The sequence below is a fragment of the Eschrichtius robustus genome, chromosome 3 (assembly GCF_028021215.1).
Source record: "Eschrichtius robustus isolate mEscRob2 chromosome 3, mEscRob2.pri, whole genome shotgun sequence".
NCBI classification, from domain to species: Eukaryota; Metazoa; Chordata; class Mammalia; order Artiodactyla; family Eschrichtiidae; genus Eschrichtius; species Eschrichtius robustus.
The window spans coordinates 25708604-25987088 of NC_090826.1; the positions used below are offsets into that span (position 1 = coordinate 25708604).

General features: G+C 47.1%; 16 protein-coding genes, 1 long non-coding RNA gene and 1 other non-coding gene across 31 annotated transcripts; 12 read left to right on the top strand and 6 right to left on the bottom strand.

Moving 5' to 3' along the window:
• Positions 1-756: 756 nt before the first annotated feature.
• On the top strand, positions 757-54341 carry KPNA6 (karyopherin subunit alpha 6). Of its 3 annotated transcripts, none has more exons than XM_068539389.1 (15): positions 782-847; positions 14572-14826; positions 36752-36885; positions 37688-37780; positions 38186-38285; positions 39530-39624; positions 40413-40544; positions 41819-41907; positions 42814-42913; positions 43406-43569; positions 43750-43828; positions 45402-45527; positions 45849-45976; positions 47009-47187; positions 49122-54341. In XM_068539389.1, exons 3-15 carry the CDS (start codon positions 36757-36759, stop codon positions 49307-49309), a joined length of 1602 nt encoding a protein of 533 aa, XP_068395490.1. In that variant the 5' UTR covers positions 782-847; positions 14572-14826; positions 36752-36756; the 3' UTR covers positions 49310-54341. The 3 variants fall into 3 exon arrangements, with proteins under 3 accessions (XP_068395489.1, XP_068395490.1, XP_068395491.1); XM_068539390.1 differs by lacking the exon at positions 14572-14826 and adding an exon at positions 8709-8855 and having other exon boundaries at positions 801-847; XM_068539388.1 differs by lacking the exon at positions 14572-14826 and having other exon boundaries at positions 757-847.
• TRNAA-UGC (transfer RNA alanine (anticodon UGC)) lies at positions 29088-29160 on the top strand. Its single transcript has one exon. It is a non-coding gene; the product is annotated as a tRNA-Ala (tRNA).
• A 2587-nt stretch (positions 54342-56928) lies between the features above and the next one.
• On the top strand, positions 56929-70742 carry TXLNA (taxilin alpha). Its single transcript, XM_068539391.1, has 11 exons — positions 56929-57033; positions 57572-57781; positions 58629-58967; positions 60285-60376; positions 61319-61489; positions 63248-63442; positions 65202-65321; positions 65557-65631; positions 66143-66235; positions 66550-66645; positions 67375-70742. Exons 2-11 carry the CDS (start codon positions 57604-57606, stop codon positions 67699-67701), a joined length of 1686 nt encoding a protein of 561 aa, XP_068395492.1. The 5' UTR covers positions 56929-57033; positions 57572-57603; the 3' UTR covers positions 67702-70742.
• Positions 70743-73302: 2560 nt separating this feature from the next.
• Positions 73303-77471, top strand: CCDC28B (coiled-coil domain containing 28B). 3 transcript variants are annotated; one of them, XM_068539392.1, is made up of 6 exons: positions 73303-73386; positions 74641-74828; positions 75966-76132; positions 76251-76441; positions 76665-76687; positions 77276-77471. In XM_068539392.1, exons 2-6 carry the CDS (start codon positions 74665-74667, stop codon positions 77328-77330), a joined length of 600 nt encoding a protein of 199 aa, XP_068395493.1. In that variant the 5' UTR covers positions 73303-73386; positions 74641-74664; the 3' UTR covers positions 77331-77471. The 3 variants fall into 3 exon arrangements, with proteins under 3 accessions (XP_068395493.1, XP_068395495.1, XP_068395496.1); XM_068539394.1 differs by lacking the exons at positions 76665-76687; positions 77276-77471 and adding an exon at positions 76701-77269 and having other exon boundaries at positions 76231-76441; XM_068539395.1 differs by lacking the exons at positions 76665-76687; positions 77276-77471 and adding an exon at positions 76701-77269.
• A 167-nt stretch (positions 77472-77638) lies between these two features.
• IQCC (IQ motif containing C) lies at positions 77639-80435 on the top strand. 4 transcript variants are annotated; one of them, XM_068537843.1, is made up of 5 exons: positions 77639-77812; positions 78229-78372; positions 78611-78857; positions 79091-79209; positions 79290-80435. In XM_068537843.1, exons 1-5 carry the CDS (start codon positions 77771-77773, stop codon positions 80139-80141), a joined length of 1404 nt encoding a protein of 467 aa, XP_068393944.1. In that variant the 5' UTR covers positions 77639-77770; the 3' UTR covers positions 80142-80435. The 4 variants fall into 4 exon arrangements, with proteins under 4 accessions (XP_068393944.1, XP_068393941.1, XP_068393942.1 ...); XM_068537840.1 differs by having other exon boundaries at positions 77641-77812; positions 78593-78857; XM_068537841.1 differs by having other exon boundaries at positions 77641-77797; positions 78593-78857.
• A 470-nt stretch (positions 80436-80905) lies between these two features.
• DCDC2B (doublecortin domain containing 2B) lies at positions 80906-86497 on the top strand. Its single transcript, XM_068539398.1, is given in 11 exon segments — positions 80906-81171; positions 82118-82169; positions 82622-82698; positions 82940-83071; positions 83383-83462; positions 83465-83519; positions 83624-83667; positions 84310-84421; positions 84821-84941; positions 86397-86442; positions 86445-86497. Coding segments are annotated over 11 exon segments (1038 nt in total).
• Positions 85017-92624, bottom strand: TMEM234 (transmembrane protein 234). 5 transcript variants are annotated; one of them, XM_068539404.1, is made up of 6 exons: positions 92485-92521; positions 92037-92188; positions 91168-91234; positions 87847-87939; positions 87509-87567; positions 85017-87133 (listed from the first exon to the last, which is right to left on the bottom strand). In XM_068539404.1, the coding sequence occupies exons 1-6, from the start codon at positions 92498-92500 to the stop codon at positions 86972-86974; spliced, it is 549 nt and encodes a 182-aa protein (XP_068395505.1). In that variant the 5' UTR covers positions 92501-92521; the 3' UTR covers positions 85017-86971. The 5 variants fall into 5 exon arrangements, with proteins under 5 accessions (XP_068395505.1, XP_068395501.1, XP_068395504.1 ...); XM_068539400.1 differs by lacking the exons at positions 85017-87133; positions 92485-92521 and adding an exon at positions 92546-92624 and having other exon boundaries at positions 87201-87567; XM_068539403.1 differs by lacking the exon at positions 85017-87133 and having other exon boundaries at positions 87201-87567.
• EIF3I (eukaryotic translation initiation factor 3 subunit I) lies at positions 92566-100543 on the top strand. Its single transcript, XM_068539397.1, has 11 exons — positions 92566-92616; positions 92705-92797; positions 94079-94166; positions 94465-94530; positions 95731-95880; positions 95968-96095; positions 98765-98875; positions 98987-99076; positions 99396-99469; positions 99996-100088; positions 100218-100543. The coding sequence occupies exons 1-11, from the start codon at positions 92614-92616 to the stop codon at positions 100297-100299; spliced, it is 978 nt and encodes a 325-aa protein (XP_068395498.1). The 5' UTR covers positions 92566-92613; the 3' UTR covers positions 100300-100543.
• Positions 100544-100593: 50 nt separating this feature from the next.
• Positions 100594-106955, bottom strand: LOC137762057 (myotubularin-related protein 9-like). Its single transcript, XM_068539396.1, has 10 exons — positions 106670-106955; positions 106380-106488; positions 106061-106186; positions 105772-105945; positions 105063-105289; positions 103465-103626; positions 103139-103280; positions 102832-103052; positions 100988-101139; positions 100594-100906 (listed from the first exon to the last, which is right to left on the bottom strand). The coding sequence occupies exons 1-10, from the start codon at positions 106852-106854 to the stop codon at positions 100773-100775; spliced, it is 1632 nt and encodes a 543-aa protein (XP_068395497.1). The 5' UTR covers positions 106855-106955; the 3' UTR covers positions 100594-100772.
• A 3102-nt stretch (positions 106956-110057) lies between these two features.
• On the top strand, positions 110058-111643 carry FAM167B (family with sequence similarity 167 member B). Its single transcript, XM_068537844.1, has 2 exons — positions 110058-110532; positions 111156-111643. Exons 1-2 carry the CDS (start codon positions 110272-110274, stop codon positions 111384-111386), a joined length of 492 nt encoding a protein of 163 aa, XP_068393945.1. The 5' UTR covers positions 110058-110271; the 3' UTR covers positions 111387-111643.
• Positions 111644-113500: 1857 nt separating this feature from the next.
• Positions 113501-133029, top strand: LCK (LCK proto-oncogene, Src family tyrosine kinase). The gene is made up of 13 exons (XM_068537846.1): positions 113501-113589; positions 124648-124757; positions 125059-125140; positions 125333-125423; positions 125671-125769; positions 125920-126023; positions 126223-126372; positions 126650-126802; positions 126947-127126; positions 129382-129458; positions 129550-129703; positions 129785-129916; positions 132380-133029. The coding sequence occupies exons 2-13, from the start codon at positions 124653-124655 to the stop codon at positions 132580-132582; spliced, it is 1530 nt and encodes a 509-aa protein (XP_068393947.1). The 5' UTR covers positions 113501-113589; positions 124648-124652; the 3' UTR covers positions 132583-133029.
• Positions 133030-136594: 3565 nt separating this feature from the next.
• HDAC1 (histone deacetylase 1) lies at positions 136595-178978 on the top strand. Of its 2 annotated transcripts, XM_068539405.1 has the most exons (14): positions 136595-136680; positions 142593-142705; positions 161047-161164; positions 170989-171063; positions 172701-172839; positions 173300-173441; positions 174544-174636; positions 175838-175946; positions 176028-176168; positions 176759-176867; positions 176961-177091; positions 177348-177500; positions 178040-178088; positions 178365-178978. In XM_068539405.1, the coding sequence occupies exons 1-14, from the start codon at positions 136632-136634 to the stop codon at positions 178390-178392; spliced, it is 1449 nt and encodes a 482-aa protein (XP_068395506.1). In that variant the 5' UTR covers positions 136595-136631; the 3' UTR covers positions 178393-178978. The 2 variants fall into 2 exon arrangements, with proteins under 2 accessions (XP_068395506.1, XP_068395507.1); XM_068539406.1 differs by lacking the exon at positions 178040-178088.
• Positions 178979-179175: 197 nt separating this feature from the next.
• On the bottom strand, positions 179176-181541 carry MARCKSL1 (MARCKS like 1). Its single transcript, XM_068537847.1, has 2 exons — positions 181269-181541; positions 179176-180447 (listed from the first exon to the last, which is right to left on the bottom strand). The coding sequence occupies exons 1-2, from the start codon at positions 181353-181355 to the stop codon at positions 179938-179940; spliced, it is 597 nt and encodes a 198-aa protein (XP_068393948.1). The 5' UTR covers positions 181356-181541; the 3' UTR covers positions 179176-179937.
• A 9780-nt stretch (positions 181542-191321) lies between these two features.
• Positions 191322-194425, bottom strand: LOC137760947 (uncharacterized). The gene is made up of 3 exons (XR_011073384.1): positions 194251-194425; positions 193080-193164; positions 191322-191501 (listed from the first exon to the last, which is right to left on the bottom strand). It is a non-coding gene; the product is annotated as an uncharacterized lncRNA (long non-coding RNA).
• An 8856-nt stretch (positions 194426-203281) lies between these two features.
• On the bottom strand, positions 203282-204981 carry FAM229A (family with sequence similarity 229 member A). The gene is made up of 3 exons (XM_068539409.1): positions 203914-204981; positions 203686-203832; positions 203282-203492 (listed from the first exon to the last, which is right to left on the bottom strand). The coding sequence occupies exons 1-3, from the start codon at positions 204048-204050 to the stop codon at positions 203390-203392; spliced, it is 387 nt and encodes a 128-aa protein (XP_068395510.1). The 5' UTR covers positions 204051-204981; the 3' UTR covers positions 203282-203389.
• On the top strand, positions 204609-206177 carry TSSK3 (testis specific serine kinase 3). The gene is made up of 2 exons (XM_068539410.1): positions 204609-204753; positions 205516-206177. The coding sequence occupies exons 1-2, from the start codon at positions 204609-204611 to the stop codon at positions 206175-206177; spliced, it is 807 nt and encodes a 268-aa protein (XP_068395511.1).
• A 1924-nt stretch (positions 206178-208101) lies between these two features.
• On the bottom strand, positions 208102-228704 carry BSDC1 (BSD domain containing 1). 2 transcript variants are annotated; one of them, XM_068539408.1, is made up of 11 exons: positions 228680-228704; positions 228354-228414; positions 223650-223766; positions 221141-221308; positions 219723-219777; positions 217667-217782; positions 217177-217245; positions 216929-217007; positions 215498-215977; positions 209811-209914; positions 208102-208323 (listed from the first exon to the last, which is right to left on the bottom strand). In XM_068539408.1, the coding sequence occupies exons 1-11, from the start codon at positions 228688-228690 to the stop codon at positions 208291-208293; spliced, it is 1293 nt and encodes a 430-aa protein (XP_068395509.1). In that variant the 5' UTR covers positions 228691-228704; the 3' UTR covers positions 208102-208290. The 2 variants fall into 2 exon arrangements, with proteins under 2 accessions (XP_068395509.1, XP_068395508.1); XM_068539407.1 differs by lacking the exon at positions 208102-208323 and having other exon boundaries at positions 209625-209914.
• A 34246-nt stretch (positions 228705-262950) lies between these two features.
• Positions 262951-275182, top strand: ZBTB8B (zinc finger and BTB domain containing 8B). Its single transcript, XM_068537848.1, has 3 exons — positions 262951-263941; positions 272490-272668; positions 274599-275182. The coding sequence occupies exons 1-3, from the start codon at positions 262951-262953 to the stop codon at positions 274914-274916; spliced, it is 1488 nt and encodes a 495-aa protein (XP_068393949.1). The 3' UTR covers positions 274917-275182.
• Positions 275183-278485: the final 3303 nt, after the last annotated feature.

The window sequence follows — 278485 nt, forward strand, 5'->3', positions numbered from 1 at the left end:
AGGACCTGGCACAGCCAAAATAAATAAATATTAAAAAAAAAAAAAAAAAAAGACGCATGAACCTCGGAGCCTCAATTTCCTCATCTCTAAAAAGGGAGATCATATCCCTTTTTTTGTGTAACTCACAGATCTGTTCATTCGTTTGTTTATTCATTCAACAATTATTCATGGAGCACATACCACGTGTCAGATGCTGTGCTAGGTGCTGGAGATCAGTGATGAACACTATAGAACCGACTTGTGCCCTCAGAGATCTTGCAGTAAGGATAAATGAAATAGCTCTGTCAACTATAAAGCACTGCACCGGTCTCATTATTTTTCTACTTTTTATCTCCCAATAAGATTGTAATCGGGTTTACTCTAGACTTCTTCATTTCCTTATCGCTATATCCTTGAGCAAGTCACTTCACCTTTCCAGATGACTCCTTATTCGTATCCAGCTCAGGGTCTATGGGTGGTTTTAACTACAAAAGGAAGGAATACCTTTCTGGAAGAAAAAGTTTCTAGGGGAGGAGACCTCACTACAAAAAGGAAATAGCAGAAAAAGCTGAGAAATCCTAAGCACACTTAACTTTCTTTAGTAGGTATCCCTCCCAGTTTTTCTCCACCCACTCCTTTCATATTCCATCCTTATTCCCCGCCTTTAGTAGCTGCGGTCTCTTTAAATGCGGTCGTCGCTGTGAACTAGGCGGTGGGGCCGAAAGCGCGTTTCTTCCCGGGATTGAATGTTAAGTTGTTTGTCCGTTTCGGGCTGCCGTCCTGCAGATCCGCCATATTGTCTGCTGAAGCTGCCGCCGAAGCTGCCGCCGCTGCCGCCGCCAAGTAAGAGCGAGCGGAGCCGCGATGGGTGAGTAAGGAAACCAGGCAATTGGGGACTCGGGCTGGGCAGTCTCGGGGCTTGGAGTCTGGCGAGAGCCTGTCTGCAGTCTGCAGAGGATGTCTGAATCTCCTCCAGATAGGTTTGAGGGGAGAAGCCAGGCCGGGAGCGCCGCTCAGGCCAGTTTGGGGCCAGGTTAGGGCCCAAGCGGGGAGCAGTCTTTGGGGGCTGGTTCCGGGAACACCTTGCCACTTCTGGAGCCCCCACGTGGTGGCCCTGGGCCGGATCGCACGCGTTCCAGGAGGTTAGAAAGGGGCTGACCCTCCGGTCTGGGCCGGGCTCCCGGGGGCAGGCCCGGGGGCCGGGCTCCCAGTGGCAGGCCCGGGAGGCGTTTAAGGCAACCCTCTCCAGGCGTGTGTCTGACCGACGCGCCTCTTAACTGGATTCACTGGTTCCCCTGAACTCAGGGAAATCCTCCCTACGTCGCAGAGAGAGTTCTCTGGCGAAGGGACGCCTGGCGAGCCAGCTCCAGGCCTGTAACCAGGGGCAGCCATGCCGAAGGCAGCCTGGGCCGCTGAAGGCCGGGAGAACTTCCCGAGCCGCGGCGGAAATGGGGTGGTTCGGTTGGGTTCAGAGTGACAGCCTTCGCAGTGGTAGAAAACCAGTGTCAAGATCTCGTAGTCATATATAGGTCGGGGGCTTTAGGTTTCTGGGCCTGGCCCTGGTTAGGAGAAAAGGAGCGACCTGTTGCTCTTTCTAAAGGGACTCCAGGTAGCAAGGCCTGTGCTCAGAGAGAATACGATGGCGAAGTCTTTGGACTTAGGGACAGAACCATCAGTGATACTTCTTCTCCAGCAATGAGAACTATTAAATTTGCTGAGCTCTTCCTGTGTGCAGGCATTGCTCTGATTGCTTTACATGTCACGTTTTATTTAATATGCACAACCTATTTATTGAGATAGATACTGCTGTTATCCCTATTTTACAGATAAGGAAACTGAGGCTTAGGGAGGTAAAGTAACTTACCCAAGGTCGCACAGTCAGTGACTTAAACCAGGTTGATCGCTCCAGAGCCCTAGTTTATAGCTGTTGTTCTTTATGGCCTGGCCCCAGGTGACTGGGCTGGAAAAGGGGGAAAGAAAGCTTTTAATCCTAGGCAGAGTTGTAAAGGTGTTTTGTATTTTTGCTCGTGGGCCCACTTTGAAATCTTTAATCTGAAAGAAACTGGAAAACTCCAAAGTGAATTGCTAACCCCAACTATTGTGGGTGTGTTGGGGGTGGGGATTGAGATTCTGGGATTGAGTTTTGTAAGAAACCTGATCCTGAGGAAACATAAATTACTCCTTTGAGCTGCACGGCAATGACTTTAGAATCAGATCTGGTATTATAATCCTGCCTGCTACTTCCTAGCTCTCATCCAGAGAAGTCACTTAAATGTCAGATGCAGTGATGCATATGGAAAACATCCAGCACAGTCCACGATAAATGTTATTTTCCTTCCTTTCTGAGCCTTCCTTTCCTCATCTCTAGGAAGAGGGGAGGGGGCAGAGTTATCGAGGTGTTTGAGAATTAAATAAGATACCACAGTGTTTGGAGACGAGTAAGAGCTCTATAAATATCAGAACAGATTCTTTTCCACCTTCAATAATGTTTTCAGTAATGTTTGTTCCTTTCCTTTAAGCACTCTGGTTTCCAGAATCCTCCATTAAGACTGGTAGGCTTGTCTTTGTAGCTTCAACTTTATGTATCAATTAAAAACTTTAGGGGCTTTTATGTTATAGATTTTGTATTGGCCTTCAATTTCAGGAACACTGCTGCCTCAAAGGGAAGGGGCTAATATTTAGTTTATTAATCCCAGTGAAATAAATTTGGCAGCGATTTACTCAGTTTTTACAGATGTGGAAACTACCTCAGAGAATATAACACGGTTAGTTACAGCAAAGCCAGAAGTGAGATTCTTACCCATTTTGCTGCACATAAACCTCTAAGAAGACTTCAGGTGTGATTAAATTTAGTCCTTTTCTGGTAAACTTTGAAATGAAAGTACTTCAATAGAGCAACAGAACCTGACCAGGGTCCTGAAGGGGAGTTTTAGTCTAGAGTCAGGCAGACTCCCCTCTTCTCTGCAACTCCATTTCAGGTACCTCCCCGCCACCCCCATCCCACCTTGCACCTTGTCTTTCTGAACACCCGGCCATTGGGGTTTTTGTTTTGTGGGGGTTTTGTGTGTGGGTTGGTTATTTTTTGTTTTTTTTTCTCTGATCCTTATACTACAGGGGTGAAAGGTATCCTTACATTTAATCCTAACATCAAATCCGAGATAATTTGGGTTATCCCCATTTATAAATGAGTAAACAGGCTTTGAGAAGATTAGGTGATTAAGTCCAAGGCTGGTGATCTAGGCCCTAGGGCTGGGGACACTAACGTGGCCTGCATCACACCTCTGTGAATCTAGAACCTGCTGTGTTTCACTGCCTCTCAAGAGTACGCTCGTCGAGCTCTGGCCTATATCCTATACTATTTCTCCTGTGCCAGACTTCACTAGCCTTAACAGACCTTTGCAGTGATTTCATTGCTCTTAGGAACCCTGTGGGGGTGAGACTTGCAGCTCTGGAACTTACTTTTTCTAACCCTCCCTAGCAGAGACCACAGCCTCTCAAGACTAAGTCTTGGCAGACATTGGTTGTTTTTATCAGTGTTCCTGCCATCCTGCTAACCAGGAATCTGGCAGCACCTTCCCAGCCCCAGGGGGTATCTTGATTGATATAAACTAAACCAATCATTGTAATTCTATCTCCCTAGGCAGTGATTGATTTAGGTATGGGCATGTGATGCAGATTTTGGCTAATGAATGTGAAGGGAAGCCTGGAGGACTTCTGAAAAAGCCTTCCTTATTTGCCAAGTTTTATTCTGTTGCTTTTTGCCGGTTTATATTTTAACCCAGGTATCACCAAAGTGTGAGAGCTTCAAAAAAAGAGAGATGGGAAAGCTATAATAATAGCGAACACTTATATAGAACTTGCTATGTGCTAGGCAGTAAGTACTGTAATACTAATTCGTTTATTTCTCAGATTCTCACATTCTAGTTGAGAAAACCGAAGCACAGAGAGGTTCAGTAACTTAAGCAAGGTCAGAGCTAGTAAATAGAGGAAGTACTTAGGTAGTATGGTTCTAACCAAAATATGGGCTATTAAGGGCAGTGTTCTGCCTCTGGAAAGGAAAGATCCCTTTTCTGACTCTGAAATTGCCATTAGCAATGCTGGGATCATGAGGCAGAATTTATAAATAAGAGCAGGCAGTTCTAAGGGTGAGGGTCAAGAATATGGAAAGAATCTGATCTCTTCATGATGTTTTTGGAACTGTCCTGTCACTGGGCTCTAGGATACTAAAAGCTGCTTCTGGTTTGCTGCAAGCAACAAAACCTTTCTGATAATGCCTCCAGGTCAGGAAGTAATTTAGCCCATTTCTTAGTTTCCCTCCAGCCTTGCCCACCCACCCCACAGTTCATAACAGCAACTTAGAGAGCTACTAAACTAAGTGTCCCACAAGCATCAAACTCACTCCCCCTTCCTGGTGTACCTTTCCTACATTTTTGTTAATGGTGGGACCATTGGCCCAGACACTAGGGCATAAGATAGAAATCTTACCTATCTTTGGTTCCTTACTCTTTTCTTCCCTTCCTATATTGGCAGTTGTTGGATACTGTGATCCTGTTACTGATGTCTTCCCTAAATTGTTTTGTGTATGTTTTTCTCACAGCATGGTCCCACAAAGACTGTTAATTGTGTGGTCTTTAAACTTGCTGAGTCTCAGGCTCCTTGAAGTGAAAATATGATAATACTATTTATTAATGTTGTTAGTGAAGTGTCAGTGAAGTACTAGATGTCAGAAAATATTGTAAATTGTAAAGGTGGTGTTATTTCAGGAGCCTTCTAAATCTGTTCTATAGCCTCCTTACCACGACCAATTCTGCTGCAGCAATGTTGCTAAAACACCCTCTGGTCTTGTCACTCTTCTCCGTAGTTTAGGAACCTTCATGGACTCCTTATTGTCTACAGGATAAAATCATAACACATAGGGTATGGTATTCAAGGCCTTCCTATTGACTTTACTAGTCTTATTCGATTTAATATTTATCCATATATCCTGCATTCCACTCAGACTACCTCCTTGGTATGTACTTCACCTTTCCTGGTAGAGAAAGTGACAAAAGCAATCCCTTCCCCACCTGTCTTTTCCTATGAAAATCTTGCCTCTTTTACAAGATTTAGTTTAAATGCTACCTCCCTCAGGGACCTTTCCCAAATATGTATGTTATGCCTTCCAAACTGGAAGTGAACTGTCCTTCTGAATTCTGTAGCACTTTGTTCTTGCCTTTCATATAGCTCTTTTCATATTTTATCTTGTGTTAACAGTTATTTCATTCTGTAATACAATTAGAGCTTTGACCAATTGCTTAATCTCCAGAGATTCATTTTCCTTATCTCTTTTTTTTTTAATACTTTTTTTAAACTTTTTTTTTTTTTTTAATTTACTTTTGGCTGTGTTGGGTCTTTGTTTCTGTGCGAGGCCTTTCTCTAGTTGCGGCAAGCGGGGGCCACTCTTCATCGCGGTGCGCGGGCCTCTCACTATCGCGGCCTCTCTTGTTGCGGAGCACAAGCTCCAGACGCGCAGGCTCAGTAGTTGTGGCTCACGGGCCTAGTTGCTCCGCGGCATGTGGGATCTTCCCAGACCAGGGCTCGAACCCGTGTCCCCTGCATTGGCAGGCAGACTCTCAACCACTGCGCCACCAGGGAAACCTCTCCTTATCTCTTAAAACAGGGGTGATAGCATCTGCCTCATAGGAGTGTTAGGGTGATTAAATGAGCTAATGCTTGTAAAGCGTTTTAGCATGGTGTTTAGCACACAGTGAGTACTCAGTAAGTGATAACTAATTGCTATTAGTCATACAGTGAGCAAATAAAGTACTTAGTATGTGTCAGGCCCTGTGCTAAATATAAAAGATAAATCAATTTGTCTTTTAGGGGAAGGCAGAAACATATTATGAATACTTGTCAGAAACATTTTTAGGGATTAGGCAGGCAACTGTTATTTGTTAATTTCAGCAACTGTTTATTGAATGCCTACTGTGTGCCAGCTGCTGTTCTAGGCCCTGAAAATACAGCAGTGAACAAAACAGACAAAAATATTTTTTTTTTAGTGAAATCCTAGAGCTTAAATTCTAATGGGTAATTGAGTAAAATCAACCAGATGGAGACTGGCGGGCCAACTAGAGCCCCATGCAATCTGATGAGGTCCAGCCAGTTGTTGCCAGGACAGAATGTAGGTCTAGTGTTGCCTTACTGCATAATTTCGCATCCCTTTCCACAATCCCTCTCCCCCTTGAGGTTGGAAATCTGAATTTTCATATGATTTCATAACAGATTAAAAATTTTTAGATGTTACAAGTTAACTTTTAAAATCTAAACACATTTTGGGAATTCCTTGGCAGTCCAGTGGTTAGGACTCTGTGCTTCCATTGCAGGGGGCACGGGTTTGATCCCTGGTCGGGGAACTAAGATCCCACAAGCCGTGAGGCAAGGCCAAAAAATATATACACCGTATATATTGTAAAAGGATGAAGACAGGTGTTTTTAAATGTCTTGCTGATCATGATAGCCTTGTGTATTCAGTAAGTATTATTTTTAAGCATACTATACATTCAGAGTAAGGTGCATGAGAGAGTGTAAGTCCATAATTTAAATAATCTTCTAGATAATTTTAAATCTTTGGCTGACTTAGATCTGATTAGCTGGTCATTATGTTATTTTGTTTTGTTTTATTGTGATGTGGCAGGTGAAATTCTGGTACTTAGGAGCTTTTACTTCCAGAGACATCAGCTCTGCTGTTTCTTTGTTCCTCTTCCTGCATTATTAACATTATCTTCCATTCAGTTTCTTGATAGGACTCTAAGCTGTTTATTTATTTTGTGAATGTTAATTTAGTTAAAACTAGCTGTCTTGTAAATCCACTTAACTAGGCACACAAACTACAGTGTTGTGCAGTATGATAAATGTGAATGAACTAGTGTCTTCACCTGCTTGGTATAACTCCCAGTCTTCCTTCAGGAAAACTTGGCCACCTGACCAACAGATAAAAGTTGCCAGTATTGGGGCTTCCCTGGTGGCGCAGCGGTTGAGAGTCTGCCTGCCAATGCGGGGGACACGGGTTCGAACCCTGGTCTGGGAAGATCCCACATGCCACGGAGCTACTGGGCCCGTGAGCCACAATTGCTGAGCCTGCGCGTCTGGAGCCTGTGCTCCACAACAAGAGAGGCCGCGATAGTGAGAGGCCCGCGCACCGCGATGAAGAGTGGCCCCTGCTTGCCGCAACTGGAGAAAGCCCTCGCACAGAAACGAAGACCCAACACAGCAAAAATAAATAAATAAATAAAATTAAGAAGTGTTGTAAGAAAGGTTTAAAAAAAAAAAAAAAAAGTTGCCAGTATTAATAGGCCTATGCATAATAAAGGTAAACCTTACTTATATATATATATATATATATATGTAACATTCGTATATATTATTTATATATATATGTAACATTTGTATATGTTATTTATATACATATATATATGTGTTAGTTACAACATATGTATATGTTTTTCTTCCTATGTCCCAGTTGATTTTGTACCGCATGCTTCGGAGACCATTATAAAATGATAAATATTTTGAGTGGGGCAGTCCGCAGTACTATGGATTTATATAATAAGGGGGTCCACCCCAGCGTAGGGGGATCAGGGAAGGCCTTTAAGCTAATGAGAGCTGATCTATGGATAGTTGTCAGTGGCAGGGTGAAATGATTATTTCACAAGCAAAAGATTGGTAGGCTAGGTGGGTTGGTAGCATGGGGGGAATGATATTTGGACCTTATCCTGATAACAGTGAAATGCCATTGAAAGGTTTTAATCTCAGAAGTGACGTGATCAAATTTATTTATTTATATTACTTGACTGCTCTGGGGAGAATGAATTAGACTGCGATAACATTCCAACCAGGAAGTTTGTTTTTTTTTTTAATAAATTCATTTTATTGTTTATTTATTTATTTTTGGCTGCGTTGGGTCTTTGTTGCTGTGCGCGGGTTTCTCTAGTTGCAGCGAGTGGGGGCTACTCTTCGTTGTGGTGCGCGGGCTTCTCGTTGCAGTGGTTTCACTTGTTGCAGAACACGGGCTCTAGGCCCACGGGCTTCAGTAGTTGTGGCACGTGGGCTCATTAGTTGTGGCTCGCGGGCTCTAGAGCACAGGCTCAGTAGTTGTGGCGCACGGGCTTAGTTGCTCAGCCGCATGTGAAATCTTCCCAGACCAGGGCTCAAACCCGTGTCCCCTGCATTGGCAGGCGGATTCTTAACCACTGCGCCACCAGGGAAGTCCCAACCAGGAGGTTCTTGAAGTAGTTGGTTCTTAAGTAGTGTGGTAGTCCTAGCAAGAGATGTTGATGGAGATTGAGGTAGTAACAGTGGGGATTAAGAGTTAGGAATTTGAATTAGCAGGGCTTGGTTATTGGTTTCATCTGGAGGCTGAAAGTGGTTGGGGCAGGGTGGAATTAAGCATGACTCCTAGGCCTCTTGCCTTGAGCAGCAGAGTGGATAGGTGATGCTTTTAACTGAGTTGAGTTTAAATTTGGACATTTTGAGGTATCTCTGTGACCTCCAAGGGAAGGTGTCCAAAAAACAACTGGATAGAGAAGTCTGGGGCTCAAGCGTGGGGTCTGGGGATGGAAATAGAGGATTGATCATCTGTTTATATATGGTAACTAAGACCTTGGGAATCACTGATAGTGCCTATGAAAAATGTATATCATGGGAGATGGGCTGAAAAGAGAACCTCAAGTTTCATTAGCTTTAATGTGCAGGAAGAAGGGGATCAGCAGCCACAATTTGAAGAAAACAAGGAGTGATTGATGTCTCATAAAGCAACGGAAAAGAGTATTTCAAGAAGAAGGACATGGCTGTCAGGATTGAGTGCTGCCAAGAGGACCAGCAAAATAAGGACTGAAAAGGTCTATTGAATTTAGCATCTTGCACTTGATCAGTGTCTTACAAAAACAGTTTTGATAGCATGGAAGCAGATTGGAGTGGGCTAAGAAATAAGAGAGGCGAGACAAACTGTTTCAAGAAGTTTGGAATAAAGAGAAAAGGAACAGGTTAATGAGGCTCTTATAAAGTCTAGGCAAGAGATCATGAAGATCTGAGTTAGGGTAATGGCAGTAGGAATGGAGAAGAAGAGACAGAGACAGTCCAGAAATAGGAAATAAAGCTGACCATTACTAGTGATTGGATATGGGGATAAGGGGAAAGGAATTGTCAAGGGTGACGCCCAAGTTTCTGACTTGTACAGATCCCTAATCCCTTATATCATTGTTTCCTCAACCTTTCCATTCATTATCACCTTCCTAAGAAACCTTTTTAGACATCTTTTTTCCCTAATGCATCCCTCCCATGAAATTTTAACATGCAGATATACTCTATATCTTTTTATGTACAGTAAGTATGTCTGTGCTTTATACATAAAATGAGTAAGCATAAAGCTTGCTTTTTATTCAGTGCAAGGTTAAGAGTGACTAAACAAGATTTTTAGGTTAAAAGTTAAATTAAAAAGCTATTTACATTTAACTAAGTTTTATAGCTGTATTTGCTGAGTAACTTTTATTTACTTATATAAGTTGTAATGTATCAAATTGCATATGCAAATTAGTATTTATAAATACAGAAACAGTGTAATCAGATTTTTAAAAATCATTTAAAGTTGTTCATTTTCCAGCAAAAACAAAACAATAGAAAAAAATTAGTTTCTTAAAATTATTTTTAGTAAACTTTTTAACTTTTGCCTGATACGAGAAAATAACTTTAGCTGCTAGATAGTTGTTCAGATATTGTTAACATTTTTCTTTTAGCACTTGGCATAATTAATTGGGACCCATTTTAATTTGTAGAATTAAATAATAAAATGTAAATTTTAAATTTAATTATCAAAACCCATGTCACACACAAAAGCACTGAGGATCAAACATAAATAACATCCACAGGGCAAAACAGGCATGCTCAGGCCACCTCTTGTCATATGACTTCAAAATTCAGCCATCAGTCAAGAGAAAGTCCCCCAGTCATAGCTGTCTATTTGCCATAGCTTTGTAGTACAGTTCTTGCATACTTTTTGTCTGCCTTTTATGAAGTCAGTGTCAATGCTGCTCATGTAATACTCAAGAAAATCCAGCAAGAAAAATTAGATACTAGGGAATAAGTCTTTACTGATAAGGTTGAGCTTTGGAGGGCCACATACCATTGTAATATCTAAGTTCTCCCCCTCCCCCATGAACCAGTTTCACCCTTTTGAGTGCATAACACCTCCAGCAGGGTCTGGGATAGAGCCCTGTATAGTCAAATAATACTAATATTTTCAGGCAAATCATTTGAATATTAATTGAGTGGGATTAATAAGGGCTATAAAGAGTCTCATGTTAATTTTGTTCAGGTTTTGTTGCTAAATGTATTTTGTGTTGTATATACTAAAAACCTTCTTATTTTCAGAGCTCTTTTGATTTCAGAATTCCAGATATGGGTTTGTGGATAATGAAATGTGTAAGGAATGTATGAGGAGCAGGTTTATGGAGATGATGACTTAAAAAAAAAATTTTTTTTTAACCATTTGAGGTGCTTATGGAACATAGATAGAAGGAACCCCTTGAGTATTAGATATGCACTGCAGATGTAGATGTGAAAGTCATTAGCTTTTAAATCTTCCAAAGAAGCAATAATTGTAATGAGACGTGGTTAGAATTGCTTATCTTGGGGTGAGGTAAATGGTAGAGAACAGGCCCTTTCTTAAAACTCTGGCTTGGGACTTCCCTGGCGGTCCAGTGGTTAAGACTGCATGTTTCCACTGCAGGGGGCACAGGTTTGATCCCTGTTTGGGGAACTAAGATCCTGCATGCCACACGGTGTGGCCTAAAAAACAAAACAAAACAAAAAACTCTGGCTTATTGGTTCTTACAGCCTAGCTTTGGAGGGAATGAAGATGGAATAGAAGGATAAAGGTTAAGAGAAAGGAGCTACAGTGTTAGGAGAAAGGAAGAGGAAGAACCACCTGCTAATGGAGAGCAAGGAAATATAGTCATCCTCTTTGACTCTGACTTCTGGGAAATTGCCCTCATGGGGAATTGAAGCCTTTCAAAGTAGGTGCTGAGAAGAACAAGGAAATACCATTGATTCAGCATTTAGACCCTAGACACTTTCACGTTGCCTCATCAATCATACTGGGCTATAAAGTTTATTATTCTCATTTTATAGGTAATGGAAGCAGAGACTCAAAATAGTGGGTAATTTGCCCATGGTTATTCAGTTGGGATTGGAACCAACTCACCTGACTCCCAAATCAGTGCTCTTTCTCACTACATCATATTGGAAGGAGCTGACAAGGTTTGAGGGGCAACATTGAGTGTCTGTCCATAGCATGTCTAATGAGGACAGAGAGGGTTCCCTTTGTGTGGCCTCTCAGTCTGGCTCTTCTTCCCCATATTGTCCTGGGCTCCTCAGAAGATTGCATCCCAAATCTAGCTCCTTCTGTTTGAATTAATATGTACAGGTTAGAGAAATCCTGCTTTTAATTTGTCACAAGGGCTGTTAGAAAAACCCTTTAACCTATTACCAAAGGTTGAAATGAAGAGCCAGTCAGAGAGATTTGTGTAATTTGCCTACAGGCCATGCAGAACCCTCCTTGCCCGAAGACTGGGGATTGAGGGGCATAGTGCTGCACAGTAGGGGCCAAGCAGTTCACTGTTACATCTCAGAGACATTTTGCTTGTGGGCCTTTGTATTTATACCTCTCTAACCAAACTGATCTTGTTCCTCAAACCAACCTTGGGCTTTCTGATCTCTAATCTTTGCTCCTGGTAAACTGCTGTCCCTCCCTACACCATTACCTTTAGAAATATTAACCATCTAGCCTTCAAAGACCACTCCAGAGCTCACCACACAGTAAAAATAGTTCTCACTTCCACTCTCTGACATCATTGCACACTTAGATTCATTATCTTTTTTGTTCTTGATGCTGTGAGACTAAACTAGGTTGTAAAGCTTCCTGAAGGCAGAAGCTTCTGCACAGTGCCTGGCAGATACATTTTATTAAATGAATAATAAATCACTTGTCTATTTGAGTCAGTTTGGAGATAACAATTTGGATTTTTCTTTTCCCCTTGATTCCTTGAGCAGTGTGAGTGCTTGGGAGATATTCAGTGAATGTTTTTGCATTGACTGAAGTGGAAGGTAAGCGCTTTGGTTTTCCTACTTTAAGTGATTCATTTTAGTTCCTTGTAGCACCTAGTGGTAGTGGCAGTGGGGTGTCCCTAGGAAGGTAAGAGCCTCCAGATTCTGCACAGTCTACAAGGGATATTTGGAATTTTTCTTTTGGAGAAATTGGACTGTAGCTATCCTGGGCCTCTCCTATGTCTCTCACCACCCCTTACTTCCCCATTCCTAGGTCTGAGCATTGCATTTATATATAGATTCAAGGGCCAAAAGGACTAGTAAATCCTAGGAGAGAATTAGGATTAGAGAACTTGGACTATCAGCTATCTGGTTGCTGCAGTACCTCAGTGTGCCATGCTTCACTTAGGCCTTGAGCTTTGAATATATAGTTGTGTGTACAGAAGATTGTTTTTCCCACATGATCTTTTAGCCAGACCTCCTGATTTATAGATTCAGCTTTATTTCCTGGAGTGATCATTCTTCAGCCCAGTTCTGTGAGGATCTGCCAGAATATGAGCAGCCTTATTATGGCCCCATTATGGACTAATCCAGTTGTCCATAGAGAAGTCTCTCCCATTGTCTTGGTTATTGACAGTTCTGACAGGCTTACAAATAACACCCTGAGAACCTCATGCCGTCAGAACTGTTTCATATTGTTTCCTTGTTTGCAGTATTTCTTGGTCATAAAAAGCTCTGAGAGAAATTCCAGAAGTTTGAAAAACTATTACCAAACCGAATCCTACCTTACTAGCACAGCATTTTACTATTTACAAAGTGCTTTCATGTGTATTCTCATTTGATCTTCACTGTAACTCTGAGGTAGACAGGGCAAGGGTAGGAAAATTGAGATACAGATAAGTGACACCCAAGGCTGTACACTTGTTAAGTAGCAGACCAGAAATCAGATTGTCTGGCTTTGTAGCTCCTTTCACTGATACCACACTATTCCAGTGTGCCTGTTGATATTCTATCCAGCACAGTGCCTTCGCTCAGCCTAAGTATTTCCTTTTTTTAAAAAATTAATTAATTTATTTATTTCTGGCTGTGTTGGGTCTTCGTTGTTGCGCGCGGGCTTCCTCTAGTTGCGGCGAGCAGGGGCTACTCTTCATAGCACTGGCTTCTCTTGTTGCGGAGCACGGACTCTAGGCGCCCGGGCTTCAGTAGTTGTGGCACACGGGCTCAGTAGTCGTGGCTCGCGGGCTCTAGAGCGCAGGCTCAGGAGTCTTGGCGCACGGGCTTAGTTGCTCCGCGACATGTGGGATTGAACCCGTGTCCCCTGCATTGGCAGGCGAATTCTTAACCACTGCACCACCAGGGAAGTCCCAATGTTAAACTTTTAAAAAAGGTTTTCAAACCCTACACCAGAACGGGGAGGATTAACTCAAATGGTTGTTTTTGTTTTTCCTTTGAAGTGGCAAATAGCCTTCAAATGACTACCTAACTACTGCCAGTCCCTACAAAATTCTACTTCCATTCATATTTGTGTTGATACCTTCTTTTATTCATTCATTCATTCATTCATTTAGGCTCTGCCGGGTCATAGTTGCGGCACGCGGGATCTTAGTTGCAGCATGCGGACTCTTAGTTGCAGCATGCGGGATCTAGTTCCCCGACCAGGGATTGAACCCAGGCCCCCTGCATTGGGAGTGCAGAGTCTTACCCACTGTACCACCAGGGAAGTCCCTGTGTTGGTATCTTCTGATATTTGTATTCCCTATTCTTGGCAAGAACTGGACCACATGTCATTGACAGATTGAGTCAGGCAATGGTTAGGGTGGTAGAATCCAAGAAGAAACATTGACACACTTCTTCCAAGAAATAACAAAGGAGTCCCCTGTGGCTAGTATGCTGTTGAGTAGAGTATATGTAATAGAGAGAGCTTTGGCTTTAGTCAGAAGGATCTGGATTAGAGTCTTCAAAGATCTGGATTAGAGTCTTCCACTTATTAGCTGGGTCCTTCTGCAAGTTATGCCTCAATTTTCTCACCTCTAAAATGGGGGTTCTAGGGACTTCCCTGGTGGTGCGGTGGTTAAGAATCCGCCTGCCAGTGCATGGGACACGGGTTCGAGTCCTGGTCCGGGAAGATCCCCCATGCTGCAGAGTGATTAAGCCCGTGCTCCACAACTACTGAGCCCATGTGCCTAGAGCCTGTGCTCCGCAACAAAGAGAAACCACCGCAGTGAGAAGTCCGTGCACTGCAATGAAGAGTAGCCCCCACTCGCCGCAACTAGAGAAAGCCTGCGCACAGCAACAAAGACCCAATGCAGCCATAAACAAACAAACAAACAAATATTTACAAAAAAGAATTTATAAAAAATAAATAAAATGGGGGTTCTGTATGAGCTTAGACTTAAAAGCTAAGCAAATTGTTTCTAAATCATTACCAATCAAATTTGAATTTTCACTGGGAACATACCCTCTGCAGAGATTAGAGATTGACTTTAGCATTTTTTGTTTGTTTTGTTTTTTTAGGCCGCACCCTGTGGCATGCGGGATCTTAGTTCCCCAACCAGGGATTAAACCCATGCCCCTGCTTTGGGAGTTTGGAGTCTTAACCACTGGACCACCAGGGAAGTCCCTGACTGGCATTTTTGAAAGAGCTTTCAAAAGGCTTTTAGTCTGGATTTAGTAGATAAAAACTTTCCACCACGGCCAGAGACTTTGGAAAGCATTCTGGACTGGACTTGAGAAGACTGCTTCTTTTCACATCTAGCGGCAAGGACACAGGTGTGTGATTTTTTTGGCAGGAGCATCATGATCCTTGCCTGCCTTGGTGCCTGACGGAGGTCTCCTAGCAGGACATGGAAATAAGTAACTTGACACAGGAAAGGAACTTATATACCACAAGAGTTTGTTAGTTTAGTAGATTGGTTCTATCATAAAAACTTTGAAGGCATCTCAATTAATGCTGAATTCATTAAGAAAGGACTTGTGTGAATCACTGGTTTATTTTGATTATCCTAATGTGCTATTGATATATATATTGCCTAAAAAGAATAAGTATGCATATGCAGAAGAATGAAGTTGCACTCCTGTCTTACATCATATATAAAAATTAACTTAGGGACTTCCCTGGTGGTCCAATGGTTAAGACTCCTTGCTTCCACTGCGGGGGGTGCGGGTTCGATCCCTGGTTGGGGAAGTTCTGCATGCCGCGCGGTACAACCAAAAAATAAATAAAATAAAACAGTAAAAATAAAATTAAAAAAATTAACTTAGATCAAAAACTTAAATGTAAGGAGCTAAAACTATAAAACTTTTTTTAAAAAATAAATTTATTTATTTATTTATTTTTGGCTGTGTTGGGTCTTCGTTGCGGTGCGCGGGCTTCTCACTGCGGTGTCCTCTCCCTCTGCGGAGCACGGGCTCTAGGCGCGTAGGCTTCAGTTGCTGTGGCACGTGGGCTCAGTAGTTGTGGCTCGCAGGCTCTAGAGCACAGGCTCAGTAGCTGTGGCGCACGGGCTTAGTTGCTCCGCGGCATGTGGGATCTTCCCAGACCAGGGCTCGAACCCGTGTCCCCTGCATTGGCAGGCGGATTCTTAACCACTGTGCCACTAGGGAAGCCCCTATAAAATTCTTTTAAGAAAACATAGGAGTAAATCTTCATGACCTTGGATTAGACAACAGTTTCTTAGATATGACACCAAAAGCACAAGCAGCCTCCCACCCCCCAAAAAGAGATAAATTGGACTTAGTGAAAATTTAAAACTTTTGTGCTTCAAAGGACACCATCATGGATATTGAGAATTATGTAAGAGCTCACTCATATTGCTTTATTTTGGCTGACAGGTAGCTGACATGTCAAAATGCAAGTCAGTTTCAATAATTAAATGACTCTTGGGTTCTGCTGATCTGCATTCATCTTTCCCCATTTTCTATACAAATGTGTATATTCCTTTTCCAGATTTTTGGGTTTGATATTTTTTATTTTGTTGAATTTATTGTAAACCACTTCAGATCTTTCGGAAAACTGAAGTTTAAAAATGTTGAATAGAACATTTGAGAGTATGTATGTGCTGTGCACTGTGCTACACATTCTTGCTCTCAAAGAGTTAATGATCTAGAAGTGAGGTGATGAGTTGTGAACTAAAACAGGGCCATTGGAGGTTGTCAGTGGGAACCAGTTTGTAGTAACAGGTAAACAAAGATAAACACAGATAAAGCTGGACACCAAAGTGGTAAGGACAGATTTTAATCAGTAATATACTATTGCAATAGGGAAAAGTGTGAACTGATTTCAACTTTGTGCAGAGGTAACTGGGTGTTTTAAAGGAAGGATGAGGGAATGGAGGTGGGGGTGAGAGAGAGCTCAGTAAAGTCAGGGAAATGAAAAATTACAAAATGCAAGGAAGGAGGAGGTGGTCCACATGAAACCCAACTGGGTTTGCTACTGGGGCTTATTGAAGGTAGTCTCCTACCCTCCCACAGATCCTGGGAAACAGGAACCCTATATTCAGGTGTTGGCTGAAACAGTAAATTCACTTGGCAGCCTTGAGATTTTCTCAGTCAGGCACTTTAAGGGGGGCTAGGGTCATCTAGTGATGTGACCTTGAGCTGTTAGAAACTATGTTAGTGTTTTTTGTTCAAATCTTGATAGGCCAAGGTTGACCCTAGTTGAGAAAGGGCTCAGAGGAGCCTGGATAGAGTTTGGTTAAGGAGAGAATCTTTGGTATAGGTGAAGATCAGTTTGCCAACCTGTTGTCTTTGGGGAATAGAAAGTTCATGGCTTACTCTAAGACCAGGTGAATGGTAATGGCATTAACTCCTAACTAGGGAACCTAGGAGAAGAAACTGGTTTAAGGAGAGAGAAAGTGAGGTGGAGATAGCCAGTATGCATTTGGAAAAACACACAGGCAGAGGTTGTGACAACAGAGATTTGGTACTTAGTGTAAAAGTGGAGGTTGAAGCTAAGGGAGGTCACTTGGGAAAGGGGGCTGCTTCTGCTGAGGACCAGAAAGGTAGAATTTTGATACACACTGACATTGAGAGATTGGCGTTGGGAGAGGAACACAGTATGAAACCTGAGAAGGAGTGGTTAGAAAGGTGAGAGAACTGGGAGAGGGTGGTGCCTTCAGAATCATGGAGTTTCAAGAAGAGTTTCAAGAAGGCAAAAGTGATCATCAGTGGCAAATTAGAAAGTCAAATAGAATGAATACTGACAAGGTCACTGGATTTAGCTGTCTAAAATGTCTTTTTCTGAGCCATTTGTGTCCTGCAGTCTTTTTTTTTTTTTTAAGTTTTTTATTTGTGTGTGTGTGTCCTTACAGCAGAGCGTCTATTCAGTTTTCATACCAATTCTGGAGGAAACCTGTGCTTTCTGGGTTTCTAGGAAGAAATCTTTCTAAAATCTGCTTTTGGAAGTTCTGCCCCACTCCAGTCACAAGGAAGATTCCTTTGCTGTACATTTCTTCCCTTACCCTACACTTACTGGCAAACACTTGTTAAGCAACTTTTACAGCTACACCTTGTGTCTGGGACAGTGTAGGTGCTCAGTAAGTATTGACTAGATATTTGAACAGTGATTCAGTCAACAAATATTTGTATATATCATAGATGCTGGGGATACAACAGAAGTTTTTTTGTTTGTTTTTCTTAACATCTTTATTGTAGTATAATTGCTTTACAATGGTGTGTTAGTTTCTGCTTTATAACAAAGTGAATCAGTTATACATATACATATGTTCCCATATCTCTTCCCACAACAAAAGTTTTTGTAGAACTTACACAGGAGGAGAACAGATACAGATTGTAAATAGTGTAACGAAGGAAATAAAACGGGTGTTCTGACAAAAATGGAGTAGCTTACTTTGGGTTAGTGTGACAGAGGAAGGACCTAGCAATTCTAAGAGCTAGGGAAGAGCATTGTGGACAGAAAGAAAACAGGAAATGTGAAGACTGTATCCGGAAACAGCTTGATAGTTTCCAAATACTGAGAGAGCCATTGTGACAGGAGCATATGATGACTGAGGGTAAAAAGTTGAATGAGATGAGATGAAGATATAGGCAGCGCCTTAAATTGTGAAGAAGATTTTACTTCTACATGGGAGCAGTGCTATGCTCTGATTTTGTTGTGTGGTGATGGATTGGGGGTGAGTTGTAGTAACCAGGCAAGAGGTGATAGTGACTTGGATGGGGTGAGAGAGAGGTAAATACATTCAAGATACATTCAGGATTTGTCAGTAGGTTAGATCAAAAAGGTGTGAGTAGGGAAGGAGTCAAGGATGATTTTTTTTTTTCATATAATGTCTGAAACATTTATATTAATATATTTCCATACATATTTCCATACAAATACAAATATAAGATTTTTAGAAATTTCGTGTAATGTCTGAAACATTTATATTAACATATTTCCATACAAATAACCCAATGAAAGTTTAGTATTAGTTGTTTTGTTTGTTTGTTTTTTTATACTGCTGGTTCTTATTAGGCATCAATTTTATACACATCAGTGTACACATGTCAATCCCAATCGCCCAATTCAGCACACCACCATCCCCACCCCACCGCAGTTTTCCCCCCTTGGTGTCCATATGTCCATTCTCTACATCTGTGTCTCAACTTCTGCCCTGCAAACCGGCTCATCTGTACCATTTTTCTAGGTTCCACATACATACATTAATATACGATATTTGTTTTTCTCTTTCTGACTTACTTCACTCTGTATGACAGTCTCTAGATCCATCCACTTCTCAACAAATGACTCAATTTTGTTCCTTTTTATGGCTGAGTAATATTCCATTGTATATATGTACCACATCTTCTTTATCCATTCGTCTGTTGATGGGCATTTAGGTTGCTTCCATGACCTGGCTATTGTAAATAGTGCTGCAATGAACATTCGGGTGCATGTGTCTTTTTGAATTACGGTTTTCTCTGTGTATATGCCCAGGAGTGGGATTGCTGGGTCATATGGTAATTCTATTTTTAGTTTTTTAAGGAACCTCCATATTGTTCTCCATAGTGGCTGTATCAATTTACATTCCCACCAACAGTGCAAGAGGGTTCCCTTTTCTCCACACCCTCTCCAGCATTTGTTGTTTGTAGATTTTCTGATGATGCCCATTCTAACAGGAGTGAGGAGATACCTCATTGTAGTTTTGATTTGCATTTCTCTAATAATTAGTGATGTTGAGCATCTTTTCATGTGCTTCGTGGCCGTCTGTATGTCTTCTTTGGAGAAATGTCTATTTAGGTCTTCTGCCCATTTTTGGATTGGGGTGTTTGTTTCTTTGATATTGAGCTGAATGAGCTGTTTATATATTTTGGAGATTAATCCTTTGTCCGTTGATTCGTTTGCAAATATTTTCTCCCATTCTGAGGGTTGTCTTTTCGTCTTGTTTATGGTTTCCTTTGCTGTGCAAAAGCTTTGAAGTTTCATTAGGTCCCATTTGTTTATTTTTGTTTTTATTTCCATTACTCTAGGAGGTGGATCAAAAAAGATCTTGCTGTGATTTATGTCAAAGAGTGTTCTTCCTATGTTTTCCTCTAAGAGTTTTATAGTGTCCAGTCTTATATTTAGGTCTCTAATCCATTTTGAGTTTATTTTTGTGTATGGTGTTAGGGAGTATTCTAATTTCATTCTTTTACATGTAGCTGTCCAATTTTCCCAGCACCACTTATTGAAGAGACTGTCTTTTCTCCATTGTATATCTTTGCCTCCTTTGTCATAGATTAGTTGACCATAGGTGCGTGGGTTAATCTCTGGCTTTCTATCTTGTTCCATTGATCTATGTTTCTGTTTTTGTGCCAGTACCATATTGTCTTGATTACTGTAGCTTTGTAGTAGAGTCTGAAGTCAGGGAGTCTGATTCCTCCAGCTCCATTTTTTTGCCTCAAGACTGCTTTGGCTATTTGGGGTCTTTTGTGTCTCCATACAAATTTTAAGATGATTTGTTCTAGCTCCGTAAAAAATGCCATTGGTAATTTGATAGGGATTGCATTGAATCTGTAGATTGCTTTGGGTAGTATACTCATTTTCACAATGTTGATTCTTCCAATCCAAGAACATGGTATATCTCTCCATCCTTTGGTATCATCTTTAATTTCTTTCATCAGTGTCTTATAGTTTTCTGCATACAGGTCTTTTGTCTCCCTAGGTAGGTTTATTCCTAGGTATTTTATTCTTTTTGTTGCAATGGTAAATGGGAGTGTTTCCATAATTTCTCTTTCAGATTTTTCATCATTAGTGTATAGGAATGCAAGAGATTTCTGTGCATTAATTTTGTATCCTGCAACTTTACCATATTCATTAATTAGCTCTAGCAGTTTTCTGGTGGCAGTTTTAGGATTCTCTATGTATAGTATCATGTCAAAGGATGATGTTTTTTTTTAACCTAGGATTTGGATTAAGTAACTTGTAAATGCTGTTGCTCTTGGTATTGCTGGGGCGGGGGGAGGGTGTAAGAAATTAAGTTAGTTTTGGATAAGAAAGTGAAGATTTCCATAGGTAGTTGAATATATGAGTTTGGAACTCAAGAGAAAGGACTGGGCTGGGGACATAAATTTGGGAGTTATGGGAATGGATGAAATCACCTCGAGAGAGTGAAGATAGAAACCAGTATGTAGATATAGGGAGGAGGAGCCATCAAGAGAGACTGAGAAGATTGGATGAGGTTGGCAGTGGTGCCAAGAAAACTGAGTGTTTCGAGAGAAGGGATTAGTAACTACTATTGAGGGGTTAAGAAAGAGGACAGAAATTTCTATCCATTAGATAAGGCAATGTGGAGGTTATCGGTGACCTTGATAAAAGCAGTTTCTTTGGAGTAGAAGGAATGGAAGTCAGATTTGAAGAGTTAGAGTGAAACAGAGCACACAGAGATTCAACAATATTAGCAATGCCTATTTTTTAAAGTTGGTTATTTCATTATGTTATTATATCTTACACATAAAATGTGTAATAGTCAAGAAACATGTCACATTAACTTTATGTGAATGGAGACTTAGGGTACATAGATGACTTTCAAGAAGAGAGATCTGATTACCATCAGATTTAGTATCATCTGGGCAGCCTGCCATTAGATGCCTCCTGATGTGATGTAGTATGAAGCACAGAACATCACCTATATGTATTCTTGCCAAAAGTGTATTTTTAACCTGAATCTGTTCTAGTCTCTAGACCCAACTTCCGTTTTGCAGGAAACACACAGGATAGGGGTATAAATTAACGGCACAAAACTAGAACGTGGGGCATTCTTTAAGACATTAAGGCATTCTTCAGAGAGTCAATATCACAAGTAAATAAAAGGGTTGGGGGAAAGGAGGACAAGGACATTGTAGATTAAAAGTGACCAAATGTTGGAATAATGATGTAATTTTAAAAAACGTTTTTATTGTTTGGAGTTACATACTGAAAAATATATGTTGTTGGAATGATATGCCAGGAATTTGCTTAAATAATACAGGGTCTGTGGAAGCATAGATGAATGGCAGCTAGTTGATCATTGAATCTGAATGATTGTTGCATTGAGTTTCATTTTATTTACTATTCTGTCTACTTTTGTATATATTTGACATTTTTCATAATAAAATGTTAAATAGAAGGTTAAATACAGTGGGTGAAACTTGACTAGATTCTGATTTGGGGGAAAAAACTAGCTATAAAAGCCATTTTGAAATAAGGAAATTTGCATATGGACTAGATAATAGATGTTTTGTTAATTTTCTTAGGTTTGAAATGGTATTGTAGTTATGTAAGAAGGTCCTTATTATGAGACAATTACTAAAGTAATTAGGGTGCAGTGCCAAGTCATGACATTTGCAACTTTAAGTGTTTAAATAATTCATAATAAAGAGGGTAGGTAGTCCTCTTTAATAAAAAAAACTATTTTTCTGCTGAAAAAATAGTTTTCCTATTCATTAGAACAGAAAAATCGGGCAGTAGCTTGGGAGGGCAGGTAGTCAATGAAAAGATTCAGTGTCTGGCTGATTCTCAGTACGAAGAATTGGTAGGTGGTGAGATTCCTGGAACTAGTCCTACAGTGCTGATTTTAGCTAACAAAGTTATAAATCAATAGTGTCAAATCTGTTGTATACCTGAAACTTTTATAATATTGTATGTCAACTATACCTCAATTTAAAAAATTTTTAAATGTACCAAAATTTTGCCATCAACTTTGTATGCATTCACAGTAGTTATCTACCAGGTAGACCAGCAAGAAGACAGGCAAAATTTAAGCCAGTCTTTGTTGTCATCTTTGATAAGAAACTCGGCCATGTAAGTTTTAGAAGAACATCATTGAAAATGATTGCATTTATTAGTCTCTGTATCTGTCACTTGTATATTGTGTGTTATCTTCCTACCCTTCCAATCCGAGCGTCATAGCTGGTTTCATCCACTTTGGAGGAATTTTGATTTAATTAATTCTGATGGTATAGGTGTTCACAGAGGGTCAGATATACTTCAGTTTTGTGGTTGGTTGGATTTGTGGTCTAGGGAGAGAACTCACTGCAAAAGAAAAACCTGTATTATGAGGTTGAATTCCTAAAAAGTCAGATATGGTGGGTGGAGGGGGAAATCTCTTAGGCAAACGTCTTTGGTACTAGTTTTTGTTTTTTTTTAAGATTTATTTATTATTTATTGATTTATTGATTTTATTGATTTTTGGCTGCGTCAGGTCTTAGTTGTGGCATGCGGGATCTTCGTTGAGGCATGCGGGATCTTTCATTGCGGCTCATGGGCTCTTCGTTGTGGTGCACGGGCTTCTCTCTAGTTGTGGCATGTGGGTTTTCTCTCTCTAGTTGTGGTACGCAGGCTCCGGAGGGCCTGGGCTCTGTAGTTTGCAGCACGAGGGCTCTAGTTGAGGCGCACGAGCTCAGTGGTGTGACGCGCGGGCTTAGTTGCCCCGCGGTATGTGGGATCGTAGTTCCCTGACCAGGGATCGAACCCAAGTCCCTTGCATTGCAAGGCGGATTCTTTACCGCTGGACCACCAGGGAAGTCCCAGTACTAGTTTTCAGTTGCTCCCAGTTCTTATGCACTAATTAGAAAATTGATTGCCAGTAACTGTTTGGTTTTTTTATGTTATTTCATTTTTTTTAACAAGATAAAAATTTAATGAAAATTAGTCAGTGGTCAGTAATTCTTAAGTTAAAATGACCGTGAGTAAATAGATCAAGATGGATAGAACCTAGTCTAAGGGCAGGAGCCAAATTGAATAGAATTATGTGTCTTATCAGAGGATGAAAAGAAGTAGTTCTCCGAGGTTGGATGAAAAGAGAAGGCCTATGGAATTACAGGGTCTAGATCTCAGTCCCAGCTTCACAACTTGATAGCTAAATGATCTTGTGCAAGTCACAGCACCTCTGAACCTGGTTCCCTAGCTGTTAAGTGGATATGCTCCTAATTGACTAATCTTTCTCATTGGTTGTTGTAGAGGTCAGCTAGATCTTGTGTATGAATACATTTTTTAAAAAGAGAGGCATGGTGCTGGGGTTTATGTAATTATTTAATTGTCCTCAAACCAAGGGCTGTTTAACAGCTGATTTCACCCTAGCCCTTGTTAAAATTAAATTTTGTTTGGCTGGCGCAATGTTATGAAAATTGAGTGTGAGCGCAATCCCTGTTGTCCTATTATAACTGTCCCATTAAAAATCATTAACTTCAGGACTTCCCTGGTGGTCCAGTGGTAAAGAATCCGCGTTACAATGCAGGGGACACGGGTTCAATCCCTGGTCAGGGAACTAAGATTCCACGTGCTGCAGGGCAACTAAGCCTGCACGCCACAACTACTGAGCTCGAGCACCTCAACTAGAGAGCCTGCGTGCCCTGGAGCCTGCGCGCCACAACTAGAGAAGAGGAAGCCCGTGCACCACAACGAAGATCCCATGTGCTGCAACTAAGACCCGACGCAGCCCAAAATAAATTAAATAAATAAATAATAAATCTTAAAAAAAAAAAAAATCATTAACTTCTTGGGAATTCCCTGGCGGTCCAGTGGTTAGAACCCAGCGCTTTCATTCCCGTGGCCCGGGTTCAATCCCTGGTTGGGGAACTAGGATCCCACAAGCAGTGAAGCACAGCCAAAACAAAAAAAAAAATTAACCTCTTTACCTTTTTTTTTTTAACCTCTTTACCTTTTAAGGCATTTTGAGTTTGTGGTTAACTGAAATTCTGGAATGGGAGCAGATTTGTTTATTGGTAACAGAGCAGGCCCCAACCCAGAATTCTGATGGATTTGCTGTTGTGCTCCCTTTGGCAGCACATATATTGATGGATTTGCTGTTACCAATTGCTTCCCTTTTCAGGAAATGAAAAGAACCTGGAGTTTGGGACCAACTAGATCAGGGTTGACTTATTAGCTTCTGGCTTGTCACTTAACCCCTGAGTCTCTTTTTTCTCGTCTGTAAAATGGATTCTCAGGATTGTTGTGAAGATTGGAGATTATATCTACACAGAGTTTGGCACATTATCAAACCTTACTAGCTTACTAAGGCTATAAGCTCTATATCCCAGTATACTCTTAGCTCTTCCTTTTTAATTAACTGGCATGTGGCCAGTGTTTTAACTCAGGAATCTTACACTGATGCATATTTGGTAGAGAATTCTTAGTGAGAAGCAAGAGAGGCCGGCTGAAAAAAGCCATTTCACTCTGGGAGGAATCAGGTTTCTTACATTCCTGAAGGAAGAGGCATTAAGTTTAGCTCATTTTCTGTGCCTGGGAAGGTACATTTTATTAGAAACTTGCCGTCTGCAAAGAGGAGCCCCCACTCAGTTTAGCACCAGGACAAGAGAATTTATTTGTTTGTTTGTTTATGTATTTATTTGCCACATCGTGCGGCTTGTGGGATCTTAGTTCCCGGACCAGAGATTGAACCTGGGCCCTTGGCAGTGAAAGCATGGAGTCCTAACCACTGGACTGCCAGGAGATTCCCCTGAGAAATAATTTTAAAAGGCTGACTGACTGCTTCATAGTGTTAAATACAGACCATGAATGTAAGACTTTGGTTTGCAAAGTCCTAGAGCCAGCAGCTGTCGTAATATCATTCCCATCCCATACATAGGAAAGCTGGCTATATGTAGTATGCCTTTTTCTAAGAAAATGTGCATAATTTTTAAAATTTTATGAATCTTAAAATTTTAAACATACCATTGATTAAATGGAATACTGCAATAATCTGGCTATTCCCTTAGTGTGTGACTTGAGACTCAGGTTATTCATCTATCGATCAGGGCCTGTATTAATTTGCTAAGACTGCATAACAAGGTACCACTGACTGGGTGGCTTAAACAACAAAAATTTATTCTCTCATAGTTCTGGAGGCTAGAAATCCAAGATCAAGATTTTAGCAGGGTTGGCTTCTTCTGAGACCTCTCTCTTTGGTTTACAAATGGCTGTTTTCACGTTCACATGGTGTTCTCCCTCTAAGTGCATCTGTATCTTAATCTTCTCTCATATGGGCACTCGTCATATTGGATTACGCCTTACTCCAGTATCCTCATTTAACTGTAATCATCTTTTTAAAGACGCTATCTCCAAATACAGTCACATTTTGGGGTATTAGGGTTTAAGACTTCAACATATGAATCGGTGGGGGATGGAGTACAATTCAGGCCATAACAGGGTCCGTACTTATTTTGTATTTTTATTGCTAGTCCCTTGGTTCTCAAAGCTTAGAAAATGCATGGCAACATTAGCCAGTTATTTCCTAGACATGAGAGGTACAACTTCAGGGACCTATTCACTTTGAGAGAGTTCCTTGACTAAGAAAACTCAAAGGCTACCTGAGACAGTCAGATGCTTGAAAAGGTATTGATATATTTGTATTGTGGATTTCTTGATCTGGGCTCAGCAAGTAAGGGAGAGCATGATGAAAAAAGCCCCTCTGCCTGATAGTCCCTGAATGAGAGTCCAGCATTCCTTTGGTTGCTGATTCCAGATGTGCTTCTGCAAATGTTCCTCCTTCCAGTCTAACCTCCTGCTTGGCTTCTCCAGTGAAGTCATAAGCAAATATTTGTGATAGTTTCTTGTCACCATGGTGACTAAAGAAGTACAGCCTGGTTCTCCTTCCAGCTTCACTGTCAGCTCTGCTTGAAGGAAGAGAGCCCTCTGGGAGAGCCCAGGCTCAGAGTTATGAAAAACCATGTGTCAGGTAATGGGGGAGAGCAGTCCACAGTGCTGCCTTTAGAAATTTGTCCTGTGCCTATTAGTTTCCAGGCATAGGGGTAATCAGGGACCCCAGAGAGAGGCCACTGCAACCCCCTAGAACTTTTAACAGTAAATGGACTTGGACTTTGCCAAGTGGATGTGGAAACTTGCACCTTGTAAGACCCTGCTGCTACTATTGGTTTGCCTAGCTACTTTCCAGAATGAACAGAGGCACCTTCTCTGAAGTTTCATTTCCTTATTTCAGCTGTCTCCTCAACTTCCATTCTATATCTCTTTTTCACTCAGATTCTCTTAATAGACTACTTTTCCCCCTCACATTTATGTACTTTCTTATTCCATTTGTGTCCTCAAGGTGATCTCCTGCTTAAAGAACCAGCCCTAATCTTGCCTTTGGGAGCTTTCTTTTTAAACTCTTCATCATGATCACCCCAACCACTCCAGAAAAGAGGCAATATTAGAGTTAATTATCCCTTTCTGTGTGCCTATAAAACTTATTTTTCATCCCTTTTGCAATACTTTTATTAACTGTTTCAGATGAGAAATTTAGAGGATGAGAAATGCCTATAAAGGGAGAAAGAAACAAGTTGGTAATGCTTCCTCTACTCATACTTCAACATTATCACCTTCACTTTTATCAGTTTTTTAAAATAATGAGATTGTTTTTAAAATGTAAATATTGAGTAAGGTATGATAAAGTCACTGAGGCCACAGGAGGAAACAAGAATGAGGTTTGTAAGGAAGAAGTTTATTATACTCACAGGTCTGGCTGGGGCGGGGTGGTCAGGGGGTGGGAAGTGGGTCACCACTGGCCACACAGGGTCACAGAGGAAGACACCAGGGTGGTCAGGAGGCAGAAGGGGCAGGAGCAAGCAGAAGGTTTTGGCCAGAGCCTGAAGTTTCAGAGGGAAAGTGAAGGCAGGGCAGAGTAAACGGTTTAGGATTCGTTAATTTGAATAATTCTGGAGGGCTTTGGGCTATGAGAGTAGTCTAGTTGCCTACTACTTTTTGGGCCCTGGGATGGTTGAGGCACAGGAATATTGCCTCCTGGGTGTACAGGCAAGATAAAGTAGATATGGCTCTGGATTGGTTCCTTTGCAAAGGCATGCTCTTAGGCACGATTGTTATCTGTGGGAATTAGCTAGCCATGGGAGTGGCAGTCTCTCCTGGGTTTGTAAGGCCCCCAAGTGCCAGAACATCAGGAACGCAGAAATAAGAAAATATAGTTAATATAATTGGCCCTGAGATGAATGGATGCAAATAAACAAATACAGAATGTTAAAAAAAATTTTTAAAGTTAAAACTGGGATTGTATGTTAGATTTAAATGGAGGAGATATGCTGCAATTAAAAAATTTTTTGTGGTAAAATATAATTCACCATTTTGACCATTATTCTTATTATATTTTTTATATATATATATAAATTTATTTATTTATTTATTTTTGGCTGCATTGGGTCTTCGTTGCTGTGCACGGCCTTTCTCTAGTTGTGGTGAGCAGGGGCTACTCTTCCTTGCGGTGTGCAGGCTTCTCATTGCGGTGGCTTCTCTTGTTGTGGAGCACGGACTCTAGGCATGCAGGCTTCAGTAGTTGTGGCACGCAGGCTCAGTAGTTGTGGCTCGCGAGCTCTAGAGCGCAGGCTCAGTAGTTGTGGCTCACGGGCCCAGTTGCTCCGTGGCATGTGAGATCTTCCCGGACCAGAGCTTGAATCCGTGTTCCCTGCATTGGCAGGTGGATTCTTAACCACTGCGCCACCAGTGAAGTCCCACCCCTATGTTTTATTCTAAGAGTTTTACGGTCTTAGCTTGTATATTTAGGTTGTTGATCTATTTTGAGTTTTATGTATGGTGTAAGCTAGGGATCCAACTTCATTCTTTTGGATCTGAACATTTAGTTGTCCCAGCACCTTTTGTTGAAGAGACTGTTCTTACTCCATTGAATGGACTTGACATCTTGTCAAAGATCAGTTGGCTGGCTGTGGATGTGTGAGTTTATTTCTGGACTCTGTTCTGTTCTGTCAATTCTTTTTTTTTTTTTTTTTTCTTTTCTATCAGTTCTGTTCCATTGATCTATATGTTTATCCTTATGCCAGTACCACACTGTTTTGATTACTGTAGCTTTGTAGTGAGTTATGAAATCAGGAAGTGTGAGTTCTCCAACTTTATTATTTAAGAATCTGTAGTTTCCACATACTTGTGAATTTTCTAGTTTCCTTCTGTTATTTATTTCTAGCTTCATTCCATGTGGTGAAGGAAGATAATTTGTCTGATTTCAGTCTTTTAGAATCTGTTGAGACTCTTTATGGCTTAACGTGGTCTGTCTTGGAGAACGTTCCATGCACACTTGAGAAGACGTTTTCTACTGTTGTTGGGTGGGAGTGTTCTATATATCTTTTGGGTCTACCTGATTTATAATGTTAAAGTCCTCTATTTCCTTATTAATCTTCTGTCTAGGTTCTATTCATTATTGAAAGTGGTGTACTGAAGTCTCCAAATGTTACTGTAGAACTATTTTTCCCTTCACTTCTGTCAGTGTTTGCTTTATATATTTTGGGGCTCTAGTTGGTGCATTTATAATTGTTATATCTTCTTGATGAATTGACACTTTTATCAGTATGTAATGTCCTCCTTTGACTCTTGTAACAGTTTTTGACTTAAAATTTTTTATCTGGTATTAGTATAGCCATCCCAGCTCTCTTTTGGTTACCATTTGCATAAATATCTGTTTTCATCCATTTACTTTCAACTTGTTTGCATGTTGGGATATACAGTAAGTCTTTGCAGGCAGCATATAGTTGGATCATGTTTTTTTAATCCTCTGCCAATCTCTGCCTTTTGACTGGAGAGTTTAATCCATTTAAGTATAATGTAATTACTCGGGAATTCCCTGGTGGTCCAGTGGTTAGGACTCTGTACTTGCACTGCTGGGGGCCCAGGTTTGATTCCTGGTCGAGGAACTAAGACTCCTGAACCGTGTGGCACAGCCAAAAAAAAAAAAGTATAATGTAATTACTGGTAAGGAAGGACTTCTGCCATTTTGTTCTTTTTTTCTATATGTCTTATGCTTTTTTAGTCCCTTTCTTCCTCTATTACTGCCTTTTGTATTTAGTTGGTTTCTTGTAGTGAATTGTTTTCATTCCCTTCTCATTTCCTTTGTTTTTAATTTTTCCTAATTCCTAAACATTTTCCTAAACATTTCCTAATGTTTTTAATTTTTATTTTGTGTGTGTATATGTATATGTATAGAGAGATTGTGGTTACCATGGAGATAACATTTAACATCCCAAATTTATAACAATGTAGTTTGGATTGATACCAACTTAACTTCAGTAGCATACAAAAACTTTGTTCCTGTACAGCTCCAATCCCCTCTTTATGTTGTTGCTGTCACAGATTGTATCTTTATATATTGTATGCCCAATAGCATTTGTTTATAATTATTTTATATGTTTTTCTTTTAAATCACGTAAGAAATAAAAAGTGGCATTACAAACCAAAAATCCTATAATACTGGCTTTCGTATTTCCCCATGTAGTTAACCTTTACTGGCTTCAAGTTACTGTGTAGTGTCCTTTCATTTCCTTTCATTTTCAACTTGAAGGACTCCCTTTTAGCATTTCTTATAGAGCAAGTCTAGTGGTTAACAAACTCCCTCAGCTTTTATCTGAGAATGTCTTAGTTCCTCCCTTGTTTTTGAAGGACAGTTTTGTCAGATACAGGATTCTTTGACAGTTTTTTCTTTTAGCACTTTAAAAATCTCAGTGCCTTCTGGACTTCATGGTTTCTGATGAGAAGTTGGCTTGTATGTGATGAGTCACTTCTTCCTTACTGCTTTCAAGATTTTCTTTTTGTCTTTGGCTCTCAACAGTTTGATTATGTATCTAGATGTGGGTCTGAATTTTTCTCCTTATGATTAATTGGGTATCTTTATGTGTACATTCATGTCTTACATTAAATTTGGGAAATTTTCTGCCATTATTTCTTCAGAATTCTTTTTCCCTTTCCCTCCCATTTCTTTGACTCCCTAAATGTATATATTGTGATTTGCTTGTTGGAGTTCCATGGATCCCTAGGTTCTGTTCACTTTTCTTCATTCTTTTTCCCTTTCTGCTCAGACTGCATAATTTCAATTTTCTTGTCTTCAAGCCTGCTACTTCTGTCTGTTGCCTGCTCAGATCTGCTGTTGAACCCCTCTAGTGAATTCTTCATTTCAGTTATTATACTTTTCAACTCTAGAACTTCTCTTTGGTTCCTTTTCTATTTGTTGATATTCTCATTTTGTTCAGCATTGTTTTCCTGATTTCCTTTAGTTGTTTGTCCAAATTTTCCCCTTAGCTCTTGGAGTGTATTTAAGACAGTTGTTTGAAAGTCTTTGTCTTAGTTTGTCCAGTGTCTGGGCTTCCTCAGGAAAAGTTTCTGTCCATTTATTTTGTGCCTTTGAATGGACCATACTTCCTTCTTTCCTTGTATGCCTTGTAATTTTTTTAAAATTAAAAACTGGACATTTGAATATTATAATGTAACTCTGGAAATCAGTTTGTTTTCTATTTGTCGTATGTTCTTGGTTCTTTTTTCCCTCTTTACCTGCTTTCTTTTGGATTATTTTTTATAATTCTCATTTTATCTTCTTAGGTTTAAGGAAATTTTTTAAATGGGAAAGTTATTGTATATGTACCTACTTCTTACCATTTCTAGTATTCTTCCTTTTGTGAAGATCTGAGTTACCTTCTGGTATCATTTCCTTTCTGCTTGAACAACTTTAGCATTTCTTTAGTGCAGGTCTGCTAGAGACAGAGTCTCAGCTTTTGTCTGAAAAAGTCTATTTCACTTTCATTTTTGAAAGTGTTTTCACTGGGCATAGAATTCTAGTTTGGCAGTTTTTTTCAGTACAGTTAATAATGTTATTTCATTATCTTTTTTAATTTTATTTTATTTTTTATTGAAGTATAGTTAATTTACAATGTTGTGTTAGTTTCAAGTGTACAGCAAAGTGATTCAGTTATACATATATATATATGTATATTTTTTCTCAGATTCTTTTCCATTATAGGTTACTACAAAATACTGAGTGTAGTTCACTGCGCTATACAGTGAACTACAGGTCTTTGTTGTGTACCTACTTTATATATAGTAGTATGTATATGTTAATCCCAAACTCCTCGTTTATCTCTCCCCTACCTCCCTCTAATATTATCTAGAATTTTTGTATCCTTGTTCATAAGTGATATAGGAAAAGTATAGGACCTTCTCATATTATCCTTCTTTGGTATTGTTATCAAAAGAATGTCCCTTCCGGTACTTCCCTGGTGGCACAGTGGTTAAGAATATGCCTGCCAGTGCAGGGGATACAGGTTCGACCCCTGGTCCAGGAAGATCCCACATGCCATGGAGTAACTAAGCCCGTGTGCCACAACTACTGAGCCTGTGCTCTAGAGCCCGTGAGCCACAACTACTGAGCCCGCCTGCCACAACTACTGAAGCCTGCGCGCCTAGAGCCCATGCTCCACAATCACAATGAGAGAAGCCACCACAGTGAGAAGCCCGTGCACTGCAACAAAGAGTAGCCCCCACTCGCCACAACTAGAGAAAGCCCATGCGTAGCAACGGAGACCCAACACAGCCAAAAATAAATAAAATAAATAAATTTATGGAAAAAAAGAAAACCCAGGACTTCCCTGGTGGCGCAGTGGTTAAGAATCCGCCTGCCAATGCAGGGGACGTGGGTTCAAGCCCTGGTCTGGGAAGATCCCATATACCGCGGAGCAACTAAGCCCATGCGCCACAACTACTGAACCTGCGCTCTAGAGCCTGTGAGCCACAACTACTGAGCCCACGTGCTACAACCACTGAAGCCCGCGCACCTAGAGCCCATGCTCCGCAACAAGAGAAGCCAGTGCAATGAGAAGCCTGCACACCGCAACAAAGAGTAGCCCCCATTCACCACAACTAGGGAGAGCCCATGTGCAGCAACGAAGACCCAACACTGCCAAAAATTAATTGATTAATTAATTAATTAATTTAAAAAAAATAATCTGCCTGCCAATGCAGGGGACACAGGTTTCAGCCCTGGTCCCTGGTCCGGGAAGATCCCACATGCCACGAAGCACCTAAGCCCATGCGCCACAACTACTGAGCCTGCGCTCTAGAGCCTGTGAGCCACAACTACTGAGCCCACGTGCTACAACCACTGAAGCCCGCGCACCTAGAGCCCATGCTCCGCAACAAAAGAAGCCACTGCAATGAGAAGCCCGCGCACCGCAATGAAGAGTAGCCCCCTCTCGCCGCAACTAGAGAACACCTGCACACAGCAACGAAGACCCAGTGCAGCCAAAAATAAATAAATAAATTTATTCCTTTATTTTTTTTATTTTTATTTTTAAAAAACAACTATGAATGCAACTATGAACAGGTAGCAGCTGGAAGGAGTTCTTTGTGATGAAGGAAAAGTTTTGTATCTTGATAGTTGTGGTGGGTTCACAAATCCACAGACGTGGTAAAATTGCATGGAATTACACACGTATGCACAAACACTCAAATGAGTACACGCAGAAGAACACATACACAAATGAGAACATGTGAAATCTGAATGAGGTCTGTAGATTGTACCAATGTCGATTTCTTTGTTTTGATACTGCACTGTAATTATGTAGAATATTATCATTGTGGTACATGAGACCACTACTATTTTTAAAACTCCAGGTGAGTCTATCATTATTACCATTATTTTATTATCACAATAATCAAACAAAATCAAATCATGAATTAGAAAGTAATCAAAGAGGGCTTCCCTGGTGGCGCAGTGGTTGAGAATCTGCCTGCCAATGCAGGGGACACGGGTTTGAGCCCTGGTCTGGGAAGATCCCACATGCCGCGGAGCAACTGGGCCCGTGAGCCACAACTACTGAGCCTGCGCGTCTGAAGCCTGTGCTTCACAACAAGAGAGGCCGCGACAGTGAGAGGCCCGCGCACTGCGATGAAGAGTGGCCCCCGCTCGCCGCAACTAGAGACAGCCCTCGCACAGAAACGAAGACCCAACACAGCCAAAAATAAGTAAATAAATAAATAAATAAATAAATTTATAAAAAAAAAAAAAAGAAAGTAATCAAAGAGTAAGATGCATTTAAACATTGAGTTCACTAAAGGGACTAGTGAAATATCAACGCCTATCCAGAAATTGTTTCAATAAGAGGAACAAGAGTTATAAAAGTTATGTTCAGATTTCTCTCATGTTTCAAAGTTTTCTTTAAAATTAAAACTTAAAATTGAACTTAAAAACAGAAATTGCAGTGTTGATCCCTCTGGGGACTTCTAGTAGCGCTGACAAGGGTTTTAGCTAAATATTCCAAATAAGAGCTTCTCTGGAAGTTCTTCTCTTCAGGTCAGGGAGTTGATGTCTAGGGGCCAATCCATTCCCATGGATGCTTTGTGGAGTCATATATTTTCTGTTAAAACACTGAGAATCAGGGAATTTTACCAACATTGTTACTTAAATAACCCCTTTTCCATTAAATATTCACTTTGTCTTTCTCTGGCAAAAACAAAACAAAACAAACAAAAAAAAAACCTCATTTGTAAAACCATTTAAACCTGGCATTTTCTTTGTGGGAATATTCTTTAGTGCTGATTCAGTATATTTAATGGTTGTAAGGCTAGTCACATTCTGTTTGAGTCACTTTTGGCAAGTTATATTATTCTAGGAATTTGTCTTTTCAAACATGTTAGCTAGCATAAAGTTGTTCATATTTGCTTTTCAATCTCTTTAGTTACCTAACATTATTTGTGTCCTCTTTTGTTCTTGAGAAATCTCACCAGAGACTTGACTATTTTTCATCTTTTGAAAGTTCCAAGTTTTGCCTTGTTGATTCTCTCTGCTGTATGATTTCTCTCTCCTGTCTTTTTTTTTCCTAACCTGTGTACCTAAGTCATTAATGTTCAGACTTTGTGTTAACTTCCTAAAGCTTATACACAAATAATTAAATTTCAGGTATATGAAACACTGGCATGTAAAGGGCAAGCTTTAAAACTTTCAGAAGACATAAGAGGGTATCTTTCTGACCTTGGGAGCGTGAAAGGATTTATTAAACAAGACACACAGAAAAAGCTAAGTATTAAAGAAAAATTTAACTACATTATAATTAAGAACTTGTTAAAGAACTCCATAAAGTGAAAATTGCAAAAAATGAAAAGATACAAATTCCTAAAAGATATTTGTAATACAAATAACTAACAAATGGTTAATAACTAGAATATCTAAAGAACTATAAATCAATAAGAAAAGGCCAAGTAATTCAATAGAAAAATATTCGAAGTACCGTAAACAGACATTTTTCACAGAAAGGGAAACATGGCTAATAAACATAAAATCTAACCCTATTAGTAATGCAAATCATTACCCCAGTGAAGTACCTCATACTCAGTAGATTGGCAGAAGTGATAATTCTGAGTAATAGGATATACATCAGTGGGAACCTGGTACGTATTGCTGAGCTAATGTGAATTGGTATCCCATTGGAAGGCAACGTGGTATCTGGTGAAGTTTAACATTTACTTGCCTAAACCCAGCAATTCATTCCTTAGAGCAGGGGTTCTCAAAGTGTGATCTGCAGACTATTTCAGAGGGTCTGGGAAGTGAAGACTAAGATGTTATTTGCCAACTCAAAATAGATTAAAGACTTAATTGTAAGACCTGAAACTGTTAAAACTCCTAGAAGAAAACACAGGAAAAAAGACCTTAGTCTTGGCAATGATTTTTTTGGATATGACACCAAAAGCACAAGCAACAAAAGCAAAAATAAATAAGTGGGATCACATAAACGAGAAAGCTTGAACTAGAAAACTTAAAAGCTTCTGCACAGCAAAAGAAATGGTCGACAAAATGAAAAGGCAGCCTATGGGAGAAAATATTTGCTAACCATATATCTGATAAGGGATTAATATCCAAAATATGTAAGGAACTCACACAATTCAATAGCAAAAAAAAACCCAAATAATGCATTTAAAAATAGGCAAAGAACCTGAATAGACACTTTTACAAAGCAAACGTATAAATGGCCGACAGGTTCATGAAAAAGATGCTCAACATCACTAATCATCAGGGAAATGCAAATAAATTATGATGTGTTTATACAGTAAAATAATATGACATAGGAAAAATTAAAGAAATACAGCTCCATGCAAAAACATGGGTGAATCTTTTTTTTTTTTTTAAATTATTAGCACCTTTAATTATTATTTATTTATTTATTTATTTTTTGGCTGTGTTGGGTCTTCGTTTCTGTGCGAGGGCTTCCTCTAGTTACGGCAACCGGGGGCCACTCTTCATCGCGGTGCGCGGGCCTCTCACTATCGTGGCCTCTCTTGTTGCGGAGCACAGGCTCCAGACGCGCAGGCTCAGTATTTGTGGCTCACGGGCCTAATTGCTCCGCGGCATGTGGGATCCTCCCAGACCAGGGCTCGAACCCGTGTCCCCTGCATTAGCAGGCAGATTCTCAACCACTGCGCCACCAGGGAAGCCCAAACACGGGTGAATCTTAAAAACCCAGTGGAGGGGCGACAATTCTCAGTAGACTAAACATAGTATGATACAATATTTAGGAGTAAACATATATGTGATTAATAAAAACAAAAGCAAAGATAATGACAATTCATCATAGCAGTTTTCTTTTGGCTGGAATTGGAGTGGGGATGGAGGGGCCTGGGATAGGGAAAAACCCTACTACTAGATTCAGGCATATTAATAATCTAGTTCTTAGGTTTAGTGGTGAGTTGACAGATGCTCATTGTATTATTTTGCTTGGTAACTTTACATTATGTTTCATCTTTTTGTATGTAGCAAATATTACAGAATAAAATTTTAAATTTCTTTAATTTAAAATATAGATGGGTGGCCACATGAGTTATTAAAAAAAAATACATGGTATTCCACTGAATTGGGTACACTATAACGTATATCACCTGGGTAGGTTAAATATATTTGAGTTTATTGGGCAAGTCATATAACTTTTCTGTCTTGTCATAGAAGTGGTCATAGCTTGTGAGCATTTACCATATGCCTGTTGTTCTAAATAGTACTTTGCATGTATTAAGCTATATAGTCCTTCTAACAACTCCGTGCTCATGTATTAAGCTATATAATCCTTCTAACAGCTCTATGAAATAGGAATTATTATATCCCTGTTTTAAAGATGAGCTCCTGAGGCATAGAGGTTAAAGCAACTTGTTGAAAGTTGCACAGCTAACAAGTAGAAGAGCTGGTATATGAACCCACACAATCTGCCTCCAGGGCCTACACCTTTTAACTCCTCTGCTTATATCAATTGCTATAAAAGCACTTACTTAATAAGTTTGTTATGATTAAAGGAGACTGTGTTGTTTGTGTGGGGGTGGTACTAGAGATGTCAGGTGCAGTTACTGAGATTATTAGGCCTCCTTGGGAACCTGTGAGTCCCCCTGAGAAGGGGAGGGTGGGTAGGGAAAGAAGCCATTGAGAAGGAAATGCTGTCCTCCTAAGAGCCTTTGCCAGTATGTTTGTATCTTCCCTTCTTCCAGAGACCATGGCGAGCCCAGGGAAAGACAATTATCGAATGAAGAGCTATAAGAACAATGCCCTAAACCCTGAGGAAATGAGGCGAAGAAGAGAGGAGGAGGGCATTCAGCTCCGGAAGCAGAAACGGGAGCAACAAGTGGGTTAGCCCAAGTATTCTCAAACGTGCTCTTCAGGGAGGCAGGCCAGCCACCACGGGTGACCTCCACCTTGCACTCTCACTTTCCTCTTGGGAAAGTAGCTTATCTCTGTGGGCCGCTCATCCAGCTTCCTTTGTTGTAAAGAAATTTTGGAAGCTTTGAGAAAGAACTGTCCCTTATTCCTTTTCCATAATTTAGAACAACTTGGACATCATTTATGTCTTCAATATAACATTCTAGTGCTAACCCCTTGTTTTTACCCAGTAGTCACTGTTAGGACTGGCCGTCAAGGCCCAGCCCCAAGCCTGGCCCTTTAAGAATTTTGTCAGCCATCTGGGCTGCCTTACTTCTATTTCTTGAGTCCATTCTTTGTAAGTCTCCCTAGAACTGAGACTGTATTAATGCCTCATCGTCTACACTCTGCCATGCACCATGCACCACACGCCACCACCAAATTGGTTCCTTGCCCAGGTCTAGATGCTAACCTGCTTTTGCCCACCCTTTTGCTTTACCATTATGTCTTTCCTTCACAGCCTTTTATATGCATCACCTTTTATACAAAGGGCACAGGAATTTTAAAAGATTTTTTTTGCTTATAAAAATGTTCTCCAAAAATGTAAACAATCTATAACATAGAAAGTAAAGCCCTTGAATATCTTTCCATATCAGTATATTAAGCTTGGCATTTCCTCATACAGTAGCATTTCCTTGACAGTTACGCCATAATTTAATATTGGGTCATACTTTGTTTTCTTTGTTTCGGTAAGAAGTCTTACCACCATCTCTTCTCTTTACTTTCAGCTTTTTAAACGGAGAAATGTGGAGCTGATTAATGAAGAAGCCGCCATGTTCGATAGTCTCCTCATGGACTCCTATGTGAGCTCTACCACTGGGGTAAGACCCTTGCAAGCTTCCCAGGCAAGCTTGGGAAGTACCTGCTTCTGCAGAACAGAAATTGGTCAGTTCACATCATCTAGTTAGCTTTACCAACAACCATGCTAAGCTCTTTATTCCATGGGCCCTTTTGTAGCTGGTCAGCTTAAGGAGTCAATAAGGATTCATCTCTGATGGAAACACCAGAGGAAACATTTAAGGGAAGCTGTCAGTTGCCTCAGAGGTTAAGAATCACTTCCAAATGTTCCAACTTGAAGCAGCTGTGGATTAAACACCTTCTGAGCCTGCTGTTACGCCTTCCTCTTGCCCTGAAGTCTTTAGAAAGCAGGATTCCAAACAGGATTATGGGCTCATATCTGGCTCTAGTATTGGTTTGCAAAGTCGTGAACCTGTTTTATGTTCTAGGAGAGCGTGATCACAAGAGAGATGGTAGAGATGCTCTTTTCTGACGATTCTGACCTGCAGTTAGCAACCACACAGAAATTCCGGAAACTGCTCTCCAAAGGTACAAAGCCTAGTCTTCCCCAGGGGGCCCTGCATGACTTTAGCATCTTGTTTCTTCTCACTGACCTCGTCAACTACTCCCTTTCACTCATTCTGCTGTAGCCCTGCTGGCTTTGGTGTCCTTGGACAAGCCAGGCACATTCGTACCTTTGCACTGTCTATTTCCTCTGCCTGATATCCTTTACTTGCAGATAACTGTGTGACAGCTGCTGCATTTCTATGATCAGATCCTACCTTCTCAGTAAAGCCTACCCTGACACGCTATCAGAAATTGCAGCTCCCCCCACCCCTGCAGCATTTTTAGTCTCCTTACCCCACCCTACCTATTCTTTTTTTTTCCTATTACACTAACTGCCTTCTAACATAACAGGATATTTCTCATCACGAGGATATAAGCTCTACGAGGGCAGAGACTTTTGGTTTTGTTCACTACTGTATCCTCAGTACCCAGAAACATGTCTGGCACATAGTTTGTGCCTAGTAAAAATTTGATGTATGATGGGAAAAATATTCCCTGACTTTTCTTCCTCCCAAGAAAAGAATGCTGGTCTTGGAAGGGAAGTGTTTAGACAAGGGTTGCTCCTCCCTTGGTCTTCTCTCCCTTAATTCTTTACTTGCTTAGGTAAGTAAGGTTAGTTACTTGCTTAGGTTTAGGAAGCCAAAGGTGAGCATAGTTAAATTAGGATTGGCTTTACTCTTTGGCATCTCAGCTATTTTATACAGTTCAAAAATGAACAGCTATTGTTTTTTTTAATATATATATATATTTATTTATTTATTTATTTATTTTTGGCTGTGTTGGGTCTTCGTTGCTGCATGCGGGCTTTCTCTAGTTGCAGTGAGCAGGGGCTGCTCTTCGTTGCGGTGCGCGGGCTTCTTATTGCGGTGGCATCTCTCGTGGAGCACAGGCTCTAGGTGTGCAGGCTTCAGTAGTTGCGGTGCGCAGGCTTCAGTAGTTGCAGCACGTGGGCTCAGTAGTTGTGGCACACGGGCTTAGTTGCTCCACGGCATGTGGGATCTTCCCGGACCAGGGATGGAACCCGTGTCCCCTGCATTGGCAGGCGGATTCTCAACCACTGCGCCACCAGGGAAGCCCCATGACCAGCTATTGTTAAAACTACCTCACCAAAAGGGAGTTTGGGAATGTTTAGAAGGATTGTCAGGAGTATCTAGGAAGGATGGTGGACTTACCCCCATTAAAGCATTAGCCAAAGCCTCTCCTGACTTTTCCTCTCCCTCTTCCAGAACCTAGTCCTCCAATAGATGAAGTTATCAATACTCCAGGAGTGGTGGATCGGTTTGTGGAGTTTCTGAAGAGGAATGAGAATTGTACATTACAGGTGAGGCCTGGGGTGGAGAGTTACCAGATGAAAGCCCTTTTGCCAAGAAATTGTAGTGGCATGTTTCTACAGACACATCTCTTAGGATATAGACAAGATATTGAGGGAATGTTTAAGAGATGCTGTTACCTCAGAGGTCTTGACCTCAATCAAATAAGAGGCCCACAAACTCTTCCCTAAAACAATCTCAAAGGAAAGATACCAGAATATGACAGACTGATTATTCAGAGGTTATATTATAAATTATAAATATAAATATATTGGGTTAGCCAAAAAGTTCGTTCGGGTTTTTCTGTAAGATGTTACAGAAAATCCCGAACGAACTTTTTGGCCAACCCTAGAGGTTCTAGTCCACTTCTAACCCTGAGATGAACCATTTTGCTTCTCTGGGTCTCTCTTCTCACAAATGGGTAATGAGTAATCCATTAGAACTTATTAGAAACTTGGCTGAAAGGGACTTTTAGAGACCCATCTCACTCTTATCCTGGTTTCAGAGATGAATAAAGTGAAGCTTGGGAAATAAAAACGTGACTTGCCAAAGGACTCATGGGTGCTGTGGTAGTGCAGGACTAGACCTGGGACCATGGAAGCCCAATTCTGTCTTCCCATTATGTTATATCACTGCCAGCACCTCTTCCTATCATTTAAAGGTGGAGAGGGAAAGGCTTGTGTGGTTTTTGTTTTTGTTTTTAAGTCAGGGGCAGGAGGCTTATTGCTCTGAGCCAGCTAGTAGGCACGGCTGCTCAACTGGAATGACCTCTCACTCATGGCTTTAATCTCACTTTCAGTTTGAAGCTGCCTGGGCTCTAACGAACATTGCCTCTGGAACCTCTCAGCAGACCAAAATTGTCATTGAAGCAGGGGCTGTCCCCATTTTTATAGAGCTGCTTAACTCGGACTTTGAGGATGTACAGGAACAGGTAATGCCCAAATTTGACTTAATTCTTGATGGTACCAGTGGTACTTATCCCCAGTTAAGAGGTTAAGAGCAAAGAGCTCCTGAAAACATTGGGATTTTCTTAGTGATAGAAGTGTCTTTTGTTATTCCTAAAGAGCCCCTTTGGGACACACCTGAGTCTGTGCTAATGCGGTGACCTAGATAGATAGCTTCAGGAAGGGAGGTCTAGTCATCAGAAAGACCAAATTTAGGATTAGAGGATAGGAACCCTCAGCCCCACCCCACCCCCACTCTTCCCACCCCTCCACCCCACCCTCCCCAGGGAGGTTAGAGGGGCTAGGGATTGGGTTATAAAAAGGCTTGAACAGTGAGATTCAGAGAGCTTCTGAGTTGGTTAACACTCAGTGTGCTGGGAAGGTGATGTGCCTGGAGAGGGCTTGGAAGTTCTGTGCAACCCCACTCCTCAACCCACACCTTGCCCTGTGCATCTCTTCCATTTAGCTCTTCCTGAGTTGTATGTATTACGGTAAACTGGTAAACGTAAGTAAAGTGTTCTGAGTTCTGTGAATCATTCTAGTGAATTATTGAACCTGAGGAGGAGATTGTGGAACTCCTGAATTTATAGCCAGTTGGTAAGAAGTATGGGTAGCGCCTGGGAATTGCAGCTAGTATCTAAATTGAGGGCAGTCTTGTGGGACTGAGCCCCTAGCCTGTGGGATCTGCCCTAACTCCGAGTTAGTGTCAGAATTTAACTGAATTGACACAGTTGGTATCAGAGAATTGGTTGTTGGTGTAGAAAAAACTCCACACATTGGGCATCGGAGGTGGTGCTGGAAAAAAGACACCACAATACCCATTTCTCAGCACCTACAGATCATAAAAACCCAACTTCCATTTCTTCCACTGGTTGGATAGAAGTGGAGAGTGGTACTAGGGTTTTTTCCTATATTACTACATATAGGGTTGGTCCCATGAGGCTACAAGAATGCAGTTTTCCCATCATTTTCTCCTTTTCTGGGGGGGATAAGGAGGTCTTGGTTTGGCTTCTCTGGCTGCAGTACAATGTCAGCCTGCCTTCCCCAATGAACCAGGAACTCTCAGAGGAAAAGTCCTCATAGAGCAAGTGCTCAGTAAGGATGTTAACAAGGAGGGTACCTGAGCTTATTTAGTGTGTTTCAGGTCTTGATGGGGTGTTTGTCCTGGTTACTGGTGGGTGTCACTCTGTAGTTGTGAGTATAAGGTACTCACAGAAGCCGCTAGGCTCTGTGGGTGACAGTTCCATCATCCCTTTTTTAGGCAGTCTGGGCACTGGGAAACATAGCTGGAGACAGCTCCGTTTGCCGAGATTACGTCTTGAACTGTTCCATTCTTAATCCTTTGCTAACGTGAGTAATTATTATCATCTGCACCTGGGGTATCTTTCCGGCAGCCATGTGGCAGATCTTTGGGGAGCAGTTTACCTTAAGACGATGAGTGAATACAAAAATGATAAAAGTGCATTCTCATTGCCAGAGTAAAAGATAGTATCTTTTGAGAGTAAGAAGATTGTGTCACTGGTCTGTGTCTTGTGCTTCCTCACTTTGTAGCACTGTAGAATCTCATGTTGGTCATACCTGTCATTGTTGAGCCAGAGGAGAGAGGAAGGACTAGCCCATCTGGAAGAATGTAACCTTCTCTACGGAATGCATTGATTTGCTATGGGTTTATGCCTAGTACATTGGAGAGCTCTGTTGTAAGCCACAGATCTAAGACCCCATGCAGAGTCATCTGGATGCTCCCATCCCTTCCTCTGTACCCTTATAGTAGAGCTACATCTAAACCAAAACAGAGGGAGGAGCTTTTCTTGAGAGGCCACAATCTCATAGGCTACTATTATAACTCCTTCTTGGGCCTGTCACAGAAAATCATTCCATACTGCATGGCTAAAGCCCTCACACTAAACCTTCAGCTTTTATTTCCAAAGACAACAATACTCTTGTTTAGAACTTGTGGCCACAGTTAGGGGCACAGTATGTCCTATCTTAAACGTTTAGCATGCTTACTCACGGTCCAGCCCTCTGTTTGTCCTTATTAGCTATGGTCTTAATAAGCCACAGCTGGTCCTAATCCTCTGTGAAGATGTAGGTCGGCCTCCTGGGCCAAACAGGCTCACTTAACTTAAATCTATGGGTAGGACGAAACAGGCTGCTAGAGTCTTAGGGGTCTGATTGGATTTGCTCCTGGGGGTCGTAGGCAACAGCCCTATGCAAAGAGCATCATTGCTCAGGATCTGGCTTTGCTGTCTCCTTCAGGCTGCTTACCAAGTCCACACGACTGACAATGACACGGAATGCAGTCTGGGCCCTGTCAAACCTGTGCCGAGGCAAGAACCCACCCCCAGAGTTTGCAAAGGTAAGACAGCTTCTCTTTTTTTTTTTTTTTTTTTTATACTTATTTATTTATTTATCTGGTTGCACTGGGTCTTAGTTGCGGCAGGTGGGCTCCTTAGTTGTGGCCTGACCAGGGATTGAACCTGGGCCCCCTGCATTGGGAGCATGGAGTCTTATTCACTGTGCCACCAGGGAAGTCCCAAGAGAGCTTCTTACCAATTCCTGAGTGAAAGCAGCTTCCTTCATATGGAGGAATTTTGATATGGGAGTTTTCAAGTCTTTGGGGAACCCTCAGAGTCTCATCCTTGGGAAACTGAAAAAGGCAGTTGTCAATGAAGTAGGTGATCTCATATGCCTGGATGGTAAAGTGAAAATGTGGGCCTGATGGTTTAATGTAGTAGAAATCTCCAGGTTTTAGACTTACTTAGTAGAGGAGGGCTCAGCGATGTCAGGGTTAGTGGTAGAGATGATGTAACCGTGTCCACCTGAGTCCCTCTCTCTCTGCTTCCAACAGGTCTCCCCCTGTTTGCCTGTGCTGTCTCGCCTACTCTTCAGCAGCGACTCAGACTTGCTGGCAGATGCTTGCTGGGCCCTTTCTTATCTGTCTGATGGCCCCAACGAGAAGATCCAGGCAGTCATAGACTCTGGAGTCTGCCGGAGATTGGTCGAGCTTCTAATGTGAGTGATCTCAGTTAGAAAGGGTACAGATTCCCTAAGCTTCTCCAAGCTCAGAACTGCAGTCAGCAGTCTGCTGCCCTATCCAAAGGTCTGGAGCCATGAGTGCTGCTGGCCTTGGTGGTCAGCCGAGTTGAATGCCATGTGCTGGCCCTCTACTGATCAGATCACCCTCCTCTGTAGGCACAACGATAACAAAGTGGCTTCTCCTGCTCTGAGAGCTGTGGGTAACATTGTCACCGGGGATGACATCCAGACCCAGGTAAGGAGGAGGAGGAGGGCTGTCTATGGACAAAATCCTTCTCTGCCACAGACTTTGGTCCTGGTAGAAGGCAACATGATCTAGGAGAGAAAACATAGGCTTGAGTGAAAAATTCCAGCTCTGCCACTTTCTATATTATTTGGGGGCAACTTGGTTGCCTTCATTTTTTTCTATAAATTGGAAGCAAGTCATCATCCATTGGGTGCTATTGAAGAAAAACTAAATGGAATAACCTGACTCACTACCTGGGACATTGTAAAGTAATTGTTAACAGATTTTGAGTTACGGTACCTTTGAAATACTAAAAGCTATGGAACCTCACCCCTACTTCCTAGACCTTTAGGATCCCATGTCTCGTGTTAGTCTCCTGTTAGTAACACTCCCACTGAGAGCACAGTATACAGTGTTTCTCTGTTCAAAGGCTAGAGATCTGAGTATTCTTTGCGTCTTGAGTAGTTTGCATAATTCTGTGGGATTCTTCACAAATTTCTTACAGGTGAGCAGTCTCACTCAAGCCCACACTCATTTTCTAGGTCATTCTTTGTGTGTGTGTGTGCACGTGTGTGCCTGTGTACAGATATTCATAACTTTTTCTGTTTTTACAATTTTTAAGTATAGTTCATTGGCATTAAGTACATTCATATTGTTATTCAACCATCACCGCCATCCATCTCCACCACTTTTGCATCATTCCAAACTGAAACTCTGTACCCTTTAAATAATAACTTCCCATTTCCCCCTCCCCTCATCCTTTGGTAACCACCATACTATTTTCTGTCTCTTAGGAGTTTGACTACTCTAGGTACCTCGTATAAGCCGAACCATATATATTTGTCCTTTTGTTTCAGCTTATTTCACTTAGCATAATGTTTTCAAGGTTCATCCATATTTTAGCATGTCACACCTTCATTCCTTTCTGTGGCTGGATAATATTCCAAGCGTGCGTGTGCCACATTTGGTTTATTTATTCATCTATTGGTAGACACTTGGGTTGCTTCCACCTTTTGGCTAGTATGAATAATGCTGCATTGAGTATTGGCATACAAGTATCTGTTTGAGTCCCTGCTTTCAGTTCTTCTGGGTATATATCCAGAGGTGGAATTATTGGATCATATGGTAATTTTATGTTTAAGATTTTGAGGAACCACCATACTGTTTTGCACACAAAACAGTGCAATGGCTGCGCCATTTTACATTCCCACCAGAAGTGTACCGGGTTCCCATTTCTCCGCATCTTTACCAACACTTGCATTGCCTGGATTTTTTAAGGATAACTATTCTAATAAGCGTGAAGTTGTATCTCACTGAGGTTTTGATTTGCATTTCCCTAATGATTAGTGATGTTTGGCATCTTTTCATGTGCCTATTGGCCACCTGCATTTAAAAAAATTTTTTTTGTATATCCTGGATATTAATCCTTATCAGATATACGATATGTATATACTTTCTCCCATTCTGTGATTTGTGTAATTCACTATGTTGATGGTGTCTTTTGGTACCCAAAAGTTTTAAATTTTGATTAAGTCCAGTTTATCTAATTTTTCTTTTGTTGCCTGTGCTTTTGGTGTTCTAGGTCATTCTTAACTGTTCAGCCCTCCCTTGCCTCCTCCACTTGCTGAGCAGCTCCAAGGAGTCAATCCGAAAGGAAGCTTGTTGGACCATTTCAAATATCACTGCTGGCAACAGGGCTCAGATACAGGTAGAACAAGCAGGAGGGAAGTTGGGGGGGGGGGCAGCAGGTAGAAAGGCCTGGGAACATGAGACATTGTGGGATATTGCCCTCTAGAAGAAAAAATTTATTTCCCTTTTGAAATTGGGGTCAATGGATGCTATCAGTCAAAGATTCTGTGTAACAGAAGCCAGGTTCCTCTGTAGCGTCTTACCTATGTGAAAAGAACTTTCAGGAAGGGGAAGATGTCTTAATCTTTTAGCTGATTTGGGGTCTGGATTTGCTTATTCTTCTTGAAGTGACTTTCTTTCCTCCCCCGCACCCCACCCTCCACCCCCCAATTCTTCTCAGGCTGTCATAGATGCAAATATCTTCCCTGTGTTGATTGAAATCCTTCAGAAAGCAGAGTTCCGTACAAGGAAAGAGGCAGCCTGGGCCATCACCAATGCCACATCAGGAGGAACCCCTGAACAAATCAGGTATCACAGTCCTTTCCCATTGTCTTGAGTGCTATGTGTACTCTACCTCTTGGCTCACAGTTTACATGTGACCTCTAAACTGCCTTTTCTGGGATAGGTCTGCCCCTGTCTAGTAGGGTTTAACTGGTAAGCTGCTAGAGTGTAGCATGGGAATCTGAAGTAGATTCCTATAAACCATGTACCTCTTTTCCCTCCTGGAGAATGGAAACTTATGACACAGACATCTCTCTCCTCTGCCTCTTTCTACCCTCAAGAGAATTTAAATCTATGTAATTCTCAATTATCCATACAAATGAAAGAGAACCATGCTATGGCTCTTTCAGAGCAGCTTCTTTGGGAAATCATTTTTGGCAGTGATACTTGGGAGAAGCAAATAGGAAAGCTATTTTGTGTGAGGATGCTCTTTGATTCTGGGTTCCATTATCAACTTGAGTAGGAGTGGTGGGAACTGGAGAAGTGCCTTGCCTTCGGCTTGTAGCTTAGGAAGGGGAATATATTCAGTATAAATAAAACCTTAGGAGAAAAGGATAGCCACTGAGTGAAGCTTTTGAAGATACAGGGTTGTAAATGGCATTTTGGACAGGAAAAAGCATAAGTAAGTAAAGGTACAAAAATCAGAAACCTGAAGACCTTTACTGTTTGACTGGAATGTGATATTCTCGGAAGGGAATAATGAGAGGGGAAGCTAGAAAAGGTTAGGAGCCAGATTGTATTGTTATGACTGTAGAGCTGGGACCACAGAAATTTTAGGCAGGGAAATGATGTGCTCAGAGTAGGTAATACTGCAGCAAGGAGACATTAGAGACAAAGAGGAGGAATCCATAGCAGCCTTCTACATGGAAATGAACTAAACCAGTAGCATTGGGAGGGTGATGAGATTGAGATAAAGGATGGGTGGTTATGAAAGCTCAGTCAGAGTGAATTGCTGAGAGCATTGATGTGTGTGAGGGAGACCCAGAGACCCCATAGCACCTGCCTGGCACCTCCCTTGCCTTGTCTTAATTTAGAACTTACCTGGTCTCTGCCCCTCAGGTACCTGGTCTCCCTGGGCTGCATCAAACCCCTGTGCGACTTGCTGACTGTGATGGATTCAAAGATTGTGCAAGTTGCCCTCAATGGACTGGAGAACATCCTTCGGCTCGGAGAGCAAGAGGGCAAGCGCAGTGGCTCAGGGGTCAATCCCTACTGTGGCCTCATCGAGGAAGCCTATGGTAGGTGCCCTCTCCCCAACCTCATGTCTGCTGTAAGTAGAGAGAAACTCTGAAATAGTATACATATGTGAGGGTGTGTGTTTTGAGGGGGTCATCATTGAATGCAAGGTTTTATCCCACCAGTTCCATTTCCTCTGAGGAGCAGTAGATGAGTTCTGTTTCTGATAGGCTCTACCTAGTAAGTAGGTTATGGTACAGATGCAAAAATAAAGCTCCAGAATTGATAATAGAATCAGGAGCTGGAAGGCATGTTTTCAGCTGAGTTTCTAGCAGCAAGTTCTTTTCTTTCTTTTGTTTTGTTTTTCCATTACAGTTTATTACAAGATATTAAATATAGTTCCCTGTGCCATACAGGAGGTCCTTGTTGTTTATCTGTTTTGTTAATAGTAGTTTGTATCTGCTAATCCTAAACTCCTAATTTATCCCTCCCCACCCTTTTGCCTTTGGTAACCATAAGTTTGTTTTCTATGTCTGTGAGTCTTTTTTTGTTTTGTAAATAAGTTCATTTGTATCATTTTTTAGATTCCACGTAAGTGATATCATATGATACTTGTCTTTCTCTGTCTGACTTACTTCGCTTAGTATGATAATGTCTAGGTCCATCCATGTTGCTGCAAATGGCATTATTTTATTCTTACTTATGGCTGAGTAATATTCCATTATATATATGCACCACATCTTTATCCATTCATCTGTTGATGGATACTCCAGTTGCTTCCGTGTCTTGGCTATTGTAAATAGTGCTGCTATGAATACTGGGGTGTATGTATCTTTTCGAATTACAGTTTTCTCCAGATATATGCCCAGGAGTAGGCTCGCTGGATCATATGGTATCTCTATTTTTAGTTTTTTAAGAAATCTCCATAGTGGCTGCACCAGTTTACATTCCCACCAACAGTATAGGAGGGTTCCCTTTTCTCCACACCCTCTCCAGCATTTATTATTTGTAGACTTTTTTATTTTTTTGGCTGCACCTCATGGCTTGCAGGATCTTAGTTCCCTGACCAGGGATCGAACCCAGGGCCCCGGTAGTGAGAACGCTGAGTCCTAACCACTGGACCACCAGGGAATTCCCTTGTAGACTTTTTGATGATGGCCGTTCTGACTGGTATAAGGTGATACCTCATTGTAGTTTTGATTTGCATTTCTCTAATAATTAGTGATGTTGAGCATCTTTTCACATGCCTATTGGCCATCTGTATGTCTTCTTTAGAGAAATGTCTATTTAGTTTTCTGCCCTTTTTTTAAGATTCTGTACACCTACAACACACACATTTTTTAAAAATATTTATTTATTTATTATTATTTATTTTTGGCTGCGCTGGGTCTTAGTTGCGGCATGCAGACTCTTAGTTGTGGCATATATGCAGGAACTAGTTCCCCGACCAGGGGTCGAACCCTGGCCCCCTGCATTGGGAGCACAGAGTCTCACCCACTGGACCACCAGAGAAGTCCCTTCTGCCCATTTTTTTATTGGGTGGTTTGTTTTTTTGTTATTGACCTATACAAGCTGTTTGTATATTTTGGAAATTAAGCCCTCATCGGTCTCATCGGTTGCAAACATTTTCTCCCATTTTGCAGGTTGTCTTTTCGTTTTGTTTATGGTTTCCTTAGCAAGGTCTGTTAGTGCTGGACTGACTCACCACTCATCTCCAAGGGATTCGGAACAGTTAACGGTTTGCCCAGGTTAAAAGCAGAATCGGGACTAGACTGTCCGGTTTATAACTGACATTTTGGTCTTTTTCCTTTGGGGTTATGTCATTTTAGGTAAAGATCTCGGCTCTCCTCTTTCAGATCAAAGAGAGATCTGATCATATTACTTGTGTTTATAAATGCTAACATAACTCAGGGAAGGAAAAAATAGATTGTTTCATGGACCCATAGAAAAGCACTCAAAGTTTACTCTTCTCCCTCCTTTCTTCTTGCCACCATAGGCTTGGATAAAATTGAGTTTCTCCAGAGCCATGAGAACCAGGAGATCTACCAGAAGGCCTTTGACCTCATTGAGCACTACTTTGGCGTAGAAGATGATGATAGCAGCCTGGCTCCCCAAGTGGATGAAACGCAACAGCAGTTTATCTTCCAGCAGCCTGAGGCCCCCATGGAGGGCTTCCAGCTATAATGTCTGCCTCCGGGGAGGGGAGGGGATGGGAAGCACCACCAACCAGCGGAAAAGCAGCCCTCTGGTGGGCGGGAAGCCAGCCCCCCCACCATCAGCCACCACACACCTCTGCTGCCCTGGAAACTGTGCTCTTGACCTGCTCCGCCCCCTTCCCTGGAGGGAGCACCCTCTGGACAGACAGAACCATCTGAGGCTCACATTTGGGTTTTGTGACAAGAAGGGGACGTGTTGGGTTTTTCTTCCTTACACTAGATTTTGGCTGCACATATGTCTTTAACCCAGGAGCCCAGGGGTAGACAAAGGAGGACTGAGGTAATCAATTTTGCACCTTTTTTATTTTTTATTTTTTTTCTTTAGTGGTGACTTCCTTCCCTTTTATCTTCCTTCATCCTTCCCAGTCCTCTGCCCTGATCTCTGTAACTCTTATCTTGGGTACTTGAGCAGATGGAATATTCCACAGGTCGGGGGTGGGAGGGGAGGGGAGAAATCCAAAACAAAGTGTTCTTGCTCTGACAGAATATTAATCTTGTATGCTTGGATTGCGTTATTTAATTTTTTTTTCTTTTGCACATTTTTCTTGTATTACGATTGCTCTTTCCCAGAGCCATGAGTTCCTGGTTTTAGGAATCCCAGCTGCCAGCATTGTCTGGGACTAGAGGCTGAGGGGGAGGTCACCACGAGACAAAGGCCCCTCCCTCCCTTTAACCCCTTGCCCAGACCTCTTAAGTTTGGGAGATCCCCTTCACTCTCTTGGGGCATGTACACCAGTGGGAGTGAGGGGAGAGGAACACAGGCCTTCAGACGGGGCTTCCCATGTGTCGCTACTGATCCCATGTTTCCTACCCACCTTCCAATGGTGCGACCCAACTTCATTTGTTTACTTGAAAATTCCCCTCAGAGTTGAGATGAACCTCTGGGGTAGCTGTATTTTCTCCTAAGCACATGACAGAGGGCTGTGGTCCTTCCTTTCTCTTGAGGAGAAAGTCCTTGCTCTGGTGACCCATAAGTTGCAGAGGAGCTTGGAGTGAGAGTGTCATGTATTGGGATAGCCAGTGGATCCCTGCCTTTGGCCTTTCTTCTTATTCTTCCTCTTCCGTAGTTGGATCATGTATATTTTACTTCCAAAGGAGAGAATGTCAAAAAGTTCTGTATTTTTTTATATTCTATATATTACGTAGGTCAACCTTAATTGGTCTCAAGAGGAAGAACTGTCTCTGTAATTTCTGTGAGTAGGATACTGTGAGGAAGACCAAAAAGAGATGTGGAAGCTCTTTTGCTCAGGAAGCCTGACCTTGATCCTTCTCCTCTCTGCTTGGGTTCCGGGCCACCACCAGGGGCCAACCCTTAGCTCTGGAACCTTTATATAGCAGGGCAGCCTGGTCTGATTGTCCTAGTACCTGAATGGAGCAAGGATGGCCCCAGGGCCCGGTGAAGTCTACCACTCGAGTCCTTACCACTGAGCATCCTGCTTACATCAGGAAACCCAGAAAGCAGTCTGCCTCCTCAGATTCAGTCTCAAACGCCCTTGTCCACATAAGTTATCACAGATGGCTGCCGTGTCTCCTATCCGAGAAATTTAGCAGCCTCAGGACTTTTTTTGAGTGATTGATGTCTTCCCTGATTGGGATCCTTGTACATGGTTTGGATTTTACCCTTCCTGTGACAAATATAATCCTAATGGCTTTTCTTTCCCCTTTGAGTAGAGCTACTGCAGTGCCTCAATGGCTTGCCTGTGTGCTTCAATGGATTACATGTGGTAGTAAAGCCCAGGTGTTGGGGGTGGGGTGGAGGAAGTTGTTGGCTAAGTGTAGGCCAGTGGTGGAGCTGAAGGCACAATCTGCCCTGTCCCTGCTTCCTCACAGAGGTTGGGCAGAGGTGCCCTACTCCAAACTGTATTTTCCCTTCCCCAGAAACAATGCCATTCTTGCTCCCATTCCTCCACATCCCCCTCTGGCTCAGGTGAAATCCATGCCACTCTGCTTACAGATAAAACGTTCAGTTGTTTTTGGCCACTGGTCTTGAATTTGCCCTCTGTTTCCAGTGTTGAGATCCAACTCCAGAGGCATTTTCTGAGAAAGGTGGTTGGGGCTGGTGGCTATCACTGAAAAGTGACACCAGTGCTGTACTGCCTAAGTGAGTCAGATGCTGCTCTGCAGGTTGGGCATGGTAACTACCAACCCCACTCCCCCAGGTAGGCAAGGCACAGGACCCTCTTCACTTGGCCTGCCGACTCCATTACAAAACCATTTTCCTACAGATCAAAAGAAAGCCACCCCCCACCCCTTGTCCTTGTCCAAAGGGCAGAGCATTTTATTTTAGTAAGATCTACTTTGTACATCTCTAGCAATAATTAAGTCCCTGACATTGGGGCCAAATTCTTATTGTGAGACATACACATCCTGCCTTCCCCAGCTGTTCCTCCCAAATCTACTTTTGCTTCAGATCCTGGGCCATGCACCAAAGAGAAGACTCTATTGATCATCGGCTACTGCTCGAAGCCTGTTTTCTACAAGGACTCCAAAGGCTGAAGTCTCCCAGGGCACATGAGGACAAATTTCTCTTCAGATAAACATGGCCTCTAGGAGCTTTCCTTTGTTAGTGTCTTCCTCAGACCGTGCTTTCCCGTTGTATTCCTCTGACCCCCTCTTCAGTCAACAGGTGAAGTTCTTCCAGCCCACAGAGGCAGTAACATCATCTTTTGTGTCTCCTTCTCTCCTCTGGCCATCTTGGGAAGCAAAATATTATTTCTTTTTAGCCCAGGCTTGACAGCCACTCTTCGTGGGCAGTCCCTATCTGGACTCCAGACCCTGGCCTAGGTGAAGTCAGAGCTTTCTGACAGATTTCTGAATGGATGTTACAGGGATGGAGGGGCTCCCCAACCTGCTGTAGGGAGTAGCCTGAGAAGACTTGTGTTTGCAATCTTAATACTTTGGCACATAGCTATGTCCATTTTAAGATCTCTGGTGGGTTGGAGATACTTAGGTGTGGATTAAGGGGACAAGGAGCCTTTTTCTTAGCTAAAGTGTTCAAATACTGTTTTGAACCGTGTCAGCTATTCTTTATTGGGAGCCCTTCTGGGCATCCCACACCCATGTCTTCTTCTCTAGTATTAACAGGCTCTCTGGTCTTAGAAGCCTGCCTTCAGTTCTGAGCTATCCCCAGTGACTGACTGGCCATGGTATTGGCTGCAACCTCGTTAGAACCACATAGGTTCCACCCTTACCTGGCTAGCCTAGTTACTTGAGGCAGTGGGTACAAAAGACCCTTCCAAGTAACAGGTGTTGATGACTTCAGCTTTCAGGGACCCTTTGTGTTCCTCCTTACCTAGAACCTTTAGGTCTACTCCTGTTTTCTTTTCCCGGGAAGCCTCTTTCCAAGAGCCCTATTTAGAGCTGAACTGCACAGATTATAGCTGCTACCACACTTAAGGAAGAGCGAAAGAAGGCTTTCAGGCACTGACCTTCATTTTCTCTTAAGCCAAACCAGTTTAATATGAAAACTCTAGCAGAATGAACTAGATTTCCACTTTCTCATGTCTGCCTACCCTCCCCCTACACTGTACAATTACCCGTTTCCAGCAAAATAGAAGGGAAGGAGATGAACGCCTAGCAATACTTCCCTCCTTCTCCCACATGCCCTTCTTTGAAGGCCTCAGCTTATTTGTTCAGGCCATGTCTCTTCTCTCCAAGACTCACTCAGCTTGATAGGCATCATCTTGAATATTCCTCAGTAGATTCATCTTGTGGGCTTGGCTTCTGGATTCTCAGCTGAAGGCAAGGAGCCAGATTCTCCAGGTCCTTGCAGGCACTACAGGGACCCATGGGGAGAAGAGGCTGGCTGGGGACCTCAGGATTGTGTGTGCCTGTCTGCCTCCCTGGCAGGCTGAGGAAGGGTGCAAGGCTCGGTGCACTGAACCATAGGAAAGCCTCACAACCAGTAGCAACATCTTCCAGGTAGGACTATCCTAGAAATAAGTGCATGTGAGACTGAGAAATTGCTCAGAGTAGGTTTTTTCCATAGCCGTTTTAGGATTGCACATTTTAGACCAATCTTGTCCAGTGTTTTTTCTGTCTTAACTTTTGTATTTTTTGTTAAGCCAACAAGCTGAGAATTTGGCCCTGCGGGGATCCACGTGGTAGGCAATAGCTGCTCTTTGGCCAAGGCCTTCATAAAGGATTCAGTCATCCCATTGGCTGTTCCCTAGCCCCACCCCCAGATGAAGACCATGGTAAGGGAAGAATTTTGAGGTCAGTACAAACCAAGTAAGTCTGTTAATTAAAGCTGTTAGTTTTCCTCTGAGAGGGCATTTTGCATCAGGCCTGGGCTACATGCAGAATCAAACCTGGCTGTGAGTTAGAAGAGGCACCATTAAATTTGGGGCCCAGAACACCCCAGGAGAAAGGTGTAGTGTGTCATAAAGGTCTGCAGTGCATTTGGGCGCACCTCACTACTTCTGGGCCAGCCTGACTGCTGATGTCCACATTAGCACATACCTGAACCCCTCCGCTAAACTCTAGCCCTGCTCCCCTATGTAGGTCAGATGTTCGGCCTCTGGGTTTGGGAAGAGAAAACTCTGCCATGGCGACAATCCTCAGGCCCTGGAGTTGGGTATTGGCTCTTTTAGCCAGATTTGTGGGAATTGCCTTTGATTGAACCACTAAAGAAGCAAAGGGGTATGAGGTCCCAGTTACCCAAGACAGACCAGATGTCCCTCAAAAACAGCTTGGGTTCCCAGCTATAGACCTTAGGAAGGTGAATCAAACCTTTTCCCTCACTAGTTTTTCTTTCCAAATTTATTTGCTTTTAAGAACTATAAACTCTGGCTATTGTTTTCCATGTTCTCAGGGCCCCTGGGTAGACAGACAAAGCTTGATGATTTCAGAGCAGATACAGGCCAAGAAACCATGGCATTGAGTGTGCTGAGTCCAGACAAATGATATTTATATACACATCCAAATTTGAAGAGAAAATGTATTTCTTTAGGTTTCAAACACTGTAATAGATATAAAGCAAAAATAAAAACCTGTTGCAAAGTTCTAAATCGTGTTCTTTGGAGTGATCCTAGACTGGATTTTTTGGAAGTCAATGAAGTGAGGGTGTTTAAACTTTTGACCGAACAGTGGAATTAAGAATTGTTACAGCCTGCTTCTGCTATGAAGAATTTTTAAAATCAGCTTTATTGAAATATAATTGACGTACAGTAAATGGCACATATTTAAAATGAACAACTTGTTAAGTGTTGACATATTTGCATCCATGAAACCATTACCACAGTCAAGAAAATGAACATGTCCATCACCTCTAGAAGTTTCCACATGCCCCTTGGGAATCCCTCCTTTCTGCCTAACCCCCAGCAACCACTGATGGAAGCTCTGTCTCTCACTATGGTTTAATTTGCATTTTCTAGAGTTTCTGTAAGATTTTCACATTTCATCACCACTCCACAGCCCTTTGAGCCCAAAGTAGTTCACAAACTCCTCACTTTGGTTTAGATCAATTCCTAAAGCGGCGATTACAGACTAGCAGCCAAAAAGTTGATACAACCCAAAAGGAGAGTTTTGGTTGGCTGACAGAGTACGTTTTAAGTTTTAATTCGTTGCCAACATTAAAAGATGTGTCTATATTTTAAAAATATCTGGCACTCCTGGGCCTGAGTTTCCGCATGAAAACAATCTGCAAGAGCTCTATTACCGGTCACCATCACCACCACTCCCAACCACCACTCCCAGAGGGCTCCCTAACTGACTCTGGCAGGCGCTAATATTGTTGCCATTTTCTCTTACAGCAAAGAAGAAAGTAACTTTTTTAACCCATGTTTCTATCAAATTTTCTTATTCCTTGCCTGTCTGTTCTTCTCATTACCCAGCTGGCCCCTGGAGACCACTGTTGACCCTTCCTGGTGCACCACTCCACCTCTCACCCCATGTGTACCTTGTTATATTATGTTCTTTATCTCTGCCTAGAACACCCTCTTCCTATGGAAATCCATCAAGGCCTGATTCATATGTTACCTCCTCAAGAGATTTCCCACATGCTTTTCTGGAAATAATGAGGGCCTTGGTTTTGAGAGACTTGAATTCCAATGCTTTCTGAGCTTGAGTTCCACCTTTATACTGTTACACCAATATTGCCTCTCAGTGTCACCTGGTAGACACTGCCTAAGTGGCGGGAAAGAGCACTGCGCTGAAGTCTCTTCAACTAGGGGAAATATTTAACATCTTACGAGCCCTAAAACGATGCCCAATTTGCACAACAATTTAAAACATTCTCTGCCTTCTCAGCCCCCAGACTGTTGCTAGGCTTTAGGACTAGAGTATTTAGCCAACAGTTCTTGAACGTTCAGTGAGTTGTAAGTAAATAATTTCAACACCTCATCGCTAATGCTGTAATAGAACTCTGTCTAGACCCAGGGAGCTAGGACAGACTGCAGAGTACTGAAAAGGTTCTGAAGTGAACTTTGAGCTCAGTGGGCCTCAAAAGATTGTTTTACCAAGAAGGGAATTTTGGAAGGTAGAAAAGCACCTGCAAACACCTGGGAAGTCCTGGAGATAGTAAAAGTAGAGATGTAACAAAAAAGGCAGAGGGGTTGGGCAGGATTGGCTGGAAACAGAAGCCAAACAAACCATTTAGGCATTGAATTCCGGGCACATGGGTTGCTGGGTTTTATTCCATTATCTATAGACAAATAGATAAAGAATTGTGATCTTACATCTGGAGAAAAGCTTGGCTTTTTTTCCCCTTTAGCCCCAGTGCAATTGGGACTTTGTAGAGGGTGGGCCAGTCAGAAAAGGCTCAGGAATCTGTTGAGGCCAAAGTCCCCCTTGCAGGGCCCCCTCAGCACCTTCCAAAGAGGGGCTCAAGCTGGTAATGAAGATGGAAAAATACTTTCCCAAGTTATTTTGATTCATCCTCAAGGAAAGCCTACGGTGGTGGTTGTTTCTTCTGAGTAAGAGACAGGGTAGTCCAGTAGTTAAGATGGGTGCCAGACTTCCTAGCTTTGAATCTGCTCTAATCAGTCAACAGCGATGTGACCTTGGACAAGTTACCTAACCTTTGTCTTACAGTCCACAGCTGTAAATTGGGAATAACAAATAGTACAGTATTTACGAGGATACCGGGAAAGCTAGTGTTCAAGAAACTACTATTAAAACCTTATATTTGCATACGGAAATTGAAGCCCTGGGAGGGAAAAGAAGGCCGTCACATAGCAAATTAGTGATGAAGTTGGGACTGGAATACAGGTCTGATGTCCAGCCCAGTGTATTCTCTCCCTCGTCCTCAGGGTTCCTAGATAGTCATAGATGTTCACAGCAGGAGGGAAGGGGTGGTGGAGGCGTACCGGAAAAAGCAGCCAGGCGCAAGGCTCTGGGAGCTGAATCATAGCTCCTTCGAGACAGAAACGAGGCTGACGTGAGTATTTGTGCAGAATGACTGGCTCCTTTCGGACCTCCTGGGTCTGCGGCTCCGAGGACTAAAACCCTACTGCATCTTGGGAGTTGGGGTCAGCCCCGGTGCATGGAGGGAAGCGTAGTCCTTTCCCTCCCCTGCCTTCCCAACTCACCCGCCTCGGAGACCGCCTTCGCTCCATCTTTCCCAGCAAGCCCCGCGCGAGCGCCGGCTATTGATTGGCTGCGGCGCTAGCAGGAGGCTCTGCCGGCAGCAGTTATCCAGGGTTTCCGGTACGAGGGCAGAGCGGGCGAAGCCGTTGGGGCGTCGGCGGTGAGGTGCGTACTGCGTCGGCTAGGGGTACGAAGCGAGCAGAGGGTCTGTGGTCCCAGACGCTCCTGGCCGGTGCGAGGAATCGCGCGGATTCCGTGTTAGGGCTCGGGCCGGGGGGCAGGGCTGAGGCCTGTGCGCATGCGCGGGCGGTGCGCGCGCGGCTGGAGGGCGCGCGAAGCGTGGGAGGCTGCGCGCAGGGTAGGGGGGGAGCGGCACGTGGGGCATGGGGGGCGGGGAGGGACCGGGAATCCAGCGCCCCGCCACGTCAGTCCCGGGCCCTGAACCTATCCCGCGCGCGGCCTGTGGTGAGGGGGTCGTGTTGTGCCGGGAAGTGGCTTCAGGAAAAAGGAGGCCTCTCCTCCCTCCCTCCTGGGCGCACCAGGCGCCCGTGACCGACCAGAAACTGGGAGAACCGCTGGCTCCCTCCGGGGAAGGCCGGCCGGTTTGTTTCAAGAAGCTTTGCGCGCCCGGTGTTGGGATTTCTGATCCAGGCTGCGAAGAATTTTAAAGTCTGGAAAATAGCAAGTGTGTTTGTTTCTATAGGATCTGCTCCTAACCTAACATTGCAAACCACAATGAAGAACCAAGACAAAAAGAATGGGTCTGCCAAGCAATCAGGCAACACTTCCAACCCAAAAAACACCCCGGGGCAACCGGAAGCTGGACCCGAGGGAGCCCAGGGGCGGCCCAGCCAGTCGGCTCCTGCAACAGAAGCTGAAGTTTCCACCATCCAGGCTCCAGGGAAGGCTGAGGGTGTGTGCCAGCTCTGCTTTTCCAGCGGGCAGGGGGAGGAGTTTGTGGTGCGCCGGTCCAGCTTCTGGAGTTAGAGGCCAAGGCCACTGTTTACCCAGCAAGGAGGAAATGTAGAATGAGAGGAGGACAGCGCTGAGTCTGTGCAGTCCCCACCGGCTGCTGGGGAGTTGATAGAGGCTCCCACTCTAAGCACAGGGACAGAACTCTCTTGAGAGAAGGCTCTGACAGGATCAAGTCAGGTTGGCAGTCAAATGAGACACCCAACCAGCAAATCCAGGTTACAAACACGTCGTTCACCAGTGGGTAACTGCTGTTTATATTTGAGGCATTTCTGGGACGTTTTTTTCCCCCCACCAGAGAAGGAAGGATTTATTACTTGCAGCAAGTAAGGAGAACGCTTGCTTTCCCAAAGCAGTGTCTCCTCTGGAACTTTTTTTTTTTTGGCGGCACCAGCAGCTTGCGGGATCCTAGTTCCCCAACCAGGAACTCATGCCTCCTGCAATGGAAGCATGGAGTCCTAACCACTGGACCGCCAGGGAATTCCCTGAAACTTTTTTAATGGCAAGAGGTGACATTGGCTGGGAGGAGAAGGGGATGGACTGGATGTAGAGTTCCTGCTACATGGTGCCACCCCTGTGTGTTGGATGGTCTACTTACTTGATTTCTTTTATACTCACAACAAGCGTGGTTGGGCAGTAGTGAGAAATAGTTACATCGTTTTACAGGGAAATAAACTGAGGCTTAGAGAAGTTAGACAACCCAAACCAGTACGTTTGGGCCTGAAAACTCCCAACCAGTGGCATAACATCTTATTTCTCTCTCTGCCCCTCATCCTCTCCTGCTGAAGGAGCACAAGCCAAAACTGCTCAGTCTGGGGCCCTCCGGGATGTCTCTGAGGAGCTGAGCCGCCAGTTGGAAGACATCCTCAGTACATACTGTGTTGACAACAATCAGGGGGGCCCAGGCGAGGATGGGGCACAGGGTGAGCCTGCTGAACCCGAAGATGCAGAGAAGTCCCGGACCTACGCCTCGAGGAATGGGGAGCCCGAGCCAGAGACCCCAGTAGTCAATGGTGAGAAAGAGACTTCCAAGGGGGAGCCGGGCACAGACGAGAGCCGGGCAAGTGACGAGGTCGTAGACCGAGACCACCGAAGGCCACAGGAGAAGAAGAAAGCCAAGGGTCTGGGTGAGCAGAGGGCAGCTACTTGTGAGGCTGGTGAGGGGAGGGAGTTTGGACCTGACATCCTGGGCTAGCCTGCTCTGCCAGGATTCAGAGGAAACCCTACTTCCAGAACTGTCAAACTACGTCGTTTAATCAAAGCCGGGACAGTGGTGCCATAGATAGAGGTGTACAGGTTGTTCACTGCACAAGGGTTTCTGGCCTTGGGAGCAAGCAGGAACCGAAGTCCAACCTGCTCTCTTTGAGAGATGGAAAGTAGGAGTCTTGAGTAGGCAGTCCTGTGCCGGCCAGCACCATTTCTAATTTGCTGTGTGACCTTGGGCAAGACCTTTCTCCTCTCTGGTCCTTAGTTTTCACTCCTCTGCACAGTAAGAGAATTGGACTAGACCGGGGTTGAAAATTCAAATAAGCCAAGCTAGCCAGAGGGCCCCATGAGACCAAGAGAATGCCTCCTTTATCCAAAAGCTTGACTGCCACCTGGTCCCAGTGAGTTGATAGCATGTAAAAACTGTAGCTGCCTTTTTTTTTTTTTTTTTTTTTTTTAGCCAGAAATCTAGAGTTACTATGTGAAATCTCTAGATTTTAATAGTTGGCAACTAATACGATAGGAGCCAAACAGAACCCATCTGTGGGTTGGATTTGGCCTGTGTGCCCATGATTTGCATTCTCTGCATTGATCTCTCAGAGCCTCCCGGGGTTGACACTTAAGGAGCCTGGCACAGTGCTGTGTATGGTGGCCCTCTCTTTGACTCAGGCACAGGCATGGGGGAGTCACTTGGGTGGGGATGGAGGGTTAGTGTGTGTCAGAGAATCAAAGGTGGTATCATCCCCACGTCTTAGTCGCTACTCTCCCACCCTCTACCTGTTGTCCTAATTTAAAGGGGTTTTTTTTTAGTTATTTTAATCTTAGGATCAAATATTGAAAGGTATATTTATTAATTGGGGAGGATAGTCATTTTAAAGTGCACTCTTGGCTGCCTCTGTTGACTGGAGTGCAGTGTTCTTAAGGAGACCTGTTTCTTTTGCATCCTTCCTCTTTCAGAAGGGCCTTCCTTGCATTGAAACAGCACTGACTTCGCAGGTGGGACACCTTTCTTTCACCTGTAGGTAGAGTAGGCAGTTTTTTTTCTCCCACTCGTGGTGCTCACCACGGGGATTTGACAGAGACTCAGTCATTCATTTAATTAGTATTTATTGAGTATGTCCTCTGTGATGGGTACTGGAGAATAGGGGAGGGCTACCTCAAGGCAGAAGAGTGGGCCCAGACCTGAAGGGGGGCCCCCAGAGAAGGGGGTACATGCCTTTGCTCCCTGTGCTTTGCAGGAAAGGAGATCACGTTACTGATGCAGACGTTGAACACACTGAGTACCCCAGAGGAGAAGCTCGCGGCTCTGTGCAAGAAGTATGCTGAGCTGGTCAGTTCTCCCCCTTCTCCTCGTACCCTCCCTGCCCTGGGAGGTCAGCACATTTTTTTTTTTTTTTAATTTATTTATTTATTATTTATTTTTGGCTGCATTGGGTCTTTGTTGCTGCGTGCGGCTTTCTCTAGTTGCGGCGAGCGGGGGCTGCTCTTCATTGCGGTGCGCAGGCTTCTCATTGCAGTGGCTTCTCTTGTTGCGGAGCTTGGGCTGTAGGTGTGCGGGCTTCAGTAGTTGTGGCACACGGGCTCAGTAGTTGTGGCTCGCAGGCTCAGTAGTTGTGGCGCACGGGCTTAGTTGCTCCGTGGCATGTGGGATCTTCCCGGACCAGGGCTTGAACCCGTGTCCCCTGCATTGGCAGGCGGATTCTTAACCACTGCGCCACCAGGGAGGCCCAGCACATTTTTAATTACTCTGAGTCGCATTGTATTTCTCCTGTACAGTGCTGAATAGGCTCATGGGAGGGGACCTGAGCTGGGAGAGGACAGGGTCCGAGGAAGAGGTGAGGGTCTGTGAGGCCAGGGAGCCAGAAGAATTATCTGTCGATAACGAAAAGGCCAGCTTGATTCTAGGAATCATGTTGAGAGAAATGGTGAACGAGGGTCTGTTGCTGAGTATAAGGAGGGGGGTAGCAGGTGGGCTCATCTGAGGGCATGGGTGTCCCGAGAGTTCGGGGAATGTCATGGTCTGAGAGTCTAGCGAGCTTTGAATCTGGAGTCAAAGCTCAGAGAGAAACTGGCATCTGCTGGCTGTGCACCTCTGCTTGCCCTTAGCGTCCATTTCTGTATCCTTGAGCTGGGGCCCTTGGGGTTATTGGGGGCAGTGTGTGAAGCACCCTCATAGTGTCCAGCCTGAGCTGTGGTGGCTAGAGTCGGGTCAGCTCAGGAGACCCTGGGTCCCCACGGCGCTCTTACCTGCCATCCCCATCCCCATCCCCAGCTGGAGGAGCACCGGAACTCCCAGAAGCAGATGAAGCTCCTGCAGAAGAAGCAGAGCCAGCTGGTGCAGGAGAAGGACCACCTGCGTGGCGAGCACAGCAAGGCTGTCCTGGCCCGCAGCAAGCTCGAGAGCCTGTGCCGAGAGCTGCAGCGCCACAACCGCTCCCTCAAGGTGGGCCAGCCGCTTTCCCTGACCTCACACGTCTTTGGTGGCTTTCCCCCTAAAAGCAGCACAGGCTTTCAGCATAGAAAGAGATTTCCCCAATGATGCTGTACTTTAGAGAGCTGCTTGTAACCACTTGACATGCACTTGTATTAGATGAGGTAAAGGCTAAGGTGCTGAAGGAACCTGGATGCAAGGCTTCAGGTTTCTCCATCCCATAGCAGTCCCAGGTGAGCAGCTGGAGGGTGGGGGCCCATCAGTCAGGAGTGCCGGGGCCTACTTCTCCTAGGGTGGGGTCAGTCTGGTTAAGGCCTGGTCATTACTGTGATCTCCAGATAGCTTTTGTATACATATCCTTTATATTTCTTTAAAAATTTGCATCAGTAAATATAAGATATTTTGCAACTTGTTTTGCTCAATTGTATTTTATTTTTTAAAACATTATAAATTTAATATAAATGTGATGTAAGAGATACAGAGGTGACAAAAGTCTAACAAATCAAAGGTAATTGTTGCCCACCCTCCTTACCCCAGTCACAGCAGAAACTAATGGGAAGTAAACCTACTTATATGTAAGTTTAAGTGCAGCCTTCTAACTTTCCTGTCTACATATAAAAGCTTACATAAAGTTTTTTTAATGAAATTATTATACATGTATTGTTTCATAGCCTATTCCATTTTCTCACTTTACACAATGCCTTATCTTTCTCTGTCAGTTTATATAAGCCTATCTTATTCTTTTTAACAGCGTCATTGTATGGATATACTGCATCTGATCAGTACCCTAGTTAATGTGTTTTGTGTCGTTTCCAATTTTTCACTGTTACATATATAGAGCTACAGTGAAAATTCTGTGGTTTTTTTTTTTTTTAATTTATTTATTTATTTATTTTTGGCTGCGTTGGGTCTTCGTTGCTGTGTGCGGGCTTTCTCTAGTTGGCGGCGAGCGGGGGCTACTCTTCCTTGCGGTGCGCAGGCCTCTCATTGCGGTGGCTTCTCTTGCTGCGGAGCCCGGGCTCTAGGCATGCGGGCTTCATTAGTTGTGGCACGTGGGCTCAGTAGTTGTGGCTCACGGGCTCTAGAGCGCAGGCTCAGTAGTTGTGGCGCACAGGCTTAGTTGCTCTGTGGCATGTGGGATCTTCCCGGACCAGGGCTCGAACCCGTGTCCCCTGCATTGGCAGGCGGATTCTTAACCACTGTGCCACCAGGGAAGCCCGAAAATTCTTGTTATATATATCCCTGGCTAATTACATGGAATTTATCCATAGGATAAATCTTAGAAGTGAAATGTCTGGGTCGAAGAATATGCAAATTTTAATAGATGTTGCCAGATCGCCTTCCCACCAACAGTGTCTGAGTGCCTAATTCTGCGCAACCCTGCCAACCGTGGGAAATACTGAATTTTAACTACTTGGTCAGGGGAGGGGGTGTGGGTCAGAGATAGAAGCACATTAAACTGAGACTAATAGGTCTTCCAAATCCTATTCTGAGGCCTGGAGGAGTAGGCCTCAGGAAATCCTGATTTCTTTAGAAAGGCACTTACATGTATGCCTGCATTTTTCTAGGGAGTCTCTGGCTCGATGTCACCTGATATACAGAGGGGTCCATTAGGAGCCCCCATTGCATGACATCTTGGATCCTGGCTACTCCTCACTTGGAGAGCAGGGAGGGCTACTGGGAGAGAACATCCCTGAACTGGTGGGGGAGCCTTGTGAGTCTGGCCAGGGGACAGTGGATGATGGAGCTGGGGCTGACTTCTCTGCCCAGGAAGAAGGCGTGCAGCGGGCCCGGGAGGAGGAGGAGAAACGCAAGGAGGTGACCTCGCACTTCCAGGTGACTCTGAATGACATCCAGCTGCAGATGGAACAGCACAATGAGCGCAATTCCAAGCTGCGCCAGGAGAATGTGGAGCTGGCTGAGAGGCTCAAGAAGCTGATTGAGCAGTACGAGCTACGGGAGGAGGTGAGGGGTCGCCAGGAGACTGTGGGTTCTGGGTGGGTGCCAGTGCCAGGCAGCGCTTTCTAGGCTTCATCCCTTCACCCATTCTCCCTCCTTTCCTCGGGAGGGGAGTGATGTTGTACATCCTCATGTAGATGAGGGCTGAGGTGTTGAGAAGAGACTCGCCTGTGGCCACACAATCGTGGGTCCACAGCGCCTCGTCCTAAACGGTAGGGCCAGGTGTCTTTTGGAATTGGAACTGTCCACGTTTTAGACTAGAGTTATGTTCAAGGACTGGGTATTACGTAGCGCCCCCAGCAGGGCCTTGTGGCAGCACCCCCAAATCAGACACGTTAACGCTTATGCAATTAAACTTCTGAGTATTCTCGCCTAGGTTTATAATTAACCTTAACAATGCTTATTAGCCTTACAAGTTTATCTGCTTGCTTAGGGCAATTTCAGTTTTCAGAGTATTTTAGAATTTGAGGAGCTGGAACTGTGTTCAGTGATCGACTCTAGGGGCTGTGTCCTCTGGTTACTTGCTGCTCTGCTGCCCCTGCCACCTGAAAGGGCAGGATATCACTCCCTTGGCTGGTGTTGGTTGCTGCCCCAGGCGCTCAGATCCCTCTCTTTGGGTCCCCACACGCCAGTCACTTGGTGTTCTGGGCTTCTGTTTCTTTGTTGTGAACAGGGAGATTGGCAGCTACCTTACAGGGCTGGACCAGGCCCCTTCCTAGACCCTGGGGTGTGGTGGTGGGTGGGATGGGCAAGACGCTGCCCTCTTGGGCTCACCGTCCAGTGTAGTGATCCTGTGTGCAGGGCCTGGAGGGGCCTTCCCCAACCCACCTCTTCTCCTGTGCTTCATCCTCTGGGATGAAGGCTGGTTTGAGAGGAGTTGGTTTGGTTCTTGTCCCTCAGCGCTGAGAGACATGGAGGCTTCCTGAGCCACCAGAGTGAGGCACCTACTTCAAGAAGCTGAGGCCCCTCTTCCTCTTCCCTCTCCTTTCCCCCTGGTTCTCCCTGTGGGACTGGAGGTGCACCCCGTCCCCAGTCAGATTCAGGCACTCCCATCCTGCCCCACAAGCCTCCTGACCGTAGATCACAGGTGACTGAAATTCATCGTGTCTCAAACTAGACGTGTCTCGAAGCCACCTTCTCTTCCCCCATCCAAAAAATACATCCCATTCTCCACCTCCCTGTTTTCAATTGCTTTGACCTTTGAAGTAGCACTCATGTTTATCACCTTCTCTCCGTCACTGTTTTGTCACCTGGTCTCAGTTCCCGGGGCTCCTCCAGTAGTCAGGACAGCCATTCCTCGGGATCCACACATCTAATCTTCACCTACAGATACAGCAGATTTCTGCCAACTGAACTAAGCTGTTACGTTGGTAGAGATGTCGTGTTTGCCCTTTCTTCTCATTTACAAGGGAGTTGGGCTCCAGAAGTAAGGGTTCTCAGTCCAATGGAGTACGTAATCTTTCTTAAGGCTAGAGATTTGAGTGTATTTATTTCTTGGCTTCCTGGGAGCTGATCTCATCCTTAAACCCCTGTGCTCACTCTGGACTGACTCAATGGGAAAGACACAAGGTGAGGTTGGGCAGTAGACCTTCCAGGGACTTGGGGCCCACATCCTATGGGACACGTGGGAGTCCAGCATGTCAGACTGAGGTGGCAGGCTGGCAGTGCCCTGGTCTCTGCACGTGGGGCATCCCTGCAGCCACTGGGCCTCCCTGAGAAAGGGAGCTCCTGACAGATGGACCCCTCCCATGATGCTTTCCTGCAGCACATTGACAAAGTCTTCAAACACAAGGACCTACAGCAGCAGCTGGTGGACGCCAAGCTCCAGCAGGCCCAGGAGATGCTGAAGGAGGCAGAGGAGAGGCACCAGCGGGAGAAGGATTTTGTGAGGCTCAGGCCCCAGGGGTGGGGGGCTGGGAGGAGGCAGGTTGGGTTCTGGCTCAGCTTATAGTCAAGTTTGTACGGGAGAGGTTGCGGTCTGGTCAGACCACGGCACTGCTTCCTCAGACACCAGTCTGAGAGCAGGAAGCCTCGATGGGTTATGGTGCATGTGGCGAAGAAAATCCAGATGTAGCCTCTGGGGGCTTCTGATGGGATCTGGGGTCCTGTCTCGGAACTAGCTCCTCAAAGAGGCTGTGGAGTCCCAGAGGATGTGCGAGCTGATGAAGCAGCAGGAGACCCACCTGAAACAGCAGGTGAGACTGTGTAGCCTCCCCCTGTGCCTTCGTGGTCCCCACGCTGAGCCCCATCCTGTGGGGAGGGAAATGGAACCCTCATTCTAGGACCACCTTGACTCCTGTGTGACCTTCCTAAGCCTTTGTTCTCTCTGGACCCGCCCAGCACCTGTGTGGTGGTGACCAGGTGGCTAGGTGAGCTCGAAGTACTCGGCTCCTAGTCAGAATTGTTGTGATGCTTTTGAGGAGGTGGGGACGGAATGGGTGATTTCAATTACATAAGTTAGACTTCATTCTGGAAGAAAAGTTTGAAAACAAACATAAAAGAAAATACAAGTCACCCCCAAATCCTACTTTTTAGTCTTAACATCTTAGATTATATCCTTCCAAATATATGGTTTTTGTTTTGTTTTAAAGAAAACTGGTATCTCAGCAGAGTTGGGTCACAGGGCCAAGGGTGAGTGTGAGTGTGTTGACCAGAAGTGCCCTCCAGAGAAACCCAGTCTTACTTGTGGGCTTCTTTCTCACCCAGCTTGCCCTGTACACGGAGAAGTTTGAAGAGTTCCAGAACACTCTTTCCAAAAGCAGTGAGGTGTTCACCACATTCAAACAGGAGATGGAAAAGGTAACAGTGGTCCAGACTGGGTGTGGCTGCAGGGGCACAGCTGCTTCATTCAGAGTTGAACACTGGGCCTGCCTTCAGGAAGCCCCCTCCCTGGAGTGCTTCACGGGGTGCTGTTTACAGTAATAGTATGATTGAGACCATAAGTAGGGTCTGGGTGGGCTGTATTTAACTGGAGACACCCTGGGGTGGCACAGAAGGCACTGACCGCGCCCAGTAATACCTTGCCCCCTTGGGATCGTTCCCCACTTTGGAGACACAGATGCACAGACAGCCTGGCCCCCTGACCATTTCCTTTTATGTGTCACATAACCCAGATGACTAAGAAGATCAAGAAGCTGGAAAAAGAAACCACCATGTACCGGTCCCGGTGGGAGAGCAGCAACAAGGCCTTGCTTGAGATGGCCGAGGAGGTGCGCTGAGTGTGACCTGCATCTGGGGTGGGGGTGTGCGGCTGTTGAGTACTGGGCCCTCTCCTGTACGTTCTACTGAGAAGTGATGCAGCTGCCATGAGGTGGAGCTGGGATTCACGTACACGTCCATCCAAGTCCAAAGGCACTGTCGGCTGTCTCCCCAAGGGAGGTGGTGAGCTTAGTGATAGGTCTGTAGGGGAAGCAAAGAGAGCAGATGGAAGAAAGGAGGAAAGGAGCAGAAAAAACAAGGGGTGCCAGTGATGCGCATAGCTTGCATGCAGATGCAGAGCTGCCCAGATAATTTGATTTTGTGGCTTGAGATGTAGGAGGAGAAAATAACTAATTGATGGAGAGGCTGCTGTGTGCCAGACCCTGCTGAGTGTTTAGATGTGCCAGTTCATTGAGCTCTCTTGAGATCTGTGAGGGTGACATTAGTAGTCCAGTTTAACAGATAAGGCAGTAGGCTCAAAAGCCAAGTACTTTGCTAAGGCCATCTGGTGGATAAACAGAGGAATCCATTGTCTCCAAGCCATGCCCCTTCTCTACACCACACTGCCCCCAACCGACAGCCAAGTCTCAGCATAAACCAGGGCTGTTTACTTGAAAGGGGCCAGCTTTTTTACTCTGGTCGGTGCCCAGCGTTGTTAAAGTGTGAATGTTTTCTACCAAGTGGGAGTGTTGGGTGGGGCGTTGATGACATGGAACTGAAGGCCCTATTTCTCTCCCTAGAAAACACTCCGGGACAAAGAGCTGGAGGGCCTGCAGGTGAAAATACAGCGGCTGGAGAAGCTGTGTCGGGCACTGCAGTCAGAGCGCAATGACCTGAACAAGAGGGTGCAGGACCTAAGTGCTGGAGGCCAGGCTCGCCTCACTGACAGCGGCCCTGAGCGAAGGCCAGAGGCTGCCAATACCTCCAAGGAACAGGGTGGCGAGGGCCCCAGGGTCCAAGCACCTAGCTCCCCAAGGGTCACAGAAGCTCCTTGCTGCCCCGGAGCACCGAGCATGGAAGCATCAGGCCAAACGGGGCCCCAGGAACCTGCCTCCATCACTGCCTAGGGAGCTGGGAAGGGAGCGAGCAGCCCAGCCAGGCCTGGCCCACGTGAGGCTCCCGCCGCTGAGGCCCAGGGTGCTGTGACCTGGCTGGCATCTGACTCTTTGCAGTTTTGGATTTTGTGGGTCAGTTTTACGTACATATGGCATATGTGCAAGGCCTCATACATTTATATCTGTAAGTGTAAAACGGGCTTGCATCGGAGGTGGGGGTGTGTACAGATGAAGTCAGTGGCTCTTCTGTGAGCTGAAGAGTCTTAAAGCGGAGTTGTCGTCTGTGGCTGCCGTCACAGTAAGCTGGCAGGAGAAGTGATTTGAGCGTTTCCCTGCCCAATTTGAGGCTCAGCCCCTCCCTCCCTGCTACCTTCAGGGCTCATGACAGGTGACACGCCCAGGCCATGACTATGTTCTCCTGTTAGCGGGACTTGGGCAGCTCTGGCTCTCCTAGCTCTCCTGGAAACTCCTTTGCTTCTCTTAACCTGGAAAAGGGGTCGCCAGGCAGAGCATTGACAAGGCACTCAGAGCCAGCGATCAGACTGCTTCCCTACCTAGGACAAGGGACCTGGAGCATGTTCTGTGCAGGAGGATGTGCTGGTAGGGAGCCCCTCAGCTTCCCCTGCTCTCCGGTAGTGCCAGGACCAGGCCAATGATGCTTCGCAGTAGCCTTATCATTCACAGGTGCCTCTCTAGCCTGCACAAATGATTGACAAGAGATCACCAAAAGGATTCTTTCTGAAGGTTTTTGGGTTTTGTTCTGTTTCCTTTGTTTTTGTTTTGGTTTTGCACATGACAGTGTTTGTTTTGAGGGTCTTCTGAGGAAGAAGGGGTGCTATGGTGGTGGTGCCTGGGTCCCTGGCCTCCAGTGCCCCACCCCCCTCACCACCCCACCTGGCACCTTTGCCATGTTGGTGCTGAGGTTTCCTGCTTGATGAAGTCAGATTGTTTGTTTATAGTAAGAGAAAGGAAAGGGCTTCTGATGGCTTTGTCACAAGCTTACAATCCTGGGAGGCCACTGCTGATGCCACCACCACTGTCTCCATGCAGCAGTTGCTGGGCCCCGGGTCCAGCTGTCCCTTTGGCTTCATGAGTCTGTTTCTGCTTCCTGCACCCACACCGCCAATGTGCACTCTTGAGGTTTGCCGTGATTCTGTTGCCCAAGTAGTAACAGCTGTGATATGTCCCCCTTGGCATCCCACTTCTTCCTGTGTGGGAGCCCCCAGCTCTTGTCTGACAGCTAATGGATAAGAATGAGACTCAGCCATTGACTGAGCCCCAGAAGTCCACAGAATGGCTGCAGATAGTTGTGTCTGTTTTCTTCTCTACCCCCACTCCCACCCCTCATACATGCTACTCTATACTCTGAAAGTCCTGCTGGTGGCAGACTTGCCAGTGTATTAGTCTTTGTACAGAACAATGTTCTGGAACAGCAGAATGAGTCTTGGGTCAGGAAGCAGGGCTATGCTGCGTTTGGGGTCCTATAACCCCATCTCCAGCTGGGCCTCAGCTTCAGTGTAGCTGAGGGAGCCACAGACCAAGATGGATCGGAGGGTTGAGTTTTTGCTTCTTGCTGTATTTCCTTGAAGTTAATTCATTATCTTATAAGTCCCTTCATCTTCCACAAATAGCCCGCTCTTTTCAGCCCTTAACTTAAATCCCTCGGATAATTAGGTTCATGAAGAGTGTTAAGTACTCCTGAATTATGTTAGGACTTAGACCAGAGATGGCAAATGAATGGCACAGCATTTCCCCTCTTCCCCCCCATGGTAGGTACCACTAATCTGCTTTGGAGTATTTCCTGCTAAATCCCTGGTATATCCTCATTTCTCAAGATTGCCCCAGCAACCAGTATAAGTGTTGAGACCTATTTGCCATACCTGGCTGAGATACTATGCTGAGGAACGTAAGAGCTGCCAACCCCATACGGGGTTTGCTGGGCTAAGGAAGTACGGGGAAGAGATGGAAGTTTCTGCCTGCCCCCTTCAAAACGAGCAGGAAGGCCTGCAGTGACCCACATGATTGCCTGCCCCACTTCAGCTACCTCTTAAAGCCCATAGTGTTGGTGGGGAGGGGACTGTTGGAGCCCAGTGTGGTGTGGGAAATTATAGCCCTCAGAAACCAAGTCTAGCTGCTGAGGATCTACAGTGAGCAAGGTGGCCCCAGCTGTGCAGGGTAGAACCTCTGCTCTCACCTCCAGCTGCCTGTCTCTAGGCATCCAGGCTAGGCTATAACTGGGGATCCCATTCTTCTTCCTGTCCGTTGACCAAATCTTAACCGATCACTACAGCTGCTTTGCTTGCTCTGCTTTCCAAAGTCAGCCCAGGTTCCTTGGTGCTGCCCACACCGGCCAGGGTCCTGGGCCAGATGAAGAGGTGGCCTATCCATGAGTGAAGACCAGTTCCTTCCTCCCTGGGGCAGGTCTCATGCCCATGACCTCAGTTTTAGGACCAAGAGCTGTGTTGGTTTCTTAGATTGCTAGCTTTTCCTCCAGGGGACCACAGCAGGTGAGGCTCTGCTGACAGTAATTTGTGCTCAGGGTCTTGTCCAGCTGAGAGCTTCATGTACACCAGATTCTGAGAGGTGTCAGCAGCACTTTTAAAAAATTTTGTTTTCCGTGAGGTTTTTGGACCATGGGCTGCGCTCAGGCACTTTCTATAAGAGAATGTTATGTCTGTAAAAATGGTTATTTCCCCTCCTCCACCCCCACCCTGGTGGCCCTTCGGAGGGCTGACCAAAAGGCCAGTGGAGCTGCCCTGGTGTCTGTGGGGGAGGGCCGAGGCCTGCTGAGTTGTTTCTCCAGCTGCTGCTCCAGCCCTCCCACCTTGCACAGCACAGAGGAGGTCATCCTAGGGACATCCAGGCACCCGCCTGGGGGAAGGGTGCTGCCTTCTGTCCCTGCAACTGCTTCCCTTATGGCCCAACCTGGCTGTCCAGATTTGTTTGAAGCTGTGCTGACAGCTTTTTTTGTCTCCGTTTGGTATTCACAACAGCCAGGGACTTGATTTTGATGTATTTTAAAACCACATTAAATAAAGAGTCTGTTGCCTTAACTTTTTTCTCTCCTGACCTTTGTAGTCATTTGCTGCTTCTGGATCCATCCAGCCACACTAATGTGTCTACATCTGCTACGAAGTCTCTGGCTCTGCCTTCCAGCAGTCACCGCAGGCTCAGGACACTAGCAAATCCACTTCAGCTGCCTGAGTGGAGCCTTTGGCAAAGTTGGTGTGATGCTCATCATATATATATGATTTTTCTCAATCGAAAGTTCCCTGTCAAAAACAAAAAATTGTCCTTGTTCCCTGAGGGTTTACAGGCTAGTGAGGGGGAAAGGTGCTTTTAGATACAGAAAGGTTGGTTGTGCTATGGGAGCATGGGAGAGGTCCTGTTCCCTTCAGCAAGGGGATAGAATTGGATCCTGGAAGGGCCTTAGGACCCAAAGGGCAAGTGGAAGTTTGACATTTAGTGAGGAAGTGGTTGACTTAATGCAGGTGCACAAGAGGGTGGTGGGAGATGAGGCAGGGGCCAAATCACCACGAGCCTGTGTGCCAGGTTAAGGAATTCAGGCTAGATCCAGGGGACACGGGGAACCGCATAAGTTGTTTAAATTGGAAATCGGTCGAGTCCATGAGGAAGGCAAAAAGCAAGGAGACCAGAGAGTTGGGCATAGGCCAATGGGGGCCCAAATTAAGATGAGGGGACACTGTCATCACTGCCACTGGGGGCTGTCTGCCATGTATAGCATCCTTTTGGCACTGGCCCACCCAAGGGAATACACAGGAACCTCTAGGTTCCTTTGATTCCTTTCCTTGTCATTCCATGACAAGACCCAAACTGCACATAGTCCTTAAGAATGGGCTGTTTCTAACTCCTGCTCACCCACCCCAAGGCTAGGTGTAAAAGTTGAGACTCCTTTAAGGGAGACATCCTACTGGTGGCCTCACCCAGCACCCTGTTCTCTGTCCTCCCTGGGCTGATCTGGCACAAAGGATTATATATGAATGCCCCCCAAATGGCAGAGACAAACTGCCTTTCCCTCCAGGCCTCCACAGGCAGATATGTCCACGCTGGCTGTGACAATCCCCACAAAACCTCTGCCCCTTCAGGCCAGGATCCTAATGGGTTGATATGTTTCTGTGCCGGCCACATGGGTTGGTTCCAGTTAAATATCCTTTGGAGGAGGTCCGGGGAGACTGCCACAATTCTTGGAGCTCCAGATGAAAGCAGCTCTGAGAATAACTTCACCCTAGAGGTGCTCCTGGACTCTCTGCCACTTTCCTGGAGGAGCCTTTGTGCCACTCTCTAGCAGCCCTTGTAGGGGAGGAGAGGGACTTCCCAGCTGTCCCCTCTGCCTACCTATGCAGACCCCTCCCTCAGACCCCTGGTTGTGGAAGTCCCAAAGTAATGTCTCCCCTTCTGGAGCAGTCTAGGTGTTGGAAGCATCTGGGAAAGAGCCCTGTTAAGGTGCCTTTGGAAAGAGTGCCCAGCCCTCTGGAACTCGGGGAGGCCCAGGCCCAGGGAAGCTCTGCTCCTGACCAGTGGGAGGGGAAGGTAGGTAGGGTCACTGTGCGCTGGCCCCCGGGGCAGTCATCTGAGACTGCAGGGCAGCCTCCTGTTGCATCAGATGCTTCTCTGGGGACCTGAACTGGGAGCCTCTGCCAGGTCTTTTGTTAGCTGCCCCATTGGTCTGGCCTCCTGGGGCGGCACCAGCAGCGCTGGGTCAGTCTCCCATTAGGCACGCAAGTTTCCCTCCTGGGGGTCGGTGTCAAGCGCTGGGTAATCACACTGGTTTTGCTCTGACCTGATGCTCCCCACACGTGTCCCCTAGGCCTGGGTGTGGGGAGAGGGTCGGTTTGGTCTTGTCATTTCATGAGTGACTGAATACAGCCCTCACCACCGACCAGCAAAGAGTGTCTGGGTGCTGTGGGGCAATGGTGTTAGAAGACTACTGTTGGGACTTCCGTGGTGGTTCAGCGGCTCCCAGCGCGGGGGGGTCCCGGGTTTGATCTGTAATCAGGGAACTAGATCCCACATGACACAACTAGACTTTGCATACCGCAACTGAAGATCCCGCATGTCGCAATCAAGACCGGGTGCAGCCAAATAAATAAATAAATAAATATTTTTTTTAAAAAGACTATTGTTGACTTTCAGTAAAATGACTACCTTCCTTCAGGGTTGTTTATGAGGATTAAATGTACGTAAAATGCTTAATAGGGGACTGGGACTCACTTGAAAGATGGTTGTCTTCTCTTGCAGTTTCTTCCTGCTGCTGCTGCTTCTTGTGCTTCTTATATGCTATATATATATATATATATATATTCATTCATTCTCTACCCCTCACCTCCTCCTCCCCTCCATTTCTGACAAAGCTGCCACCATTTGGTAAGGGACTGTAACTTCTCTCCAAAACTGATAGGAAAGTGAAAGGGTTTTTTTTAGATTGCCATCACACCCAATGTCATCACCTTAGCTCAGCTGGGGAGGTAAAGTCGAGTGAAAGGGACAGCTTAATAAATGTGGGGATGTTCCTCCCATTTGACTCCATCCCACTCTAAAAAAGGTCACTTTCTCTTTAAATGCAAATTACCTCCTGCGAGCTCAGCTTCCACCCTTTCCGTTCCCGAGTTGGAAGAGTGCTGCGGAGGGCGGAGGGAACCCCCCACGGAAGCATCACTCCAGACCCCAAACCTCCAGGTCAGTTACCCACTTCGGGGGTGGGTGCAGAGGCGCAGTGACGCGGGTCTGATGCTCCATTTCGGATCCTGGCTCCCGAGCTGAGCGATCCATTTGGCACACGGCTTTGGAGATTGTGGGAAATAGACCCCAGGTCGGCCCCAGCCATTCCTGGGGAGCCGGGGCTCCCGCTGCGGTTTTTCTATCGAGTCCCTAATTGAACCAAGCCGCTGCTGGGCCAAGCATTTGACGCGCTCCTGTCTCCCCTCCACCACCGCCCTCCCACACCAGTGCCAGCCAGCCCGGTACCAATTTAAATGCTTATGCCCCCAGCGCCACCGCCATCCCAGAGTGCGGAGTCGGGCTTGGTGGTGGAAGCTGGGAGTAAGCAGCTTGAGGAAACCCCGTAAAGGGCCTTCAGACCTCCATCTGGGGGGGCCTCCGCGGACCTGGGGCTGAAGGGGCGGGGCCGGGCGGGAGATCCAGCGGTGCCAGCCTCGGGCGCAGCCTTTGTTGGAGGCCCAGGCTGCCTGCTACGTGCCCGACCACCCGGACCTCTCTGGCTGCAGCTGAAGCCAAGCGGGGACTTCCTGACTGGGGAGGGTGAAGCGGCTGGAAGTCTGTCCCAGGGAACTTCTGGGAGTCTCCTGGTGTTTGCCATTGGGGGTGGGGTGGAAGAGGGGGGATGCCAGTGCGGGGAAACCACACTGAGCCCTGCCAGCGTGCCACGGCTTCTGCCATTGCTGCCCATCCTCAGGGGGTTACTGCCTGACACTGGGGTCTTCCCAGGTGATGCCATCCACATCTCTGTCACCTTCCATGCTGAGGTTTGTCAGCATCTGTCCAGGCAGTTGATAAATAGAACGGAGCCTAGTTAAGGCACTCCTAATCCTCAGCCGGGCTCCTGCCAGCTCACATCCACCCTGTCTCCCCCTGCATTTCCTCTGCCAGCTCCGCCCCCTCAGCTACAGGGACAGGAAACCCCAGGAGCAGCAGCAGCAGGAAAAGAGTGTCTGGTCCAGCCCTTTGAGGCAGGGCCTAGGTTTTCAGGCTAAAACTGGAAGGCAAGGAGGACCTGGGGTGGGCCACAGAAGGTCCTTCAAATACACATCTGTGACCCCAGCAGTAGGTGCTGGCACCTGGCCTTGCCCATACTGGGCAAGCTGAGGGGAGAGTTAGGAAGGTCTGGGGGCCATCCTTTGCAGCTCTCAGGGATTGCTGGGTGGGGGGATGGCTTTGCCCCTCACTATCTCAGTGGGACTGCCTCCCTCTCAGGGCCAGAGGCCTAGCCAGCATCCAATGGAGGACAAGAAGAAGAAAAGGAGTCCCAAGCCCTGCCTGACCCAGCCAGCCCAGCCCCCAGGCACACTACGCAGGGTCCCAGTGCCCACCAGCCACAGTGGCTCCTTGGCCCTGGGACTCCCTCATCTGCCATCCCCTAAGCAGCGGGCCAAGTTCAAGAGGTGGGTACAGAAGGGAAGCAGGGCAAGGAGGGAGGGACCCTAACTCTGGGCTGAGCCCTGTGGGCAGGAAGGTAAAGGGGGCCTTAGCCTACAGTTACTAAGCAGTAATCCATGCCTTCCCTGGGGCTCCTCCCACCCCCACCCCCACTGGCCCCTGAGAACTCAGACCCAGTTCCTACTCTCAAGTGTGCTGGGAAAAGGCCAGGTGGGTCACTGGGATCACACAGTGTGATGATGCACCTCAGAGCAGGGAGTGAGCAAACCTCCAGGAAGTGAGTCAGAGAAGGCTGTTGGGCACACTGGAGAGGGAGAATGTTCTAAGCTGAGGTGCTTGCCTGGCAGAAGTATGGTAGAAAAATATTGCCTGGAAGGTTCCAGGAACCACAGGTGATTTGGTGGTCCTGGAGTGTCATGGGGTAGGAAATGGTGAGGGTGAGCAATTTGAATTCTCCGGTTAATTTTTTTAATGATTGAAAATTTGCCTCCTACCCTATAGTGTCTGTGTTTGTTTCCACTACCCATGCGTTCTTTCTCTGATGACTGTGTTTCCCTGTGCCTTTGGCACCACCTGCCTGAGAGGCATGTTTGGAGATGGCCAAGTGAGGGTAGCTGAAGCTCAGGGCTGGGGCAGGGATAGTAGGAGACGCAACTGGAGAGGCAGGGAGGCCAAGCTGGAAAGATCATTCAGTGTTATCCCGAGGGCAATGGAAAATTCAAAAAAAAGGTTTTTACAAACAAGAGGGGCAGAAAGATATTTTTGGAAGAGGTAAGATGGCTTTCATGGTAATAAGGGAGTAACTGTCCCCGAGTTCACTGAGGACCGCTGAGGACAAGTGATTCACCCAGGGTCACAGGAAGAATGAGTGAGGTGCTCAGACTGGAACCCAGGAGCCCCATTCCAGGCATGGTTCTGGATGTATCACTGGCAGAAAAAGACTTCTTTTGACCTCTCACCCTCACCCTTCTTCATCCACTCCCTTCCCTTTACCCATCCCGGTGCCCAGAACAGGGTGAAACATCCATTTACGTTGGTGGGTGGATAGAAGGGTGAATTAGTGCATAGACAAATGGCACAGAAGACCCAGGGTTACCTGGCTGCCACTCACCCTGTGACCATGGCCATGCCCACCCACCCAGGGTCGGCAAGGAGAAATGCCGCCCCGTGCTGGCAGGAGGTGGGGGTGGCTCTGCAGGCACCCCCCTGCAGCACTCGTTCCTGACCGAGGTGACCGACGTCTATGAGATGGAAGGCGGGCTGCTGAACCTGCTCAATGATTTCCACTCAGGCCGGCTGCAGGCCTTCGGTGAGTCCAGGGGGCGGGGCTTAGAGGGCATGTAGGTGGGGCTGGAGGGCTGGGTCTCTGGGGCGTGGCTGGGACCAGGGTCCCAAGCTTGCTCCCAGAGCTGACAGGTGCTGTCCAGGGAAAGAATGCTCCTTTGAGCAGTTGGAACACGTGCGGGAGATGCAGGAGAAGCTGGCCCGGCTGCACTTCAGCCTGGATGTGTGTGGAGAGGAGGAGGAGGAGGAGGAGGAGGACGGGGTCACTGAGGGGCTACCTGAGGAGCAGAAGAAGACGATGGCTGACCGCAACCTGGACCAGCTGCTCAGCAATGTGGGTCAGGGCTGGGTGCTTCAGTTCCTGGGGGCACCAGAGGGTGTGTGGAGGGGTACATGCTTCTAAGACCATTCCTGGCCCCTGGGTGAAAAGCTGGGGGTGCATGGAGCCAAAAGCTCTGGGTCTGTCAACCCCCCACCAGAAGATGAACCCCAGAGCATCTGGAGTTTGACCTGGTGCCCCTCCTTACAAAAACTTCCCTTTCTCTCTCTGTTGACAGCTGGAAGATCTTAGTAATTCTATGTATCCTTTCTAGGGGACTTGACAGTGTGTGAGTGTGTGCACGCCTCCCAGAGATAAAATCAACTTCGGCCTCCCCACCACCTTGCAGGAATCTTTACAGATAACCAACATCCTCACCCCTCTCAGTCCTACAGAATTAGCCACAAACTCCCCCTACCCAGGTAGAGGGTGCAGAAAGAATTCCCCAAATATTAGGAGAAAGAAAGGTGGTTGCAGGGAATATGTTTTACTTGCTTATCAAAATCTTTGCAAGTACTTTAGCTGACACCAATCCATGGCAAAGCTTGTCTGATGTCTTCCTATTCTTTCAGCACTGAACAATTCTTTTTACTGACTTAAATTATCTCCGCATCTAGTTCTATCAGAAGTAGTGCGGGTGCACGCTCCTGCATGATCTAAACCAAAAGCGAAGGGGGTAAGGCACCTAGCAAGAAGGGCAGGCGAGGACTGCAACCCCAGACCACGGAGCACTCCAGAGTCCCTGGCCCCCGCCCCTTTGCGCAGTCGGGGAAACTGAGCCTGTGCAGGTTGGGAAAATAGGGCTGCAAGGACCCGGGTCCAGAGCATCACAATCCTTGACCGGCACAGACAGAAGCTGCACCTGGCTGAGAACGCCGAGCCTGAGGAGCCGTCAGCTGTGTAGGTGTCGGACCCAGGCTCAGACTGCCCCTTCTCATTCCCTTCAAACTGTGACTTTTTACGGCCTCGATTGGGTGTTCCGCGGCCCCCCCAGGTGCTATGGGGGAGGGGGGCATTGGATGGAATTAAACCATAATGAAAGAAAGCGGCTCTGTGTCCTCCCTCCCCTCCTCGCGCCTTTACTCGGCAGGGGCGCCCGGGCCCCAGCTCTCGCGGGGACGCCCCTTTGCAACAAACTTCTGGTTTGGGAGGTCCCGCTCTGGGGGCTGGATTCCCCTGCGCTGCTCTGGGAGTGGGAGTTGGGGACAGGTGCCAGTTCGCGCCCAGCCCCGGGCAGGAGCCGAAAGGTTGCCGTGGAGACTGCGGGGCGGGGCCTGAGCAGGCCAGCGCGGCGCAGACTGGTAACGCACTGCGCAGGCGCCGGGCGGGTCAGTTTGCGCCCGGATGGAGCGGGAACGGTTGGATCGGAAGGTGACGGTGCTGCAGGTGTGGTGCGGGGCGGGCGGGGGTGCGCATGATTCCTCCCCCCCACGGGATCTCGGACTGGGACCTTTGGACAAGATGAGGCTGTCACGTCTAGTAACCTGCCCGCGTGCCCACCTCTGAACCTACCGACCCAGCCCCACTGGCCTGAAGAATGCGGGGACCCCACGGACCCTCACGCGCCCCCCACTCCCACCACACACTCCTGCGGGATCAGGGAAATGAAGGGAAGGGCCTTCAGTCGAAGAGGTGGATCCAGTCCAGCACGCTCCCTCGAACCCCCAGAGCGCCAACACACAGCGTCAGCTGTCCTCTCCCCGGGGCCGAGTCCTCTCCTGCAGACCTCTCCAGGAGAATCCCCCAAGATGCCCCCATGTTGCAGTGATAAGGGTTTTCTTTCCCCTCGTTCTCCACACCAGGCCTGCGTCCGGGGCTTCTTGGTCCGACGCCAGTTCCAGAGTCTTCGAGCTGAATATGAGGCTGTTGTACGAGAGATCGAGGGTGATCTGGGCACGCTTCAGTGGACTGAGGGCTGGATTCCCAGGCCCCGATTTCTCCCAAAGGTACTACACACCCTAGAGGTAGAAGAGAGGGGGAAGAGGGACCTGGGCAAGGGATTCCACCCTTCATGCTGACAAGCTGTTCTCATTGGAAAAGGCAGCAGACTCAACCTCCTCACACCCCAGTCCTTAATCCTTATCAACTTGTATGCTAAATCATGGCACCCAGACACTTGGAGGGTTTAGACTTGGGGCTCTCATACCTTTCTGACTGATTTCTCAGAAGGCAAAATCCCATCAGACCTGGAAAGCCGGAGAGAGGGTACCAAATCCAGAGCAGGATCTATGGAGCTGCTTCCCACGTAAAGAGCCTGAGAAAGAGGCCATCTGGGCGGAGATGATACTGAAGAAGTCAGGAGAGAGCTCAGCAAACTCAGGCAGTCTTCCCTGCGGAGATGATAGCCCATGGCTTCAGGATGAGCAGAGCAGGAGGACCAGGAAACCGAGCCAAGAGGAGACCAGAGACATGTCAAAGGTGGAGAACCCAGGTACCTCTCTGCCTAGATCAGGGCAAGCCCCTGACCCTCTCTGGGCATCAGCTTTCCCGTCTGAAAAGCGAAAGGCTTGTGCTAGATAAGCTGCCTCCCTTTCCTTCTTCCCTCTGCTTGGTTGGGGGCAACTCATGGGTGGGCAGGGGGAGGGTGCCAGGGTCTAATGCTAGGCCAGTGCCCACTGTCTGCCCCCTCAAGGCTTTCTCCCTTCGTTCTTCCCTCCTTCACAGCAGCTGCAGGTCCAGGACTGCCCCACAGCCAGACTGGGCTCCAGGAGCTCCAGTACCACCGCAGCCACTTGGCTATGGAGCTGCTGTGGCTACAACAGGCCATCAATAGCCGTAAGGAGGTAGGCACGAATTCGGAGCCCTCTCTGCACATTTAGGGCCAAGGGTGGGGGTTAGGGAAAAGCAGGCCTGGCTGGTACAGTGTTCTCTTCTCCAACAGTACCTAATTCTCAAACAAACACTGAGATCCCCAGAGGCGAACCAGGCCAGAGACGAGCCCAGCTTGTGCCCAGACCATGGGGGACAGGGCTGTGAGAAAGCTGGGTCACGACCAGGCCCACCACTGGAAGACCAGTCCTACAGAACTACTAGAGAGCCAGACCACGTGGATGACTCCTGCTGGAGACTCAGGTCACAACCCCATAAAACCCCAGAAATACTGGCCGCTACAGACAAAACCACTGCTGGGGCTAAGTACAGGGACCTACGCTACAGACAGGCAGGACCACAGCTGCCCACACCATCGGATAATCAGGCCATAGGGAAAAGGCTCACCAAAGAGCCAGAGTGTGGAGAACAGACCTTTGGAGGGACCTGCCTGCAGCTGACAAAACTACTAGAGGACGAGACCCACAAAGGCCTCAAATCTAGGGGCTACTGTTCTGGAAAGGCCAGGACACAGCTGCCCACACTCCGTGAGGACCCAGACATTGAAGACAACTCTCCCAGAGGGCCAGGCCAAAAAGACCCTGATAGCCAAAGAGCTGGGCCACGAGAGTTGGGCCTCTCAGAGGACCATGTCATCTGTGATGGGACTTTGGCAGAGCATGGTGGCCTGGATCTCCAGAAGACTAAACCACCCAAGGGCCAGACTCCCGGTGATAAAAGCTCCACAGGTAGACCCTCCAATGAATCTAGCCATGAAGGATGGAAAAACCAGAGGACTGTACCATGGAGATCAAGGCCACCTGAGAAACTGTCTTCCACAGGGTCAGACCACACAGGAGAGGATCACTGGAGGGGGCGACTGTGGAAAACAGGACCACCAGGCTAGACCTTGGGGAACGAGGGAAGACCAGGTTCCAAAGGGGGATTCTATGAAAGGGCAATGAGGGAGACAGGACCTCGTTGTAGCTCCCTGGTACCAGCTCTACCTCCTGCCCCTGCCCGTGGGTACTGGTGGCTAATGAGGCCAAGAGAAGCTGGAGCACAGAGCTGGCACCAGTAGAGGTAGGAGGATGCTTTCATCCTCTGCCTGTGGCTCAACCCAAATTTTGGGATAGGGCGCCACCTGGGGTGTGTAAAGTTGGGGGGCTGATGGAGAATAAAGGTTTTCCTTAGATTCTGAGCCTGGTTGTATTTGTCTTCTCCTCCTTTTCACTTCCTGCTGACATGGGGCATCTTCCCCAGAGCTGGCTGGGAGCCACAGCCCAGGAGCAGACTAGCCGTCCTTGGGGAACAGCCCCCAAAGCTGATCTTCCTTTAAGCCCAGCCCTTGGGCTGCAGAGTAGCCGGGAGGCTGAGAATCCCTCCCTCCACCCAGTACTGGAACATCTGTGTTTCAGTGTTATCTCTGCCACTGCCTCTCTCACTGAGCCCCAGGCTCGCTCTTCTTATATAGTGATCAGACCCACCGTACTCTTGTGAGGCCCCACCAAGAGCAGACTGGGTGAGACCCTGACTGCAGACAGATGCTCCTATGGAGGCTCTCCCTGCCTTTCTGGGTGAGAGGGCAGGACTCCACCTCTGATTGGCACTGCTCCCAGCCCTGCCTTAGTTGCCTGGCAACAGCTCCGCGTCTCTAGCCGGGGACACGCTATGGCAGGTGGCAGTCCAGAAGCCAAGAGGGTAGTGGTGTACCGGAATGGGGACCCTTTCTCCCCAGGCCACCAGCTGGTGGTGAACCAGCGCTGCTTCCCCACCCTGGAGACCTTCCTCTGTGAGGTGACATCGGCTGTGCAGGCCCCACTGGCCGTGCGTGCTCTCTACATGCCTTGTCATGGCCACCCTGTCACCGACCTGGCAGGCCTGCAGAACGGAGGGCAGTATGTGGCTGCTGGCTTTGAACGATTCCGCAAGCTCCCGTGAGTGGGCTGGGGCTGGTCAAAGGGCCTGGGGAGGGAGGTAATAGCAATAGCAACAGCATGTGTTCAGTACTTCCTATGTATCTCACGGAATACAGCAATCCTATGAAGGGGGTGGTCTTATCCCCATTCTTTGGAAGGGGAAATCAAGATAGTGAAATAACCTGCCTAAGAGTACATGAATAACACAAGTGGAGCCACAGTTCAAGTCAAAGTCTCACACTGATGTTCATGCCCATCCAGCCAGGACCAACCAGTGGGAAGAAGAACATTCTCCTGCTGGTTGAGCCCCTTTTTCCAAAGGCTCTTCCTGATTGGGTCCTTACCACCACCTTGACCATCACCACCACCACTAAACACTCTAAATCCGTCCATCACTTCCTCCCTGCTGTGTTTAGGCATCCCGTGCTCTCCATTAGGCTGGGATTATCCTTTACAGGGTGGGGCTGTGCTTTCCAAGATGGGAGAATAAATAGTTTGAGTGTCTGAGCTTCCAGCTCAGATCTGGCTTCCAGGTCCTCCTCCGCTCTCAGCTGAGGTTGCTCGCTGTAACATTAAGGAGCCAGGAGTTGGGAGCTAGACAGACTTAGAGTCTGGGCTCTGTCACTTCCATGTTGCTTAGGTGAGTCACTTAACTTGCCCTCAGTCTCATACAAAATGAGATGAAACCGCACACCTCATGAATGAGAAAATTTCTGAGATACAGGAGGATCTCAACCTTTAATCTTGTGGTTTGTGTCTGAGGCCCCAGACTGGATGTTCAGCCTGATACATAACCTAAGGCAGGTCCAAGTGTCAGCATCTGTTTCCGGACCGAGATGACTGAGGCTATTCCAGTGGGAAGGAAGACTTGGTGAACTGGGCCCCAGCCCCACACTCTGGCAGCTGCCGGGCTGTTGAGGACCCAGGCTCCCCAAGATGACCAGTGACCTATCTGTCCTTTCAGCTCTTTACACCCTAGAGGGGAGGATCCAGGTGGGAAGAGCAGCAGCCTACCAGTAAGTCCTGGGGCCTACCAGCCCCCAGCCCTCTGTTCTCCCATCCCCCTGGGGCTGCCCCCAATTTGGTCTGGGAAGTCAGGAGCCCTGGAAGCAGCAGGATCTGCCACTCTCCACACCTACTCTGGAGCCAGCTGCTAGCCTTCCCGGGGTGCAGGATTTCAAGACACTGTTCCTTGCACCGTTCCCAAACTTTTACTTTACTTTAGCTCCAGGCTATGGTCCTCAGAGGAAAGAGGAAGCTATAAAACAGAGAGATAGGAGGGGGTTAAGAATGTGACCTAGGGGAGGTAGAAGTACCCTTTGGTAAAAGGTGTGACCAGTCCCATCCCTCCTTGCCCCCTCTTCTGCCCCAGTCTGGTTTCTTTCCCTCACCCTACCCACTTTGGACTGACCTATCCCTGACAAAAGGCCTCAACTCGCTCCTGATCTGGGGGCCTGACGGGTTTCAGGGCCCTCCTGTGATTCAGCAGCCATGTGATGGGGCCCTTGGACAGCGGCTACCTGCAGGTTCCCCCTGCTATATCCAGTGAGTGCCCTTGTTGGGGAGCAGGGGCAGAGATTTTTGTTTCAGTGAGACCAAGGAAAAGTGGGTGGATTTGTTCCAGGAGCCCCTGGTGACTGGGATATAAAAAGTCCAACATGCTTAATGGGTGAAAACCAATGCACTGGTTCTTGGACCATCTTCTGGCCGCTGTGCCATCCTTCTTCCTCTCACACGTAGGTAGTTCTGGGGACCCTTCCCCTTACCAGGCTGCTCTTTGTCACAGTGTGTTCAGGAACGGGGATCTGTTAAGCCCCCCATTTAGCCTGAAGCTGTCCCAGGCTGCCAGCAAGGACTGGGAAGCAGTGTTGAAACTCCTGACTGAGAAGGTGAAATTACAGACCAGGGCTGCGCGCAAGTGAGTTTGGGGACTGCGGAGACCTGAATGTCCCCAAAGGGAGCCTCCCTACTGCTTTTCGCTGCCCTTGAGGATGAAAAGGCAAAAGGAAAGCATGTTTCCCCAAATGGGACTTCTTTCTGTGCCTCAGGGAGAGGCCCCTCCAGCCCAGCCCTCGGTGCCAGGGCAGAGCCTGGGTGACTGGTCCTGGTGCCCAGAGGGCCAGCAGCCAAAGGGCACCTTGAAATGGCTGTACCCACCCCCTTGTAGTCTGCTGAATATGCAGATCCATCTTGTTCACCGGCCCTTATGTACTCACCTCTCTCTCCCAGACTCTGCACCCTGGATGGGCTCCCACTGTCAGCAAGGGAGGCTCTGGTGAGCGGCCATTACTATGTGGCTGTTGGAGAGGATGGTTCAAGGCCCTCCCCTATCTGGTGCCTCGCCCCTCACTGCCCAGGGGCTGCTGGTATGTATGTGTGAGGTGGAGGGGTAGCAGGTTAGAGCAGAGGAAGCCACCCTGACGCCATGTCCTGCTCTGCCTCCTACAAGCCTTCTCTTTTTTTGCTGCAGGCAACCCCCAGACCCAAAGTCCAGGCTCCACAAGCAGGGGGTAGGTGCGGCAGGGGGTCATGGGGGGTGGGAAAGAAAAGGGGTGACTAGCTGAGTCCTCTTCCAGCTCAGCCTCTGACCTTATCTCACTGCATCCTCTCAATAATCTTGTGAAACAGAGATTATTATTCCCGTTTTCCAGAGGAGAAGCTGAAGTTCAGAGGAGTGAAGTGATTCGTTCAGGGTAACACAGTTATTGACAGGGGCCAGACCAGAAACGGGTCTGAAAGCCAGCTTATCTGGGCTCTGTGAAGATCTTCAGGACTCTGAGTCGCTGGACCTAATGCCAGGTTGGATGCTGGGAGAGGGAATCAGCATATCTGGCGTAACAGGGTCCAAAGATGCTTATCAGCTCCCCATCTTATCCCAAGCCTGAGCCCTCCCAAGAGATGAGCCAGTGGGCATCGAGTGGGGGTAGGGGGATGCGGCCTGGTTTCACTGGGCATCTAGAATACCAGGCACCATCTGCCGTGTCCCTGGATAAGGCAGCCTGATGGAAGAGGGAGCAGGGAGGGAGGAGGCAGGCTATGAAGATGGATGGCATCTTCTCTTCCAAGCTCCCACCAGAAGCATTCAAACCTGGACTGGGAGTGGAGAAGGTAAGGACAGCCTGCACCCACGGCTCAAGCCCAGTGTTCCCTCCGCAGGCCATGGCCGCAGAGCGCAGGCAACCCAGTCCTCTCCAAAGGAAGCCAGGCAAATTGAGCCACCTGCTTTTTATGCCAGCCCCCAGCAAGCTTTTCAGCATGCTCCCCACTCCCTTGAGGGGATCCAAGAATCCAAGGCCTTCTCTGCCAGCCTCTAACAGTGACATAGGATGGTGCCTGCTATGCTGAGGGAGTTCCATGGAGGCAGAATGCCCAGGTTCAGAGCTGGTCCTGACTTCAGCACAACTGTCTCCTACTCCCCCATGTGTACGGCCAGTCCCTGCCTCTTCACAGGGACCTGGTTTATGAAAAGAAGCACATGGAAACTCAAAGCCATGACATTTCAGGGGTGGCATTTGGAAGGGGTGGGGGTGGGGCCAAAGGCCTGCCTCTGAGCTAACCTGCCATCCTCTGAGGTCCTGGGCGAGGGGGAGGGGGAGTGGAGGGGAGGGGGCTGGTAGAGAGGGTCAAGGGAAAGAATGTGAGGGCTCCTCAGCCTGGGCATCGGCCTGTTACTTCCCACATCAGGAGTCAAGGGAGTGTATGGGGCTCCCCATGCAAGGACGGAGACAGCAGGGGCCCAGGGAGTAGCACATGATGAAGCCACCTGGACAGAGGAGCCCCTGGATCAGGTGGGCTGGGGCCAGAAGCCATATGTTGGGACAGGAGTTCTTTTTTTTTTTTTTAACATCTTTATTGGAGTATAATTGCTTTACAATGGTGTGTTAGTTTCTACTTTATAACAAAGTGAATCAGTTATACATATACATATGTTCCCATATCTCTTCCCTCTTGCATCTCCCTCCCTCCCACCCTCCCTATCCGACCCCTCTAGGTGGTCACAAAGCACCGAGCTAATCTCCCTGTGCTATGCGGTTGCTTCCCACTAGCTATCTACTTTACATTTGGTAGTGTATATGTGTCCATGCCACTCTCTCACTTAGTCACGGCTTACCCTTCCCCCTCCCCATATCTTCAAGTCCATTCTCTAGTAGGTCTGTGTCTTTATTCCCGTCTTGCCACTAGGTTCTTCATGACTTTTTTTTTTCTTAGATTCCATACATATGTGTTAGCATATTATATTTGTTTTTCTCTTTCTGACTTACTTCACTCTGTATGACAGACTCTAGCTCCATCCACCTCACTACAAATAACTCCATTTCTTTTCTTTTTATGGCTGAGTAATATTCCATGTATATATGTGCCACATCTTCTTTATCCATTCATCCGATGATGGACACTTAGGTTGCTTCCATGTCCTGGCTATTGTAAATAGAGCTGCAATGAACATTTTGGTACATGACTCTTTTTGATTTCTCAGGGTATATGCCCAGTAGTGGGATTGCTGGGTCATATGGTAGTTCTACTTTTAGTTTTTTAAGGAACCTCCATACTGTTCTCCATAGTGGCTGTATCAATTTACATTCCCACCAACAGTGCAAGAGTGCTCCCTTTTCTCCACACCCTCTCCAGCATTTATTGTTTCTAGATTTTTTGATGATGGCCATTCTGACCGGTGTGAGATGATATCTCAGTGTAGTTTTGATTTGCATTTCTCTAATGATTAATGATGTTGAGCATTCTTTCATGTGTTTGTTGGCAATCTGTATATCTTCTTTGGAGAAATGTCTATTTAGGTCTTCTGCCCATTTTTGGATTGGGTTGTTTTTTTGTTGTTGAGCTGCATGAGCTGCTTGTAAATTTTGGAGATTAATCCTTTGTCAGTTGTTTCATTTGCAAATATTTTCTCCCATTCTGAGGGTTGTCTTTTGGTCTTGTTTATGGTTTCCTTTGCTGTGCAAAAGCTTTGAAGTTTCATTAGGTCCCATTTGTTTATTTTTGTTAGGGACAGGAGTTCTGAGCTGGAAACGGGCAGCTCTGGGTCCCAGAAACGGTTCTTCTCCCTTGTGACTGTGAGCAAATCTCCTAACCGCTCAGAGCCCGACTTCCTACCTTGTTGAATGAGAGGGCAGATGCTAATTTCTGGTGTCTTCCTTTCCTGGGGTGGGCAAACCCCAGGCTGAGGACTGGAGGCTGGACATGGGGTGCTAATGGCTCCGTTCTGTGTGGCCTTCTGCCTCCTCCAGAGGGCAGCACAGGTAGTGGAAGAGGCCCTGATCCTGGAAAGCCGGCCGGAGCTGGGGCAGCTCTCTCGGCCTCGGCCTCGGCCCCTGCTCCGCCATCTTGAGAGCCAGTAGCTGCAGCCAGGAACTGGGGACCGCCACTCTGCGGCCACCATTTATCCTCAGCCTCCAGCGGCCGGTTCTCGAGGAGCCAGGGCCTCCCCTGGACTCACAGGGTGCGCTGCAGCCCCTCAGTCCCTCTTCTGCCCCTAAACCCACAGCCCAGCCTCCTTTCCGCTCCGAGCAGAGCAGCCCAGCCACAGAGGCCATTTCCTTATGAGGTTCTCCGGCCAGAGAGATGAGTAGCCAACGGAGCTTCAGGGAAAGAACACAAACTGGGGAGCGGGTCATCCCAATAAAAGAATACTTACTAACCTCCATCTGTTTACTACACATTTATTACAGACTACTGCTCGCCTGGCATTGCTCCATACGTTGGGGTCTGGCAGTGCAGGGGCCCATAGATGTCGATCTGTTTGAGAGGGGCCGGCACCCACCTCACGGGAGGGACAGGCAAGGCTAACAGCAAACTCCTCTCCCTAACGTCTGCTGTTCTTATGCACCTTCCCCTCAGTTCCCTCCTCAGCCAGCCAAGGCTGAGCCCTGGAGCCCTCCTGTTTGCATTTCTGGCTCAAAGACTGTAGCTGGCTCTCTTCTTGCAGCTGGAGTTCTGCGGTCCACCAACCAGCTGCTGGGATAGTCTGGGTCAGGCACAGGAACAGTGGCAGGCCTGGGGGCCTGAGGCCTGACATGACAGCAGAAAGAGTGCTGCTGGGGCAGAAAGGTTGCTGAGGGTGAGGGTGAGTGTGAAGTCTCTTGTGCTAAATCCGAGCAGGTGAACAGCACGTGGAAGTTACAAAACCCTTTCACTTTTGTTCTCTTACTACGATCCATGAGGTAGCTATTATCCCAAGAGATGAGGAAGCTGAGGCTGGGGGGTGGAGGGGGGTGGGAGGGCTAAGTCCGCATGCTCACTGCCTCTACCTCATGGCCCAGGGGCTTCCTGGAGACAGCAGAGCCGGAGGGTGGCCTTGGTCCACTCAAGGTGTAGATGGTTGCCCCTGGGTCTTGGTCACTGAGCTTGTGATGCAGAGTGTAATTCCTGCCACGGTGAGCACCATGCCTGCGAGTGCTCCTGGGATAATGGGCAAAAATTGAGAGGCTCTGAGACCAGCCATGCCAGGAGGAGCTGGTGCAGGGCTGAGGGAAGGGCTCAGACAGGGTCTGTCCCCAGACTACCCAGGGGAAGGAAACTCTGATGGCCACAAGGAAGCAGTGGAGCTGCAGAGGAAAGGGGCAGGATCGGGGAAGATCCTCTCCTCACCGGGCCAAGGGAGATGGCTCTGGAAAAAACTAACCCAGGGGTGTCAAAGCCCAAGTAGTGGCTCCCCAAACTTGCAGTGGCCAGACTTACGTTTTCCACCAATATCTTCTCCAAGGACCTTCCCAACAATCAGTGTAAAGATGATGGCCAGAGAGTTACTGATGGGCACAGCTAGGGTCAGATCTGAGTGATCAGAATGAAAAGAATCTCTGAGTTGCAAAAAAAAAAATGTCTTTCTAGGCACAAAACACTTTCATTACATCATCAAGACAGTCTTTTAAAAAGGTTATCTCATGACCCCATTTTCCAGATGAAGTCACAGCAAAGCTCAGGATTCAAACTCAGGTCTCCTGACTCTAAATTCAGTGCTCCCTCAGGATTCCAGCATGAAGACCTGAACTACAAGGTCTGGGACCACCTTGGTTTGCTGGTAAGGATGAGATCTTTGCTCTCAAGGAGAACTTCTGAGATCTCAAGGACATCTGGACAGACAAGTACCCAAAACCCCAAGGATGCAGTAGCTATTAACACCAAACACATTTATCAAGTATACATTATGTGCCGGGTGCTTTAATCTTCACAAAAACACTGCAGGAAGAGCATTAGCATCATTCTGCATAAATAAAAGAATCAAAGGCTCAAAGACATCACATAAATTGAGGCAAATTGAGGATTTAAACCAAGGTCTGCCTGACTCCAAAGCCTGTGCCCTTATTGAATCTATTTAGATGGATAAGGACAAACCAAAACTGCAGGTGAAGCACATTTTGTTTCTGTTTCAGCTCAGACTTGGGCCTTACGGAATTACAGAAGAGAAAAAATGTCAGCGATAGGAAGCCAGGTACAGGACAGGCCCCACAAGGCTGGGCCTTAAGTAGAGGTCACCACAGTCCAGGGTCTGTTCCTTAGATTTTTGTTTTTTGTTTTTTTTTTAAGAACATGTTTTTTTTGTTTTGTTTTGTTTTTTAAATTTATTTATTTATTTATTTTTGGCTGTGTTGGGTCTTCGTTTCTGTGCGAGGGCTTTCTCTAGTTGCGGCAAGTGCGGACCTCTCACTATCGCGGCCTCTCTTTGTTGTGGAGCGCAGGCTCAGTAATTGTGGCTCACGGGCCTAGTTGCTCCACGGCATGTGGGATATTCCCAGACCGGGGCTCAAACCCGTGTCCCCTGCATTGGCAGGCAGATTCTCAACCACTGCGCCACCAGGGAAGCCTGTTCCTTAGTTTTGAAGCCCCAAGGGACTGACTTGCAAGAAACAAGCTTCAAAAAGACTAATGGATACTGCTGAACTGAATGAATAAGCATTTTCAGAACTCTAATGAAAAACTGATGAACTCATAAAAGTGCTAACAAAAGATCAAGATGAAAAAAAAAAATTAATTACATGGGACTGAGTGAACTGATGAGGATGAGTATAATTTTTGTGACTTTCTGTCTGAATTTAAAAAAAAAAAATCCCACAAGGACTCAGAGGCAAAGAATATACAAATCAATTTTCACTGCAAAGTAAAGGAGCTGTTACAGTGGAGGATTACTGGACTGAATGTCAATATTATGACATAGTATGAGTGTGTTTCATGTTTGGTAATTGCAATCATTGTTGCTTTTGTTGTGGTCATCCATGTACAATGCTTGGTGTCAGTCTATTTATCTCTTGTAAAAATAAAATACAGTGTGTGTGTGTGAAAAAAAAAAAAAAAAAGACTAATGGAGTTAAGAACACCGTTAACTTAAAATTTATTACACTTAAATTTTCTACACCTAAAGCTTTTTAAGAAGATAGATTTTACGTTAAGTGTTCTTAAACACATACAAAAAAACAAAACAAAAAACGAAATCAGAAGCTGAGTTACTAGTTTACAAGACTCGTAACTGCCAGGCAGACCGTGCATGTTGGCTTCTCAGCACACTGCTCCCCAGCCCTCCCAGGCCTCACCTGCTTCAGGTGGCGGAGGAGAGAACTGTGTAGCTCCTCATCCCCTGCGAGGCCCCACCAAGGCTGGCATTAGCCATCCAAGAAACTGACACAACTGCTACCTACTCAGAGCTCCTTCCTTAAGCTTTCACACTTTACATAGAGTGCAGTGGCTGCTGAAGTCTGGTTTGCAACAGTAGATTGGGGAGGGAAGCAGCATGGTACAAGGGAAGAGCAAGGGCACTGGAGTGAGGCTGACCCAGGTTTCCCTATGTCACCTTGGTTAGGTCATTCAAACACTCTGAGCCTGTGCCCTACATGAAAAACCGTGATCACAAGATAACAACATCACCTTACAACAGGGTTGTAAGATGAAATATGATAACGTGTGTATATCCTTGGCTGAATATATCCTTAATAAATAGAGACCACTGTTCTGATTATTAGAATGGGTGGGCGTTAAAGGATACAGAGTAGGTGGTGAGATAATAGGATCCTAAAATTCCAATTTGCTCAAAACTTGGTAGATGGCTAACTGCAGTCAGCTGACCAGAGGGCTCAGCATTCTGGGCAACAGGGAGTGCCAGAGGCTTTCAAACTTTCTTTTAAATGAAGTCTTATGAGAAGCCCAAAATGTAGGACAGATGAAAGCGGAGTGACTCTAGCTGAAGCTGACGTGGCAGGTCTGGAGGTCGGCCTATCCGCTCACCCTCCTATGGCCTCTGAGGGGTTTCCCAGGGCTATGTGGGACCCAAACTCCCGTCAAGTCCCTGGGGTGCCTAGGTGAGACTCCAGGAAAGGTGAAATTCTCATAGCAAAGTTCAAGAGCATAAACTTTAGTAATATATGGCTTCAAATCCTTCTGCACAGACATGCAATGGGACTTAAAGAGAGATACAATAAGTTGCCCAAAGTTCTGTAACTTCACCTCCTAGGTGGAGACAATCATGCCTACTTCATAAGATCGAGATGAGAATTTTTTAAAATGTGTAAAACTAGAACAGTATCTGACACAGTAGAGGGCAGTTAACAACAGTGGGGGAAAGGCAATTTATATTTATTGAGCTCCTCCTGGTACAGTGTGCACCAGGTACTCTGCCAAATGCTTTTCATACACTGAATTTAATGCTCTCAGTGCTATGAAGCCAGTTGTAAAAAATCAAGGTTCAAGTAAGGGACTTGCTCAAGGTTAGGCAGGTAGCAAGCAGTGGAAGCAAGAGTGTCAAAGCCAGCCCTTGGCACAGCAAAATGAACCTTCTTTCTTCCTCTGCCACTGCATGAGACTGCCAGGCTTCAAACCAACCCTCGTGCCTGGCAGCATACTCATAACCAGCCCACCATGCCCTACTGCCCAGAGAAGAGGGTGCAACTCAGGAACCAGAGACAGTGGGCTCTGCCTCACTCATGGCAACAAGGTGTTTTAGACACCCTCCCCGCAGTGACTCTCCGGGTGGCCTCCACCACTAAGCATAGCAGTTCTAACCCAGAGACCCACCTGTTGATGCCAAGGTGAGGTAGTAGAGAAGGGAGCCACACTGGTTGAGGGAAAAGGGCATCAGGTACTGGAAACAGAAGAAAACTGCAGTCAGTGTGATTGCTTAACTGAGCAGTGCTGCCTTCTTTGAGCTTAGAGATATGCCTTTCCTCGGAGGGAGGGATAGCTATAAGGGCCTAGGGCCTAAGCCCTCTGAAAAGAACCCTTCCGGGGCAGAGGGAACGTCACTGACTGAATTCCATGCCTTTGCCCTGAATGCCCTCCCCCTCAGCCCTGCTGGTTCCTATCCTCCCCATCCTGCAAGTCCCTGAATGCCAGTGTTACTCTCTCCAAGAAGCCTTCCCCCGGTCCCCTAGCTCCAGCCTCCCTCCTGTGAACTCACGCAGCACTTATCTGTACCTCTCTCAAAGCCCTTAGCCCTAAGAGGCGGTTGTGCCTATGTCTTGTCTTTCCCACTAGCCTAGACTGGCAGCGTTGGGGTCACAGGTAGTTCTCCATATCCTGCCTCCCCAGGGCCAATTTGAGCCCTAAGCCCTCCCTCCGGAAAGGTCTGTTGGAGGGATCACCATAATAAAATATTAATAATAGCAGCTCAAAACATCATAGATTTGAGCCCTAATTATGTACTAGGCCCAATGCTAAGTGCTTTATGTGCCTCACCTCACTTAATCCTCACAACTGCCCCATGAGATGGTTACATTATTCCCATTTTACAGATGAGGAAACTGAGGCTCAAGGCAGACAAGGGACTCATCCAAGAGCTTCTAGCGAGTAAGTGGTGGAGCGCAGATTCTGACCCTGACCTGTTTGACTCCAGAGACCAAATTCTTAGCGGCTACCCCCGAGAAAGGGGTCATTCACCGACGCACCTCAGTATTCAAGAAGAGGGTCTTTGTCTCCTGCAGCAACTGCCGGGCCCAGGTCCGCTCATGAACCTGCTGCAGGTGCGAGGAGGCCCGCTTCAGCAGCGGCTGTGTGCCACCCCACAGAGCGGCCACCAGCACTAGAGCCAGCACCTGCCCTGGATGGAGATGCGAGTGACGCCCCCCCCCGCCCCCCGCCCCCCGCCGCCCCACCGCACGGCCCCAGCCCTCCTCCGGCCTCCCATCCCCAGCCCGCCGCCCCCACAGCCCTTCTTTGCTCTCCAACGCCCCGGGTGTGATTGGCGGGTAGGACAGACCCCGGGAGGCCGGGGAGGTGGATCCAGGAGCCCAGGTTCGGGGTTGCAGCAGTGATCGGGGTTAGGTGGTGGAGGTGGAGTAGAAACGAATTCCGGGTGGGAGTCTGGAAGCCCGGGTACGGGCGGGGCCCGCCTACCCAGGGTCGCCGCCATGGCAACGCCGCTCCCCTCCACTTCCGGGAACGAAGGGGCGGATACCCGTAATCCGGAAGTGGTGCCAAAGCCTCTTCCGGTTCTGCTCGCGTTTTCCTCGCATCACAGCCGGCATGGTGAGTTCCGCTGAGTTAAGAGTTGTTCCCCTGGGCGTCCGGGCCGGGGCCGATTCTGGGCGCTGACACTCCCGTCCTGTCCCCACAGAAGCCGATCCTGCTGCAGGGCCATGAGCGGTCCATTACGCAGATTAAGTACAACCGCGAGGGAGACCTCCTCTTCACGGTGGCCAAGGACCCTGTGAGCGTCGGCCGGAGGGCGGGCCGCCGGGACAGTGCGGAGGGGGCCCGGGAGGGGGCGAGTTCATTCTGTCGGGGCGAAGGGTGGACAGGCCAGTTTTGCCGCGAGAGAGAACCCAAAGAGCGCCCCATTCTGAGAAGTAGGGAGAGACCATCCCGGGATTAGGAGAGCGAGAACATTAAATCTGGAGAGGTGGGAAAGGACTCAGTTGTTGGTAGAAGGAAGGACTAGCTGGGGAGAAGAAAAGCAAGGGACCTTGTGGAAGGGGAAGGGGGACGAGGGTCAGCTTGCTCAGGGAGCGGAGAGGAGACCATTCTGGGGAAGAACAAAACTATTCTACAAGGATAGGGGAACAGACCACCTGAAGAAAGGGAAAGTTGATCCTTGGGTGGCAAGGGACACAGAGGCCTTAATGAAGATGTCCCTGGTATCATTTCAGTCAGCCCTTTCCTGCTGCTCACTGACTGCAAACAGCCCCTCACCGTACTGCCTTTTGAGGCACCTCCATATGGAGGAAGTTAACTCGAGTGACTAAAAGTGAGGGCTCTGAAACCAAACAGACCTGATTTGAATCCTGAGTGCTGCGTTCACTAGCAGTGTGACTTTGAGCATGTCGTTTAACCTTTATAAACTTAAAGTGTCCCTTTTTACAAAATATGGGTAGTAATAGTGCTTCTTTCTGGGGTTGTCTTTAAGATTAATGAGATTATTCAAGTAAGGAGCTTAGTGTGTGTGAGTGCCTAATTAATGTTAGTCACTTATATTTTAAATTCCTTAGACAGTATTTTATTGGAGCTACCCTTTGAAGAAGGCGTTACTGTCTTGACCATTTTACAGATGGGAAAACTGAAGTTCAGAGGGGAGAAGCACTAATTTTGAGATAATACAGTGAGATAGTAGCAGAGCCGGGATGGGAACCCAGGCTTCCCTACTACCAACTGCTCCCATTTGGACAGAACACCAAAGCTGCTGTTTTGCTAGGCTGGCACCCGACTTGACCTTTTATTTTTCTGAGGGCTTAGGAGTCTGGGAAAGGGCCGGTATAGTGGCAAATGGAGACTTTTTGCAAGCCTCCTGACTCCCTTGCTGCTTACCTGCTGGAAGGAGGAGAATCCAGGAGTTGGTCTTTTTACCAGCAACCTGCTGTTTCCCAAGAGATGAGCAGGAGAGGGCAGAATCTGGCCTGGGTAGAAGCTGCTGGGGGCTCCTGGGGCAAAATAGGAGGCCATTGCTCTGCCTGAGATGCCTATCATCCTGTCATATTGTCATTGACTCCTCCAGATTGTCAATGTATGGTACTCGGTGAATGGTGAGAGGCTGGGCACCTATATGGGCCATACCGGAGCTGTGTGGTGTGTGGACGCTGACTGTATCCTTGTCTTTGCTCTGAGTCTGTGCTCCCAGGGTCTGCCAGCAATGGAGAGGCCGCTGACTTGGAGTTGGGAGTTTGGGATGCTCATGTGGGTCTAGAGAATGATGCTACCTACCTCCTTGGTCTGTTCATTGGTTGGGGGAGCATTTAGGACAAGCTCCAGTTCTGGATGAGGAGGTTAGGATGAGAGAAGAAGGAAGGCTCTCTGGTGCTGAACAGGGAGGTGATTCAGTTGGCCTTCCAAGAGGACAAGGGCTCAGGTGAACTCTGTCATGCTTCTTAACACCTTCTTCAGGGGACACCAAGCATGTCCTCACCGGCTCAGCTGACAACAGCTGTCGTCTCTGGGACTGTGAAACAGGTAAGCCTGGATCCTTCACTTTTACAGCAAACAGTGAGGACCTACAGGTTTCCCCAGAACCTGTTCACCTTGTTGAGGTGAACAGGCTCTGGGGAAATAGAGATAAATCCAGAGATGGTTCTTAGTCTAGGGAAAAAGAGACAGACAATAAAATAAAGAAGACAGAGGAGAAAAGAGGCATACAGTGAGACATAAGCCATGTTAGAGGAAGCAAAGAGCACTGTGGAAGGCCAGAGGGGGGCAACTGAATGCCTGGAATGGGGGTGGGAACAGCCTGGGAAGGTTTCCCAAAGTAAATGTCATATGAGCTGGGGCTTGAAGGATGAGAAAGAGGTCATCGCTCTGGAACATGCAGGAATGAAAGCAGGGCGAGCATCATATCCAAGCCATCTGATCTGGCGGGAGTTCCTGCTTCTTGGGGGATGAAATAGACAGCAGTGGGGAAGCTGAGGCAGGCTAGGGCCAGAACAGGCCTTGAATGCAAACTCAGGAGCATGGCTTTGTTCTGTAGGATTTGGCATGCCGTGGAGGTCCCTGAGCAGGGAAGAGCGTGTTTAGCTTTAGCAAGCCCAGATAGCAGTGGGGAGCACTGGAGGAACAGACAGAAGACAGGGGAGCCTATTAAGCTGCTCCATTTAGTAAATATTTACTGGTAATCCAGATCTCTCCCAGGTCTTTGCTGGGCACTGGGGACACACAGAGAAATTAGAGCAGGACTTTGCTGTGGAAGAGTGCATTCTGAGGCAGAGACAGATAGAATGCAGTCCACTGTGAATGCCACAGTGGCAGGTGTCTGAGGAGGGACTGTGGGGAGAAGTTAAAAGACTTGAGCCAAAGCACAGCAGTGAGGAAAAAAGGGGGGGAGGGCACTAGAGTCAGTAGTGCAGGAGAAACAGTGCAACGTGACGATAGGCAAGTGTATTTTTTTGTTTGTTTTGCTTTTTAAAAATATTTATTTATTTATTTGGTTGCACCAGCTCCTTAGTTGCAGCACATGGGCTCCTTAATTGTGGCATACGAACTCTTAGTTGCAGCATGCAGGTGGGATCTAGTTCCCTGACCAGGGATTGAACCCGGGCCCCCTGCATTGGGAGCGCAGAGTCTTATCCACTGTGCCATGAGGGAAGTCCCAATAGGCAAGTGTAGAGAGAGTCCTCCCTGCAGTGGGCAAGGGCTAGCCCACACTCTGCCTGTCTCCAGGGAAGCAGCTGGCCCTACTCAACACCAATTCAGCAGTCCGGACCTGTGGCTTTGACTTCGGGGGCAACATCATCATGTTCTCCACGGACAAGCAGATGGGCTACCAGTGCTTCGTGAGCTTCTTCGACCTGCGGGATCCGAGCCAGATTGGTGAGCCGGTGCTGGGGCTCAGGGCTAGGGTTGAGGTGAAGGGCTTGACTCCAGAGCCCAGGGCCTGACATCTGCTGCCCCACACAGACAACAACGAGCCCTACATGAAGATCCCTTGCAACGACTCCAAGATCACCAGTGCTGTTTGGGGACCCCTTGGCGAGTGCATCATTGCAGGCCACGAGGGCGGAGAGCTCAACCAGTATAGCGCCAAGGTAAGGGGGTGGGTGAGGCCTAAGCCCATCAGAATGATCCTCTATGAGAGGCAGGATAAGCCCAGTGGTTAAGAGGGCTGGATTCACATACAGATTTCACCCCTTTCTCATTATGTGATCTTGGGTGTATTACATAACTTCACGGAGCCTATTTATCTGTAAGATGTTTCAAGGATCAGATGACATCAGGTGTTTGGAAAACTTGTCATAGAGTACTCAGGATATGTTACTAATGATCACAATTAAGCATTCTCCTGCCACTACTGAGTGCCAGGCCCCCTGCTAGCCTCTGAGGACAAAGAAGTGAATCAGACATGGGCCCTGCCCCGGGGGAGACAGACTGGCAAACAGCTAGCACATGGGTCAGATTGTGAGTTTTGCCACCACAGAGGTCTCAGCCAAGTACAGAAAGTGCCCTCTGTCGCAGAGGAGGTGGCATGTACATTAATCTGTGAAGAATAAATGGAGCTTCAAGCCGGAAGAGAGGGACGTTCCACAGACAAAGGGAGCAGCGTGTGCAAAGGCACAGAGTTAAGGGAATAGGCAGATTCTTCAGGAAGAGAGTTTCTTATCATTGGAGTGTGGTGTTGGGGGAGGTGGACCAGGACTAGATAGTTTTCAGGTCAGGAGACAAAGGAGTTGTAATTTTCCCTTAGGCAGGAGGGAATCTTCAAATGGTTATGGATGATCAGGTTTTCTCTTTAGAAAACTCTCGCAGGCTAGTTTGGAGAATGGACATAAACTAGGCAGTAGTCATGGGGATGTGGACTACCTGACAGTCAGGAGACATTCAGAGGTGACTGATGAGATGGAGGGTTAGGAAAAGGGTAAAGCCCAGGCTGTCTCAGATTTCAGATGTGGGTGCCTGGGTTTCTGAAGAACACTGGACTATAATACCATAAAGGTTAGTCAGTCACTCAACAAGCACTGACTGTGGTCCACTAAAGTACCAGGCCTACCTGCAGGAAGGGAATGGGAACCAAGGGCAAAGACATAAATAACACTTGATGATAGCAAACAGTGAGCTGATCTGTGCCCCCAGGTAGGCCTGACTGCAAAGCTGGTACTTGTTCCCTGAAATGTAAGAGCCAGATACGTCCCTACCATGTGTCCAAATTAATGGAGGAGACAGAAATACATTCTTCCCTCAGAATAGGTGAAAGTAACTCAGGAAAGGAAATGACAGTCTTCTGAGGGTCTCTGTTTGAGGCCCAATGCTTGAGGCCTTTTAGTCATCTAACAAATGTTTACAGAGCACAGGCCAGGTGCCTGTCATTCAAAGTCAAGTAAGACCCAGTCCCAGTATCCTTACAGTGACCCTGAGGGCTTTTTTTTTTTTTTTTGGCCACGCCATGCAGCTTGTGGGATCTTAGTTCCCGGACCAGGGATCTGCAGTGAGAATGCCAGTGAGAGGCCGAGTCCTAACCACTGGACCGCCAGGGAATTACCCCTGGGGGCTTTTTTTAAAAATTAATTTATTTTATTTATTTATTTTTGGCTGCGTCGGGTCTTTGTGGCTGCGCATGGGCTTTCTCTAGCTGTGGAGAGCGGGGGCTCCTCTTCGTTGTGGTGCGCGGGCTTCTCATTGCGGTGGCTTCTCTTTGTTGTGGAGCAGAGGCTCTAGGCGCTTGGGCTTCAGTAGTTGTGGCACGTGGGCTCATTAGTTGTGGCTCGCGGGCTCTAGAGCGCAGGCTCAGTAGTTGTGGCGCACAAGCTTAGTTGCTCCAGGGCATGTGGGATCTTCCTGGACTAGGGCTCGAACCCGTCACCCCTGCATTGGCAGGCAGATTCTTAACCACTGGGCCACCAGGGAAGTCCCCCCTCAGGGCTTTTAGTAATCTTGTTTTCTAGATAGAGAAATTGAGGCACAGGGAAGTTTTGTTTGTTTGTTTTTGGCCACGCTGCTTGGCTTGTAGGATCTTAGTTCCCTGCCCAGGGATTGAACCTGGGCCCTTGGCAGTGAAAGCACAGAATCCTAACCACTGGACTGCCAGGGAACTCCCACAGAGAGGTACTTTTAAGGGCAGGCTCTAAAACTCTGTACTACATAGTCTAGCAGGTTCTTTTAGTGGGAAGGGAAATCAGGAGATGAGACGGCCTTTTGAAAAGACCTAAGAAAAGGATGGACGAGCAGTGGTCCTCATGACCTGTGACCAAGACCCTACGAGGGAAGGAGATGCGAGCGGATTCTGCCTCTTACTGATTTTAGGATCTCCAGTCACACCACCTCTCTGAACCTTAGTTTCTTCCTTTTAAAATTTCTGTTAAAATACCTACTTCATAGGATTGTTGTGAGGATTAAAGGAAATAGGTGTTGTTAAGTGCTTAGCACAATGCTTGGCAAATAGTAGCCATTCAATAAATATTTGTTGGAAGGATTAAACGGAAACTTCTCTACTGTTACATGATGATTAATTAATAGGTCTGTAGATTTGTCACCATAAGTGTGTGTTTTCCTAGGTAGGCTAGCAGTGTTTACGAAACCTGCACACTTGGGCACACTTGGGTTGGGCTTGGGAGTGGGAGTAAATGTTGGTTCAGGGGACACTGAGGCAGGCCCAACCCAGACCCCTCCCCTTCATGGGACAAGAAACAGTCCAGAACGCTGGCTGAGCAGCAGGGTAGTGAGGATCGGGTTGGTCAGAGCCTCACTCTTCTTCCTTTTGCAGTCTGGGGAGGTATTGGTGACTGTTAAGGAGCACTCCCGGCAGATCAATGACATCCAGTTATCCAGGGACATGACCATGTTTGTCACTGCATCCAAGGACAACACAGCCAAGGTGAGCCCGGGCAAGGGGTCTGGTGGGGCTGATCCCACCCTCCAGCCTGGCTCTCGATTTCCCCTCAAGAAGGCTCCTTTTACGGATTTCTCCCCTGCCTTCTCTCTCTAGCTCTTTGACTCCACAACCCTTGAACACCAGAAGACTTTCCGGACAGAACGTCCCGTCAACTCAGCTGCCCTCTCTCCCAACTATGACCATGTAAGGGACCCCACCCGAGCTTCTTGCTAAAGCCTCAGAATGTTTCCAGGATCTAGTTGTTTGTCTAGCAATTAAGAAAAGATCTCTGGGGGAAAATGGTGTCAGGCAGAGAGGAGATTCTCAGAGCAGCAACAAGGCTGAATGATTGGGAAGCCCCAGGGGACAGGGTAGGAGGTGGCTGAAGGATGTTTGTTCCTTACCCTTAATATATTCCTAGTCTGACGTGGGAGATAATTAAAGGCTTATGGGGTGGGGGGAAGAAACAGAAAATGGATTTGCCCGCCCTTTGGGCCTGTCTAGAGTTTCTTCTTCCCTTCAGGTGGTGCTGGGCGGTGGTCAGGAAGCAATGGATGTAACCACCACTTCCACCAGGATTGGCAAGTTTGAGGCCAGGTAAAGGGGGAAGGAGCTCTTCCAAACTGAAACTTCATGAAATGTCTTTCATGATGGACACAAACCATATAACTGAAGAGACTTCCCTTAATTCATTGGCTGCTAGGAAGTGCAGCCAGATCTGTGGCCCTCCTGTGACAAGTGTATAATACAGCAGTTAAGGGCATGAACTCTTGGGCTCGCTCTGAAGCTCTACACATCACTGTAGTTCTCTGTGCCCAATTGCCCTTGACTGTATAATGAGGACAATGGTAATATAGGTAATATACTTACCTCATAAAACTGTGCAGATTAAATAAATGACTTAATAGTTGTTAAGCTCTTAGAGCACTGCGCAGCACACAGTAAGGAAGACGTTTGGGTCCAATCTTCCCCCCGCTTTGTCTTGTTCTGTTCACATTCATATCCCCTTTTCCCAGTTTCCCCACTTTACAGTTTGTGTTTGGGGAGTGGTACCTCTTGACATGTTTTGGAAGGAGATGGAAAATGAATGAACTGTCACTTCCCACCCCGCTCTCTCCTCCAGGTTCTTCCACTTGGCCATTGAAGAAGAGTTTGGAAGAGTTAAGGGTCACTTTGGACCTATCAACAGTGTTGCCTTCCATCCTGATGGCAAGAGGTAGGGCCCAGTGAAGGGAGCTGAGCTCAGCCCTGGTCTGCCCGCCTCTGCCCCTTTCCCGTGCCCTGCCCCCTAGGCCTGCCTCCCCCAGGGCAGGCCTCTGACTGGGCCCTGCCTGTCTCTTTCCAGCTACAGCAGCGGCGGAGAAGATGGTTATGTCCGCATCCACTACTTCGACCCGCAGTACTTTGAATTTGAGTTTGAGGCTTAAGAAGCCGGATCTCTGGGAATTCCCTGGCTATCCAGTGATTAGGACTCCGAGCTTCCACTGCAGGGGGCATGGGTTCCATCCCTGGTCGGGGAACTAAGATCCCACATGCCGCACGGCGTGGACACACGCACACACACACACACACCACAAAAAGAAGCCGGATCTCCATATGGGCCAGGTTCACAGAAGGCTTTGGACTCTGAGAAATAAATTAGTTTGGAAATAAATGGTTTCTGGTCAGAAATTTCATCAGTTTCATTACTTTCCCTTCTCAGTGATGCCCCAGCAAGCTCATACCAATCATGGATACCTTTATTATTTGGACCTTCTCCCTACACTTTGGACACTTCAAACCTGGAACTTCAGTATTATGGGCTAGGCTGGGTTGCAGGCACTGTCATTCAAGGTCCAACGGTGCTGAGGGGCCTGGAGAAGTTTCAGGAACATCTCAACCACCATCCAAGGACCAGTACTTAGGGTTGGGGCTCAGAGGCTGAATCTGTTGGCTGAGAGCCTTCTGTCTTCTCCTGATCTGTTGCTATTTGCCACACCTTCTCCCATGCTACCTCTGAAGGCTCAGGTGGATGGGTCCAGCGCAGAAACAGGCCTGAGGAAGAGGAGGAGGACAGGTAAGGAAGCTGAGCAGAGGGGAGAACTCCCCCAGGGAGGAGGAGGGACAGGGGGTCACCTTGCCACAATCGCAGGCTCTGGGGCTCCACAGAGGGCCAGATGGCCAAGGGATTGGGGGCGTAGAGCGGGTTCCGGAGTTTTCGTTGCTCTTTTGGCTGATTGAGCCCAGACCACAAGGAGTGTGTTCGCGTCCTCACTTCACACAGGCATCTGGAGGGGGTGAGAGAGTGAGCTTCCAGGCTCAGCTATGCCCTCTGGGACTCCGCGTGAGGGCCCTGGTTAGTAGGGTGACAGCTCCCCCAGGGCAGTGATACCCTCTCCCGCAGATGTTACTGCGAGTCAGATCCTGAACTGGGCACTACAATAAAGCAGGAACAAGACAAAGTCCTAGTTCTTAAGGAGTTCTGCTTAGCTTTGCTTTGAAAGGATCAGGGAAGGCTAATTAAGAGTGTGCCATTTGAGCTGGGTCTAGCATCAGAAGTTCACCAGGTGTGCAAAAACATGGAAATACTTAGGAGGGGGAACTGCAGGAGCAAAAGCAAGAAAGTGGGAAAGAGCCCAAGGTGAATATTGATAGGTCTAGACTGATGAGTTAAAAAAAAAAAAAAAATGAAAGTGGAGATTAATAAGAGCAGTGAGGAAGCTGTTCCAGTGGTCCACATGGAAAGGAAAGTCTGGATTAGGGTAGTAGGAGGGGCCTTGGACAGGAAAGGACTAAGCTAAGAAATTCTTAGTAGAGGGACTTCCCTGGTGGTGCAATGGTTAGGACTCCGTGCTCTCAATGCAGGGGGCCCAGGTTCAATCCCTGGTCAGGGAACTAGATCCCACATACGTGCCACAACTAAGGGTTTGCATGCCACAACTAGGAGCCGGCGAGCCGCAACTAAGACCTGGCACAACCAAATAAATAAATATTTAAAAAAAATAAATTCTTAGAAGAAAAGCTAAATATGAAGGGTGGGGGAGAGGGAGGTAAAAATAAGTTTCTAACCTGGATGATAAGCAGAGTTAGTGAAAACAACATGGTGGAGAGGAGGCCACTGGGCAACAAAAGATAACTAAATATGAGCTCTACCTTCTTAGGAGTGAACCCTCCCTCCCCTCATCTCAGTCTGATAAGAGAAAGATGGCTGATGGGAGCTCATTGGCGGCATATGCAACAAGCCAACCAAATAATAAAAATAACTACCACTCGTGTGCCCACTGTGTGCCAGTCACTGTGCTAAGCACTTTCTATGCTTTAACTCAGCTAATCCTCATACATGCCCCCACCTCACCTCTAGGCTATGGTGACTATTATGATCCTTTGCTTGCTACTGATGAAACATATTCAGGGTTGCTTTTGATCACCCAGCAGGTGAGTGGCGAAGCCAGAACTTGAGCCCAAACAATTTGACTCAGCATTCAACCTCTACTCTATTGCTTCACTAGAATCAGCCCTGCAAAGTGGTAGAGAGCCCCAGAAACGACTTTGGCAGCAACTTTCCCCTTCAGTCCTTGTTTTTAAGCTAGGAGAGCACTTGTTCTTGGCTATGGACAGAGTGGGGGTAGGTCTAAAGGATTGGCCATGGACCCATTTATTTCTGGCTTTGCAGAAGTTAGGGGGAAGTGTGAGCTCTGGAGGTAGGAGAGGAGAGGACACTCCGAGTTCTTCTAAGAGAGAGACTCGTTTGAAAGGGAAAGATGTCTTTTTTTTTTTGGCTGCGCCTTGCGGCTTGCGGGATCTTAGTTCCCCGACCAGGGATCGAACCGGGCCCCAGCAGTGAAAGCGCTGAGTCCTAACCACGGTCCACCAGCAAATTCCCGAAGATGTCTTCTAACAAAGTAGGCTGCCAATGCAGCAGGTACCCGCCCCTGTCCTGTGCCTGCCCTCTGACCCACCTTGACACCCCCTTAGCTCACCTCTCCTTTTCACTGTTGCAGAGGAAGGTGCCGAAAGGGGAGGCATAGGAGTGATCAAACAGCGCCAACAGCATCCCCTCCCCAAACTCCAGCGACAGTGGGAACTGGCGGCCCAGCTGCCACACGCAGTCCAGGAAGAGGAGAAAGATGGGTGCCTCGTGCTTGGGGCGGGTGTGGGAGAAGGCCGAGTGAGCACAGCGCAGCTGGAAGGGGTGGCCGGCCTGGGAAGGGGGCAGAGCGATGGGCACAAGGAAGTGGGGATTCTGGATGGAGGGCTAGGGCTGGGCTGGGCAGGGCAGCCACTTACCTGGATCCACTCTCGCTCTATCAGTTCCTGGAATCCAGCCATGGTTCGGCTCAAGGGGTCTAGGATGAGTTGGGCCAGTGAAGTCACTAGCAGGGTGGTGTCCGTGCCTTCGGCCCCATGCACCAGGATGCAGGCCCCTTCCCTGTGGGCCCAGGGCTTGTCAACAGTGGCCTGTCCTTCCCTGCCTGGGGTGGCCAGGCCAGGAATAGAAAGGGCCCATTTGAAACCTGTATTTGCTTACTGAGATGTGGTTTCGTGCCCAGACATTGAGAGCCCTGCCCACCCTGCTCTCTTCTCTGTCTTGTAGGGTGTGGGGGGGGCCTTACCACTCCATGCCCTGGGCTGCTAGGCAGGCTGTGCTTAGTGCCTCCTTCACATGTGACAGCCAGCGGCAGCCATCTAGTCGACTAAGCCAGCGGTCCATGCTCTGCTCCAGGTCCCCACAGGCTTCCACCAGGTGCACGAAGCTCTCCTGCAGGGGCCGCCCCCTGCACAAGTGGGAGTCTGGTCATACCTTCTCCAGCCCAAGCTCTGGTGAGCATAGCCTAGGAACAAATGCTCCAGACCAGTGAGGGAGACATAGAGCCCTCAGAGGAGCCCATCTGACAAGAGGGACACAGGGCCCTTTGGAGAGCCCACCTAACCTGATGGAAATGTCTCCCCAATCTTGAGGATTCCCCAATCTGGTGGAGGAGACCCGAGACCCTTTGGGGAGACCTAGTCTGTTGGGGAAGCATAGCAATGCCTGGGGAGGGGTCACATAGCCCCCTGGAGAAACAGAATGCCCTGGGAAACCCCAATTTGATGAAGGTGTCACAGTACCCTTGATGTACCCTAGTCTGATGGGAGCAACACAGTACCCCCTGGGGAGAACCAGTCTGACAAGCCTCTGAGATTCTGGTATCTGCTCCTACTTCCCAGGAACTGTTCTGCTCTAGATCACCAGTAACCTCCTGCCAGAAAATCTAACTGAGACTTTTTTTTTTTTTTTTTTTTTAACTGAGACTTTTTCAGGCTTGTTTAAAAGCCTTCAGTGGCTCCTCACTGCCTTCAGGATAAGCTCTGAGCTCATAATCATGGCATTCAAGACCTTTGCTCTGGCCCCTGTCACCCCTTTAGCCTCTCTACCTCCATCTCTCTTTCCCTGCCTCCACCTCACACTCCTCACTCCCACCTCACTGAAATGCTTGCAGTTCCAAAACAACAAGTGACTAGGCTCCCTGCTCCTGCACACCTGCAGTGCCTTCACCTGGAATGTCTTCTCATCCTCTGACTTACTCCTCCTCTCTTTCAGGTCTCAGCTAAAGCATCCTGTTCTCAGGGAAGCTTTCTTAGGATGACCTATTCTAAGAGAGGGGCGCGCCTCTTCTGTGCTGCTACTTATCACACTGAATTCTAATTGCCCATTTACTGCTGATCTTCCAACCGTGTCTGGGCTGGCCACCGTCTCAGCCTCTGTGCTGGGTCAATGTTGGCCGAATCAATGAATAAACAGAGTTTTGTATTCTGGATAGGGGAGCAGTCCACTCTCAAAGCACAAAAGTCCCTCAGGACTTTCTCTTGGTTCTACCAGCACCTGGAGACAGAGGGAGCAGATAACGACTGTGCGGGTACAGCCCTCAAGGGCAGGGCTGGGACCAGTGCAGTGTGTGTGTGTGTGTGTGTGTGTGTGTGTGTGTGTGGTGAGGTTGTTCCTGGAAGAGAAATTTCAGTTCAATGTAAAGAAGTGCTTTTTCTACCCAGGCAAAGTTGGGGTGCCTAGAGAGGAATGAGCTCTGTCAGTGGGGGCATGGCCACCTGGCAGGATGGCTACCAGGAAAGACCTAACAGTCCTGGACGTTTCTAGAAGACAGCCCTCCCCCTGCCCCCATCCATGAAGAGTCCTGCACGAAAGAACCTAGGAGAGGATGGGAAGACCCCTTACCTCTCCAGGGGCCGGTGCAGCCGTTTCCAGCCCGGGTAGGCGGACTTGGCCTCGGTGCCGCCGCCAGTCATGCGGGCCTGTTTGGCGGCCTGGGCCGAGCGCGTGTCCACGATGAAGCCCCGGGCCCCCGGGCGAGCCCCCGCCAGCACAGCTTGCAGCAGCTCCTCGTCCTCAGTGCAACGCCGCTTCTGGGGCCCGGTCAGGGGCTGGCTGGAACGTAGCAGCACCTGCGGACAGGGACTCAGCTCGGAAACTGTACCCACCCGGCCCCGGTTCAGGGACTTCGCTCAGGGGATCCCTAGGCCGGGTTTACACACTGGAGCGGGTCTAGAGCTGTCTGGGGCGGGGCGACGGGGTGGTAGCTCAGGAGCCCTGGGGGCTTCGGACCGGGTCTGGGTGGGTTGTGGCCAGAGGGGGGAGGGACCCGCTGGGTTGAACGTGGGCGGGTCATGGGTTGATAAAAGAGAGACAAGGCTTCAGGGGGCCCAGACCAGCCGGAGGTGGGGCCAGAGATTGGCGAGACTCGGAAACCAGGGAGAGGGGCGGGGTCAGAATCGATGAAGGCAGGGTTGAGCCGAGTGGGCGGGGCCAGAATAGGGCCGGAGCCCGGGCTGCAGCCCGGCAACCAACAGGCCGGCCAGTGCAGAGAAGAGCCAAGAAGGGACGCAGAGGGTCCTAGCGGCGGGCTCTGGGGAGGGGTGGGGCTCACGGTTCCGCTGGGAGCGTGGTAGTAGCTGAGCACAGGGAAGCGGCCTCCCTGGCGGAAGCGGGCGCTGCGCGCCAGGGCATCGTCGTCCACGGCGCGAGGCACGATCACCGCGCGGGGGTAACTGGGGCACAAGCTGAAGTCCTCGTTCGCCTCGCTCAGCCGCCACGCTCTGGTCTGCGGCACAGGGAGGGGCGAAGACCAGGTCTAGGGCACCCAATGAGTGCCCTGTCCCCGCGCCCCTTCCAGACCCGGCTCTCCCACATCCCCAGGCCCCCACGACCGCGCCGACCTCGCGAGCTACTCGCTTGTAGTAGCGTTCGGGTGGGTGGAAGTGCCAGGATTCGCCCAATCTCAAGCCCTTGGGACGGTAGAAGAACGGAAAGGAGGTGATGACCGATTCCAGGGAGGACAGCGCCTGGGGAACGAAGGCAAGGGATCTGGGAAAGGTCGGAATCCAGCCCTCCGCTCCGCAGCTCCCGCCTCTCCACGCACTCTAGACCACCCTGCATCCCCTTGCCATTAGCTATGCTCCGGGATAACACTGGATGCTGAGTCCCCTTGTTACGGGATAGGGTAGCTTAAGTGCCCCTGGTGCACCCCTGGCGTACCTCAATGGAGCGGGCGATGTCCAGCGTCGCTTCCACGCCCTCTATGTCCAGCTGCAGCACTCGCAGGTCCTTACAGCGCAGCGTGATGGTGCCGGCGTCACCCGCGACCCTGGGGATGGATAAACTTAGGCTTAATGTCCCCTGACCTCTACCAGAGGGGAGGAGAAAGGAGTTTCTTAAGATTGTACGTTATGCAGGGGGGGCACCAGCTCCAACTGCGCTTGCCCTTCCCCCTCTCCCTGCGGAGCCACGCGCTCCCAGACTACGGGGATGTCCCCGCCACGTCTCACCGCTTCTCGATGGAGTCGACACTACGCAACAGCAGCAGCCACAGGTCTGGAGTCGCCTGGGGCCCTGGCGACAGCAGCAGGTGGTGGCCGGTGACGCAAAGCGTGCCACGCAGCGGGGGCATCTCCGGGCCCCGCAGGAGCTCGGCTTGGGCCTGGCCCGTACGGATCAGCTCCGAGAACTCCATTCCTCCAGCGGTGGGCCTGGGGCCCGGCAGAAGGACAGACTCTAGGAGCGTCAGGCGGGGTGAGCGCGGGCTCCGAAAGGGACAGGAACTGGCTGGGCAGCTGGCGACACCGGCAGGACAGCTGTTAAGGAGGCCCCTTGGAGGAAGGGATCGCACAGTTTCACAGGAATTTCCCCCTCCTATTGCCAGCACTTCTTAGTGAAGACCCCGGGGCTAGAACCTGTTAAGGAAACCTCAATTTCATCATCTGTGAAATGGGGAGAATATTCTTGTTAAAGCCCTTTACCTCCTGCCTGGGTCGCAGGAGGCACTCACATTTTTGGTTTTTTTAACTGTGGGGTGCTGGCACTCTCACCGATTAAAAAAAAATAAAGAAAAATACCGTCTCTTCTCCTGTACCCTGGTGGAAGGGGTGGAAAGGGTGGGTGTGAAACTGGGAACTGTCTGCATCCTCCCCTACATCGGAGGCTGGGTGGGGGAAATCCCTTGGTCCACCTTAAATGCAAGCAGCTGTGTAGCAGGCACCCCTCCCCCACCACAGCTGGAAGTCCCTGCCTGAGGGCGCCCTCTATGGGGGCCACTTCTGGTATAGTGCTGCCCTCAGGAGCTCCATCCCTCATCACTCCATCCTTTGCCCAAACATGAATTGCCTGTACACTGAGCTGGGCCCTCCACTGGGTGTTGGGACCCAAGAATGGCTGAGGAAGGTTCTGTTCACAGGGTTTTCAGTCTGGCAAGAGACACACTTAAGCTGGTAAATTACTAGAGTTTAAGTCTATTTGCTGGAGGACCCATCCATCCAAGTATTCTTTTATTTCTTAAACACGGATGCCTACACTGTGTTAAGTGCTGATTACTAAGAAAAATAAGATGTACTCCTGCCTTTAAAGAGCCTTCTGGTCTACTAGGTTCCAGGCTTCTATGTGTGTGCAAAAGCCTTCCATCAAATAATGAAATCATAGTTGCCCCCCCGATAATATAACATAAAGTTGGAACTGCTCTATGAAAGGAACCAGACATAAAAGAGTATAAATTATAAAATTCCAGTCCAACAGCATCAGCTGGGATGGGAATTCGTTAGAAATGCAAATTATTGGGCCCTACCCCAAACATACTGAATCTGAAGCTCTGGGAACGGGGCAATCTATTTTAACAAGTTTTCCAGATGATTCTGATCCATGCTAAAGATTGAGAACCACTAGAAAGTATACAAAAAGGCAAAACTAATCTATGCTGTCAAATTAGGGTAGTATTACTGAAACCAAGTCCCCCTAAAACCAAGATTCCTTACTGAGTTTATGATTAATCTCTCTGTCCAAAACTTTACTCTCTTTTATGTCCCCTCTGACCTCAATCCTGTGCTAAATGAACACTAATCAACCAGAATCAGGGACTTCCCTGGAGGTCCAGTGGTTAAGACTCTGTGCTTCCAGGTTTCCCTGGTGGCGCAGTGGTTAAGAATCTGCCTGCCAATTCAGGGGACACGGGTTCGAGCCCTGGTCTGGGAAGATCCCACATGCTGCAGAGCAACTAAGCCTGTGCGCCACAACTGCTGAGCCTGCACTCTAGAGCCCGCTAGCCACAACTACTGAAGCCCGCGTGCCTAGTGTCCATGCTCCACAACAAAGAGAAGCCACTGCAATGAGAAGCCTGCACACCACAACAACTAGAGAAAGCCCACGTGCGCAGCAACGAAGACCCAACACAGCCGAAAATAAAATAAATAGAATAAAAAAAAAAAAGACTCCGCACTTCCACTGTAGGAAGCACGGGTTCCATCACTGGTAGGGAACTAAAATCCCACATGCCTTGTGGCATGTCCAAAAAGACAAAAGCAAAGAAACACAGAGTCAGAAGTCTAAAATTGCTGCTGTCAATAACATCATTAATGTACTGAAACTGCCATTCTAGATATCATCATTAACATACAAATTCAAGTTGTTTCTCTAAGACAAGATGAGGTAACAGCTCATCAGCCCCTAGCTGTGGACCACCTGGCCAGATAATCATAAACCAGAGACATTCTGACTCCTGAAACTATGATTAAGAAATGTCACAGAAACAATTATGAAATGTCACAGAAACGTCACAAGATGATGGTTAATCTCAGCCTCTTTGTTCTTCCCTTTTTTTTTTTTTTGTTTTTGGTTTTTTTTTTTGGTCACACCACACAGCATGCAGAACTTCCCCCACCAGGGATTGAACCTGTGCCTGCTGCAGTGGAAATGTGGAGTCTTAACCACGGGACCACCAGGGAAGTCCGGTTCTTCCCCTTTTTTATTTTTTTACTTTATTTTTTATTTATTTAAAATTTTTTTGTCTTCCCCTTTTTTAAAAAAAACCCCAACATTCAAAGACCAAGTTGGAGTGGAGCTGAGGCTTGGCTCTTACTCCCCTGCTTGGCTCCCTGCAATAAACCCTTACTTTGCTGCAAACACCCTGTCAGAGCCTGGCTTTTTGCACTGCAGGCACATGGGCGAGCCCTATGCTTGGTTACATTACCCTTAGGAGAGTTGTGATAGGCCAGGAGCACAAAAGAGGCTTCCTGGATGATAGTAATACTCCTTTGCTTGATCTAGGTACCACTTACATAAGTGTGTTCAGTTTGGGAGAATTCATCAAGCCATGTATTTACGACATGTAAATTTTTCTGCGTGTGTTATATTTCAATACAAAGTTTTAAAAAGGGAACTGTTCTGGTTGAAGCCCTGGGCGGGGCAGGGAGAGGAAGGTCTAGGAGCCCATCCACAGCTGTGCCCTTACCCTGCACATAGTCCTTGAGGGATTTCCAAGGGAACCAAAAGTTCCTTAGAATATAGCTCGAAATCATTGATCTGTCCCAACAGAGAGTCAGTGACTTGTCCAAGGTCCCACAGATCTAGCACCAGAACCCAGTTCTCCTGACTCCTGAGCCAGGGATCTGGACCCTATTCCTTTGCTGAAGGGCCAGCGTCACGAGTGAGGACAGGGGGCAGCTTGTCAGCCTCCTATCCCCTCCCCAATCCCTTAACTTGGGTCTTGGGAAGAGGGCCAAGACTCTGGTGTGGATGATGCTTTTCTTATCCTGGAGCAACTTCCTTTCTGGGAACTGGGTGTCTCCTTCTGGGCAAAGACAATAAATTTTATCCGAGGGGCCAGAGGAGCAGGGCTTCTCCTGCCCCCACCCGAACAGGCATCACGTGGCTCTCGGGTTAGCAGTGCAGGAAAATCCCAGCCCTTGCACACTCAGCCTCCCACACTCACCTACCTACCCACTCTGACACACTCAAGCCTCCCTGGCCCACCTTGAACATTCACCAGCGCACACTCCCTGCACATTTCTTTCACCCTCAGCTTCTGCCACCTCTTCCTGGGTAATATTGCCAGCCTCTCCCTAACCCCAGAGCTGCAGACTTGCCCTGTCCCTCATCCCCAACCATGTCCCTGGAGCCACTGAAATTCCAGGCAGTGGGTGAAGAAGATGAGGAGGATGAAGAAGAAGAGAGCCTGGACTCTGTAAAGGCGCTGACGGCCAAGCTGCAGCTGCAGACACGGCGGCCCTCATATGTGGAGTGGACAGCCCAGGTCCAGAGCCAGGCCTGGCGCAGGGCCCAAGCCAGACCCGAGCCCGGGGGACCTGGGACCATTTGCGGCTTCGACTCAATGGACTCTGCCCTTGAGTGGCTCCGACGGGAGCTGGTGAGTCTGGTGGGGAGGGCAGCCTTGCAGAGGGCCTTGAGGGCAGTCCTTAGGGCCCAAGACACTGGGTATGGGGGGGGGGATGAGAATGACCCTGCCTCTAGCAAATGCCCACTCCTGTGGCTTTGTCCCAGGGCTGAGGAGCCAGGAGTGGACTTGTCCAGTGTTTTATTCAGGGAGCCTTGCTGAAGAAGGAGTCCATCCAATCTACTGACCTTGTGGTCCTGTGGCTCAGGGGACAGAGTCTGCCGTTGTGGGACAACCCGTTATAGCTGGGGAAGGCATGGCCTCCCATACTCTGGGAATTGCTATACCCCAAAGATACAAAGGAGGTACTGACCACGCTGTACAAGAGGCCAGTGTTGAATAGGTGGTTCAATCCAATATGTGCAAATATAAAAATGTCCAGCCTCCAAATTGGAGATTCCATTCAGTTGATCTAGGATTGGGCCCCAGGTACCTGTATTTGTTTAGCTTGGTTTTAGAGCAAGATCTATGAGATGGGATGGATAGAGCTGGGGTGTGAGGGTGTGGGGAGGACATAGCCAGTGCAGAGACCCAGGGTGTTGACCAGGAGGGAAAAATGGGAGGTTCAGCAGGCTCACGCCCCCTCTCGGCCGCAGCGGGAGATGCAGGCACAGGACCGGCAGCTGGCAGGGCAGCTGCTTCGGCTGCGGGCCCAGCTGCACCGGCTGAAGGTGGACCAAGTCTGTCACCTGCACCAAGAGCTGCTGAACGAGGCCGAGATGGAGCTGGAGCTGGAGCCGGGAGCCGGCCTGGCCCTGGCCCCGCCACTGCGGCACCTGGGCCTCACGCGCATGAACATCAGCGCCCGGCGCTTCACCCTCTGCTGAGGGGCACCCGCGTGCCTGCCTCGCCACCCGCTACCCATTCCCCAGCCCAGCTGGGAAGAAGGAAAGGAGGGGTGCCCCAGAGGAGCCAGCACCTGGAGAGCGGTGGGGGGAGAGTCCGGGAGATGCTCAGAGCTCCGGGAGCTTAAAGCCCCTGCATCCTGTTGCCCCTGCTGCCCCAGATGGGGGAGGGGGGACGGTGTGGAGGAAGGGGAGGAGTTCACAGACTCCCAGGCTCCTCAATAAACCTCTGCTTCCCATCAAGGTCTCTGCAGTCATTTATTCAGTCCCAAGGTGGCTGTATGTCACTTGTTGCTGGGACCAGGGATTCTATTGCCGGAGAGAAGGCTGGCCTTGGGGGTGGAGATGGACAGATGGATCCCCGTCTTCCCCACAGCTCCACTTCTGTTGCTCTATCTTATCAAGATCAGAACTGGAAAAGAACTTAAAATTCTAAATCACCCCCATGGAAGGTGACTTAGGTAAATGGGCAGCTGAAGAACGCAGGATCTGGTAGACCTGGGTTCAATGCCAGCTCCACCACTGATTTCTATTGATATTAGACTCTGAGGAGGTCCCTTAACCCCTGCATCTGTTTCTTTATCTTTAAAATGGAAATGCTAATTCTCACTCCACAAGTAGTTGGATACATCTGAAGTGAGATAATGCACTGTAAGCCCTCAATAAATGTGCATTATTATGTATTATTACCAGCCCCAGTGGTGTTCTTGCTGTTGTGCTGAGGCCCAGAGACGAACTGTGAAGTGCTCAGGTTCACAGCAAGAGGAGCTGGGGCCCGCAGCTGGGACCCTGGGCTCTGTGTCATTCGGTAGGTTTTTGTTGTTTTGTTTTTTATATTTCTCAGCTTTTGTTTCTGCGTTACCCTCTTTGTCTGAGTTTCCAGCTCAGGCTTCCTCTTCCCCCCACCCATTTCCTGTCTCCCCCTTTCCTCCGCGCAGCTGAGGTTCACACAGCCTCGGCTTCCACCTCGCAAACCCCAACAATGCTCTGTGGGCTCCCCTCCCCCAGCCCGCTCCCCCAGGGCAGACTCAGGCGGTGGCAACATATTTATGCTTTCCGCCCGGTGGGATCAAGGCCCAGCTCTTGGGCCTGAGAGAGGCCACCTAGAGCTCCTCATAACGCTGGTGACCTAGCCCTCAGCCTCTGACGGGTGTCACCCTCAGCCTGGCCCCTGAGGAAAGGGAGATTGTTGGCCTGCTTGCTGCTGTGACAAGGTCCCAGCCTCCTGCCTATAACGGAAGGCACGGCCAGTCTGCTGCCTGCACCTGGGTGCCTGGGCAGGAGTGTCTGTTCTGTCTCCCACCTGTTGCAGGAGGTGGTGTCAGGCCCTGTGCCTCTGACAGGAGCTGTGGTCTCGCCTCTACCTGGTTAGAAGGGTTGCCCTACTCTCCAACCATAATTAGGGGGGGTTGTCCTGCCCTCTGCCCCCAACAGAGGCTGTTACTCTGCCCCCTTAAAGACAAGAGGTTGTCCTGCCCGCTTTCTTAAACAGCCTGTTGTCCAGCGTTCTGTCCGTAAGAGGGGTGTTAGCCTACCCTCTGCGTATAATAAACTATCGTCCTGAGCCCTGAGATGGCACAGCTGTTGTTCCGCTGCTGTGTCTAGCAGCTGTGTGAGCCCGGTATCTATCTGACTGGAACACGGGTGTCTGCTCTCCAGTGATGTTACAGGGATGCTGTCCTCTCCTCAGACTCTGAAGTGATGTTAGTTTTGCCCTCCGACTGTAATGAAAGGGTCACCCTGCTCTCAGACTGTGACAGCAGTGCTACTTGCCCTTCCCTGAAAGCTGAGTGGGCGTCTGTTTGCCTCCCGCTCAGTGGGGTTTCAAGGCTGCCCTTGAATCTCTTGTCCAGGTGCACCCTGGGAGGGCGGGGGGAAGCTCTATCAAATATCCTCCCTCACCTCCAAGTGCCACCCTCAGGGTGAGTAGGGCCTGGACTGGAGACATATAGGACCCCTGAGGGCTGAGAGGCGGGGGGCTATGGCAGCAGGAAGCTTGGGGTGCTGGAGGCTTGTGGTTGGGCTGCTGGGGCCCTCAGGAGGCGGCAGGAAGTCAGGGTGGGACGTGGGCGCGGGGAGACACGCAGTGGCTACGACGGAGAGGGGAGCCGAAGCTGTGTCTGGGCAGCCAGTCTAGGCCAGGAAGACCATGTGAATGGGGCCAGAGGGCTCCTGGGCTGGGCAGGTAAGGAGTACTGGGAACAGGGGTCTAGGGGCTGCGGTGGGGGGGGCCTGATAGCAGAGGGCTGCAGCTGGGCCTGGGGCCAGGCTCCCCAGGTATGCAGCAGCCCTTCAGGCTGGGGGACAGAAAAACCTGGCTGGAGGTCAGGTGGAAGACAGGCAGAACAGCTGGATCACCTCTTTCCTGCGTAGTTGTTACCTCTTGCCTCTGTCACACTGCCTGCCATCAGGCCCCACCTCACTGGGAGCATTTTTTGGGGGGATCTGGCACATGGACTGTCAGGTACTAAAAAGGCCTTCAGAAATCCCTAAATCCAGTCCCTCATCCCATGATGGATGAGCCTCCTGAGGCCCAGACTGGGGCAAAGCACTCCCTCCCTGCAGTCCGTCAGCAAGGCAGAGGCAGAGAGGGTGATGGCCCTGAGAGAGGGTGATGGCCTAGGGTGTGACACAACCCCCCTATGGAGCAAGGTGATGGGCAGGCTTGAGTCAGGGGTCCCAAGAATCCTTCCGGTTGCTGGGGCAGACCCCAATGACAAGACTACCCTGAGAGAGAGAGAGGAGTCACCCAGAGCATCCAGATGGACACATGAGAAGTGATTTTAGCCTCAGTGACCAACATTTTTTGAGAGAAGGAGGAGTCTTCCTTTGGGAACGGATGGGCATGTGAAGGGATATTTATCGTCTGGCATGGGGCCTCCCGGGTGGAAGTATCTGACCGGACTCTGGGAAGTTGGGGGGTGAGAGAATGATGGGAGACGGGAAGAGGAAGGGCTATTTTTATCCCGGACAGGGGTGTAGTTGGCCCTGGGCAAGGACCGCGTGGACTTCCATCTGGAAAGTTGCCATTGTGTCCGCAGGAAGTCCTCCCCTCTTCCCTTTGCTCCCTCCCGCTCTAGCCCCCCTCCCACTGCTGCTGTATGTGTAGGGCTAGTGGGTCCTGCTGATTCCTGCTTCAAACCCCAGGAAGGTGGAGGCCCAGGGAAGCAGAGTCAGCTCCCTGCCCACCCCCTCACTTTCTAGCTCTCAGCCTGCTGTTTATGGGGCAAATCCCCACCTGAGCCACACTTTGCAGGTTTCCCCTGCCTCCCTCTCTGCCTTTGGAGTTTTTCTTGAAACACAGTTTCCACTGAGTCATCATGTCCCAGCCTCTCTTTTGTCCCCAGCTCCAAGGCCTGCAGCCTCTTGTGGGGCCTGAAAAACATGCTGGGTCTCCCTACCCTCATCCAGACTCTGGACCGGCATAAGTCTTCCCCTCTCCCACTCAGCCTGTGCTGATAGATGACTCAGGGTCCCTCGCCCTCGGGGCTCAGGGACAGAGATTCTTCTCTAAGGGAAAAAGGGCCAAGTGATGGAGCAAGAGAATAGGCGGAGGGTTCAGAGGATGGGAGAAGGCTTCCCTTAGGTGATCCGGAAGGCTTCCTGGAAGAGTCAAGGTAGTTCTGAGAAGGATAAAGGCCCATTCTGCAGAGTACCTAGGACATGAAGCCAAGGTCGCTGTCCCTGGGTTGTTTCTTGGGTCCCAGGAGGGCAGAGGCCTCAGGGCAAGACCAAACACAAGAGAGCCAGTGGGTTTGGTGTAGCGTGAGGGACATGCATTTCAGAGCCAGGCAGACCCAGGCACAGTTCCAGTTCTGCCATTTCCTTGAACAAATGGCTTCATTTCTCCGAACTCCAGTTTACTTATTGGTAAAGAGACAATAATAAATCCCTCCTTACAGAGTGCCTGTGGGGAATCAAAGAGAAAATAATGGCTGTGATGTGCCCTGGGTAGTACCTGGCATGCAGTAGGTGATTAACAGAGGTTAGGCACCCCCTTCTCCTGCAAATTGTGCACCAAAGGGTGGGGGGGATGTCTGCACCAGAATTACTCCTACTCAGCACCTTGGGCAGGCCAGTGAGCCACCCATTCCCTCACACTTGTGGTGTGGCTTTGCAAATGAGCTTGTTTCCTGTGTGTACCAGTGGGTGTGAGAACTCTAGATTGGGCCACAGGGTCTGTCTTAGAGGAGGGTCCCACACACAGCTTCACACAGACACACACATGAACCCTCCCTCCCTAGCCAAAACACCATCTGTATCATCATTGGAAAATGTATGTGTGCATGTATGTTCAGAGGCAGAGGCAGGGACCGCAGATACATCGTACACTGGATCTTACAAATCCATCCACACACCCACAAGCTGATGGCTTCAAGGCCAAGCTCAACGTAGTGAAAGCGATGCTGAGGGGAGCTGAGTATGTGGGTGGGATGGGGGCAGGTGGGACAAAGATACCATCCAGGTGTTGGTTTGAAAGCACCTGGAGCTGCATTTCCAGTGTTTGTTCTAAAGAACGCTAGTCCCATGAGGCACCTGGGAAGAAAACGGTCTGAGGCCAAATCAACATGGCCTAAGCTACAAAATGTCCCACATTAACTTCACCATCAGCATTAGCTTGTTGAAGCTCTGAAAGTCTCCCCAGCGAAGGTGGCTGTTTGATTTTGTCTAACCCAGTGTTTTTCAGACTTCTGTGGTCGCAGAACCTTTTTCCTGTATCCCCTATTCCATGCCTACACCTCTTGAGACAAGGAGAGGAGTGGAAGGGCAAGCTGTACAGTTGATTCTCCTCAAATGCTTGTGTCTCTTAGCAGAGTTTTTGCGTTCGTGGGGGCTTTGTTGTTTTTTGTTTTTCAACTACAAAATTAGCACATGGCTGTTTTTAAAAATTTAAACAGTACAGAGACATACAAAGACATATAAGGAATACAGCTCCCTCCAATCTCACTCCTGGGCTATGCTCATTGTGGACAATTTGGTGCACGTCCTTCCAGATTTTCCTATGTGTGGCCGCTGGAAAGCATACTGGTTAAGAGCCTAATCTCTGGAGGCAGGTAGACGGAGGTTCAGCTCGCCTCTCTACCACTTATTTGTTTGTTATGAGGCCTCAGACAAATACCTTTACCCCATTTGGGCCTCAATTTTTGCATCTGTAAAATGGGGGTAATAATAGCACTTACTTCATAGGATTATTATCAGCATTACATGAAGTCATGCAAATGAAGGCTTAGCACAGAGCCTGGCTTAAAAGAATCCCCTATATATCCATATTTAAATGCAAATAGACTTAAACTCTACATTCTGTTCTGTAACTTGCTTGCCGTGTTATATCTGGGACGTCTTTCCATGTCAACACATGGAGATCTACCTCATCTTTTCAGCGGTTTTAGCTAAATGTCGTTAACTTGGTTAATGGGTAATGGTGGTGATTTTGAGATGCTACTTCCTGGCAAATACTGCTGTTTTGTGTTGTCAGTTTGTCAGGGTCACAGACGTTACCGATCAGTGAGCTGAAGACAGGCCTTACTGCCTCCTGTGAAAATGGAGTGACCCGCCAGAGGGGCACCCACCTCTAACACAGCAGGCAGGGCCAAGTGGACGGGAGCCTCTCTGACTGCTCACCTCTGTGTCCCCAGCTCTAGATCAGAGCCTGGCACATAAGACATACCCATTAAATTTTTGTCGATAGGCTGGCCATGTAGGAAGAAAGTCATGTCTCCTCTAACTTACCAACAGAGGCCTAAGCCCAGAGTTCTGTCTCACAGTGTGGCATTTCCCCAGATATGGCCTGTGCATCATTGATGCGGGTGAGTGATTTTAGGGGGGTAATGAATGAACATTTACAAATGTGAATTTAGGTATTATAGTATGTGTTTATTTTAATATATACAGATTTCTATTTATGGCTGGTGATACTGGTTTTCCTTTTTTTTTTTTTAATTGAAGTATAGTTGATTTACAATGTTGTGTTCTGGTTTTCGATTTATGGTAGTGAAGTTTCCATTTGAGGTAAATATATTAAAGGTGAAAAAGTGGTTCCTGGAAGTGCCAAAAATCAGAAAGGAAAATGAATGTATTTAAGGCTGGGGTAATGAAATACCCATACAGGCCTCAAATAACTATTTTCATTTACTTAGTCCTTACTATGTACCAAGCACCGTGGTAAGTACTTTATTATATGAGATCATCTACATATCACATATTATGTTCACAACAGCCCTAGACGCAGGTCCCTTTTTTATTCCCATTTTGAAGATAAAGGAACTGAGGGAGTTTCAGAGAGGTGTAGTAACCTGCCCAAAGGCCCTCTGTCAGTGAGTGACTGGGAGGCCTTGAGAATGAACTTGGTTCACTATGTTATGGATATGATGAGCTGAGCCTCCCTGACCTGCAGACTTCCAGAAACTTTAATAAAGTGGTGTGGATTGCCAAACTGTAAGTAAGGCTTCGTCCTGATAAAACCCCCATGATGCAAAATACAGACAGAGGTACATGAGGAAGGGGGCTCAATAAAAGAAATTACTAGGTACATACAAGTTACTAGTTGGAGGGCCTCTATCAAAAATATCAGCTTTAGAATAATTGCTCTATAGCCCTTGTTTATGGCAATAACTAACTAGCAGAATCAGTTCTATGTTTAAACCACTCCCAGTTTGTGAGAATAAATCCATCCTGTTTGCATATAAGAGAAGGCTTATCTTTTTGTTCTCTGTTTTTGTGAACTCTATGAATTCACAGAGTTTATTCCAAAGTGGTATTATATCAAAGAGGAACACACGAAAAAGGAGGGAATTCAGGAGACATCCTTGTTTTACCCACTAGAAATTATTTACCATGCCTGTCAACCCTGATTCTCGAGTACCGTGGTGAGGGTTCTGTGCAGGCATCCACAGCCAAGGCTATTCATTGAACATATGCAACTTTGCCAATAACCAAATCTTGGCCAAAGAAAAAGGCCAAGAAAATGTTTTAAATTATTCCTGACAGATTTTGCCACAGGGTGGCCCAGAGTACAACAGTGGTCTGCAGTAGAAGAGCCTGCCCGCCCTTGACATAAAGCGTTAGCCCAAGAAACCCAGGCAAGAAGCTGGCACACATTTTGGACAGAATGTTCAATAAATGAATCGGTTTACAGTTTAAGGGAGGAAAAGTGTTACATTTTTTTTTAAGGGGACAAAACACATTCTAGGCCCAGCCAGGCGAGACAATGTCTATGGAGTTGATAAAAGTGAACAAGTTGGCAAGAATCAGAGCTCATTGTGATATGATTCCTAAACAACCCTGGGATCAGAAACTCTAGTCCAGGAGCTTCACGCAGCCTGGGATTTTTGATCAATTCTACACAGAGTGAGAAGGGCCACTCTGTGTGTTGGGCTCTGTGCAAAGAGACAAGAGGGATGGTACCTGAAATCTAGCTCTCACTCCACTCTCCAAGTTTGAAACCCCAGGGAGGAGTGGCCCTTTATAACTGGCACAAAGTGCTCTGTGAACCATGGACAGATCTTGAGTTTGACCGAGAACATTTCAGACGCTAGTCAGAGGAGGCCTAGAATCTACAAAATTCCGCCTATTGACCTTGAATTCCTGAGTTGGGAGAAGAGAATGTCCTGTTTCATTCACCACAGAATCTGCCTTTGTTACTGGTTCTGAGAGTCCTGGGGATTCTCTGGATCTGTTTCCTCTTTCTTTTTCTTTCTTCCTTCCTTCCCTCCCTCCCACCTTTCTTTCTTTTTCTTTCTTTCTTTCTTTCTTTCTTTCTTTCTTTCTTTCTTTCTTTCTTTCTTTCTTTCTTTCTTTCTTCCTTCCTTCCTTCCTTCCTTCCTTCCTTCCTTCCTTCCTTCCTTCCTTCCTTCCTTCCTTTCTTTCTTTCTATGAGAAACTTATATTAAGCTTTAATTTTTTTTAATTTATTTATTTTCTTTATCTTTTTGGCTGCGTTGGGTCTTAGTTGCAGGACGTGGGATCTTTTGTTGCAGCATGCGGGCTTCTCCAGTTGTGGTGCGTGAGCTTCTCTCTAGTTGTGGTGTGCGGGTTTTCTCTCTGCATTTGTGGCACGCAGGCTCCAGGGCGCGTGGGCTCTGTAGTTTGCAGCACGTGGGCTCTCTAGTTGAGGTGCACGAGCATAGTAGTTGCTCCCACGGGCTTAGTTGCCCTGCGGAATGTGGGATCTTAGTTCCCAGACCAGGGATCCAACCCGCATCCCCTGCATTGGAAGGCGGATTCTTTACCACTGGACCACCAGGGAAGCCCATAAGCTTTAATTTTGATTTTCTTTTTGCCAACCTCATTTATTAACCTGGTTGAATCAGACTAGGATGGGACCCACATTTTGTACAAATAAATACATGCATATATGACCTCACAATTACATAGGGACACTCACAAACTATACATGCCCCCATTTTGTTGCACATCCATCTGCACACAGGGGCTCCTACATACTCACGGGTATGTACACATAAGCATGATGCTCAATGACTCACATACCTCAATATGTGCAGACTTGTATTCACCAAGCAGGTAAATGTACACTCAGAAACATGCATTCCAGATAGAGGGAGAATTGCCTTAGAGAGAAAGGCCTTTGTTAACAGCACAATGATCACATCTTGATGGAGAGTGGACCCCACTCTGTCAGACCTCCCTCCCTGCTCCATTGTCTGCATGACCTCTCAGGATTCCCTGCCCACTTTAGTCTCCAGGGAGGGAAGAATAGAGCAGAGTACCTTGAAAAAGGAGGTGGGGCCTGATTGGAGTCCCGCCTCTGCCAAGAGCCCTCACGTGCTATTGGGAAAATCACTTACCTTCTCTGATCCGCCACCTTCTCCATCTTTAAAATGAGGCTGGTGACTTACATGAGTGCTTCTCAACTCTTCCCTCCAAGGACTCCTTTGCCCTTCCCCTGTCGTACTTTTCCCCTCTTCCCCCATGGATCTCATGATTTTGAGGGTTTTGCTGACTGAACGACCTCATTTAGGTACTAATTTTCTTGTTTTCTAGTTCAAATTTTCATCAGAGACTTAAGTATGCATTGAAGAAACGATAATGCAATTTGTCATACTGAGAAACAAATCATAGTACCATTTCCCTTCAGATTTTTGAAATATTGAAATAACTTTCAACATTATCCTCGGGCCTCATAGGAGCATGTAGCTCCCAGTGGCTGAGAGCCACTCACCAAAATAACCTCTGGCATTGCCAGGTCTTGGGGTCTTCTGATTGCTGCCAGGCCCTATACTCCAAAACTCACACTTTTGTATAGGGCAGGGCCTGCTACCTGCAGCTGGAGGGCTCCAGGAGCACTAAATAAGCCACAGAGGAAACACTAGGGGTCAGATACCCAGCAGAGTTACTGAGTACCTTTTGGCTTAATTTAACACAGCTTAACTTTTTCTCGCTCCTGGCCCCAGTCCTTTTATTTATTTAGTTTTTTAATTGACGTATAGTTGATTTACAATATTTTGTTAATTTCAGGTGTATAGCAAAGTGATTCAGTTATGCATATATACATTTTTCTTTCTGATTCTTTTCAATTATAGGTTATTATAAGACACTGAACATAGTTCCCTGTGCTATACAGTAAATCCTTGTTGTTTCTGTGCCATACAGTAAATCCTTATTGTTTATCTATTTTATATACAGTGGTGTGTATCTGTTAATCACATACTCTTAATTTATCCCCCCTCGCTTTCCCCTTTGGTAGCCATAAGTTTGTTTTCTATGTCTGTGAGTCTGTTTCTGTTTTGTAAATAAGTTCATTTGTATTATTTTTTAGATTCCACATATAAGTGATATCATATAATATTTGTCCTTCTGTGTCTGGCTTACTTCACTCAGTATGATAATCTTAGGTCCATCCATGTTGCTGCAAATGGCAATATTTATTCTTTTATATCTGGCCCCAGTCCTTTCTGGCAGGCCGAGATTTATCCAGGATATAGGTTCTGCCTGCATGCTCTCCTGGCCCCTGGCCCAAGGCCTTGTGGCCCCTTTTCCCTCCCCACGTGACCCCAGCCTGGACAGGTACAGTTTCCAGCCCTACGAGCTTCAGCCTTCAGAAGGTTCCTTCTGCCCTGTCTACCAGCCTCCCCTCACTGCTGCACCCCAGTTCATCCCATTTTCTCAACCCCAAACTTTTCTCATCTTTCTCTTACCCTTTTTCAAAGCCTCTGAGAATGTCAAGCCTGAAAGGGACCTTACTGATCTAAGTTGACACCTCATCTGATGTTGGTGTTCTCTGTGTAATATAACCAACCTGTGGTTTTCCAAGGCCTATTTGAATATCACAAACAATGGGTTGCTCAGGACCTTACTAGACAGCTCAGCTCGTCTTAGGCTGGTTCCAGGTTGTTATCAGTTCTTTTTTGGAGGCTTTTGCTGCTGATCAGTTCTTAGCCATAATAAAATTAGCAATCAAAAAAATAAAAAAGCCATTTGCAGCCACAGAGCCGAGCAAGATTTCTCAAATGTCTCCCCAGGACTCCTAAAGTAGGGGGAAGAGTATATGCGTGTACACCTTTCCTTGAAAGTCTCTTGATTTGGCTTAAAATTCCATGTACATTTTGTATTTTCCTCTATTTGTAATAGATCTATGTCTGTTTAACTACGTGAATAAGGTTTAACTATGTGTTTAACACTCATGCTTTGGGAGGTACACACCCGTGACTTCCGGCACCCATGAAAGGTTATAAGTATCTCAGTTTAAAAAACATAAGCTTAGGGCTTCCGTGGTGGCGCAGTGGTTGAGAATCTGCCTGCTAATGCAGGGGACACGGGTTCGAGCCCTGGTCTGGGAAGATCCCACGTGCCACGGAGCAACTGGGCCCGTGAGCCACAACTACTGAGCCTGCGCGTCTGGAGCCTGTGCTCCGCAACAAGAAAGGCCACGATAGTGAGAGGCCCACACACCGCGATGAAGAGTGGCCCCCGCTTGCCGCGACTGGAGAAAGCCCTCGCACAGAAATGAAGACCCAACACAGCCAAAAATAAAAATAAATAAATAAATAAAAATTTAAAAAAAAAACAAAAAAAAAACAACGACAAAAAAACATAAACTTATCAACTATACTCCAATATAAAATAAAACTTAAATTAAAAAAAAAAGAAACGTGAGCTTAAAGCCAAGAGGATTATTTACCAGTCCCATTCTCCCACCCTCCAAAGCAGGGGTTGGTAGGGCAGAATGGACACTGGTATAAGTCTTTCTCAGCTCTAAATCAAGCCAACATTCATCTAAGCTTATGAGAAAGGGATGACGATCCCCAGTTGACAGAAAAGGCAAAGTGAGGCTGGGTAAGAATGATTTCAGCAAAGAGACACAATAAGTATCAGAACCAGAATTTGAACATAACTCCGGGGCTCATCCTTGAATCCTTTTTTTCTTTCTTTAATTAAGATATAATTGACATAGGTCCTTAAGTCTTTTTTTTTTTTAAATTAATTTATTTATTTTTGGCTGCGTTGGGTCCTTGTTGCTGCGTGCGGGCTTTCTTTAGTTGCGGCGAGCGGGGGCTACTCTTCATTGTGGTGCGCAGGCTTCTCATGGCGGTGGCTTCTCTCGTTGTGGAGCACAGGCTCTAGGCGCACAGGCTTCAGTAGTTGCGGCACGCGGGCTCAGTAGTTGTGGCGCACGGGCTTAGTTGCTCCACGGCATGTGGGATCTTCCCAGACCAGGGATCGAACCAGTGTCCCCTGCATTGGCAGGTGGATTCTTAACCACTGAGCCACCAGGGAAGCCCCGGACCTTAAGTCTTGCTAACCAAAAAAGCACCACTGGTCCCCACTTCTACCTGGTCCCAGCATGTATTAGCAACTCTAGCTTTATTCTGCCCCAAACAGTTGTGTGAGTTTAAGCAGGCCTTTCTGGTCCTCTGTTTGCTCATCTAAAATCAGAGGTTAGACTTGGTGGTTTCTAAGACCTCTGTAGATGGGAGAATGTGTGCATCAACCCTCCACATACCAGTCAACATTTATTAACAAGAATAGTTCTGGGTGCTGGGACATTCAGACAAATAAAACACAGCTTCTGCTCTTGATAAATCCCCCATCTCATCAAGGGGGTAGGAGAGGCAGGGGGACTGACACATAAATTAGCGTAATCATGGCACTCAGTGCCTAAGTTGATGATTGTGGTCTAAGTGGAATGCTGTAGGAGCAAAGAGCATTGGGCATTGGGAAGGCTTCACAGAGAAGGTGATATCTGAGTTGAGGCTTGAAGGTTGAGTTAGAGTTCAACAGATGGGCAAAAGCATTCCAAGGCAGGCGAACCACATAAACAAAGGCACGTTGTAAGAAAAGAGCGTGAAGTTTTTGGGAAGACTAACTCAGAACACAGGCTGTGTGAATGTGTGTGTGTGTGTGTGTGTGCGTGTGTGTGTGTAGCAGAATAGACTGAGGAGGTGGATTTGATTCTGATATTAAAGGTTCTTGAATGCACGGTAAATTAAATTAAACTTTACCTGAGGACTACTGTTTCCAAGCGGTCCTGAGGAGCAGCCCTGGGGGAGGAGGTGCTGCAGGGACCCCCAGGAGCTTCAGAGTGAGGTCCCGCCACACTCTGCTTCAGGCAGAACAGCCCCACTTTTACCTGCTTTATCTATGAGGTTCTGCTTGATTTCATCTGACAAAAAGTTTCCACTGCTAAAGCAAGCAAACAAGTAAAAGGTATGGCCAAGAGGGCCGCTGAAGTGTTTTCTGCTGGGGAGAAGCAGAAAGAAGCCTCTGAAGGAGACTTTGTGGGTGGGGGGTTTGGGGGAGCAGAGTCCTGATGGCTGACATTCAGGAGAAAGGGTCTCTTATTCAGCTTCCTCGTCTGGAAAGGGGAATTGTAATTAGGAGGTGGGGCGCACACACCCCTCTGGTAGGGGAGGATCAAAACTTAGGTCTTCCCTAGGGCTTGGGGAAGTGTATGCGATCTCTAGTAGGTAGTCCCCCAACTTGGGGGATGGGCAGAGAGAGCGGGAGGTGGGAGAGGCAGGAAGTGGGCAACTAGACTAACAAAGGTGCCTGTGGCAGTTTGCCCAGCCCAGGTGGGAGGGCGGGGCCTAGGCCTCAGCAGGAGGGCATGTGTGACTTTACTGGGAGCTAGGACCCCACTTCAGCTTTTCTGTGGCTGGTGAATGGGGGCTGGGGGGCTGACAATCTTGGGTCCTTCTGGAAGTTCCCAGGGCTAGGCCTTAGCATGTCTGATGTTACAGGGGTAGATCTTGGGGGAGCCCTTTCAGTCCCCTCTCCATTCCCCCAGGGACCATGGGCTGTAGCTGCAGCTCAAACCCTGAAGATGACTGGATGGAAAACATCGATGTATGTGAGAACTGCCATTACCCCATAGTCCCACTGGATGGCAAGGCCATGGTAAGAGGCAAGACAGGGGGCTTGGTGAGGGAGTCGGGTGGGGTGTACAACCCGGAAGAGAGAAACGGACCACCACCACTATAGGTCCTTGAAATAACAGCGAGCCCTCTCCCCTGCAACAGAAAGGAAAAGAACCCCAGAGAGGGAAAGGGGTTCTCATAAGGTCACGCAGCAAGTGGTTGGTAAATTCAGTGATAAGACCCAGCCAAGCCAAAGTGAAGGAGAGCAGGGCAGTGGGGAGGCAAGCCAGGGTCTGACCCAGCCTCCAGCTCTCTGACTGCACTCATTCCCCACCCCTCAGCTGTCCATCTGGAATGGCTCTGAAGTGCGGGATCCACTGGTCACCTACGAGGGCTCCAACCCCCCAGCTTCTCCACTGCAAGGTGACTTCAACCAGCAGGGCCTGGAAGATAAGTCCTGTGGACCCTTGGCTGTCAGCCTCCATCTCCTCCTCACCTACTCACCACCTGTCCTTCCTCCTTCCCCCTCAGTCGTGTGGGCTACCATGTAACTCCTGAACTCGTGCTCCCAGCCTATTCCAAGCAGGTTCTCCCTGACTCCCCCTGTCTTTACAGACAACCTGGTTATCGCCCTGCACAGCTATGAGCCTTCCCACGATGGAGACCTGGGCTTCGAGAAGGGTGAACAGCTACGTATCCTGGAGCAGTGAGTGTCCCCTTCACCCCATCCATCCTTGCCCTGCCGTAGAGTGTGAGGGAGCAGGGATCTCCGGTACTGCAGTCCCCCTGTGGTCCCTGATCTGGCTTGCAGTGGGTGCCCTTAAGACAAAATGGGAGGCTCCGGAGTGTTGAGCTGGAGGGTGGGGTGGCATGGCCTAACTGGGGGCTCTGAGGGAGGGTTTCCAGCCAAGTCCAAGGCTGAGCAGACCGTGCTAACCGCCGCTGTCGCGCAGGAACGGCGAGTGGTGGAAGGCGCAGTCCGTGACCACGGGCCAGGAAGGTTACATCCCCTTCAACTTTGTGGCCAGAGCGAACAGCCTGGAGCCCGAACCGTGAGTGGGGACTCGTCGTGGGGGATTGCTGGGCGTAGATCCAGGGACCTCGGAGCAAAGGAGAGATGCTAGGGGTGTGTGAATGCTGGAGGGTGATGGAGGAAGAACGGACCGACAGACGAAAGAAGCCCTCGCTTCTGCCTTGCGCAGCTGGTTCTTCAAGACCCTGAGCCGCAAGGACGCGGAGAGGCAGCTCCTGGCGCCCGGGAACACGCACGGCTCCTTCCTGATCCGAGAGAGTGAAAGCACCACGGGTGAGCGGCTGGGCTGGCCGGGGGACTGTGGGCGGGGCCTCGGGCTGGGGCAGCGAGCAGAGGTCCGGGCGCGAGAAGCCCGCGGGGTTGGTGTGGGATGGGGGGGGGGGGCGGGGGGGGTGGCGCGCCGGCTGAGGTGCGATTCGCTGGAGGCTACCGCCCCCCTCTTTTGCGTTCCTTCATCCTTTCTTTTTTTCAGGATCGTTTTCACTGTCCATCCGGGACTTCGACCAGACCCAGGGAGAAGTGGTGAAACATTACAAGATCCGTAACCTGGACAAAGGCGGCTTCTACATCTCCCCCCGCATCACTTTTCCTGGCTTGCATGAGCTGGTCCGCCATTACATGAGTGAGCACGGCAGGGTTAGGGTTAGACCCTGTGCCCTATCAGCCTGCCTCCCCCAGCTCCTCTCGGGGTACCCTCCACCCATCTCTCAGTATGCTCCTTCATTGCCCCGCAGCGGGTGAGGTGCGGTACCTTGGAGCCCCAGGGATCAGGTGACAGCTCCACACACCTCCCCTGCCCGTCCATTTCCCCAGGTGGGGACTGGGTGGGCCCCCACCCGTGGGCCCCCACCCCCAGTCCCGCCTTATTGACAGCCTTACCCTCCTCCTTGTCCTCACAGATTCTTCGGACGGGCTGTGCACGAGGTTGAGCCGCCCCTGCCAGACCCAGAAGCCCCAGAAGCCGTGGTGGGAGGATGAGTGGGAGGTTCCCAGGGAGACGCTGAAGCTGGTGGAGCGGCTGGGGGCTGGCCAGTTCGGAGAGGTGTGGATGGGTGAGTGAGGCCCTCCAGGACTGCGGGGAGGAGAGGCGTCTACGAAGGTCGTGAGAGTCCCACGACAGTGCCCTGTTTCGGGGCAGCTGCCTGGCTCTGGGGGCATGGGCTCCGAGTGACTCCCCCAACCCCTCCCTGCCCCAGGGTACTACAACGGGCACACGAAGGTGGCAGTGAAGAGCCTGAAGCAGGGCAGCATGTCCCCCGATGCCTTCCTGGCCGAGGCCAACCTCATGAAGCAGCTGCAACACCAGCGGCTGGTCCGGCTCTACGCGGTGGTCACCCAGGAGCCCATCTATATCATCACGGAATACATGGAGAATGGTGGGCGCCGCCGCCGTGCGCGGCCGCTGGGGGGCACTGCCGTCTCCTCTGCCCCTGCTGGAGGGCGGAGGAGATAGGCCTGGCTCAGCACTGAGGTTTTTTAGAGGAATTTTCCTGAGCCCCCAAAGACTCACTTCCAGGGGCGACTATAGGGCGTGTGGAGAAGAGGGTGTCTTGTTCGAGCCCTGTCTGGGAGCCCAGCTTGAGGTGGCAGGCTCTGGAAGAGCATTCACCGCCCCCCCCACCCCCCCTTCTTCTCTAACCTGCAGTCAGTCCTATTTGCCTTCTTCAAACCCCACCTTGATCTAAGGATGCTTGATCTCAGGAGATGAGTAGGTCCCTGGCCCCATCTCTCTCCCTTCTGCCCCTGAGCCTTGGGAGTGCTCCAAAGCCCTCCTTTTCAGTTCTGAGTGAGCCCCTCCCCCTCCCTCGGTCCACTGTCGGACAGATTGAGAGCCCCAGGAAGGTAAATAGGAATTTCTAGGCCCAGCTTTGGGCCAAGTCGCTGTGCCATCTCTGATGCTCAGTTCCGCCAAGAATAACAGCAGAAATCTAAACAGGCTTATCCAGAAATAAGAGTAGTCATTAAGGGCTCTAGAGTCTTGACTGCCTGGGTTAGAATCCTGGCTTCAGGACTGTGTGGCCTTGGGCTTGGTCACTTCACTTCCCTCTGCCATGGTTTCCTCATCTGTAAAATGGTGATAATAATGCAATAGCAACTTTCTTACAGTGTCTTTTTTTTTTTTTTAATTTATTTTTGGCTGTGTTGGGTCATTGTTGCTGCTTGCAGGCTTTCTCTACTTGCGGCGAGCGGGGGCTACTCTTCGTTGTGGCGCGTGGGCTTCTCATTGCAGTGGCTTCTCTTGTTGCGGAGCACGGGCTCTAGGCGCGTGGGCTTCAGTAGCTGCGGCACACGGGCTTCAGTAGTTGTGGCTCACAGGCTCTAGAGTGCAGGCTCAGTAGTTGTGACACATGGGCTTAGTTGCTCTGCAGCATGTGGGATCTTCCCAGACCAGGGCTCGAACCCGTGTCCCCTGCATTGGCAGGCGGATTCTTAACCACAGGGAAGTCCCCTTATAGGGTTTTTGTGAGGATGAAAGTTAATGCATATAGAGCAGTTAGAACAGGGCCTGCCATATAGTAACAGCTTAGTAAGTTTGTTGTTATCTGGCTCTGATTCTTGGGGAGTATAAGATCTGTCCCTTTTCCAGGAAGGGAAAAAAGCTGTTAATTGGCTAATGGATTCTGGAAATGGCAAATAGCGGACCACCTTCAATTGGTAGTTGCTTGGAGTTCTGTGTTGAGAAGGATTCTGAGGTTCCTTGGAAGTGAGCACTGGGATTGATTAGCAACATCTGCCATGGATAAAATGAAGGAATAGCAGTTTATGTCCACATATTTGCTGCCTCTGGGTGAGGTCTTTGCCTTCAGTGACTAATTCAGCACTCATAGTGGAGACACTCAAGTTGTTGTCATCTTCACATAGGGTTTTAATCTCTTGAGAAGGACGAGTGGTCACTAGCTCTGTTCTAGCCACTCCCATCCCTGGTCTTCTCCTAGTTACCCTCTGTTACCAGAAAGGTGGTCTCTCAGTCCTCCAGGACACCTCTTTCCATATTCCATTTACTACATTCAGCATACATTTATTGCTGCTTACTGTGGGCTGGGAACATTGATTGATTGCTGCTATCAGTTATGCATACTAGGAAAACCAGAGTTTGTGCCATAGGAAAGTTCCAGTATACCATGGGGAAGGTAAATGATGATGTAATTTATTATGCTTGGTAGGATCTAGAGAGGCTTTCTAGAGGAATTGTCTAGCTGGGCCATGAACAAAAAGAATTTTTAGTATGAGACATGGGACAAAGAGACCTTGGGGTGAGAACCCAGGGGTCTATGTGGAAAATCTCTCAATTGTCTAGGATGGGTGGAGTAAAAGAGGCAGGAGTGGAGGGAAGAGAAGAAACTACAGATGTGGACCATGCAGGGCTTTGGATGACTGGCTGAAGAGTTTGGGCTCCACCCCACTGGTGACAAGAAGCTTGCAGACCCCTGCAAGTAGCCCCCTAGTCCCCGGGAAAAGGGCATCACACATCCCGGGCATCCTCACTCTGAACACACACTCCTCCTGTTTCAGCTTTTACTCTTCCTTTCCACACATCAGACACTGCTTCTAGACTCCCAGTTAGGGGAGAAGGGTCTGGGGGCTTTCCCCTGGGGCAACTTGGGTCAGCAACTCTGGCTTCTGCCCACAGGGAGCCTGGTGGATTTTCTCAAGACCTCCGCAGGCATCAAGCTGACCATCAACAAACTCTTGGACATGGCAGCCCAAGTAAGGAGACTGGGGAGGGGCTGGGCATGGGCACAGGGCAGTGGGATAAGGATGTCTGGCCCAGGACTGCTGACCTGTACCTGGCCTGCAGATTGCAGAGGGCATGGCATTCATTGAAGAGCGGAATTACATCCACCGTGACTTGAGGGCCGCCAACATCCTGGTGTCTGACACCCTGAGCTGCAAGATCGCAGACTTTGGCCTAGCACGCCTCATTGAGGACAATGAGTACACAGCCAGGGAGGGTAGGTATGGGATATGAGGGAAGACTGGGGCCTGCAGGGTCTGGCCAAGCAGACCCAGGTGACCTCACTTCCTCCCTCCAGGGGCCAAGTTTCCCATTAAGTGGACAGCACCAGAAGCCATTAACTATGGGACATTTACCATCAAGTCGGACGTGTGGTCTTTCGGGATCCTGCTGACGGAGATTGTCACTCATGGCCGCATCCCTTACCCAGGTCAGGGTCAAGGGCAGGAGCTGAAAGGGTGATGGGGAAGGGCAGCAAATTCATGTCTTTCCACTTACTTCTTCCCAGGCTAAGAATCTGAAACTCTCTAGCTGCTTCTCCTCCATCATCTCAGGGGTGGCACTCTTACATCCCCAATTAGGTGCACATCTCCCAGGCCTGGCTTCCATCTCTGTCTCTGGATCTCTCTTCCCTCAACAATCCCAGCTCTTTCCTTTAGTTCTAACACAGGCAGCCTAATATGTAGAAGAGGATCTGGCCTGGGAGGCAAGAGGCCTGCTTCTTATTACCAGGTCTGCCACTGATGCTTTCTGTTTGGCTTTGATCAGATCATTCCTTTTTTCTCCAGTTGTAAAACGTGAGGTTAGAACAGTACCTGATCCATACGAAGCACTCAAGGGTGTTGGGTTTTATTATTAATCACTATGGGCAAGTGACTTGGGCAGGTGACTTTACCTCTCTGAGCCTCAGTTTCATGATATGAGAAACAAGATTATTTGTGAAAGAGCTTGACTCATAGTAGGTGTTCACTAAACACTGACTTCCCGTCCCTCTGAAGCCTTCCATGTAGAGTGAGAGAGATGTGTAAACAGCTAATTCCCACCCTCTCCCATTCCTCCCTCTATCTCCTGGACAGTCCTTTACTCTTGAATTCAGCCAAGACAGGAATGAAATTTTTTTTTGGAAGGAACTTGCTAGGAAACTCTGGGGAAAGGAAATAGAATACAAAGACAGGGTAAGGAGGTCATGGAGCACAGTGGTTGGACTTGCAGAAGCTTCCCACATCTCCATCAGTGTGCGCAGAACTTTGCTCCTGGGAAGGTAAAGACACCTTAGAATCAGGTGAGGGTATGCAGGCCTTCCCTGCCCTGGACTTGCCCCATCACAGAGTCCAGCGGCAGCGCTGGGGCTAGAAACACACTCGTTGTCCTGCCAAGAGCTCACACTGCTCCCTTAGAGAACTTTTCTGCTAGAAGAATAAAGGCAGTGAAAGCATGATGATAAATGGCAACTGACACATGGCTTCAGGGTCAGGGAAACTATGGGGAGTAATCGGGACCTGGGTGAACTTGCATCTGCTCTAGCAGATGGTTGCTATTAAGACATGGGGGCCCAAAAAACAGATCTTTGTTTTTTCAAGAGAAGCCAAAACTTGGAGTTTTAGGAAAATTTTCCCATTTCCAAATATTGGTGATGATTCAGATTGTTTAAAAATGCCAAAAGGGGGGACATCCCTGGTGGTCCAGCAGTTAAGATTCCATGCTCCCAATGCAGGGGGCACGGGTTCGATCCCTGGTTGGGGAACTAAGATCCCGCATGCCAAAAATAATAATAATAATAATAATAATAATAATAATAATACACACACACACACACAAAAACCAAAAAAAACACTATAAGGGGCCAAGCCAAAGTAGGTCTGTGGGCTGTGGGCTGTATTTAGGCTGGGGGTAGCCAATAGGTTTGTACCCTTGTTCCCTGGCCTATGTCCTTCAGTGTCCTGATTTTGAAATCTGAGTGACACATAGCTAGAGGCCCCCCAGGGGAAAGGCCTGGGGAAGACAGGTCTCTATTGACTAGGGTCCAGTCTGAAGCTTTGTAGGAGTAAAACTTCTGTTTTGCTAGGACCCTCTAGGGGTTAGGCTCTGGGGACTGCCTGTCATAATCTCTTCTCAGGAGAATGAAGGAGAAACCAGAGGCCATACGGGTAATTTAGAAACAGGAAGCTATATTTCTGCTGTGCCCATGCAGTTCTCCAGAGCAGCTCCTCTTGGGGTCTACATGCAAAGAGCCTACTATGGGGGCCAGGGTCAGCACCAAGGGAGGGAAGTGGCCCAAAGATGATTTCATCTGGGTCATGGAGGGGCCTAGTGAATCTTCTCTGCCCCATGCAGGGTCTGCCTTGCTGGGGTCCAGGGTCCATCTGGATTCCTGATGCAGCATCTCGTGTGCCTGTTCTGAAAGCTGGAGAAGCCTCCCCATTGTCCTGGCTGTGGGCCCCCATCCTGCCCTGGGCCCTGACCACTCCATCCTTCCCTACCAAATAATCATCATTACAGGTACTCTTTATGCTGCATCTCCTCTTCCAGGCAGCATCCTCAATGCTATATATACACTTTCTCTTTCAATCCTGATAACATCTCTATGAGGTAGGAGCTACTGTTATCCCATTTTCCAGATGAGGAAACTGAGGCTCAGAGAGGTGCCATGGCTCACCCAAAGTCTCACAGCCACATGTGTGCGTTATTGAGTGTTTAAGCCATAGCAGACACTACAAGTGGCACGACTGACATTTAGCAGGTACCGCGAGTATAGCTTTACCATTGATGAAGACCAAGATCCCTTTGGATTGGTGCTCACACCATACCAGTTGTCAAATATCTTGACCATCACCCCTGCCTGTGGGCTTCCAAAGCCTGGAGCCTTGATGTCAGTTCTCCCATCAACCTCTAGGGATGACCAATCCTGAGGTGATTCAGAACCTGGAGCAAGGCTACCGCATGGTACGACCTGACAACTGTCCAGATGAGTTGTACCACCTTATGATGCTGTGCTGGAAGGAGCTCCCAGAGGACCGGCCCACCTTTGACTACCTGCGCAGCGTGCTGGAGGACTTCTTCACAGCCACAGAGGGCCAGTACCAGCCGCAGCCCTGAGGAGCCTAGCTGGCTGGGGCTTGGAGCCCTCCCCCTACCTAGCCAACCTGGCTCGGGGAGATGCAGTTCCTGTGTTACACCCATGTGGCCTATGCACATATGGACTCTGCATGTGAATCCCGCCCACGTGCGACACATACATTTCTCATGTCCTGTACATGGGTTCTGTAGTTGGGTGGGCTCTGCACATGTGTCTTGTACATGTGTGGCCTGTGCATATATGTCTTGGACACTTGTCCAAGTTGTCCCCTTCTGGGCCCGCCCACTTCTGAGACCACCAAAGAGTGGAGAGAGGCCTGTGATTGACATCAGCTTCTCCCCACCCCCTTTTCCTTTCCCCTGGTCATCCAGAAGCTCCTTGAGGGCCGGGACCTTATCTAATACCTCTGTGCGCTCCTCTTTGGTGCCTGGCACCCATAAGGAGCTCAATAAATGTCTGTTGGTGAAGATTGCACATCTTTCTGCTCCCCACTCCAATATCCTTTTCCTTGGGAGTGGGGAGTGAGCGTTCAGAAGATGGAAACTGGGGCACCCTGAATTGGGGTGAAAGATGGGATGAAGGGGTGTCTGAACTTTTTCCAGCCCTGCTGATGTTGGGGGCCAAGAGGAGGTCCCTATACTTTGCTGTATGGGTTCTTTGAACCCCTTCAAACGCCCACCCCAAAGGATTATGGGCAACCCCTACCCAGAACCTCCTAGAGAGTAGATGTGTCCCAAGACACTCCCCCCTCCCATTATAAAAATGCAACAGCATTTTTGAGAGCTACTGATTCAAGGACTATATTTGACCTTAGATATGTTCTGATTCACCCTCCAGGTGTTTTTAAACATTGAGTTTATTCACTCACTTAACAAATATTTATTGAACATCTACTGTGTGCTAGGCATGATTCTGGGCTCATAGGATATGCAGTAGATAAAATCTCTGGAGCTTATACTCTGTAAAGGAAGATAGACAATAAGCATCACAAAGAAGTAAATGGTATGGTATGCCACAAGGTGATAGTGCTAAAGGGAAAAAAGAGCAAGGGAAGAGGAATTAGGAATGTCATGTTTGGGGGAGGTTTGTAGTTTTAAAGAGAGTGGTCTGGGAAGGTCTCATTGAGAAGGTGAATTTTGAGCAAAGATTTGAAGGTGAGGGAGTGAGCCACGTGGTATGCAGGATGAGCAGTCAGGCAGAGGGAACAGCCTGAGGCAGAAGCTTGCCTGGCAAGCTCTGAGAGGTAAAGGTAACCTGAGGGAGGGGGATAGATCCTATGGGGCCTGGGGCCTTGTGGCCTTTGCAGGAGCCATGACATGATCTGACTTACATTTTAAAAGGATGGCTCTTACTGCTGTCTTGAAAGTAGACTGAGTTAGCAGTCAGTTTATAAAACTGGGGTAGTTTTGCATAAAACTCCAGATTTCTGCCTTCTCTTGAAAAAAATAGGAAGATTTGGCTCTTTTGGGCTTACCTGTCCTCATGGAGCTGAGTAAGTGGCCAATGCCTTCAGGTGGGGTATGAGCTCTCCCATTGCCAGAGTCCCCTTCACACTCTATTGCTCCCAGACAATGAACCTGAGTGTTAGTGGTTATTTATCATCATGTTCGGGCTGTTGTTTTTATAAAAAGAGGAAAATGAAAAAATTTTTGCACCCATATTTCCATTAAGAAGTGGGAAAATTAAAGATCCCTGAAGATGGCAGTGTGTTTGAAGAAAGATGGGGAGAAGGACATATTTCTTTAGAAAGTGAAAAAGAATGCAATATTAAAAACAAGCAAAGGGCTTCCCTGGTGGCGCAGTGGTTGAGAATCTGCCTGCTAATTCAGGGGACACGGGTTCCAGCCCTGGTCTGGGAGGATCCCACATGCCGCGGAGCAATTAGGCCCGTGAGCCACAACTACTGAGCCTGTGCGTCTGGAGCCTGTGCTCCGCAACAAGAGAGGCCACGATAGTGAGAGGCCCGCGCACCGCGATGAAGAGTGGCCCCCGCTTGCCGTAACTAGAGGAAGCCCTCGCACAGAAACGAAGACCCAACACAGCCAATAAATAAATAAATAAATAAATAAATAAATAATTAAAGGTGCTAATAATTAAAAAAAAAAACAAAAAAACAAGCAAAGTACTTGAATCGAACCAATATAAATATAAATCCACTCATTTACATCACCTGCGTGACCTCTGCAGGCGTCTGAGTTTGTGACTCCTGTTCTGCATTTTATAAAATGCTGCCACACCCATGACCTCATCTGATCCCCACCCTCCTCCTCCTTTGGACACTGCTGCAGCCACAGAGTTGGTGAACTTTGTTTTCTTACACTCTCCATTTTACTAAGAGGGAAATGGGGGCCCAGAAAGGTTCCTGGCTAGGAAGCAGCAACACAGAACTGGGAATAGGGTTTATTCCCTGGTCTTTTGCTGCTTCTATAATAGAAGTGCCAAGTCTTAGGTCTGTTACGTTTGTAATTAGTGGCCCAAATGCAGTTCCCAGGTGAGGAACACAAGTGCCCAAGCAGTCTTGAAGCTGTAAAGAGGCATAAAAAATGTATCTATTGACTATAGGATCATGAGTAACTTACTTGGCACATAGTAAGCACTCACTAAATATTAATATTGTTGTAGTTGTTATTTTAATAGCCCATCACAGTGCTTTTCAGTCTGTAGCTTTCAATAATGATTAGTTGATGACTGATCTAGTGCAGTGGTTCTCAAGGGTAGGGTGGGGGGCACTTTTACACTCCCTCCAATCCCCTCCCCCTTGCCCTGGAGACATTTTGCCACGTCTGAGGACAATTTCTGTTGTCACAGCTGGGGGTGGGGGCAGGGTACTACTGGCATCTAATAAGTAGAGGCCAAGGATGCTGTTAAAAATCCTACAGTGCACAGGACGGTCCCCTACAACAAAGAATTATCCAAAATATCAATAGCTTCAGTATCCTGAGAAACTCTGCTCCCAGTATAAGGGGACAATCAGTTTCCTCCCATCTAAAGGCACTCAGTTCTCCTAGGTGACTGCATCAGGGACGTAGGCTTTGGAGTAAGAAAGGCTGGGTTCTGCCACTTTTTTTTAAAAATTTATTTATTTTTATTTTTTGTATTATTTTTGGCTGTGTCGGGTCTTCGTTTCTGTGCGAGGGCTTTCTCTAGTTGCGGCAAGCAGGGGGCCACTCTTCATCGCGGTGCGCGGGCCTCTCAATATTGCGGCCTCTCTTGCTGTGGAGCACAGGCTCCGGACGCGCAGGCTCAGTAGTTGTGGCTCACGGGCCCATTTGCTCCGCGGCATGTGGGATCTTCCCAGACCAGGGCTCGAACCCGTGTCCCCTGCATTGGCAGGCAGATTCTCAACCACTGCGCCACCAGGGAAGCCCCCTGCCACTTTTTTAATGTGCCTCTGGTGCATAGTAGGCATTCAAAAAATTACGATTGAAAATTGAACGTAATTACTGTGTGACTCTGAGGAAGCCACAAAGTTCCGAACTTCGTTATCTTTGTTAAATGGTGATTAAAAAGCCCCCCTCCAAAGCCGTCGTGAAGAATAACGGAGATGACTGAGATAATGTCGGTAAAGCTATTGCACAGCGTTTGGCCTACAGCAGTTTCCTGTCCTTTGTCAATTTATTTCTCCTGCTCCAAACTCAGCTGAGTGACCTTGCGCAAGTCACTTTCCACCGTAGGCCTCTGTCAAATGACAAAGTTGGTCTCTGATCTCCAAGCACTCTCCCAAAGCCGAATGGGACAGCGAAGTTTGCAGTCCGGCTTTCTTCCCCCGGGACGAATGGTACGGTCCTAGGGCAGCCCCACCCCCTGTCGCGGACCTTGGTACAGGCCCAGGGGGCCCTCCGAGGCCTCGCCGGGCTGCCCTTGCCCCCCGCCGAGTTCCGGGCCGTCCCGCCGCCTCTGATTGGCTGGAGCGGTGCCCGGGCTGCGCGGCTATAGGTGAGCCCGGGCGGGGACGGGCGGAACGCGCTGGAGGCCCGCCCCCTCTCTGTTGGGTCGGACGCTGAGCGGAGCCGGCGGCGGGTGGGAGGGTGGACGGACAGACTGACGGGAGGGACGGGAGGCGAGCAAGATGGCGCAGACTCAGGGCACCAGGAGGAAAGTCTGTTACTACTACGACGGTGAGCACAGTCCTCGCGCCGGGGGCGGGGGCGGGGCCGGGCTAGGCGGGATCTGGGAGAGGGAGCCGAGGAGATCTGAGGGGGGAGGCTGAGGCGTTGGGGAAAGACTGAGGGAGGAGGCTGAGAGAAGGAGGCTGAGAGGAGGTCGAGGCTGAGGGCGGAGGCTGAAAAAAGGTGGTCGGGGCTGAGGGAGGAGGCTAAGAGGAAAGGAGGTGGAGCCTGAGGGAGGAGGCTGAGGGGAAGGAGGTCGAGGCTGAGAGGGTCGCCTGGGGAAACCTGAGGTCACTTTGGAGGGGACTTATGAAGTCTGATGTGGAGTTTGCGGCGGCCTCCCAGAGGGGAGGCTGAGTCCGAGGGGGGAGGCAGAATCTGGTGGAGAAGGTTTCAGGGTTACATGTTACTGCTGAGAATCCGAAGGTCTCTCACTGCCCCTTTCCTTCCTCATCTGTTCTGGTGAGAGGCCATCAGAGCTCACCAGCATCCCTCCCCATCTCCTAGCAGGCCCTGCAGTTGCTGCTGGGAAATGGGACCCCTGAGGTTGGAAGGAGAAGGATGCAACTTGTTACAACAAACTTTTTCATTGAACAGAGATCTGTGGAGCAGCAACTTCCTCTGTTCTAGGTAGCATTTAGGGGCTGGGGCCATGGGAAGACCAAAGCACTTGTCACCTTCCTCTCAGTCTGGAGGAGCAGGTAGACATTGACAAAGAATTGCTCTCCACTATCAGGCTGGGAGGAAGGACAGCTCAGAGTGTTCTGGGAGCACAGAGAAGAAACACCCGCCCAGCCTGAGGAGTCAGGCAAGGAGGTGCCGTCTCAGTTAGGACCTGATGAACAGGAGTTATTAGCCAGGCCCAGGAAGGGCAAAAATAAGAGCAAGTTGAGAGGTAAGAGAGAGGACAGCACGTTTGAAAAACGGCAGGTGTATGTACAGAACGGTGGAGGCATAGATTTGAGGGCACAGTGTTAGAAGGTAGAGAGCAGGGGTGAGAGAAAGGTTGCAAGTGATGAGGCTGGAGAAGTAAATGGGGACCAGATCATGAAGGGCTGGGCATAACACCCTAAGGAAGTTGGACTTTATTCTGAGGGCACTTGTGAATCATTGAAGTTGTATGCAGGTTAGTGACATCATCAGATTTATACCTTGGAACTATCACTCTGTGACAGAAATTAAACTCATGAATGGAGAAGTAAGGAAGAAGACAAGGATCCCAAGTTTCTGGTTTGGGCAGTTTGATGCTGAGTGTTTGTAGAAGGCAGTATCAGTTGATAACTTTGGGTTTTGTTTTATTTATTTATTTACTTATTTGGCTGCTTTGGGTCTTCGTTGCTGTGCGCCAGCTTTCTTGAGTTGCGGTGAGCGGGGGCTACTCTGTGTTCGGTGCACGGGCTTCTCACTGCGGTGGCTTCTCCTGCTGCGGAGCACGGGCTCTAGGCGCGGGCTCAGTAGTTGTGGCTTGCGGGCTCTAGAGCGCAGGCTCAGTAGTTGTGGCGCACGGGCTTGGTTGCTCCGCGGCATGTGGGATCTTCCCGGACCAGGGCTCGAGCCTGTGTCCCCTGCATTGGCAGGTGGATTCTTAACCGCTGCGCCACCAGGGAAGTTCCGGGTTTTGTTTTTTAAAGAAATATTTGTTGAGATGTCTGGGGGGTATCCAAGTAGAGGTGTCCAGTAGGCAGTTGGCCATTCATTCAGGTCTGCAGTTTAGAAGACAAACAAGAAGATAGAGATTTTTGGTGATTGTCAGAATACATACATACAGGTGATAATTTTGTTTATAGAAGAGGATGCAGTCACCCTCGCATCCCATGTAAGAAGTTGTATAGGTTGAAAAGAGAAGAGGGTCCAGGGCGGAATTCTAAGGAAGTGGACTGAGAAAAAGTCTAGCGTTCTTCATGCTCTGCACTCCCTTGCCATAACATTTGTCACTGTGTATTGGAATTGCCCATTTACTTGTTCATACTTCTTAAAGACAGTAAGCTCCTTAGGGAAAGGGGTCATGTTTTGTCTACCTTTGTACGCTCAGTCCCCAAAACAGTGCCTAGCTCATAGTAGGCACATATTTTCTCAAGAAATACTTGTTGATTAAATGAATAAAGATACAAAGGGAATGACCAGGGATGTAAGTGAACCAAAAAGTGTTGGGTTACAGTAGCCAAAAGAGGGAGGGAGTGGCCAAGTGTTGGCAACAGCTGTTTCCTGTGCAGGGTTTGGAACTGAAGCTGAATTGCAGTAGATTGAAGAATGAATGGATGGGTTAAGAGGAGACATTAGGTTGAGCTTTTTTTATTTTTATTTTTTTATATTATTTTTTGGCAGCGCTGCGCAGCATGCGGGATCTTAGTTCCCTGACCAGGGATCGAACCCGTGCCCCCTGCAGTGGAAACACGGAGTCCTAACCATTGGACTGCCAGGGAAGTTCCTAGGCCGATCTTCTAAAGGAAGCTTGTTGGGGCAGAGAGAGAGGGTTGTTGATAAAGGGGAGATGTAGTGGCTGAGAGTTGAGTATATGCAAATTCTTATGGAAAATAGCCAGATATTGGAGAGAGGAGCTAGTAATGATGGAGATCCCTGAGAAGAGACCAGGTGAGATGGAAACCAGAGCACAGGTAGGGACGCTAGTCTTGCAAGGGGAAGTTCCTCTGGGACGAGAGGTTAAGTGGCAAGGAAAAGTTCAGAGATAGATAAGTTTGAAGGGGAGATGATGGGGAGAAAGTGGAGGGAGTTTTCAAGATGAGGTAAGAGAATATTCCTTTTCCTGAGAGTGGGGGAGGGCAGTTGGTAGAGTAGGAATCTTGAAGAGAGATAGCTGTTATGAAAGAGGGAGCCAGGAAAAAAAATTGGAAGGATTGCTGAACAGTGATGAGGGCCCATTTGAGGCTGGCGTCTGTGACTTTGTAGCCTTATCAGTTTGCACAGTTTTGTGATCTCTACACTCTCAGTTTAAACAGAGAAAAAGTGGAAAGACATCAGTCTTTAGAGAAGGGAGATTTCTTACTTTTTGAGAAACTACTTGTGAGTTTTGCAGTGAGGTCACTAGTTTGGGGCTCAGATTTGGCTCTGCCACTCAGAAGCTTTGAAGTATTGGGCAAGTCATTTTACCTTTCCGGGCCTCAGGTCACTCCCCTATAAAATTGAGAAACTATGAGAACAGTGCAAAAAGCTCTTTTTAAAAAAGTTTTAAAAAGTTTAAAAAAGCTGGATTGGTTCCACGACCCCAGTGCAAATATCAAAAGGATGCTCAAATTCCTTACATAAAATTGCATAGTATAGTAGGCCCTCCTTAGCCAGGGTTAGTGGTTGGGGAGGGCCAATTCTATATAAAAGCATTATTTCTTTTTAAAGTCTCTCAGCAACCTGATTAAAAACTGTTAAGGAAAATGGTATCTTTGGGCCCCACCCTCAGGTACTCCCTTAGCTTTCTAGATAAGTTATCTTAGTTCCCCAAGTCTAAACCTTGGCTGGATTCTGGGTTGATAGGCCAGAGATATGGGTAAGCAGGAAGCCAGTTATATCGCATAGTAATGACCTTGTGACTCCTGACTGCCCACAAGTTGGGTCTGCATCTGGATGTCTCTGCCAATGCCTTGAGAACCTGTTCTACCCCCCACCATGGCTGATAAGGTTGTCTGAGGAGCCCTGGGAACAAATTTTCTGCCTGCCTTCCCTGCTACTGCGTCTCAAAATCTGTGTCTGTATGGGACAAGCGTCCCCCTTGAATGCCACTGCATGCTGTGCTCTGGCTTGTGGCTCTGGCTGAGAGCACAGGCCTCACTAAGATTAAGAGAAGAGGATGAAAGGACATTAGGTTAAAACTAAGGAAATCTAAATAAAGTATGGACTTTTAGTTAATGATAATATATCAATATTCCTTCATTAATTGTAACAAATACTTTTTATTTTACTAATGTAAAATATTAGTAGTAGGGGAAATAGTAGTGTAGTATCTAAGAATTCTGTACTTATTTGCAATTTTTCTGTAAATCTAAAATTGTTCTATAAAATAAGGTTTATTTAAAAAGAGAGAGAAGAGGATGAGATCCTAAATATCCAACTGTTTAGAAGTTTCCCATTATCCCAGGCCATGTCTGTGCCAAAGAGAATTGGAGTGTGGCTTGGATGCTGTTGGTGGCATTCCCTGTAGTGCATTGCTCCCTGGAATGAAGCCTGTTTCTGGCACTACCAATCAATGATTAAGAGGTTGGGGCCTTTTTTTCACTGGTGCTGAAAGATCTGCCTCATCCTGATGGACTTCCAAAGAGAGAACTTTGGGTGTGCAATTCACGTGATTTTGAAATATTGTTCCAAGAACTTTCTACCAAGTAGACTCACAGAGCCCTTTAGATTAAGTGCGAACTGAAGTAGGTACCTGGGAAACCCAATGTAGTTTTTAGCATTCCGGATTCGGAGTTAGAAGGGTTGACTCCCAGATCATTCATTAGCTGTGTGATCTTGAGCAGGCACATAACTTCTCTGAGTCTCACCTCAGTTCCTTGAATCTTTATTGAGCCTTTATGATGTACAGGACATATTTGTCCTTGCCTTCAAGGAGCTAGTCTTGTAGACATAAAATAGATATGTAAATAATTTAGATACAAAGCAAAATTACATGCCATATATAAATTGCATGCAGAGGAAGAGACCATTTATTCTGATCAGGACTATGGTTGGAGCTTGAGCTGGGCTTTGTAGTATGAGGGTCATCAGAGAAGGAATGACATTCCAGGTCAAAGGAACAGTCTGAACAAAGGATACTTTGGTGTGACGGTGAATGCCATGTTCAGGAAGCTGATAATAATCTAGTGCGTTTATAGCAGAGATTGGCAAACTTTCTGTAAAGGGCCGGATAGTAAATATTTTAGGCTTTGTGTACCATATAGGTGGTCTCTGTGGTAACTATTTAACTACTCAATTCTGCCATTATAATGTGAAAGTAATCATAGATAATATATAAACTAATGGGCATTGTTGTGTTCCATAACATCTTATATACAAAAAACAGGCAGCTAGTTGTATTTGGCCCAAGGGCCATAATTTGCCTGCTCAGGTCTAGAACAGAGAGAGAGAGAGAGAGCGAGAGAGAGAGTGCGTGTGTGCGTGTGTGTGTGTGTGCACGCGCACGCGCATGTGTGTGCTGGGGCAGGGTGGTGGTGGTAGGAAGTTGGAAAAGTAGATTAAGAAACTCCTTTAATGCCAGGCTACTGAAGTTGTTCTTTATTCTTTATCCTGTAGGGGATGGGGAACCATTAAGGATTTTTGAGTAGGCGAGTGATGTTATCAAAGCTGTATATTAGGAAAATAACTGGTAACCGTGTGGCAGATAGTTTGAATTGAAGGCAGAGGGACCAATTAGAAGGTTATTGCTATCGATGAATCAAGAGATGGTGAGTTTAGTCTTCTTATCTATAAACTGGGAATAGTACTCCCTGTCCTAACTGTTTTACAGGGTTTTTGTGAGAATCCAGTAGGAAAATGAATGTGAGTGTACGTTGACACCGTAAAGTGTCATGATGTGCAAGAGGTGAACTGTGGCTTACAGTAATTCTAAGTAGTGATGGTTATTTTGGGAGTTGTGGGAGTTGAATTCCTTGGAGATATAGTGAGGTGAGTCACCTCACTCGCTGCTGTTCCCCAGTAGCTTTGGAATGACCTCCTCACACTATCCTAGTGCCTGTAGGCTCCAGGGGAAAAAACTGGGCTAGACAGACATCCTTAAGTGCTCATCTCACCAAGGTCCCCTGCTTTTTGTTTGTTTTTTCTTTTGGAGTTACCCTTCCTTGAGGTGGGAGAGAATCTTGGAGCCTAGGATGAACCAGAAAGAGAGTTTGCCTAGAAATTTGTTGTAAAAATTCATGGGTTCTCCTGGGAGTGTATGTCTAACTGTGTCACTGAAACTGTCACTCTTTCTTCTTCAGGGGATGTTGGAAATTACTATTATGGACAAGGCCACCCAATGAAGCCTCACCGAATCCGCATGACTCACAATTTGCTCCTTAACTATGGTCTCTACCGAAAGATGGAAATCTATGTGAGTTACTGGGAATGTCACCCCTCCCTAACTTCGTCAGCTCTGGTTCCCCATATGTCATTCATTATCTCATTTTTTCAACTACTCATTTATCAAATGTGTTGAGTGACTGTTATGTGGCAGGCACTGTAAATGATAGAGATTCTCTGTTTTTAAGTGCTGGTGCTGGTTTTTAAGTGCTCACTCTAGTGCTGGTGACTAACATGTACACAAATAAATTGTACTACAGTGTGTAAGTGCAACAGTGAAAAAATGTATAAGGTGCAGAGATAATAAAGTATGAAGGTGGAAGGGAGCCTTGGAATGTTTTCTAGAGGTGATATCTGAGCAGTGTTTTAAAGATTGAATAGAATTTAGCCTGGAGTTCAGGAGGGGACTGGCATTCTAGGCCGAGGAAAGAACATATACAAAAAGGCAGAGAGGTAAGAACAATATGGTGTGTTTGGGGAAAATATAACTAGTTCAGTGTGCAGGTATTGCTGTAGTATAAAGTTCACAGGTGTGAGAGAGGGGAGCTAGAGCTGGAGAGGTCAGCAAGGATTGGATGTACTAAGCAACTCTGTGGCGCCAGGGTCAAAAAATCCAATGGCTGGAGAAAAAAAAAAAAAAAGAGTGATTGGAACTGTGTTGAACTAGATGCCAAGTCTCTAGTTACTAGAGAGTATGGACTGTCTAACATCTTGACTCAGCTCCAGCTGATGACTTTTGCCCCATCTATCAGTTTTTAAAGAGAAGCCAGAACTTTAGATTATTATGTAAAATCTCCCAGGTTTAAAATGTTGGCCCAAGTTTGTTTGTTTGTTTTAAATGTGTACAAACAAAAGCACATGAGCATATCTGTGGACCAAATTTGGTCCAAAGGTTCCCAGTCTGAACCTCTTCTGGAAGCTGTGAAGAATAAGTGAAGTATTTTATTTATTTATTTATTTATTATTATTTATTTAATTAATTTATTTAATTAATTTATTTAATTTATTTATTTTTGGCTGTGTTGGGTCTTCGTTGCTGCGCACGGGCTTTCTCTAGTTGCGGTGAGCGGGGGCTACTCTTCGTCGTGGGGCGCAGGCTTCTCATTGCAGTGGCTTCTCTTGTTGGGGAGCATGGGCTCTAGGCGCGCGGGTTTCAGTAGTTGTGGCACACGGGCTCAGTAGTTGTGGCTTGCGGACTCTAGGGTGCAGGCTCAGTAGTTGTGGCACATGGGCTTAGTTGCTCCACGGCATGTGGGATCTTCCCGGACCAGGGCTCGAACCCATGTCTCCTGCATTGGCAGGTGGATTCTTAACCACTGCACCACCAAGGAAGTTCCACAAGTGAAGTATTTTAAATGAGAGATAGGAACAGGCATGCATTTTAGAAACAGGGAGGCCAGTTAGGAGGCTGTCACAAGGGTCCAAATGAGAAAATAAAGAGAGGCTGGAGGCCTATGTTGTCTTTTTTTTTTTTTTTTTTTAATTTATTTATTTTTGGCTGCGTTGGGCTGCGCAAGGGCTTTCTCTAGTTGCGGCGAGCAGGGGCTACTCTTCGTTGCAGTGCGTGGGCATCTCGTTGCGGTGGCTTCTCTTGTTGCAGAGCACAGGCTCTAGGCGTGTGGGCTTCAGTAGTTGTGGCACACGGGCTCAGTAGTTGTGGTGCACGGGCATAGTTGCTCTGTGGCATGTGGGATCTTCCTGGACCAGGGCTCAAACACGTGTCCCCTGCGTTGGCAGGCGGATTCTTAACTACTGCGCCACCAGGGAAGGCCCCTATGTTGTCTTACAGTTAGAGCATAAGAGTCTTGTTAAAAGTCTGTGCTGACAGCTTAAGTAACCTAGCAACAGCAGTATCCTTCCTCACCATTCCAGAGACTGAAAGGAGATAAGTCTCTGTCCCAGATGGCCGTGTCATGTCTCTAGAGCCACTGGAGGAGGCAGCTGGGGAAGCAAGGAGGGAAGGTAGACAGAGGAGCAGACGGATCTTGGGACTAGAGCATTTTCAGGTGTGAAGGGCATCTGGGAATGAAAAACATAAAAAGGTAGCAGAGGTTTCCAGGAACTCTAGGGGGTAGACTAGCATTTAGATAAAGAGACGTTACCTGAATGTGGAATAGTAAGCATCAAGGCCTTATGGCGCTGCCTGTTGCACACCTACACCATGCTGACCTGACCTCAGCTTGCCTCCTTTCCTGCCACTCCCCTCCTCAGAACCCCTCCAAGTCAGCCAGATCAGATTCTGCCTCTTTCCACCCCATCCTGATTGGGAGGATTATTTACTCTGTCCAGTTATATCTTACCCATTTTCAAGTGTTACCTTAAGCACTGTTTCTTTTTTTCATTTAACAGATTTTTGTTGAGTACTTGTCATACCCCAGGGACTATATCAACCTCCATGAGTGATATTGAGGTATTAAGAAATGGATCCTGGGCTTCCCTGGTGGCGCAGTGGTTAAGAATCCGCCTGCCAGTGCAGGGGACATGGGTTCAAGCCCTGGTCCAGGAAGATCCCACGTGTGGCGGAGCAACTAGGCCTGTGCGCCACAACTACTGAGCCTGCGCTCTAGAGCCTGGGAGCCACAACTACTGAAGCTCACGTGCCTAGAGCCCATGCTCCGCAACAGGAGAAGCCACTGCAATGAGAAGCCCATGCAACCACAATGTAAAGTAGCCTCTCCAGCCCCCACCCCTCCAAGGGGCGAAGAAACAAAGACCCAATGCAGCCAAAAATAAATAATAAATTAATAAATTAAAAAAAAAAGAAATGGATCCTGGGACGTCCCTGGCGGTCCAGTGGTTAAGACTCCACGCTTCCAATGCCAGAGGCAAGGGTTCTATCCCTAGTCAGGGAACTAAGGTCCCACGTGTCGCACGGCGCGGCCAAGAAAAAAAAAGAAAAGAAAAAATATTTATATATATTTTTAAAATTTATTTATGGCTGTGTTGGGTCTTCGGTGCTGTGCGTGGGCTTTCTCTAGTTGCAGCGAGCAGGGGCAACTCTTCGTTGTGGTGTGCGGGCTTCTCATTGCAGTGGCTTCTCTTGTTGTAGAGCATGGGCTCTAGGCACGCGGGCTTCAGTATTTGCAGCACGCAGGCCCTAGAGCATGGGGGCTTCAGTAGTTGTAGCTCACAGGCTCTAGAGTGTAGACTCAGTAGTTGTGGTGCATGGGCTTAGTTGCTCCACGGCATGTGGTATCTTCCTGGACCAGGGCTCGAACCCATGTCCCCTGCATTGGCAGGCAGATTCTTAACCACTGCACCACCAGGGAAGTCCCCCAAGAAAATATTAAAAAAGAAAAAAAAATTGATCCTATCTTTAAGTGAGAGGAAAAATTAACTAACATTTATTGGTAATTGCTAGGTACCAAGCCAGAGCTACTTGTTATTTCCTTAATCTTTACAGCAACCCTAATTTGGATCACTCTCCACTGTCCTCACCCCACACTCTATTTTTTTTTTTTTTTTTTTTAAATTTATGGCTGTGTTAGGTCTTCATTTCTGTGCAAGGGCTTTCTCTAGTTGTCGCAAGCGGGGGCCACTCTTCATCGTGTGCGCGGGCCTCTCACTATCGCGGCCTCTCTTGTTGCGGAGCACAGGCTCCAGACGCGCAGGCTCAGCAATTGCGGCTCACGGGCCCAGCTGCTCCGTGGCATGTGGGATCTTCCCAGACCAGGGCTCGAACCCATGTCCCCTGCATTGGCAGGCAGACTCTCAACCACTGCGCCACCAGGGAAGCCCCTCTATTTTTTATTAAAGAGGAAAACCCATCCTAGAAGCTTCCTCACGGATTTCCCCCCTTAAATCTCCTTGGGTCATTTGCTGTCCTTAGACCATCCACCAGCAATTTGATTCTTGGGGCTGGGTACACGCAACCAAATTGAGATCTCTTAACAAGAAAGAAGGGAAAGAATGGCTCTTTGGGAAGCAACCAACAGTAGCTATCATAGGAGATAATAATACCTTATTGGAGATTACTTCATCTGTGTGGTATTCTTATTGTAAACTTCTAAGGCAAAACCCTAGTATAATCTCTTTCTGAAATCTCTAGACCTTGTTCTCTTTCATGTGATCTTTTTCCTTCTCTGGCTCTACCTCTTTATTGAGTATGAATCGTTAGTCCTCTTCCCCTCAGTAGTGTTTCTTTGCATTCATCCCTTCTTTCTTCTCCTTTCTCTGGGCTATGATTCTAGCATCCCTTTCCCAAAGCACAAAGAGCCATTTATTTTAGTGTCCTGAAATTAATGGCTTTTGAGAGTCAGTCTTGAAAGAAGTTCCCTAGACTGCTCATAGAAGTTTCTGTACCTGAAGGAGACACATTGAAATTTTGTTTTTTGTTTTTTTTTCAGTGAAGTTTTTTTCACACAATTTCACCCTCTTTGGTTCCTTCTCCAATTCTGTCTCTACATGTCTAATTAATCTGTCCCAGAGTCTAAATCTTCACTTTTCATCCAGGCATCTTCCTATTTACATAATAAAAATCCTGCTCTCTTCCTTGCCTTGGATGCTAATTTTGTATAGTCCCAGTCTTCTTATTCATTGCCTTCTGTTCTTTTTTTAATGTTTTTATAAAATATTGAAAGGATATGAAAGAATTTTTATAAAATATATGTAGGGTATAAAGAATCACATTATTATTAATACCACCTAGTTTAAGAAAAGGAGTATTTCCATGACTGCTAAAGCTCCTGTATGCCCTTCCCTGATCCTGTCTTCTTCCCCAGAGTTAACCTCTGCCGTGAACTTGGGATTTATTATTTCCTCGCTTGTCTTTATAAATTTACCATTATGTATTCTTTTTTTTTCTTTTTAAAATATTTATTTATTTATTTATTTTATTTGGCTGCGCCGGGTCTTAGTTGCGTTACTCAGGGTCTTTAGTTGCGGCATGTGGGATTTGGTAATACGGGATCTAGTTCCCTGACCAGGGATCAAACCTGGGCCCCCTGCATTGGGAGTGTGGAGTCCTAACCGCTGGACCACCAGGGAAGTCCCTACCCGTATGTATTCTTAAATAATACATGTTTTACTTTTACATGTTTGAATGTTACGTAAATGGAGCCATACAGTATTTATTATGTGACTTGCCTTTTTTGCTCAGCATGTTCCTAAGAGTCATTCATGTTGATACATGTAGCTGTATTTATTTTCACTGTATTTCTTTGAAAGAATATACTACAAGTTGTCTATTTTATTATTATTGGTGGGCACTTGGTTTGTTTCTAGTTTTGAGCTACTACAAACACTGCTGCTGTGAACATTCTTGAGCATGTTTCTTGGATGCATATATGCTACAGTTTCACAAGGGGATGTACTAGGAGTAGAATTGCTGGGTCAGGACATAGGTACACAGTCACCCTTATTAAATAATGCCAAAATGGTTTCCAGTTGCCACCAGTGTAGAAGAATTACAGTTGCTCCTAGTCCTTGCCAACGCTTGATTTTGTTATATTTAAATTTTTTTGCCAGTTTATGTTTCTCTTGTTACTGGTGAGGTTGAGGATCTTTTTACAGGTTTCCCTATTGAAGTTCCTATTCAAGCCTTCTGCCCATTTTTCTTTTTGATTGTCTGGTTATTGTTTTGTTTCTGTTTTAATTGGACCTTGGATACACAGAATTGGGTTAATCATTATCCTTGGCTTATAAGCATCCAAAGAAGGTTCATGCTTGGCCTTCTTTTTAAAAATTTTATTTTATTGTTTATTCATTCATTTTACTTAAATATTTTAATAATGCAGTGAACTTCCATATTCCTACGACCCAATCACTCTTCTAAATTTCATGTTTATCATTCTCTTGCCTATCATATTATTATGTTTATCATGTATGTACGTGCCTAAACAAGTTATAGTATTTATTTACTTGTTTTTGAATTCTTTAAAAAAGGTATCATGCTACGTGTAGTCTTTGGGGACTTGCTTATCTCTCACAATATTATAACTACTAAAATCCATCCACCTTGTTGCATATAGCTATAATTCTTTAATTTTTCTCTGCTGAATAATATTTCATGATGTCAGTATACTGCAATTTATCCATTCTCCTGTGGTCTTAATTTGTATCTAGGTTTTTTTTTTTTTTTTAATTTTTTGGCTGTGTTGGGTCTTCGTTTCTGTGCAAGGGCTTTCTCTAGTTGCGGCAAGCGGGGGCCACTCTTCGTCGCAGTGCGCTGGCCTCTCAATATCACGGCCTCTCTTGTTGGGAGCACAGGCTCCAGACGCGCAGGCTCAGTAGTTGTGGCTCACGGGCCTAGTTGCTCTGTGGCATGTGGGATCTTCCCAGAACAGGGCTCGAACCCGTGTCCCCTGTATTGGCAGGCAGATTCTCAACCACTGCGCCACCAGGGAAGCCCATCTAGGTTTTTAATGTTAGGACCAGTGTTACTATGAATATTCTTGTACATGTCTGTTAGTGCATATAGGCAAAATTTTCTTATGGCTCTTTCTCTGGGAGTGGAATTGCTGGACTGTAGAATATGTGCATATTAAATGCCAAGTTGGTTTTCAGTGTGGTTGAATGAACTGTCAATATATAAGAGATACCGTGATTCACATCCTCTCCTACACTTAGAATTAGACTTTAAATTTTGCTAATCAAATGGATGTAAAAAAACCAATATGTAATTATGGTCTTGATTTGCATTTTGCTAGTGACCAGTGAAACTGAGCATCTGTTTATATATTTATTAGTCATTTGTATGTCCTTTCCTGTGAAATGTCTTTTCATGTCTTTTGCCCATTTTCCTCTTGGGTTGTTTGACTTTCTTTTTCTTAACAATTTGTAGTAGTTCTTTATATATTCTGGTATATATAGTTCATTGTCAGTATATTGCTGTAAGTATTTTCTACACTTGGTTTTGTTTTTTCAATCTAATGTATCTTTAATGAACAGAGATTGTTAATTGTTTTAAAAAATTTATTCATTTATTTATTTTTGGCTGTGTTGGGTCTTCGTTGCTGTGCGAGCTTTCTCTAGTTGAGGAGAGGGGGCTACTCTTCGTTATGGTGCACAAGCTTCTCATTGAGGTTGCTACTCTTGTTGCGGAGCTCGGGCTCTAGGCCCGTGGGCTTCAGTGGTTGTCGCACGTGGGCTCAGTAGTTGTGGCTCGTGGGCTCTAGAGCACAGGCTCAGTAGTTGTGGCGCATGGGCCTAGTTGCTCCGCGGCATGTGGGATCTTCCCGGACCAGGGCTCGAACCTGTGTACCCTGCATTGGCAGGCACATTCTTAATCACTGCGCCACCAGGGAAGTCTGGAGATTTTTAATTTTAACATAGTCATATTTGTTGTTTCTTTATAAGTGCTTTTTATGTCTTAATAAATCCTTCCCAACCCTTAAAGTATTCTCCTATGTTAATCTTTTAAAATCTTTATAGGTTTACCTTTCACATATAGATATGTACTGTTTCTAGAATTGATTATGTAATATGGTTTGTTACGTATCTTTTTTTTTTTTTTTGGCTGCACTGCGCGGCATGCGAGATCTTAGTTCCTCAACCAGGAGTGCTGCCTGCAGTGAAAGCGTGGGATCCTAACCCATGGATTGCCAGGGAATTCCCTAATATGATTTGAAGTAGGGAACCCACTGAAATTTTTTCCCCCATATTGTCCCAGCTGATTGGTTGAAAAGTCTGTTTTCTCCCTGCTAAGTGCCACCACTTTTGTGTCTGAAATGTCCGTATTTATTCATTTATTCCACAAATACTTATTAAACACCTACTTAGTGCCAGGTACTATGTTTGAGTCTGTTTCTGGGCTCTCTGTTCTCTTGACTTGGTCTGTTTATTGCCCTATATGCCATTGCCACAGTGGCTTAATTATAATAGCTTTTTATGAAGTCTTGATATCTAGTATTAAGTCTTCCCACTTTGTTGTTCTTTAAAAGAAAAAAAAGTGACTCGCTCCTTGCGTTTTGTACTTTTGTATAAATTTTAGAATTAACTCATCAAGTGCTACAAATAAATCTACTAGGATTTTTGTTGAAATTTCAATGACTCTATGCCTCAGCTTAGGGAAAATTGATATCTTGAGAATATTAAGTCTTTGAATCCATGAACATGGTATATCTCCATATATTTAAGTCTTTTATTTATTTATTTATTTGTGCCAAGTCTTAGTTGCAGCACGTGGCCTCCTTAGTTGTGGCATGTGAACTCTCAGTTGCGGCGTGCGTGTGGTGTCTAGTTCCCCGACCAGGGATCGAACCCAGGCCCCCTGCACTGGGAGCGCAGAGCCTTATCCACTGTGCCACGAGGGAAGTCCCTATTTAGGTCTTTTTAAATGTCTCACATAAAGATTTCCTTTAGCTTCTTTATTGTGAAATATAACACATGCACAGAAAAGTGCATAAAACAAATATGCAGTTTAACAAATTGATATAAAGTAAACATACATGTAAACAGAAACTAGTTCAAGAAATAGAACATTGCCAGTACCTCAGAAACCTACATATGTCCCTTCCTGATCACAGCCTCTTCTCTTCCCCCAGAGGTAACTAGAATCCTGACTTTTCTGTTAATGCTTCCTTGCTGTTCATCATAATTTAACTACCTAATTATCCATCCCTAAATAATATAGTTCAATTTTGCTGAACTTGATATAAATGGAATTATACAATATACATTTTTGTGTGTAGCTGTAGCTTATTCATATTAATTGCTGTGTACTATTTAATTGTAGAATATACTATCTTTATCCATTCCACTGTTGATGGGCAGTTGAGATTTTGGCTATCAATATAAAGTTTTGTAATTTTCTCTATAAAGGTGATGTACATCTTTTATTAGATTTTTTCCAAGTACTTCCTTTCTTTAATGCTATCATAAATTGTATCTTTTGAATTTTTTATTTTTTAATTGCTTACTGGTGTATAGAAATTCAGTGCTGTTCTTTTTTATTTAAACTTATATCCAAGGTCCCTGAGGATCTGATTCTGCTATTAGTTGTTTCTGTGGGCTCTTACCTCTGGTGCTTTGTTTCCTTGTGGTTTTTGATTGTGAGGTCATATTTCTTGGAACTTTGTGGCCTGGGATGAAGATGGGTTCTTAGGGTGAGATTTGCTTTTACTTTGTAAAAGAGGCAGTTTTTGAGATGGGCTTTGTCCTTCAGAGATTTGGGATAGGGATGAATTTCAAATAGTAGGAAGGCTTGATTACAGTCACTGTGGTGGGAAGCTCTGTAGGTCTTGTTGCGGGAGAGTTGTTTGTCTGGAGTATAATATTATGAAAGAGGGTAGGGGGAGAATTAGATTGGAAAAGGAACCTTGCAGAGTTCCTTGATTACTATGTTAGTCTTTAGAATGTTTTCTTTTGTCCTTGAATGTTCTAGAGGAGGGCATTGATTTTTTTAAAGATTTCTGTGACACCGTTATGGAAGATGGATTGGAACAGGGTAAGGCTGGATATAAATGGAACCAATAAGGAAACCAAAAACTAATCTAAATGAGAGTTAATTTATTATGACAACAGATTTTTATTGAGCACCTACTAAGTGCTGGGCATCTGTGCACAAGCCACGCGGGATCTCAGTTCCCCGTCCAGGGATTGAACCCGGGCCATGGCAGTGAAAGCCCAGAATCCTAACCACTAAGCCACGTGTGAACTCCCCTGTGCTATTTTCTTAGAATAAAGATAGACCTGCTCCTGGCCTCCCGGAGTAGAACAAGCAAGCACAATTTCTGTGCAGTCTGAATGTGATGACAAGAGAAGTACAGGGTTCTCAGGGGAGCACTTCAGAGAGTTACTTAACTGAGACTCTGGGGGTCAAGGACAGCTTTCTGGGGAAATTAACCTTTCAGTTGCAACTTAAAGGTTGAATAGAGGGTGTGAAGAGAACAGTATTCTAGGCCATAGCATGTGCAAAGGCCTAAAGATGGGAGAGAATTCCCTTAGAGAATTGCTAGTAAAATTGTGCTCGGTAGATTGGTACAATTAATTCATGAGATAAATTCAGCCCCTCAAACATTTTTGTTTAACCCACAAAGTATTTTTTTTTGAATTTTATTTATTTCTTTATACAGCAGGTTCTTATTAGTTAATATCATATTAACTATATTAATAACATATTAATATATAACATATATTAATATCATATATGATACATATAATGTATCATATTACACATATTAGTGTATATATGTCAATCCCAATCTCCCAATTCATCCCACCACCACCACTCCCCCGTGCCACTTTCCCCCCTTGGTGTCCATACGTTTGTTCTCTACATCTGTGTCTCTATTTCTGCCCTGCAAACCGGTTCATCTGTACCATTTTTCTAGGTTCCACATATATGTGTTAATGTACGATATTTGTTTTTCTCTTTCTGACTTACTTCACTCTGTATGACAGTCTCTAGATCCATCCACGTCTCTACAAATGACCCAATTTCGTTCCTTTTTATGGCTGAGTAATATTCCATTGTATATATGTACCACATCTTCTTTATCCATTCGTCTGTCGATGGGCATTTAGGTTGCTTCCATGACCTGGCTATTGCAAATAGTGCTGCAGTGAATACTGGGGTGCATGTGTCTTTTTGAATTATGGTTTTCTCTGGGTATATGCCCGGTAGTGGGATTGCTGGGCCATCTGGTAATTCTATTTTTAGTTTTTTAAGGAACCTCCATACTGTTCTCCATAGTGGCTGTATCAATTTACATTCCCACCAACAGTGCAAGAGGGTTCCCTTTTCTCCACACCCTCTCCAGCATTTGTTGTTTGTAGATTTTCTAATGATGCCCATTCTAACTGGTGTGAGGTGGGTACCTGATTGTAGTTTTGGTTTGCATTTCTCTAATAATTAGTGATGTTGAGCAGCTTGTCATGTGCTTCTTCTCTCTTCTTTGGGGAAATGTCTATTTAGGTCTTCTGCCCATTTTTTGATTGAGTTGTTTGTTTTTTTAATATTGAGCTGCATGAGCTGTTTATATATTTTGGAGATTAATCCTTTGTCCGTTGATCTGTTTGCAAATATTTTCTCCCATTCTGAGAGTTGTCTTCTCGTCTTGTTTATAGTTTCCTTTGCTGTGCAAAAGCATTTAAGTTTCATTAGGTCCCATTTGTTTATTTTTGTTTTTATTTCCATTTCTCTAGGAGGTGGGTCAAAAAAGATCTCACTGTGATTTATGTCAAAGAGTGTTCTTCCTATGTTTTCCTCTAAGAGTTTTATAGTGTCCAGTCTTACATTTAGGTCTCTAATCCATTTTGAGTTTATTTTTGTGTATGGTGTTAGGGAGTGTTCTAGTTTCATTCTTTTACATGTAGCTGTCCAGTTTTCCCAGCACCACTTATTGAAGAGACTCTCTTTTCTCCATTGTATATCCTTGCCTCCTTTGTTATAGATTAGTTGACCATAGGTGCGTGGGTCTATCTCTGGGCTTTCTATCCTGTTCCATTGATCTATATTTCTGTTCTTGTGCCAGTACCATATTGTCTTGATTACTGTAGCTTTGCAGTATAGTCTGAAGTCAGGGAGTCTGATTCCTCCAGCTCCGTTTTTTTCCCTCAAGACTGCTTTGGCTATTCGGGGTCTTTTGTGGCTCCATACAAATTTTAAGATTTTACGTTCTAGTTCTGTAAAAAATGCCACTGGTAATATGATAGGGATTGCACTGAATCTGTGGGTTGCTTTGGATAGTATAGTCATCTTCACAATATTGATTCTTCCAATCCAAGAACATGGTATGGTATATCTCTCCATCTGTTTGTGTCATCTTTGATTTCTTTCATCAGTGTCTTATAGTTTTCTGCGTACAGGTCTTTTGTCTCCCAAGGTAGGTTTATTCCTAGGTATTTTATTCTTTTTGTTGCAGTAGTAAATGGGAGTGGTTCCTTAATTTCTCTTTCAGATTTTTCATCATTAGTGTATAGGAATGCAAGAGATTTCTGTGCATTAATTTTGTATCCTGCAACTTTGCCAAATTCATTGATTAGCTCTAGTAGTTTTCTGGTGGCATGTTTAGGATTCTCTATGTATAGTATCATGTCATCTGCAAACAGTGACAGTTTTACTTCTTCTTTTCCAATTTGTATTCCTTTTATTTCTATTTCTTATCTGATTGCCGTGGCTAGGACTTCCAAAACTATGTTGAATAATAGTGGTGAGAGTGGACATCCTTGTCTTGTTCCTGTTCTTAGAGGAAATGCTTTCAGTTTTTCACTATTGAGAATGATGTTTGCTGTGGGTTTGTCATATGTGGCCTTTATTATGTTGAGGTAGGTTCCCTCTATGCCCACTTTCTGGAGAGTTTTTATCATAAATGGGTGTTGAAATTTGTCAAAAGCTTTTTCTGCATGTACTGAGGTGATCATATGGTTTTTCTTCTTCAGTTTGTTAATATGGTGTATCACGTTAATTGATTTGCGTATATTGAAGAATCCTTGCATCCCTGGGATAAATCCCACTTGATCATGGTGTATGATCCTTTTAATCTGTTGTTGGATTCTGTTTGCTAGTATTTTGTTTAGGATTTTTGCATCTATATTCAACAGTGATATTGGTCTGTAATTTTCTTTTTTTGTAGTATCTTTGTCTGGTTTTGGTATCAGGGTAATGGTGGCCTCATAGAATGAGTTTGGGAGTGTTCTTTCCTCTGCAATTTTTTGGAAGAGTTTGAGAAGGATGGGTGTTAGCTCTTCTCTAAATGTTTGACAGAATTCACCTGTGAAGCCATCTGGTCGTGGACTTTTGTTTGTTGGAAGACTTTTAATCACAGTTTCAATTTTATTACTTGTGATTGGTCTGTTCATATTTTCTGTTTCTTCCTGGTTCAGTCTTGGAAGGTTATACCTTTCAAAGAATGTCCATTTCTTCCAAGTTGTCCATTTTATTGTCATAGAGTTGCTTGTAGTACTCTCTTAGGATGCTTTGTATTTCTGCAGTGTCTGTTGTAACTTTTCCTTTTTCATTTTTAATTTTATTGATATGAGTCCTCTCCCTCTTTTTCTTGATGAGTCTGGCTAATGGTCTATCAATTTTGCTTATCTTCTCAAAGAACCAGTTTTTAGTTTTATTGATCTTTGCTATTGTTTTCTTTGTTTCTATTTCATTTATTTCTGCTCTGAGATTTATGATTTCTTTCCTTCTACTAACTGGGTTTTGTTTGTTCTTCTTCCTCTAGTTCCTTTAGGTGTATGGTTAGATTGTTTATTTGAGATTTTTCTTGTTTCTTGAGGTAGGCTTGTATTGCTATAAACTTCCCTCTTAGAACTGCTTTTGCTGCATCCTATAGGTTTTGCATAGTCGTGTTTTCGTTGTCATTTGTCTCTTGGTATTTTTTGATTTCCTCTTTGATTTCTTCAGTGATCTCTTGGTTATTTAGTAACGTATTGTTTAGCCTCCATGTGCTTGTGTTTTTTACGTATTTTCCCCTGTAATTGATTTCTAATCTCATAGTGTTGTGGTCAGAAAAGATGCTTGATATGATTTCAATTTTCTTAAATTTACCAAGGCTTGATTTGTGACCCAAGATGTGATCTATCCTGGAGAATGTTCCATGCTCACTTGAGAAGAAAGTGTAATCTGCTGTTTTTGGATGGAATGTCCTATAAATATCAATTAAATCTGTCTGGTCTATTGTGTCATTTAAAGCTTGTGTTTCCTTATTAATTTTCTGTTTGGATGAGCTGTCTATTGGTGTAAGTGAGACGTTAAAGTCCCCCACTATTTCTGTGTTACTATCGATTTCCTCTTTTATAGCTGTTAGCAGTTGCCTTATGTATTGAGGTGCTCCTATGTTGGGTGCATATATATCTATAATTGTTATATCTTCTTCTTGGTTTGATCCCTTGATCATTATGTAGTGTCCTTCCTTGTCTCTTGTAACATTCTTTATTTTAAAGTCTATTTTATCTGATATGAGTATTGCTACCCCAGCTTTCTTTTGATTTCCATTTGCATGGAATATCTTTTTGCATCCCCTCACTTTCAGTCTGTATGTGTCCCTAGGTCTCAAGTGGGTTTCTTGTAGACAGCGTATATATGGGTCTTGTTTTTGTATCAATTCAGCGAGCCCGTGTCTTTTGGTTGGAGCATTTAATCCATTCACGTTTAAGGTAATTATCGATATGTATTTTCCTATTACCATTTTCTTAATTGTTATGGGTTTGTTTTTTGTAGGTCCTTTTCTTCTCTTGTGTTTCCCACTTAGAGAAGTTCCTTTAGCATTTGTTGTAGAGCTGGTTTGGTGGTGCTGAATTCTCTTAGCTTTTGCTTGTCTGTAAAGTTTTTGATTTCTCCATCGAATCTGAATGAGATCCTTGCCAGGTAGAGTAATCTTGGTTGTAGGTTCTTCCTTTTCATCACTTTAAATATATCCTACCACTCCCTTCTGGCTTGTAGAGTTTCTGCTGAGAAATCAGCTGTTAACCTTATGGGAGTTCCCTTGTATGTCATTTGTCATTTTTCCTTTGCTGCTTTCAATAATTTTTGTCTTTAATTTTTGTCAATTTGATTACTATGTGTCTCGGCGTGTTTCTCCTTGGGTTTATCCTGCCTGGGTTTATCCCGCGCTTCCTGGACTTGGGTGGCTATTTCCTTTCCCATGTTAGGGAAGTTTTCGACTATAACCTCTTCAAATATTTTCTTGGGTCCTTTCTCTCTCTCTTCTCCTTCTGGGACCCCTATAATGCGAATGTTGTTGTGTTTAATGTTGTCCCAGAGGTCTCTTAGGCTGTCTTCATTTCTTTTCATTCTTTTTTCTTTAGTCTGTTCCACAGCAGTGAATTCCACCATTCTGTCTTCCAGGTCACTTATCCATTCTTCTGCCTCAGTCATTCTGCTATGGATGCCTTCTAGTGTATTTTTCATTTCAGTTATTGTATTGTTCATCTCTGTTTGTTTGTTCTTTAATTCTTCTAGGTCTTTGTTAATCATTTCTTGCATCTTCTCGATCTTTGCCTCCATTCTTTTTCCGAGGTGCTGGATCATCTTCACTATCATTATTCTGAATTCTTTTTCTGGAAGGTTGCCCATCTCTACTTCATTTAGTTGTTTTTCTGGGGTTTTATCTTGTTCCTTCACCTGGTACAAAGTCCTCTGCCTTTTCATTTTGTCTGTCTTTCTGTGAATGTGGTTTTCCTTCCACAGGCTGCAGAATTGTAGTTCTTCTTGCTTCTGCTGTCTGCCCTCTGGTGGATGAGGTTATCTAAGAGGCTTGTGCAAGTTTCCTGATGGGAGGGACTGGTGGTGGGTAGAGCTGGGTGTTGCTCTGGTGGGCAGGGCTCAGTAAAACTTTAATCTGCTTGTCTGCTGATGGGTGGGGCTGGGTTCCCTCCCTGTTTGTTGTTTGGCCTGAGGCGACCCAACACTCTGGAGCCTACCTGGCTCTTTGGTGGGACTAATGGCGGGCTCTGGGAGGGCTCACGCCAAGGAGTACTTCCCAGAACTTCTACTGCCAGTGTCCTTGTCCCCACGGTGAGCCACAGCCACCACCTGCCTCTGCAGGAGGCCCTCCAACACTAGCAGGTAGGTCTGGTTCAGTCTCCTGTGGGGTCACTGCTCCTTCCCCTGGGTCCCCATGCACATACTACTTTCTGTGTGCCCTCCAAGAGTGGAGTCTCTGTTTCCCCCAGTCCTGTGGAAGTCCTGCGATCAAATCCCGCTAGCCTTCAAAGTCTGATTCTCTAGGAATTCCTCCTCCCATTGCCAGACCCCCAGGTTGGGAAGCCTGACATGGGGCTCAGAACCTTTACTCCAGTGGGTGGACTTCTGTGGTATAAGTGTTCTCCAGTTTGTGAGTCACCCACCCACCAATTATGGGATTTGATTTTATTGTGATTGCGCCCCTCCTGCCATCTCATTGTGGCTTCTCCTTTGTCTTTGGATGTGAGGTATCTTTTTTGGTGAGTTCCAGTGTCTTCCTGTCAATGATTGTTCAGCAGTTAGTTGTGATTCCAATGCTCTCGCAAGAGGGAGTGAGCGCGTGTCTTTCTACTCCGCCATCTTGAACCAATCCCCTAACCCACAAAGTATTTTTAAGAACTTTATGTTAGTATCCAACCTTTGAAAACAATGAAATTTAACCTGAAAGACTCTGGCAATTGGGCCCAAATTCTTTCATGGCAGCAATCAGCTAGAGCTGTGTAAAACCTTGTCCTCTGCTCACTAGTTTTTTGTTTTAAGTATCAAGTTAGCTAAACTGCCTGGCCCTTATAAGTGCTCTGAATTTGGTGTTCCCTAGGCTAGAGCATAGAATATTTAGAGGGAGTCTAGAGAGGTGAGCAGGGACCCGATTATTTTGGTTTTTCAAGCCAGGCTAAAGAGTTTGGGCTTGATCTTTTGAGTAATGAAGCCACTGAAGGGTTTTTAGAGGGGAGTGACATGATTAGTTTGAATTTTAGACAGATTACTCTGGCTGTAGGATTGAGAATAGATTCACGATTGTTAAGGTTGAGGGTGGGATACCAGTTAGGAGATTGTTGCCACAATCCAAGCCAAAAATGTGTGGCCTGGGGATGGAAGTGGACAGGTTTGACAGATACGTTGGCAGTAGTTTCAAGAGAAGTTGAATGTAGTAGATGAGGAAAGAGGAATCAAGGGTGATGCTCTGACTTCTGTCTTGAGCAGCAGAGTGGATGGTGGGGAGAATAGGAAACCTGGGAAAGAGGCGCATAGGAAAAATAAGGTAGTGGATACAGTCAAGATTATGGAGGTATAATGAAAGGGATTGGCAATGGATTGAAATGGAAGGCAAGCAAGGGCAGAGTTAAAGATGACACTTATGTTTTCAGTCAGAGTGGATGTTCGTATCATTAACAAAAATAGCATAAGAGAAGTTCTGGAAGTAAAGTTAAATTTGAATGCCTCTAGGCTCTCAACAAGTTGTTATGTCCAGTTGAATTTGAAGTGCCTGTAGGATTCGTGAGTGGAGCTGGCTGAGAAGCTGTTGGAATTGTGAATCTGAAGCTCAGAACATCAAGATGGAGTGAAAGTCTGGGCAGTCACCTATCTAGAAGGGAGTAGTCAAAGCAGAGCTTTGACGACATTGCCAAGAGGGTAAAGGGCTTCGTATAGTGAAAACAACTTAGTATTGGAACCACTACTTGCTTCTGTCACTATGGGTGTGTTTGTTTTTTATAAATTTATTTACTTTATTTATTTATTTTTGGCTGCGTCGGGTCTTCATTGCTGCGCGTGGGCCTTCTCTAGTTGCAGCGAGCGGGGCCTACTCTTTGTTGCAGTGTGCGGGCTTCTCATTGCGGTGGCGTCCCTTGTTGCAGAGCATGGGCTCTAGGTGCGCGGGCTTCAGTAGTTGTGGCTCGCAGGCTCAATAGTTGCGGCGCACGGGCTTAGTTGCTCCATGGCATGTGGGCTTTTCCCAGACCAGGGCTCAAACCCGTGTCCCCTGCATTGGCAGGCGGATTCTTAACCACTGCACCACCAGGGAAGCCCTCTGAGGGTGTTTTTTAATAAAACAGTATCTGTCATTCAATCTCAATATTTCTCATTATATTAAGTGAGGATTAAATGAGAGTCAGATAGTACCTGGAGCCAGACCTCTTGAGTTCTTATTCCGTCTTACTAGCCATGTAACCTTGGGCAAATTATGTTTAACCGCTCTCTGCTGTAGTTTCCTTACTGCAAAGTGAAGATAATAATAGTATGAACTTTAAAAGGTTGTGCCTGAAACAGTGACTGGCACAGAGTAAATAATTAATGTTAGCTGTATTGAAAATGCTTTATAAAAGTATTGATTATTAGAAAAGAAGAGGGTTGTCTTTGAAGGAGACCCACCTTTAAGGGAGGAGAGGAAGAGAATTTTTAAAAAGAGGACAGGCTGAATCAGAATGTTGGGATAACCAGGAAATTACTATGTCAAGGAAGTTTTCATGGGGACGATGTGATCAGAATTGTTGGTGTGATGATGATTCATAAAGGATTTCCCATCTATTTCAGTTATTACTAGTCATCCCTTCTTCTTGAACTCTTAGAGCCATTTGGCCCATAATTATATATTGTTATATTTAATATTAAAAAGAAAGTGATTTGTAAAACAATTTACAAAGAGATTTCACAGTCTCATCCAATTCTCACAACTTCCCTGTGAAGTAGATGTTGTTATCCCTATTTGGTAAATGAGGAAATTGAGGCTCAAGAGATAGACTTGCCACCACACTTAAAAACTTAAAACAATTTTTTAAATTAAAAAATGGAAAAAAAAAAGATAGACTTGCCTAGGCAATAGAGCTTGAGTTGCCATCTAGGTCTTGAGATACGGAATCTCTTTTGATAATCTTATTTGCTTAACTAGATTGTGAGTTTCTTGAGGCCTGAATCTAATCAGTCATTTCTTTTTATTCTGTACAGCACCTAGCTCAATGCTGAGTGAAGACTGGCAGTAGTCAAGAATAACATGCTCTTTTCTCCCCTCTGCCCTCTAGCGCCCTCACAAAGCCAATGCTGAGGAGATGACCAAGTATCACAGTGATGACTACATCAAATTCTTGCGCTCCATCCGCCCAGATAACATGTCTGAGTACAGCAAGCAGATGCAGAGATGTAAGTCCATTCTGTTCCCTCCCTACTGTCAAGCCCCCAGTTGGATCTCCCTTCAAGTTGGAGAGACTCACCCTACCTTCCCTTGTATGCCCCATTCAGCTGACATCTGATTTCCCCTGCTTCCTGAGGGTACCAAAGTGTTTCTTTTGTCTCAAGACTGGTTTTCTTTGTTTCCTGATTGTAAGGAATAGATTGAACTTTGTCCAGTTAGGTTCACAACATTATCCCCCCCAAACTGTAATTGTTGTAATGGAAAAAGCACTGACCTGGGTGGGAGAGACAGGCAGTATAGGTCCCAGCTCTGACTCTTAACTGACTGGGGCAAGTCACTTCCCCTCAGATTTTTCTTTTGTAAAATGGACTGGATGTCATCCCATGCAACTGTAACTGCTCTCACTATGTGAGTATTAGTTAAGAACTTAGCAGCCACTTAGACTCTAGGTGATGTAATCTTTGAGTTAAGGTGATTCTGCCCCTGCCCCTTGGGACTTGAAACTCAGAACAGGTCACATCTCAGAAGCCACACTCAGCTTATAGGAATTATGGGGATTGTTTTAGCTGTGGGGGAAAATTATGTTCAAATTTGGGAAGAAACTATCATCCCTGATTTCTCACTTGTGTTATTTTAGAAATTATCCCTTAGCACCTAAGATCTCATAATAAAACAATGTAACAGTATTGTCTAGAAGAAGTTTTGAATAGTTTGTGACAACTTATTTTGAAATACCAGGAAATCTGTGGCACTTTTTTGTTGCTACTGGCCACAAGGTAGTCTGATTCCCAAGGCAGAAATTTATTTGTTACAATAATTGTGCACTGGTAATGATTAGAGAACCACAGAGACCTTTTTTGAAGCATTAAGCTTCTTTGCCACCCACAACTCCAGGAGCTGCTACCTCATCTAAGTGAGGTATTTACTGTCTGAATTGACAGGGTCTTATTTCCTTCCAAGGTGAGACAGATTCATTCCTTTGCTTTAGATGGCTTTAGGGCCGTTCCATAACTTATTTAGGCTAGCGATCAGGCTCGACTCTCAGTTGAGAGGGCTCTCATTAGAGAAGCAGCTTGGTATTAAAGCAAGAGAATGAGCTTTGATGTCTTGGTTTGAATCCCATACCTCTGCTACTTAGCTCTGTGTTCTTGAGTAAGTCCCCTAGCCTTTCTGAGCCTTGTTTTACTTTCTTTAAAAGGAAGACAGTAGTGCCTATTTCATAATGGAGTTTGGGGGGATGAGTAAGATAATGTATTTATTTATTTATTTTTGGCTGTGTTTGGTCTTCGTTGCTGCATGAGGGCTTTCTCTAGTTGTGGCGAGTGGGGGCTACTCTTCGTTGTGGTGTGCAGGCTTCTCGTGGCGGTGGCTTCTCTTATTGCCGAGCACGGGCTCTAGGAGTATGGGCTTCAGTAGTTGTGGCACACGGGCTTAGTAGTTGTGGCTCGCGGGCTCTAGAGCGCAGGCTCAGTAGTTGTGGTGCACGGGCTTAGTTGCTCCGTGGCATGTGGGATCTTCCTGGACCAGGGCTCGAACCTGTGTCCTCTGCATTGGCAGGCGGATTCTTCACCACCGCGCCACCAGGGAAGCCCAAGATAATGTATTTAAAGCACTGACTTTCGGTGAATAGTAGCTTTTGCTGTTATAGCTTATTGCTTTTATTTTCAAATCTTTCAAGGCAGACAACATATTAGGCCCTCGGGAGTGTGCAGGTTTGGTTCTGGCTCCCAGTTTGCTCCAGTTTTCCTGAAACCAGCATTCTAAAGTTGTGCATTGAAAAATGAGGTCTGAGATTTTTTGTCATTGAAGGTGGGGGTAAAAAGGATGAGGCTCTCTACAGATTCAGTGCAATCCCTATCAAACTACCAATGGCATTTTTCACAGAACTAGAACAAAAAATCGCACCATTTGTACGGAAACACAAAAGACCCTGAGTAGCCAAAGCAATCTTGAGAAAGAAAAACGGAGCTGGAGAAATCAGGCTCCTGGACCTCAGACTATACTACAAAGCTACAGTAATCAAGACAGTATGGTACTGGCACAAAAACAGAAATATAGATCAATGGAAAAGGATAGAAATCCCAGAGATTAACCTACACACATATGGTCACCTTATTTTTGATAAAGGAGGCAAGAATATACAATGGAGAAAAGACAGCCTCTTCATTAAGTGGTGCTGGGAAAACTGGACAGCTACATGTAAAAGAATCAAATTAGAACCATACCCAAAAATAAACTCAAAATGGATTAAAGACCTAAATGTAAGGCCAGACACTATAAAACTCTTAGAAGAAAACATAGGCAGAACACTCTGTGACATAAATCACAGGAGGATCCTTTTTGACCCACCTCCTAGAGAAATGGAAATAAAAACAAAAATAAACAAATGGGACCTAATGAAACTTAAAAGCTTTTGCACAGCAAAGGAAAACATAAGACAAAAAGACAACCCTCAGAATGGGAGGAAATATTTACAAATGAAGCAACTGACAAAGGATTAATCTCCAAAATTTACAAGCAGCTCATGCAGCTCAATATCAAAAAAACAAACAACCCAGTCCAAAAATGGGCAGAAGACCTAAATAGACATTTCTCCAAAGAAGATATACAGATTGCCAACAAACACATGAAAGGATGCTCAACATCACTAATCATTAGAGAAATGCAAATCAAAACTACAATGAGGTATCACCTCACACCAGTCAGAATGGCCACCATCAAAAAATCTACAAACAATAAATGCTGGAGAGGGTATGGAGAAAAGGGAACCCTCTTGCACTGTTGGTGGGAATGTAAATTGATACAGCCACTATGGAGAACAGTATGGAGGTTCCTTAAAAAACTAAAAATAGAACTACCATACGACCCAGCAATCCCACTACTGGGCATATACCCTGAGAAAACCATAATTCAAAAAGAGTCATGTACCACAATGTTCATTGCAGCTCTATCTACAGTAGCCAGGACATGGAAGCAACCTAAGTGTCCATCGACAAAGAAGATGTGGCACATATAAACAATGGAATATTACTCAGCCATAAAAAGAAACGAAATTGAGTTATTTGTAGTGAGGTGGGTGGACCTAGAGTCTGTCATACAGAGTGAAGTAAGTTAGAAAGAGAAAAACAAATACCGTATGCTAACACATATATATGGAATCTAAAAAAAAAAAAATGGTTCTGAAGAAACTAGGGGCGGGACAGGAATAAAGAAGCAGACATAGAGAATGGACTTGAGGACACGGGGAGGGGGAAGGGTATGCTGGGATGAAGTGAGAGAGTGGCATGGACATATATACACTACCAAATGTAAAATAGATAGCTAGTGTGAAGCAGCCGCATAGCACAGGGAGATCAGCTCAGTGCTTTGTGACCACCTAGAGGGGTGGGATACGGAGGATGGGAGGGCGACGCGAGAGGGAGGAGATATGGGGATACATGTATATGTATAGCTCATTCACTTTGTTATAAAGCAGAAACTAACACAACATTGTAAAGCAATTACACTCCCATAAAGATGTTAAAAAAAAAAAAAAAAGATGAGGCTGTCTTGATAAACCTTTAGCCAGACACATCAAGAAAAAGAGGGAGAAGACTCAAATCAATAAAATTAGAAATGGAAAAGGAGAAGTTACAACAGACACCGCAGAAATACAAAGCATCATAAGAGACTACTACAAGCAGCTCAGTGCCAATAAAATGGACAACCTGGAAGAAATGGACAAATTCTTAGAAAGGTATAACCTTCCAAGACTGAACCAGGAAGAAATAGAAAATATGAACAGACCAATCACAAGTAATAAAATCGAAACTGTGATTAAAAATCTTCCAACAGGGGCTTCCCTGGTGGCACAGTGGTTAAGAATCTGCCTGCCAATGGAGGGACACAGGTTCGACCCCTGGTCTGGGAAGATCCCACATGGCGTGGAGCAGTGAAGCCCGTGCGCCACAACTGCTGAAGCCCACGCGCCTAGAGCCCATGCTCCGCAACAAAGAACAGCCCCTGCTCGCTGCAACTAGAGAAAGCCTGCGTGCAGCAATGAACACCCAACGCAGCCAAAAATAAATGAGAAAAAAATACACAAAAGGACCACATATTTAAAAAAATGTATATCTTCCAACAAACAAAAGTCCACGACCAGATGGCTTCACAGGTGAATTCTGTCAAACATTTAGCAAAGAGCTAACACCCATCCTTCTCAAACTCTTCCAAAAAATTGCAGAGGAAGGAACACTCTCAAACTCATTCTATGAGGCCACCATTACCCTGATAACAAAACCAGATAAAGATGTCACAAAAAAAGAAAACTACAGGCCAATATCACTGATGAATATAGATGCAAAATCCTCAACAAAATACTAGCAAACAGAATCCAACAACACATGAAAAGGATCGTACACCATGATCATGTGGGATTTATCCCAGGGATGCAAGGATTCTTCAATATACGCAAATCAATTAACGTGATACACCATATTAACAAACTGAAGAAGAAGAACCATATGATCACCTCAGTACACGCAGAAAAAGCTTTTGACAAATTTCAACACCCATTTATGATAAAAACTCTCCAGAAAGTGGGCATAGAGGGAACCTACCTCAACATAATAAAGGCCACATATGACAAACCCACAGCAAACATCATTCTCAATAGTGAAAAACTGAAAGCATTTCCTCTAAGAACAGGAACAAGACAAGGATGTCCACTCTCACCACTATTATTCAACATAGTTTTGGAAGTCCTAGCCATGGCAATCAGATAAGAAATAGAAATAAAAGGAATACAAATTGGAAAAGAAGAAGTAAAACTGTCACTGTTTGCAGATGACATGATACTATACATAGAGAATCCTAAACATGCCACCAGAAAACTACTAGAGCTAATCAATGAATTTGGCAAAGTTGCAGGATACAAAATTAATGCACAGAAATCTCTTGCATTCCTATACACTAATGATGAAAAATCTGAAAGAGAAATTAAGGAACCACTCCCATTTACTACTGCAACAAAAAGAATAAAATACCTAGGAGTAAACCTACCTTGGGAGACAAAAGACCTGTACGCAGAAAACTATAAGACACTGATGAAAGAAATCAAAGATGACACAAACAGATGGAGAGATATACCATACCATGTTCTTGGATTGGAAGAATCAATATTGTGAAGATGACTATACTATCCAAAGCAACCCACAGATTCAGTGCAATCCCTATCATATTACCAGTGGCATTTTTTACAGAACTAGAACGTAAAATCTTAAAATTTGTATGGAGCCACAAAAGACCCCGAATAGCCAAAGCAGTCTTGAGGGAAAAAAACGGAGCTGGAGGAATCAGACTCCCTGACTTCAGACTATACTGCAAAGCTACAGTAATCAAGACAATATGGTACTGGCACAAGAACAGAAATATAGATCAATGGAACAGGATAGAAAGCCCAGAGATAGACCCACGCACCTATGGTCAACTAATCTATAACAAAGGAGGCAAGGATATACAATGGAGAAAAGAGAGTCTCTTCAATAAGTGGTGCTGGGAAAACTGGACAGCTACATGTAAAAGAATGAAACTAGAACACTCCCTAACACCATACACAAAAATAAACTCAAAATGGATTAGAGACCTAAATGTAAGACTGGACACTATAAAACTCTTAGAGGAAAACATAGGAAGAACACTCTTTGACATAAATCACAGTGAGATCTTTTTTGACCCACCTCCTAGAGAAATGGAAATAAAAACAAAAATAAACAAATGGGACCTAATGAAACTTAAATGCTTTTGCACAGCAAAGGAAACTATAAACAAGACGAGAAGACAACTCTCAGAATGGGAGAAAATATTTGCAAACAGATCAACGGACAAAGGATTAATCTCCAAAATATATAAACAGCTCATGCAGCTCAATATTAAAAAAACAAACAACTCAATCAAAAAATGGGCAGAAGACCTAAATAGACATTTCCCCAAAGAAGAGAGAAGAAGCACATGACAAGCTGCTCAACATCACTAATTATTAGAGAAATGCAAACCAAAACTACAATCAGGTACCCACCTCACACCAGTTAGAATGGGCATCATTAGAAAATCTACAAACAACAAATGCTGGAGAGGGTGTGGAGAAGAGGGAACCCTCTTACACTGTTGGTGGGAATGTAAATTGATACAGCCACTATGGAGAACAGTATGGAGGTTCCTTAAAAAACTAAAAATAGAATTACCAGATGGCCCAGCAATCCCACTACCGGGCATATACCCAGAGAAAACCATAATTCAAAAAGACACATGCACCCCAGTATTCACTGCAGCACTATTTGCAATAGCCAGGTCATGGAAGCAACCTAAATGCCCATCGACAGACGAATGGATAAAGAAGATGTGGTACATATATACAATGGAATATTACTCAGCCATAAAAAGGAACGAAATTGGGTCATTTGTAGAGACGTGGATGGATCTAGAGACTGTCATACAGAGTGAAGTAAGTCAGAAAGAGAAAAACAAATATCGTACATTAACGCATATATGTGGAACCTAGAAAAATGGTACAGATGAACCGGTTTGCAGGGCAGAAATAGAGACACAGATGTAGAGAACAAACGTATGGACACCAAGGGGGGAAAGTGGCACGGGGGAGTGGTGGTGGTGGGATGAATTGGGAGATTGGGATTGACATATATACACTAATATGTATAAAATAGATAACTGATAAGAACCTGCTGTATAAAAAAATAGAATAGGGCTTCCCTGGTGGCGCAGTGGTTGAGAATCCGCCTGCCAAGGCAGGGGATACGGGTTCGAGCCCTGGTCTGGGAGGATCCCACATGCCGAGGAGCAACTAAGCCTGTGTGCCACAACTGCTGAGCCTGCACTCTAGAGCCCACGAGCCACAACTACTGAAGCCCACGTGCCGCAACTACTGAGCCCGCGTGCCTAGAGCCTGTGCTCCACAGCAGGAGAGGCCACCGCAATGAGAGGCCTGCGCACCACAACGAAGAGTAGCCCCCACTCACCACAACTGGAGAAAGCCCGCACATAGCAACGAAGACACAACACAGCCAAAAATAAATAAATAAAATAAATTTAAAAAAAAAAGAGCCCTCTTTAAAAGTCATGAGGGACACAAAATAATTTTAAAAAAAGAAAAAGAAAATATTTTAAAAAATAGAATAAAATTCAAAAATTAAAAAAAAAAAAAGGATGAGGCTCTCTAAGGACTTCGAGGCACCTTACTGACTTGATTCAGAGAGATGTCACTAGTGCAGTGCTTTATAACCAGGGGTGTCTACAGGGACAATAACAGGGATGAAGAGCTGAGCTCTTTTTTCAGCATTTACCAACACCTAACCTAGGAAGTTAATACCTGTAATAAGACCAAATAAGTCAGGTTTCCTTGCTCTTGGCTAGAATGTAATTTAAATGCTTTGTGGTCACTTTGAGAATTTGAGAATCTTAATCAGAAGTTCTGACATAATTTTTAATAATTAAAAATGGGAACATAAATACATGCAATTTTTATTTTTGGCAGATAGTCTATCAAAACATGAGGCTTATGGTAGAAACATGATAAAAGGGACTTGTGCTGGTAAAATTTGGAGGCATTCTTGTCCATTTTGTAGATGTATAAACTGAAACCCAGGGAGGTGAAATGACTTTCCCAGGGTCACACAGCAAGATAGTGGTAGAATGGAGAATGGAACTCTGGTTTCCTGATTCTGGACTATTTTAAAATATGTTGCACATAAAATATTTCAGACACACACACAAAAAATATAAAAAATAATGCAATGATCATCCATGTCCCTACAACCAGCCTAAGAAAGAAAACATTGCCAGTACAGTTGAAGCCCCCCGGGCACCTCTTTTTGATCACATGCCCTTTCTCTTCTACTCCCCTCTCCACCTCTCCACCCCATTCCCACCACCACCAAGGTGTAAGCACTATCCTGAAGTCAGTGTTTAATCCCATGTGTCTCTTTCTGCAGTGTGCTTTTTAGTGCCTTCTTGACCTACGTCTGCCTCCCCATCTCTCACCCAGTATTGCTCCCCGTCAGTCTAAAGCCAGCCTAAGAATGAGAGAAGTATTTATAGTGGGAAGAGGGAAAACCCATAGAAAAGTCCTCCCTAGTCTCACAGATTAGTCCCAAGTGAGGGTCTGCTCTCCCATTTTACGCCTTTTCCATCTGTAATCACACAGCTCCCTTGAGCTGGGAATAATGGACTGGCCATTTGAGCCACATGTTGGTTTGGGGACTGAAGGAATATATTTTTTCTCATTTCTAAAATACCAATTTCTTGTCATGGGAGCTCCACATTTCAAATAGGAGTATAAGCAAAGCTTGGAAACCCAGACAGCCCAAACCCACTGAAGGAGGAAGCAGCCAGAGAGGGAAATCAATTGCCGATGGATAAATAAATAGCCTGGCTTCAGGGACCAAAGTTCTTATTGACACAGCCTCCCAGTGTTTACCTGGGAAGTGGGGGAGAGAACCACCTACTGCTTACCCCCATACGCACGCCACCCTTCCTCGGAGCACTGTGCTTGGCAGGGCACCAGATCAGAGCACCCTCCAAGTTTAGGGCAGTGCCAGAGGTGGTAACTCTTGTGGTTATTGCAAACCTTGAGCTTCAGCTGTGTCTCAAGAGGTCACCACAGTCTAAGCTGGGCTCTCCTACCCTCCTCATCCTAGGGCTCCCCCTCCTTGCTCTACTTTGGGAACCCCTGTTGATAATAGTGCATGCAATGGGAAGGCTGGGACAAGAGAACAAGGATTTAGCCCCACCCCTGCCTCTAACTTCTGTGTATCATTGATGTCTCAGCAGTTTCCTTTTCTGTGAGAGCAGACTTGGAGCCATAAGGTTCCTCTGTAGCTCTGAGTCTACAGCCTTCAGGTGTGCTTCCCTTCCTGTCTTTTTCATTTTATTTGCATTATTGTTCGCATGTGTTTCCACATTATGTGTTAGTTTGTACTTTTACCCCTTAGGCCTGAAATAACTTTCCTCCAGTTGTCACTTGGTATAGTAGAAAGAGCACTGGACTGTGGGAGTCAAGACACCTGGACTCTGGTTCTACCACTGCCTGGTTATATAACCTTGGGCGAGTCACTTAACTTCTCCACATCCGTTTGTTCCTCTGCGCAGTGGGGTTGATATTTGTCTCGTCCAGCTTTTATGGGGTTGTTAGGAGGATCAAATGAGACTGTGTATGTGAAATTACTGGGGAAGAGGCCAGAGTATATTTTCGTAGGCTTTTAGGACAGGCAGACCAATCCTTGAATACCGCCTGCCATTTACTGACAGTTCACCTCTTTGAGCCTGTTTCCCCATTTATAAAATAGGACCAAATCCTACCTCAGGTGTGTGAGGATAAATGACACCAGGTACTTAAAGCACTGAGCATAGTGTCCGGCACGTTGTTAAGCATCCAGTGGATGACAGTATAGGTCTCTGTTCTTCACTTCCTTGTTGGCCAGCTGGAGTGAGGTCCAGGAACAAACCCAGGCTGGAATAAGAGCCTATATTTTTCTCCCTCAGGAATGAACCAACATTTTCCAAGTATTTACTTGCTAAATGCTTCCCCATATAAGATTTCTATCAATCTTCTCAACAATTGGGTAAGGTGGATGTCATTATTGCTAGTTACAGATAATGAACCAAAGCTCAAGAAAGTTAAATGACTGGACCCAGTCACACAGCCAGTAAGTAGTAGAGCCTGGACAAGAACCCAAGCCTTCTGAATCCAAATTCTGCATTTTTTTCCATCAGCTCATAAATATGTAAACAAAAACTAAAGGAAATTGTGGAAACTAATCTTTTCCTATGTTTTTTCAAGTTAACGTTGGTGAGGACTGTCCGGTATTTGATGGCCTCTTTGAGTTCTGTCAGCTATCTACTGGTGGCTCTGTGGGTAAGGAATATACATCCCTCCTTAAAGGCTGTGCTGGGTTGTACTAGTGAGGTCTGTCTTTTAGGCCACTGTCCCAGTGAGGCTGACCTGTGACCATGTAAAATGGTCCTGTGAGTTTTTACCTTAGGTCTTGGAAATGTCCTTCTGGTTTAGTCCCAGCCCAGGTTCAATCTGACATGGTACAGACAGGTGTCCTTGGCTGTCCTCTCCTACCAAGACATCCTATATACAGGAACTCTCTGCAGACCTCATGGGCTTGTTGAGATGCTGTACATAAAAGTAACTTGTGAACTGTACAGTGCTATAAAAATGGGAAGTGTCATCATCTGTGTCTTACAAAAGAGCATGGTAATTACCTTTAGAGGTCAGAAATACTCCCCACACATCTCCCACTTCCATTAGTAATGTCTAGATTACCTCCAGGATCACTCTACACTTTCTTTTTTTTCTTTTAAAATATAGGAAGTTTTTTTGTTTTTTTTTTAAATTAATTAATTAATTTTGGCTGCACTGGGTCTTAGTTGCAGCGTGTGGGATCTTTAGTTACGACGTGCATGCGAGATCTAGTTCCCCAACAGGTGATCGAACCTGGGCCCCCTGCATTGGGAGAGCGGAGTCTTACCCACTGGACCACCAGGGAAGTCCCACTCTACCCTTTCTTAACAAATGTTTATTTTTCTATGATCATTGTTTTTTCTTCTCCCCCCTCGCTACCACCTCCTAATATAATCTCAGAAAACAGAGAAGTGCACAGGGAAAAAAATTGACTACAATCACACTGTCAACAGATAACCATCGTTACCATTTTGGTGTTTGTACATCCATGCTTTTTTCTGTGTGCATATATTTGGACATAACATATATACATCTATATTTTACAAAAAACGTGTCATATATATGTATAGTTTTGTGCCTACATTTTTTACTCAGTAAATCTTTTTATTTATTGAATTTTTAAATTTATTTATTTTTGGCCACTCCATGCGGCTTGGGGGATCTTAGTTCCCCGACCAGGGATTGAACCCCGGCCCCCGGCAGTGGAAGCGTGGAGTCCTAACCACTGAACCGCCAGGGAATTCCCTCTATGTTTTTATTGCTGTTAAAGTTATATTGCCACAAAGGCACTTGCACACATAGTGTGTATTTCTCTCTCACTTCTTCTTGGACCTATTTGTACTTTAAGCCTCTACTGCATTTGATATCTTCAAAATATTTTGACCATGAACCACATTTAGAAGTATTTACACTTGCAATCCAGGTTATGCATGCACGTGCACAACACCCTCTCTCACTCTGAAGCCAGTTTCACAAAACAGTGGTTACCTTTACTGTTATTCCGATATTTTTATTCTAGTCTGTCTCATTTAAAAATATATATACTAATCATAACCCACTAAACCAATTTTAAGGCCTACTAGTGAGTTACCACCTTCAGTTCAGAAAACAGTTTTTTTAGAGTAGCCAATATCATGTTTATTCCTGTTGGAATAGGGTAGGGGGAGAGGACTGGCTTGTGAATTGTACAATACAGCTGTTGAATAGGCAGGTCCTACCTCTCACTGGGTTCCCTTGGCTTCTTGGGGGAAAGGGAGAGAGTGGCTTGATAACAGGCTTGTGTTCTTTCTTCCCACGTCCAGCAAGTGCCGTGAAACTTAATAAGCAGCAGACGGACATCGCTGTGAATTGGGCTGGGGGCCTACACCATGCAAAGAAGTCCGAGGCATCTGGCTTCTGTTACGTCAATGATATCGTCTTGGCCATCCTGGAACTGCTAAAGTATGCCTTCCTGGCCTTGTCTCTTGGAGGAGCACCTTAGGCCAGGTTCCCATTTCCCTCTCCCCCGGGCTTGCCTCCCTAGTTTGCTTTTCCTAGCAGTGTGCTGGCTAGGATGTGTTCGGTGAGTGTCTCTGGCCATCTTCTCCTTGACGGGGTCTTGATTTGATCTGAGCCCACGGCAAGATCAGGGGCAGGCGCTGCTCAGATCCTGCCTCCAGAGTGTCCCTGTGTGGCTGGAGTTGACCCTGGCTGTAGAGTAGGAAGATCGGACTTGATCGGCTTGGTCAGGCCTCTGGAGACACCCTGCCGCTCTTCCACCTTCCTTCAGCCAGTTTCCACGTCTCTGGTGCTTAGAGATACCTGAGGGAGGCAGCCAGCCCGGTAAGCTGGGACCTGGCGCCCTTGGCGCGTCCCACTCCCAAAGAGCCCCCAGAACCCCCTGACCCCCTTCTGATCCTAGGTATCACCAGAGGGTGCTGTATATTGACATTGATATTCACCACGGCGATGGCGTGGAAGAGGCCTTCTATACCACAGACCGAGTCATGACTGTGTCCTTTCATAAATATGGAGAGTACTTCCCAGGAACTGGGGACCTACGGGTGAGAACTCCCTTCAGGGGCCAACCAGCTCACCCTCAGCTGCCAGCTCTTAACTCTCCTATCTCATGTCACCAAAAACCACTTCCTGCGTCTTCTGCCATTCAGAATACCACACCCCAGCCTGGGACACCTGCCATGGTCTCTTTCCCTCTCTTATTCTGGAGGAAGGGAATGATGGTACTTAAAGGGTTGGAAGGGATGGGGGTCTCCTGACTATTGCACTTCCCTCCTGGCCACAGCTGAGTTGCATTACACTATTCACCTGTCCCAGACAGCTTGAATTTTAGGCTAGAAACATCAGGATCTCTCTCATGGGCTAGGAATTGGGACCTTTATGGACCATCTCAAGGGTCCTTAATATTTTTAGGTTACCCTCCCCTTTGACCATCTGACTGAAAGCTACGTACTCTCTCCCCATAAGTACATGAAATTTTACATTTGATATCAAATAGTTAATAGACACCTCCTCCTACTGAAGGCCATCCATGGACCTCAGGATAAGAATCCCTGGAAGCTGATTCATTAAACTGTTCTGCTTGTGAGAGCATGAATACAATGAAACCAGCCATTTTGCCATGCCAGTGGCCTTGGGTGAAAAAGTGGCACTAATTCAGTTGTTTGCTATGGCAAGCATTATAATAACTGAGCCTTTACAATTTTGAAGAATTCTTCTTCCATTTCTGCTTTCCTTCCACACCTCCCTAGAGAGGAGAGAGGTGGGTAGAGGAGTGAGCAGTAAAGCGCTCTGGAAAGGAAAGGGTTGTTGTGGGGTGGGTGTTATTTCTATGGTCCAGCCCCCGGCCACCTTTAACCCAGTCCAGAGGGAGAGGTCTCATGCTGTGTGGTAGGATATTCAGTCTCTGGTCCCATAAATGATTCTCAGCCTGGGTGCAGACTCAGTGGTGTGTCCAGAGACGTGAGTGAGACTTGTTCCACTAGTGAGGGAAATGGTGCTAACCTGCTCTGTCCCTGGCCCACCTCATGGGCCCAGCTTATCTCTCTTAGAACCACTGCTTCTTTCCTTAGCCTTCCAGCCCTCATCCTTGAACTTCCTCCTAGCTTCATCATCTTTCAGTTTTACTTTAATGTGCTTCTTGATTAGGATATTGGGGCTGGCAAAGGCAAGTATTATGCTGTTAACTACCCGCTCCGAGATGGGATTGATGACGAGTCCTATGAGGCCATTTTCAAGCCGGTAAGTGGCTTAGGCTTATCCACCACTGGGCTATAAACAGGATTGATCTAAGGGAGGGGTAGCAAAGCACCTCCAGTGTACTTCGGGAATTCTCCCCACTGAGAGGCTGGCTGGAAATGAGATGTGTTTGAACCCTGGATTGCATGCTGTATGGCCAGTTAGGGGAACAAAATTCATCCAGATATTTACTGATGCCTTCTGTGGGTCAGGCCTTCTGCTGGATACAAGAATAGCTAAGACATGATCCATGCCCTTGAAGACCTCACAGTCTGTGGTGTGGGAGGCAAGCACGTCCCCAACAGCATGTGGTCAGTGCTGTTTTTGAGGGATGAACAGAGGAGCGAGAGAGAAACTGCTGCCTGGGCTGGGGAAAGGGTAGTCAGAGATGATTTCACAGAGGTGGTGACATTTGAGCTGGACTTTGAGAAATGAGGAGTTACCCATGTGAAGGAGGCGGGGGCTGGAGGGGAGGGTTGGCATTCAGCAGAGGGAACAGCACCAGCAGAAGCATAGAGGTGCCAATACGTAGTATGTAGGCCAGTATGATGTGGGGGAGGAATGTTGAAGGATGTGGTAGGAAATGTTTGTCGGGGTCAGTATTTCAAAGGGAGCCTTGAATGCCATGCTGAGGAGTTAAATATTCACCTGTAAGCAATAAGGAACCATTACTAGAGTAGTAACCTAGTTAGGTTAGGTTAGGTAGTCGTTTAGCAAACACCAGGTGCCTACTGTGTACCTTGTAGTAAGGGCGACAGAAAAGCCTAAGTTATGGTCTCTGTCCTCAGTTACATTAGAATCTAGTTGTGAGAATGAGATAAACAAAAGTGAAGCGCCTCCTCACAGTATAAGGCTCAAAGTCTGTAGGACCAAATGCATAGAGCAGATGCAGCTAAGGGTCAGAAGGGCTTCTTGGAGCAGCAAAAGAAGGGAAAGATCTAGGGAATTGATAAGGAGGCTGTTTTAGGCTCCTAATTAGAGCTAGAAGGCTCTTGGAGATCCTCTCAAATTGGAAAACTGAACAAATTGGGGAAATGAGAAGCCCAGGCTGGTACTCCCTTTTCTCTACCGCTCAGCCTGAGGGAGAGTGGAAAGGTAGGAGTGAGTGATAAGGAACCGAAGAAAGTGCTGCACCTACACTTTTCAGCCTGAACCTCAAATAGCTTTTCTTGAGGTTGGTAGTGACCAGGTTGTGTCCTTTCAGGTCATGTCCAAAGTAATGGAGATGTTCCAGCCCAGTGCAGTCGTCTTACAGTGTGGCTCTGACTCCTTGTCTGGCGATCGGTTAGGTTGCTTCAATTTGACCATCAAAGGTGAGACCAGGTAGCATAGAGACCCGGGGGCAGGGTCCTGCTGGGTGCTCCTGTAACTTGGCACACCTTCTCCCACCAAAGGGCACGCCAAGTGTGTGGAATTTGTGAAGAGCTTCAACCTGCCTATGCTGATGCTGGGAGGAGGTGGCTACACCATTCGTAACGTCGCCCGGTGCTGGACATATGAAACAGCTGTGGCCCTGGACACGGAGATCCCTAATGGTAATAGCTGCAGGGCCAGATTGGGCTGGGCAGCGCGGGAGCTCACGTGTCCTTGAGTTCACAGCCCCTTTCCCATTGGCTCTACAACCTCTCCTCTTCAGACTCTGATTCTCCTGCTGTCCTCTTGTGGTTTTCAGACCATAGCTGTCAGTTTTTTCTGAGTCCTTTAGTTGACCCTGTCCCCTGTCCCTCAGCTGCTAGTCTGGACAAAATTATCAGTGCTTATCTATAGCTTTGGAATTCATACTCTGTAGGGTAACTGGGGTAGTAAGTGAGGGAGTGCTCGCAATGAATATTGCCTAAATTTTTCTAAACCAGGGGCTTCAGCCTGCTCCATACACACACACACACACACACACACACACACACACACACGTGCGCATGCACACAAACACACCACTGGTGTGGACACTGGAGAATGGCTTTAAAAAAAATTGAAATCCTATAGGTACCCAAGCCTCACCCTATCTTGGAGGCATGCTTCTCTGTTTGATAGCTGGGCTCACAGGTCCACATAAACCTACAAATGCTTTTCTCAGGGTCCCATGGTGGCCAGGTCTCTTAACTCTCTCACCTTCCGCCCCAATTAGAGCTTCCATACAACGACTACTTCGAATACTTTGGACCAGATTTCAAACTTCACATCAGTCCTTCCAATATGACTAACCAGAACACTAATGAGTACCTGGAAAAGATCAAGTGAGTATATCCTCCCCCACACCCCAATTGAACATTCCAGGCTCTGGTTGGTCCCTGACCAGAGCCCAGCCACCTCTCTACCATTGGCCATAGACAGCGACTGTTTGAGAACCTGAGAATGCTGCCCCACGCACCTGGGGTCCAAATGCAGGCCATTCCTGAGGATGCCATTCCAGAGGAGAGTGGCGATGAGGATGAAGAAGACCCTGACAAGCGCATTTCAAGTAAGACCCAGACCCAGGGGCCTCTACCTTCCCACTCTGCAGGCAGTTCTGACTTCCCTGCACTGTTCCTGGCTCCACATTCTCCCCAAGCTGCCCACCTGTTGAGAAACCCAAGTACCTGTGCCTGTAGGGATAATTTATAGAGAGTCCAGGTCCCCTTCCCTTGGTGTCTTTTGGGGGAACATGCAAGAAAGCGCTGGGCAGACCCTGAGATAAAGAATCTGCTCTCCCACCCATATTTTCCATTACCTCCCAGTCTGTTCCTCGGACAAACGAATTGCCTGTGAGGAAGAGTTCTCCGACTCTGACGAGGAGGGAGAGGGCGGTCGCAAGAACTCTTCCAACTTCAAAAAAGCCAAGAGAGTCAAAACAGAAGATGAGAAAGAGAAAGACCCAGAAGAGAAGAAAGGTGGGTTTGGGTTGGGCCAGGACTTGGATCTTGAGCCCCAGGCCCTGGAGGAGGAACTTATGTAGGGCACTGGGAGGAGGGAGCTGACTCAGGCCCTGCCAGCTCCTTAGGGCTCTTCCTTAGCTACTTGGGCCTTTCACTGGTTCCCAGAAGTGGCAGGGCCCACAGAAGAATGAAACTCAATTCGTCATCTTCACTGGCTGATTGAGCCCTGCCAGGCTCCAGAGCCAGGGACACGCCTGGGCTCCCCGTGGTCAGGAGCGTGGCTCTCACATACCACCCAAGCCCTTTTCTCAGTGCTTCACCCGTTTCCCAGGGGGCTGCCTCCACCCACCGGGTTCAGGCTCTAGCAGGCTGGGAAACCGGTCCAACCTGTTTGTCCTCTGCAGGGCTCGCTGGGAGGGCCTGGAATGGGCTTTTCTCTCTTCTGTATGTCCAGTGAGCTGTAGTGTTGGGGAAGGGGTTTCAGAGTAAGTGGAGATCCCATGGGTCTTTCCAGAGGGGCTGCCCTTGGCCATCCCTGCACTCTTATGTTCTAGAAGCCACAGAAGAGGAGAAAACCAAGGAGGAGAAGCAAGAAGCCAAAGGGTGAGGAAGGAGCTGTCTGTCATCTCCCTGGCATTGGAGCACCAGCCCCTTTGTCCCCCCACGCTGAGGGAAGGCGCAGGGACAGCTGGTCCAGCTTACAAAGGCCTCTTTCAGGGACCAGTCTGTCTGTCTCTGCAGTTCTAGGCAGAGCTAGGAAGCCCCAGCCTTTAGCAGTCACCTGGGCAGCCGGGGTCCTGTGGAAGTCATTGTACCCACACTTTTGCCTCAAAGCCTCTAGGGTGGGTTATCTCATGCCAATCTCTGCTCTCTCCACAGGGTCAAGGAGGAGGTCAAGTTGGCCTGAACAGACCTCTCCAGTTCTGGCTGCTTGCCAAGTTGCCCACCTTTATCCCACAACCCCTCAGATTTTATATTTTCTATTTCTCTGTGTATTTATATAAAAATATATTAAATATAAATATCCCCAGGGACTAGACAGGAACCAGGGCCCTGAGCTCAGGGCACACGTGTTAGGTGAGCTTTTCTAGTAGCTGCCTCGCCACCCATCCCTCCCAAACTCTTAATTTTGAACCATAACGGATGCCAGACCTGGGTGGAAGGGATACACTTAAAGCAGCCATAGGACAAAATCTTGAAGTGCCTGCTTAGTAGCTTTGAAAAGGTGCCCTTATTGAGCATTTTAGAAGGGGTGGCTGGGTCTTCAGGGACTCCCTGTTGTTCTCAGGCTCTTGTCATCAGCCATTTTTAGATTGATTCTGTTCTCATACCTTCCCACTGGCCCCCAGTGAGCCAAGAAACTCACACTGCCTGCCCTCTCTGTCCTCCCCCCAATTCTGCAGATGAAGATTGGTAGTCTAGTTTCCTTTTTGAGATACTATTTTCATTTTTGTGAGAATCTTTGTAATAAAATGGTACATTTCTACACCCTCCTGAGCTTGTCTCCTAGTAGTATCCCTGGGTTCATTTCGACTCCACTTCTCTGCCCTTCTGGTGTCCATGAGGATCTGGGCAACCCCTCAAAAACAAAAGAACCCCACAAACTTACCTGTCTCAATCCCCCCTCAAGGTCTGAGGTAGACCAATCTTCTCACCCTACCCCAGAAGACCACTCATTAAAAAGCACCACTAAAGGGACAACATTTATTCCTTTTCCAAATGTTACAGTAAAACCAGGTGGAAGAGAATGGTTTTAGCAGTTAGAAAAAAAAAAAAAAAATTACAAATCTGGGGTTTGGCCATTAAAAGTTATTTACAACAATGGGAGGGGAAAAAAAAAAAAGACAACAAGAAGTTGTTTCACATTACATACCTCCCCCCCACCCCAAAGCTTAATACTTGCTTACCAAGTCAAAAAAGAGACACAGTTGATTCACAAGCTGGAGGTTCGAACTTGAGTAAGACATTTAGAAAAACCTAGACAGGGGCAGTGTCCTCCCCAGCCCAGGGGCCACTAGGCCCAGCACAGGAGACTACAAACAACGGGAAGGTGGACACTCAGGGCGTGGGAGTAGGCACCCCCACCTCTGGCTCAGGGATTTGGGGAGTAAACAAAGCCTACTTGGAAAAGAATTGGGGAAGAAAACCAGCAATTGCCTTCTGGACAGGTGGGGACAGGGAAGGAGGCAGGGACAGGAGCAGGAGCATTTCACATCACTAACCTAACTTGGGAAACTGCAAGGGACCATCTTCGACTGGCCTTAAGAGGAAGACCAGATGGATGATGGGAGAATCCACAGGAGGGAGAGGAGGAGAGGGAACGTGGCTAGGGGGCAACAGCCCCTTCCTTTCTGGGCACAGGAAGGCAGCCAGGGCACCAGGTCCAGGCAGTGACCTCCCAAGGACAGCACAGTTTTTGCAGCTTAGAGATCACCCACCTGCCCCCACCCAGCTACTCATTCTGCTCGCTCGCTGGTGTAGGGCCACTCTCCGGCCCCGAGGGAGTGGATGGCTCCGCGGCCTGGGGCCCTGCCTCTTCTGTGTCTCCTCCCTTGGAGGCAGCGCTAGCCTCTGCCCCTTTGGCCTGGGGCTCCTGGCTCTCAGGGGTGGCGGCAGCCTTCCCTTCCAGGGCAGTGCCTTCCTCGCTGCAGGCACCGATCTCCCCCTGCTCCTGCTCTTCCTCTGTGGGTGAGGAGGCAGACGAATCACCCCCTCCCTCCTTCCGATTTCTCTTGAAGGACAGGCCACTCAATTTGAAAGGCTTCTTGAAAGAGAATTTCTTCTTCTTCTTGGGGGTCTCCTTGGGGGGGACCTCCCCCTTGGCCTCAGCGCCCTGGCTAGGGGGTGCCGGCTCGATGGCATCGCCAGTGGCCCCGGCTGCCTCCTCTGTTCCGTTCACGGGGGTCGACTCCCCTTCACCTTTGGGGGATAAGTCTCCATTGCTTTTCACGTGTCCGTTCTCCTGCAGGGCAGAGGAGACAGCAATGAGGGCCGGGGCTCTTACTCCCCTCCCCCAGCCCGCCTCTGACCTCTTCCACGCAACGGGGTCCCGACTCATTCCGCCGCACCCCCAGAGCCTGGTTGTAGCCTCACCCCACAGCCGGCATCCCGTCAAACCTCTCCCTCCTGCCCCGCACAGGCGCGCAGGGGCCGCGGCCGGCAGGAGGCGCTGGGGTCCCGGGACCCCCACCCACCTCCCCGGGGGCGCGCTCTCTATTCCACGCAGGGCCGCCCGCGGCCGCGTATCCCGGGCTGGCGGGCGAGCCGTGCAGCCGATATTGGGCGGGAAGCCGCCCCGGGGCGCTGTTCCCCGCACCTGGACGGCCTATTTTCCCAGCCTCCTGCTTTGTGTAAACGGCCCCCACCCACCCCAGGCTCTCCCCACCTCGCGGCTCCTCCCTAAAAAAAAGCCGTGGGCTATCGAGGTCGAGTCTGCGGGGGGAGTGCCCTCCCCTCCGGCCCCCGCCCCGCGGCCCCCGGGCGCCCCCTTGGCGCGGCCCAGCAGCGCCTTTGTTCCCCGCGCGGCACTCCGGGCGGCCGGGGGGCAGCGCCGGGGGCCGGGGCCGCGAACAAAGAAGGCGGCGGGGCCCGGCCGGCGCCCCCTCCCCGCCCCTCCCCTCGCTTCGCCCGCGGGGGCTGCGGCGCCGAGAACAAAGGGACCGGGCGGGGGAGGGGGCGCCGCGTGTCCCGGACCGGACAAAGCGCGCGGCCCCGGCCCGAGGCCCTAGAGGGGGCGAGGTACGAGAGGAGGGGGCCGAGTCGGGCCGTGCCGAGCGCACCCACCTGTCCGTTGACCTTAGCGGGGGAAGCGCCTGCTGCCTCCTCGGCGGTCACGTCGCCCCGGGGAGCCTTGGAGCTCTGGCTGCCCATGGTGGGGGTTCTGCTGGGGGGCGCCCGGAGCCGCCCCGGGCTCGCGCCGCAGGGGATAGTTCGGTCGGGTGGGCCTGGCCGCCGGAGGGGTGGGGCTCGCGCCTGAGGGGGAGGGGTGTCGGGGGGAAACCGAGCTGCACCCCCGCTCCGCGCCCAACCCGCTAGCTGCACCCGCCGCCGCTCCGCTCCGCGCCAGAATGCCGCCCGCCGCCCGCCGAGCCGCCTATATATATGCGCCCGGAGCTCGGGGCGGGGCCGGACATTTAAATGAGCGCCCAATCGAGGGGCGGAGGCGGGCTCAAGTCGTGGGCCCCACTTGAGCGGTGGGCGACGCTGGCGGTCTGGTCCCCCCAACCCACACGGCTCCCGGGGGCAGGTGGGGTCCAGGGTGGGAAGGAGAGCGGCGGGTCCCTGAGGCGAGCCCAGAGGCGAGCTGGGTGGAGGGGGGGGCTCCTAGAGGAAAGAGGACAGAGCAGTCATACCCTCCTCTCACCGCCCACCTCTCAGGTGGACGCCCCAGCTCCTGGAGTGGCCCCCATCGCCTTGGTCCCGCATTGGCAGCCCCTGTCAGTCTCCCCCTAGAACTCTTCGAAGGGCTCACATGCCCAGACTCGTCAGCCGGCTGGTCCCGAGTTATGCTCCAGAGAATGTGGTCATGGAAGTCGCAGGGCCCTAGCTGGGTTTTGTGCCCCCTCAGGCCGGGAGACCGGTCCGAGGTCCCGCCCACGTGCCTGCCTGTCCCGGCCAGCTTGGGAGGTCTGACCCACCGCAGGGTCACTCTGGTCAGACTGGTGAGGTTGTCCCTCATCCCTCCTCTCAGTCTCTTGGTGGCCCGTCACACTAAGCCCCCAAAGATAAGCTCACCTTTGGTCCCTCCTGCTCTCAGCCTGGACCATGACAAAGTCCCATCTGGGGTGGTGCCGTGATCTTGAGGGGCGTCTCCATCCCCATTTGAAAGCCGAGGAGGCTGAGGCTCAGAGACCTGGACATAACCTGTCTGACTTCGGTGCTCTCCCTTCACATCTGCTCCCGTACATCAGGGTTCCCCGAAGCCGGCAGAGGAGGCCCGCGGGTTGCGGGGGGCGCTCAACAAACCTTAAAACACTCCAGTTCCTGAGGAGGAGGAGCCTTGGATGGCCCCTTCAGGACAGCCCCCAAGCTGCCCAGTCCAGCCATCAGCCCCACCTGAGTAGGGGAGCCCGGGGACAGGGGCAGGGTGGAGGAGGCTGGGGACTCTCCAGCTGGAGTCTCCTGCCACTCCCCCTAGTCCAGGCCAGGGGGAATCCCAGAGTCCTGACTGGCCCCGGTTGTGTGTCTGGCTGCCTGCCCTCGGCCCCCAGGAGGAAGGGGATGGGGGCTGGAGGAAACAAAGTGTTGCAAAAGCAAGGCTGTGTCCTGGACAGCTCAGCACGTCCCTCCCTTGCCCCCTCCCTCCTACAAGTATGGCCTCCTGGGAGGCCTGAGGCTGTGAGGTGTGGAGACACCCCAGGGCCTGAGAAATCAGGAACTCCCACAGATCTGACAACAGAGGGGCGGGGAGAGCTGAGGTGGCTTCTACACACCAACTCATTCCTGTAGCCTCCATCCCCACCCCCACTCTGAGACTACAGAATACTCTCGGCTTCATTAGCACCCCCCATTTTACAAACTAGGACACTGAGGTTCAGAAAGGGAAAGTGACATGTCCAAGGGCACATAGCAGATACCAGTAGCTGAGGGTAAGAAAGCGTTTGGAGAGACCTGCAAAAAGGGGCTGGGGGCTGTAAGGAAAGTCCTGGAAGGAGTCTCTGTTGAGATCTGGGGCTGCCTGGTCAGCGTGGGAGGCGAGAAGAGCTAGCTTTGGGGAGAGGAAGGGGCACTATGCCCCACTGCAACTCACTGACAGGACGGTGACTTCTCTACCCACCGCCACTAAGGGATGGACGTTGTGACCTGCGTCTCTGTCTCGGCCACAATAGGGAGCCCACAATGCTGCCAGGCGCGGCCCGCACCGGCTGGCAGGGCTCAGATGGAGGGTGTGTGAGTCCTGGAGGAGTTGGAGTCCGAGGTTAGGAGCAGATGCTAAGGCTCCCGATTTCCAGGCGCTGCCCCGTGGGGATGAGAGGCAAATCGCCGGGATGATTCCAGGAGGACAGAGAAGCATCAGGGCTAAAGGACCCCGAGTCTCCAGAGCCCCAGAGGGAGGCTGGTCCACAGGGGAGCCCAAGCGTCCCCCGCCAGACATCGAAGGAGGCTGGGGAGGGGGCACCTGGGAGCTGAATCCCTCAGCAAATCCAGGTCCCAGCCGAATCCGGCTTCTGGAAGAGGGAAGAGGCTTAGGATGCTGCGGGTGTGAGTGGGGGTGGTATAGCAGACCCCACGGCCTCCTCCATCCACACTCAGCTCCTTCTTCCCCAGCTGCTGCCGCCCAGACAATGCGCCCATTGTTCTGTATCTCCAGGGGCCTGTGTGCAACTGTGTGCGTCTGTTTTTCTCTGTGTGTGACTGTGTATTGCTCGGTATCTGTCTGTGTGTGAGAGACTTTGTGACTCTGTGTATGTGTGTGTGTGTGAGACCAGGTGTGTACTTTTGTAGTTGTGTGAGTCTGCATCTTTGGCGATGTGTATTTAGGGTGAGAGAGAGAGACTTGGTGACTCTCGATGACTTTCTGAGTCTTTCTGGGTATGTGCCTGTCCGTCCTTGAGGTTGTGTTGGTGACTGTGTCTGGCTGTGATCGGGTGTGTAACTATGAGTTATGTGCATAAGAGAGTGGCTACTTGGTGTTTGTGTGAGTGGCTGTGTGTGCCTCAGCCAGGCAGGTCGTGATGCTCAGGACCTTTGAGATGTGAGCTTTTGCCAGGGCAGAGTGGCAGGGGAAGGAGGAGTGGGCAAGACAGGGGGACTCTAGGATGGATGGGGGAAGCTGCAGAGTCTAGACTGTTTCGCACATCCCCCATCTGTCCCAGTTCTCCAGTGAAGGCTCAGACGCTGGTCCTGGCCTGAGATGCTCCTAGTCCCCATGGACAGAAGGGAATGGGACCCTGGGAGAGCACTGGGTGGGGCTGAAGGAGGGCAGAAGAGAGCACCGCCTCATCGAGAAGGCTGTGGGGACACTTTGAGGCCTCTGAGGAGGGCCCTGTGGTGGTGATCAGGTTAGACGCGAGGTGAGGCGTGAGGGCAGTATCTTGTCAGAAATGGAGGATGGGACTTCCTAGGAGAGGGACCAGCATATGCCAAGGCCTGGAGAGGGGAGGAGACACCAGGGGATGGCCAGGTCCCAGTGGAGGCCTCAGGAACGGTGACTTGGCACAGCACAGTTCCCAGCCCCAGGGTCCCCATCTCCTTCCCAGGAGCATCAGCTGGACTCGGAGACCTTAGTTCTGGCCCCAGGTCTGCCTCCTGCTTTAACCGTAAGCCAGTCCTCTCTCCTCTTGGGCCTCAGTTTATTCATCTGCACAGTGACAGCTTGGCCTCTGTGATTCATACTCATGGAGACTGGAGTTCCTCCTTCTGCTCCTGCATGGCAGAGCGTCAGCTGTGAGTCACGCAGGGCCCCTGCCCTCAGGGCTTTCCTGGCAATGCCTTCCGAGGAAAAGAAAGAGCCAGAGCAGGGTCAGATGAGGGGCCTGTGGTGGGGGGGCGCTGGGGATGGAGGAAGGGCTCCGAGGGCACAAAGGGGAACAGCAAATGGTTTGTATGGGGTGGGGATGAAGGTAGAGGCCTTGTCTGGAGCAAGATTTAAGGGACAGGATCCTAGGATTTGGGGACTGGCTGGCACCGGGATGGGGGTGGGGATATGGGAGTGATGATGTTGTAGCCCACATTTCTGTTTTGGGTGACACCTGCCAAAATGGATTCATGACTGAGATAGGGCATCAGAGGAAAAACAAACTTGGGAGGGAGTTGCTGAATCTAGCCTTGCTGAGTTGGAGGTGCCCAGGGAATATTTGCGGGGGACATCCAGGAGGAAGTCTGAAGTCTATATGCTTCAGCACATAGACATGTGATCATGTTTCCTGAGCCAAAGGCCAGGGCCCAAAGGCTAGGGTCTGGCTGGTGACCTTAAAGGGATAACAGATAGAAGTTTTTCAGTCAGAACTGACCCCAGGAAATCTGGATCTCTGGTTGCTGCTAGTAAGAGGGTGACTGGAGCCAAGCAGTGCATGAGGTCACCCAGGAAGTCCCCGGGCGGTGGGAGCTCTGCCACTGGTGGGGCCAGCAGCAAGAGAGGGCCCCAGGAAGGGAGCCAGCAGGGAGGAGGAGGAAAAACCCTAGAGGACAGAATCATGAGATCCTTGACCACACGGGAGAGTTTTAAAAAGGTAGGAATGGGGACTTCCCTGGTGGTGCAGTGGTTAAGAATCCGCCTGCCAATGCAGGGGACAGTGGTTCGAGCCCTGGTCCGGGAAGATCCTACATGCCGCGGAGCAACTGAGCCCATGCACCACAACTACTGAGCCCGAGCGCCTAGAGCCTGTGCTCCGCAGCAAGAGAAGCCACCGCAATGAGAAGCCCCCACACCACAACAAAGAGTAGCCCCGGCTCGCTGCAACTAGAGAAAGCCGGTGCGCAGCAATGAGGACCCAATGCAGCCAAAAATAAATAAATAAATAAATTTATTTTTTTAAAAAAAAGGTAGGAATGACCAACGGTGATAATAATCATAGCTGCCAGCACTGATTACATGCCTATTGTACGCCAAGCCCTGTGCCAACTGCTTTCCATACGTTACCTCTTGACCCGGTGAGATGTGTGGCATCATTGTTCCCCCTTACAGAGGAGGACACTGAAGCCCAGGGAGGCGGAGTGTTTATGTGAGCAGAAGAGGAGGAGGTCAGGACTCAGAGGAGCGTGGCCGTGCTGGGTTCAGCTGGAGGCCTCCACACAGGGTCCTGATGCTTCCAATTTGGGAGAAGCAGTTAGGGATGTCGGCAGGGAGAGGCAAGGCAGCTGCAGGGCTGGGATCCCTGGGACTTGACTCCCCAGCACCCTGGGCACGCTGGGTTCTGGCTTGTTTGTCAGCAGGACCCAGGTGTGCAGCCTTCCTGCCAATCCTGGGCCTTGAAACTGGGTCTGGATACTGGGGCACCTCAGGGGCCCTTCACTGGGACCCACCATCCAACCAGTCACCACATCACAGAGACAAGGGATTCTGGAAATTCCCTTTCAGGATTTTAGGCCACTCAAAGCTTTCATTTCTCCCTTTCCCTCCCTCTTCCCCTGGTCTCTGTGTGTGTGTGTGTGTGTGTGTGTGTGTGTGTGTGTGTGTGTGTGTGTGTGTGTGTTGGGGGTGGCTGTGCAAACTGGACAGGACCCAGCCACTATCTGATAGAGCTGTATCTCTGGGGCTCAATTTCTCCAATAGCTAAAGGTGTGTAATCCCAGCTTGCCTGCCTATCTCCCCCAGGCTCAGTGAGGTCACCAGAAATTCAACCCAGTTATTCTGGGCTGCCCTCAGCCTCTCCCTTCCTCCCTCCCTCCCCTTTCCCTAACTTTCAGTTTCTTTTCAAATCCTGGGTGCCTTTGGGGGAAGAGGTGGCCAAACCAGTGGAATGTGGACTGCTAACAACTTTCCAACCAAAACCCCCCATTTAGGGGAAGTCCCTTTAAAAGGAAAACTGAAACTCTCTCCTAGTCCAGTTCCCAGTCCCATCCTTTCCTCTCCACGCTGCTCAGACCTTTACCCATCATCTCTCCCATTCAGCTTCGTCCCCCAAATGATCTGGATCCAGACTACAGCTACCTTCCAGCTTTGTGACTCTGGACAAGTCCCTTCCCCTTGCTGAGCCTCGCAACGCCCACTCTGTAAAACAAGGACACCAGGTGCCACTTCGAGTTGTGGCAAAGGGTTCAGTGAGGTACTGCTGTGCAGAGGCAACTGTAGTCGTGAAGAGCTGGCTCCGTCATATCCCAGCGGTGTGGCTTTAGGCCCTATCTGAGCCTCAGTCTCCTCATCTGTAAAATAGGAATGATGATCATACCTACTGCTCAGGGTTATTGTGAGACAAATGACCTAGTACCATGACGTAAAGCCCTGAGAACCAAGCACTTGAGGCGCAGAGCACGTGGGAACATTCGACAATGTTCCCAAGTGCGATTACGTGAAATGCTGGGCAAGGGCCATTCCCTTCCCTTCTCTTCCCTTCCTGCCCTAGGGAGAGGAGGTGGGTGTCTAGGACCACCCTGGGATAACCTTGCGCCCCCTCCATCAGCTTTCTTCTGGGGCAGGTGGTGGAGGACTGTTCTAAGGATGCTGAAGTGTTCAGAAGGGAAATTTATTTGGCTCAGTCAATTCCTTAAATGGTAAAGGAATCTGCCTCTCCCCAGAACCCTGAGGATTTTCTTTCTTTCCTCTCACACCCCAGAAGTATCCCCTGGGGACCTCCTTTTGGTGACTTTTCCCAGAGAAGACATCCTCTGGACCCCCCTTCCAACGCACACGTCATCTGTCTGTCTCCTCCCAGCCTCTCACATTCTCCTTCCCTCCCATCTGTCTGCACAGGGAGGCCTTACATCCCAGGGACTGGCCCTCAATGCTCCATGTTGTGGCTCAGAGAGATCGGGCTCCCAGCCTCACTTCCTTCCTCTTGCTCCTTGGCCCACTGATCTTTAACTCTCCTGACTTTTTAGTTCCTCAGAGCTGAGCCTCTCCCACCCCAGGGCCTTTGAACAGGCTGTTCCCTCCACCTACAGTGTCTCTCTCCACTTCTCTACTTGCTGAATTTCTACTCTTCTCTTAAACCACTCCTGAGGACTTTCCAGATTCCCCAGGAGGAAGGGATGGCTCTCCCACCACCCGCTCCACACCTTTGGGCTTAGGGTTCCCACCACTCGGTTTCCCAAACCAGGAACCTGGGCTGCATCACCAGGCCACCCCCGTCAGCTCATCATCCCCTGTCTCCACCTCCATAACTGGCCCTTCTCACCTGGACCTGGGCCATTTCATCAGCTTTCTCACTTGTCTTTCTGCACAAGTCTAGCCCCTCTAGCTGTTTTCTGCCTCAGGGTCACTTTCCAGTAGAGGGTGCTCAATAAATATCTGTTGACTGATGGAGTAAATGAGTGAAGGAATGAATGAAAGAGTGACAGAAATGTAGAATCAAGCATATCCCCCTTGGCTTTAAACCTTTCCATGGCTCCCTACTGCCCTCAGGACAAAGTCTGTGCCTTATATTTAAGGTCCTCCCTGTCTGATTCCCCATAGCGCACTCTGGGCTTTTCCCCAAGCTGTACGCCGTTCTCCTTCCTGCATTCATGTAGCATTGTCCTTCTTCCCTGCTATGCAGCAGGGAAACAAGATGGGTTGTTGAAATAATCCAGGCAAGTGATGATGGGGAACCTGCACTAAAGAGAGAAGGGAGAGTCAGCCAACACCAATATTTCCTGAGCTAGACTCTATCCTCAGTGCTCGGGACTGCGAGTGTAGCCTTGGAGCTTAAGTTCGAGATGACTATTAGGGTCCCCGTGGAGACATCAGGCTGGCAGTTAATCGATCTATGAGCCTGGACTTCAGAGGCGAGCTTGGAGACCTCCCCCAATTTTTTTTTAAATAAATTTATTTATTTATTTATTTATTTATTTTTGGCTGCATTGGGTCTTTGTTGCTGCGTGCGGGCTTTCTATAGTTGCAGAGAGCGGGGGCTACTCTTTGTTGCAGTGAGTGGGCTTCTCATCGTGGTGGTTTCTCTTGTTGCGGAGCACGGGCTCTAGGCGCACAGGCTTCAGTAGTTGTGGCTCGCGGTCTCTAGAGCACAGACTCAGCAGTTGTGGCGCATGGGCTTAGTTGCTCCGCGGCATCTTCCCGGACCAGGGCTTGAACCCGTGTCCCCTGCATTGGCAGGCGGATTCTTAACCACTGTGACACCAGGGAAGTCCGGCCTACCAAATTTGAAGCCACAGGACTGGATGGGATCCACCGAGAGGAGCAGCTCAAGAAGACAGTGCCGGGGGCTCTCCAACTTTGAGACTCTGGGTGGGGGACCAGCAGGGGGATTCAGCTCGTGGGCAGAGAAAGGAAGAGAACCAGGAGCAGGGGTGTCCTGAAGGCTGAGGGAGGAAATGGCTTCCAGAAGGAATGCGTGATCTGCCATGTCAAATGCTGCTGAAGGTGGAGGAAGACAGAGGGGGAGAGGTATAGGAGGGGTCCAGGGGGCAGAAGTGACAGGTCTTAGCAAAGGACTACGGATGTTGGGAGTGAGGAGGAAGGACCGAGGATGGCGCCTGAGGGTCTGGCTTGGGAAATGGGTGGAAGGAGGTGCCAAGCCATACACAGAAGGCCTAGGGACGAGCAGCGGGGCACCATGGAAAAGGAGAGGTCAGCTTTGGACAGGTTGAGTTGAGGTGCCTTTGGAATGTCATTAGGATCTATGCATCTGGAATGAAATGTGTGTTGGCGAGAAAAAGAGAAGATCCCCGTGTGTGTGTGTGTGTGTGTGTGTCTGTCTGTCTGTCTGTCTGTCTCTGTCACTCTCTTCTCTATCCTTTTTTTTTTTTTGCCCGTGCCATGTGGGGTCTTAGTTCCCTGACCAGGGGTCAAACCCGTGCCCCCTGCATTGGGAGTGCGGAGTCTTAACCACTGGACCATCAGGGAAGTCCCTCTCCTCTATCCTTTTCTATGTGTATTTATGAGAGAATCTATATGCTGACCGTTATGAAATCTCTATCTCCAGCCCAGATCTCTCCAGAACTCTGGCTGCCCTTGGAGATCACCCCGGATGTCCCACAGGGACCTACAAGACACAGAAAAACAGGCTCAGGACACAGATTAGAAAGGACAGAGTTGGAGGCGAGATAAACCAGGGAAGAGTTGATCAGACTGGTCCAGACAATGGCAAAGGTGGCCTGAACTAGGCAAGGGCAGAGGGCAGAGGAGATGAAGTGCAGAGACATTCAGGGAGAGGAGAGAACCAGAGATGGGGGCGAGGTTCCATGTGGAGGGAGAGGGGCTAGAGGAGGAAGGGAGACGGCTCTAGGGGTCCGCTGGGTGTGGAGAGTGGGGGCAGCTGCCCTGCCCTGTTTATGTGACTGAGACCCCTCCCAACAGGGCAGGGGAGGGGTCATAAGTGGGTCTTACGGAGTGGGGAGGGGGCTGCTGTTGACCACAGTGCGTGAGTCAGGGTGGACACCCGAAGACTCCTTCCTTTAGCCATCGGCACCCTCTGCCGAACCCCTGAGGGGAGGCATGAGCAGGATCCACTCCCAGCCTCAGTCCCAGGTAGGACCTGTGAGAGTGTGTAAAGGGGAACACAGGGACAGGTGCTCAGGGCCTTGGACCTAGTTGAGGGCCAGAGACCACTTGTTGCCCACCAGAGTGGACTCTGAGACCCTGGGAGGGCTCTAGGCTTAGAGATGCCACGATGGGACCATGTCCCTCCCTTGCTTTAAACCTGTCCATGGCTCCCTACTTCCTCTTGGAGAATGTCCACCTCCTTGGCCTGGCCTTCAAGGTCTTTGAAGCTGCAGGCCCAGCTAGCTTCATCTTAGGCAGAGCCCACCTGGCTGCCAGTCTCACGGTTCTCTCAGCAGGATGACCGCTTTGATGATACCATTTCAGGCTGCAAATCACCAAGCCTTTCTCCATGCTGCCAGTTCTTCTTGGATTGCTACTCCCTGTGTAGGGCCTGCCCATCTGTCAAGATTCAGCTCAAGGTACCCCTCCAAAAGGCTTTCTTGATCTTCCAGAGGAGTCACTGTGCCCCAAACAAACTAATGTCACCCTCTGTGGCACTTTACTGAGCTGGCGTATGTCTCTGCCTTTCTCTTTCTATGGCCTGTGAGAGTCTGGGGAGCAGGAACAAGTCGGGTTCACCCGGTCTACCCCATGGGGGGTGTGGTCATGGGTGCAGTGGGACATTCAGGGGTGGCTACAGAGGCCCTCCCAGCCCTGTGGGTTCAGTCTAACTCAGTGTGTGTGGATGGGGAGAACAGAGATCATCATCCCCCAAAGTAGGGAGAGCCAGAGAGCAGTGAAAGCTGCTTTATTCGGGCAGTGAAGGGCGGAAACATGGAGACGCCAGGGGAGAGGGCAAAGGCGGACAATCTTCATCCACTGAGAGGGGACACAGGACTGTGCAGTGTTCCCAGGCCATCTTCCTGCTCATCCTGGCTTGGCACAAGTTAGCCTCGGGACCATGATGAGATGAACCTGAAGCCTGTCTTCCCAAATCCCTGGAAAACAGACATCCGTGACACTCCTCTGGGACCTGGGACACAGGTTGTGTAGCTGAGCACCCTAGACTGTCTGGGCTCTCGTGCAGCTCTGCTGTGAACTCGCTGGGTGTCCTCGGGCAAGTCATTTAATGGCTCTGAGCCCTGATCAGTCTCCTTATCTGAGAATAATGGGAATAACAATGGTACCCACCTCAAAGGGTTGTGATGAGGCCTGCGAAGTGTTAGCGTAATAACTGGCTGAAAGTAAATGTGGAATAAATATGAGTTGTTAGGATTATAACTATTCTATCAAGAGACCTGGGTTCTGGCCCCAGTTCTGCCATGTTTTCCTTCCTGGACCTGCCTGAGTTTCCATCTAAAAAATGGGATATTGAAGGATTATATGAAATAATGGATGTGGCAGAGGCTCCTAAGATGAGTGATGGTCTCTTTCCCTCTGAGGTTCACCTCCCTGGGGCTGCAGAGGGGTTGTCACCTCCACTCTGTCAGGTCTTTACTGGGCTCTCTGTCCAGGCAGGATCTGCTGCCGCAGGGCCAGCCCATCTCCTCCTCTTGGCCCATGAGGCAGAATGAGAGGAAAGGGCTGCGGTTGCCCCAGCAGGGACTGTGGTTACACAGGACGAAGGACTTCCTTCCAGACTGCAGGATGCTATCCTGGGAAGGAGCCAGAGATCGTGGGACAGAGGCTGCTGAGGGGAGGGATTGCTTCCAGGGGAATGTCCAGACTAGGCTGGTTAGGCCAGAGTGGGCCAGTGGAGTGCATGAGCTCAGCAGTGACCTCACTTCCAGAGAGCCTGGAGGGGCCTTGTTTAAACCTGCCCCATGGCTCCCAAGATCACAGAGACAACAGACAGGAACAGAGACATAGCCAAAGGGGTATTCCAGGACAGACAGCCAGGGGCAAAGGGCCACCCACGAGACATATGCATGCTGTTCCCTCCACCCAGAACACTCTTCCCAGGTCTGGAGTGGCTGATCTCTCATCCTTCAAGCCTTGATTAAGAGTTACCTCCTCTGGGGGGAGGCGCCGACTGTTCCCATGGCGGCTGCGCCGGAGGCCAGGGAGCCCGGGAAGGGGAAGGTAGAATTAGAAGATCATGTGACGTTGGAATAGGAGGATTTATCTTGGTGACTTTAGGATGCTGGTTCCATTGTAGGTATAATTATGCAAAGCTAAGACTCCAGGAAAGACTTGCCAGAGAAGGAATTAAAAACAAGATTTTATATGAAAGTACCCACCTTGATCCTGAAAGAAAACAAACCAACAGCGGCAGCAGCAGCAGCAATTGAGCAGTCTTGAGCACAGAAAACCCAGATACAACTCACTTCGGTGTGAACAAAGCCGAGATCAACTATAGAAAGCATTTTATATACCATAAGGCTTTCAACCAAGTAAATAAAGTATGTGTAAGTTGTAGTCTTTTTTTTTTTTTTTAGTTGTAGTCTTTTTTACATGTGTATGAATATTTACAAACTTATTTTGGCCCTGTATCTACTGTCAGTATAGCACACAGTGGACTCGTACTTAAAATAAACCTTGTGTTTAACATGAAAAAAAAAAAAAAAAAGAGTTACCTCCTCAGACAGGACCTCTCGGCCAACCGATTCATTCATGCAATCTTTAGTGAGCCCCAGTTATGAGTCAGGCACTGTTCTAGATCTGTGAACAAGACACAGTCCTTGCCCACTCCATATAATGTAGCACCTGGCCCACCTCGATCTTCTCAGACAGAGCACATTGTTTATCTCTTTTTTTTTCTTTTCTTTTAAATATTTATTTATTTATTTTGGCTGCTCCGGGTCTTAGTTGCGGCACGCAGGATCTTCGTTGTGGCATGCGGGATCTTTCAGTTGCGGCATGTGCGCTTCTTAGTTGCAGCATGCATGTGGGATCTAGTTCCCTGACCAGGGATCGAACCTGGGCCCCCTGCATTGGGAGCACGGAGTCTTACCTACTGGACCACCAGGGAAGTCCCCATATCTCTGACTTCTTTTTATTGTGGTCTTCCCAACCAGAATGTAAGTGCCATGAGGACAGGGACTTCAACTGTTCCTTTCACCAATGTGAACTCAATGACTCAGAGTATAAACCTGGCACAACCCTCTAAAATAGACCCTTGATAAATATTTGTTGAAGAAATAAATGGACACAGAGACCAGGGATAGACAGACACACAGAGAAAAAGAGCCATGCTCAGAGGTGATGCAAACATTCAGAGATGCCCCAAAATATGAAGCACACACAGACACACACAGGACAGTGTCCTTCAAGCAGGCCGCTTCCCTTAGGTCATTCAGTTTGGTCATCAGGCCTGGGGCTGGGGTGACTCCTGTCCTGGGACCGACCCAGTTGGTGCCCAAGGTCACGACCTATTCTGGTTCCCACACTCCCCGCGCGGGGCACCAAGTTGGCATTATGTTTGAAGAGCCCTCTTTGGAACTCTATTTTACTCCTTTAGTTGTCTTTTGATGAACAGAAATTTTAATATAGTCGAATCTGTCAATTTTCCAAAAAATGTTTGTGGTGGTTTGAGAAGGGCAGGGATGAATAACCCCGAAGAAACCCACGCCCGGCCCGCAGGGCCTCTCTCACTGCGGCTCAACCCCTCTGGGTCCTCGAGCCTGTAAGGCAGGGCGGACCAACCTCGTGCCCGGGTATCACCCTTTCCCCACCCCAACCTCCGTCAGGCCCCGCCTCTAGACCCGCCCCTCCGAGATCGCGCCCTCTTCGGGCCCCGCCCCTCACCGGCTCTCACGGGCGCAGGGGAACTAGATGTCTCTTCCTCTTGCCCAGATATTGGTAGTTAATATTCTGCCACCGGTGCTTCCACCTGGAGGGAGGGAAAATTGGGCCGACAGGACGGCGGCAAGGCTCCCCGCCCCCTCTAGGTCTACGTCCGCTTCGCCTAGTCCCTTCCGTGGTCAGCCGCTTCAGGCCCCGCCCTTCCCACCCAGTTCCGCCCACTCCTCCCGCTCCTAGGCACCGTCAAGCCCAGCCTATCCAACCCCTGTCCGACCCTCGCGTCTGGGGGTCCGCCCCTTCCCACAGACCCCTCCCCTGCCGTAGGCACCGCCCCTCCCACCCAGGGCTTCCGCCCCGCCCCGCCCCGCCCCGCCCCGCGCACTCACATGAGGTGCGGGCGCGCGCCGTAGCAGATGGGCCAACGCGCCGAGGGTACGTCCGCCAGCCCGGTGGCACCCGGCAGCAGCAGCAGGAGGTTGCGCGCCGGCCAGCGCCAGGCGGCGCCCGGCGGGCGGCGGCGCTGCGGGCTCAGCCAGTAGCCGCCCAGGCTGCGGTGGGAGGCGGGCACCGGCATGGCCGGGCCCCGGCAGCCCCAGAAACACAACTCCTGGTCAAGGCGGTGCGGGGGCGTGGCCCGGGGGCGCCTGCGGGGTAGACGGGCAGCGGTCACCCCAGGAGGCACGACGGGCGGGGAGCAGGCGGCCGCCTCGTGTCAGACGCGGCGGCGCGAGGGTCGGGGTCACTCCTGGCCCATGTAGAGGGGTGGGGAGGGGGATTGGAGGCCCCCCTCGGGGCCTTCCCAAGGATCTGGACTCCTCCTCCCCCCCAGCTGCCAGACCGGGGCCCTTCATCGCGCCGGCACTCTCCCCCGGGCCCCCTCACCGAGAGAGAAGAAAATTCACCACGAAGTGGGCAGTCTCGGTGAATAGCATAGTGTCCAGTCCGCCTGGCCCGGCTTCGGCCTCTTTAATACCTGCTGGAACTTGGAGGGGGAGGCCTGAAAACCCATAGTCCCCCCGGGCCCCGCTGTTTTTAGCAGGAGGCGTCAGCTGGCAGAGCTGGGTGGGGCAGCGCCAGACCCTCTGGCGGGGTCTAGTCCGTGGTCTGTCTTCAGCTGCTTCAGTGGGAGGGGGTTGGTCACCAGTGCTGGAGGATCCCCTGAGACCCTCCTCCCCCAGGATCAGGGACAGAAAGGCAAGGACAGGCAGAGGCAGCAAGAGGGGGCCCAGGATAGGAAGGTCAGCTGCCGTTTGGATAAACCCTTCCTTATTTCACCCAGGGGCCTCCAGCTTCTGCTTACACACCCCTGGTGGTGTGTTCAGGAAGAAACCACACCTCAAAAGGCCTCACTGCTCCCGGGCTTAAGAGCCTCCCACCTCTGCCCCCATGGCCCTTACAAGAGCCTTTCCCCTGCTCTGGGGCACTCTTAGATATCAGAGGCAGTAGGCTCCTCAGCCACCTCTAGTTCAGGAGTTCTTATCTGGAAGCCAGGAATGAGTTTGTGGAGACTTAGGAGGCCCGAGACTGTTTGCAAAGTTCAAACACACATATATTTCTGGAAGGAAGCTAGAAAGGGTCCCTGACACCTCCCCCAGCCCCACCCCCCCACCCTCCCACCAAAAAAAAAATTAAAAGCCCACATTTTTTGCAGAAAGGAAAACAGTTTCAGAGAGGGGCAGAGAAAAGCCAGTAGTAGGACCCAGGCTTCCTACTACTCTGCCCATCCTTACAAAGGGTGAGACAACCTCTCTGTGCCCTTGTCCTGCTCAGAGCATGGGGTTCCGGGCTCAGAGCCCAGGCTGGGCCCTGCTGCCCCACCCTCTGGGGATCCTGAGGAGCATGCTGGCCCCGCTCCCTTTCCCACGCTGCCTGTTTGGGCTATTTCCCCCCAGTGACTCACACTGGCTGCTGGGGAGAGTGGGCAGCTGTTCTGAGCCCCCAGAGCCCTGTACGGCCCTGACTTGCCCCCCCCCGCCAATTGTGTGGCCATATTTGGGGATTCCACCTCCTCTTTTCCCTCCTTGGGGAATTTCCCTCCTCTCATTCCTTCCTCCTTTACCTGTTTCCAAGCTCTCCCTCCCTGATGGCTCCTTCCCAGCAGCAAACAAACAGGCTCTAGTCTTTCCTATGTTTGAAAAAGAAGAAAGCCCTCCTTCGACCCCAGGTCCTTCTCCAGCTCCCCTTCACAGCCAACATTTTTGAAAGAGTTGTGTACACACGTTTCCACTTCCTCACCCAACCCCTGCAGTCTGGCTTCCTCCCCCGCCATTCCACGGGGACAGCTCGTCAAGGTCACCACTGACCTCCCTGTTGCTAAATCCAAGGGATGCTTGTGAGTCTTTATCTGATTTGACCCCTTAGCAGTGGCTGACTTCGACACAAACACTCCCTCCTATTTGAAACACTTTTGTGCCCTTGTTTTTCTGGACACTGTGGACTCTTGATTTTTTTGCTATTTATTTGCAACCGTGTGGTTGCCACCACATGGCAAATTTCTCATCCTTCACTCACTGCCTAATCATGGGTGTTCTTGGGCCTTCTACGGTCTGTCCCAGGGGATCTCATGCGTTCCCATGCCTTTGGTGCCCACCTGTGTCAGAGACTCACTTCTCTCTTTCAGCCCAAGCCTCTCTTCCCTGCCCAACACCTATCTCCTGGCCCCGTCCCCCTGGATGTTTCACCTCACAGCAAACATGCCCCACACCTGCCCTTCCTCCCATGTTCCCCAGCTTGGCCGTTTTCTCGGTTGCCTGAACTGGAAATCTGGGCTTGGTTCTAGACTCTTCCCTGTCCCTCCCTTTTCATATTCAAGCAGTTGCGAGATCCTGTCCTCTCCAGGATATGTCTAAAATCCAATTGCTTCTCTCCATCTCCACTGCTAACACCTGGTCCAAGGCCCCATCGCCTTTCACCTGGGAGGCTGCAGCAGCCTCCTGAATGATCTTGCCGCTGCTACTCTCAATCTCTTATGTGGTCTGTTCTCACAGAGCAGCCAGGGTTGTCTTTCCAAAACGTGAATATGTCCCTCTTCACCGTGTCTTCAGCACCACGTTCACTCGTGGCACAGACAAGTCCCAGGGCCAGGGATATTTCCCACCGCCATGTCCTTGTCTGGGTAACTGCTTCTCATCTCAGTTCCAGTGTCGGTTCCTTAGGGAAGCCATCCCAGATCCCCCAGCTGACTCTGCTATTCCTTCTCCTCTCAGTGCTCAGCCTCTCTGTAGACCGATCAAGCAGTCATTCACTAGCCAGTCTAATCTGCAGACATTCTACCAACTCCTGAACCCTTCCATTCTAGGCCCCGGGATGTTAGGATGAATATGACACAGCCCCTGCCCTCCGTGAGTCCATAGTGTAATGGGGTAAACAGGCATTCAACAGGGATCAAGGAAGAGATGAGTACACAGTGGGACAAGCAGGTGCTATGGGAGGGGAAGGACAGGTGGTCAGAGGAGGCTTCTTTGAGGAGTGACAATTGGTGGAGATCTGAGAGGTAAGGGGGATGGGAGGAGGCTATTCCAGGCAGAAGGAACAATGTGCTGAAAGGTGGGAAGAAGGTTTTGTGAAGAACTCAGGGGTGTCCACGTGGCTGGACAAGTGATGTAAAGAAGCCATTGATGAGATTTAAATAGGAGAATTACATGGCTGGGTTGTGGTCTTTATAGAATAATTCTGGGCTAGAGGAATCAAGCAGGGAAGGAAGCACAAGACCGGTTAGGGGGCTGCTGGAGTAATCAAGATGAGTAGCGATGGGGGTCTGATTCAGGGCAGTGCGTTGGAATTGGAGCAGAATAGACTGTGGGCACCAGAACTGGGGATTGGAGAAGAGAGAGGGAGTGAGAATGATTCCAGTGTCCTTACCCCAAGGGCAGGTGAGGAGAGGCCAGTGGGAGCTGGGACACCCATATTCCTGTGGGGTCCAACCCACTGATCTACCTGGTGTTAGGTTGCCTGAAGTCTTCCCACGGCCCTCATCCCTGCTTTCTCCTAGAGGAGCGGATGGAGTCCCGAGCGTTAGATACCTGCTAAGGAGGCCTAGGAGGAGGCGGGCGGGGGGAGGAAGGGGAAGTTGGGTCAGGGTCCAGATGTGATGGGGTTGCAGGGAAAGTGGCATTGGGGTTTCCTCAGAGTCTGGAAGCTCCACTGTCTCTGGCTTCGCCTTGAGACCCCCCAGTTCTGAATGCTCAAACTCAGGGCCCAGTCCTTAGGAGTTCTGGGGGCCTTTTAGGGGCTTCAAGTCTATATCTGAGAAGCCACAATGCCCTGACAAGTCCCCAGGACTCTAGAGAGTCGCTAACATCAGTGTGCACTTCCCATGAGCTGGCCCACTGCCTATTACCTGCATGATCCCCTACAGTCCTCACATTAACCCTCGGAGGCATGTAGCTTACTGTCCCCGTTGTACATACTAGACTTCCATGGTTAAGGGACTTGCTCAAATTCAAACAGCTAAAAACGATGCAGAAAGAGGATTTGAACCAAGGTTTGACTGACATCAGAGTCTGTGCTTTTAACTCCTGTGCTATATTAAGCCTGTCGACCCCTTGGTTGATTGGCTCAGTAAAGGGAGGAGGCTTTGTGGGGGATTTGCTTGTGGTTGGGGTGGCTGCCCCCTTCTCATATCAAGCGATGGGAAAGGGTAGCGCTGACGTCAATTGTTGCCATGGAGATATAGCAACCCTTTCCCTGCCATCTCCATGGTAACCTGGGGGGGGGTCCATCTGTACTTCGCCCCCTACTTCTAAAAGAGGGTCCCTTAGGGAGGGGCTGTCTAATAAGGTGTCTGAGAGAGAAGTCAGGGAAGGCAGTGATTCAAGTATCCTCCTTTCCCTGGGCCCCTCCTCATTCCTCAAGCTGAGAATGAGGCTGGGATGAGGGGGTCCTGCCTGGGGATCTGGGGAAAGCTTTACCCTCTAGGGTGAGGGAGGCAGTTCTGCCTTTCCCACCTGGGGATTCCCCTGGAAATGACCACCACCACCCCCACCCCCCACCAAGTTCCTCAGCATCTGAGCAGGACTGCCAGGAACTTGGCAGAGGGAGGTGAGAGAGATTCCCCAACCCTCTCCAAGGCTGGGCATCACCCAGCCCCTGGGGACACGGCTGGCTGGCTCTCTGCTGCCCCTTGAAGCCAAAGGTAGGAGCAGCAGCAGCCTCTCTTGCTCAGTGCTAGTGGTGCCCGACATTCCTGCCTGGTGCTCTATGTGCATGACTTTACTGAAAGCTTCCACCAGGTTTCATTAGCCCCATTTTACAGATTTGGAAATAGAGACTCAGAGAGGCTAAGTATGTAGCCCAAGTTTGCACAGCTAGTAAATGGCAATCAGGACTCAAATCTAGGACTAGAGTTTAGGCCAGTGACTTTTCCGGGGGAAAAAAGGAAGAAGCAACAGAGAACATGATGGAAAAGGAGAAGAAAAATAGAGTGAAGTGACCCAGGTTGGAGCCTGTCATTCTCCCTGTCACCTACAGAACAAAGTTCAAACACAAGGCCTCCCTGATTCAGCTTCTCTTCTGTTAACTCATCCCTGGATCCCTTGAATTCTGAGCTCTGCAAGGGCAAGGGATCTGTCAGATAAAGGCCTGGGTTCTCAGCGCCTTGTGTGGCCCAGGTAGGTGTTGGTGAAAGTTGATTGAACTGAGCTCCTTGAAATTGTCCTCCACTTTCCTGCCTCAAGGCCTTTGTCCACACTGTTCCTTCCACCTGGAATGCCCTTTCCCCTTGCTCATGGCCATTCTAGAGCTATGTAGCCCCAGGGTCTGGCCCACTGGCAAGGTGTTTGTCTGTATTCTTTGCATCCCCCACTAACCAAGCATATGGGAGGTAGCAGTAAATCTTTTTTGTTTGTTTGTTTTTCTTTTTCCTTTTTTGGCCACGCCACACAGCATGCGGGATCTCAGTTCCCTGACCAGGGACTGAACCCGTGCCACAGCTGTGAAAGCCCGGAATCCTAACCACTAGGCCACTAGTAAATCTTTTTTAATTTTATTTTATTTTTAAAATTAAAAAAATTTTTTTGGCTGCATTGGATCTTCGTTGCTGCGTGCTGGCTTTCTCTAGTTGTGGCGAGCGGGGTGAGCAGGCTTCTCACTGCGGTGGCTTCTCTTGTTGTGGAGCATGGGCTCTAGGTGCATGGGCTTCAGTAGTTGTGGCACGCAGGCCCTAGAGTGCGCGGGCTTCAGCAGTTATGGCGTGTGGACTCCGTAGTTGTGGCTCACGGGCTCTAGAGCGCAGGCTCAGTAGTTGTGGCGCACAGGCTTAGTTGCTCCGCGGCACGTGGGACCTTCCCACATCAGGGATTGAACCCATGTTCCCTGCATTGGCAGGCAGATTCTTAACCACTGTGCCATCAAGGAAGTCCCAGTAAATCTTTTTTTAAAGGAAAGGAGTGTCAAGAAGATTGGAGAAAGGAAGTGAGGGAGATAAGAGAGAAAGGAAGAATGGGAAGGATTCAGCATTTGTGGGCTGGCAAGGTCCATAGAGATCACTGGTGCTTTTTTTTTTTTTTAAACTAGTGAGGAAATGGGCCCACAGGGAAGGGATTTGCCTCCCAGCAGGTCATTGCTAGGCCATGTGAGTTCCATGAGGGTCAAGGCCCATGTCTGTCAGGTTCATCGCTGAATCCCCAGTGTCCTGCACAGGCCTGGCTGGTAGACTTGTATTGAATGGAACAGGGACAAAGCCTGAAGGAGAACCCAGTCACACAGAACTCCTGGTCACACTTTCTAAGGCTCCTCATTGCCTTCAAATTGAGTTGTTACACTGGCCCCTGCCACTCTCTATCCCTTTTTTTCGGGCTTCTTTTCCTCCCGGGGTACTTGATCTTTACATAAGCTGTCTCTGCTCCTGGAATGTTTTTTCTCCATCATTACCCATTATTTTCTGGTGATGCTGTCAATCACCTGGCTGTGCTTGCATCTCAAGTGTAGGCTTACCTGTGGCTCAGCCTGGTCAATTGTAGTCTCCCATCTCCCTGACAGTGGTAATTGGCCCAAGGAATGTGCATGTGATTTAAGAAGGGCCAATCACTGGCCTTCCCAGGGATAGGTCTACCTAGACTGGGAGAAAGCAGGTCTCCCTTCCTGGGATATTTAAAATTTTTTAATTTTTTTAATTTAGGCTGTGCCGGGTCTTAGTTGCAACATGCGGGATCTTTAGTTGTGGCATGCGGGATCTTTTAGTTGCAGCATGTGGACTCTTTAGTTGCAGCATGTGGTCTTCTTAGTTGTGGCATGTGGACTCTTAGTTGTGGCATGCATGTGGGATCTAGTTCCCTGACCAGGGATCGAACCTGGGCCCCCTGCATTGGGAGCACAGAGTCCTAACCACTGGCCCACCAGGGAATTCCCCCTTCCTGGGATTTCTAAGCTGATGCAGCCATGTTGCCATGTTCCCTGCCCAGAGGAGATAATCAGGGATGAGAGGAACAAAGCAACAGTCCTGGTGGGGTTGAATCCTTGATTCCAGCCCAATGAATGCCCTGGTTCCTATAGTTCTTCCTTTAATCACTAACATATCCTTCCCAGCAACTTGAAACAATCAATTCCTTTTTTGCTTAAGCTAACATCAGTTGCTTGCAATGGAGAGACCTTATCAATACAGAAGCTGTTTTTTTTCTCTCTAAAATTACAAGGGCCTCCTAAGGAGGGTGAGTACTGTTTACTGGCAGGGAGGCCCTTTTTCTGCAGAGCAGCAGAATGGGTTGTTAAGCAGACTAGGACCTGCATGGAGTTTGGTGGGGATTGAAACAGCTGGATTACTTCACTTAATAGAAGAACAGAGAGTCCCGGTGGCGGGGCGGAGGTTGGGGGGCGTCTCCAGGAGGTAAGGGTGAAGGGGGAGAGGAGGGAGGGAGAGAGAAGCCAGCACTATGGCCTGAAGCCAGGGATTATTCTGGTGAAGGGGAAAGAAAGGCATGGAGGCGCTTTTAAGAGCCAGGATGTTAAAGGACCGGGGCACTGAATGGTCAAGTCTAAAGTCCAAGTAGATCCTTTTTGACAAACATCCTCTCTTCTTTCAATAAGCCTCCTACATCTGGGACTGCCTGGGAGGGAAGTCGTGGAAGTTGAAAAGGGTGGCCCTTTCTGGTGACCACGGGATCTGAAGTGCTCTGGGAGGCTTAGACTTCTAATCCATGTGGATTAGAGGAGGGGTGTTGAGTCAATCGTACTTAAATCTCAGGGGACAGGAGACTGAACATGACCTTTGGGTTACATACATTTTTTCCAATATTAAAATAATACAGGTTCATTAAAGCAAAATTGGAAAGTGGGAAATATTCAGCTTCCAGGCAGCCTTCCTGTCATGGGCCCCTCCTATGCATGTATTTTGGGGCCTCAAGTCTGAGGACGCTGAGGAGTGCACTAGCATCACCTGTCGTCTGGGGGACCCCAGGCACGTTGCTTAAGGCTCAGTTCCCTCACCTGTGAAAAGGAATAAGGAATCGAAGTTTTTCAAACGACTTCTTCCCCAGTCTTCTGGCCCCACCAGTCCTAGGAGAAACCAAGGCTCAAGATGGACAGGGACGGGGCAGCCCCTAACCCCTTCAACAAAACCAGAGGTGCCCAGGGTCACAAAACAGCAGGTAGCAAAACCAAACTCCATCTTGGGAGAATTAAATGGGCCTGGTGTGGGTGGCCATTCTCGTTAAGTTCTCTGTCCACCCCCTCCAGTCCCAAGCTTCTCTGGGCCCCCAGAGTCCAGCACAGTAATGCTAATTTTACTGGAGAACCAAGGAGAGTGTTGGGGAGATGGATGAGGGCAGAGAGAGCCTGAGCAGAAAGGCGGCCCTGAAAGGGATCATGACCAGCAAGAAATGGGGGAAGGGCTTGGTGTCCAGGGAGAAGAAAGCGGAATCGGAAGGGCAGGCCCCTGGGGCTGGGTCCAAGTGAGGAGGCAGCAGAAGGGAAGATGCCTTTGGATGAGGCGGAGCAGCGGGCAGCCCGATCCGACGGGATAAGCATACACGGCCAGCCCGGAGTGGAAAGAACAGTTTATGCTGTGCTTTATTAAAATGTGCATCCGTTCTTTTATTTTAAAATGTGCATCACTGTCTCGTGCTCGGCGCGCGCGACCTCAGCGTGGTGGCCCGCGGCAGGCCTCGTACACGCCCGGCTCCCGCGGAGCTGCGGTGCACAGGCGCACTCAGGTGGCGCGGACCCGGGGGCTCCCGCCCAAGGCCAGGTAGACGTCGATGGGCACGTGCAGCAGCGTCAGGCAGTGGCAGCCGGGGCAGCGTCGAAGCGGCCTGGGGAAAGCGGGGCGCGACAGGGGGCGCTGAGGCGGGGGCCGGCTCATCCTGTACGGGACGCATCGGGGAGTGCACTTGGGGTCCCAGAGGTTCGGGCGTGGATGTGGGACCTTACGTGGGGCGGGGGTGGGGCGGTCGGGGGACGGAAAGTGGGCCGGGGTGGGGCGGCGGGGAGGGGCGCCGGCCTCACCTGACCGGGTTGTGCTCCGTAGCTACCCGCTCCGAGCTGTCCTGGGACTCGCGGGGGGCGGCAAAGCCAGGGGAGTCTCCGGCCTCAATGGGGAATCTCCGACCCTGCGGGGCCTCCTGGGCACTCATGTCCGGGCCCCGGGGCGCTCTGCGCGGGGAGTGGCGGTCAGGCAGCTCGCGGGCCGCCGGGCGCCCCCTCCCCGCGCCCGCCCCGTGGCCCGTCCCTTACCTGCCGGAGGCCGAGGCCGGTCCCAGGCTGGAAGCAGCTGCCTGAGCCCTGGCCGCGTGAGGACGCTCCGGTCCAGGCGGAGCCTGGCAGGTGTCTGCGGCGCGTCGGGGCCCGGGCGTCGAGGGGGAGGGCTGCATTGTGACACGGGCTGTGGCGCGCTGACCTCATAGAACCCGTTCCTCCCGCCGGGGAACCTCGCGCCGCCCTGGCACTTAGCGCGGCGCGAGCCGGTAGTTGGAGGGCTCTTGCCATGGGTCGCGCAGATCCCCAGCTGCCCGATGGGGGAGCAGGAGGCTGTGTCCACAGAAAGGAGCCCGGCTTCCCGGGCCGCGCGCAGACGTCCGGAGCGCCCCCCACAGGCGGGGCTGCGACTCACTACCTGGCGCGGGGGCTGAGCGCAGCCGTGACTTAACCCGTTCTGGGTTTGGTGGTGGTGGTGAGGTCAGGCAGGGGGCATTGCCCATTTTGGCCAAGAGTCACACAACATCTACATCACAATTGGGCCAGAGTTTTAAAATGTCTGACCCTCTCCCTCCCCACCACCCGCGGCTTGTGTGTCCAGACGGAGAATGTTACAGCGCTGGGGGCGGCTGCGGATGAAAAGGAGCAGGCCAAGGGCGATGGTGGAGTAGAGCTGCCTCGCAGAGGCAGCATGAGCTGAGAGGGTGATAGGAAGGAAGGAGGTGCTAGACAGCATGGAGGACTTTCTGCTCTACAACGGGTACCAGCTGGGCAAGACCATTGGGGAAGGGACCTACTCAAAAGTCAAAGAAGCAGTTTCCAAAAAACACCAAAGAAAAGTGGCGATTAAAATTATAGACAAGATGGGAGGGCCAGAAGGTGAGCTGGGGCCCCTTTGGAGGAAGCGAGGGCTGGCTGAGGTGGGTGGCTGCTTCCTCCAGTCAGAAGGATCATTCCGTCCTCCCCTTTAGTCTGGAACCAAGGAAAGCAAGAGAGACTGTGGCTCTGGGGTAGGTCAGTGGGGAACACAGGGATGCTGGGAGTCCAGGAAAATCACACCCTCTAAAATCCAAGATTAAAGTGGAAGGAGGTGAAGGATCCTCAGAAGCAGAGCTGGAGCCCACTAGGCCTTTCCTATTCCAGGAGGGGAACAGAGACTGGCGAGGCCATGGCCAGGGCTAGCACAGGGCAGGAGCTGGAGTCAACGAAGGCAGAGATGGGGAAAAGACAGGGCTCATGGAAAGAACTGTGGGTCAGCAGGCAGACGTGAGAGGAGCGGGCTCACCACGCTGTGGGCAAATCAGGCCTCGTAACTGAGATTCAATAGCCTTGTCTAAAAGTCCCTAATAGTCTAAAAGTCTAAAAGCACTTTGATATCCATGGTCTCACAGGCTGCTCACAACAGTCCCTGAGGCTGACAGGGAGTAGTTCCTTTCAGGAATTAACTACAAAAACAATAGAGGTGAACATTCTTTGCAGTGTCCAAGCAGACAGACATTAAAGACTATGAAAGGGAACCAAGGCACAAGACCCAGACATGGTGGGGAGATAGGCAGACAGAAGTTGGAAGGCAGCAGACAGGAGGGAGGAGTTAGGCCCTTCTGCACTTGATGCTCCATCTCTTTTCCCTTGTTTCCGTAGAGTTTATCCAGAGATTCCTGCCTCGGGAGCTCCAGATTGTCCGCACCCTGGACCACAAGAACATCATCCGAGTGTACGAGACGCTGGAGTCTGCCGACGGGAAAATCTACCTGGTGATGGAGCTGGCTGAAGGAGGGGATGTCTTTGACTGTGTGCTGAATGGGGGGCCACTGCCCGAGAGCCGGGCCAAGGCCCTCTTCCGTCAGATGGTCGAGGCCATCCGCTACTGCCATGGCTGTGGTGTGGCTCACCGGGACCTCAAGTGCGAGAACGCTTTGTTGCAGGGCTTCAACCTGAAGCTGACAGACTTTGGCTTCGCCAAGGTGTTGCCCAAATCATGCCGGGAGCTGAGCCAGACCTTCTGCGGCAGCACAGCCTATGCCGCCCCAGAGGTGCTTCAGGGTATTCCCCACGATAGCAAGAAGGGTGACGTCTGGAGCATGGGCGTGGTCCTGTACGTCATGCTGTGTGCCAGCCTACCTTTTGATGACACAGACATCCCCAAGATGCTGTGGCAGCAGCAGAAGAGGGTGTCCTTCCCCACTCATCTGGGCATCTCGGCCGAATGCCAGGACTTGCTCAGGCGGCTCCTGGAATCAGACATGCTCCTCCGGCCTTCAATCGAAGAAGTTAGTTGGCATCCATGGCTAGCAAGCACTTGATAAAAGCAATGGCAAGTCCTCCCCAATAAAGTAGGGGGAGAAAGCAAACCCAAAAACCCGCTTCTAAAATGGTGATATATATTTTACACTTTAAGTTTACTTATCCTAAAACTTACCTACACCCTCTCCAGCCTTACTTCCCTTTCCCTTTAAAGATCTTCATGGAACCAGAGGGCCTCATTCAGACTTCCCTTTTATTATAGCTAACAAGTGATTTTCATACAGGTGTTTAACTAAAGTTAATTAAAAATAGACCCCAGAATCATACACATACAGGGGGAGGAGAGGAGAAAAATGACGAAGAGCAACTGGAACCACTGTTGTTGCAACTTCCTTTCCAAATAAAAGCAGAAGCGTTGGGAATGCAGTAACGGCCTCTTGACTCCTTGTCTTGGTGACAGGCCTGTTGGGGGCCCTGTCCCTTTCTCATCCCAAAGGCCAAGGTGAGCCTGGGATGAGGACAAGGGACTTCCTCAGAACCCAGGCTACCTCCCATCCTAACCCCCAGGCTCCAAGCAGGAAGCCACCCTGCGCACAGTGTGCTTCCTGCCCTGGCTCTGGGGCAGCTGCCGCAGGGTACAAGAACAGAGCCCCAGACACCTTCCAGCTTCTGTTGAATCTCTTTAATAGCTGTTAACGGCAAGTCTGGAAAAGGTTCAGGACAAAGTTCTTTTTTCTTTCTTTTTTAATTACAAAACTAACAGCTGTTAGAGTCTTCTTTTTTTTTTTTTTTCCTTTTTTCTTTTCCCGGCTACAAAATACTCTGGGGAGATACATTATAATTTAAAATATATAATATTGCACAAACAACCAAAAGGTTAATTAAACTAAAGAAATAATTACAAAGAGAAAAACCCCATCCCATCAAAAAAAGATTCAGCATTCTCTCCATCCCACCCCCTCATCGAAGGTTTGAAGTGGAAGTGACCACCACTCTCTTGGCGTCCCTGACCACAATCACTTTAAATCATTGGTGAACACACCAGATTATGTACAAGAATCACCAGAGCAGCATCGTGAAGCACCAGGGTCTCCAGGGATTCCTGCAGCCCCTCATTCCCCCAAGAGAGGTGCAGCTTTTACCAGAGTGGAGGGTGAGAGCCACAAGGATTTGATCTGCCTTCAGGAAGAAGAGCTTTTGCAGAAACCTGATGACAGTCTCAAGAAGCTCACCCCCAGCATATCCCTTCCAAGACGCAGAAGGGTTGAGGTGGAGAAGTTGGGCTTACCAGAGTTGTAAGTACTCAGCTTTGATCACTGCTCTGTACCGCTGGTAGCTGGCTTGTGTCCTAAGCTACAGGGGAGTCGAGGTGGGTAGCTGGCTGGACAAGGTATCCCGCCAGGTAACACACAGAAGGGCCTGAAGTGGCCCCCTCCCTTCTTGGGGAGGGGAAGAAGAGCAAGAGCAGACTCTTGCAGGTGGCACAGCTGGGCTAAGGACTCGGGTGCATGTGACATGAAGAAGCCTTGGGAAAGGCGTTGGGGACATACCAGCCTGGACTGGGTAAAAGGGAGTTTGGTCTCTAGATTCTGAACCACAAGGAACCTTTCCAGGAATGGAAGATGCCTGGGAGGGGGAGATTCCTAAGAGAGGCAAGTTTCCCAGAAATGAATGCCTCTTACCTGCTGGGATAGGAACCAAAATGTGTTCACCATCCCTGTCTAGCCAAGGGCAGGTGGCATGGCCTTCTTTGCCTGCTTATGGGTGACAGAGTGTGTTGTCTCGGCGTCCTCCAAGAGACTGGTAGCTTGGCCTCTGCCTACACAGGCAGATGGGCTAGGGCTATCCGTTGGGACTTCCCAGCAAGAGTCCCCAGGAACAGTGGGTGTTCAGCAGAGAAGTGTAGGCTCTTCTGGTGAGGGGGGTAGGTTTCGTCCCCGTCGGGTCATCCTATGGTTGGCACAAGTCAGAGTTCCTGGTTTGGATTTAGCAAGCCCCTTCCCAGATGTGAGCAGAGGCCCAAAGGGCCAACAAAGAACAACCCAGAATCTGCCTCTGCTGACAGAGGCCATTTGGGGGACATTCTTAGTCAGTGTCTTCCAGGGCCGGGCGGAGACGAGCGAGGGAGGTGGGAAGTGCTGTGGGTAGGGGAGCGGCTTGCTCTGGCTCCCCTCATTCCCAGTCCTCCCACTCTACATCTTCCAGCTGCAAAGGGAGGGGATAATGGAGAGCACAAACACGTATTACTCCTCTGAGTCAAGCTGAGACCCAAGCTCCCCGGCTGCCTCCATTTTGGGATAGCCCTCCCCGCAGCCCCAGCCCCAACTCTCCCGGGCCATACCCGGCGTCCTCTCAGAGCGAACCACTCGCTTCAAGGAATGTCTGGGGAGCAGAGCTGCTCTCTGCCCAAGCGGTGGGCCTGCTGCTCTGATGGTTCCAGACTCAAAGGAAATGCTTCTACCAACCAACACTGGACACCACAAGGGGACGCCCTGCCTACAAGAAGCCTGTCAGTCAATCCCTGAAGGAGAACTTGTCTCCTGCGGAGCAGGTAAGAACATGGCCCTGAGAGGCAGGGAACTTTACAGCGGTGCTGTGATCAGAAGCAAGCGTGGCACTGGACTACAGGTGCTCGCAGGGCCTTCACTAGGGGCTCCAGCACCCTAATTCCCAGCTGAAGTCTCCCCAGGCAACCCTCTCTTGGCCTGCTGTCAGCAGATCCCCTGATATGATGGGTTATAGAATGATTCTGTTCAGGTATATTGTATGTCGGGTTTTAAAGAGGGCTGCAAAGACACCAAAGCCATGAAGACCACGTGGCATAAGAGGTGCCATGGGCCTTCTCTACCCCAGGTATAGTGAGGTCACAGGTGTAAAATACTCTTGTGTAGGTCACTATCTCCCTCCAGGCTTCAGTTTCTCAGCATGAAAAACAAGGCCCTTCCCATTCTCTCTACTCTGTTCACCTCTTTATAGCAGGTTCCTGAGCTACACGTTGGAAGGAATCATGGGGTTCTTGTGTGACAGTGGATATAACACTGACTTGAATCAGATGTGTGGGCTGGAGCCTCAGTCCTGTCCCTTATTAGCTATGAGAGATTTTTGCCCAGCCCCTCATTCAAAACGACCATCCTTGATTCTGAGAGGAAGTGAAGAATAAGAATAGGCCTCTGAGCTTATAACTGTTTTGTGGTGGTTTCAGGAACGTCTATTAGTGCGCCCATGTCCCCGGGCACTATGCCTAAGGTGTGCACATGCATCATCTGCCACAGCATGAGATTATAATGATCAGTGCCATGTTTTAGATGGGGAAACAGAGGCTCAGGTTAAGTGATCACATTGTCTTTTGTCTCCAAGGCCAGAAATCTGCTCAGGTCCCACACCTGGCGACCATGAGTCAAAAGGTCTGGGGCAGGGTTTGGCATCTGTATTTTTTAGTAGTTCCTCAGGTGATTCTGATAGGAGCTAATGTCAAGAACTCCCCCATCCATCCCCCTGGAATTGAGGGGAAGCGGACCCTGCTAATGACTACTGTTCAGGGCCTGAGTGGGAGGCCCTAGCTTCCTTCCCGCAGCCTGCCACCTCAGACAGGAGCGGGATCCACCTTGAGGGGACACTCGGGCTTGGAAGGGAGAGTCCTCAGACCTGGAATCATTGCACTTGCCTCCCTGTGGCCAACCAGGCCCACTCACCTCACCGGAAGCATCCACTTTGGAAAGTGCCATCTGCACTTCTTCTTCAGTCATGTCCAAGTCAAAGTCCTTCTCCCAGTCCTCACTGATGTCTGTGCTTGAGCCTGGAACCATGACCCATAGTGTGAGAGACAGGAAGGGGGATGTGAAGAGGTTGTAGCTGGGGGTGATGGAACTCTTTAGAAAGGCCTGACAAATACACACCAAAGGTCTTTACATTCTGTTTTCTCTGGCTCAGTGATCCCACTTTTAGGAATCTATTTTAAGGAGAAATCCTGGATTCAGTAAAAAAATTTAACCAAAAGGATGTTCACTGTAGTGCTGTTACAGTGATGAAAACTTAAAAAACTACCTGAAAGTTCACTGATAGGGAATTACAAAAATAAACGGTATAGTCATATGATGGAACATTATGTGGCTTTTAAAGGTTAGGCTATAGAACATTTATATACATGGCAAAATAGTCTTAAACTATTAAGTGAGAAAAAGCAAGTTACTGAATAGTGGAGAAGTACTGTGGTCCAGAAGCTCCCTAGGGGCCATGGAAATCTTCCGGAAGAAATAAACAATGAACCTCTTCCTCCTCAATCACTCCATTCTACCTACACTGATCCTGCTACTCCTGAAACACACCAGGCACATTCCCACCTAGGGCCTTTGCAAGGACTGTTCCCTGTACCTGGAACTCTTCCTCAGATACCCACAGGCCAACTCGCTCGCTTCCTTCACACCTTTACTCAAATCTCACCACCTAAATGTGGCCTACCCCGACTGTCCTATTTTCAGTTGCACCCTGACCCCTCACTCTGCTCTGGTTGTTCTTTTTTCTATTGTATTTACCACTTTCTAGTGTATTACATAATCAGATTCACTATGCTCATTGTCTAATAGTAGAGGAGCTGGAATGTGAGCTCCCGAGGACGGGGATCTTCTGTTTTCTTATGTATTCCAAGTGACTAGAACAAATAGTTTGTACTCAGTAAATATTCGTGGACTCTTTCTCTAAATCAGGGGTTGGCAAACTATGGCCTGTGGACCAAATCCAGCCTACTGTCTGCTTTCGGAAATAAAATTTTGGAACACAGCCATGGCCACTTGTTGACATATTGTCTATGACTGCTTTCATGCTGAAACGACAGAGTTGGGACAGAAACTGTATGTCCCCAAAAGCCTAAAATATTTGTGACCTGGCTCTGTGCAGAAAACATTTCCTCCTCCCTGTTCTAGGTAATTCTGATGCCTGCTAAGGTTTGACAACTGCTCCAAACATTCATATTTGGGTATGCTTTCTTACCGGCAATATAAAAAAAATGTACATGTGAAAGTTATTAGTAAGAAGAAAACTACAAAAATCGTTCCTGTAAAAAAGAGTATATGCAGTATGATTCCATTAAAAAAAAATACGCTCACAGATGCATGCACACATACAGACAGAATGAGCAAAATACCCACAAGAATACTAACAATAGTTATCACTAGGTGATGAGGTCATGGGGTAATATATTTTTTTAAATGAACACATATTACTTTGTAATCATTTTTTTAAAAAGCACCTTTAAAAAGAGTAAGCTCTGATCCCCCAGTGGCACCACCTGTAAATACCTTGTTTCTTCCTGTCCAGCTTCTTCCTCACCATGCACCCAGGCTCTGAGACCTCCCCAAGCCTGGCCTCCGTGTTCCTTATTAGGGTTCTTGCACTGTTCTCTAGTCACCCAGCTAGCCATAAGTGGTGTGGTAACAGCAGGGTCTCTGGAGCCAAGCAAACCTGGGTGGAACCCTAACTCTTTTATCTATTGTGTAGTCTTGGGCAAGTTATTCTGGGCTTCAGTTTATTTATAAAATAAGGATAAAACCACCCTCTTTGCAAAGAACCACTGGAGGAGCTTATTAGAACGCAGATTCCTGCTTTCCCATCCCCCTCATTCAGATTCAGCAGGTGTAGGTGGTGACCCAGAATTCTGCATTATAAACAGGTACCTAGATGATTCTGTATAGACCTTGGCCTGCAGTTGAGATACAACAGTGTTAAAATTAGCAGTATCATGTAAAGTGCCTGTAACATATATACACGGTGGATATTTAACAAATGGAGCTGTTAAAGGCCTGGTCCCAGAGTTAAGTAATTTTGCACATGGTCCCACAGCCAGTCAGGGGCAGATGTGCAACCAAGACCCAGTTCTTCTGACTCCACATCTAAGGCTCCCTGTGCTTTCAGGACACTCTTGGTGGCTTGCGTCTGGCTCCCTGTCAGTGCAGGCTTCCTGTGGGTTAGAAGCTGGACTCCCAGCTGATTTCTCCCTCTAGAGCTGTGGCTGTGGTCATGACAGCTTTTCCTAACCCCAGGTTGCCCTCTAGGGATTTGAAACTCTCCTCTTCAGGCTTAAATGCTAGGGCAGACCCTTCGGGGTAAAAAAGAAAGCATCAGCTAACATTTTTGGAGCACTTTACACCCACCCTCTGGGATATGTATTAACAGTCCCAATTTACAGGTGAGGAAACAAAGGCTTTGAGTGGCAGAGATGTGAATCTGGGCTTTCTCTGCCACCTGCCTCCTCCCACCATCCTGTCCTGTCACACAATGAGAGTACTAAGCTCTCCTTTACACTGTGCACGTGGCAGAGAACTGATCTATGCAACAACAATTTAAGATTTCATGATGAAGTTCTACTGTTTTCTTTTGTTTGTAAGAAAGGGGAGTTTTCAGGTGATTATTAACCTCGTGGTGCTGTCACTCACAGCTCATTTTATTCTGTTTAATTGGCTCTTTGCTTCTCCAGAGAAGAAATGGAAGCAAAAGCCACTCCCAGGTCAGTCAGTTGTGAAGTGGCGCTTTAAGCCCAGAGCTTCTTCCAGTCCACAGGCCACAGGGCCTGCCCTCATCTCCCCTCTCTGCTCCTTGCTGAGGGAGCCTGAGCAGGGTAAGTCTAGTCTCCTTGCTCAAAAGGATCTCGGCACAAAATACAGGTGGGAAGCAGCTCTGCAATGACAGGCATCACCCTGGGACCTTAGAGGTCCCTGTGGCTGGGCCACCTCCAGAGACTGCTGTATCCAGAGACCAAGCCTCCCTCATGTCATCTGGACACAAGAGGGAGAAGGAGTCACTCTGCCTCCAAGCTTCTTTTAAGATTCTTCCTCCCTTTACTCTGTCCCCACTGTCCCACCCGAGTCTAAGACCCCAGCTTCCCCCTACTAAGTGACTACAACTACTTCTGGTGGGTCTTCTGCACTGAATCCCCAGGTCCTCCTTTTGCGAATCCCCCAGTGCATTAGAGGCAGTATAGCGCGCTGTTAAGAGCTCATGCTGCATCTTCCCCGTAATCTCATTTCTTCCAGTCTCTACCCACCATTCATTTTTTCTCATCACGTTCTCCAATAGCCCAATTCCCAATGGAAACAATAATTCTTTAACCTTCCAACTGTCTCACTGTTATTCCCTCCCTTACCCAGCTCAGATTCCATGAACCATCATTCTGATCGCTTCTTGCATACACTTGGACTCTTGTCTTTTTGAGTTCACCTGGGTAAGCTTGAACCCTGATTAAGTCCAACTCCCCATCTGCTCTGTGCCTGCACCTGAGCAACTGAACGTGGCTGGACAAAAGTACAACTGTGCTGACTGGTGTCTCTTAAAATTCACGACCGTTATCTCAAATGGACCCTTCGCACCATCCACCCAGCAACCCCACACCACCTATTGGGTCCATCACCTACTCTTCATTCTCCTAAAGGCAACGTCACACTTTTCTAAATACCTACTGGATGGGTGATTGATCTCAGTTTCCTACCAGTAACAAAAAAAAAAAAAAAAAAAAGGAAAATCTCACAGATCTCAGGATTTTTGTGAGGATTGAGTGATATGCATATCAAGTGCTTAGCACAGAGCTATACAGACATACAGAAAGTGCTCAGAGAACGGTACCTCTTATTATCTTCATCATCTCCCCAAAGCAGGACTCTACCCAAATTTCTTCCCTAACTGAGGACCTATCAGGAAATAATTACCCCCAACTTACAGAGGAGAAAACAGAGGCTTAGAGAAGATCAGTAGCTTTTCTGAAGTCACATGGCTCATGAGAAAAGTTGGGATTTGAACCCAGAACTGTCTGAACTCCAGAGCCTGAGCCCTTAGCCTCTACATGTAAAGCTTTTACTACAGGTTGGGCATATAAGCAGCATGCCCTGTTGCTTTGTGGCACCAAGTCCAACTTTCTGAATTCGGCTTAAGATTTTAAGTTCTTGTTCCTCCCTCTCCTGGGAACAATACAGAAACGTGGGCTTTGGTCACCCCCTTCAATGTGCCCCATGTCCCCATGTCCTTAACACACGATCTGACACGTGGGGGACTTTGTAGGCCCTCTCAGCCTGGACTACCGCTCCCCGTGCACCTGCCCCAAACTCTCCAACTCTCCTATACAATGCCTGTCTCCTTGGTGAAACACCTGCTGATGCGCGGAGGTTCCTTCTTTCTCTGAACTCCTGTACCAAGCCTGTCTCATACTGCTTCGTGCCTCATCATAGACTGCAGCCTTTACCCTGCCCTCCTCAGTGTCTTATAAAGAGTAGGTAGGAGCTCAATGGATGACCTCACTGAATCAGAGTCAGAAGGAAAACACTGTGTTGGAAACTGGAAATCAGCCTGTTTCCCATCCACTGCAGTAAGCCAGTCCCTCACTGCCAGTAGGCCAGTGCTCACCTGCTGGGCAAGCTTTGTGGCCAACTGGTGCTGAGTGTTGGCAGACAGGATGCCTGTGTGTAAGGAGCTGAGGGGAGGTCTTGCTGACAACTGGCTATCTCTGGAGAGGTATTTTGGATGTGGCAAAACAAGCTGACACCAGAGCCATCACTGTCCTTTAATTGCAGGAGTTAGAGAGAGGTCCCCCCTTGACATAAAGTCAAAGTGTCTACAGTCTAAAATTTCATTATGCAGATAAGAAACTAAAGCTCTATTACTTAAGCTGGGTCACTGCAAGTTCACGAGTATTCATTTTATTCTTCTTTAAACTGTACATGTAAGTTTTGTTTATATATTTTATAATAATAACAATTAACACAGGCCTAGGGAAGCTAACTGACTTTCCTGAGGTCATCCATGGAAGAAGACCCTTGACAGCAATCAATGTTACAGGAGTACAGGAGTTCCCACCCCAAAGTTGAACTGTTCAAAAGGATAGAAACTGACACAGTGTGGTAGTTAAGGGCATGGGTTTCAGGTCAGACAGAGCTGGGTCTGAATCTGGGCTTGCTACTTCCTGGCCGTGTGAATTTGAGCAAGTTACTTAACATCTCTGAGGCTCACTTTCTTCATCTGTAAAATGAGGACAATTATATGGAGTTGTGAGTTGTAAACTGGAAATTAACACGCTCCCCTGGTAACTGAGAAATTAAATGCAATATTACATCCTTAACACATGATTTGACATAAACCTTATTTTGTTGAATCTAAAACCCCAACAATTGTAAGATGCATCCTAATTTCAGAGAATAAATGCATCTTGGAATTGATGGAATAGAGTATACTAAATACTCAACCTATAGTAGCTGTCATCATCATCATCATCAGTAGCACAAATGAAGGCCATCTGCTCCTAGGATCCTCACATGGGACAAGGTGACAAGTCTGCCTTGTGAGGTGGCAACTCTCACCTGTCCTGCCCGCACACGCTCCCTGGGCTTTGGCCTTGGCTTACCTTTTTTTCCATTGTTGGAGGGTGTAGACTTCCCGCTGTCTGAATTCAGCTCAAACACCCGTAAGTCTGTGAGTACCTCCTCCCTGAGAGTCTCTACTCTGGCTGGAGGCCGGGGCTCTGGACCGCTGGGGCGGCCAGCAGGGGTGTGGGGCTTGGACTGAGCTAGGGGTGGGGGTCCAGTCTCGCCCACATCCACAGCCAGGTCCTGTTCCTCCAAAGATGCCTCTAGAAGCTTTTGGGACAGGTCCTTGGGCAGCACTGGTGCCTCAGATGCAGGGGTAGGTTTGGCAATCTGTGTCACGAGGGAGATGCTCTCACTGCTCTCCGATGGAGTCACCTCTGTTGGAGCCTCAACCGGGGTCACCAGACTCTCTGCACAGGGGCTCCGGGGGCCAGGTCCTCCTTCAAGGGATGTGGGAGTTTTGGCCACAGGAACCTTGGCCTCTTTTGGAGATGTGGGTGAAATGCCCACAAGCTCCTCTGTCAAGAGAGAAAGGTAGGGAAAGAGAGTGATGTACCCTGGTTAGCCCCAAAACAACCTTGGAGCTCTCTGAAAACAGACCTCAGGTTCCCACCAAAGTTTGCTCTAACCAAAACTAATGGGTGCCAGTTTCCTCACCTCCCTCTCCATCACAGTTCTTCTGCAGATAATCCCTGTTGGTCAAAGTCTCTCCCACCCTTGAGGCACAGCACGTGCCTGGTGGGCACTCAGCTTCTAGCAGTGCAGCCCAAGATAATATTATAGCTTAGAAAGCCAAGACTTTAAAGTCAGTCAGTTTGAGGTTCAGGTTGGGCTCTGCTATATCCCAGGTGCATGATCTTGGGCGAGCCACTTAACTCTTCTTTAACCTACCTGCCTCATTTGCAGAAGAGGGATAATGAAGTTGTGGTAAGGACCATACATGTAAAGCTTATAGTACAGGTTGGGCATATAATATAAGCACTTAGTAACTGTGTTAACACACCATGCAGCTGGCTCCCACACACTGTCCTAAGCTGAGCTACCAGGTAGAGGGAGCTCAGCTCCGTCCCTAAGCCAGCAGTTCCCAAGTCTGGCTGGCCATTAACATTACCAGTGGAGCTTGTTAAAAATACAAGTTTGGCCACATGTCCATAGAGTCTTATTTAGAAGTGGAAGAAGGGAATCTGGAATTTCAATAAGCATCCCCTACTCTGAAGTACTGGTCCATGGGCTGGCAGGGAAATCTGCTTCAACTGACATATGCGATTTCTGTACCTAAACCTGGGATCCACCAGCCTTGGTAAACAACCCCTTGTTAGCTCAGCGTATCCTGGGCATGTGCAAACACCATATTCATTCCCTCCTCTTCCCTGGGGTGCCATGTCCCTCCAGGCTTCAGAGAGAATGGCCCAGACAGTCCCCCACAGGCAGGACTTGGTACTTTCTCATCACCTCTCGATACCTCTTACCTTCTTCCTCCTCCCAGCCAGGCTCTTCAGAGATGCTCTGTTCTGCACGCTGCTTCAGGGCATCCCTCCGGGCCTGCTCCTGAATGTGGGGGAGTAGATGGCCAGGAGCAGTCAGGGAACCCTCTTTCCCAGACTCTGGTCCTGACCCCAGAACTCTTGGCACCCTCTGTCCCCTTATTCCCTCAACAAAATCCAGCCCCCTTCCCCCATGGCTGAGTGGAGTACCTTCCCTGGTTAGGCCAGCATACCTGCTCTAGTTGATGGACTTTATAGAAATACCGATGCCAGAATTCTGAATGGGAAACAGCTGCAGGCACCTGGAGGGAGGGGACAGTGGAGATGAGACTTTGGGAGTGGGTGTGTGGGGTCTATGTCCCCAGCCTCATCAGCCAGCTCCCAGCCACTCTGGATATCAGATGGGATAAGTGGCTGAGTAGTGATTCTTAGAGCACTTCCACCCCCCAGACCCACCTTCCTGGCCCAGCTTGGCCAGGGAGGAAGAAAAGAACTCCCATCAGGCTTTGCTGGCCCATCCATTTCTCACCGTGATTACCAGAAGCCTGGCAAATCAGTTTCCCCCACGTGGATTCTTGGCTCAGGAGCTGGCTGGTTTGGCTCCACAGGGCCTCCTGCTGCTCTCTAGGCCAGAGGACTCCACAATGACTCTGGACATGTCCCTCCCACCTCGCCACACCTCAGGCCGGGAGTTGGTTGAGGTCCTGCCAGCTATGCCCTCACCATCTTGGTGTAGAGGGCCCGGATGGAGGGGCTGCCTACAAGGAGCTCTGAGATCTCCCCCTTCTTCTCCTCCAAGCAGAACTGGGAAAGCCAGGTGTCAAACAACTCCGGGGGCCCTGCAGAGGGACAGACACTGATGGTCAGTTCCGTGGGTCTAGAGAAAGAACACTGGGCCTAGAGAAATCACACCTAAGCCTGGACATGGACAAAGAGGAAAGCTTAAGGTTTTTCCAAAGCCATATGGCCCAAGGTGGGGGGTCAGGCAGGGTGAAGGGGTGGGTAGGCCTGATATCAGGGCATGGCCCCTAAGTGATCACTGGGAGGGGCTGCAGTCTCCATTCTCTCCCATGCCTGCTTGCTTTTTATCCCACTGCACTTGGCTACTGAATCCTCTCCTCTCTGAAACAGCTACTCTCAGGTTACCACCAGTGACCCTATGTTGCCAAATCCAATAGCAGATTCTCTGTCCTCCCTCATGTGACCATCCTACAGTTTCTGCCCTGGGAGCCACTACCTTCCTCTTGAAGCCCTCTTCTCTCCTGGCTTCTCACTCTTTTGTGTATTGCCTCCCACTTCTCTCGTTGTTCCATCTGAGTCTTCAGTGGGCTCCTCTTTTTCCTTTCCTTATCTCTTCTTGTTTTCCATTTTCTCCCAAGATAACCTCCACTAAACCACGAGTTTCAACCTCTTCCTCCCACTGACAATTCCTCCATGTGTCTTTGGAGCACAGGCTACCTTTCTGGGCTCCAGATCCAGAGGTCCAGGTGCCTGGACACATTCACCTACACATATGCTGCAAATACAATGTGTGCTCATCTTCTTCCCTCCCCCACCTGTCCCACCCAGTTATCCACTGGAGAGCTGGAAGCCCTCCCAGACTCCTCCCTTATGGAGTCACTCTGGATTCCACTTCCTCAGTGTCTCTTATACATGCATACCTTCCTCTTCATTCCACCCGCCCCTTCCCTGGTTCCGGCTTTACCTCTGACATGAGGATTCCTACCAAGCCTCGTAACTGGTCTTCCCATCTTCCATCTCTCCCTCTCTATTTCATCCTACAAAACACTGCTTGAAGGCTCTTTTATAAAATGCAAAATCTGATCACATCAGGTCTCAAAATGCTTCAACAGTTCTCTACAGGAGGGCATTTTAGGCTATGGTCCAAAGATGGGCTTCAAAGGGTTAAAGAATTCCCATATGCATATAAAATTCTGTTGAGAGAGGGCTTGTTATTTTCAACAGATTTTTAAAGGCCTTTGTGACTTAAAAAAAGGTTAAGAACCACTATCTTGAGCCTTTTAGGACAACATTCCAACTGCTTAGTCTGGTACCCAAAGCCTTTCCAGTCTGGTGCCCCTGGCAGCTCTCACTGCCCTCATTTCCTCACATGCGCCCTTTGTCTGGCCTTCCCAAATGCCTAGGTTTTTCGAGAACTTCAAATTCCTGTTGTCCTGCTTGAACCCCCTTCCCCCACTTCTAAAAGTAAAATTAGTTTACTTCTAATTCATCGGTAAAACCTCAATTCAGGTGTCACATCCTAGGTTTCCCAGGCTGGGTTACATGCCATCTTCTGGGATCCCACTGCTCCCCTCTTTCTGTGGAAGCAGTCAAGTCACTCTATCTTTAGTATCTTTGCTTTATTCCCTGTTTCTGTCTCCTAACAGCAGGTTCCTGGAGGTCTGGACAGGGTTGATTGAGGGTTCAACTCATTTCTGGTGTCTGGTTCCCAGCCTGGGGCTTGCTGCACAGCAGGAGCTTAGCAAACGGGCCAAAAGGAAGGCAGGCAGGGCAGCAGGGCTGGGAGGGAGCCTAAGCTGAGGATGAGGGACGAGAGGAGCAAAGCCTCTGTAGAAGGGGATGAAGACAGTCTGGGTTCAGGGAGGAAGGGGGACCATCAACCCATCCCACCAGATCTAAGGGTCAAGCTAGCCCCACTCTGGTCCCTCTACACAGGGGGTGCCTGGCCACTGCTACCAGAGACAAACAGGGTGCGCAATCCAGACCCGCTTGGTCTCCCTGCCCAGCAAGCCTGCCCCCTCACCGCTACCCCCCTCACCATCTGGTTCATTGCAGTAGGTTGCTGGGTCTGACTGCAGGCTATAAAGGCGAGCCTAAAAACACAAGAGAAAAGAACAGAAATTCTGGGGTGACGGGGATAGAAAGCAACCCCTCTCTGCCAATCAACCACAACCCAGCTTCTCCCCTGTTGGCTACCATACCCACAGGGCACCTGGCAATTAACACTGTGGGCTATGGAGTGGAGCACTGGGCTAGGAGTCCAAAACTGGGGCTCCTAGAAAAATGGTCTTTCACCCAGTATTCCACCCCTGGAAACTAAGAAAATAAAGGGTAAGTAGGCTATAAAATTATATGTATAAAATGGTTTTGAATTATGTGAGATATGAAAAATGTTAGTGCAAATATATTAATAAAGTCCAAAATTTACTGGCAAATTTTGAAATATTTAACTCTCTCAAATTAAAACAATTCATCAAGAATTTCTTAATTTCATAGCCAGTCTGCCAAATAAACTGCAATCTATGTTCCCATTAGAGCCACAGGAGTGGCAAACTTTAGCTGGTAAACGGAAAGCCCCTCCTTCCTTCCTCATTATTGCAGGAAGCATGGGCTGGCTGTATCACAACTTCAGCAAGCGATTTTGGTGATTCACTGTTATAATTTAAAATCCTATAATTAAAAATTTTTCACAATCCACTTAAATGTGTACTAAGTGGTGGTGCTAATACTAGTGTTGAAAAACATGCTTGAAAAATCATGTTTGGAATTGAAATTCAATGTGGTAAAATGCTATGAAGAAGGCCAAACTGCTGTGACACCACACTGTGAATCTGGGAGAAAACGCTCCACAAAATATGAGGAATAATGGTGAGAAGATAAAATGCAATAGAAATATACTACCATTCTTGTTGATTTAATTGCTTTGAAGATATCCTCCCCCTGTACATTTATTCCTATTGGAAATTAGTCTTAAATAACACAAATGTGGAGATCATGCCCGTAAAGATGCTGTCCAGAGCATTCCTTATTATGGATGAAAGCTGAAAGGAATCCAAATGTGCAGCACTAAGGAAATGACTGAATAAATTATGCTATATACACTTGCAAGAATTTAAAGACATTAAAAATGATGGTGATTAGGAAAGATGCTAATAGTTAATTGTAAATTTTTTTAAGTGGGTTACAAAATTGCATGTATAAAGTGCTTTTTCTATTAAAAAGCAAAACCCCAAACTATCTTTACCAGTGTTTGCAAGCAAAAAGAAATGGAAGGTTATACACCAACGAAGAATCAGTGGTTCTCTATGAGTGATGGGATTACGGGTTTAGAAACAATTATCTTCTTGCTTATTGGTATTCTCCAATTTAATTATATACATGTATTTATTTTTTATGAACATGTACTGCTTTGTGAGCTCAGGTTGGAAGCTAGAGCCCAGTGCCACTAGTGAATACCTTGGTGCCATCATAGGGCTCAGCCGTGCCAGAGGGTGTGCCCATCAGGGTAATGACATCACAGTCGATGGTTTTGTCTGGTGAGGGTGCAAAGGTGTCGGAGATCACCCCTAGGAAGTCAGACAGCCCTTTCTTCATTTTTTCCGTTGCTCCCGAGGAGCCTTCGGTCTGCAGAGAGAAGCCAACAGAGGAAGCAAGTGGCCCAGGAGCAGGCTGCAAACTGGGGTACAGGGTATGGAGGTATGAAGCATCAGGGGTCAAAGTGTACTGTGTGTGGGGACCAGGGAAATGCTCATGACCTTTCACCCCCATCTCTGGGGTTGGAGAAGGAGAGAGGGGCAGCCAGAGTCCCCATCCCCCAGATGGGGGTGTGGAACAGGGCCACAGTAGGCCCGTGTAGGTCAGAGCAGAGCTCCTTGACTGGCTGTTTCAACAAAATTTCAAGGTCGACCAGGCTGATCACAAATTGACAGGGGAGGATCCATGCCATAGACATTCAGTGGGGAAGAGGACTTATGGGTAGAGTGATGGAAACGGTACTAGCTTTGGGGTCAGTCTTGGATCTGAATCCCAGCTCTACTACTTGTTGGTTATGAGACCTAAACCCTCTCAGAGTCTGTTTCCTTATCTATAAAATGCAGATAAATATACTGTGGAGATTAAAAGCGATAAGGTGTGTACAATGCCCAGCACATGGCAAACATTTAATAACTAGCAGTACTGTAATATTACAATCTCATCATCATCATTGCTCAGGAAGTATTTTGTGTGAAAGGTTGAGGACATATGGGTAGGATGAGAACAGACAGCCTTGTCTAGAGGCAAACCTGGGACCAGCTGAGGGCCAATGTATGGACCTCCTAGAAGAGGCAAGTGGGGCACCAATCTTGAGCCACACTGGTCAGAATGCCCTTGAGCAAGAAGGGATGGGATGGGACTTCCCTGGTGGCGCAGTGGTTAAGAATCTGCCTGCCAATGCAGTGGACAGTGGTTCGAGCCCTGGTCTGGGAAGATCCCACATGCTGCAGAGCAACTAAGCCCATGAGCCACAACTACTGAGCCCGCATGCCACAACTACTGAAGCCCGCATGCCTAGAGCCCGTGCTCTGCAACAAGAGAAGCCACTGCAATGAGAAGCCCATGCACTGCAACGAAGAGTAGCCCCCACTCGCTGCAACTAGAGAAGCCCACATGCAGCAACGAAGACCCAATGCAGCCATAAATAAATAAATACATACATACATACATACATAAGTTAAGAAGGGATGGGAGGCTGAGAGACAGGACCAGGCTCTGCAAACCTTGTAGAAAAGTGTCACATTTACTCCTGATTAGGCTGCCCAGGTATTTTAAACCTAGAGACTATCAATGGTGCCTGGCACATGTTGGCACAGGTATATAATCATATTTGTTGAATGAGAAAAGGAGTAAATAAATGAAAGAAACAAGTGGCATCTCTGCTACTGGCTGGACTTGCAGCAGTTCAGCTCGATTACTACTTGTTATTCACGCTCATCAGTAGCTGTGGTTAGCAGGCAGACAGTATTTTACAAGATTCAACAAAAGAAGCTTGGCTATAAAAACTCCATAACATGTTTTTCATAACATGGCCTCTAATTACAAGGCAACTGATTCAGCTGGTGATCAAAGAAACTGAAATCTGTTCCAATACTAAAGGAGAAACTGTAATATAAAACCAGTATACTATACTTCATTGGAAATTTGAGGTTTGCAGGGATATCTTTGACCATATACAATTTTCAAGTTTCATGCTGACTTTAGAATCTAACTCCTATCTCACAAGAGAATTCCACTATACATCTCTGATTGATAAAACCAGGGCCAGTAAGAATATAAGCTGGCAAAACCTTTCTGGAGGACAGTTTTACAGTAGATATTAAAAGGTCTAAAACAACTATATTCACCCTATATCCTTTCCAATACCTTATTAGGAAAAAAATATTAAGCAGAAAGATTAAGCAATCAGCATGTTCACTGTAACTCTGTTTACAATACTGGAAAAAACAAACAGGAAACTAGGAACTGGTAAAATCCACATAACAGAATACCATGCCATTTATGATTCTGTAGAACGAGGTTTGCAATGATTAAGTCAAAAACTAGGTTATGAAACATGGTGTTCATTTGATCCCAGTTTTGAAAAAGAAAGTATACATAAGGGATATACTCCTCAAGTATTAACAGTAGTTAATCTCTGGGAGAGGGACTTATGGGTATCTCTAGGTCTTTCTTTTTCTTTTATTTATCTGTATTTTCTAAATTGTCTACAATGAATGACTTTGCTGATCTGCTAAAACAATACAGAAGTGGGAAAGCTTATTATTACTTAACATATGTAGCTTGTTTGCTTGACAGACATAATTTTCAAAATGGGAGCCTATGGGAAAAAACAATCACTTAACGGTAGAAAGGTTGGGAGCTCCCACCAGGGTCCCAGGCAGGTCAGGCTATGGGGGAAAGTCACTTGGAGGGTGTAGGTGGTACTCACAGCCAGCTTCTCCTTGACCACGCTGGCAGTAGCTGCAATGGTGCAGGCTGTGTCGTGCTGCACCACCTGGGTGAACTCTGTCAGGTCCCGCTTCATGAACTCCAAGGCTTCGGAGGACTAAGGGAAGACAGAGAGGAATGACAGAGCCAGCTGGTGCCACCACCCTTTGTTCCTATTCCCTGTGCTTTAGTATCAGACAGAAACATGGAAAACTCAGTGACATGGGAAGCCTGGGCTCAGAAACAATGCTTACTTGTCCCAATTCCATGACCTGGGATTACCCAACAGCAGAGAGCACAGAGGAACTTCCTGCTGCTCTGAGAACAGGGACTGAGCTCAGCCCAGACACTTATAAGTTATGTGGCCAGGAGGAACTCTCATCTAGCCCTCAGTTTTCTCCTGGGAAATGAGGGAGGTGGAAGAGATCAGTAGTTCTCATGAGCAGAATGGGGAAGGGGGCACACGCAGTATGAAAACAAAACAGACTTTGATGCATCACTCTGCTATGCTGTAAGTCATGACCTTTGTTTCCAATTTCAAACACGAAGAGAAGGTGTGTGTGTGTGTTTTTTTTAATCAAAGGAAAGTGTTTTCTATTTTTACTTTTTTTGTTACAGGGAAATTCAGTTGAAACATGAAACAGTAGGTGAAATTACTTGTGTGAAAGGTTTTATAAATATGTTGTACTGGTAACAGCAATAGTTTAGAAAGCTTTTATGAGCAATTTTTGACAACACCAGTGAAAAAGGTGTGTGATTTTTTTACATTCAACAAAGGGGGTGTGAAAAGAAATACTGGATCGGATTCTCTCCTAGGCCGCCTTAGTTCCACCATTGCCCAAGGTTCTGTTCATCCATAGAGCTCCTTTGGGCAGAATTGATACTTGCTTGTCGGACCGGTCTGACTCTCACTCTGCACTCAAACGCAGTGTGAGACTGCAGGCCCTCAGCTCTTGTCTAAGCCTTACCTTGTCTTGCTTCATCCTCACCCACTCTAAGACACATTCCTGGACTATCACTGTGCTCACCCCTTCAAGCCCTTTCATTTTACACAGGGATAATCACCTGCATTTTAAAAGCATGTTTTTGAATGTTCTGGTGATTTTTTCTTTGCAGAAGAGCCAGCCTAGTTTTCATCATCCTGGGAAGTCTCTGAATGGGACAGTCTCACCTATCAGCCAGAGGCTTCCCTGCGAGTGGGAATGCCTCCATTTCAGATTCAGGACTCCTTAATTGGAGTGGAAGAGTCATTTATTAATTCTCTCTCCATCCACACCGCCACCACCTTAGTCCAGGCCAACCTGCTCTTTCAACCGGACTCCTTTCCCAGGTTGCATCAGATACCTCTATTACCTTCTCCTCCTGACACCAGTGGGAGCTTTGTAAGTCAGAGCAGACCACGATGCCCCTGCTTTACATTCTTCAGTGATTACACGGTATCCTATGGCAAGTATAAAATCTTTACCTTCACTTACAAGGCCCATATAATCCCACCTCTGGCAGACTCTCATCCCCTCCCACGATGCCCCTCACTGAGCTCCAGCTGGCCTTCCTCAAAAAGTTTCCCAAATGTTCTACCATCTTCCCTAACTCAGGGTATCTGAACACATCATTCCCTCTCCTTGACACATAGTTCTAACTCTTCAAAACAAGCGAACAAACACAATGAACGAACCCTCTCACCTGGCTATGTTTACATGTCACTTTCTTCAGATGTAGGTTGGCTCCCCTGCTCATGGGCACCTGCACGTTCTCTTCTTTAACATTTACTGTCCTTTAGATTTATGATTACCTGTTCGTGTCTATCCTCCTGGATAAACTGTGAGCTCTGTAAACATAGAACCTTTGTTTTTTGTTCACTGATGCTCTCCCAGTGTCTGACATAGAGCCTGGCGTAAAGTAGGCACTCAAAAAATGTGTGCTTGTTAGACTGGTACGTACCAGGGCAATTTTAATTATATAACCATTTACATGATTATTTGATGAATGGTTGTCTCCCTCACTAGACTGTGAGCTCTGAGGGGACCAATATGAACAGATATGGTGCCAGCCCTCCAGGTCACAGTCTACTGGGGAAAATGCTCACGTAACAGTGCTGATGTGCAAGGGCAGAGCAGTGACCGGTGTATTGTGGGGAGGTTGGAAAGACTTGTTGACAGGCCTGGACTGAGCCTTAAAGAATGAGCAGGAGTCATAAGGAAGCCTGGGCGTGGTGAGGCCTGGGGTTTACTGAGGCCTACAAGCACTTCAGTCCTAATGAAAATAAAGGGTAACGCAGAAGTGGTGAGGGATAAAGCTTGAGACGGCTACCTTGGAGGGCCTGGTCAGCCCTGCTGGTGACGGGGAACCACCAAAGTCTGAAGCAGGTGGGACATGATGAGACTCGCGTTTTTGACAGGTCACTCCAGAGACTGGCATGGACTATAGGTCCAAGAGTGACAAGATCAGAAATGGAGGAAGACCAGTCAGGAGGCTGTTGCAATAGCCCAGGAAAGGAAATAGAAGAAAATGAACAAGGACAGTGCTGGTCAGGATGAGAAGATGGGACTGGTTCAAGAAATCCTAGGCAAAAAAGGTGGATTTGGTGATTAAATAGATGTTTTGACTCAGGACAAGAAAGAGTCGGGAAGAGCTACTGGCAACTAAACTAGGTGACTGGGTGGTTGCAGTGCTGCCAGCTGAGGAAGAAAATGCTGAAGGGGGAGCGGGTTTATAGAGAAGATGGTGACAATGATTTTGGTATGTAGTATCTGCAGTGACTGTGGGATATCTGGGACACCCGGCCAGCCGGAGCTCTTCTCAAATACTAAATCTCACAGGAAAGGATTAGGAGTCTTCCTAAAATGAAAGAGTTTGTTGAGTGAACAGAGCAATGTGTGAGGATAAGGTTCCTCAAACACCACCTTTAAGGGGCAGGCAGAGGAAGAGGAATTCGTGAAACAGGAAAGGAAAGCCTGGAGAAGTATGTGGAGAACTGAGAGAGAATCATGCCACAAAAGCCAAGGGAGTAGAGTTTCAGGAAAGAGAGAGTGATCACTAGTGTCTAATGCAGCAGAAAGGTCCAGAAAGATAAGACCTGAAAAACACCACTGGATTTAGCAAGTGGTAGGTGAAGCTGAGTGTTTATATAGATAAGTCTATGTGTAGTGGCTTCAGGGGTGGGGAGGGAGTTAAGAGAGATCATGTTGTTGACTTCAAATTTTAAAAAGTAGGAGGTGAGGGCTTCCCTGGTGGCGCAGTGGTTGAGGGTCTGCCTGCCAATGCAGGGGACACGGGTTCGAGCCCTGGTCTGGGAGGATCCCGCATGCCGCGGAGCAACTGGGCCCGTGAGCCACAATTACTGAGCCTGCGCCTCTGGAGCCTGTGCTCCGCAACAAGAGAGGCCGCGATAGTGAGAGGTCCGCGCACCGCGATGAAGAGTGGCCCCGGCATGCCGCAACTAGAGAAAGCCCTCGCACAGAAACGAAGACCCAACACAGCCAAAAATAAATAAATAAATATTAAAAAAAAAAAGTACTTATTTAGTACTTACTGTATGCTAGATATTGTTCTTAGTGCTTTATATATATTATCATTTAATCCTCACAACAATCCTAGCAGGTAGGTATTATTAGTATTCCCACTTTACAGATGAGGAACTGAGGCTTTGAGAGGTTAAATATCTTGCCTAGGTTCATCTAAGAGTAGGCAATTTAAGTCTTCTCTTTCCAAACAGGGAACTGTCAAAGGCAGAAACAACACCCATTCCCCTTACTTCAAATGAGAGAACAAAGATGGAAGGCTAATCAACTACCTATTTTTCGTGAGTTATGGTAAGACCAACGTTAAGGGTAACACATAGGAGGCCCTCACACAACATTTGCTAAATGAACGTCAGACTCTCCTTCCAGTAGACTGCTCAACGAAAAGCAAGCTCCTTTGGGGTCTCTTCTATTAAACCTCAGTTTGAAATTCTCTGAGTCTTCATCAACAACATAAACAGCTCAGGTCATTCTCAGATTTTGCTGGGCTGTAGTGATGCTACACTACAAATGCTCCCAGAGTAGAGGATTGATTTAACTGAAGCCAGAAGCCTCTTGGAGTCTGCCCTGAAGCAGGACTCAACCCAGCTGCTTGAGCTAAACAGTAATTAACTTTTTCCAGAATTCAGTTGGGTTGGTTTTGACAAACTAGCATGGACTGAAACAGCAACACACAATGGCATTGCCCACCGGCAGAGCCAAGCCTCACTCGTCCCACAGGGATTGCTGTTTCCCCACTAGACTGTGAGTTTTGGGAGGTCCAGGATTGCACCTGCTTGGCTAACGTCGGTATCCTCAGGACCACAGAGTCAGACAGTGCTGGCTGTGGCATATACTCTAATATTTGAATGACTAGAGGAGAAAGTTTCTATCGCTAGAATCCTTTTTCTTCAAGGCCGAGATCAAATGTTCTCTCTTCTACGAAGTTGTGAATTTCCCAAGCGGACATAAACCGCTCCTTCCCACGGATTCCTACCACAGGGTCGCTGCAGCCTTTAAGACCGTATTTATTTCACTGTAGCTAGAGTCACACTGGTCTAAGTTGGGGTCTGTCTACCCGTAGGGCCCAAGTCGGCCTCATCCCTGAGGCCCGGCGCCCACACGGGTCCGGCGGGACGGCTCGGACCAGGCTGCAGTGAGGCGGCGCGGGGCCCTGCCGGAGGAAGGGCGCCGGCCCGGCTTACCTTCTCCTTGACTGCCTGGTAGCTCTGCTGCAGCCAGCTCCGCCACCATCCCACGTCCTCCCTGTGGAAGACAGACACATCTGGCGGCCCCCCAGCGCGACTCTCGCCCGCGCAAGGATCGGGTCTCAGTTCCCTCCTCAGATGTGGCCCGCGGGCCGAGACTTCGCAGGCCGCTTCCCCACCCCCTCATGCTGAGACTCCAACCCGTCCTTTCAGCTCCGTCCAGGCCCGCGCTAGCCTCCTGTTCCCCGCGGGGACCCTGGCCCAGCACCCCAGCCCTGGGAGAATTCAGGGCCCAACGCCCGAGAACTGGATGACTGGCTCACCCTTCCGCCATCTTGCCCGCATGACATCACCACTATTTACTGACCTTTGACTTCCGACAGGCACCGCCCCCTCAAGCACCGCCCCCGAGCGCGCGGCCCAATCCTCGCGCCGACACCGCCCTCAGCCCAATCTCCACCCCGTTCCCTCATTAGGCTCCGCCTCCTTAAACGAGGTCCAGTCTCGGTCCAGAGTTCGGACTTAAAACTCGGCTCCTGAACGCTCGGCCCAATCCTCACCCAGTACTGTCTTCAGGCCCCACCCCAAGTGTTAGCCCCACCCCCACCAACTTCGAACCTCTCTCAGTATACCCTGACATCCGATATGGTGGCTGCTTTGGGTCAAGATCAGCCCTGCGACTGGGGGTTCGGATTGCTGGGAGTAGAGGGGAGGAAGGGAACGAGCCGGCCTGGGGCTCGAATGTCTGAGTCCCTGAGCGCAGGGCTAGGACCGCCTCCCTTTATGAAACCCGCCACGTAGCAGTTGCCTGGGGTCTCTTCGGGCTAATTCAGCAAGCGCAGTCTGCGGAGCTCTGGGCCGGGGTTTGGAGGTGTGTGGAGGAAAATTCAGAGGTGACTTCGATGCAGCCTCTAGGGGGGTGCTCTCAGGAAATGGGAGAGACACATTTAGTTACCTCAGCTCTTGGCGACCCAACTCAAAACAACGTGAGCTGGATGTGGTCTGGAGGAATCCTGAGACAGTCTGGAGGAGGAGGATTGAGTGTGTGTGTGTGTGTGTGAGAGAGAGAGAGACAGAGAGAGAGAGAGGCAGAGATTTTCCGGAGGAGGCTTCCCCTGCTCTTACTGCCTCACCTGCTACCTGCCTGCATCTGCGCCCTCATACTTTGGCCTAGATCCCATTGTCTCTCTCTCTTTTTTAAATTTTTATTGGAGTACAGTTGATTTACAATGTTATGTTAGTTTCTGCTGTACAGCAAAGTGACTCAGTTATACATACATACATATCCAGTCTTTTTTAGATTCTTTTCCCATATAGGTCATTACAGGGTATTGAGAAGCGTTTCTTGTGCTCTACAGTAGGTCCTTATTAGTTATCTATCATCCCTTGTCTATGGGTGTAGCTTTAGTAATTCTCCCCCCCCGCCATTTTGTTTTCCCTCTTTCCAGGATTCTTTCTTTTTTTTTTTTTTAATAAATTTATTTATTTATTTTTGGCTGCGTTGGGTCTTTGTTGCTGTGAGCGGGCTTTCTCTAGTTGCAGTGAGCAGGAGCTACTCTTCATTGTGGTGCGCAGGCTTCTCACTGCAGTGTCTTCTCTTGTTGTGGAGCATGGGCTCTAGGTGCGTGGGCTTCAGTAGTTGTGGCTCGCGGGCTCTAGAGCGCAGGCTCAGTAGTTGTGGCGCACAGGCTTAGTTGCTCCGCGGCATGTGGGATCTTCCTGGACCAGGGCTAGAACCCATGTCCCCTGTATTGACAGGCGGATCCTTAACCACTGCGTCACCAGGGAAGCCCACAGGATTATTTCTGTCATCATGCATGCTGTTATTTCTCGCATCTTAATAGCAAGCAAACAAAAACTCACCCTCTCTTAATCTGTCACTATTTCCCTACGCCCCTTTACAGCAAAACTCCTGAAAGAATTCCCTATACTCACTGTCTCCATTCTCTCTTGACCTCTCTTCGCTGAGGTTTTTGCCTCCCCACGGTCCTTTGAATCACTTTTGGTAGGATGCCAAGAGCAATGGCCAATTTGCAATTCTTTTTTTTTTCTTTCTGGCTGCAGTGCCCAGCTTGTGGGGATCTTAGTTCCCCAAGCAGGGACTGAACTCAGACCCTCGGCAGTGAGAACTTGGAGTCTTAACCACTGGACCGATAGGGAATTCCCTGCAGTTCTTATCTTACGTGAACCATCAGTATCTTATTTAACACTATTGATCACTTTCCTTCTCCTTCACACACTTTCTTCACATGGCTTCCAGGACATCTTGCTCTTCTGACTTTCCTCCTACCTCACTGGCATCTCCTTCTCAGTGTTCTTTGCTGTTTTCTTTTCACACCCACTTCTTGTCGCTAGAATGTCCTAGGGCTCAGCCCTTGACCCTCTCCTTTTCGATGTCTGTAATCATTCCCCAGATGATGTCATCAGGTCTCATGATTTTAAATGCCATCTATACACTGTCAACTCTCAAATTTTCTCTCCAACCCACACATCTTCTCTGAACACCAGGATCATTATCTCTATTTGGTTGTATAATAGACATATTAAACTTAACATGTCCCCAGATTCCTGATGTATCCACCTCAACTTCCTGCAAACTTCCCCAAAGCTGTAAATGGCAACCCTATCCCTCCAGTTGCTCAAACCAAAAACCTGGGAGACAATTCGATTCCTCACTTTTTTCATACTCCAAAGCTAATTCCTTGGCAAATCTAGTTGGTGCTACCTTTAAAACAAAACCAGAATCCCGTCGCTTCTCACCACCTCCACTGCTACTATGCAGGTCCAAGCCACCATCATCTCTCACGTGGGTAACTGGTATCTCTGCGTCCCCACTCTTGCCTTCGTTAGTGTAGTCTTTTTTTTTAATTTTATTTTATTTATTTATCTATTTTTGGCTGTGTTAGATCTCTGTTGCTGTGTGTGGGCTTTCTCTAGTTGTGGCGAGCGGGGGCTACTGTTTGTTGTGGTGCGCGGGCTTCTCATTGCGGTGGCTTCTCTTGTTGCAGAGCATGACCTCTAGGCACGCGGGCTTCAGTAGTTGCAGCACGCAGGCTCAGTAGTTGTGGTGCACGGGCTTAGTTGCTCCATGGCATGTGGGATCTTCCCCAACCAGGGATCGAACCTGTGTCCCCTGCATTGGCAGGCGGATTCTTAACCACTGTGCCACCAGGGAAGTCCCCCATTAGTCTAGTCTTAATTCATCCTGAAAGTAATCTTTTAAAAAGCATAAGACAGTGGGAATGTGAAATGGTGCTGCTGCTGTGGAAAACAGTATGGTGATTCCTCAAAAAATTAAACACAGAACTACCATATGACCAGACATTCCACTTCCAGGTATATACCCAAAAGAATTGAAAGCAGAAACTCAAACAGATACTTGTACACCCATGTTCATAGCTGCATTGTTCACAATAGCCAAGAAGTGGAAGCAAACCCAAGTGTTTGTTGACAGATGAATGGATAAACAAATGTGGTATATACATATGTTGGAATATTATTTAGCCTTAAAAAGGAAGGAAATTCTGACACATGCTACAACATGTAAGAACCATGAAGACATTATACCAACTAAAATAAGCCAGTCACAAAAGGACAAATATTGTAATATTCTACTTATATGAGATGCCTAAAATAGTCAAATTCATAGAGACAGATAATAGAATGGTGGTTACCAGGGGTTGTGGGGAGATGGGAATGGGGAGTTATTGTTCAATGGATTCAGAGTTTGAGTTTGGGAAGGTGAAAATTTTCTGGAGCTAGATGGTGGTTATGGCTGCACAGCAATGTGAATGTACTTAATGCCACTGAACTGTACACTTAAAAATAGTTAAAGTGGGGCTTCCCTGATGGCGCAGTGGTTAAGAATCTGCCTGCCAATGCAGGGGATATGGGTTCAAGCCCTGGTCCAGGAAGATCCCACATGCCGCAAAGCAACTAAGCCCGTGTGCCACAACTACTGAGCCTGCGCTCTAGAGCCCGCGAGCCACAACTACTGAGCCCGCGTGCCACAACTACTGAAGCCCGCGCACCTAGAGCCCGTGCTCCGCAACAAGAGAAGCCACTGCAATGAGAAGCCCGCGTGCCACAACAATGAGTAGCCCCTGCTCACTGCAACTAGAGAAAGCCTGTGCGCAGCAACAAAGACCCAAAGCAGCCAAAAATAAATAAATTAAATAAATTAAAAAAAAAAAAGTTAAAGTGGTAAATTTTATGTTGTATTTATTTCACCACGATAAAAAATATGTATGTAAATCAGATCACAATCTTCCTCTGCTCAGAATTCTCCAGTGTCTTCTTATTTCACTCAGAGGAAAAGCCACTAAAGCCTCACAGTTTCCTTTAAGACCCTACATAGTTGATCTGACCTTGACCTACTAGGCCTCTCATTCCCTCTGCTCCAGCCATACTGGCCACTTTGATGTTCCTTGAAAATTCCCAGCACTCTCCTGACTCAGGGGCTTTGAGTTTGCTCTTCCCTCTGCTTAGAATACTCTTCCCCAGACATTCATGTGCTTCAAACCTTCACCTCCTTCAAGTCTTGATTCAAATATCATCTTCTTATCCACCCTGACCACATTATTTAAAACTGCAACTTGTACCCCCAGCATTCCCATTCCTCTCCCCTGCTTAATTTTTTTCTCCACACCATTTATCACCATCTGATGTACTACACTTTTTACTTTTTAAAAAATTGTCTGCCCCGCTATAACTAGAAATATGACCTCTGTGAAGGCAGGGATTTTTATTTATCTTGTTTACCTGTCTACCCCTAGCACCTAGAACAGTACCTGGAATAGAATATTTGTTGAGCAAGTGAAATAATAAATGTAAGGAGAGTAAGGACAAAGACAAGTCTAATCGGGAGCAAGCTGGAGTGGCTAAAATGAAAAGGGAAAAGAGAAGATGGAGGTGAGGCTGTAAAGGTCATTAACATCTAGATTCCTGAGAACCTTGGATGAAGAACTAAAAATTCAAACTTAATCCATGGACAGAGCAGAGTCACCAGAGGTTTTTGAATAAGGAAGTGACTTGTGCTGTGAAGGTGATGTGACCTAGTGACCACGCACTAATGGTGCCATTTATTAATCAGGTGATCATTTTACACAGTGTACCTTGTGTAATCTTCCCAATAGTCCTATGTGGTAGGAACTATTTCTGATCTCCGTTTGTAGTGGAAGAAGCTGAGATTCAGAGAGATTGAGAGATTCAGAGAGATGGAGTGAATGACTTTTTCCAAGGTCACACAGCTGGGAAATGGCAGAACTCTGATTTGAATCCAAGGCTTTCTGATAAAATCAAGTTTCTGCACATAGCGTGTGCCTTAACTTTGTCCAGTCTCATGTCCTGCCTCCCCACCCAGCCACAAGCTGCAGACAGACAAGGACTGCATCCTCTCCTTCTCTCTACTCACCTTGCCTCATTCCCTCACCTCCAGGCCTAGCACAGTGCTTGCCCAGGAGGTCCTCAGAGTGTGTGGACTGAGTAGGACTCTCGTTGGATCTCTTTGGTCTTCCCCATCTGTTCATCCCTGCACCTTGACCATTGGCTCCCTTCAATGGCATCAAGCAGATCTGGATTCAAGTCCCAGCTCAGCCACTTCCCAGCAACGTGGCCTTGGGCAAGTTAACTTCCCCTGGCTTTAGTGTCTTCATCATTAAAATGGGGATACCACTCTTGGTTGTTGTGAGAATTAAGTAAAATAAGTAAAACACAGGGAATTCCCTGGCAGTCCAGTGGTTAGGACTCCATGCTCTCATTGCTGTAGGGCCCGGGTTCAATCCCTGGTCCGGGAACTAAGTTCCCACAAGCCACGCAGTTCTGCCAAAAAGAAAAAAAAAAAGTAAAACACCCAACGTATCTTATGGCATAAAGTCCTTAATGTGGTAATTATTATTGTCTTAGCCCCTTACCCCTGTCCTAGGCACTGGTAGAGGATTTATAAGCATCTGTTGAATTAAATGTTATGTTGAAACATCACTACATTGGGTGTCAGCAGATGTAGATTTTAATCCTGGGTTATGGGCATTGGTCATTTTTTCTCTCTTGCACTGTTTTTTCACCATCCTTAGAACCTCCAAGTTCTCTTCTAGCTCTAAGGTGAAGTGTGAATGCATCATTTTATCCCATCCCTGACCCTCAGACCCTCCTTTGACGCACATCTCTCCTGCATTGTTGGATCCCTCCTGGCCAACAATTCTTTTCCCAGGATCCTTCTAGCTTTGGCTCCCAGGGAACACTAACAGCCAGCTGCCACCAGATGGTGCTATGGACTCATTCAAGTGAAGCTGGCGTCTAGTCTCCAGCCGGGCTGACAGGAGCGGTCCTAGGATGCCCTTCTGGTTCCTCTGGAGAGGCTGGGCTTCCTCAGTAGAAGGCAGCCAGGCCCGGGATGATCCTAGGAGGTGAAGTTTCCAAAGCCCGCCCTGGTTCTGCAGTGGAAATTCCAGCATAGAGTTGGCAGCAGGACAAACTACATAAATTGTAGGACCCAGTGCAAAATGAAAATGCCTAAGTTGCTGGTGGAAGCAGCACAGGAAATATCTAAAAGCCAGCAGAATGGTTCTAGTTCAGCCTTCTAGAGCTGACTATTAGAACTTTGGGAATTTTATGAGCTGGTTGTTGAACACAGCCATTACAAAAACGTAAATTATAAAAACTTACAATTAAATAACATAAAAACAAAAGGTAATAAATACCCCAAACTCATATTTTTATACATTTCACTATCATCTATGCTTTTGAAATAATTTACATTTTTTGTATCTATATGTAAGAAATACTATATAATGGTGTGTTACTTACTGTAATCTCTTCCCAACTCTGCATTAGATGATGTCACATTGGTAGTTCAAAATCAATGAAGGTGGGAGTGTTTACATCATCAAATCTACAAACACGACAAATCATATCCCCCGCCCCCAAGCCAGTTGTTAAACTTTTCTCAGTACACCCCTGGTCCTCGTTGTACTCCTAACACGCTGTGTTGTACGATCTTGGGCAGAGCCCTGTTCCTTCCAGCCTCTGATAAATCTATGCATCACTTTATAATTTACAAAAGGGGGGCATCCTTTCTGTGAGGGGTACTGTTGTCTCATGTAACTCTTACAGCAATTCAGGAGGTAGATTATTGTGGTCCAAAGAGCAAAGGATATTTCTGCAGAAGAGCTGATGACTTTGGCTCCCAGGGTGGCTGTCACCAAGGCTCCCAGAAGGTGGCGCTGTGGACTGACTTCAGGGAAGCAAGCCACGTTACCTTTCTGTGCCTCTTTTTTTTGCGTTGGAAAATGAGAACAACAACAACAATAACAATAATAGTAATATATTTCCAGCTGCTTCCAAGCATTGTTCTTGGAACCTGTACGTCATAAGCTTGCTCCATGGCTGTATCTGAGAGTGGGTAGAGGAAAGAGCTAGCCCGCTCTGCTTCTGTAGGACCTAGCAGTGGGAGGTGAGAACTAGCATTTCCTTCCTACTGTGACAACAGACAGTGAGGGTTTTTCCCAAAAGGGAGACGGCGGTTGGATGCTGAAGGAGTACAGGAAATGTCAGCCCAAAATATGTTGCCTTGGTATATTGATTATTTTGCACTGAAGGCACTTGAAAAACAGCAAATTCAGGGAGAGGCTTTCTCTGAACCTCCCTCATCTGCTTGGGGACAAATCCTCCAAAAGGAACTCAGTTATCATAAATTCCCTCCCCTGGAGTTTTGTTAACCAGGGAAGATAAACTTTTATCATAGGGAGACTAGAAGTTGACCCCACACTCAGACAAACTGTCATAAACTGTCATATCTACCATATATTCTCCTAAGGGCCCATTCATCTTTCCCCAGAAAAATCATTTACTCTCTCCCCTAAGTGCCTTACTTCTTCCCTCCCTTTTTCCTATTAAGGCAGTATGTAATCTTTCAAATCTCATCACTTTTTTTGGTATTTACTTTTTTTTTTCCTGCGATGTCCCATGCACATAATACTAAAAAGGAATAAATTTGTATACCTTTTCTCCTGTTAATCTGCCCGTTATCAGTTTATTTCATAGGCCCAGCTATGGAACCTGGGAAGTAGAGGGAAAGTCTTTCCTTCCCTACAATGTGGATGGCCCAAACATTAACTGTCTATGTACCCCATTTGCTGCCAAACATATACACCCTGTGTCCCAAACTTAGACTTGCTTCCCAATGAGTAGAAAGCGGCTATCACTCCTGTAATTAAAAATACCCTTAACCCCCCAGGAAAGGCACCCCAATGCCTTGATGTTCCCCCTGTAGCTTTCTCTGAATCCCTTCTCAAAAAGCTGTAATCTATGACAGAATGGTGAAGATAGTCTCCATATGCAACCACAAAGAGACAATAGTAGGGAAAAGAGAGAAGAAAGAGGGGCTTCCCAGGTGGCGCAGTGGTTAAGAATCTGCCTGCCAATGCAGGGGACACGGGTTTGAGCCCTGGTCTGGGAAGATCCCACATGCCGCAAAGCAACTAGGCCCGTGCGCCACAACTACTGAGCCTGCGCATCCGGAGCCTGTGCTCCGCAACAAGAGAGGCCGCAACAGTGAGAGGCCCGCGCACCATGATGAAGAGTGGCCCCCACTCACTACAACTAGAGAAAGCCCTCGCACAGAAACGAAGACCCAACACAGCCAAAAGTAAATAAATAAATTACAAACAAACAAACAAACAAAACCACAAAAAAAAGAGAAGAAAGAGAAGAAAATGTATTTAAAATATGTTAAATATATACATGGAAGGAAGTTCAAGTAGAGGCTGTAATCTTCACCTCCTTGAATTATTCTAAAGCTGATCTTATATTTATGACTTTCCTTCTTCACTATCCCAGATTCCTTCTGCCTTCGGTCAGCAATAGATGGTCAAGTTCTTTTTCCATGGAAGAGCCAGATCCTCTTGTACAGAATTGCTGTAGTCTTGCAGTAACTTTGATCACAGGATTTGTAGTAGGACTATTATCCTTAGGGAATACAGGTGAGTCTATCCCTAAGCCTCCCACACCCATTGTGTGGTGACAACTTATTTCTCCTTGATAGCCAAAGTTTTGAACCCCAGAAAATACCTTGATTTCTTTTTTTGCTTGTCTTTCAGCAGCATGAGGTGCTCAAAATTGTTGAGTGGCAGTTTCAACTTCCAGTATGGTGGGAAAATTGCATCACTTGGTGGAGGCATTCCCCCCTTGGACACTAGAAGCTTTTAACATACCTCCCCTCCCTGCAGTCATGGGGTCAAGAAGCAGATTCTTTATTTATTTATTTGTTTGTTTATTTATTTGGTTGCACCAGGTCCCCTTTTTTTCTTTTTCTTTTTGTTTTTTTGGCTGCATTGGGTCTTCGTTGCTGCGTGTGGGCTTTCTCTAGTTGCGGCGAGTGGGGGCTACTCTTCATTGCAGTGCGCGGACTTCTCATTGCGGTAGCTTCTCTTGTTGTGGAGCACGGGCTCTAGGTGCGTGGGCTTCAGTAGTTGTGGTGCATGGGCTCAGTAGTTGTGGTGCGTGGGCTCAGTAGTTGTGGTGCACGGGCTTAGTTGCTCTGCGGCATGTGGGATCTTCCCAGACCAGGGCTTGAACCCATGTCCCCTGTGCGCCGGATCTTAGTTGCAGCAGGCGGGCTCCTTAGTTGTGGCTCTCGGGCTCCTTAGTTGCGGCTCACTGGCTCCTTAGTTGTGGCACGTGGGGTCCTAAGTTGCAGCAGTTGGGCTCCTTAGTTGCGGCTCGAGGGCTCCTTTAGTTGCAGCTTGCCAGCTCCTTAGTTGCAGCACATGGGCTCCTTAGTTGGGGCAGGCGGGATTCTTAGTTGCGGCTCACTGGCTCCTTAGTTGCGGCAGGCAGGCTGCTTAGTTGTGGCATGCAGCCTTCTTTGTTGTGGCATGCAAACTCTTAGCTGTGGCATGCATGTGGGATCTAGTTCCCTGACCAGGGATCAAACCCGGGCCCCCTGCATTGGGAGTATGGAGTCTTAACCATTGCGCCACCAGGTAAGTCCCCAAGAAGCCGATAATTTTTGAGTGAGTAAAAAAAATTGCATTGTTAGAGGAAGCCACCCCTACATCCAGCCCCTTGGTTCTTGAACTCTGTGTCTGGCTAAAGGAGAAACAGTTCAGAGCATTACTGCATCTTGCAGATGGCTCTCTATCTCCCAAAATGTTGTCTAACAGCTGGTACTTTATCTGGACCTTCAGTATGCCTTTCTGCCATTCTAGAAGGCTGAATAATGGAGCACATGGTAAGACCAGTGATTCCTATGGATGTCAGCTCACTGTCTCATTTCTTTTCTTGTGAAGTGAGTTCCATGGTCAGAAACAATATTGTGTGGGATACCAAGACTGTGTACTTAGTCCACAGGTGGAGGTTCTGGCAGAGGCATATGAGGCAAGGAGAACAAATCCAAATCCAGAATAAGTGCCTCTTCTAGTGAGACAAATTCCTGCCTCCATCATGGGGGTCCTATATAATCAATCTGCCCAATTAGTTGGCTGGTTCCCTTAAGGTGTGACACCAAATCAAGAGTCCAGGGCTGTTAGCTGCTTTGGGCAAACTGGGTATCAGTCCTGGTGGTTGCCCTATTGGCCTTGGTAAGGGGATATCCCTGTTCTTGAGCCCATGCCTAATCTCCACGCCTGTCATCATGGTCCTTTGTCCATGAACCCATTGAACAAGAGCTGGACTAGCTGGGGGAAAAGGCCATCAAGTTAACATCCACAGAGCATGTTATTTGCTGGTTATTAAAAGCTTCCCCCCAGTGGAGGCCCAAGGTGAGCATTCAGATGGCATATCTGCTGTCTTATGATCTAGGATCATTCTAGAACTCCATCTTTTGCAAACCTCTTTCTCATGAACTTCCAATCTTTATGACTGAGCTGCTCACATCATTAGTCACTGGCCATGACCTGGTACAGACCCTGACCTCAGGCCTTCTCTCCTTCTAGGCAAAGTGGACAATGAGATATACTGCTTACAGTTTTACCTGCTGAGGGATTTCTTTCTTCACTAGTCTTTGTGGCCACATAACCATTTCTTTTTTTTTTTTTTTAATTATTTATTATTTATTTTTGGCTGCACTGGGTCTTTGCTGCTGCACACGGCTTTCACTAGTTGAGGTAAGTGGGGGCCACTCTTCGTTGTGGTGCGCGGGCTTCTCATTGCGGTGGCTTCTCTTGTTGTGGAGCACGGGCTCTAGGTACGCGGGCTTCAGTAGTTGTGGCTCGCAGGCTCTAGAGCACAGGCTCAGTAGTTGTGGCGCACGGGCCTAGTTGCTCCGCGGCATGTGGGATCCTCCTGGACCAGGGCTCGAACCCGTGTCCCCTGCATTGGCAGGCGGATTCTCAACCACTGCGCCACCAGGGAAGCCCCCATAACCATTTCTATAAAACCATTTCTTGCTCTTTCAGAGTCTGCCATCTGAAAACCAAGCTCTAATAGTTTTTCTTTTACAGGGAGCCTTGGTGCAATCATCCCATAGCTGTGAACATAATGGTCTGGGCCTATTCCAGCAGGTCTGTCCTTGTGCCTCTGTCCCCAACTTTTGTTGCCAAGCCTCTCATCTTGTTTCTTCAGTAACCACTTCCTGGGATTCAGTGTTGATCCTGATTTCAGGCCATCTCTCCTTCGAGACAAAGTGGAAAACCATACGCCCCGCTCCATGTTCTGCCACCAGGACGATTTCCTTCCTCTGCTCTCCTTCAGGGTCATCTTGAGTGGGGTGCTCAAGCCACAGCAGTCTCCATTTCTGGCTGGTACCTGCACATTGTACAGAGCCATGCGTAAAGCAGTTCTACATTTTTTCCTTCCCAATCACCTGGGTCTAACTAGTCGTAACAGTGTTGCAGGAGTGGACACACTGGGAGTGAGGACAACCTGCTTATTGCCTCTTCAGGGCTGTTTGGGCCAGGTTTTACATGGACCATTTCCCCTTGAGAACTGCAGGCATAGGGGTCAGAAAACATCCAGTTCATGATGGGAAGCTCAGATTACAAGGTCATCTGGAGCCCTATGGTCAGGTGTACAATCTATCAGAGCCCATTAAAACTCCAGGAGCTAGTTCACAAAAGAAAAATACTCTCTTATGAATAACTAAACACTAAGGGCCTGTCTGCAGAGATCCCTCTATCAGTGTTTGCAATAGGCTCCATAGAGCATTCTAATTTACCTGGCACTCTGAGCCGTGGATCTGTTCGGTCATCAGGGCCAAAAGGCTGAGCTACTTGCACTGCGGCCTGGACAGCTGGAGAAGCCTCTCCTTCCTCTCTTTGTCTATGCCTTACTCAAAGCGGGTAACTGGCAGACGGGTAGGACTAGTGGACCAAGCATGCTGTATTGTTTCCTCCCAAATCCAAAGAGATCCACCAAGCACTGGGACTCCTTCTATGAGGAAGGAAGTCTAAAGTGCAGCAGCCCTGTTCTTTGCTTTGGAGCTAATGTCCTGACGTGTTTCAGGCCATATGACTCTAGAATTTTAATGAAGTGTCATGATGCTATATTTTCACTGGATTCATCTTGTACACTTTGGTACCTGCTATTTTCTACTTTTTGTGTTCTGTCCATATGGGGCCTCCAGTGTGACTGCATGTGGGATGAAGTGATAGATACTTGGATTGGCTCTTGACCTCTGTTCCACCATCCTTCTATTTGAGGCGTTGTAAAGCTAAAAACATTTCCCAGACTCCCTTGCAGCTAACGTTCTAGATGAGATTTAGGAAAACAGAAGTGAGGCAGAAGACATCTTTCTGCAGGAGTGGCTACTGGCAAGCAAGATCTGCTTGAAATACCTGGAGTGGTTTCTGTTTCCTACATTGAGCTGTCTGATCTAGATGGTGGCAGAATCAAGATTCTTGCAGGCTAAATTAGGGCATGGAGCAGAGGGGTTTGCTTTTCTCTGGAGCAAGATTATAAAGCTAATTGCTTCTTATATTCTCTGTCACAATGGAAAAAATACATTTTTTTTCTGATCAAGTTTTGGGGGTTGTGCTGATACACTCCCCCCCCAAATCCACATCTGGAACAGCATTTGCAATTAGAGCCACTGTTTGATTAAGTTTACATATTATTCTTCATGACCATCTGTCTTTTCCACTGTCTGAAGAATGGATAATGATGTTACAAATTTCACCATGTCTGCATATTTACAGTTGTTAATGGTGGCATTAATCTTTGCAATGCTCTCAGGATTTTTTATTTTAATTTACATATTGGTGGGAATGATGAACTTCAATAACATCTACTTCATTTTTCTTGTAGTAAAAGCTTTTAACCTGTGGTCTGGGAGCCAATGTAGCATTCTGTCAGTGGTTTAAGATATCTATTCCAATTATACAAATGAGCACAAAAACTAGTACATGGATTGGGACCTAGATCTATCCCTAAGTGGACTTTGGTCAAAACTCCATTTATGGCCTGACTCCCTATACTTCATGTTGTCTCTTGGTACTTAGTCTCTCATCCGTACCTTTGTCATCTCCTCTGTGCAGCCAGGGCTAGAAGCCTGCAACTCCATTTCCCAGACTCCATTGCTAGCTGGGTCCCAGTTAGGTTCTGCCAATGGGAGGCCCTTGGTTATGTTTGAAGGTGGGAGGAAGGGAGAAACTCTTTCTGCTTCAGGAGGTGCCTTGTCTTTGGCAGCAGTGGGTCCTCTGGCATTGTCAGTAGTCAGTGTGGGGTTGCAGGCATCAGCCCAAGGGTGGTAGCAACTTCCTGGGCTCTGGGGAATGCCACCCTTTACCCCTAGCTCCTAGCATTTCCACTATATTTGTGACCAATCCCTGAATTAAATTCCTCTCTTCTTGAAATACGTAGGGTGGTCTCTGTTTTCCTAACTGGGTACTGATTCACACATTTCCATAAGCCCACACTCTTTTGCAGCACAGAGGCATTGTGGGTGCCTAGGAATAAGTGTGGCCAGTGTCTGAGCATAAGTTCTTTGGACAAGGAGAAAGACTCACAGTATGGTCTTATGGTATTTTTTTTTAATTAATTAATTTATTTATTTATTATTTATGTCTGTGTTGGGTCTTCGTTTCTGTGCGAGGGCTTTCTCTAGTTGTGGCAAGCGGGGGCCACTCTTCATCGCGGTGCGCGGGCCTCTCACTATTGCGGCCTCTCTTGTTGCGGAGCACAGGCTCCAGACGCGCAGGCTCAGTAGTTGTGGCTCACAGGCCCAGTTGCTCCGCGGCATGTGGGATCCTCCCAGACCAGGGCTCGAACCCACGTCCCCTGCATTAGCAGGCAGATTCTCAACCACTGCGCCAGCAGGGGAGCCCCTTATGGTATTTTTGTTGTATCTTTCCTTAAGGATCCTTAACTTTCTTTTTTCTCAGTGGTCAGTGCACTTGTAAATTAATTAGGGTATGGGGATTGGATGAAAGATCAAATTTGTCTATTATGTCAATAGAGGCCTTTGTTCACTAGACACAGAAGTATTTTTTTTTTCTGTTAGTGTTATAAAAACTAAATGGGAACTTAGTAGGCTGTTTATGATTAGTTGTTGCCAGAGACTTCTGTGGATCAAACCACTCTGATTTCATGCCCACTCTGCTCCTTATTGGTAACCCTTCCCACTTTGTATTTGGTGGGTAACTGCCACCACCTGGGCTCTACCACCCTAGAATCCTCCTATCGTCCTTGAGATGAGAGTCTATTTCAATTGTAGACCCATCTACCACCATTCCTGGCTTCCAGAGTACGGTCAGGAGAGTGCTTTTTAATGATTTTGGCATTTCCCTCATCAGTTGTCCTTTAGCTTTGGTAAAGGAGGTGAATTTTGGGCCTTTTTAAGGAATATCATATTGGCTTGGTCAGCAAGATGCATATATAAATTCAATAAATCATCCTGCCTCTTGAGATCTTTGAATTTCTTCCTCTGGTTTATGCCAAGAGTTTTCTACTGTCATACAAATTAATGATGGGTCAGTATTGTATCCACGTTTGCATAAACCAACACTTCAAATTGCTAGAATAACAGCTGCAAGCTGTCAGAGGGAGCACATTGAATGCAGACTCTCCAGTAAGTACACTCAGATCAATACACTCATTTTGATCTGAAATTATATTCAGGCTTTCCTTAAGTACCCTCCAAATCCACCTCCATAAATAGTCTCCTGCTTTTTCATTATATAAAATAGCAAATTGCTGCAATTTTTTCTTTTGGTGGACCTCCTTTTCCCTATTTTTTTGTCTGTTTTTCATCCTATAAGATGTGTTAGGTTTGGACTTTGGTTCTGGCCAGAGGGCAAGAAGGGACTTAAGTTTTTTCCAGCAATGAGGGTTCAGTCTTATCAATTAAGGGAGGATGAAAACCTTCAGGCAAGGGAAGAGAGAACGCTTCCTTGTGGCTCAGTAGACAACCCTCTACACTCCTGCTAAGAAATTTAGTCCAGTCTCACAACTTGGATTAAATGTATTAGAAGAACCTCTCTTTTTTTTTTTTAAGATTTTTTTTTTTTGATGCAGACCATTTTTAAAGTTTTTATTGAATTTGTTACAATATTGCTTCTGTTTTATGTTTGGGTTTTTTGGCCCCGAGGCACATGGGATCTTAGCTCCCCTACCAGGGATCGAACCCACACCCCCTGCATTGGAAGGCGAAGTCTTAACTGCTGGACTGCCTGGGAAGTCCCTAGAAAAATCTCTCTCTTTTTTTTTTTTAAATTAATTAATTTATTTTTGGCTGTGTTGGGTCTTCGTTTCTGTGCGAGGGCTTTCTCTAGTTGCGGCAAGCGGGGGCCACTCTTCATCGCGGTGCGCGGGCCTCTCACTATCGCGGCCTCTCTTGTTGGCAGCACAGGCTCCAGACGCGCAGGCTCAGTAGTTGTGGCTCACGGACCTAGTTGCTCCGCGGCATGTGGGATCCTCCCAGACCAGGGCTCGAACCCGTGTCCCCTGCCTTGGCAGGCAGATTCTCAACCACTGCGCCACCAGGGAAGCCCTCTCTTTTTTTTTTTAAACAATTGTTTTTGTTTTTATAATTTATTTTATTTATTTATTTATTTATTTTTGGCTGCGTTGGGTCTTTGTTGCGGTGCGTGGGCTTCTCATTGTGGTGGCTTCTCTTGTTGCGGAGCACAGGCTTTAGGCGCGCGGGCTTCAGTAGTTGCGGTTCGTGGGCTCAGTAGTTGTGGCTCACGGGCTCTAGAGCGCAGGCTCAGTAGTTGTGGCGCACGGGCTTAGTTGCTCCGTGGCATGTGAGATCTTCCCGGACCAGGGCTCGAACCCATGTCTCCTGCGTTGGCAGGTGGATTCTTAACCACTGTGCCACCAGGGAAGCCCGAAGAACCTCTCTTAATTGACCTATACTTAACTGACTTGCTTGCTTAACTTATACTCTCTGTGACCAGTTGTTTTCTCCATGCTTTTAAACAAAATTGCAGTAAAATTCACATAAGGTAGAATTCACAGTTTAAAAATATACTCTTCAGGGAGTTCCCTGGAGGTCCAGTGGTTGGGACTCGGTGCTTTCATTGCCGTGGCCTGGGTTCAATCCCTGGTTGGGGAACTAAGATCCTGCAAGTCCTGTGGCACGGGAAAAAAAAAAAAATTCAGTGGCATTTATTATTTTCACAATGTTGTACAACTACTACCTCTCTCTAGTTTCAACTTTTTCATCCCCCCAGAAAAACACCTCATATCCTTATTTTCCCCTCCCCCCATTATCTGGTAATTACTAATCTGCTTTCTGTCTCTATGTGTTTGCCTATTTTGGATATATCATATAAAAGGGAATCAAACAAAATATGACCTTTTGTGTCTGGCTTCTTTCACTTGGCATGTTTCTGAGGTTCATGCAACTTGTAACATATATTAGTACTTTGTTCCTTCTTCCGCCTGAATAATATTCCATTGTGTGTATATACCACATTTTACTTATCCATGTATCTGCTGATGGACGTTTGCGTTGTTTCTACCTTTTGGCTATTATGAATAATGCTGCTAAAAATATTTGTGTACAAGTTTCTCTGTAGACATATGTTTTCATTTCTCTGGGTATATTCCTAAGAGTGGAATTTCTGGGTCATATAGTAATCCTATCTATAACTTTTTGAGGAACTCATCAAACTCTTTTCAAATGGTACAGTAGCTATACCATTCCCACCAGCAATGTACAAGTGTTCTATTTCTCCATATACTTGTTATCCTTGTTATTACATTATCTGTCTTTTTCATTAAAGACATATTAGTAGATGTGAAGTGGTATCTCATTGTGGTTTTTTTTTAATAATAAATCTTTATTGGAGTATAATTGCTTCACAATACTCTGTTAGTTTCTGTTGTACAACAAAGTGAATCAGCCATATGCATACATATATTCCCCATATCCCCTCCCTCTTGAGCATCCCTCCCACCCTCCCTATCCCACGTCTCTAGGTCATAGGTCATCGCAAATCACCAAGCTGATCTCCCTGTGCTATGCTGCTGCTTCCCATCTCATTGTGGTTTTGATTTTGCATTTCCTTAATGACCAGTGATGTGGAGCATCTTTTCATGTGTGTGCTGGACATACGTGTATATCTTCTTTGAAGAAATATGTATTTAAGTCCTTTGCCCATTTTAAAATTGGGTTGTTTGTCCTTTCGGTGTTGAGTTGTTAAGAGTTCTTTATATATTCTGAAAGCTTATCAGATGTGTGATTTGCAAATATTTTCTCCCATTCTGTAGGTTGCTTTCACATTCTTTTTTTTTTTTTTTTTTTGGCCGTGCCGTGAGGCTTGCAGGATCTTAGTTCCCTGACCAGGGATTGAACCCAGGCCAAGACAGTGCAGTGCTGAGTCCTAACCATTGGACCACCAGGGAACTCCCTGCTTTCACATTCTTAATAAAACAAAAATTTTAAATTTTTTGAAGTGCAAACTATGTTTTCTTTTGTTGTTTGGGCTTTTGGTGTCAAATCTAAAACTCCATTGTCAAATTTGAGGTCATGAAGATTTACCCCTATGTTTTTTTCTAAGGGTTTTATAGTTTTAGATCTTATATTTGGGTCATTGATCCACTTTAGTTAATGTTTGTATACAGAGTGAGATAGGGATCCAACATCATTCTTCTGCACATGGTTGTCCAGTTGTTCCAATTACCAACTATTTGTTGAAAAGACTATTCTTTTCCTATTGGTCTTGGCTCCCTTGCTGAAAGTCAATTGGTCATAGATGTTTGGGTTTACCTCTGGACTCTCAATTCTATTCCATTGGTCTATATGTCTATCCTTATGCCAGTACCACACTGTTTTGATTATTGTAGCTTTGTAGTAAGTTTTGAGATCACAAAGTCTGTGTTCTCCAACTTTGTTTTTCTTTGTCGATATCGTTTTGACTATTCAGAGCCCCTTGCAGTTCTGCATGAATTTGAGAATCAGCTTTTCTATTTCTGTAAAAAAGGCCATTGTAATTTTAGTAGGGATTGTGTTGAATCTGTAGACTGCTGTGGGGAGTATTGTTATCATAATAATATTAAATCTTCTAATCTGTAAACATGGAATGTCTTTTGGTTTATTTCGGTCTTCTTTTTTTAAAAAATACAGTCACAATATGATTTTTTAAAAATTTTTATTGGAGTAGAGTTGATTTACAATGTTGTGTTACTTTCTGCTGTACTAGGTCTTCTTTAATTTCAGCAATATTTTCTAGTTTTCAGGGTACAAGTTTTTCATCTTCTTGATTACATTTATTCCTAGGTATTTTATTCTTTTGGACGCTATTGTAAATGGAATTGTTTTCTTGATTTCCTTTCAGATTGCTCATTGCTGGTATATAGAATCAAAACAGATTTTTGTGGGTTGTCCATGCTTTCTTTAAACATACTTACTGATGCCCGCAGCATGAGGGATGCTTGTAGCTTGTGGGCTACACTCTAGTATCCCCTGTCAATGCTGATCCCACCAGCTGAGATGTACTTACCAATATTCATTTCCCACTTTCTTTCTTACTAACACCATCCTGAGATAGCAATATTCCCAGCTAAGAAATTATATTCTCCAGCCTCTCCTGGAGACAGGAGTGGGCATGTGACTACATTCTGGCTAACAAAATCTAAGTAGGAATTATTGGGTAGGTCTTCCAGGAAAACTCCTTTACAAGATGGGCTAGCTCAGTTAGTATATATCTTTTGCCCTTTTACATTCCCCTTCTTCCTTCCTGGAGGTTGGCTTTAATGACTGGAGCTCCAGCAGTTATCCTATGGCCTCTGAGGGAATCTTAAATATGAAAGCTGTGTGCTAGATGACAGACAGGAGAACAGAAGGAACCTGAGTCCCTGATGATTTTATGGAACTACACAGCCCTGGCTGCCTACCTCTGGACTTCTCTTTTCACTAGAAAAATTAAATCCAGAATTTAAGTTATAGATTTTTCAGATCTCTATTACATAACAATTCCTACTTTAATCAGAATTTCATATCTGTTGTTGCAGGAAACAGAACCTAGAGAAGGTGGAATCAGGGAGGAGTTAGGGTCTGGGGCAGTGAAGAAACAGACTTTTGCAGGCTGGAAAACGTGATTTTTTTTTTTTTTTTTTTTGGCCGCGTCGTGCGTTTGTGGGATCTTAGTTTCCCCATCAGGGATTGAACCCAGGCCGTCAGCACTGAAAGTGTGGAGTCCTAACCACTGGACTGTCACAAGGAATTCCCAAGGTGAACTTTTTAATACAGAAGTGAAATATATATATGTATAACTGAGTCATTTTGCTGTACAGAAGAAATTAACACAACATTGTAAATCAACTATACTTCAATAAAATTTAAAAAAAAATAAAGTGACAGAAGTGAAATATTTATTCCCAATGTTGCCTGTCTTATCTTGGAGAGCAGATCATAAACCAACTGAGGCAGTAGCTTTAGGGGCAGTGGTAGGAAAATTCAGATTGTTGGTGTGTGTCTTTGATGAAAAGAGGAACTCACAGTAGAGCCAGCCAGTTTGCAAGAAGAGATGATTGGAGCATAGCTTTACTAAGGAAGGAACTCTGCCTAAAGCCTGAAATCTAAATTGACTAGAACCCCATAATTTGATCCCTTGCACAGCTGAAAAAGCCATCTGCTTCTGTATCTCAAATTGGACAGGCCACTGGTGGTGCCAGCAAAGTGGTTACCTCAGAAGGAGATAAGACTGTGGCTTAAAGGCCTTTTTAAAGCATCTTTCACCTACCAGCCCTCACAAATGAGCTCATCTATTGTTTCTATGACAGTGGCCATTAAGTTAAGAGAGGGGTTGATGGGCAGAGCTCAGAGGTCAGCAATAAAGAGCCAACAACTCTAGAGGAGAGTTTGGGCTGTAGTTGTTTGTTTACATATGGAAGCAAACTTACCGGAAGCAAAGAGACTAGAAGCTACTAAGTTTTTGAGGGATTGTATTTGAGGCCATTCCTGGGTCCTGGAATCTACATCACCAGGAAGTGGGCTGCGCTGGTCTATCAGTTAGGATCCAATCTGGAGACAGAAAACATATCAGTTATTTTAAAAGAGAGCATTTAATATAAATAATTGTTAAGCAGATGTTAGAGAACCAAAAAGGCAAAAAGAAATTAAAGTATCATAAAAAGAGTAACTTCAAGAAGCAGTTACCAGGGCTTCCCTGGTGGTGCAGTGGTTAAGAATCAGCCTTCCAATGCAGGGGACATGGGTTCGAGCCCTGGTCCGGGAAGATCCCACATGCAGCGGAGCAACTAAGCCCGTGCGCCACAACTACTGAGCGTGCGCTCTAGAGCCTGCGAGCCGCAACTACTGAGCCTGTGCGCCACAACTACTGAAGCCCGCCCACCTGGAACCTGTGCTCCGCAACAAGAGAAGCCACTGCAATGAGAAACCTGCGCACCACAACGAAGAGTAGCCCCCGCTCGGCGCAACTAGAGAGAGCCCAGCCCGCGTGCAGCAACGAAGACCCAACGTAGCCAAAAAGAAATAAAATAGATAAATAAATTGAAAAAAAAAAAAAGAAGAAGCAGTTACCACCCATACCGCTGTGGCATCACAGGGAAGAGTGTGGAATCATTTCAGTTTAGAAGCTGGAACTAGGGTGGCCAGATTTTGCAAAGAAAAACACCGAACACCAGTTAAATCTGAATTTCAAATAAACAATGAATTATTTTATATGAAAATATGTCCCAAATATCACAGGGGACATACACATACTAAAAATTATTCGTAGTTTATCGGAAATTCAAATTTCTCTGGTGTTCAGTGTTTTTCTTTGTGAAGTCTGGCAACCCTGGCTGGAACCCAGACCTCTGAGAAGAGGAGCTACTTGCAGTCACTGGTATCTGAGAGGGGCACAATGAAATAGATTCTTTTTTTTTTTTTTTTAAGTTTTTTTTTTTTAGAGGGAAGGATTATTTATTTATTTATTTATTTTGGCTGTGTTGGGTCTTCGTTTCGTGCGAGGGCTTTCTCTAGTTGTGGCAAGCCGGGGGCCACTCTTCATCGCGGTGCGGGGGCCACTCTTCATCGCGGTGCACGGGCCTTTCACTATCGCGGCCTCACTTGTTGCAGGGCACAGGCTCCAGACACTCAGGCTCAGTAGTCGTGGCTCACGGGCCTAGTTGCTCCGCGGCATGTGGGATCCTCCCAGACCAGGGCTCGAACCCGTGTGCCCTGCATTGGCAGGCAGATTCTCAACCACTGTGCCACCAGGGAAGCCCTGAAATAGATTCTTGAATGTTAGAAAAGTACAAACCCAAATCAACCGCCGCTACTGGAACAAACTGCAGCTGCCAGAGTGAAAAATCATTGCTGGGGTGATGCTGGAGGGAATAAGAAGTAGACAGGAAGAAGGATACACCTTCACCCTGTTCCAGAACTGCAGTGTCCCTCTGGGATCTGCTATTGGCAGCTGGCAAAAAAGAACTGTGTTTTCCAGGAGTCTCAGCTCTGGCATCACGAAGCAGAGCTTTGAGGGTGGGTTTGAAGCCGAGAGACTTCAAAAATAAAAGCTGGGCAGCTGCCAAGAAGGACATTTTCTCCAATGCCCACCTCAGATGTGGACACAGAAAACAATGGACTAAGAAGATCCTTCCAGAGAAGAGATCCAGGTGCTGGCTGGCTGATGAGCTCATCAAGAATTTACAATATTGACTGTGCAGGGAATCCTCACTATTCCTGCCCCAGAGCTTTCAATAAACGCCTTGGACAATTGCCATGACTTCTGGGGGTTCACAATCTCTTCTTTTTGAACGATAGTTGTTTTTTTTTTAAATTGCAGGTTTCCTGTTTCTTCTCTATCATTGTATATTGGGAGTGTTGAATGACAGGCAGATCATGTTTTCTGCATCTGGACTTGATAGAGAAGACTGCACATCACACAGAGACTTTCAGTGAGATGCAGTAACTGGATGGGACTTTAGGTGGTCTGTCAGGGAGGAGATGAGCGTATTTGATGTTTGGGAAGAAGAATGAGTGTAGATGTTGGTATCTAAAGAGGTGGACTGTGCAGAGACGGAGTAATTACCATCCTACATAAGTTCTTCCAGAGAAGAGAAAAAGTGGGAACATTCTCCAAGGCATTTTATGAAGCTGACATTACCATGAAACCAAAACTGAGGATAGGACAAGAATAAAAATGAAAGATCCATCTCAATCATAAATATGAATGCAAAAATCCTAAACAAGATATTAGCAAGTCAAGAGACTTCCCTGGTGGTCCAGTGGCTAAGACTCCACGCTCCCAATGCAGGGGTCCCAGGTTTCATCCCTGGTCAGGGAACTAGATCCCACATGCCACAACTAAGGGTTCGCATGCCGCAATGAAGATCTCACACGCGTCAATGAAGATCCTGCATGCCGCAACTAAGACCCGGCGCAGCCAAGTAAGTAAGTAAGTAAGTAAGTAAGTAAATAAGTAAATAAATAAATAAATATTTTTAAAGAAAAGATTAAAAAAAAAGATACTAGCAAGTCAAGTCCAGCAATTTACGAAAAAGGAAATAAATCATGACCAAGTTAATTTTATCCCAGGAATGCAAGATGCATTTGACAATTTAAAAAATCAATTAATATAATTCATTTAATTTGCAAATTAAATGAGAAAAATCATACATTCACCTCAATAAAGGTAGAAGAAGTGTAAAGTTCAACATCTATTCATGATTTAAAAAAAAAAAACTGAAGAGTGGTAATAAGAGGAATTGAATTGTTGAATCAGACTCACATAAGTCATAGCTCTTACCCTATGCTAGACTAATGATCTAAAGGATAAAAGCAATTACAAAGCATAGGCAAAGTATTCTTCCCTTGGAGAAGTCCAATACTGTCAGATGCAGCTCCCTGTTTAGAGAGAGTGTCCTTCCTCTCTAACAATAAGCTGTGTCCTAGTTTCAGATTTAACAGGTGAGGTTTGTTCTGAGCAATGTGTAGGAAGCCATTGCTTACACAGAGGGGATTATTTTGGTTCTGGAACACCTCCATCTTACATCTGATTAATTACACTGCTTATATTCCCATTCTCCACGCTCCCCATAAATTCATAAATTCCAGGGTTATATACGGTAAGCAGTTTAGACAGGGCAGGTATATCCTATTAAAAACATTTCATAGATAAGGATTCTCTGTTATTTTTCTGCTAGTAAGTACTATTAATGTGTTTACCAAGAGCATGAGTTATTAGCATGTTTACAAGATTTGACCAGAGACATTTCTTTCCCCCTAGATCCCAGGAGAAAGAGGGAATGGGTTGCAGGTCCTATTTCCTTCCCATTAGGGAACTTCCTTTATCCCATACAGGATATTTACAATAAATGTACTTTGTATATTAAAATTCTCCAGGAAATTCCCTGGCGGTCCAGTGGTTAGGAATCCACGCTTTAACTGCTGAGGGCCCAGGTTCAATCTCTGGTCAGAGAACTAAGATCCCACAAACCCACGGTGCGGCCAAAAAAACCCAAAAAACAAAAAATCTCTGTAATAAAAAGTAAATAGCCTTTTTCCATCTTCCCAAAACAGAAATCAAATATAGTTAATGTATACAATCTGGTAGTTGGATATGTCCATATGGACTCCATGGTCTTAAACATGCAGCCATGATTGTCATTCTTTATTCAGTCTGGGGAGAATATATATTGTCCTATTATGACTCTGTTCAGTGATTTCATTGTACCCGAGCTCTAGGCATCCGTCTATTGGTCCCTGTACATCTCTATCCACAATACATATGGCACCAAGTTGGGAAACTGAACACCTTGAAATTGAACATCCATAGGGAAGGCAAGCAGCTGGAAGGGACCTGGGGAAGAAGCCTGCTGGGTATCATCATAGAATGCCACCTTTTTAGAAACCTCTCTTTTCACAGCCTATGGATTGGGCCACTTAGGGTAGGAAAAGTGTTGTTTTTAGCCAGCTGATAATTCCTAACCAGGTATCACCTGAGGAATACTCACAGGTCAGAAAAGGAGGCATCACACATTTCTCTCCTACTCTGTTTTTATGCAAAGCATTGACATGCGTTAAAAGGGAGTCTGCTCCTCACCCTACTTGGCACCCATCTGGGTAAAGCACAAGGTCCCTGGCGCTGTGCATGTATTAGTGGGAGGACTGTTGTGGTTCAGTGAGGACCGAACCTGGGTCAATGTCTACAATGTCTGATCTTGGGACATTGGGTCAAGTACTTGCCCCACTGGGTACTTGCAACTGGCTGGCATCGTGACACTGACCCTCCATCCAGATGGAGCAAGTGCTTCCACAGGGCACCATCGGGCCAGAATATGTCCTGATGTCAGGGGTAGGGGATTTGTTTTTTTCCTTTTTTATAGAGCAAAAGTTACCTTGTGGGTCTTCACAGTTTGTCCATAACCAGTAGAGGTTTTCATGAAGGTATCCTTTGCAGCACTCCAGAAAGAGGTCAACTTCTTGACAGAAGCAGACTTGTAATATCAGACAGTACTCAATAACTTGTTAGCTACCAGAAAGTGGGGGGTATACCCTGATACTTAAATCAATTGCTCTGGTGTGGCAGAAACTAATAATCAGCAGCTCAAAATATCCTATTATATTTTTAATCAAAATGATTAAAATGGCAAGGGAAACAAATGGTGCCTGTGGCATCGGTTTTTCATGTTTCTTTAGGAAGATAGAGTTGATTTTCTGTAGGAAATAGTGACTTGGGAGTTTTTCTCTATTTGGCTTTGTAGCTCCCGGGTTTTAGAATCAGTGTCACAGTGCTGTGCCATCCATGGTGTTTGGTGTGCTGGATATTGTTGATTGGCACTCAGCATCCTTTTTTACCTCCCTCCAGTGTCCCTGTGCTGCAGAAACTGGAAAGCTAAAATGACATGCCAAGATTTGGAAGGCAGAAGTGAGGTGGGGTCCATCTTCCGGCTGCTTGTTGCTGATGGTAAACATGGCAGTGGAGGTGTGAGGAGTTTCTGCAACCGGGTTCCAGGGTACCAGTCACTAGCCTTGTGGGTTGAGAGGCTGTTTTGGCGGCAGTGGTGGTACCTGGATTGCAGTGATCCCTGAATCCAGTGATCCCTGGATTGCAGTCACAGAGGTGTGTTGTTAAGCTCAACAGGTACAGTGGTGGCCTCCTGACTTCTCTCCTTCCTGATTTCAGCAAAGGTAGCAGCTACCCTAGTGGGATAGTTTGGAGTCATTCCTGCAGAGTCCACTTTTCTAGCCTTCTCAAGAATTGGTGTCACCTAATTTCTTGTATGAACCCTTTTGTGTTTAAACTAGCCAGGGTGGTTTCTGCTTCCTACAACTAAACCCTGAATGATATACTGAGGTTCAGGGTATTTAATTCTGAAGGTTTTATTGGTCTGGAGACAAGGAGCTCCACAACAGACTGTATCAAATCCAGGGATCATAAGAATATCTCTTATACCTCATTGCCAGAAATGTCCTCTTTTCAGGCCACCCTAAAAAACCCCTTTAAAAAAAGCTAAAAAAAAAAAAAAAAGCTTTTTTTGAAGCATAGTTGATTTACAATGTTTCAGGTATACAGCAAAGTGATTCATGTATATATATAAATATATATATATAGTCCTTTTCAGATTCTTTTCTTTTATAGGTTATTACAAGATATTGAATATAGTTCCCTGTGCTATACAGTAGGTCTTTGTTGTTTATCCATTGTATATATAATAGTTTGCATCTGCTAATCCCAAACTCCCAACCCTTCCCTCCCCCACCTCCCCTCCTCTTGGCAACCACAAGTCTGTTCTTTACGTGTGAGTCTGGTTTTTTTTTCGTAGATAAGTTCATTTGTGTCATATTTTAGATTTCATATATAAGTGATATCATACGGTATTTGTCTTTTTCCTTCTGACTTACTTCATTTAGTATGATAATCTATAGGACCATCCATGTTGCTGCAAATGGCATTACTTCATTCTTTTTTATATATGTACCACAACTTCTTTATCCATTCATCTGTCAATGGACATTTAGTTTGTTTCCATGTCTTGGCTATTGTGAATAGTGCTGCTGTGAACATAGGGGTGCATGTATCTTTTTGAATTATAGTTTTGTCTGGATATATGCCCAGGAGTGGGATCGCTGGATCATAGGGCAATTCTATTTTCAGTTTTTTTGAGGAAGCCCCATACTGTTTTCCATAGTGGCTGCACCAATTTACATCCCCACCAAGAATATAGGAGGTGTGAATCTATAATTATTTCAAAATAAAACAATAAAAATAAAAAAATTAAAAAAAAAAAAAAAAGAATATAGGAGGGTTCCCTTTTCTCCACACCCTCTCCAGCATTTGTTATTTGCAGATTTTTTAATGATGGCCATTCTGACTTGCGTGAGGTGGTACCTCATTGCAGTTCTGATTTGCATTTCTCTAATAATTAGAGGTGTTGAGTATCTTTTCATGTGCCTGTTGGCCATCTGTATGTCTTCTTTGGAGAAATATCCACTTCGATCATCTGCCCATTTTTTGATTGGGTTTTTTGTTGTTGTTGAGTTGTATGAGCTGTTTGTATATTTTGGATTAAGCCCTTGTCGGTCGCATAATTTTCAAATATTTTCTCCTAGTTTGTAGGTTGTCTTTTCATTTTGTTTATGGTTTCCTTTGCTGTACAAAAGCTTGTAACTTTGATTAGGTCCCATTTTAAAATTTTTGCTTTTATTTCTATTAGTAGTATGTATCTGTTAATTCCAAATTCCTAATTTATCCCTCCCCCCCACCCTTCCCTTTTGGTAACTGTAAGTTTGTTTTCTATGCCTGTAAGTCTCTTTCTGTTTTGTAGATAAGTTCATTTGTGTCATTTTTTTATATTCCACATATAAGTGATGTCATATGATATTTGTCTTTCTCTGTCTGACTTACTTCACTTACTACGTTAATCTCTAGGTCCATCCACGTTGCTGCAAATGTCATTATTTCGTTCCTTATTATGGCTGAGTAATATTTCATTGTATACATACCACATCTTCTTTATACATTCATCTGTCGAACATTTAGGTTGCTTCCATGTCTTTTTTTTTTTTTTAAAGATTGATTGATTGATTGATTGATTGATTGATTGCTATGTTGGGTCTTCGTTTCTGTGCGAGGGCTTTCTCTAGTTGCGGCAAGTGGGGGCCACTCTGCATCGCGGTGCGCGGGCCTCTCACTATCGTGGCCTCTCTTGTTGCGGAGCACAGGCTCCACACGCGCAGGCTCAGTAATCGTGGCTCACGGGCCCAGTTGCTCCGCGGCATGTGGGATCTTCCCAGACCAGGCCTCGGACCCGTGTCCCCTGCATTAGCAGGCAGATTCTCAACCACTGCGCCACCAGGGAAGCCCCTGCTTCCATGTCTTAAAAGCCCCTTTATTTTAGTAGCCTGGACTATTATTAAGTTACCTAGCACAGGGCATATGTGTCACAGCCATAAAATTTGATACCTTAAACTTGGATACTGGATGCAGGAAATGTAGAATTACTAACACAGGGTGAGTTTCATATATGGTTGGAATTAAGGTTAAGGCACCAATTACATGACTTCCCAGGTTAGAAGATATGAGAGGCTGAGCTTGGAGAAGCCTCCCTTCTGATGACTTCTCCACTGCCATGAGGATCAAACATCCTTGGGTCCTGAGCTGGTCATTGGGAACTGGATGGCAAGGAGAGGCACCCTGAGAGTAAAGATGTAACTGCTGCTGTCCTTCTCTGGGTGTCTGCTTTTGCAAGGGATAAATAAACTGCTTTTCTCTGATGGATTGTGCAATGATGTTTGGCTGACATCTTACCTCCTAAATTATCTTTTCCTAAATTATCTAAGGTATTTTTAGAGTGAGCTGCAGTTTAGTCATTGACAAGTTCTAAAATATATTCTAAACCGGCCCTCTCCATCTCTACCACCTCTACCCTAACCCCACCGATTAGCATCTTTTACTGTGACCACTACTATCAGATCTTATCTCTCCCTTGCTTAAGTTCCTTCAAAGGTATCTCATCCCATGTAAAACAGACAAAAAAATCCAAACCCCTTAACTTGGCCTACAAACCCCTAGGTGATCTGGCCTCTGCTTCTCTATCCATTCACATTTCCTGTCACCTGTACTGGCTACATAATTTGTGAAGCCCAGTACGAAGTGAAAATATAGTGGTCCTTGTTCAAAAATTATTAAGAATTGCAAAAGGGCAATTAAGGCAGCAGAACATTAAACCAAGCATGGGCCATTTCTGAGAGTGGGGCTCTGTAGAATCGCACAGGTTGCATGCCCATTAAGCTGGTCTGCCTGTCATTCACCCCCTCACTCCAGGGGTCATCCTCTTGTTTCTGTTTTAGAGCCTTTGTACTAACTCTTCCTCTGCCTGGAATGCACTTCTGTTTCATCTTAGCTTGGCTCACTTCTTCTAGTTAGGGTCTCAGCTGGAATGTTACCAACTGAGGGAGGCCATCCATGACCTTCAAGCTAACCTAGCCACCGAATCATTCTTTGTTGCTTCGCCACCATTTTAACTCTTTGCCATGTACTTTACCTATTTCCTTTTTTAAGTTATCTGTTTATTTATTGGCCATCTGTCCCTGATACGGGTTGAATTGTGTCCCCTTTCACTGCCCTAATTCCTATGTTGAAATCCTAACGCCCAGTACTGCAGCATGTGACCTTATTTGGAAATACGGCTGTTACAGATGTCATTAGTTAAGATGAGGTGGTTCTGGGGTACAGTGAACTCCTAATCCAATGTGGCTGGTGTCCTTATAAAAAGGGGAAGTCTGAACGCAGACGTGTAAGAACATGAAGATGGGTATCTACAAGCCAAGGAAAGAGGCCTGAAACAGATTCTTCCTTCAAAGGAACCAACCCTGTCTACATCTGGATTTTGGATTTCTAGCCTCCAGATTAGTGAGACAATAAATTTCTGTTGTTTAAGCCAGTTTGTGGTACTCTGTTACAGCAGCCCTAGGAAACGAATACACCCTTCATTAGAACTAAACTCTCTGAGAGCAGTAACCTGGTTTGTCTATTTCACAACCGTCCCAGAACGTGCCTGTACTGTTACTTGGAACATGTCAGTACTGCTGTTTAACAGTTTCATTTGTATATATAAACCTGAAATCCTTTCAAGGGAAGAGAGTATTGCGGGTGTTCAAGAAAAACCTGTTGAGTACATTAAACCATTTCACTCATTTCCAGAATTTTTGCGGAGAGCGTTGGCAGTTGTAAAATGTGTGCGGACTGACAGGTCATAGCTCTTACTCTCCAGGCTGTATTAATACGCACGACGTGCTTTTAGCTCTTCGGACAAAGAGACCGTTACTTCGCAAGTCCCTCAAGTGGGACTCAGAAGACCGAACCGAGCTCCAGCCTTTTACAAGCGCTGGTCCTTGCCCCTTTTGGCATCTTGGTACTTGTAGTTTTGTCCACTGTATCTTTGCCCGAAAAATGAACGCTGAGACCACAACTCCCATCACCCCGCGAGAACTGGAGCCTTCAGAGCGCATCCTCTGGAGGGGGCGCCAGAGCCATTGACCAACCTTCTGGCCCAAGGGCCCGCCTTCCTCAGCCCAGGAGCACCCATGATTAGTCGGCTGCCCAGCCTCTCACCGGAGGGGGCGACAGGTGAATGAAAGGGGGGCGTGTCGGTGCGCGTAGCTCGGCGGCGGCGGCGGCGGGGCTGCAACCCGCTGGAAGGTGAGAGCTGAGAAGCGGGTTCACGCTGCCGCTTTCATTGGCTTGGGGAGGATTCGGGACGCCGGGGAAGGGGCGGGGGTGGGCAGCGGGCAGGGATGTTCCGCCTCGGTCGGACCATCCTGCCCTGGCGAATCCCCGGACCTAGCCGGGCGAACCCTCACTCGATGACCGACCCCCTCCCTCCCCTCCTTCCCTGACATTGGGTTGCCCCCTACCCCGGGCGTCGTCCAGCGGGTGGTATGGGCACGCGCTCATTCTGATGGCGCCAGGTCGCAAGGGCTCATTCTGATGGCGCTAGGTCGCTGGGGTAGTGACCGTCGCAGCGATGGTCACTTTGTCCGGGAGAAGCCATGGGAGGGGCAAGGCCTCGGTTCTCACCCTCGGGGGCCAAAGAGCATGTACAGTAATGGGTTCTGGTGATTTCTGCAGGGTCGTCTGGCTCCGGATGGGGAAGGATCCCCTTGTCTTGCGATCAGTTTAGCTGGTGAATCAAAGGTACAGTTGACCCAGAAATACTTTCTGTGAAAGTGGAAACTCTTCTTCCGAGTAGTTCCCCAGCACTCCGTGCGTTGGGGAAAGGAGTGAGTGAGTTCCCCAGCCCTTCTCGTGGTTTCCTGGAGGGTTTGGGAAGTCAATTTGGCATAGTGGTTAAGGATGTCAACTCTGGGATTGAAACGAATCTCTGTACCAATCCTAGCTTCAGCGTGTTATCTGTAAATCTGAACCTCAATTTCCTTCTCTGAAAAAGAGGATATAATGATTTTATCTACTGCACTGAGTTATTGCAAGATTAAAATTAATTAATGCTTGTAAAGTTATTTCTTACAGTGCTTCATGAGGAGTAGCGCTCAGTACATGCTAACAATTGATGAACAGGTTTCCATTATTCTCCTGTTGGTGATACTGGAGGAGTGTTGTCAGAAAGTGGGTGGAATTCAAAGCTGCTTTTGGCACTGGAGTGAAGACAGTCTTGCGATCCCCTCAGGGGAATGTCGGAGTTGGTTGCAGTTACTAGTGTTGACATCTGCCCTCTCCTGGAGGACATGAGCTGTACTTGGTTCATTTTTCTATTCCTGGCATCTTCCTTGTGTCAGGCATTGCTTGTAGCCAGTAACCGTTGAATTGGAACCGTGGGAAGGTTGGGAGTGTCACTGCCAGAATGTGGATAAATGTGTTTCTGGGAGCAGTGTACCCTAAGAGCTTCCTTTTCAGGAGAAATGGTGAGCCTCAGCATGTGCCAGGGATGCAGAGCACTGAAGGCAAGTGGGATTGATGTGAATAAATACTTCCACACTGTATGCCAAATGCAGGATTGGAGAAAGGTTTGAAGAAAGTATGTGGATAGACTTTTGCAAAGTCAGGGGTTATTTATACAACCAGGTAGAATCTAGAATGTTTGCAGAGGAAGCCAGAGGAAATGGGTTTTGGGTACTATTGCTGGAAAGGAGCGTCTTCCAGTGAAAAAATGCAAGTACCTGGGCGGAGGCCCTGTAGATAAGACCATTCTACAAGTTAAGAAGTATTGGGCCTACTTAGGTATTTATCTCCCTGATTTACCAACTCCTTATCCCTCTGCGCCTCCTCCTTTTTCTTCTTTGCTGAAAAGGAAAGGGAAAAAAAAAAAAAGCAATATATGCACACAGTAAAAGATCCTAACAGTACAGAAAGTTTATAAATGAAAAATGAAGGTCCTTCCACACACCTCTTACCCCTAGTCCCTCTCCTCAAGGATATCTGCTGTTAACTCTTGCTCATAAAACCTTCCAGAAAAAAATTCTTACATATACCAGCAAAAACATGTACATAGATCGGATCATACTGTACATTTTGTTTTGCATCTTGCCTTTTTCCTTAATATATCTTGGTGACTTTTTTATATGAACACAGACAGCTCTAGCTCATTAAATGCATGGTTGCATAGTATTCCACGTGTGAATGTACCTCGTTGATTTAACTTGTCCCCTATTGGTGGACATTCAGATTGTTTCTGCTTTTGCGCTTGAACAAAAACCTCGTGCAATGGACATCTCTGTACTTTTGACTTGATGTACTTTTGGGAATACATTCAAAAGGGTAAGTTTTTAGCCACGAAATTTTGGGGACAAAAGATGTGTACATTTTAAGTTTTGATAAATATTGCCAAATTCCCCTCTAAAACGGTGTTCCAAATGACAGTTCCATCAACAGTGGATATTATTACATTGAAAAATGTGATTTTACCAGTCTGATAGGTTTTCTTTCAGTTCTGAGGAAGAACAGAATGTGGTATTTAAATGTAGCATTCTCTTGTGTCTTGTTTTCCCCTTAATATTTTGATTGCCAAAGCCAGGAAGGTTTGGAGTGGCTGGAAGAGGTGAGAATGACAGTGAAATCTTAGTCCTGTGAAAATTTTCAGAGCTGATTTATTTGGGAAGAGTAGAATTTTTCAGATATCTGACAGTTCTCTTCCTTTCTGAATGAAAATGTTAATTTTAACTACTTTGGATGAAAAAAAAAATTCCCAAAATTATAACTTCCTTGAGTCTAAAATGAATATAAAAAGAATCATCTTGATGACTTAGTCCCATCCATTATAGCCCTGGGCTATAATTTAGTGATGTCCTTAGGCCATTTTGAATATGTAGGAGCATTTAATACCCTTAGCCAAGTGGCCTCAGGCTGATATTTTGAAAAAATTTCTAGGTCTGTTTTTTATAACTTTTTTACCTTTTCCTAGCTGTCAGTTCTCACTTTTAAGTTTGTCAGTTTACTTGCTTAGAGAGGCTCCTCTACTTCTTTCCCTAATTGGTTCTCTAGCTTCTAAACTTAATGCATCACTTGTTATAAATATGTGTAAAGCAGGTGTAAATTGCCATTTAATGAGGTTGTTGTTGGTTTTTTATGAGTAAAGTCTGTTCGGTTAGCACATAGGCCTTGAGGGATCTATTTGGCCAGTGGAAAGAGTCTTTCTGGGGGGTGGAGGTGCCTCATTTCTGTTAGGTGAGGTAATTGTTGTGTTCCATTTGTAGAAAGAAAGAGTGCTGAAGAGTTGTTAGCTGTGGTTGGCAGCTCTAACTAGGCCTTTTGGGATTCCGATAGAGGGAGAAGATGTATGAACTTCTCAGAGCTCAGTGGGTCAGTAAATAAAAGGGGTAAGTTGATGGATGGCTACGTGGTTTGTGTGATGGGAAGAGATGGAGAGGAGAGCTCGGGGAAGGTCAGCTTCTGTCTTCCTCATTAGCAGATGGATTTTAAACTTGATTTATCCTTGTTCTACTTAGCAGGTAAGAAAGGAGTATTCCTTTGTATTTAGCAAACCATCTTTGTCCAAAGCACTCTGCCAGGGGCTGTGGGGGAAATCTATGAAGTAAGACATGGCTCATGCCTTCAAAGGGCTTATAATCCACTGACAGAGAAGGTCCAGGACATAAAAATACAGAGGAGAGAACCAAGGGTCGTGGAGTCAATCAATTAGGAGTGTCTCTGTTGTAAGAGAGAGAAAATCCAACTCAGACCAGCTAAAGCAAAAAGGGACTCAATTGGCTTCTGGCACAGCATGGCCTGGGGCTCAGATGGTCTCCCTGGGCTCCATCTGTCGCTCCTGCCTGAGCTGGGCTGTCATCTGTGTTAGGCTGGTTCCCCTTGTGGTGTGGCAGCAGCATCCCTCACATCCCACATGCCCACAGAGTAGAGAGCGCTCTTTTTTGGAGACCCCCAGCAAACATTTCATTGCTTTTCATTGGCTCTGACCAAGTCCCATGGCCATCTCTGAGCCAGTCACTGTGGTCAGAGGGTACGATGTGTTGATGGCTTTAGCCTACGTTACCTCTTACACGTCTGGAGCCTGGGGATGGTGCCAGCTTTATGCAAAGCACGTTGGCTGTGGTTGGGGCCAAGGATGATTCCACCAAAGCCAAAAAGGGCACTAAAACCATAAGAATGGAGAATGCATGCTGGCTAGCCCCAGCATCCACTAAATGTTTCCACAGACTTATGGTAACGGGTGTGAGCTGAGACTGTATTTGCCAGTCTCCAAGTTCTGTATTGGGACGCTGGAGACTCACCTGGAGACTGTAATTCTTAGATTATTTATATCTTGAGCCTTGAAGAAAGTAGAATGTAATTTATAAGAGCATGAACTCTGGAGGTTTTGAGTCCTGGCTCTTTTGCAGCTGGATTATCTCCTGTCCTCTCTGAGTCTCAAAAGTACAGTATTAATAAGTACAGTATTGTAACGTATAATATTAGTACTTACTCGTAGGGTTTTTATAAAAATTCATTGAAAGAATCCATGTAAAATACTAAGTACTGCACCCATGTACAGTTAGGAATAGTTACTTTTCTTGTTTTCATCAGTTAACCCAGTTAGACAACCTTTGATTTTTGTTAGATCCCAAACAGCCCATATTATAAAGACATTACTCAACCAGGGTTTTTGGAAGAATTAAAAGAAAAACAAAACAAAACAAACAAACAAAAAACGAACATCTTATTTGTAAGGTTGGGATTTGTGAATTAACTGAAAAACAAAAAAATCTTGGCAGAGATCCAGGTTACTCCAAGCGGCAGCAGCTGGTGGAGAAATGGAGATGCAATCCTATTACGCCAAGCTCTTGGGCGAGTTGAATGAACAGCGGCAGAGGGACTTTTTCTGTGACTGCAGCATCATTGTGGAAGGGCGGATCTTCAAGGCCCACAGGAACATCTTGTTTGCCAACAGCGGCTATTTCCGAGCCCTGCTCATTCACTACATCCAGGACAGCGGGCGGCACAGCACCGCCTCCTTGGACATCGTCACCTCCGACGCCTTCTCCACCATCTTAGACTTCCTCTATTCTGGAAAGTTGGATTTGTGTGGGGAGAACGTGATTGAAGTTATGTCGGCTGCCAGCTACCTGCAGATGAACGACGTGGTGAACTTCTGCAAGACATACATCAGATCATCCCTAGACATCTGCGGAAAGATGGAGAAGGAGGCCGCTGTGGCTGCAGCGGTGGCAGCAGCGGCAGCGGCAGCGGCAGCGGCAGCGGCAGCAGCGGCTCACCAGGTGGAGAGTGGAAGCCCCAGTTCAGGCAGGGAAGGGACCTCCTGTGAGAACAAGAGCTTGGTCTCTCCAGCCAAGGGGGAAGAGAGTGTGAATCGGCCAAGAGAGTCCCCCCGTGGTGACTGCAGAGGCTGCCACCCTCTGGCACTGGTGGGGAAAGACAGCCAGGGCAGTGGCTCAGTGGACAGCGACCGCTCCATTCGACCCAAACAGATGGAGCCCAAGGTGGAGTTCGATGCCGAGGAAGTGGAGGTGGAGGTGGGCGGACAGCTGCAGCAGCGTACTGCCCCACTGAGCCTGGCCCACGGGGAGGAGGGTTTGCCCAGAGGCCAGGCGGTCGACTTGGCTTACAGTAACTACCATGTGAAGCAATTCCTGGAGGTGCTCCTGCGCCACAGTGCCGTCCGGAGCAAAGAGGACGCGGACCAGCACTTTTCTCGGAGTTTGGAGGGAAGACCAGGTGGTGCAGAAGTAGCAGCCATGAGTTCCATGATGGATGTGCAGACTGACTGGTATGGAGAGGACTCAGGTGAGCTCCATGAGCCTCCATCGTCTCTGCCACTTATTTAGCACACACTTGTGTGCCTTCTGGTCTCCCACTGTCATCCTCATCACTGGCATTGTCACTATTATCATCATCACCACCATCACCACCATCACCACCGCCACTGTTATCACCACATTATCACTGCCACCACCGCCAGTAGGTACTAATTGAGCACCTGCTGTGTGCAGGGCATTGCCTCTTCAAGTATGTTTGTCTTTTACCTCTGCAACTAGAGTATAAGCATGTTGCGTGCAGTATGGAGACATGGAAAGAACCCATTCTCTTCCACTAACCAGCAGAGAGACTTTGGTTAAATCATGACATTTCTTTGAACCCTTTTTGTTCAGGAGATAATCACCCCCACCTTGCCTTTCTCACAGGGTTGAGGACCAAATGAAAAGGTTTTCAGAATTTTTTCTCACATATGAGAACACGTTCTATACAGGTAGGAAATTTCTCCTACTTTGTGTCAATCATGGTGCCTGGCCCATGTAGACACTCAATTAACATGCTGTGGTTGATAGTGTGATTTACTGGAGAATATTTGAGAGTTGAATTTGGTTTCATGTGAGTAAATTTCTTGTATCCTTTGGTAGACTTTTTAAACAGGAGAAAATCAAACAAAAATTTAATAACATGAACACATAGGAGAGACCCAGGAAAACTGAGTCTGTCTGGAGACTTTTAATTTCTTTCTTTTTTTTTCATTTTTACAGTTTTTAATGAAAGATTACTTCATTCCTGCATCTAAATTTCATTTTTAAAAAAATCAAGAATGCTCTGTATGTCTGATTAAAACTTGACTTGAAAAACTTGAAAGTACGGTTTCTGGTCCTCAGAGACAGTGGCTTAACCAGCAGGTAAAAGGTGGCAGCTGTTTTCAGTGACTACACTGTGGGAACTTGTTGAAATCTAATTTCCGTGTATATAGTAGCACTTCACAGACTGTGTCCCCCTTTCCCATCCATCAGCCCTTCATAATGCCACATGAGTTAGGTAGAAGAAGTGTGGAGAAACTGAAACCCAAGAGGGTTTAGTGAGTTTCTTAAGAATGCAGAGCTGGTAAATGTCACAGCTAATACTAGCAACCCTGGCTGGCTTCGTTTCACTCATAAAACAAACTGTGAAGGCAGTACAAGCGGATAGAGGATTTCAGTGCACTGGTTTTGTCTGTCAACCCCTCTGCCTGTAAGCACAAGTATCAAGAAATAGTAACTCAGCTGTATGTCACCCTCATTCAACTCCATCTGTCCATCTGTAGAGGCAGCTTTCCAGCTACAGGGGTCTGTGGCAAGGCAGCCACCCCAGCAGCTTGCCATGCCTGTTGTCCGCCAGGTGTTGATTCAGTTCACCTGGCTCTGGGCTACATTTATTCCAAGTGCCAAGGCACAGAGTACAACTGATTTGTTTGGTTATTCCTTTATTTGCTCAAATATTTGAGCACCTTCCTTGTGAAGATACAAAGATAAGTCAGATGTGGCTCCAGCTCTCAAAGAACTGATGATGTCTTAGAGGAGTTAAGGGGTGTGTAAATGGCACCGTGTGGTAGAAAGGTACTAGGGCTGGAAGACAGATGGAGGTGTGAGTTTCACAGTAGTCCAGAAGCAGAACTGGCTTCCTACTGGTAGGTCAGAGAGGCTTTATGAGAGTGGCATCTGAGTACTCACTACTATATACAAAAGAGATAAACAACAAGGACTTACCGTATAGCACAGGGAACTATATTCAGTATCTTGTTATAACCTATAATGGAAAAGAATCTGAAAAAAATACATGTATATGTACAACAATCACTTTGCTTTATACCTGAAACTAACACAATATGGCAAATCAAACTATATTTCAATTAAAGAAAAAAGTGGCATCTGAAGGTAAGAAGAGAAGACATGGGGAGAAATTGTAGTCAGATCATGGAAAAGCTTAAATGCTAAAATGTGGGTTTCTATCTGTAGGCACAGGAGAATTTTTAGTAGTTTCGGAGCTTGGGAGTGGACAGGAGAGATAATTTGGCCTCAGCACAAGATGGTGCAGAGATGGGAGACGAGGGCAGGGAGACGGTCAGGAGGCTGTTACAGTAGTTCTGTGTTCACATTGCTCATCTCTGATACTAGCAGACACTGTCAAAGCACATGGTCCCCCTATAATCTCTCCTCCCCTGGACCTCCCATCCCCAGCTCCAGCACCTGCCATTGCTTCTTGAAAAGTTCATCTATATCGGCCACCTCCACTGTTTTACTTCCCAATCTTTTCTCAGCCCACTGTGCTCTGACACTACCACCAACTCCCCCTTCCCTGAAACCACTGTCGTGAGGTCAGCTATACATTTCCAGGGCCGATCCAGGGAGTGATTTTCAGGTGTTATCTTTCTTGACTACTCTTGGTAGTTAACTCTGATCTTTCCTTCTTGAAATTCTTTCCTCCCCTGGCTCCTGACACTACAAGTACCCATTGCTCTTACCTCTGCCCATTCCTTTTCAGCCTCATCACGGGGTCATTTAATGTCAGTGTGTCAGCATTCCACCATTGCCTTGCTTCTTCAACATCTTATCATTCCTGTTCATTCATTCATTTAACGGATATTTACTGAGCACTTCCTATATGCCAGGGACTATTCATCGCAGTGAACAGAAGACAGTCTTTGTCCTCATGGAGCTGATATTCTAGCGTAGGGAGCCGGACAATAAACCAATAAGTACATATATAGTATGAAGAAGAACTAAAGCAGGGACAAAGTTGATAGAAAGTGAAGGGGATGCTGTTTTATTTAGTGTTGACCAGGAAGGCCTTTCTAACAGGTTGCCTTTAAGCGAGCAAACTGTAGAGATATCAGGGAGAACATTCCAGGCAGAGAGAAGAGAAAGGTGCAAAGGCCCAGGTGCAGGATCACACTTGGCAAGTGAATGAAAGGAACAGCAAGGATGCTGGTGTGGCTGGAGTGGAGTGAGCAAGGCAGAGAGTGGTGGGGGATAAGGTCAGAGAGGTTGAGTGAGGGCGGACTGGGGAGGGTGTTGAAGGCCATGAGAAGGCCTTTGAATATTGCTCTTAGAAGGAAATCCACTAGAGGGTCTTGGCAGAGAGTGACTTGAGATGACATATATTAAAAGGATCCCTCTGTATTGTGTGCTGTCACCTCCTAAGTGGGCCTCCTGCTTCCACTCTTGCTCTCCTGTTGACCAGAGGGGAGCATCGACTATAGGGGAGCATAGGTGGGAGCAGCAGGACCGTTTAGGAGGTGACTGCAATAACCCAGGTGAGAGCTGTGCTCCTTGAATCAGTGTGGTAGCAGTAGAGAGGTGAGATGTGGTTGGATTAGGACTATACTGTCTCTGAAAGGTAGAGCTGACCAGATTTGCTAATGCCTTATATAAGTGGTATGAGAAAAAGAGGCGTTAAAGGTGACCTTAAGGTTTTTAGCTTGAGTGATTGATTTAAATGTTATGTTTGTGGTGCCTTTTGGATATCCCATTGAAGGCGTGCAGTAAGTAATTACATCTCTATGTTTGGAGTTCTGGGGAGAAATCAGAGCTGAGATATAAATTTGGGAGTCATTAATGGGTCCATGGAATTTAAAACCTGTATGTTCCATGATCCTATAGATCTGGAAGGAGAAGACAAGAGATCTAAGGACTGATCCCTGACCCAACATTTAGAGGTCAGGGAAATAGGGGAACCAGCTAAGGAAACTGAGACGGGGCAGCCAGTGAGGTAGGAGGGAATCAAGAAAGAGTGATAGATGCCAAGAGGAGAAAATGTTTCAAGAAAAAGGAGAAATCAACTATGTCCAGTACTGTGTATAGATAGGCAGATTGAGAACTGATCATTGGGTTTAGTAATGGAGAGGTCACTGATGAGCAGTATCAATGAAGTGGTGGACAAAAGACCAAACAGAGTAGGCTTAAAAGAGAACTCAGACGTAGACGTGAAGATAGTGAGTATAGATGCTTCTTTCAAGAAATTTTGCTGTGAAGGGAACAAAGAAATGCTTCCATGGCTGAAGGGGCATATGAGGTTAAGGTTTTTATTAAGGTGGAGAATCTAAAAACATTTATTTACTGATGAGAATGATCCAGGAGAGAGGAAGATAAATGATAATGGAAGAGTGAGGGACAATGGATAGATCGAGGAGAGATGGGGGTCCCATGTATAAATGGAGGGATGGTCTCGCCTTGGATGGGAGTGAGAACAATTCATTCATAGTAACAGGAGTGAAAGCGGATTAGATGTGTTCATATTGGAGGTTGGGGGGTGGCTGGGACCATGTAGACATTCTCTTTGCTTGCTCCGCCTTCTCAATGAAATAAGAAGCAAGGACAGCAGCTGACAGTGAGGAAGGGGTAGGAGGGGTGGGAGATTTGAGCAGAGGGAAGGTATGAAATAGTCACTGAGAAGAGTGGGAGAGTGAATGAACCAGGGAAATACTTAGGGTTCTTGGGCAGAACCAAGGGCTCTTTTGATATTATAGTAGTCAGATGGTGATGGTTGGATTGATTTAAAGTGAGACCGGACCAGAGTTGTGCATTTTTTTCCAGTGATGTTAACTTGCCTTGTTTCACCTACAGAATAGGCAGAGGGTTATACTGAACTAGATGAATGCAGATAGAGGGAGATAGTGGACCAAGGCAGCTGAGGGTATATGCAAAGGAGTGGTTTCATTGATGGGCTATAGGCACTCAGCTGGGGAAGGAGGGGAATGAGAACTCGAGGAGGGGAAGGGCAGTAAAATGGCAGTATAGTCCATGGCTTGGACGTCCCAGTAGAGAAGGAACACCTACGGGGTGAGCTGGAAAGATATAAAACGGTGATTGGAAAGTGGAGCGCTTGAAATGTGGGTTATGGAGTGAGTACAGTTATTGGCAATATCTAGGTATGGGGCCATGATTCTCATCCCTGTCTGTACATTAGACTGGGAAGGATGCTTTAAAAATATGATGCTTGGGTCCCACCCCACCCATTAGCTTGGGATGGGGATTGGACATCAGTATTTATTTTCATTTTAAGCTTCCCAGATGATTCTAATATGCAGGCAGAGTTGAGAGCTCTTTGTCTAGGATTGGGTGGCTGAGGTGGAGTGGAGGATAAGGTCTTTGGAAGAAAGGAGGTCCGGGAACAGAGAGGCCAGGGTATTGCAAGGGTCATTTTCGGTATTCACACCAAGAATTATGCCAGGAGGTGTGTCTGAAGGCAATGTGATCAAATCTCCAAGGAGTGAGGGGATGATCTAGGGGCTCCTGGATAACTGTAACAAGGATGGGTAGCAGTATCATCTGATGGGATGAGCTCCGAAAGATCTTAGGGTTTTTAAGGAAGGAGGGAGGGACAGTGGTCTGGAGATGACAGTGAAGCACAAGGAAGACCCACCCTCCCCTGATCCAGGGTGTCAAGGCAGTGGGTTAAGGGAAGCAGGGTGCTTAGGGGAGAGCCAGACCTCAGTTAAAGCAACCACTCCAATCTGCTGAGGACTCTCAAAACTGTATTCTTCTCTTCTTTCCCTGAGCTCCAGATTTATCTGTCTAACCCAGATATTCCCCCATGGATGCTCTGAGCCTGCCTCAAACATCGTAAAACCCAAACCGACCTTCTCATCCATCCTGCTCCTGCTTTTCCTCCTGTGTTCCCTGCCTCGGTTTATTCCACCGTCACCCACCAAGTCAGCTAACCCAGAATCGGTGTCATTTAGAATCTTCTCTTTCCCTGCTCTCTCCTCCCCAACGTGGTCATCGAGTGCTATTAATTTTACTTCTCAAACCTTTCTCCTCCTCTCCACCTCCACAGCCGTGGCTTTAATTCACGTCATCGCTCATCCTCTCCCACCTGGACTTCCTGCCTTTAATCTTGCCTCTCTTAAATCCTTCCCCTGCATTATCCCCAGAGGGATCCTTTAAAAGTCAAGTTTCACCTTGTACCTTCCCAGCTTAAAACCCCACCTGCTTAGAGAATAAAGTCCAAGTTCCTTAACATATCAGCATTGCAGAGGCAGGGATTTTTGTATTTTCTGTTCACTGCTGTGTCCCCAGGGCTTAGAACACAGCCTGGTACATCATAGGTGCTCAGTATAAATTTGTTGAATAAATGCATGAACGTGACCTTCTTGACCATTCCTTGCCCTTTCCTTGGCTTCATTCCTCATCCCTCTCCACCCCACTTAATATTTCATATTCTCATTTACCTCTGTACCTAAGCATGTGTTGTTCCCCTACCTGAGATACCTTTCTCTTTCTCAAACTCCCAGTGAACTCCTATTCATCCTTTAAAACCTTGCTCAAAGGTCATCTCTCCTGTGAAATCTTCTCTGAACTCCGGGAGAGAATTCATTACTTTCTTTCCTACATTTCTTCATCACTTTGAACTTTGCATGTGTTATATTATATTGTATGAATTTGTTTCCATGTCTTTCTCTCCTGCTACACTTAACTTCTTGAGGGAAGAAACAGGTATCTTGGTAAAGATGCACCTTGACACAGTGCCTCACATGTAATAGGCATTCAGGTGAACTGGTTTTCTTTGGAGCAATCAGATCATAAGAGAGGAAGGAAAGTGTTGTGATAATTCATACTTCTCTGATGGAAAAATAGTTAACAGTTGTTTTTTTCCAAGGATTAACACTGGACCCATTTTACTGAATGTTTTTATAGTCGGGAAGAAGGTGATAGTACAATGCCAGGCTGATGGGGATAAATGATGGGAAGAGTCCACAGTGCCAGAGGAGTGAGCAGGAAACTGACATCTCAGTACCAGTGTGATCAGTGAGAAATAAATAATCCAACATATATATGCAGTGTTGAGCCATGAGCTGCTGCTTTTATTCTGGGAAACAGATTTTGGAGTCACTATAGATTATGCAAAATGTTAAGCATTATCAGGATGGGAACTAGAAACTAAAGAGAATAATTTTCACCCGTACATAGAATGATGTTGGGTTCTCACTTGACATTCAGTTTGCCATACTTTTGGCAGCACCTCAGGAAAGGTAAAGCCCTATTAGGTGTCCTGAGAAGGTCCCAGAGAAAAGGAGTTACTCCCGTGTTAAGAGAGACCACAAGAGCCTGGCCAGCTTAATCAGGAAAGAAACACCCAGGTGATGATGATGTGACAAAAATGGTTAACATTTATGAGAGCTTACTATATGCCAGCTGCTGTGCTTTAGGCATTACCTCATTTCATTCTTACCACAATCCTGTGAGGTGGGAACTAGTATCATCCTTATTTTACAGATGAGTAAAGCACAGAGAAGTTAAGTGAGATGTGCAAGGTCACACAGCTGGTAAGTGGTAGAGCCAGGACTTGAACTCAGGTTTCTGTGCCTGGAAAGCTTGAGTTACTAGTGCCTCCACATATAATATGATGTGATCAAAGTCTGTAAAGTTCTGAAGGGCATGGATAGAGGAGACAAATCTTGGAATACTACAATAAGGGTAACGCAGGAAACTTGAAAGGAACAGTTTTTATACATGTGGGTAATAATCATGTTGTCACCTTAACGGGTGTAGGAGCAAGGTGGAAAAAAAACAGTTCTAAAAAATTTAAGTGAATTTTTAAGATATTTGATGATTTCAGATGTATAGAGTTAATATGAACTCCAAACAATGTAGGGTCTGCATCACAGCAAACCACTTCTACACATGCCTGGAAGCTATTATTAGGAGCTGCTGTCAAAGGAAGCTTGAATCCTGACCCAGTGGTCTGTTCCATCATAATAGTTTTTTCAAACTTTTGAGGGTCATTAAATCAACTCAGGGGGTTTGTATTAGCCAGCTCAGGCAACCATAACAGAATACCACAGACTGAGCAGTTTAAACAACAGAAATTTATTGTCTCACAGTTTTGGAGGTGCAGAGTCCAAGATCAAGGTGCCAGCAGGGTTGGTGTCTGGTGAGAGCTCTCTTTCTGGCTTGCAGACGACTGCCTTCTTGCTGGTCCTCACATGACCTTTCCTCTGTGCAAGAGTAGGGAGAGAAAGGCATCTCTGGCATAGTTTCCTCTTCTTATAAGGACACCGGTCCTACCAGATTCGAGCTCTACCCTTACAACCTCATTTAACCTTAATTACCTCCTTAAAGGCCCTGTCTTCACATATAGTCACATTGGAGGTTATGGCTTCAATGTATGAATTTGAGGGGGATGAAATTCAGTCTATAGCAGGGTCTCAATCATTATTGTCCTAAGATGAAATCAAAGAGAATAGACATTATCAGAGTGAGTATTATTTTGGGAAGCTTTTCAAGTTGTCCACATGAAGGTATATGTGTTCTAAGGTTGTAATATAAGCTGTGTTTTCTAACTGTGAGCCACAGAGCAGTTTCAAAGCTGAGGCCTTACAGCATTCCTTGCAATCTTATATCAGAAGCCCACCTTCTCCTCTGGCTGACTGGGAACCAGAGTTGCAATTTGCAGACAATGTTTTGCTGTTAGCTGCTGGTGGAGTTGGGGTCCTTCTTCTCGACCTGGGCTGGTCGAACTCCCCTGCTCTGGATCCCGTCCATCGCAGGGCGGCCAGTGTTGTTGCTGCTTACAGTACCATTTGGTTCCCCAGGTGGTGTGCTGGTGGTGCCCATCAAGCTGCACAAGTGTCCTTTCTGCCCCTACACTGCCAAACAGAAGGGCATCCTTAAGCGGCACATCCGCTCACACACGGGGGAGCGGCCCTACCCCTGTGAGACCTGCGGCAAGAGGTTCACCCGACAGGAGCATCTGCGGGGCCACGCGCTCAGCGTAAGTGGAGGAGCCGGCGGTTCTCTCAGGACGGTGGGGTGGGAGTGGGGGTGGTTCATGACGTTTGTCTAACGTGAGGGCAAAAGGCCAGCCTGTCTTTCTCTTTTCTGTCCACTGGGGTATTTCCAGAGAATTTTAAACATGTATTTCTGCTACTAAGTTACACCTGGGTTGGTGGCACTTAGAGAAAGTTAAAACTTATATGGTAACAGACTAGTTTTCTTAGGAGGAAAGTTAAGAAAGTTTAGACCCTAGTCAGGGATGGTTGTCAAAAGGCAGAGAACACTGAGGCTTAGACAGGGGATTGTGGGTCTGTTCCCTGTGGTGTGATGCCAGAGGTAAGCTGCATTCTCTGTTTCCCACCCAACCTCAGCACCCCGGGGTGGGGAAGAGATATACTGCCATTTATAGGGCTACCTGTGAGCAGCAAAGAGGACCCCTGCCCAAGCGGACCTCCCCTCCCACTGGCTGCTGCCTAGGATTCTGTCTCCCATGTGAGTGGGTGATTCCTACCTGCTAAAAAGCATTCAGGCCGTTTAGAAAGGCATTGCATTTAAGATCGTCTTTGAGCAAGGCAATCAGTCTTTGGAAAATCCAACATAAAAATGGTTTGGATTTCAAAAGACACTATCAAGAATGTGAAAAGACAACCCACAGAATGGGAGAAGAATCTTTGTGAATCATTTATCTGCTAAGGATCTAATAACCAGACAACAATAGGTCCCTGGGTACCTTTAAGATAGTTTCATTGGTTGGAATCCTCATTCCCTCTATTTTTCCACTTTGTACGAGGTCCAGTCTACTGCAGCCCAAAGAGGTGGTCTTCAAAGGCTCCATCAGGTTGCAAGGGTCACATACACACTTGGGTTGGCTCAGGCATTGGGGGTTTAGCATAGGCAGCCCAGGAAACCTCAGGGGAAGCAGGGACAAAGGTCAGGATGTAACGGCAACTCCAGCAACCTGGGTATCGTTGTTGGCCCTTCTCCTGCGTCAGCCTCTCTCTGTCACTGCCTCTTGTGTGTATCCTGCATCCAGAGCTCTCTAAAAGAGAGGCTCTGATTGATTCACAGATCCCCTATTGGCTGGAGTTCCTGAAAAGTGCATGCATTAGAAAGATAGTTCCTTATACAGAGGGGACCCCTGGGACTGCTGCCCTCACAAGGAGCTGCATGGAGTAGGAGATCAGGTTCTCTTCTCATAAGTAAGGAATGCATTTATCAATGAAAAAGTCAAGGGTGAAGCATCTGCTGGCACTTTTAGAGAATACACTGTCTGGCAAATCTGCCTTCCTAATAACTAAACAATCCAAGGTACGTAAGAGGCCATGCCTAAAATCCTAATCGGTTCACTGAGTGCCCTTTATATGCCAGGCACTAGGGATGTAGTAACAAATGTGACAGAGGACAGAGAACATGAATGAGGATAGTCCATGACCTCTTGGAGCTTAGAATCTAGTGAATTTTACCAATGATTTGTTAGAAATAAAACAAAGGGAGAAGTATAGGTGAGACTGTGTAGCTGGGGGACCTAATCTGGCCTGGAGCATCAGAGAAGACTTCCTTGAAAGTCACTAGTGGGAATTCCCTGGCGGTCCAGTGGTTAGGACTCTGAGCTTTCACTGCTGAGGACGCGGGTTCCATCCCTGGTTGGGGAACTAAGATCCCCGTAAGCTGCGCGGTACAGCTGGGGGGGAGAAAAAAGGCATTAGTAAGGAGGGAGAGGTGACGGGGGGAGGAGGGCACACTCCACGCATGTCCGATGGCCCTGGGGTGGAAAGGACCTTGGTGAGGCTGAGACTGTGGCAGAGAGAGCAAGAGGGAGAGTGGTGAGAAATGAGACTGGAGGGTCAACGAGGGGCCATGTCTCATGGGGCCCTGAAGGCCATGACTCAACCCCTTTTCTGTGACATTTACTGTGCTGGTGATTTTAGGTCCATAGGTCCAACCGTCCAATTATCTGCAAGGGCTGCAGAAGAACCTTCACAAGTCACCTGTCGCAGGGGCTGCGGCGCTTCGGGCTGTGTGACAGCTGCACCTGCGTTACAGACACACATGATGATGATGACGAATTGATGCCCATCAACCTTAGCCTGGTGGAGGCTTCGTCCGAGAGCCAAGAAAAGAGTGACACAGACAATGACTGGCCAATCTACGTGGAGTCTGGTGAGGAAAACGACCCCGGCGGAGAGGATTCGGATGATAGACCCCAAGTTCAGCCCAGCTTATTAGATGGAGAGATGCTTACGTAGCAATAAATTAGTGGAGAAGCGGGTTTAGAATTTGTTCTTGCCAGTTCTGTGGTTGAAAGCCACCCTTTGTCCAATTTTGTGGAACCCTGAGAGGAACATTTTTTCACTGTTAATTATTTACATTTCTGTTAGACTACATGGTGGAGGTTGGATTCTGTGACTCAAAGGACTTTTTAGTGCCGCCCCTGATTTCTGAAAGCTTTCTGAGTGAATCAAGGTTGGCTCTGAGGCGTCCCGTTTTTCCTGCCGTGCATCCAAACTCTGGTTGGGAGGGAGATAAGAAAATCTCCATACTTTTTTCATAGTGTCTCAATCTTTCTGCATTCCTGTGTCGTCATCCTCTTTCTCTGAAAAGGTGGGCAAGAACATATTAAGTTTTGAGATCAATCTTACTTCTGCCAAGCCTCTCCTAATGAATTCCGTACTTTAATTTTCTGGTGAAGTATTAAGGAGAAAGTTTCCTTGATACAAGGCAGACAGGGCCGTCTGGCTATATGACTGTAAAAATTACTTTCTAAATCTAAGATTGCAGTTTTAAAGGCTGGGGGCATTTATGTGCAGACAAGCATGGAAATGAGCTGAAAGTTTCCTTATGGCACTGTGACTTGCCCCGTTGAATTAAATTTTAAGTTAGCCCCGGGAAGGGAGCCTGAGAGCCCAGGTCTGGGTGGTTTCCCTGTCTGGCTTGGGATTTAACAATTCTTTGCACACAAATAACCTGTTTTATGATCATAAAACAAGGCATTTGGGCAAAACTCAAAATGCTCCTATGCATTTTCCAGCCATTTCCAAGAGCCACTGCTGTGTAACCTGGAAATGCAGCCACCACTGACATTCCTTTACCTCGTTTATGAATAGAACTTTAATTGGAGGGAAAAGGTAAGCCAATATAAGCAAGTTATATGTCTAAATTGTTTACCTTTTAAAAGATCCTTTGGAGGGAAAGGGAAGGTTACTAGAAGAACAGGTTTTTAAAACAAGTCTGCTTTTCACCCACTTTGCAGCCATGCAATTATTCTAACAAAAGAGACTGTACTTCTTTAAAAGTCTAAAGAGCAGGAAATATTAGGGATTAAAGATATTTAAGGCACTTTCATAATTTTGTCTTATGTTAAAGTATCCAAAATGAATTTTCTTCCTTTAATTTTACTATAGTTGTATTTCAAAAGATGGTAAAAAACAAAACAAAAACACTTTCCTTTCTGCCTCTTGAACAAAAAGAGATAATCAAAAAATTGTAAATTGGCTTGTGAATAAATGTTAGCATTGAAGGGTTCAGGAGGTGTTTAAACTGTACTTCTCAATAGAAGTTAGAACCCTAGGATGGTGCTGGCCCCAGACAGCAGCTGAATTCCTGGATCCCAGTGCACACAGTAGGACTACACATTGGCCTGAAGTAGGCTGGAAGTTTAAAAACCAGTCTATTAACAGAGATAGTTGGAAAATTATTGTTCTAGATCAAGAATTACACATTGAAAATTTTCAAGGACCAGAAACACTTCTTACCAGAAATGAAAACATTAGCATTGTTTTAAAAGCAGGACCTTAGCAAAAGGGAAACCTAAAAGGAGGTGTAGAAGATATACTTTGCAGGGAGTTATGTTTGATATTTTCGCTCTCTCCATTCAAAGCATTTCTGATGTTTTAATATGACTTTTCTACCTCACAGTTCAACGCTCTGCCTGCTTTCTCTGGCAGAGCAGTGATCCTCTCTGGTGACCCCATAACCTATTCACATCACTGGGTGCAAAATAAAAAATTTTACATTAGAGATTACACTCTAAGACAGTGATTTTCAACTGGGGGTGATTTTGCCCCCCAGAGTACATATATCTGGCAATGTCTGGAGACATTGGCTGTTTGGAGTTTGCGTGTTGGCATTGGGAATAACTGAATTCGGTCGCTGAATTTTGTCACTTTTAAAGGAGATACTTCCTCTGTGTGGACTATCAGATAATAAACTGTCCTCAGTTTTAAATTTATGTTCCCATTTGGTGGTCAGTATTTATAATCTGCACAGTGTCTTTGAGGTTTAATTTGTGGAGTTGGTGATATTTTTATAAGTAAATTCACAGTTGGGCCCAACGCAGACCATTAGTGATTTAGTTTATATTTGGCATCTTTCTGGCATATTCAGTCCAAGTTTGCAAAGGGATTTTTTTTCTAATATTACATATACTGCATGGATGGGAACAGGATTTTTACTTGTAATGGGATTGAAAAGTGGTACCCTTGGGAAATTGTTTCTTTTGGGAGAAGGGAACAGGCTTTCACAGGTGTTGGAAAGGAATATAAATAAGGCCTGGATCTGTAATACCTTTAGAAATGACATAGAGCATCATGGCTTCTGGTCATTTGGCAGAAAGATGCCAGTCTGATGTAAATATTTTGGTGGTCACTATACTTTGAATATTCCTTAAGAAAGCTATTGACCCAGTGGTCTGCAGAATGTTGTGAAATTGAGTATTCTGGAGGTTCAGAATACTACGAAGGGTTTTTTATTTTGTTGTTGTTGTGAATTGATGTTGTAATAAACCCCACGTAGAGAAAGGCAACAGGCAGGGCTGCATGCACTGATTCTGAGGGCGGTGGGGAGACTGGAGTGGCCTTTGGTCACTTGAATTCTTGCTGTTTCATTTGGATGTCTAGGTTTTTCTTGTGTGTCTTTTGTGCACTGACAATAGAATTATCTCTGTGAAGTGTAGTGTAATAGGGTAGAGAGGGGCAAGGGGATGGGGTGGGTGAGAAGTCCCTGCTACACTCTGTTTTGAGCATTACCACTGTACTTCCTGTCATTGTTGGTCCTTTGTCGCTTGCTTTGTGCTTTCATGTGTTCGTGCTATCTTTTTACCCCAAAAGGGGGGTGCTTTATTCAGTTGCTTATGATAGGCAATGTTTTCATTGATTTTTGCTCCATATTTCCACCAAATATTGCTGTGTTCCTCAAACCTTTCATTAAAGCTCTGAAAATTTGAATTCTTTTCTTCAAATAATGCTTCTGTAGAGATAAATGAAAAGTTGTTTGTTTGGCAAGGGTAGTTTGCCTGGTTTTTAATAAGTCCTAGTTTTCAAAGGTGACACTAACTCACACCATTGTGATCAGATGATATGGAAGCTTCATAACTTGAGGAGGACATTTAGCATCTGTTCTGACCCTCCAGATGGATAATTTTACTACTGCCAGTGCTTCATTGACAGCTGTGGCTTGGGGAAACAATTTTTATATCCATCATTTGATTTTTTTTGGCCCTCTGTCAGTAGCATATTAAAAATTATTGGGGGTTAGGATTGGGATTATGTGTTTAGATGAAGAAGGGTTAGCAGTAACAAGCTTGGCGATTTTAAGGGAAGGCATCAATTTGAGATATATGTCTTGATCATGTGTAATGGATATGGATTATCTGTCATGCAGACTGTGAAGGGTATGATTAGGATTTTTTTGGAAGCAGAAGAATATGCCAGACAGTTTCACATCTTTCTACTATCCATAGTCTCTGAGGAGCTTCTCCTGCCACCAGAAAAAGCAAGCAAATAGTAATATAGTGTCCTCCAGGGGTCTACTTAGGCAC

Excerpts from the sequence above, each read along its gene's own strand:
- HDAC1 (XM_068539406.1), top strand. The coding sequence starts at position 136,632 with ATGGCGCAGACTCAGGGCACCAGGAGGAAAGTCTGTTACTACTACGAC. Across the intron at positions 161,165-170,988 it reads CAGCAAGCAGATGCAGAGAT|TTAACGTTGGTGAGGACTGT; the intron begins GTAAGTCCATTC and ends TGTTTTTTCAAG. Across the intron at positions 177,092-177,347 it reads CCCTGACAAGCGCATTTCAA|TCTGTTCCTCGGACAAACGA; the intron begins GTAAGACCCAGA and ends ATTACCTCCCAG.
- LCK (XM_068537846.1), top strand. The coding sequence starts at position 124,653 with ATGGGCTGTAGCTGCAGCTCAAACCCTGAAGATGACTGGATGGAAAAC. Across the intron at positions 126,803-126,946 it reads GTTCGGAGAGGTGTGGATGG|GGTACTACAACGGGCACACG; the intron begins GTGAGTGAGGCC and ends TCCCTGCCCCAG. Across the intron at positions 129,459-129,549 it reads TCTTGGACATGGCAGCCCAA|ATTGCAGAGGGCATGGCATT; the intron begins GTAAGGAGACTG and ends CCTGGCCTGCAG.
- FAM167B (XM_068537844.1), top strand. The coding sequence starts at position 110,272 with ATGTCCCTGGAGCCACTGAAATTCCAGGCAGTGGGTGAAGAAGATGAG. Across the intron at positions 110,533-111,155 it reads AGTGGCTCCGACGGGAGCTG|CGGGAGATGCAGGCACAGGA; the intron begins GTGAGTCTGGTG and ends TCTCGGCCGCAG.
- CCDC28B (XM_068539392.1), top strand. The coding sequence starts at position 74,665 with ATGGAGGACAAGAAGAAGAAAAGGAGTCCCAAGCCCTGCCTGACCCAG. Across the intron at positions 76,133-76,250 it reads AGGCCGGCTGCAGGCCTTCG|GGAAAGAATGCTCCTTTGAG; the intron begins GTGAGTCCAGGG and ends GGTGCTGTCCAG. Across the intron at positions 76,442-76,664 it reads TGGACCAGCTGCTCAGCAAT|CTGGAAGATCTTAGTAATTC; the intron begins GTGGGTCAGGGC and ends CTCTGTTGACAG.
- BSDC1 (XM_068539407.1), bottom strand. Across the intron at positions 219,778-221,140 it reads AGCCCTATGATGGCACCAAG|GCTCGCCTTTATAGCCTGCA; the intron begins GTATTCACTAGT and ends TTGTGTTTTTAG. Across the intron at positions 217,008-217,176 it reads AAGTCCATCAACTAGAGCAG|GAGCAGGCCCGGAGGGATGC; the intron begins GTATGCTGGCCT and ends CCCCACATTCAG.
- MARCKSL1 (XM_068537847.1), bottom strand. The coding sequence starts at position 181,355 with ATGGGCAGCCAGAGCTCCAAGGCTCCCCGGGGCGACGTGACCGCCGAG. Across the intron at positions 180,448-181,268 it reads CCGCTAAGGTCAACGGACAG|GAGAACGGACACGTGAAAAG; the intron begins GTGGGTGCGCTC and ends TCTGCCCTGCAG.
- KPNA6 (XM_068539388.1), top strand. Across the intron at positions 38,286-39,529 it reads CCGGAAACTGCTCTCCAAAG|AACCTAGTCCTCCAATAGAT; the intron begins GTACAAAGCCTA and ends TCCCTCTTCCAG. Across the intron at positions 47,188-49,121 it reads CCTCATCGAGGAAGCCTATG|GCTTGGATAAAATTGAGTTT; the intron begins GTAGGTGCCCTC and ends TTGCCACCATAG.
- IQCC (XM_068537840.1), top strand. The coding sequence starts at position 77,771 with ATGGAGCGGGAACGGTTGGATCGGAAGGTGACGGTGCTGCAG. Across the intron at positions 77,813-78,228 it reads GGAAGGTGACGGTGCTGCAG|GCCTGCGTCCGGGGCTTCTT; the intron begins GTGTGGTGCGGG and ends TCTCCACACCAG. Across the intron at positions 78,858-79,090 it reads GTCAAAGGTGGAGAACCCAG|CAGCTGCAGGTCCAGGACTG; the intron begins GTACCTCTCTGC and ends CCTCCTTCACAG.
- TSSK3 (XM_068539410.1), top strand. The coding sequence starts at position 204,609 with ATGGAGGACTTTCTGCTCTACAACGGGTACCAGCTGGGCAAGACCATT. Across the intron at positions 204,754-205,515 it reads CAAGATGGGAGGGCCAGAAG|AGTTTATCCAGAGATTCCTG; the intron begins GTGAGCTGGGGC and ends TTGTTTCCGTAG.
- FAM229A (XM_068539409.1), bottom strand. The coding sequence starts at position 204,050 with ATGCAGCCCTCCCCCTCGACGCCCGGGCCCCGACGCGCCGCAGACACC. Across the intron at positions 203,833-203,913 it reads CCGGCCTCGGCCTCCGGCAG|AGCGCCCCGGGGCCCGGACA; the intron begins GTAAGGGACGGG and ends CTCCCCGCGCAG. Across the intron at positions 203,493-203,685 it reads ACGGAGCACAACCCGGTCAG|GCCGCTTCGACGCTGCCCCG; the intron begins GTGAGGCCGGCG and ends CGCTTTCCCCAG.
- TMEM234 (XM_068539399.1), bottom strand. The coding sequence starts at position 92,500 with ATGGCGGCGACCCTGGGTAGGCGGGCCCCGCCCGTACCCGGGCTTCCA. Across the intron at positions 91,235-92,036 it reads CCCTCTTCTTGAATACTGAG|TACCTGATGCCCTTTTCCCT; the intron begins GTGCGTCGGTGA and ends TTCTGTTTCCAG. Across the intron at positions 87,940-91,167 it reads CCTCACCTTGGCATCAACAG|ATCTGACCCTAGCTGTGCCC; the intron begins GTGGGTCTCTGG and ends CTGATCACTCAG.
- EIF3I (XM_068539397.1), top strand. Across the intron at positions 95,881-95,967 it reads GCGGGATCCGAGCCAGATTG|ACAACAACGAGCCCTACATG; the intron begins GTGAGCCGGTGC and ends TGCCCCACACAG. Across the intron at positions 98,876-98,986 it reads CCAAGGACAACACAGCCAAG|CTCTTTGACTCCACAACCCT; the intron begins GTGAGCCCGGGC and ends TTCTCTCTCTAG.
- TXLNA (XM_068539391.1), top strand. The coding sequence starts at position 57,604 with ATGAAGAACCAAGACAAAAAGAATGGGTCTGCCAAGCAATCAGGCAAC. Across the intron at positions 61,490-63,247 it reads GCCACAACCGCTCCCTCAAG|GAAGAAGGCGTGCAGCGGGC; the intron begins GTGGGCCAGCCG and ends TTCTCTGCCCAG. Across the intron at positions 65,322-65,556 it reads ACCAGCGGGAGAAGGATTTT|CTCCTCAAAGAGGCTGTGGA; the intron begins GTGAGGCTCAGG and ends TCTCGGAACTAG.
- LOC137762057 (XM_068539396.1), bottom strand. The coding sequence starts at position 106,854 with ATGGAGTTCTCGGAGCTGATCCGTACGGGCCAGGCCCAAGCCGAGCTC. Across the intron at positions 105,946-106,060 it reads ACAAGCGAGTAGCTCGCGAG|ACCAGAGCGTGGCGGCTGAG; the intron begins GTCGGCGCGGTC and ends CCTGTGCCGCAG. Across the intron at positions 100,907-100,987 it reads GAGCCTGCGATTGTGGCAAG|GCCTGTTTCTGCGCTGGACC; the intron begins GTGACCCCCTGT and ends CCTCTTCCTCAG.
- ZBTB8B (XM_068537848.1), top strand. The coding sequence starts at position 262,951 with ATGGAGATGCAATCCTATTACGCCAAGCTCTTGGGCGAGTTGAATGAA. Across the intron at positions 263,942-272,489 it reads CTGGTATGGAGAGGACTCAG|GTGGTGTGCTGGTGGTGCCC; the intron begins GTGAGCTCCATG and ends TTGGTTCCCCAG. Across the intron at positions 272,669-274,598 it reads TGCGGGGCCACGCGCTCAGC|GTCCATAGGTCCAACCGTCC; the intron begins GTAAGTGGAGGA and ends TGGTGATTTTAG.